The sequence below is a fragment of the Cetorhinus maximus genome, chromosome 16 (genome assembly GCF_964194155.1).
Source record: "Cetorhinus maximus chromosome 16, sCetMax3.hap1.1, whole genome shotgun sequence".
NCBI classification, from domain to species: Eukaryota; Metazoa; Chordata; class Chondrichthyes; order Lamniformes; family Cetorhinidae; genus Cetorhinus; species Cetorhinus maximus.
Genome location: NC_135894.1, coordinates 81,519,589 through 81,807,946, shown reverse-complemented (window position 1 = coordinate 81,807,946; position 288,358 = coordinate 81,519,589). Strand labels below are relative to the sequence as shown.

At 42.3% G+C, this 288,358-nt stretch overlaps 5 protein-coding genes across 13 annotated transcripts; 3 read left to right on the top strand and 2 right to left on the bottom strand.

Moving 5' to 3' along the window:
• Window positions 1-46,834: 46,834 nt before the first annotated feature.
• donson (DNA replication fork stabilization factor DONSON) lies at window positions 46,835-104,048 on the top strand. Of its 6 annotated transcripts, none has more exons than XR_013579207.1 (12): window positions 46,835-47,390; window positions 56,576-56,659; window positions 61,055-61,255; window positions 62,459-62,637; window positions 63,462-63,640; window positions 64,024-64,150; window positions 69,004-69,111; window positions 70,963-71,161; window positions 73,907-74,119; window positions 80,175-80,333; window positions 80,707-80,781; window positions 103,923-104,048. XR_013579207.1 is itself a non-coding variant. In XM_078560215.1 (11 exons), exons 1-10 carry the CDS (start codon window positions 47,028-47,030, stop codon window positions 80,310-80,312), a joined length of 1,791 nt encoding a protein of 596 aa, XP_078416341.1. In that variant the 5' UTR covers window positions 46,835-47,027; the 3' UTR covers window positions 80,313-80,333; window positions 80,707-81,986. The 6 variants fall into 6 exon arrangements, 2 of the variants coding, with proteins under 2 accessions (XP_078416341.1, XP_078416340.1); XR_013579206.1 differs by lacking the exon at window positions 103,923-104,048 and adding an exon at window positions 81,360-81,464; XM_078560215.1 differs by lacking the exon at window positions 103,923-104,048 and having other exon boundaries at window positions 80,707-81,986.
• sonb (SON DNA and RNA binding protein b) lies at window positions 81,337-136,451 on the bottom strand. Of its 3 annotated transcripts, XM_078560212.1 has the most exons (14): window positions 136,333-136,451; window positions 125,372-125,538; window positions 121,721-121,842; window positions 116,214-117,521; window positions 115,411-115,568; window positions 113,276-113,410; window positions 101,964-102,140; window positions 101,074-101,184; window positions 95,697-95,813; window positions 88,675-88,822; window positions 87,575-87,643; window positions 84,805-84,920; window positions 83,557-83,717; window positions 81,337-81,457 (listed from the first exon to the last, which is right to left on the bottom strand). In XM_078560212.1, exons 4-14 carry the CDS (start codon window positions 117,124-117,126, stop codon window positions 81,352-81,354), a joined length of 2,211 nt encoding a protein of 736 aa, XP_078416338.1. In that variant the 5' UTR covers window positions 117,127-117,521; window positions 121,721-121,842; window positions 125,372-125,538; window positions 136,333-136,451; the 3' UTR covers window positions 81,337-81,351. The 3 variants fall into 3 exon arrangements, with proteins under 3 accessions (XP_078416338.1, XP_078416337.1, XP_078416339.1); XM_078560211.1 differs by lacking the exon at window positions 121,721-121,842; XM_078560213.1 differs by lacking the exons at window positions 81,337-81,457; window positions 121,721-121,842 and having other exon boundaries at window positions 83,324-83,717.
• Window positions 136,452-141,766: 5,315 nt separating this feature from the next.
• Window positions 141,767-191,967, bottom strand: gart (phosphoribosylglycinamide formyltransferase). 2 transcript variants are annotated; one of them, XM_078560208.1, is made up of 22 exons: window positions 191,833-191,967; window positions 186,693-186,841; window positions 184,197-184,292; window positions 175,745-175,919; window positions 175,111-175,222; window positions 170,427-170,495; window positions 169,696-169,821; window positions 167,712-167,799; window positions 166,839-166,924; window positions 166,515-166,683; window positions 164,741-164,972; window positions 164,111-164,205; window positions 163,137-163,246; window positions 162,813-163,011; window positions 159,976-160,227; window positions 158,190-158,342; window positions 155,223-155,426; window positions 153,438-153,581; window positions 152,731-152,861; window positions 147,042-147,183; window positions 145,801-145,916; window positions 141,767-142,318 (listed from the first exon to the last, which is right to left on the bottom strand). In XM_078560208.1, exons 2-22 carry the CDS (start codon window positions 186,835-186,837, stop codon window positions 142,121-142,123), a joined length of 3,042 nt encoding a protein of 1,013 aa, XP_078416334.1. In that variant the 5' UTR covers window positions 186,838-186,841; window positions 191,833-191,967; the 3' UTR covers window positions 141,767-142,120. The 2 variants fall into 2 exon arrangements, with proteins under 2 accessions (XP_078416334.1, XP_078416336.1); XM_078560210.1 differs by having other exon boundaries at window positions 191,749-191,842.
• Window positions 191,968-199,971: 8,004 nt separating this feature from the next.
• On the top strand, window positions 199,972-202,308 carry dnajc28 (DnaJ (Hsp40) homolog, subfamily C, member 28). Its single transcript, XM_078560207.1, has one exon. The coding sequence runs from the start codon at window positions 200,358-200,360 to the stop codon at window positions 201,429-201,431; it is 1,074 nt and encodes a 357-aa protein (XP_078416333.1). The 5' UTR covers window positions 199,972-200,357; the 3' UTR covers window positions 201,432-202,308.
• A 32,077-nt stretch (window positions 202,309-234,385) lies between these two features.
• On the top strand, window positions 234,386-286,630 carry LOC144691763 (transmembrane protein 50B). Its single transcript, XM_078560206.1, has 6 exons — window positions 234,386-234,561; window positions 260,244-260,356; window positions 262,000-262,067; window positions 273,302-273,394; window positions 277,056-277,113; window positions 285,985-286,630. Exons 1-6 carry the CDS (start codon window positions 234,463-234,465, stop codon window positions 286,028-286,030), a joined length of 477 nt encoding a protein of 158 aa, XP_078416332.1. The 5' UTR covers window positions 234,386-234,462; the 3' UTR covers window positions 286,031-286,630.
• Window positions 286,631-288,358: the final 1,728 nt, after the last annotated feature.

The following is a 288,358-nucleotide window of genomic DNA, read 5'->3' as shown; positions in this document are numbered from 1 at the left end:
AGTGCGCCCAAGGTTTGATACAAGTTTACCGTAGCTTCTTTGCTTTTCAATTTTATCCCTCCAGAAATAAACAAATGTTGTACAGATCTGGCCTGTACAATGTTACACTATTTTTGAATATGAATATTATGGAAAAGAATGTATTTAAAATTGTAATAACAGAGGCTGATAAGAAGCAAGCCTTAAAATGTGTTGACATAAACATGGCTTTGCTGCTAATCTAAAGATAATGCAAACCTGAAATATTTTATAATTTGATTCTATACTTTACATTTTCAACAAACTACGATGTGTTCTACATAAAATAATTGAACTGAGTTGTTGAGAACAGCTATTCTCAAAGGTAAAAACTTTGGAAGGTTCTCAGGGGAAAAATTTTTGGTAAGCACAATCTGTTCCTTCAGAATTAAAACTTAGGAAAGCAAAATTTCTGTGTTCCAGAATGCATTTTAATCCAAATTTAAAGATTAAAATGCAGGCAACACAAACCTAAAATATAACAAAGTTCAGCTGGCTAGCAGTTCTCTGAGACGGGATTTCCTGTTTCTGAGGGGTGGAAGTCCCATCTCAATTCAATCAATAGCCAATGGGCTTTATAGCTGGAGGCACTGGAGGCTGGGACTATATGACCCTGTTAAATTCAGCCCCATGATTCTATGAAAGTCGGCAGTAACTCGAACATTTATAGCATGTTTCATCATTTTTAACATGTGAACTAGAACCAGGACAGGATCAATTGCTTTTACTGAACACCAACTGTCCAACCCATGCATCAGCAGGAAAAATATTTCTTATAATTATAACTTGTGCTTTGGACTTGTTAATTTTGTACTCATGTCTATAAGGGTAGTTTATACAGTCAAAGAGTCATTTACAGCACAGATGGAGGCCATTTGGCCCTTCAAGTCCATGCTGGCTCTCCGCAGAGCAATCCTGTTGATCCAACTCCCCCACTCAAAGCCTGTAGCCCTGCAGGTTTATTTCCTTCAAATCATTGATAGCTTCGGCTTCCATCACTTTGGGGCATCGAGTTCCAGGTCATTACCACTCTTTGTGTAAAAAGGTTCTTCTTCACATTCCACCATATCTCCTGGCTGAAACCTTACATCTGTGTCCTCTAGTCTTTGTACTATCAGCTAAGGGGAACAGTTTTTCCTTGTCCACCTTATCCCAGCCAGTCATAATCTTGTACACTTCTATTAAAACTCCCTTCAATCTCCTTTGCTCCAAGGAGAACAAGCCCAGCCTTTCCAACCTAACTTTGGGCTGGATTTACTGCTCCCCCGCCTCTGCGTTTGAAGGCGAGGGGAAAGTTAAATCCCAGCCGGTGGCCTTCCCACCCACCTCTGCGCCCACTGCAATTATACCAGCAGCGGGGGTGGCATCGGACAGCCCACCCACCAGTGGGCCAATTGAGGCCATTGTGAATCATTAATGCCCACTTAAGGGCCTCATCCCCACCATCACCGGCATTTAACTGGTGGCTGAAGAGGCTCAAAGCCAAGCAGCCAGCCCAACAGGTTTTTTCAGCGCTGGCTGATGGTGGGCAGGAGAGAGTCCCTTCTTAACTGGTCCCCTGGATCCTACGGAGCCCCCACCACCGCCACCACCAAGATGCCCTACCCCCATAACTTCTCACATCCTGGCCCACACCCCCCTCACCGACCCCTTTACCAAACCCCAAGCACTTACAAAGTTCTGACCCATCGCAACTTGCCTCTTCATTGCCCGAGTGCAATATCAGCAGTGGCTATCGCCCCCACTGGCAGCACTGATACATCAATAGCTGCCAGCCTCTGATTAGCCAGCAGTTCTTTGTGGCAAGATTTCCTGTCCCTGAGGGACAGAAATCTCACCTCAAGCCTATTAACAGCCAATTGGCCATCAAATGGCGATGGGCAGCCATCCTTCCCCTAGGCAGGGTCCCCTCCACCACAACTTTTTAACCCGTTTGGGGAACTGTGACACCCTGCATAATTCAGCCCCTCATAACTAAAACCACCCCCATTCCTGGAACAATTCTAGTAAATCTCTTCTGCACCCTCACACCTTTCCTAAAGTATGGTGACCAAAACTGGATGCAATACTCTAGATGGGGCCTAATCAGAGCTTTACAAGGGTCAACATAACTTCCCTACTTTTGTAATCAATGCCTCTATTTATGAAGCCCAAGATCCCAACTGCTTTGCTAACCACTCTCTCAATATGTCCTTCCACCTTCAATAATTGATGCACATGCATCCACCAGGTCCCTCTGTTCCTGCATACTCTTTAGAATTCTATATTGGGAGGGTGTGAAGGTGAGAAGGAACATTAAATCTAGCGGACAACAAGAGGTGGCAAGAGAGGCTATATTACAAGTCTTTATTGCCTTTCCCTAACTCTTCTGCCAAAATGCACCACCTCACAGTTTTCTGTATTAAATTCCATCTGCCACCTGTCTGCCCATCCTGCTAGCCATCAGTGTCCTGTTTCAGGTGATTCATATCATCCTCACTGCTTGCCACTCCTCCAAGTTTGGTATCGCTCGCAAATTTCAAGATCCAAGTCATTTATATAAAGCAAAAAAAGCAGCGGTTTAGCATTGACCCACTGTTTATCATCCTCCAGTCCGAAAAACAACCATCTACCACGACTCCCTGCTTTTTGTCCTTTAGCCAATATTTTAAATCCAACTGGGCACTGACCCTCATATTCCATGAGCCTCAATTTTGTTAACCCAGCCTTTTATATCAAATGTTTTCTTAAAATCAACATAGACAACATCCATCGCATTCCCTTCATCAACCTTCTTTCTTGCTCCACCAAAAAATTAATTAGATTAGTCAAGCATTATCTGCCTTTTACAGGTCCATGCTGACTCTGCTTAATTACCTCAAACTTAAGTGCCTGCCGATTTTTTCCCCAATTATAGATTCCAAAACCATATCCACCACTGATATTAAACTAATCAGTCTGTAGTTGCTCGGACTGTCCTTACACTCTTTCTTGAATAAGGAATAATTTCTTGAATAATTTGCCACTCTCCAATTCACACACACCTCTGCCTTCTGACCTAGAACTGGACCCCTTGATCCAAGAATCTGAAGCCCTTCCTCCTGCACGATGCTTCCAGCCACACATTGATCATCCCTACCTTCATATTTATATTCTGGCTAGCATGTGGCACTGGGAGTAATCCAGAGATTACTGCCCTTGAGGTCCCTAGCTTCTGAAAATCTGACCTTAGGACGTCAATACCTTCGCTTTCTATGTCATTGGTGCCAACGTGTTGTACAATTCCTGGCTCGCTCCCTTCCCCCTGTACAATATTCTGCACCCCCTCTGTGATATCCTTTACCTTGGTATCAGTGAGGTAACACACTATGTGGGACTCTTGATGATTGCAAGATGAGAATTATGTGGACAAATACAGATAGCAATGTTGAATGTTGTGTGGTATACTGCAGTCCTTTAACTCCTGGGGACATAAATCAACCAGAATAGATATTGTAGAATATAGTATTAGGTAAGTATTCTAGCTTACAGCTAGAAAAGAAAGGAAAAGAGGCTCAATAATTTCCATATTCACTAACTGTGATGCATTATGGACCTGTCATGATAAATTCACAAATGCAGCAATCCTCTCAAAGGCAGAGCTTCCAAGTGTGCTGGCACTAATCAAACAGAGGTGGCTTCAGTGGATCAGAAATATCCGCAGGATCAAAGATGGTTAGCTACCCAAGGACACTCTGTATGGTGAGGGAGACGGAACCAGATGACCAGACGAGTGCTCATGGCTCCACTTCAAGGATGCTTGCAAGTGTGACATGAAGGCCCTAAACATCGGCAATTGCACCTGGAAGTCACTAGCTGGTGAAAGAGGGAAATGGCGACACTGTGGGCTGGCATGCACTACCACAACAACCAGGGCTACTGCAGCTTGGCAACAGGCACGAATACCGAAAATAACCATGCACAACATCACTTGTTGGCTTCATTTGCGGCACTTTACAGAATCACAGAATCACACAGTGCAGAAGAGGCCCTTCGGCCCATCGAGTCTGCACTGACACGTGAGAAACACCTGACCTACCTACCTAATCCCATTTACCAGCACTTGGCCCATGGCCTTGAATGTTATGACGTGCCAAGTGCTCATCCAGGTACTTTTTAAAGGATGTGAGGCAACCCGCCTCCACGACCCTCCCAGGCAATGCATTCCAGACCGTCACCACCCTCTGGGTAAAAAGATTTTTCCTCACATCCTCCCTAAACCTCCTGCCCCTCACCTTGAACTTGTGTCCCCTCGTGACTGACCCTTCAACTAAGGGGAACACTGCTCCCTATCCACCCTGTCCATGCCCCTCATAATCTTGTACACCTCGATCAGGTCGCCCCTCAGTCTTCTCTGCTCCAACGAAAACAACCCATGTCTATCCAACCTCTCTTCATTACTTAAATGTTTCATCCCAGGCAACATCCTGGTGAATCTCCTCTGCACCCCCTCCAGTGCAAATCACATCCTTCCTATAATGTGGCGACCAGAACTGCATACAGTACTCCAGCTGTGGCCTCACCAAGGTTCTATACAACTTCAACATGACCTCCCTACTTTTGTAATCTATGCCTCGATTGATAAAGGCAAGTGTCCCATACGCCATTTTCACCACCCCACTTGTGGCAGAATTTGTTTCTCAAGGATTGGCCTTCACAGCCATCATCAAAGATGCACCAAGTGAAGACACCCCACCCCCTACATGTCCATCACCCTCATAGGTGAAAGGATGCCAACACAAGTATTCTGGAATTTACTCAATTTCATTTTGAGCAGCAGAGCAGAATTGTTGAAATTTATCATTTTCAAATCACGGAGTTAAGGAGAAGTATAAATGAAAATTTTAATGCCTTGTGCTGAACCAGAACAGGGGATGCAAAGGGGCAAAATAGAGGTAGGTGTGCAATATTTTAACACCCAGGTTTTGGGAGGCATTGGCCTTAGACAGGTGAGGGCCTTATTAAAATCAGGGACTGATGACAAAATTAAAACCCCACTACAACTTAACATTGAGCAACAGCAAAACATGCTGATAAAGGGAGGGTGAATAGCCCAAGATCATGATCTGTATCAATACTAATCACATAGAGTGAAAAGGGGATGAAGTCTTGCTGACAGCTTTTGGGAAGCTAGGAAAGAAATTAAATAAGAATGATCTCAAAGATAGTAATCTCCAGGTTACACTTGATGCCACATGCTAATAATGATAACAGAAATGAGAGGATCATACATATGAAAATGTGGCTGGAGAGATGGTGCTTTAGATTTCTGGGACATTGGGATCAATTCTGAGAGAGGTGGACAGGTGTACAAGCCAGACAGGTTGCACCTCAATAGGGCCGGGACCAATATCCAGAGGAGAGAGAAGTAAATATGGAAATAGAAGGCCAAAAAAGAATTAGTAAGCAAGCGTGGAAGGCAGAGGAAACAATGGCTAGAAAATAGACAACAAATGAGTTGTTCAATGATTAGTGGCATATGCTTCAATGCAAAGAGTCTAGTAAATAAGGCAGATGAGCTGAGGGCAAAGACAGACACTTGGAAGATGATAAGAAGGGTGGAAATGGCAGCTCAACATTTCCAATTACACGGTTTTCAGACAAGATAGAAAGGGATTAGAAAAGGAGGGTCACAATAAACAATTATAGTTGTTCAGAGGGATTATATTCCAGAAGAATCATCAAATGAGGCCATATAGGTTGAACTGAGGAATGAAAAAGGGACAATCACACTGTTGCAAGTGTACCATAGACCTCCCCAAATAGTCAGAGAGGGATAGAAGAGCAAACATGTAGACAAATTTCTGAGAAGTGCAAAACAATAAAATAATAATAGTAAGGATTTACAGCTACCCTAATATTAACTTGGACAGAAGCAGTGTAAAATACATTCAGAACTTCTTTAGCCAGTACATAGCAACAAGAAAAGGGACAGTTCTGGACTTAGTTCTAGGGCAGGCGGAAGGGGTATCAGTGGGACAGTATTTTGATGATCATGATCATAGTTCAGTTAGATTTAGCATAGTTATAGGAAAATTTAAAGATAGGCCAAGGGCTGGATTTTCATGTCCTGACGCAGGGCACAAATGTGCCGGGCAGACATTAAAAATGGCATGCTGGACACAAATCTTGGATTTCCACCTCCATTCCCGGCAGAAATTTTTCAGCAGGTCGCAACCTTGCACACAATGTCCCACATTGCCAAAACCATTGTGGAAGTGGTCATTTCAGACCTTCTGCAATTTTCATGCAGTCAGGCTGGTTTTGGTAATTTACTTGAGTCACACAAGCACAGAGGTGCTGTGAACCATGGTTTGGAGGCAGGAACTGTATGAAAGTACAGTGTATTGCCTACTTCACACATCATAATGAAATGCTGTGGCATAAATTATATATGTTTTTACAACACTGATTGATCATAAATCTTAGTTTTCAAAGGTAAGTGACCATTAAATAATGTGGCTGCCAGGTTATTACTTCTGTCAACTGGCGAGCTATAAAGGGAAAGAACAGCATTATGAAAATGGAAAAATTTGTCAGGTACATTGGATAAAGTGCTATTGTGCATTGTACAATAGTGAAATCCAGATCTGATGGTGCAAAATGTCCCCATTGCTTTGATTTCTTTTCCTGGAAGTTCAGCTCAGCCATCTGTTTGACTTTTTCAAAACTTTGATAGATGGCTAAGGTTTCAACAAATATTTGAAGTTCAACTCAGCCATCTGTTTGACAGATGTCTCAGCTTCTGGCTGTTTTCGATGGCTTTAATGGATTCTGCTCATGAGGGTTTGTTGACACAATGTTTCAGTAGAATCTCATTATGAATGCTTGGCTGACTCCCAACACACTAATGGATTCTGCTCAGCAGGGTTGATAAACACAGCTGTCATGGGGAGCTTTTTTCATTTTGACAGAGTTATGTGCTAAGAGGATGATGGTTTCCAAGTGGCTATTCAAGTAATGTTTGTTTACTTTGACAGATCCATATGCTTCTCAAAGACTTCTCAATGTTATTAAAAGGCTCATGAGTTCTAGTTATAGTGGATACTGGGTGAGTGGATCAGATGGGGCGGTCAGAATCACATGGGAGTTCAGGGCTATATAGGTAGTATGAGGGGTAAGAGGGTATGGGAGGTATGGGGATATGGGCTTGATAGGGGGTATGGGGTAGAATGCAGGTGAGGGGATATGGTGGGTTGGGAGGATAAGGGGGTGAGGGTTTGGGTCTCACACTCATCTCCAGAAGTGGGCTGACATCTCAGCAAATGAAGGTGGGCCTTTTAACCAGACTGCCTCCCCTTTCCCCTCTTGCATCATCCTTAACAACCTGGGATACATTTCATCTGGGCCTGACAATTTATTTGCTATGTTTATCCCATTTATACTTCTGCTGCTTAACTAGTGTCTACTGTTTGAATTGGTGGGGGTGGGGGGTGTGCGCTGGCAAAGTGGGATTGTCCCTGACTTTAACGCTCGGGGGTGGAACCCTGCCCCCAGCATAAAATCTAACCCATGAATTCAGGATGGTATGTGGCCTCCCTGTTGCCAGGATTTAGGATATCATGAGTGGCTGCAGAGCACTTTTCGGGGGAGGGGTGAATAGCTAGAGGTTGTGGTCCATATTGGTGCCAACGACAAAGGTAGAAAGAGGAATGAGGCTCTGCAAGCACATTTTAGGGAGTTGGAAAGGAAACTAACTAACAGGATCTCAGAGGCAGTAATCTCCAGATTACTCCCAGTGCCATATGCTAGTCAGTATGGAAATAGGAGGAAGGGCTTTCAATTCCTGGGACATTGCAACTGGTTTTGGGTGGGGTGGGGGGGCTGGCGGGAGGCTGTACAGACGAGCACCTCAACAGTACTAGTACTGGCTGCACCTTCTAATTTATCTATAATTCATTTTAATTTGGTGTTAATCCATTGCAGTGTTCTAGTTACTTCAATCTCACGGGAATTGCTTCGCACTAAATAGTGCATTCCTGCGAGTTTGTTAGAAAACACAAACCCAAAGGATTAGATAAAATGTTATTCTTAACTTGTAATTCCCCATGTAAACATTGACTAATCATTTATGTCCTCGTGTTCTCCAAAAGACTACCTAGTTTTTCCATACCTGTGGCTAGTGAAGCACTGAGACTGCCTGAAAGCAAATACCTCAGGCTGAAGAAAAGACATGTAAAGACAATCCTATACAAACCACAAGCGGACATTTGTGACTGGATAGCCACAAAGGTTATTAGATTGCATGCATTTGTTCCATTCCAGAGGCAATCATCCAAATATGTTGATGTATTTTGAATTCATTTGGGTTATGTACCTTTTCAACCACGTCTGCTGCTGAGAACCAACTGTAGTTCAGATTGAAAGAAAGGACAGGAAAGCTAGTTGCCTTTACTAAAGACCATTCAAATGGAAATATAATAATTGAAAGTGCTCTAAATTATTGAGTCAGGCCCTATTAGCATTTGAACATAAATAATAACAACTCCCTCACTTCAGACCTAATATCCAGCTCTGCTGAGTTAACTCATTTTAACAAGGGGAGTGTAAGTGTACGACAATTGACATCAGAATCCCTGTGTTAGGGCAGGAAAATCAGCCAGTGTTGATCCAGATCACTATAAAACAATTACTACTGGAAGTGTATGCATGCAAGGGCAGGATCAGGCTTCAGAGTGATTTTTTCAACAGTCAGATAATCTTGAAGGCTCATCTATAATTAATGGCCACTTTGGCCAGATGCTGGAGGGCAACTATTTGTACAGCACTCCCCATAAGGCAGTTAAAGGGACAAGCAGTTGAGTGATTCTGTGCTTTTGAATGAACCCTCACATTAAAAGAGCCCATCTCACTGAATCAGATGAATAAACCCAAATACCCAATTTGTACAATGACAAATTCAGCCTGCAGTTTAGCAGTTTCTGGAGGCCTCCTTACATTGTGGGTGAATCTAAGCTATGCAATGGTGATTGGGTCAGGAGAGGCAATCATGTTTACAATAACAGCCTTGACCTGACAAACAAATTTAAAATTCCTATTGACCCCCTTGTAAAAACCAAGGCCTAGATCCAAAGGGTGAGCCTCACTACCACTGCATAGGAGGCTAGTGTATCTCATTTAATCCAGCATAATGATCACCCAATAGAACCCAGGCCAGAAATGAAGAAGCTGATAGCCTGGGAGTCCCCTCCCCTCTAACACATGTGACCATGTCTGGGGCAGACAGGTGGAACAAGAGAGTGACAGATTGAAAGTAGGTCAAAGTCTCTTTAGTTTGGTATTCAAAGTAAAATGTAATATATGCATTTTTCATTTATAGATTGACGTTGAACAATTTAATATTTTGTACATACATAACATACATCATTTATATAATTACCAGTGTCTTTTCATGATAAAAGTCAAATTAAAATATATCACTATGTCACTTGTACATGGTATCAGTAAGAGAAGTAAGGAGACAGGATGGCTCATAAGGTTTATATATTGGTTTATCACCCCTAGATTCAAATTCAGCTACACTCTGATAGGATTTCAATAAGAGTCATACGTGAAATGAGTTTGAGCAATCTCAATTCAGTTTCTAGAGGGTTTGGATCTACAGCACAAAACTGATTTAACGGCACTCTCCAGCCATTGGTGTGGAACCTGTCATACTGATTTTTAAGTTTTCTGTTTCATTATGGGGTTCTTTTATAACATGGTGTTAAGATATATTGTTGAGTTAGAGTTGATTCTTTTTCAAGAAGACAATGCCTCCTTAATTTCACACTTGCCAACTTTTCAAAGTTTATTTTTACCCCTTCAACTTTCATTTCAACAGATGGCCATGATGGGGATACTAAGCATACGGGGAAGCACAAGTGCAGAAATTTATCCTAGCTCCACATGGTATGGTGTGCACTTCTGAGCTTGACCCTTAATTCACCACAAAAAAAGATCAGTAAGTCTGAAAAATTAACAGATATTTTATTTTGTTATAATGTTGATGTGGCTTTTAATATACCTTTAAGTTGAATTCATTAAATTGATTTAAATTTCTGAAGTACCTTTCCATCAGGACTAGTGTGTCAAGGTCTTACCCCACCCAACCTAGCCCCAAGTCAGAAGCCTGTCCCAAATCTCCAGGATGGAGTCATTTGTTTGGCCCGATGGGCACAGTGCATCTGCAAATTCTCATTGGCTGTGCCGTTGCAGAAAGGCCAGGTGGAATGTCCACAGTAGTGCCATGGTGCTCCATTAGAAGGGAGGTACTATGCTATACCCATGGCTTCCGATGGCAGAGAGGGCCCATGCCACTGCGTTAATAAAGAGGAGACCCTGTGAAGGCCCAAAAAATTGCACATCTTCAGATTTACTGCTCCTAAATTAATTATCTCAGCTGCCGAATTCTAGATCCAAAAAAATTGGATCTCTGATTCTACTGATGGAAGATAAGGATTTAGTACCTTAGCACTTGAAACTTGCTCATATCTGCCATTTTATTGGAATCTGATCTAAACAGGCATCAGTTTAAGCAAAAGTAAAATACTGCGAATGCTGAAAATCTGAAGTAAAAACAGAAAACTGGAAATGCATAGTAGGTCTGGCAGCATTTATGGACAGCGAAACAGCATTAACATTTCATGTCTATGACCTTTCATCTGTTTAAGCATCTAGACAAATCTACACATCACAGTATTCAGCTATCACTTAAATTGTTCAAGGAGTTTGCCTCCATCAACCTCTTTGGAAAGCCACTCTGACAAGCTTAACTGGTGCATTTAAGCCTCCTCTATAATGCTGATTTTGGAAGCTATCCAATACTATGTTGTAATGAGGAGGTCATTGTGTAGATTTCTTTTTCCCTCTGGTGGTGTGAGAGAGACATAAACAATATGTATTCTATCAGAACTTTTGGTGTACCATCAAAGGCCACAGGAGGAGAATTGTGCTGTATTTGCCCTGCAACTGAGAAAGACATAAGCAACGTTGTTCCTGTAACATATGGGATGACCTATGAATTCTTATCATGCACATTGAGTTCCCGCCATGATAATAACATCACTAATGACAGATCTTGCTTAGAGATTTTGTTAAGTCAAACTCAGTTTATGTTACACAATACTTGTCTGCACAGCTAGCCCGGAATTCCATTGCCTTTAGCCGTGCTCACACAGCAGTTGTTTTACTAAGCTTCTGGAGTACAGAAACACCTTTACCCTAGAGCCTCGCTAAAGTGGTTAACACATCTGAATTCAAGTTGTACAGAGGAAGTGAGTAAAGAGCAAAATCTACAGATGTACCCTAATATCAGAGTTAAATTATACCATTGTAAAAATGTTTAGATTCAGGAATGTTTTCCTGAGGTTTTATTTTACTTTGGTGAAAATGACTGTTTTTACTGGAAGTAAGGCAATTATATGCCCAGGTCAGCCTTAAGGGTTCAATTTCCTCCTGCGGTACGCTGCTTAATAGGGTTGTTTAAAATTGTGTGCTTATTTTGAAATTGTTATCCCATTTATTTTAAAATGGTTAACAACTCTGTTAAAATAGTGCACATAAGAATGTTCAGGTAAATTCAAATGCTCCAAATAAGCAAAAGAGTTCTCATGAGATTTCAACATAGCATTTTCCCTGTTTAGCATGTACTATGGTAGTCAAATTCCCTTATTACTAATCTCTCAGACACTTTCAATGACCAAGACAGAAAGTGGCAAGTTTCTCCCAGGAAGCAAATAAAAAGGATTGCTGAAGACCACCAGTTTCTTTCTCCTGCTATGAGGAGGTCCTTAACACTTAGTCTGAACAACTGAGAAGGGCAAAGGAGTTGAACCTGTGCCACACTGTACTATTCTACTGTACTGCAGCATTACCCTGACTTACTGGATCGAGCTTACGAACATACAAAAATATTAATGATCTAGATTTTGTTGTGCAGAGGACAATTTCAAAGTTTGCGGATGATACAAAGCTTTGGGAGTGTTGTAAATTGCGAGGAGAATGGTGTGGAGCTTCTGGAGGACATAGACAAGTTGATGGAGTTGGCAGATAGGTGGCAGATGAAGCTCAATGTGGAGAAGTGTGGGGTGATGTATTCTACAGGAAGAACATGGACAGACAATATAAAATAAAGGGTGAAATTTTGAAGGGGGTGCAGGAGCAAAAAGACCTGGGTGTATATGTGCATAGATCAATGAATGTGGCAGGACAGGTGGAGACAGCAGTTAATAAAGCATATAGTACCCTGGGCTTTATTAACAGCGGCATAGAGTACAAGAGCATGGAGGTTATGCTGAATTTATATAAGACACTCGTTAGACCTCAGCTGGAGTATTGTGTACAGTTCAGAGCGCCATATTATAGGAAGGATGTGAACACAAGAATAGTTCCAGCGATGAGAAATTTCAGCTATGAGGATAGATTGGAGAGGTTGGGACTATTCTCCTTGGACAGAAGGCGGCTAAGAGGAGATTTGATAGAGGTGTTCAAAATCATCAGGGGGCTGGACAGAGTAGATAGGGAAAAGCTGTTCCTGTTTGTACAATGATCAAGAATGAGAGGGCACAGATTTAAAATGATTTGCAAAAGAAGCAGATGTGACGTGAGAAAAAACCTTTTCACACAACGAGAGGTTCGAGTCTGGAATGCATTGCCTGGAAGTGTGATGGAGGCAGGTTCAATTGAGGCATTCAAGAGGGTATCAGATGATTATTTGAATAGAAACAATGTGCAGGGGGATGGTGAAAAGACAGGGCAATGGTGCTAGGTCATAATGCTCATTTGGAGAGCTGGTGCAGACATGATGGGCCAAATGGCCTCATTCTGTGCCATTAAAATTCTGTGATTCTGTGAAGGAGTAGCCATCCAAACCTGCTCCACCATCTAATAAGATCATGGCTGATCTGATAGTAACCTCAAATCTGCATCCTGCCTACCCTCGATAACCTATCACCCCCTTGCTTACGAAGAATCTATCCACCTCTGCCTTAAAAATGTTCAAAGACTCTGCTTCCACCACCTTTTCAGGAAGAATTCCAAAGACTCACGACCCTCAGTCAAAAAATTTTGCCTCATCTCCGTTTTAAACAGGCGAGACCCCTTATTTTTAAACAGTGACCCCTAGTACTAGATTCTCCCACAAGAGGGAACATTCTCTCCATATCCACCCTGTCAAGACCCCTCAGGATCTTATATGTTTCATTCAAGTTGCCTCTTACTCTTCTAAACTTCAGTGGATACTAAACTTCAGTGGATACTAGACAGCCTAGCCTGTCCAACCTTTCCTCATAAGACAACCCACCCTTTCTAGATCTCAGCCGCAACATGTGGTCAACTATGTCAATCACAAGGGCTTCCATTCACTGAATGTGCAGTTGGTGTGCGACCAGCACAATTGCATCCTACAGGTCTGCACACAGTTTTCAGAGCGTGTGCACCACTCCTACATTCTCAGTCGGTGACAGATCCCTGACGTCTTCCAGATCCATAGAGGCTGCAGGGATGGCTCCTCGGGAACAAGGGCTACCCGCAGAGGACGTGACTGATGACACCCATGCAGTGGCCTCAGACTGCAGCAGAGTGAAGGTACAATGAGGCTCATGCTGCAACTTGCAACTTGGTGAAGTAAACCATTGGGTTGCTGAAAATGAGGTTCTGGTGCCTCTGGGGTCTGGTGGAGCCCTCCAATATAGTCCACAGAGGGTTTCACACATCGTTGTTGCCTGCTGCGCTCTTTACAACCTGGTGCTGCAACAGGGAGCGTAGCTGACTGAGGAGGAATTGGTGGAGCTGGAGATTTCCTCCGATGAGGAGGACATCGACACGGGTGAGGGTAAGGAGGTTGTCGAAGGCGACGATGAGGCCCTCGCACTGGCCAGACAAGGCAGGCGCACTCAGGATGCCATCATAGATGCTAGATTTGTGGAGGATGATGGCGACATGCAGTGAGGTGACACCATAAGATCCTCACATTGCATTTATGAGCGTTCGACTCCAGTCTGGCTTATGGAAGCGCACATACCCTCTGTGATAATGTTCCTGTCATTGAAATGCAGTGGAGGCCCTAATAGTCGCGCGATTGCAGGAGGATGATGACAACATGCAGTGAAGACACTCCAAAGATCTTCACATAGCCTCTGAGAATGTCTGACTCCTGTTGGGAAAGGGCAGCTCGCTTGGGCTCTGTGATCAGGGTCATATCATGGAGACGCAGCCATGAAACTTTAAAAGCATCTGATCCTTTGTCCTACTTCAGCACCTGAGCCCTTCACGAGCACAGCGTCACAGGTCACAGGTGCTAAAGAGATCCGGGCCAGCCCCACCTTAAGGATGCTGAGAGCATACAGAGAGAATGACGGTACATTGTGACGCCTGCCCACAACATTCTGGCAGCAGTGACAAGCACCATCGAGGTGCAGGCATCAGTCATGTGTCCAGGGATTGTGAGGCTGGACCATTACTTTGGTCTGAAGGCTGCACAAAGCACAGGGAAGAGGCCCTGGACTGAGACACCTGCATTTAACTCGTGCCAAAAGGTTTCATATCTGAGTGACACGAACATTGCTCATCAGAACAAAGAGCCATAGGCAGGGAGACATTCTTGGAAGTTTATTGACAATAGTAAACATTATGTACAAGTGATTAACACCATGCCCAGGCTGTGGAACTACATCTTCTTAACCTTCCTAGCCCTGCCGCTATGTCTTGGTGCTCCCCGGACATCTACAGTGGAGGTGGAGGCAGCCTGCTGCCTGCAAGAGGCAGTCTGTGATGACCTTGGCATCCTCTGGAGGGCCGAAACTTTGAGGACCCGGCCTGCTTTCAGGCTCCTGCTGTGTGGCATTGGTACCTTCCTCGAGCTGTGGAGCTAAAGCTGCTGGGGTCACAGGAAGAGGGGATTTGGATGGACTGGATACTCCTGGAGTCATCTGGGTGGATGGCTCCAGGGTGTGCACCTCCTGATCCTCCTCCCTATGTGTGCCCAAGGGCCCCTGGCTGACTCCTTGAGGAGGAGGGATAGCTGGAGTGAGATTAAGCTGCCCCACACCCCTCTCACATACAAACTGTTGGAGGCCAATTATGGCGTTAGCGATGGAGCTCAGCCCGCGCAGAAGTGCAGGAGCAATGTCCTGGACCAAAGTCTTCACAGTGGCTGCCATCCTACCAGTGTTGACTTCGGTGCGTTCACATGATGCGCTATCAGCTCAGCCTGAAGGCAGATGGACTCCTCCATCGTGCCTTGCGATCTGAGGAGTGCAGCGAACATCCCTTCCTGATGTTCCTGAGCTTGCACTTGCAGCTCCAGCAACTGTGACATGACCGAGTTCAGAGGCTCGTCATCTGACTCGGAGTCAGCAAATTTCTGGCCTCCAGCAGTCCTCAGAGTGCCAGACACCTGGGAAGTCTCTACCACCACCTGCTATGGGTCAGAAAGTGTGATGTGCTCACCTGATTGATATTCCGAGGCTACGCTAAAACGAGGTCCCACCGAGGTGTGTGTGTCTCTGCACTGGTGGAGGGTGTGGGTGAACGCTGTGACGGGACTTCAAGGAGGGTGCCTTCAGATTCCTCTTCAGCGGTTTCTTCCTGGCTTGATTGTAGGCCCTGGGTTATGGATCTGTCAGCTATTTGGCAGATGTGCCTGCGAATGGTAGTGGCCTGTAAAACAGGACACAGCACTCACAGCATGGTTGTCTGGTGGGTGTTGCACTGCTGAATCCTCACTTGGTAGAGCACCACCGACCTCACTGTCAGCACAGAACCAGTCCAGATCCTCACCGGCCAGCTGGATGGCTCTGTTTTCAAAGTCGATGAGGACCTTGATCCCAGGCATTTTTCCACCAGTCTGTAACCTCTCCCTCTTGTTGTGCGCCAGCTTGTCCTGCATAAATACAGATGGAGAGAGTGTAAGCAGGACACCTGCCAGACCATATGATAAGTATGCCTGGCAGGTGTGGGTGGTGAGTGGTCCCACGGACAGGATGAGGACAATGAAGGTGTGTGCAAGAGAGGTGATGTCCCTTGAATTGGCTATGAGTGAGATCCCTGTGGATGTGTGATGGGATTGTGAGTGCATGAGTTGAGAGTGATGAGAAGAGTGAATTACCCTGATGGAACGAAGGAGATCACTCATCCTCTCACGGCACTGGGTGGCTGTCCTCTTTTACAGGGCGTTGGCACTGACCACCACTGCCTCTGCCTCCCAAGCCGGATTAGTGAGGTTGCTGCCCATCCTACGGCCAGAGAGGGGGTAGAGAACATCACGGCGAGCCTCCAGTGCGTCCAAAAGGGGTTTGAGGGACATGTCATTGAACCTGGGGGCTGCAGTCTTCTTGCCTTTCAGGGCCATGTCTTCTCTGCAGCTGTCATGGGCTGGAAGCACTGAGAGGTGTGTGCGCGGCTGCACTTTTAATATGGTGCCCGGCGTGATGAAGCAGTGAGATGGTGGCATGGTGGGCAAATGAGTGCCCGTCCGCCATGAAAGCGGCGTGTTTCACGGGAATGCATAATTAATGAGGTGGGTTTGGGATGATATGCCATGAAACGCCAACATTGTGGCTGGCATTTTACCCGCCCGTTTCTGCACTTAGTGCACATCTGAGACAATTCCGCCCCAGAAAGGATGGTAAGAATTTGGGACTCCGTTCCACAAATGGCAATAGCAGCTAGATTAATTATTGATTTTAAATCTGATATTGACAGATTTTTTTTATTAACCAAAGGTGTTAAGGGATATGGAGCAAAGGCAGTTATATGGACTTATGTCACAGAATCAGCCATGATCTCATTAATTGGGTCACAGAATCAGCCATGATCTCAATAAGGGGCTACCACTATCCCCATGTTCCTAGGAAGATTTCAGGTGGCAGGAGTTAGTTGACCTGAAGGAATGGTCCCCAACACGCAGATAAATGACTGGGAGGGGATTGGGAGGACCTTGAGGTCGGGGGAAGGAAACCCATAGATTGGGAGGCCCAAAGTTTCTTTATGGGGCCTGGATGAGCATTCCTGCTCCTCCTGATCCACAGGAAATTTAAAAAAAAATAAAGATAACTTAGCTGTCTGGGCCTCCTTTGGTCTTGGCTCTTTTAGCTGCCAGGTTGGCTTGTCAGGGAAGCCACAAGGGTTCCTCCACTCAGCCCTTGGGTTAAAATTGTCGTTAACGATGTTAGGAGAGCTCCATCTGCATATTTAAACATGGAGCCCATTGGAAAAAGCAAGGACACTCGCCAGAAGCCATAGGGCAGGGTAAAACTCCAACCTTTGTGAAGGATGTGGCATCATGAGAGTTAAGTCCCTGCAGCCATTTTAACAGCTTGTTGACCTTGTTTATGCTGGACTGGCATGGTTAAATTTGGCCTTAAGGTTCAAGTTGAGGCACTAGTTAATCTAATTATTCAGATATACATTTTAGACTGTGGACTACTGGCAACATGTCCCATTTGTATCAAGAAACAATTACATCTTGCGTTGGGAGACGCCGCCGGTTATAATGAAAAAACTTTTTGTCCTTGCTACAAGTTTCAGTCCACAGGGCATTCATGTTAACAAAGATCAAGGAACTTGTTTTAATTTGGCACTGAACTGGAATTGTCACAAGAGGAGTACTTCCGGTATTAATATTGCCAGCCGGTAAGCCACAATTGCATAAAATGGTTAGCATTTAGAAACCCATTACAGTTATCCTTATGGCAGAAATGTGTATTTCTAATTGGAAAATCAATACGAAATGTTGCTGTGTTAACCTACACTCAGGCTCATTAAAGAAGTACAGAAAGTAAAAAGAAAAACCACTGCGAATCTGTGATGACAACTGAAAATGCTGGAAATCTGTAGTACAAAGAGAAAGTACAGTTCACATTTTGTACAGGTCTTTCAGATCAGGTGAATATTCCACTCTTCTGAAGAGAGTCATGGGCTCTACTACAGTCTTTTTTCAGGCCGATTCTGATAAATCTAATAAGAAATTCAGGAAAAACTTCTTTACTCAGAGTGATTAAAATGTGGAACCTGCTACCAGATGGAGTGGTTGTGGCAAATAGATGTGCTTAACGGGATACTATATAAGTATATGAGGGAGCAAGGAATGGAAGAATACGTTGATAGGGTTAGATGAAATAGTGTGGAGCATAAACATCGGCACGGACCAAATAGGCAGAATGGCCTATTTCTATGCTGTAAGCTCTATAATTCTATGTAACAGGGCAACAATCTTGGATAACTTAATAAATACCTGTTGCTAAAGACAATGCTGTCCAAGTTTTCTGATCAGGTTCATCTGATTTATAAATGTAAATCTGGCAGTCCCAAATGGAAAATTGAGCTGAGTTCCATGACGTGCATCCAATTTTCTGCTATATTTCTGTTGTAACTGATACTTTACTGAAGTTTAATACTTATTCTTATTGCATCAAGCAGCACTATAAAAAATGCTCAAACTAGGAAAAATGATGACCTATTCCCCATGACAGCTGTCCTTCTTGGAAGCCCAATACTCAGTGTCAAATCCCTTCAACACCTATATATTTCCAAGTAAGATTTGCCACAAATTGCACTACACTACACAAAAACTTTTTAAAATGTATTTGGCCAATGATAAAGTGTAAATATTAGAATGCTTAATTAAGCACTGCTGACTGTCTTAAACCAAAAGTAGGGAAAATAAAGCTGTTGCTAGTCGGATCAGACTATGATATAATCGAATGCAACTTGTGCTAAACTTAAATAAAAACAGAAAATGCTGGAAAAACTTAGCAGATCTGTCGGCATCTGTGGAGAAAGAAATAGAGTTAACATTTTACGTCCATAGGAGTCTTCTTCAGCCAGCCCCGAAGAAGAGTCCTATGGACTCAAAATGTTAACTCTGTTTCTCTCTCCACAGATGCTGCTAGAACCTGCTGAGTTTTTCCAGCATTTTCTGCTTTTATTTCAGATTTCCAGCATCCGCAGTATTTTGCTTTTATATTATCGTGCTAAACTTAACCATTGCAAACCCTCATCAACTCTGAAAGAAAAAGTTGTGATAGCATAGACCCTTATAACAACTGGTTATCAAAATTCCTACATGGCTACTAATGATGTCACATTGTTCGAGCCTGGTTTTCGTGATACCTGAGATATTTATAGTCCTAACCTCAAATTTTACACTGAAATATTGCAGCCAACAAAAAGCTGCTTTTTCCCTCCAAAGTTTAATCCATCTACACCAAGGTGTCCCAGATGATGCTGTGCTGAAACAATTAAACTGATTTCAAACATATGACCTTTTATCTATTTAGCAAGAAGACAAAGCCATAGCTGCGGAGTATGACCTCACTCTATAAACTCATGAAGCAAAAATAGATAATGATGAGGTAGCTAACTGATGATTTTAAAGACATTTCTTCCATCAAAAGTCTTTTAAAAAATTTATTCACACCTCTTCAATACTCCTACTGCTGAAATGTGAAACTTACGTTTTGATACCAGAAAATAAAGCTCCCAAACAAAATAAAAGTCAACGACCAGTTTAAAATAGATTTACTGAGCCTGTGGGATTCTGAATGTTAGACAAGGATGCACTGGAATGGGAATTGGTAAGTGTGATGCCTGTTTTTCTAAATCAAATTTCTGGGCATGAAGCACTGCTGCACCTAACCTACGATGCCAGCATGGTCACCACCATACGGTCTTCGCTGCTTTACATGTCCCTAACGAACACATGAAAGCTGTGCTGGCAAAATTAAATATGCAGAGGATGGTCTTGTTCCTGTTTCAGGGCGCTTAATATTTTTCAGATTAGTAATAGCACATATTTTGCACGCTATTGCCTAATTTGGAGGGAGTTTAATGCCATCCCAGCAGCAAGTTTGGAGATGGGGACATTCAATGGGGCAGGAGGGTATCAAGTGGTGACTATGCCGCCTTCCCACATCTGCCCAATTAAGTCCAGGTAGGAAGGCTCATGGATGGCCTTCCCGCCCGGATGCTAATTGAGACCCTCAAGTGGGCAATTAATGCCCACTTAGGGGCCTTACCCCGACATCATTAGTATTTAACCAGCAGCAGGTGGGGGTGTCATCACACAGGAAGTCTGAAATCAAACCCTTGTCATGTTTGTTTGCGGGCTCCCAGGGATAGGTCTCGCATACCAAGACATTCAGTCCTAATGGAGTGACCTGGCACTGGGAAGGGAGGGATGCTGCAAGCCACCCCTCTGCTCTTGCCTCCAAATCCCCTTCCCCATTCCCGTGACCTCCAACCCACTCTTACTCAGCTTTGGCCTGGGGTCCCTCTTTGAACCTGGGCCTTTGGTGGGTGCATTACTGGCAGCTGCCACCAATCCCGGTGGCGCTGCATGCAATGGAGAGCTGCCAATGTCTGATTGGTCGGCAGTTCTCAGAGGGGAGGATTTCCACCTCCAGGATCTTTAATCCTGGGGAAGTCCCAGCAGTGACAGCTTGATACAGTGGGTCTTCCCCAATGGAAGCGATGCAGGGTTCTCTTCAGCCAATGGGCAAGACTCCTGTCACCTGGGTTAAATTCTGCTCTTTATGTGAAGTCGGTGAGGAGCAGGAGTGCTCTTCTTGGCTCCATAATGCCACTGTGGGCCACGTCCAGATTGCAATCACTCCATCTGGTTCTCCTCTAACCGGCGCTCACAACCACTACCACCTCCCCTGACCATGCCTCCCCCCAACCCACCACCCCCTGAAATTAACCGATGCGAGGCAGGCACCCAAATTAGTCCCACAGGATGTATCCTGTGCATGTTTCATGTCTGTGGTCGAGCACTGAATGATTCTACCCTGTTGGTGGATCTTCCAACTCAAAATAATTTTATGAACACAGTAAGAAATAAATCATGAGATAGCAAACTTTAAAGGCATGGATCAGCGTCAGAGTAAATGCAAAGAGTTACATGAACAAATTTGCAAACACTGAAAATAGTATTTTTCACCATATATTTCCTCAATAAGATTATTTGCAGGACCTTTTATCCATCTGTTTTTCAGCAGCAGACAAACTGGAGTGACTTAGAGCAGGGGTATCTAAACTGTGACCCACAGAACACTTGTGAGCCCTCGCAATTCCATTGTACTTTCGCTTATTTCTTATTCTTTAGTTTGAATGTGTGGGCTGGAGGCTTTGGAAAGAGCTGTTCTTGGCAATGTTAGTCTCACTGGCAGACAAATCAAAGAACAGAATCATGTGATAAATACAGATTAATAGAATGGGAACATACATTTAAATGTTACGGCCACAACATTTGTCTCCTTAGCGCTCAATTTTTCAGTGCTATGAGTGCTGTTTTGCCTCAAAAATAGGGATCCAAGGTATGTGCTTCTGGTATGAGCCACTCCATATGTCATTTTGTTGAGGGCATTAGCACATGCACAGTGTGCATCCATCAGAAGTATGTAGCGTAAGCAAATCATGACATTAATCAGTATATAACACAGATTTCACATCAGCGCTGCCACTTTGGAGCTCAATGCCCTCTCTTAATCTCGTACAGCTGAACATGCATTCAAAAGCAGGAAGGACCCACCTCCCAGCTGTATTTGTAAGGATCATCAACTACTTACAGTTAGTTGGTGATTGATTTTAACTGCAAATGATTGAGAATTCAATTAACTCAACCTGACAACATATGATCAATGGATTTTAATACAAATGCAAAATGTAGTAGACCTTTCACTTCTATTCTGTAAATTAGGTAGACCGGCATTTTGCAACATATTGGGCAGAATCGTCCCAGATTTGCACTAAGTGCAGTAGCGGACGGGATAAAGGACGTTTTACCCGCTGGTTGCAATGGCGGGTTTTCGCGCCATATTGCCCCATTCCCACTTTATTAATTGTGCATTCCCAGGAAACATGCCAGGTTGCTGGTGGGGTGTCCTCTGATTCGCCCGCCTCACCATCACCCAAGTCCTTCAGTAAACCGGGTGCCATATTTAAAGGCCGCCCCTGCACAGAGTTAGCACTCTTCAAGGGATAGGAAGCTGCTGGGAACTGATGGCTGCCAAAGGGAGGAAACATGTTGTCCACAAATTTAGCGACGCCTCCCTGAAGCACCTACTGGATGCAGTGGAGGCCGGCCACGGTGTCCCCAACCCTGCTCTGGATGAAGGCGGTGGTCATCGCCAATGCCCTGCAAAAGAGGACAGCCATCCAGTGCAGGAAGAGGATGAATGGTCTCATCCATTTTGCCAAGGTAAGTCACTCTTCTCATCACTCTCAACTCACACATTCACAAACATCACACATCCACAGGGATCTCACACCTCAAGGGACAACACCACTAACTCTCACACACATCTTCAAATCTCCATTCGGCTCATATCCTCTGGAACTCGCATTCTCAACCTATCCATGGCTCCGCTCACTACACAATGCCACGCATCCTGCTCACACTCTCTCCATCTGTTTTCATGCAGGAGAAACTGGCTCACAACAGCAGGGAGAGGTCCCAGACCGAGGGTGCAATGGCCCACACTAGGCCCCTCACTCACTTTAGGAGCGTGCCATCGCGCTGACTGGTGAGAACCAGGCATGTAGCGATGGTGAGGTCGGTGGCAAACACCCACGTGATGATTCTACACATCGTCCCTCCCTCAACGCAACTGTGAGAGTGCTCTCTCTCCTGCTTTTGACTCTGCTGCCATGCACCAAATATCTCTACTTTGGTTCACAGGGAGCTCTACCAAGCAACTGACACCCTAAGGCAGCTAGTCCCTCAGCTCCATCCAGGTCCGCATCTCCAGCCAAGAGGACACCCCCTCTATTGAAAAGCTGGAAATAAGCAGCCTGGAAGACCCGTCACAGCACTTACCCACACCCTCCATCAGTGCAGACTCACACCTTGGTGGGACCCAGATCCAGAGCAGGCTCAGGTTCACAATCTGGTGGTCACCGCACAGACATGTTTTCACAACAGAAGGAGGCAGATTCAGCCAAACTCCCCGGCACTCGGAGGATTGCTGGGGAAGAGGCATCAGTGAGGTCTGAGTCAGACGATGAGACTCTCGATTCGGCCATCCAACTCATCGTGGAGAGTCAGCAGAAGGTGGGGGATCATCATGAAGAGCTGTTGGAATCCCTCAACAGACTGGCTTGCGAGTAAGAGGAGTGCGTACGCCTGCTCTCTGATGAAGTGGCATCCACATGTGTACGCATGGAGGTCTCCATGGGAAGAATGGCAGATGCCAAGGGAACCCTGCTCCAGCAGAACACGGAGATGTGCGCAGATCCGCACTCCATCACGGTAGCCCATGGGCAAGTTCCTGCAATGACTACACATGGAGGAAACGGGGCACCTCGATGTCCCTCCAGGTGCTCCTTCCCTTCAAGGAGTCAGGCTGGGGCCCTAGGGCAAGGAGGAGGAGCAGCAGCTGGACACCCCTGGGTCATCCACTCAGGAATCTCAGAGGCTGTCCTCTCCCCCCACCGAGTCCTTTTTGCCTCTGACCCCCTCAACCTCGTCCTCTGTCACCGCAGAGAGCGCAGCTGGCCCACAGGAGGACAGCCAAAGCAAGCTGGGGGTCTCCAGAGAGCCTTGCCAAAGTCATCAGAGGCAAAAGGGCCAACCATTGCAAGGCTGTCTCCACCCTTGCTGTGGATGTCAGGGCAGCACCAATGCTGCCTGCTGGGGTCCTCTTTCAGTTGTCCATCTGAGCTGACCTGCATCTCCGCCTACCCACTCCCATGCAGCACCTGTGCCCCCCAACACAAGGCCCCTTTCACTTTCAATTTTACAAGATGGTTATTGTAAAGTATGTCTTCAGCTCCCCCCTCCTTTCCCCTCCCCCCGTCACCCAGGTCTTTTCCCCCATCACTGTTGACCCCCCTGGCATCATCTTCCACCTCCCCATCATCACCTACAAGCCAGAGCCCTTTTACTCCAAGGGTGTCCAGGTGTACGTGCACATCCCCCATCTTCCCAAGAATTCCACCCCCATCCCCAACCACCTCCATCCCACCCCCAGAGTCCATGTTTGCCTCTGACTCCCCACCAAACACCCTCGCTGCCCCTTCTACACTATCATTGCACCCTCATCCTCCTGGCTCACTCTGTCCTCTCTCAATCACACCATTGCCTCCTACCATGCGCACCCTCATTTTGCTCCCCAGGAGGCAGTCATCGACTTCACAGACCCCTCCCTTGCACGTTCACCTGGACATTCCCCTCCTCCACCCTTACTCCTTATTCCTTCCTCCCCCTAACTCCCTTCTCCCCTCCAAACTCTTTCCTCCCAGTGGACTCCTTCCCCCCTCTGAAATCCTTCCTCCCTGTGTGAGGATTGCAGCCTTCCCCATGATGGAGGGTGCCATTGAGCACAAAAGTTCATGGCCACAGTCAACTTCATAGCCACTGACAAAACCATCCTCGCTCTGCTGTCAGGCTGCAATTGTAGTTGCAACAGGTGGAAAATTTCCTACATTACAACAATGATGACACTTCAAAAGTACTTTGGTTGTAAAGCGCTTTGGTATATTTGGTAGTCATGAAAGGTGCCATATAAATGTAATTTTTTTTGCGGGAGAGTATTTCAGCTCTTGAGATGTACTGCAACTGAAATGGGATTCCACTCCCGTAACCCCTGGCAGGTGTGCAACCAAATCCAGTGCATCGTGCATATCAATATCCAGTACCCTCACAATGTCTTCATTCTGTGGCAGTCCATGATGCCTGCATTTCAGCCACTACACCTAACCAAAGGGCAGGTACTGGGCAACAAGGGCTATCCAACAACATGGTTCATGACTCCAGTGCACAATCCAAGAGCACATGAGCAACATTCATAGAACAAAAGCCATGCTGCTGCACAAAAAGTGATAGAGCGCATTTATGGGGTGCTTAAACAATGCTTGCACTTCCTTGACCACTTGGAGGAGTCCTGCAGTATTCAACAGAGCACATGTGATCTGCTGCACAACTTCACTATCATGAGAGCACAGCCCTCACAACTATACGGTGGCCAACTGAAGAGGAGGGGCAGTAGGAGAAGGAAGACGGAGGAAGGAAGTAACCAACACAGGCCCTTTCTGGTCAGGTTTTCCATAATCAATTCATCCAATTGTGATACCAGTAACCACAACCAAAATCAACATCCTGGGGGTTATCATTTAGCAGAAACTGAACTGGACCTTTTCATGGGATGCAAGTGTCACTGGCTGGGCCAGCATTTATTGCCCATCAATTGAGAACTAAGTGGCTTGCCAGGCCATTTCAGTGTCAACCACATTGCTGTGGTTCTGGAGTTACATGTAGGCCAGATTAGGTAGGGACAGGAGATTTCTTCCCTAAAGGGCATTCGTGAACCAGATGGGTTTTTACGACAATCGTCAATATTTCATGGTCATCATCTTTTAATTCCAGATTTTTTTTATTGAATTCAAATTTCACCATCTGCCACAGTGGAATTCGAACCCAGGTCCCCAAAGCATCACCCCGTGTCTCTGGAGTACTAGTCCAGTGACAATACCACTGCGCTACTGCCTCTGCTTATAAAGGGGCTGTATAAAGAGGCCATTTAATACTAAGACTACAAGGTCAGGTTAGAGGCTGGGAATTCTGTGGCGAGTAACACATCTCCCAACTCTCCAAAGCCTGTCCACCATCTGCAAGGCACAAGACAGGAGTGTGATGGAATACTCTCCACTTGCCTGGATGAGTGCAGCTCCAACAGCACTCAAGGTGTCCAACACCATTCAGGACAAAGCAGTCCGCTTGATTGACACTCCCTCCACCAACTTAAACATTTACTTCCTTCACCACTGGCACAGGGTGGCAGCAGTGTGTACCATATACAAGATGCACTTCAGGAACTCACCAATGCTCCTTCGACAGCACCTTCCATACCCATGACCACTACTACTTAGAAGGACAAGGGCAGCAGATGCATGGGAACACCACCACCTGCATATTCCCCTCCAAGCTACACACCACCCTGACTTGGAACTATATCACCATTCCTTCACTGACTCTGGACAAAGTCCTAGAACTCCCTTGCTAACAGCATTGTGGGTCTACCTGCAACACATGGACTGCAGTGATTCAAGAAGGCGGCTCATCACCATCTTCTCAAGGGCAATTAGGGAAGGGCAACAAATGCTGGCCTTACCAGTGACACCCATATTCCATGAAAGAATAAAAGTAAAAGTCCCCCTTCACCAACAGTCTCATACCTTATCATCCTACTGTCACTAAACATTACAGCATCTGCTTAGCCACAATACTAAAATAAAAGCCAACAAAAATAAATATTCCAAACTAAATTTATAAATCAAAGCATGCTATATTGCATATAAACAATTAATCATCTTTGTCCATTCCCTTAGTGCCTGTCGTAATGCTTGTATACAGTGCCACCCCAGAAGCTGCAGTACAGTTGGTAGAAGGCTGTTGACTTTCACTGGGGAGACTGCAGATAGCCTTACAGGATGACCTTGAGCTACTGAAGCCCAAGAAGGCTTGGCTTCAGACTGCACCACCTCAGCAAGGACAGCAGCAGTCTGAGCTGCAGTCTGACAGGCATCAGCAAATGCACTGGCAGAATGACAGTAGGATGAATTCTACTTCCTGAGAAAGAACCCCTTCCATTCCCCAAGGAGCTGTTTCAGTAATCCTAGTAATCTGCTGGAAGCCAGATTGCTGAACTGCTGTGACAACCTGCATGCCACTTTGAACATTGGTATTTACAGCCATTATGGCAGTAGTCTGAGCTTCCATGGCAGATGTTAGGTAATTTCTGCTTGTGTTACAATAGGTGCTGAGACATCGACAATCAGATGCTGCATCATGGTTGGATCGCTAAGTGTAATAAGGAATTTGACCACTTCTGTGCTGAGAATAATGGTGTCCACACAAAATTGTGTGCCCAGTCGGTGATGAACACCTTCATGCTCCTTGATCACAGGCTTTCTGGCAGGCATGAAAATGCACCTAACATTTCACTGTGTCTACCAATAAACCTTCATCTGTAAGATCTTCATCTGAGTCCTCTGCAGGAGGACTCCTGCAATCCTACACTATGACCAGCTGGCCCCAGTTCTATCATTGTCCCCTGCCTGCAGGCCGCTTGTTCCACATGTTGGACTTTGTGCAAACCCCACCTCTAAGCCATTCTTTAAGGTATGCACAATGTCAGAATCTCAGCTGGTAGCTGAGTATGAGAGCGAGTGACGGCATTCCTTCTTCATGGCTGTCTTTCTGCTATTCCACAATGGCTGGCTAAGGTGAAAGTCACAAGACTACAGTTGTGGTGGGGTAGTTGAGAAAAGAAAGAGCTGCATGCTTAAATCATCTGCATCTTGAAAATCAGACGAGATTTGATTTGAGGGAGAAGTGGGATATGAGAAGGAAGTTTAGGTATGAGGATACCATCATCTTCGATGGTTTCAGCCTCACTGCTGACCATTGCTGCAGCCTTGGCCACTCCAGTGAAGGTGGCCACTGTCTCTTTCATCAGGTTATGGACATACAGCCATGCATGTTCCCCATCGTTTAAGTCCTGCTATCTTACATTGTGATCCACCTTGTAATGTCAGAGGGAAATATGTCAGTGTTTATTGTGCAATGTATTTCAGTGATAATTGGCTGTATTTAGGGGGAGGCGATGGCATTGTGGTATTGTCGCTGAACTAGTAATCCAAAGACACAGGGTAATGCTTGGGGGACCCAGATTTGAATCCTGCCACAGCAGATGGTGGAATTTAAATTCAATAAAAATCTGGAATTAAAGGTCTAATGATGGCCATGAAACCATTGTTGATTGTTGTGAAAACCCATCTGGTTCACTAACACCATTTAGGGAGGGAAATCCTTACCAGGTCTCTTAAAATGCTCTCTGAACAAGGACAATTAGGGATGGGCAAGGAATTCTGAATGAATAAAAAAAAAAAGCTGTGAGGCTGAGATGAAACTATGGTGTGTTAGGTATGAGTCATGACTGATAAAGATTGTTGGTAGGTGGTGAGGGTGTAGTTGGCAGGTTATGAAATTTGAAAATACATTCTCCTGTGAGATCATTGAACCATTTGAGGCTTTGCATCTGGGTTCTCCGAGCTCGGCTCCTGGCTTTGACCACCATGGCTATCATTTCCCACTGCCTCTGCATTTATCTGGAGAGCCTCCTTTCTCACTGTGGATAGAGCACATCTTTTCTCCACGTCCTGCGCCAAGGCTTCCAGTGCATCAGAAAATCTTGGAGCCCGCTCTCAGTTATGTTGTGCCATTCCTATGTTTTTCCCAGTTAGTTACTTGTGGAACCAATTTCATCATCTGTTCCACATGCACCTCCTCTTTAAAAGGTGCAAACTGGCTTTAAGTAGCACATACTAACTTTAACTTGCGCTAGCCTCTCACAATTTTGAGCTCCGTTCTCAGGCATGTGGCCTCTCAACAGAACACTTGGTGCTGGTTACGCACTGCAATCATTTAAATTAGCCAGCAATGTGAAGTTTGCATGCTGTCTGCATTTGAAGCAACAGACGTGGGGTAATCTCGCACTGCGATACCGTTTTTGGGCCCTATTGCAGCCTATTTGTGGCCACAAAGACTCCAGGATATGCACCTTTACAGCACACAGTCCAAAAATCTTGGATACCTCTGACAAAGAGGAAGTAAACCCCTTTGTAGTATGTCAATTCTACAATGCTGGTGCCAATGGGATTATTTCATATGGATCATAAAAATATTTAGGCAGTGAGGAAGCTCATTAGGCCCAAAAGCCCTGACCCTTTTCCATAAATTAAGCACATATATCTATTGTCTCACCATACCCTTTGCCCATTTTTCTGTTCAGAAATACACTGATCCCATTTGTACTTTTCAGTGTCCTTCCTGTGAACTTTCATTCCACCGTTTTATTTCCCTTTGGGTAAAAAGTTGTTTCTGACTCTCTGACTTGCTCTTAACACCTAACTTCTAATTTCAATTTGTCCCCTGATAGTTATTGTAAGCTCTTTCCTTTCCATTTTCATTGAATATTTTGAATTCACGTAAGGTCTACAAAAAAGAAAATGCTGATTAGCCATGATGTATGCAGCTGAAAAAGTCTGCATCATTTCTTTTACTTACCCTGAGACTTAAGTTTCCTTTCGCAGAAGTTAACAATATTGTTGAACTGATATCCCACTTAATAGTGCATAAGTCCAAATATATGGAAAAATATTCCACAGTTTACAGAACTCGACTTTGAGCACTAACATAGCATCTGCACCACCCCCTCAACTGTTGCATAGAACTTTCTGTACTTCTTCAAAAAAATTGAGTGAGAATATTAATTTATGTATAATCTAAAAGATATTCATAGATTCTGCCATTTAAAGGTTAATGTTTACGAGTCCACTCTGATGTAACCTGCACCTCTTTCCCTATGCCAGAATCACAGTCCACTTACTACACCTAGTGGTAAAACACTATAGAAATTCAGCCAAAGGCTGTTCACATTGTGATTCTTCAGGTAGGTAAAATTTACCTGAAGAGTCTTTTTTTAAAAAAAGCCTAAAATAACAAGTACTGGGAACCACAAAACAAAAATTTGGCGTTCTAAACCAAATACTTGGCAAATTCTGGTAGAATGTATAATATGCAAATATGATAAATAATATATATGTATTGAATTTATGTTTCAGTAGAAACAAAGACAAAATTAAAATAGATCTAAGTGAATTATTGCATTTTTGACTATTTTAATGACGATTATAATAAGTGATCTTTAATTAAACTTTTAACTTAAAATGTATGGAATTAAGACAAATTTTTCAGCTTTGATTCTTGTAATAAAAGGTAGCTTCTAATAGCACATTCAGAATAATTTAGCATCTCAACTATATGCTGCCAGACCTGCTGAGCTTTTCCAGGTAATTCTGTTTTTGTTTTGGATTTCCAGCATCCGCAGTAGTTTTTTGTTTTTATATCAGAAATAATAATGGTTGCAACCATAAAACCTGTCTCTCAAACAAGTGGCATAATCTTGAAAAGATAGCACACTCTCGCTACACCACTCAAACAGGTTTAGAGCACAATGATGTTTTTCATTGAAATAATAATTTGAAACTGTAAAGTGCAGCATAATGATTAGCCTTTTATCCCCACAATAAAAATACAGCTGTTACTTTTCTTGGCTTAATTTTTTTTAAAGATTTTTTTACACGTGAATTCGATCCAACTTGGAAAGATTGGGAGCTACATGTGGCGGATGTGCAGGTTTCAGATCCTTGAAGTGGGTGAAGAGTTGATTCTCTCCTTAATTTTCATACTCATTTTCTCCCGCTCTTGGCTGGCTTTTATATTGTTATTACTTCTGTTTCTGAAGTTCCGTCTTGAACAAGCTATGTGACTGAATCTTCCTTACTCTAAGCTCAACAGTAATTAATGGGCTCCAGTCTGATTCTGTAACGTCTAACTTCAGTTATATTATCTCGCCATTTTTAGATTCTTCAGCATTTTACTTTTTATTATTTTGCATGTAATTCTAATTGCATTCACTGTAATCTATTTTGCAGTTAATGGGGCCCAAACTGTGTCAATATTTTAATATTAATTTATTTTAACCACAATAATTTGGGATACAAAGTTGGCAGTGAATAAAATCACATAGAAATTATATGTAATTGACTAAAAATATTCATATTATAGTTGATCTTACGAAAGCAAAAAGCTGTTATGCTCTATTTTATATTTGAATGTACAAACTTATTTCACAACTTCATATATTTATTTCATATGCTATCCTGACTCAGCTGTTAGCAGACTTGCTTCTGCATCAGAAGCTCAGGGATCTGAGCCCCACTCCAGGACGTGAGCAAATCATTTAGGGTGGCAATTCAGAGCAATATTGAGGGAGCACTGCATTGTCATGGTTGTTGGGTTGGATTTTCACCAAGTTGGGACGACTTGGGGAGCCCTTTAAAAATGGCGGGCGGGTCCCGATTCTGGGATTCCTAACCCCATTCCCAGGGCTTCTGATTTTCAAGAGTGCCTTAGAAGTGTGTGGCCTGATTCAGGTCACGAGCCTGCACTCTGCACTCCTGGTGTAGCTAGTTCCATGGTGGGGATAGGCATAGAATCATAGAAAAGTATAGAAAGAGGTCGATCAGCCCACCATGTCTGCAGTGGCTGAAAAACAAAAAAATTTTTTTAAAGCCGCCCAATTCTATTTTGACCTTCCAGCACCTGGGTCTATACCCTTGCAGGTTACTGCACTTCAGGCGTTGATCCAAGTACCTTTTAAAATAGTTGAGGGTTTCTGCCTCCACCACCAAACCAAGCAGCGAATTCCAGACACCCACCACCCTCTGGGCCAATAAGTTTTTCCTCATGTCCGCTCTAATCCTCCTACCTTAAATATGTGCCCCCTGGTAACTGACCTCACGGCTAGGGGAAAAAGGTCTTTCCTAATCTTGTACATCTCAATTAAGTCACCCCTCTGCCTCCTCTGTTCAAAGGAAAACAGCCCTACCCTATCCAGTCTTTCCTCATAGCTGCAATTTTCAAGCCCTGGCAACATTCTTGTAAATCTCCTCCGTACTCTCTCCAGTGCAATTATGTCCTTCCTGTAATGTGGGGTCCAGAACTGTACACAAAATTCCAGTTGCGGCCTAACCAGCATCCTATACAGTTCCGGCATTATATCCCTGCTTTTGTATTCAATACCTCGTCAAATAAAACGAAAAGAAAGGATTCCATATGCTTTCTTTACCACCTCATCCACCTGTTCTACCACCTTCAGGGCCATGTGGACATGCACTCCAAGGTCCCTCACTTCCTAAACCTCTCTCAATATTCCCTAGCTTTGTCTCCCTAAATGCATTACCTCACACTTCTCTGAATTGAATTCCATCTGCCACTTTTCCACCCATGTCTGCATGTCCTAGTCCTCTGCAATTTTCATGGAGTTGGGCTAATTTTTCAAAGAATCGTGGTTCACTGTACCTCAGAGGTATTCTTGGCCGAGAGCCCAGAAAGTCTTTAGCCTGCTAAAATACCTGAGCCCCACAGAATAGTTGTTTTTCAGACTGGCAGAAGATATATGGCGGGGTTCTGCAGCAGTCAGTACTAGGACCATTGCTTTTCTTGATATATATTAATGACCGAGACTTGGGTGTACAGAGCACAATTTCAAATTTGGCAGATGGCAAAAAATTTGGAAGTATTGTGAACTGTAAGGAAGTTAATGACAGACCTCAAGGGAACATAGAAAGGCTGGCTGAATGGGTGGACATGTGGCTGATGAAATTTCATGCAGAGAAGCGTGTAGTGATACATTTTGGAAAGGGCTGGGGAGTTGATCCAGCTAATTTGTTCTTGCAGAAAGCCGGCATGGACACAATGGACCGAATGGCCTCCTTCTATGCCATAACCATTTTATGGCTCTCTCATTGGACACATTACTCCAGCTGAGGAATTTTCTATAGGTTGAGCATAATTTCATAGCCACCTTCAAAGATTTGTGTAAAAACATCCCCAGGTCGATTACTTCGCATCTGTCTTTACAAAGGAAGAGGATGCTACGAAGGCAGAGGTGAGAGGAGTTAACTGGTGCACTCGAGGAATTTACAATTGAGAAGGAGGTGATAGGAAGGCTATCTTTACTTAAAAATGATAAAGTACCAGGACCAGATGAAATGCATCCAAGGACACTGAGGGAGATGAAAGTGGAAACCTCAGAAGCACTGGTGAATACCTCCAGTCTTCCTTAGACACAGGGGTGGTGCCAGAGGACTGGAGAATTGCGAATGTTACACCCTTGTTTGAAAAGGGGTGCAAGGATAATGCCGGCAACTACACACCAGTCAGTTTGACTTCAGTGGTAGGGAAACTTCTGGAAACAATAATGAGAGACAAAATCAATAGTCACTTAGACAGGTGCAGGATAATCAAGGAAAGCCAACATGGATTAATTAAGGGGAAATCATGTTTAACTAACTTGCTGGAGATTTTTGAGGTAGTAACAGAGAAGGTTGATAAGGGCAATGCTGTTGATGTGGTGTAAATGGATTTTCAAAAGGCATTTGATACAGTGCCACACTACAGGCTTGTGAGCAAAATTCTAGCTCATGGAATAATAGGAAAAGTAGGCACTTGGATAAGAAATTACTGAGTGACAGGAAACAGAGAGTAGTGATAAATGGTTGGAGGAAGGTCTGTAGCAGAGTTCCCCAGGGGTCAGTGTTGGGACCCTTGCTCTTCTTGATATATATGTTGATGACCTAGATTGTGGTGTACAGGGCATGATTTCAAAATTTGCGGATGATACAAAGATTGGAAGCATTGTCAACTGTGAACTTCAAAAGGACATAGACATATTGGTGGATTGGGCAGACAAATGGCAGATGAAGTTCAATGCAGAGAAGTGTGAGGTTTTGGCAGGAAGAATGTGGACTGTATAAAATAAAGGGAGAAACTCTAAAGGAGGTGCAGGAACAAAGGGACCTCAGTGTATATTTACATAAGTCATTGAAGATGGCAGGGCATGTTGAGAGGGCAGGTAATAAAGCATATGACATCCTAGGTTTTATTAATAGGGGCATTGCGTGCAAGAGTAAGGAGGTCATGTTAAACTTGCATAAGACACTAGTTAGGCCTTATCTGGAGTACTGCGTCCAGTTCTGAGCACCATACTTGAGGATGGATGTGAAGGCATTCGAGAGAGTACAGAGGGGATTCACAAGAATGATTCCAAGGTTAAAGAACTGTAGCTATGAGGATAGATTGGAGATGTCAGGTCTGTTTTCCTTGGAGAAAAGAAGGCTGAGAGGATTCTTGATAAAGGTATTCAAGATCCTGAGGAGTATGAAAAGGATAAATAGTGAGAAACTATTCCCTTTCAAGAGTGCATCAAGAACTAGAGGGCACAGATTCAAAATAACAGGGCAAAAGGAGTAGAAGTGATGTGAAGAAAAGCTTTGTAAACAAAGGGTGGTTGGAGTCTGAAACGAACTTACTGAAAGGGTGATGGAGGCAGGTTCAATCGAGGTATTCAAAAGGGAATTGAATTGCGATCTAAAAAGAATGTGCAAGGTTACGGGGATAAGGCAGGGAAGCGTGATTAGGTAGATTGCTCTTTCAGCGAGTCAGTGCAGACTCAATGGGCCGAATGGCCTCTTTCTGCACTGTAAAGATTCTGTAAATCACTCAATGTTAATCTGAATCATTCTGAATGAGAATCTGAATTAATTTGAATCCGAATCTGAACCATTTCATTCTGAAAAGGTCTCTCTCTTCTTCCACCCCCTTTAAAATTATACCATTTAGGTTTATTGTCTCTCCTTATTTTTCCTGCCAAAATGCATCATGTCACACTATTCTGCATTGAATTTTATCCCTAATGTGTCCACCAATTCCACCAGCCTGCCAATGACTTTTTGAAGTCTATTGCTTTCTTCTTCAGTGTTCACTACACTTCAAAGTTTTGTGTCATCTGCAAATTTCAAAATTTTGCCTTGTACCCTCAAGTTCAAATCATTAAAGTATATCAAAAATAGCGGTGGTCCTAGCACTGAATCTTGAGTAAGTCCACTGTATAACACCCTCCTGTCCAAAAAACAAGTGTAACCACAACTCTCCCGTCCTTTAGCTGATTTGGTATCCTTGTTGCTACTTCCCCTTTTATCCCATGGGTTTTAATTTTTGCTAACCAACCTAATACATGGTATTTTATCCAACACCCTTTGAAAATCAATGTACATATTTTAAAACATTTTCTTTACAGTCTCTTGGGCTTAGCATATGCCACAGCATGCATTCCTCACAGCTTTGTACACCCGATGGCTTACCTGGTGTCAAGTGTCTGATCAAAGTAATAGGAGGCCCATGTGGCCACACAACTGCTGGATCTTAGCACACTTCATACAATTACTCAGAATTTTACGCAAGCACAGAACTCTGGTCAGTTTACCCATGCATCCAAGTAATTTTTGGGGCTTTCTGAAGCAAGTCTTAGCCCAAGGTGCTGGAGGCAATAAAAATGTAGATTTTCATCTGGAAATACCAGTGAACGACACTGTCAAAATCATTGACCATCTGCACAACAAGCAAGTGGTTTGCCTGTATAAAATTGAATACTAAATTCAGATTGTGTGATCCCGCTCATTTGGTGAAGATTGCAATTAGGCGACGGATTGTATGTGATCACTGTTGTACACAAAAAAATGCTTAATTCACATTGTTTTTCAAGCTTTGAGTTTTGCTTTGTATTAAATAACTTTGCTAAATTGCCACCAGGAAGATAGATAAAAAATATACCTCCTTGTAGATTTTAATCTTAAAATTAGAGCTGAATCTTTTAGGAGTAAAACTAAGATGCACTCTATCACATAAAGGGTTGTGGAAATCTGGAACTCTCTCCACAAGTAGCTGTGGATGTTAGGTCATTTGAAATTTTCAAAACCAAGATCAATAGATTTTCTGTTTGTAAGGGTATCAAAGTATATGGAGCAAGAGTAATTAAATGGAGTTCAGGTATGGTTGGGCCATGATCTAATTAAACAGCAAAGCTGTACAAGCTTAAGGAGCTGAATTGCCTGCTCCTGTTTCTATATTCCTATGTTCTTACAGTGCACAGGTACCAAAAGAATTAGAATATTTGGAACAAAAATAAAAATACCTGGAAAAACTCAGCAGGTCTGACAGCATCTGCGGAGAGGAGCACAGTTAACGTTTCGAGTCCGTATGACTCTGTTCTGTTGAAGAGTCATACGGACTCGAAACATTAACTGTGTTCCTCTCCGCAGATGCTGTCAGACCTGCTGAGTTTTTCCAGGTATTTTTATTTTTGTTTTGGATTTCCAGCATCAGCAGTTTTTTGCTTTTATCTTAGAATATTTGGAAGTTTATGATGGACTAGAAATACACACTTGGGTACACTGAAATAAGTATCACTCCTTATAAAGCTTTGTACAAAACTATTATTGTACCCCCTACCCCAACCCCTACTATCCCACTGCAAAACCAGTTACCTCTTCATACCTCTATAAAAAAAGTGAGTTTGGAAAAAATAGGTCAAGGTTTTCTGCATCTGCACATACCAGCTCAACACCTTCCTCCATTCACTTTAGTTGGCAGAAAATTGAAGTTGCTGAACACAAACTCAAGTCAAAAAAGTAATAATAGGGTTACATCCATTAGTGCTACAACATTGCAAGTTTTAGCATTTCACTTTGCATCTGCATCAAGTATCCCTTTGTTCTAGATTTCCTTACTAGGTGCAAGTGTCATTCCCAATCAATACTGTCAATCCCTAGCATGCAATTCTGGACGGGGAAATATTTGCCCTTATATCTGAATATACTGGATTTGAGAATAGATCAGAGCATTTCCAATTCTCCAGATGATAACAATGTAGCAGTTATAGTAAAATATGAAGAGAGCAGAAAATTACAAAGCAATTTAGCAAGGGAGAGAGAGATAACACAATGCCCATTGGTTTTGAGGCCTTTCATGAAAGTAGCTGGATTAAGATTTATGTATCCCGGCACCACGTTGAACAGTCCTAACAGATAGCTTACTTATATCATGGATTTCAATTTGTTTTAGTTTTTTCAATACTTGTCTTAAAGGTCAACTCAATCAGTTCCTTTTGTGTAACTGCTGAATTGTCTATACCCTGTAATGCAACATAACTTCTGTGAAATAATTTTTCCCATTTACGAGGTTTTCTGTAATTTTTTTCTTTATTCTTGGGAAGCAGGTTACATTAGCAAGGCAGCATTTACTGCCCATCACTAATTTCCCTAGGGGTGTCATGAGTCAAAAATAGGATTGCATGTATAGGCTAGATTGGGTGGCGTGGTTGGCAGGATCCATTCCATGAAGGTCATTCAAGAATGAATTGGGTTTATGTATGTTAATCTCTGACCGGGTATATTTCCTGTCTTCTCATCTGACTTTACCCAGCAATGTAACCCCCATCATAAATTATGGGGCTTTATATACTCTGGAAAATTTCCATCTTTGCAAATTCTTTTTATCCACTGAACTGTCTTTAATCCAAAACATGCTTTAGATTTCTAGAGTTCATCTCCTATCTCCCTTCATGCCCTCACCGAATGCATCTTGCCCATGACACTAACCTCCTGCTACCTCAACACTATTCCCATTAAACTGCTGACCACATGATTCCTTTTCCTGGCCCCCGTGCTAGCTAATATTGTAAACGGTTCTCTGTCTTCAGGTACTATCCCCTCCCTTTCAAATATACCATCATCATCTCACTCCTGATGAAATCATCCTGGATCCCTCGGTGCTTGTAAATCATCTCCAACATCTCTTTATTCTCCAAAGTTCTTGAGCATGGTGTTGTTCCCTACCATATTCGGGATCACCTTTCTCACAACTCCATGTTAAAATCTCTAAAATCAAGATTCAGCCCCCACCAGGCCACTTAATTGGTCCTAATAAAAATTACAAATTATACTCACCATAATTGTGGCTGTGGTGTGCTATTCCTCTTTGGCAAGGTTGACCATATCAACCTCCTTCAATGCCTCTCCTTCTTCATCTAGCTTGGTCGGACTGCCTTCATGTCGATCCACACTTACCTATCTAGTTGTAGCCAGAGAATTTTGTGCAATGGTTTCTCTTCCTGTTCCCTCACTATTACTTCTGGAGCCTGCAAGGAGCTAATCTTGGCCACCTGCTCTCCTTCATCTGCACGATCCCCCTCAATGGCATCATCAAAGAACATGACATCAGGTCCCACATGTATGTTGATGACACCCACCTCCACCTCACCGCCACTTCTCTCAACCCCTCCTTAAAATCTACCTTTTGACATGGCTTTTAGTTACTGCCCTAATATCTCCTTTGTTTCAATGTCAATATTTGTCCGATTATACTCCTAATACAAACCTTGGGAGGCATTAGGAGTTTGTTATAAAGCCTGCTTTATATTGAAAATGACTATTTATTTATTGGGTTGAAACCACTGGTTGAATTTTAAAAAGACTGAACGCAGCATTTTTTTAAAAATGACTTAAATAGCAGCTTCTATGATGGCCAAACATTTGCGTAACTATACTGTACAATTTCCAGAGTCATGAGAATGGATTCAGCCTATCTAGAGGTAGCCAACTGGAGACAAACACCTTAGAGTGTGAATGAACCATCTCCTGAACCATTCACAAAACATCCAGACAGCACCTGTGTCTTCAACTGGGTGTGGAACAAGTCATTAGAAGAAATTGCTTTTGGACAATGGGCCCTGACTGAGAAGGAAGCTCCTCCAGCCGTAAACTAATGGGCCTGGAATCAACTTCCTTTGACCATGTTTGGGTAACTGGCCTGTTGGTGAGAGGGGATCATATGATGAGCCAACCAACCTGTTTTTATGTTTTAAGTAGCTGCTTTTCTCCAGGCCACAGAAGAAGAGGAGAAGAAGAAGGACCTTGTGGACGCTCTCTCTTTCTCTCCATCCATCCTGAAAGCTTGAGCTCTGCATGTTGTTTGACCAGATAAATGCCACAGGCAACATCTAAAAAAAAAGATCAACCCAGCAGCTGCTGACTCCAGGAGACCAAATAGAAATAGTACATCAATATTTCTAATTTTTCCTGACAAAATTCAGAAGCCCAGCGAGCCCAATCTGAAACCATCCATGATCCATATACAATTAACTTTTTTTAGACTCTTAAACTATTTAACCTATCCTCCTACTTTGTAACTTACTTGTGTGTGCTTGTGAACTTTTGAATGCGTGCGTGTGTGAGAGAGTTGGGAACGTTTTAATTATTTTTATTTAGATCATGTGTCAAGTACAATGTTCTCTTTTCTTTTAAAAAGCTTATTACAAAATCTGTGTCTTCTACAGTCACAGCACTTAAACAGTTAAACATTCACTAAATTGTCACATTTATTTTTTTAAAGCCACCTGTTGTAGTCAATCGAGGAATGGAAAAAGAGGGAAATCATTGTACAACTTCCCACCTGGTCGTAACAAGTTCAATTATCGCTTATCTGAATTTATAACTGAAAATGGGGACCGTGCTGGGGTTGGGGTTGGGGTGGGGGCGGGTGGAAAAGGAGCATAGAAATTTTTTGAATTTGCTTCTCAGGATTTTTACAATAAACACAACATTCTTAGTGACCATACGCTATTCTCAGTGTTTTTAATTTGCTCCCTAGGAGTTTTACAATAATCATGGCATTCTTAGTAACTAGAAGCTATTCTCAGTAGAATCATTTTTTGTTCTCAGAAGACAGCCAGATTTTAAAAAGTGAAACTTTCCAGGTCTATGGATGTGATATGTGTAGGAAATATTTCAGTTAATGGAATCCAGCAGGGCTGTATTTTATGATCTGCATTCAGTCCCAAGAAATCCCATGAAACAGGAGTGTCATTAATCTCAGATGCACTGTATTTGTTCACATTATTCTATTTTTACAAAATGTTCCTGATTGAAGTGAAACATGCTCAACCATTTATAGACAAAAAAAAACTTCATATCAGATTTCACTCTTGGAACAATTCCTGAAATCAACGCCGAGTGCCATAGTGTCCCAGTAAAGAATAAATTTTGTATTAAACTTCTGATAGATTTTGATGAAATCCAAAACCTCAAATTAATATTTATTGCTGTAGTGTAAAAACATTTAATTTACAGTGTTAATGCAAACTAAAGCCCTCAACCATTATTTCCAGACAAAGATAAACTACACCTGAAATAGCAATCTGTCAATGTCAGTTCTTATCACATTAAGGTAATACAAACCCTGCAGATTTCACAGGGTGCAAAAAAAAAGATTCTTTTTTTTTAAACTGAAGTTCACATTTCTTCCAGTCTTCCCTGCCCTCCTTGGGCAATGGACGTAAACTTCATAAGCCAATTATGTCTACAAGGTAATACATGAAAAGCACCTTGGAATCAACATTCTCTGTCCTTATGAGGGTGGAGGCTCCACTAAATGTCACTTCACAGCAATATAAATCTGGGAAATCCAAGAATGGAATCTGTAATCCATGGAGCATAGGATTTATGCTCAAATGTGTTGAGTGTCATTGCACTGCCCATACAGGAAGGTTATTAAAATGTAATATAGCTTCTTCAGTCTCTTACTGCTTTCTATAGCTATTTAATTTATACAGCAATTGAAGTGCCTTGGGATGTTTTATGATAGTGGTAAAGGCACTATATAAATGCAAGTTGCTACTGTTAATGCTTTTTTTTCATTTCATTTCAAGATGTCACAGTGCTGTGTACAGCACAGGGAACAAGTCAGCCCACTCTTTGTGCTAGCTCTTTGAAAGAACTACCCACTCAATCCTAATCACATTTCAGCATGTTTGATTGCCATATTTCACAATAGAAAGGATCCTGAGATTGAGTTATACTCAAGCTTTTTTCTTTTAATATGAAATGATTTGCAGTTATTCTTAAATAAGCCAGAGGTCATAAGCAGTTATGAAAAGAAACCAACCTCACCGTTTTGCATCAAGTCACAGCTCACAATTTATTTCCCATAAGATCCATAAATCTGACTGAAGGAAGGATATCAGATAGTGGTAGCAAGCAAGGTGGTAAGGATTGTGGATATTAAGGTATCATCGTAAACAGTCCCAGGGCTTGTTTAACACAGGCTGCTGGAACTAAGGCCTCTAGGAACTTTCAAACATTCACTGACTATATACAACTATGTCCTGGGATAGATAAGCACGGGGCTCCTTCCAGAACCATTTATCTCTGAGCTTTGGTCACATGTGATCTGACATGACTGACGATGTATATTAACTATTAGCATAATAGCTATTAACCCCTTATGCTACAGCTCCCCCCCATCCCCAAGTCTTTCATTTTACTCATTCAGTATTTACACATTCTACTTCCCCCACCCCCACCCCCACCAAAGTTCCTGAGTCACTGGGAAAGCTGTGGTGGTTTGATCAGTCTGCTGGATCATGTTCTTGTCCTTTGGAAGGGGCCTAGGAGCTCAGTCTTCCTGCAGAGAGGCGTGTGAACGATCTAGTAGATTAGTTAGTCTCGGTTGTCTGGGTAGTCAGCCCAGTCCTGTAAAGGCCGTCTGCTCATGGGTACCAGTGCAGGTCTGTTTCATCTGAGGACGCCGTGGTCAGTGTGTACAAGGTAGGAACATGGATGAAAGGACTGACTCAAAACCTGGCCGTTCTAGTCTCGGACCCAGACAGACTTCCCTGGTCGGAGTACGGGTGGATCCTGTGTTTTGTGGCGATGGCTGTATGTCACAGTCTGGTTCACATGATAGTGGTCCCCTTTGTTCCACACCTTTCCTGTCTCTGTCATGTTGAGGCATGATAGAAGAGTATGTGGGAGGCTCAGGAGCTTTGTGTGTAATCTCCTACTCATTAAGAGTTCCAATGGAGCCAGACCATTCTGCACTGGCGGAGACTGGTAACTCAGTAAGGCTAAGTTGATGTCATTATTTTTCTTCATGGATGTGGCAGTGCGGATCCCTCTTTTGGCCTCCTCATTGGCCTGTGGATACCTAGGCGAACTGGTGATGTGGACAAAGCTGTACATTTCAGTGAAGCATTTAAAGTAATTGTTGGCAAACTGCAGGCAAATTGACAAATTGTCAGAGACAACTAAATCTGGGATACCATGTGTGGCAAAAATTTCCTTGAGCATGGCAATAACTGCAACCAAGGTCGGCTCGTGTAGCCACTTGACATCACTCCACTAAGAGTAATAATCCATGACAATAAGGTAGGTGTAATCTTTGAAGGCAAAAAGATCCACCCCAAAGCACTCCCATGATCAGGATGGGAATGAGGTTGCCATCAATGGTTCCTTGCAGTTTTGCCTATTGGTGGCACTAGTACAATTGGAAATTATGTCTTCAATAGCTATGGAGGTGCCCAGCCACCAGACTGAATTGCGGGCCCAAGCCCTGCACTTGGTGAAACCCAGATGTCCTGGTATAACCACTGGAGAATGTTTAGCCTGAGTCCCTGGGAATGACAATTCGGTCATTATAGGCTCACAAGACAGCCGTTCAAATCACTGCTTCAGAATACAATTGCGAAGAACATACGCAAGTCATCCAGTAACACAGTACTCCCATATCTGTGCAACTCAGTATCAGCTTTCTGGGCAGCCTGAATTTCCTCTAATTCCTGCGTGGTCGCCGGGAGGAACTTGATAGACAAGGATACGTAGGACTCCATGTCCTTAACAAAAAGTGTATATCATTCTGTGCCGTCTTCCCCACAGGAATACAGGACAAAGCATCAACTGTGGTTTGCTGTTTACCTTGCACATATTCTGTAGTGGCATCAAACCTCATGAGCCGTAATCGAAACCTTTGAATTTGGGATAGCATCTTCACTAAACCTTTAGAATCAACGGCATATGATCTGTCTGGATAATAAACTCGAGACTCAGGATGCGTTCCAAAAACTTTTCGCAAGCCCAAGTGACAGCTAGGGCCTCTTTTTCAATGACAGCATACCGCTGTCCTGTATCTGTCAGTGCCCTGGATGCATAATATACCGGTCTGTGAGAGCCGTCACACTGAATTTGGAACAATACGGTCCCTCGGCCAATGGACGATACATCAACTGTGACTGTGGTGGGTGGGTCTGGGTCGGGGCAAGAGTTTCCATGGACATGAGCATATCTTTGATTGTGTTAAACTCCCTCTGTTGGAGATCATCCCAATACCAGGCCTGGTCCTGCTTCAGGGGTTGTCATAGTAGTTTGTTGATGTGTGCAAGGCAAATATTAGGTTGGCCTTCATTGCGAGAGGACTTCAGTGCAGGAGCAAGGATGTCTCACTGCAACTGTACAGGGCCTTGGTGAGACCACACCTGCAGTACTGTGTGCAATTTTGGTCTCCTTACCTAAGAAAGGATATACTTGCCATAGAGGGAGTGCAGCGAAGGTTCACCAGACTGATTCCTGGGATGGCAGGATTGTCGTATGAGGAGAGATTGGGCTGACTAGGCCTGTATTCATTTCAGTTTAGAAGAATGAGAGGAGATCTCATGAAAACATAAAATTCTGACAGGGCTGGACAGACTGGATGCAGGAATGATGTTTAGTCTGGCTGGAAGGGGTCACAGTCTCAGGATACAGTGTAGACCTTTTAGGACTGAGAGGAGGAGAAATGTCTTCACTCAGAGAGTGATAAACCTATGGAATTCTCTACCACAGAAGGCTGTGGAGGCCAAGTGATTGAATATACTTAAGAAGGAAATAGATAGATTTCTCGACTCTAAAGGTGTCAAGGGGTATGGAGAGAGCGCAGGAATACGGCGTTAAGATAGAGGATCATCCATGATCATATTGAATGGCAGAGCATGCTCGAAAGACCAAATGACCTATTCCTGCTCCTATTTTCTATGTTTCTATGCAAGATTGGTCAAGAACCTATCCAACTGATTGTTTCATGGGCATGGTCATTGAAACTCTGTAACATTAAGGGGCAATGGGAAATTCTTGGTGGCTGCGGCTTTCTGGGGTTCTGCCTTGACACCAAATGTGTGAACAATATGGCCTAAGAGGTGGATTTGGGTTTAGAGAACTCACATTTATGATTGAATGTAAGGCCCGGAGCCCTTAAGTGTTGTAACATTGTTCTCACCCCGGCTTCATGCTTCAAAGTGGTGGCTTCTCGCACCACGACGGGAGCGCTGGGTAATGGTGGCAACCTCTCCCTTCGCTTTCTGTGTCTGCTTTTGAAGTGAATGCGCTGGTACCGCTATTGCTCACAAACTGAACTGAGTCAGTGGTCTGACTCCACAAAGATTCCCTATCACCTCGGATTAAAACTCGGTTCTGCTTGGTAGCTCAGCCTGTCTCACTAATTGCACTGCCTTGGCCAATGTTAGATCCTCCTTGGACTATAGAAAATGAGATAAGGCTTCATCTCGCATTTCCATCACAATGTGGTCTCAGGTGAGTTCATCCTTTAGATTCCCATACTCGCAATTATCAGCCAAATGATACAGGTCCTTAATGAGAAAGTCAATACTTTCTCTGGATTCCTGAATGTGCCTGTTAAGCTGTGTCTGCTCTATAACAGAGGTCCTCTGTCATACAATCAAAGGCCTTATTAACCTCATCATAGGGTGTTAATTAGCTAACAGCAACCTATCTTATTAGAGTATTGTCTGCACTACTGCCACTGGGATAGAGTGTACTGACCTGTTCTTCACTGGGCTTCTGTGCTAACCCCGAAGCGGTCCTATACCTGTTGAAGCTGCAATGCCAGTTTTGCCAGTGATCTGCTTGGTCAGGCCCTTCCACATGGTCAAAAGATTTGGGTAAAGGTAGGACTTTCTTCATGATTGTCTGGGACTTTTACTCAACTGTCTTGGGACTCCGTTGATGCTTTTCCCTCTAATTCTCAGCTGCAGTCATTGCCTGGCTGCCTTATATTCAATGGCTTTCATTTCCCTACCAGCGTTTGTTTCATCAGGGATCTATGCTATTCAGTAGGTTTACCGCTGCCACCATGAAGTATCATCATAAACGATCCCAGGGTGCGTTTAACATAGACTCCTGGAAATAAGGCCTCTAGAAACTTTGAAACATTTATTAACTATTTACAACCATGTACAGGGATAGGCAAGCACGAGGCTTCTTCCAGAACCATCTCTCTCAGAGTTCTGGTTACGTGTGATCACTGATGATATATATTAGCTATTAGTGTAATAGCTGTTAACCCTTTATACCACAGGTCTGTTGAGTGGGAGGGGGCAGGGGCGAAAAGCCTGGTTTAGGTGAAATGCTCATTGATGAGCTAGTCTCTCACAGCTCTGGCAAAGGAGGCCTTTGCATCTCCCCCTGCACTTGTTGCTGTCCAGATCATGGTAAAGGTTCAACCTTCATGATGGCAGTTATGCAATATGCAATAGATGACCACAAATCTGAATACCAGCTTAGCGTTGTACTGCAAAGCTCCTCCTAAATGTTCCAGACAGCAGAAGTGTTACTTGAGCATGCCAATTGTTTGTTTGATGGTGTTTCTTATGTCAGTATGACTCTCATTGTAGGCTTACTCTCTTTTGTGTGTGGATTCTGACAGAAGTTATGAGCTTTGCCGAGAGAGGACAGCCTTTACCACCAAATAACAATCCCTTCAAAACCCTTTACAAAGCAGTTGTATGTTGAGGGAGTGGAATCACTTTCAATTGATAAAGATAAAACGATAGTGAGAGCATGCAAGACAACATGTCTTGGGGAAACCTGTCGTACAGGCAAAGCCTAATGTGCTTTAGCCCTGCTTCACTCTGCCCATAGGGAAGGAAACACAATTGTTTCTCCTAGAGATCCTTGGCGGCCTCCCTGAAACATCAATGTACTGCAAACAGAGATATCGCTGATATCATTTGTTGTAACTTGAAAGGAGCCAGTGGCATAAACGTTGATGGTGATGGTGACCTTGACAGACACAAGCACAGTCACTGTTGTCTATGTCCTGATGCATGACTGGAGTCGTGGCTGCAGTAGGAGACAATCTGCTGAGTGAAATGAGGAACCTGCTACATTGCTCCTCAACAACATTGAAATAGAAGTACTTCCTCAAGACTCTCTGTGAATATGGTCTGGTGTTTAATGCCCTCCTTCCCACCCCCCACTTATGGTAGCTTCTCCTGCTCTAATGTGTCTTCCTTGCTGCTCCCTCTTGACCTCCAGCCCCAATGGCAGTTCTATGAGACCAGCCATGTTTGCAGCTAGATTATCTGTAAGGTAAAGAGCAACAGTGCAAGAGCAGAAAATCCTCTCTCAATGCAATCTTCAGGAATGCTGCAAATCTTCCACCAAAGGTACAGCAGAGAATTAGGAGAAGCCACATTGAAATTCAATCCTTTGGTGTCTTAAACAATGCGACAAACCTAAGACAGCTTGGACAATATTTTGCTCTCATATATAATTCATAAAGGACATAAGTTCTTGGGAATGGAGTTCAAGTGAGTATTGTTAAAATGATTAAACTGTCTACACCCAATGGTGGGGTAATAGAAAAGGGATACATAGGCCAGTTTAGAGGACCAAAGGGTGTAGAAGGGAACATAAGGCTGCAGGTGGGGTGAGACAATGCAGGGAAGTTGAGGGTGAGGATTTTAAACTCAACGTGCTGGTTGGGCTACAGGGAGCCAGTTAGATCATCGAAGACACAAGTGATGGACAAATGGAACTTTCTCCTGGTTAAACCACAGCTAACCTTTGGACAAGTTGGGAGTTTATGGATATTGGTGGATGTAAGATAAAGACTTTCAACAGTAATAGAACTGAGTGAGATAGAGGTGGAGGTGAACAGTCTTGCTGATTGATAGGCAGTGGGGTATAAAGCTCAGCTCTGGGTTGAGCAATATGCCACAGTTTGCTTCATTCAGCCGAAGTGAGCAGGAGAGCGATGGGCATTTTAACTCATCTGATTTTAGGATTATTTTACTTTTACTTACCCATTTTGTTTATTAACTAATTAACTACGTGGATTTCCCTCATCACCAACCAAGTATTTCCATTTACTTCATCTGTTCAAGCTGGATTAAGTTTTGCACTTGAAGAAAGCTGATCCGCAGTAGCTTTTAGCTTTTTGTTTTTATCAGGGTAAAGCAGCTGTCCTGAATTCCCAAGACTGATGAAACCCGCTTGAAAGTTCCCAGGAAAATACGCATGCGCAGTGCCACGGCTCAGTGCCTGGAAGAAATCCTGACAGGGACCACAGTGCGCGTGCGCGGGGATCCCGCGCGCCCGCGCCCCCGCCCCGCCCCCGCGGGCGGAGCCTCAATTGCACAAGCGCACTCGCTCGGCGGGAAAATTTCAACTGACAGCTCGCGCGAAATTTTCAAAAACTTTGATCCGCTGCTGGAAATGATGAAATTTTGCTGATTGTTTTCTCTTTTTTTTATATAAAGAGGAAGCTAAAAACGGGAAAGTTTTAAATCAATGCTCCTGAAATCAATCTGCATAAGGGAAAGAAAAGAAATATACTTTTTTAATAAAAAAATAATCAGTCAAGCCCTGGGTTTCAGGTCCGATCCGAGCTCCGGTTCAGTCCGTGCCAGTGAAGCGCTCGATATTAACCGCGTTTTAAAATGTCGACCGGGCAGCTGGCCGGTTATTCCCCCAGTTTCAAGAAGCCATCGGAGACGCTGAGGCTGAGGAGGAAGCGGGCCCGCAGCTCGCCGCGCCTCGGCCTCGGCCTCTCCTCGGACCCACCGTCGCCGACTGAGAAAGAGGAGCCGGGCCGCCGCAACAAACGGCAGAGGGGCAGGAGGAACCCGTTCGTCAACATCGGCAACACCGAGCGGCTGTCGGGGGCAGAGGCCGGGGCGGACTGGCCCGAGGAGACCGGCAATCCCCTGCACCGCTCGCTCTCCGCCCAAGAGTGGAAGACCTCGGCCGCCGCCGCCACCACCGACCAAGCGAAACCGAGCAGCGGCGAATGGGACGGCCAGGTGCAGCTTCTAAATGTTCCTTTCATACATGTTAGAAAGCGTAAGATAACCGGGTAAAGGCGTTCGTAACCAGTGTAACATTGAACACGTTTCCTATAAAAACTGCGCCGGACCTGAAATAACTCAATATTCTCTCCTAGGAAGCAAAATAGTTAGGCGTGCTCAGCCGGAATTTTTTTCAAAATATATCATTTTTCTTAAGTTGTGTGAATGTGACGGGCGATTCCATGTATTTTAAAACATTTTTTTTAAGGTACTACACTGCCGGTATTTGACCGCTTGCCTTTAGGAGGAGTTGATTTGGGGCGATGTTGCACAGCCCACAAGAGGGGCAGCAGCTGACAAAAGTACCGATTCCTCCTATTCACAGAAACGCTGGCAGAATTTGGAGATAGAAGTCGAGCTAATGTTTCGGCTCGATGACTTTTCCTGTGCTTCTGTCACTCTCTGATTGCTGCTGTGCCAAAATCAGACTAGCTCATCATACTTGGGAGACTTCGATGCAAGAGTCGGTGCAGTTCACCAGGCGTGGGAAGGGGTCATTGGAAAAAGAAATGGGTTTCGTAGTTGCAACAGTAATGGTCGTCTCTTGCTGAAGATGTGTGCTGAGCATGAACTCCTAAATACCAACACAGTTTTCCACCTCCCTATTGTAACAAGATGTTGTATGCTTTGGCATCTAATCGACAATGTCATCACCAGAAAGAGGAACAAGAGGGATATGCATGTAACGGCAGTGCTGACTGTTGGACTGACCACTATCTTACCATTTCAAAGCTAAAAATCAAGATCTGTCTGCCTGGGTAAGAAGTGTCTCAAGGCTCAAACAGGCAGTCGTGAAGGAATCTCTTTCTCTGAGAAATTGGAGAGTCCCCTGCATATCGTGAAAATAGACACACTGTGTTAGGGTGCCTGGGTGACCTTCAGGGTACCCCACTCCTCCAGAGGCCCTTGGCCCTACCTCTTGTAAGCATCAAGATTGGCTCAATGAAAACAATGAGATAATCCAGAAACTACTGGAGGAGAAACTTCATCTCTACATGGTTTACTTTGATAACAAGTCATCACTATACCGATGGAAGCATCCGCAGGACTCTCCAGTGCAAGCTCAGAGAGATGCCAGACACTTGACTGAATCAGAAAGCAGATGAATGTCAGACCACAAAGACTGGAAGAGATTCTACAATGTTCTAAAATCTGTCTAGTGGCTCATCACCAATCCTCTGTGCCTACAGGTCAATACTGCTCAGAAAATGTCCAAGTACTAGCATGGAGGACAGAGCAGTTTAACCACATTCTCAAGCGACCTTTATCCACCAACAAAGAAACAAGCAACAAGCTGCCACAGATTCATCACAATGGTTTGACAGTTCCATGACTGCATGCTCATGTGAGTCCTGGATGAGTCTTCTGACCCATTTTCCTAGTCAGGAATGGAGCTAAACAGGGCTGCATGTTATCACCAACCCTCCACAGCATGTTTTTCTCTGCCATGCACTCCAATGCCTTCCACGATGGTGACCCTGGCACCGAAATCAAATATCGCATGGACAAGAAGCTGCTCAATCTGAGACACTTCCAGGCAAGGACCAAGGTCTCCAAGGACATACTGTGCAATTTCCTATTTGCTGATGACTGTGACCTATCTCGAGCTCAGGGTTTCAGTCCTTGACTAGAAACTGTCAATAGTGGATAAGTTCACTTATTTCAGCAGCACAATCTCAAACTGCCTATATTGATGACAGGACACACGCAAGAATTGCCAAAGCAAGTGTAGCCTTTGACAGACTTCGAACATCAGTAAGACTGCCTGTTAAACTGAAAGTCTATAGAGCAATATTTCTGCCCACGCTGCTCTATGCATGTGAAACTTGGACTGTGTACCAGTGTCAAGCTAAAAAGCTCAACACTTGAGGTGCATTCAGAATTTTCTGACGATCTGATGACAGGACAAAATACCAGATGCTGAGATGCTTACCTGAGCTGGCATGCAAAGAATTCACACCATATTCAGTCAGATAGAACTGAGTTGGGTTGGTCGTGTAGCTAGAACGCCTGACTCACCTAACAAAGTGAATCTTCTATGGAGAGCTTGAGTCTATAGTGCACTCAAAGTGATCAAAGGAAGTGCTACAGGGACAGTCTGAAGGTTTCACTTAGGAGTTTTGATGACAACCTTGAGTCCTGGAAGAAGCTTGTCCAGGATTGCTGCACCTGGTGCAACCAAATAAAAAATGTTGCAGCTTCCTTCAAAGTCAAGCGCATATCCTGAGCCACCAACTCATCTAAGACTGTCATTTACGTTATCCTGTCCTATTTGTAGCAGAACCTTCCGGTCACAGATCGGCCTTAGCAGTCACCTACGCACCCGCTGGAGCCCTACCAAGCACCCTAGATGATGAACGTGGTAATCTTTGCCTCAAAAGACGAACATGATGTGTCACCATTGTTTTATAACGTAGGGAAAGCTGAACCAATTTGTGCAGGCAGCAGTGTGATTCATAATGAGCAGATAATCTGTTTTTAGTGAAGCTGGTTGAAGGATAAATATCAGGCAGGACACTGGGTAGAACTTCCCTGCTGTTCGAATACTATTACAGTCACCTTGCAGACGGCTTAATGTCCAACTGAAGGATGCTGCCTCTGTGTAGGATGTACTGCTCTAGAATGTCAGCTAGATTACCTTATCAATGCATGTTATGTCAGCTGATATTTGACTATGCATGATTGCTCTTTTAGGTGTGTTAGGTAGTTAAACCGTTAAGGCCTGTGGAAGGTGCTATACAAATATGTATGCCCTGAAAAAATAAGGGTCATCCGCTCACTTCATGATGGCATGTTGACCATGTGATACAGAATGGTTCCTCATCAGATGCCTTTCTGATCACCAATGACACCAAGCAAGGCTGCGTAATGGCTCCAGTTCTGTTTGCCATCAACGTTTTCACCATGCTTTTTTATGTTGAGATCTTTGTGTACAAGTACACATTCAGTTCAGGACAGATGGCAACCTCTTCAATCTGTAAAGGCTCGCACAAAAATCACAGAACAGCTGCTAAGTGAAGTTTTGTCTGCTGCACACTCTGGAGGACATCCACTTGCTTGTTGACCACTTTGCCCATGTCTCAAGCCTTTGACCTTGCAAAATTTGTCTTTTCAGACTCATTGTACCTGCTGTAGGCCACAAACTTCAAGACACCATAATCACAATCAACAATATACCCCTCAGCTCATTTCAGAGGTTCTGCCATCTGGGAGCATCCCCTCCAACACCATGTTGGATGATGAAATCGACCATCGCCTGACAAAAGCATGCTCAGCATCTAGCAGGCTCACCCACAGTCTTTGGAGAGAGCGTGGAGTTGGTCTCAAAACAAAGATCAAAGCCTACCGGACGGGACAGTGGTTCGCAAGTCATTTCTCTGTGGCTGTAAGGCGTGGACAACCTAATGGTGTCGCATAAAGCAACTAGATATAATCCACCTTGACTGCTTAAGATCTATCTGCAACATCAAATGCCAGGACAAAATCCCTAACACAAGCTCTTGCAAGGTGTTGCATACGTGGTATCAAGAGCGTGCTCCTCAGAGCTCAGGTTCTGTAGTTCATGTGGAAGTTTCCCACATAACCAAAGATAATATTCCGCAGCCAGCTGAGCATGGGATTCACACCTTAGGACATTCCAAACTCAGATACAAAGACATTCTGAAAGCCAATCTCAAAGCCAATAAGTTGGACCTCACTACATGAGCAGCAAATAGGGCCAAAGAGGGAAAAAATGGTAGAAAGGCAAAATTAATGGATGCATGTAGTATTTGGAACCAAATAAATGAATTAACAGCAAAAATAGAGGTTATAGCTGTTACGGAGACATGATTACAAGGACATCAAAGCTGGGAACTAAATATTTCAGGGGTATGTGACTTTTCAAAAGGACAGGCAGGAAGGAAAGGGTGGTGGGGTAGCTTTGTTAGTACGAGATGGAATAAATGTGATAGCAAGAAATGATCTTGGATTGGAAGATGTAGAATCAATATGGGCGGTGGTAAGAAATAACAAGGAGAAGACGACATTGGTGGAAATAGTCTATAGGCCCCCTGACAGTAGCTATACTGTAGGATAGAGAATAAATCAGGAGATTATGAGGTCATGTAAAAAGGCAGTACATTAACCATGGGTGACTTCAATCTTCAAATAGAGTAGGAAAATCAAATTGGCAGAGGTAGCCATGAGCAAGGATTCATAGTGTATTTGGGACAGCTTTATAGAACAAGATGTTGTGGATCCAATCAGGGATCAGGCTATTTTGGACCTGCTAATGTGTAATGAGACAGGTTTAGTGAATAATCTGAGTAAAAGATCCGCTAGGAAACAGTGACCATAACATGGTAGAATTTAGCATTTAGCGCGAGAGTGAAAAACTTGGGCAGGAAACAACTGTGCTAAACTTAAATAAGAGTAAATACAAAAGAACGAGGGCAGAGTTGGTTGGAGTGGATTGGGAAAGGAGTTTAGCGGAAAAGATGGTGGATGAATAATGGCAGACGTTTAAGAAAATAGTTCATTACTCACAACAAAGGTATATCCCAGTGAGGAAGAAGGATTTTAAGAAGGGGATAAACCAATTATGGCCAAGCAAGGAAGTTAAGTATCAAATTGAAAGAAAAAACATGCAATATGGCAAAGAGTAGTGGTAAGCCAGCGGTTGTGAAAGTTTTAAAAACCAACAGAAGATGACCAAAAAAAGAGGGAGAAAATAAACCTTAAGTAAACTAGCAAGTAATATAAAAACAGACAGTAATAGGTTCGTTAAATATATAAAAAGGAAGAGAGAGGCCAAAGTGAACCCTTAGAGAATGAGGCTGGGGAAATAATAATGGGGAATCAGGAAATGGTAGAGGAGTTGAATAAATATTTTGCATCAGTCTTCATGGTAGAAGACACTAATATCATTACAAAAATACTGAATAATCAAGGGGCTGGGGGTAAGGAAATAAATACAATAACTATCATCAGAGAAAAAGTACTAGGGAAACTAATGGGCTAATGGCTGAAATGTCCCCTGGACCTAGTAGGTTAAGACCTGATCTAGGACCAGAGGGCTTGATGAGAGAGACTTCTCTATTGGACCTGGCCAGGATTGTTTTTTAGACCATAAGACGTAGGAGCAGAAAAAAGACATTCGACCTGATCTTATTAAATGGAGAGAGACTCCAAAAAGTGCAGCACAGAGGGCGTTCTTGTGCATGAAACACAAAAAGGTAGCATGCAGGTGCAGCAAGTAATTAAGAAGGCAAATGGAATTTTGGCCTGTATTGCTAGGGGTTGGAGTTTAAAAATAGGGAAGTCCTGTTACAACTGTATAGGGTGTTGGTGAAGCCGCAACTGTCGTACTGTGTACAGTTTGGGTCCCTGTATTTAAGAAAGGATATACTGGCATTGGAAGCAGTTTGAAAGAGATTCACTAGGCTGATTCTTGGGATTAAGGGGTTGACTCATCAACATTGGCTAAACAGGTTAGGCCTTTATTCATTAGAGTTTAGAAGAATGAGGAGTGACCTTATTGAAACGTACAAGATTCTGAGGGGGCTTGACAGGGTAGATGTTGAGAAGATGTTCAGTGGGGGAATCTTGAATAAGAGGGTGCTCTTTTAAAGCTGAGATAAAAAGGAATTTCTTCTCTGAGGGTAGTGAATGTCTGGAATTCTCTACCCCAGAGAATTGTGGAGGCTAGATCACAAAGTATTTAAAGAGGTAGATAGATTTTTGAAATATCAGGGAGTTTAAGGGTTATGAGGAGCTGGCACGAAAGAAGAGTTGAGGCCTGGGGCAGATCCACCAAGATCTTATTGAATGGTAGAGCAGGCTTGAGGGGCCAAATGGCCTACTCCTATTTCTTATGTTCTTAGGTTCATCCTAGGATATTAAAGGAAATAGCTACAGAGATAGTGGATGCACTGGCACTAATCTTCTAAGAATTCAAAGATTCTGGAAAAGTCCCAGAGGATTGGAAAACTGCCTTATTCAAAAAGGGAGGGAGACAAAAAACAGGTAACTACAGGCCAATTAGCTTAACATCTGTCATTGCATTGGGAAAACGTTAGAATTTATTATAAAGGATGTAATAGCAGAGCATTTAGGAATACATAATATAATCAAGTGGAGTCAGCATGGCTTCATGGAGGGGAAATCATGCCTGACAAATTTATTAGAATTCATTGACGAGGTAACAAGCAGGATAGATAAAAGGGAACCAGTAGATGTAATATATTTGGATTTCCAAAAGGCATTTGATAAGGTACCGCACATAGACTGTTTAATAAGATAAGAGCCCATGGCATTGGCATGGATAGCGGATTGGCTAACTAATAGAAGACCAAGAGTTGGGATAAGGGGGGGCATTTTCAGGATGGCAACCCGTAACTAGTGGAGTGCCACAGGGATCGGTGCTGGGACCACAATTATTTACAATATATATTAATGACTCGGATGAGGGAAGTGAATGTACTATTGCCAGGTTTGCGGATGACACAAAAATGTGTGGGAAGGCAAATGGTGAGGATGACACAAAGAGCCTACAGAGGGTTATAGACCGGTTAAGTGAGTGGGCAAAAGTTTGGCAGATGGAATATAATGTGGGAAAATGAGGTTATGCACTTTGGTAGAAGGAATAGAGGAGCTGAATATTATTTAAATGGAGAAAGACTGCAGAAAGCTGTAGCACAGAGGGATTTGGGGGTCCTTGTGCATGAATCACAAAAAGCTAGCATGCAAGTTCAGCAGGTTATAGGGAAGGCAAATGGAATGTTGGTCTTTATTTCAAAGGGAATGGAGTATAAAAACGGGGAAGTTTTGCTAAAACTATTCAAGGCAACAGACCATGCCTAGAATACAGTGAACAGCTTTGGAAAGATCTACTGGCATTGGAGGCAGTCCAGAGAATGATCCTCTATCTCAACACCGTACTCCTGCTCTCTCCCCATACCCCTTGATGCTTTGAGTCCAGATCTATCTATTTCCTTCTTAAATATATTCAGTGACTTAGCTTCCACAGCCTTCTGTGGTAGAGAATTCCATAGGTTCATCACCCTCAGTGAAGAAGTTTCTCCTCATCTCAGTCCTAAATGGTCTACCCTGTTTTCTAAGGCTTTGAGCCCTTGTTCTAGACAATCCCCCCAGCCAGAGTAAACATCATCCCTGCATCCAGACTGTCCAGCCCTGTCAGAATTTTATATGTTTCGATGAGATCCCCTCTCATTCTTCTAAACTCCAGTGAATACAGGCCTAGTCAGCCCAATCTTATGACAATCCTGCCATCCCAGGAGTCAATTTGGTGAACCTTCATGGCACTCCCTCTATGGGAAGGATATCCTTTCTTAGGTAAGGAGACCAAAACTGCACACAGTACTCCAGCTGTGGTCTCATCTAGGCCCTGTACAGCTGCAGTAAGACATTCTTGCTCCTGTACTCAAGTCCCCTCGCAATGAAGGCCAACTTACCATTTGCCTTCTTAACTGCTTGCTGCACCTGCATGCTTGCTTTCAGTGAGTGGTGTACAAGGTCACCCAGGTCCCTTTGTACATCAACATTTCCCAATCTATCACCATGTAACTAATACTCTGCTATTCTGTTTTTCCTACCGTATTCTGCATCTTCCATGTATTTGCTCACTCACTCAACCTGTATAAATCACCTTGAAGCCTTTTAACACCCTCTTCATCGCTCACATTCCCACCAAGTTTTGTGTCGTCAGCAAACTTGGAAATATTACATTTGGTTTCCTCATCAAAATCATTGATATACATATTGTAAATAGCTGGGGCATAAGCACTGATCCCTGTGGTACACCACCAGTCACCGCCTGCCACTCCGAAAAAGACTCAGTTATTCCTACTCTCTGTTTCCTGACTGCTAACCAATTCTCAATCCATCCCAATATATTACCTCCAATCCCATGTGCTTTAATTTTACACACTAACGTCCTATGTGGGACGTTATCAAAAGGTTATATGGCTGGTCTAGTTCAGTTTCTGGTTAATGGTAACCCCCCCCCCCCGCCCCCACCAGGATATTGATAGTGAGAGATTCAGCGATGGGTTTTTGTGCTACGAATGTTACTTGCCACTTGTCAGCCCAAGCCTGGATATTGTCCAGGCCTTGCAGCATTTGGACATGAACTGCTTCAGTATCTGAGGAGTCGCAAATGGTGCTGAACATTGTGCAATCGTCAGCGAACATCCCTTCTTCTGACCTTATGATGGAAGGAAGGTCATTGATGAAGCAGCTGAAGATGGTTGGCCCGAGGGCACTACCGTGAGGAAATCCTGCAGTGATGTCCTGGAACTGAGATGATTAACCTCCAACAACCACAACCATTTTCCTTCGTGCTAGGTATGATTCCAACCAGCAGAGAGTTTTCCACCATTCCAATTGACTCCAGTTTTGCTAGGGTTGCTTGATGCCACACTGTCAAATGCCGCCTTGATGTCAAGGACAACCACTCTCACCTCACCTCTGGAGCTCAGCTCTTTTGTCCATGTTTGAACCAAGGCTGTAATGAGGTCAGGAGCTGAGTGTCCCTGGCGGAACTCAAACGGCATCAGTGAGCAGATTATTGCTAAGCAAGTGCCACTTGATAGCACTGTTGATGACCCCTTCCATCACTTTACTGATGATCGAGAGTATACTGATGGGGCGATAATTGGCCAGGTTTGTCCTGCTTTTTGTGTACAGGACGTACCTGGGCAATTTTCCACATAGCCGAGTAGATGCCAGTGTTGTAGCTTAGCTTGGTTAGGGGTGCAACAAGTTCTGGAGGCCAAGTTTTCAGTACTATTGCCGGAATGTTGCCAGGGCCCATAGCCTTTGCAGTATCCAGTGCCTTCAGCCGTTTCTTGATAATATGTAGAGTGAATCGAACATACACACTGGAAAACTGGTAGTTAAGACTGAGTTCTGATTTTTGTCCTACAACTTGGCAATTGCACTAGGAGCCATTATCATAGGAAAAAATACTCAATTGCTATGGAAGATTTATCCCAATATCTTGGAACTAGACTTCTGAGCAATTTCATTATATTTTAACCAACTGCCGGTAGGCCAATTACATGTTATCTTGAATTTGAGTTAAGATTTTATTTGTGTGACAAAGTATTAATATTGTGAATTTTCTCTTGGATAAACAGGTGTCTTCTATAAAAGATGAAGATTCCATGTGGGAAGGCGAAGACTTAATTTCTCAAGTACAGTCAGCCCCTGTACTAATTCAGGTTAAGACTTTGTGTACCATTCCTATATGCTTTATTTAGTTTTTAAAATCTATTTACCGAAAGAGAAATCTTCACTTTTTTTGATTCCATTTTTAACATCTCCATAATGGAGCCACGCCACTGGAAAACTACATTGACTCAATGGCTTACTTAAGGTACTTTGGTGATGAATATGTGGCATGTTCGGGAAGGCAATGAAGGCTGAAAGTATGGAAATATTTAAGGAAAGATTGCTTGCTGTTCAAGGGGTATTAGTTTTTTGTAATTGGCCAAGTGGATTGCAGAGTTTTTTTCTGGTCCTGCACTTTTATTTATTTGAGCTTTGGTTTTATGAGTTTTCAGTGGGTAAGAATGCTGCTTTGAATTACTGAGGTCTCGGTTGAGAAATGCACCATGTGGCAGGCCCTAAAAAGTGAATATGTGGAAACTGAGCAAGGACAGGACACAGTCTTGTGATGTCCTCCGTAATTAAAACAGTCTAGGCTTGAGGGTAAAGAATTACTTATTACTGTCTACAGAGATCAGGAATAGCTGGTGAAGCATCCATCCCATACAACATTGCCTGGCTGCACAGCCAAGTTGGTGGTCTGTTCCTCGGCTTTTACCATTGCTACTTTATAACCAGTCAGAGAAATGTGAAAGAGTCACTTGAAATGCCTACTTTATCCCTCTATTGCCTGATCAGGTGGCATAGCCAAGATACCTCTCAATTTGTTCATGTAAAGCAAACTTTTCACTTGGCCCAAGTTTTTAAAGATGTACAATTAGAAATGACAGCAGTTTAAAATTAACATATTATAATCTTGCACACACTTATATAGAACCTATTGTGTTTTAGTGTTTCAAAGCACTTCCTTTAATGAATTAAGTTTTGAAGCATGGTGACAATTATATATGCATGTATGGTGAGTATCTTTTGGAAATCCTAATGCATACAGAACAGCCCTTTCCTCTTCCTGGAAATAAGGCCACCATTGCACTAGTATGGGCTCCAACCAACCATGGCAATTAAATCCTTGTGGCACCCTGAGCACCAGACAGATTAAATTGGCAATGAAATGTATCCCAACGCACAAACTCAGTTCTGCTCTTGATGTCCAGATGGGACCATGAACCTGTTCATGAAAATCATGCATGTAACCCCATTTCCTGTGCCTATTCTATTACTGCACAATACTAGCTGGCTACACTGCTACATATACCTTTTGCCCAATGCAAAGGCAAAATACAGCAATGCTAGAAATCTGAAATAACAGAAAATGGTGGAAACACTCAGTGGGTCTGGTAGCATCTGTGGAGATAGAAATAGAGTTGATGTTTTACGTCGATGACCTTTCATCAGAACTGGAAAAAGTTAGAGATGTAATGGATTTTAAGCAAGACAAATTAACAAATGATGAGTCCTGTGATATGGTGGCAGGCAAGAGAGGTTAAATGATAAAAGTGTTGATGTTGTAAAGCCAAAGGAAGTGGTAATGGGATAAGTAAAGAAATAAAGATGTATCTTGAGGAGGTGTGAATGGCAGAATCAGGAACAGCTGCCATTTGAAAGTGAAAAGAAAAATGAGAGACAAACCAAAACCAACAAGAAAGAGGAAACAAAATTGCGACAGAAGTTACAATCTAAAATTGCTAAACTTACTGTCAAATCCGGATGGCTGTAAAGTGTCTAACTGAAAGGTGTGTATTTATGTTGAGCTTTTTTGAGTACTCCTGGAGGCCGATGACAGTAAGGTCAGAGTAGGAGCAAGGGAAAGAATTAAAATGACAGATGAGCAGAAACTCGGGTCATGCTTGTGGACTAAATAGAGATGTTCCATAAACCAATCACTCAATTTGTATTTGAGCTCCCAAATGAAGAGGACAGCATATCGTGAGTAGCAACTACACTATACTAAATTGAAAGAAGTACAAGTAAATCACTGTTTCACCCGCAAGGAGTGTTTAGAACCTTGAAAGGTGAGGGCAGGTGCTGCGTCTCCTGCACTTGCATGGGAGGATGCCCTCGGAAGGGTGGGGGGCATTGAGAATGCTGTTGGGGGAGGGATGGGGAAGATGTTTGATGATGACATCGCGTAACTCGCCTCTTTCACTTGCTATTGTATCTTTTCCCAGTTTTGAAATGCTCTCATTGTTTCTTTCTCCACAGATGTTGCCACAACTGCTGAATACTTCCAGCATTTTCAGTTTTTATATCTTTTGATGATCATGGTGCATTAATACCAAACTTACCTACTTCTGCATAGTATTATAGGTGGCATTACACTTTTGCGGAGTCCCCATTATGTAAATATAAAGCTCCACTATATTGTGACTTGGTTTTTCTTCAAGTTTTCCTCACTCCGTGTTGTCTTTTAGTGGGTAATTATTGCAAGAATGGCAGCAGCCCTCCTCTACCATTGAGCCAAAACCTTGAACATCAAATGTAGAAGTCAACCCAGGCATGCACTTTTCAGCAATGTCTCTGGATAGCAATCAGGAGTCATTTTTAAAAAAATTTTTCATGAGAATTTGGCATCGCTGGCAAAGCCAGCATTTGTTGCCCAACCCTAATTGCCCTTGAACTGAGTGACTTGTTAGGCCATTTAAGAGTCAACCACGTTGCTATGGGTCTGGAGTCACACGTAGGCCAGACTAGGTAAGCATGGTAGATATCCTCCCCTGTAGGACATTACTGAACCAGGTGTGTTTTTTTTAACAAAATCAATAATAGTTGTCATGGTTACTGCTAGTGTTATATTCCAAATTTATTGAATTCAAATTCACCAGCTGCTATGGTGGGATTTGAATCTATGTCCTCAGAAATTAGCCTGGGCCTCTGGATTACTGCTCCAGTGACATTACACTATATCACCATCTCCCTTTACAGCACCGGAGGAGGCCATTTGGCCCATCAAGTTCATGCCAGCTCTCTGCAGAACAATCCAGTCAGTCCCACTCAATACCAGTAGCCCTTAAGGTTTATTTTCTTCAAGTGCCCACCCAATTTCCTCTTTGGAATCGTTGATTGTTTCTGCTTCCACCACCCTTATGGGCAGTGTGTTCCAGGTCATTACCACTCCCATTGTAAAAAAAAAAGTTCTTCCTCACATTCCCCCTGCAACTCCTGCCAAAAACCTTAATTCTGTGTCCTTATCAGTTAAAGGTAGTTTTTCCTCATCTATCTTATCCCAACCAGTCATAATCTTGTACACTTCTGTCAAATTTTCCCTCAATCTCCTTTGCTCCAAGGAGAGCAACTCCAGTTTTTCCAACGTAACTTTGTAACTATCCCATCAAGTCCATGCCAGCTCTCTGCAGAGCAATCCAGTCAGTCCCACTCGATACCAGTAGCCCTTAAGGTTTATTTTCTTCAAGTGCCCACCCAATTTCCATCCCTAGTACCATTCTGGTAAATCTCTTCTACACCCTCTCAAGAATGCTTCCTAAAGTATGGTGACCAGCATTGGACACAATACTCTAGTTGGGCCCTAACTAGAGCTCTATAAAGATATAGCACAACTTCTCTGCTTTTGTACTCAATGCCTCTATTTCTGAAGCCCAAGATCCCATATGTTCTGCAAACATCCTCTCAATATGTCCTGCGACCTCCAGTGATCGATGCACATGCACCACCAGGTCCTTCTGTTTCTGCACACTCTTTAGAACTGCCATTAAATCTATATTGCGCCTCTCTATCCCTTCTGCGTTATTTTGCATTTTTCTATATTAAATTGCACTTGCTTGCCCATTCTGCTAGCTTGTCTGTCATGTTGCAGGCTTTGTATCATCCTCACTGATTGCTATTTCCAAGTTTGGTGGTATCAACAAATTTTGAAACTCTACTCTGTATTCCAAGATCTCAGTGATTCATATACAGCAAAAAAATAGCACTAGTCCTAGCACTGACCCTTGGGAAACACCACTGTCTACCATCCTCCAGGAGTGACAATACAGGCATTTTTTTTTTCCCTTTCATCATTCACCAAGGCGAATTGTACCCTCTTGGCTGAGATCACTTAACTTGGCACAAACTTGGAAACTCATTTGAGATCTTCTGGTCTGTATGTTTCTGTATGATGCTTTCTTCATTAAGCCATCTCAGCAGCTCCCCTGGGATTTAATTGTTAACGAGGTCAATGTGATTTGTTGTTGGTAACCACTGCAAAATAACCTAGGGACAATAATTTTTTTGAATAAATTTCAGTACTATAATCCTATGGTTTTGCTGTTGACAGAACCAATTGCCGTAGCTCAGAAATAGATCTGACCACCTGGAATATATGTTGTGTACTAGAATAAATATTTTAATCTCCAGAGTATAAAAGGATATTGTAAAATGGAGTTTGTTTCCTATACCAACTTTTATTCTGGATTTGATTGTAACAGGTCACCTTTCCTATTTTGTTTTCCCAGAACTTACAAAATCCTGAAGCATTATCTGAATGCACATCTTTGCCCAAAGAGTTTCCTGCAGACTGGAGTGTCAAAACATGGGTACTTTTCAAATCCCCTTACCCTTTTACTTGGACAGGTCATCTCAAGGCATCAGAGGAAGCCAAAGGGTTAATACAGCACTGTCGTTCCTCAGTAGTTGATTTCCCTCTGCATATAGAGGTACTAAGTGAATTGTCTCTAACATAATTGTTGAAAAAGGTGCGATGTGAAGCTATGATCAAAGTAAATTTTGACTTATTAAATGCACTTCACTCTTAATTTCAAATAGCTATTAAAACTTGATCCAAATTCAGTTTCCAGCTGATGGTGTTGATTTTTATTTCTGCTGTACATTAGATGGGCAAAGCAACCAATTTATCAGCAGGAGGCCAAATTGATTTTTGTGATAAACGTCTCAATTAAATACAAGAGGCAAGGTGCCAGCACTAGTCACAACTCTTGTAGACAGCTTGTCATTTCGAAAGCTGGCAAATCCAGTTGGTCAGATGCTGAACTGGGCCTTCACCTTCAAAGGAAGAGCTGAAAAGAGCATGAAAGGGGGACCAATGGAGCAGCACATTATTGTGACAGAGAAATTTAAAAGAGCAACAAGTTGAGATGACAGGCAGCAATACTCTGCCACTGGCCCCAGTTCATCACAATCTCTTTCACTCCAGCCCAGCTCTCCTGCCCTTTGAGGTCCTCCTTAAATACACTTCACTAGGTCTTCTGTGGTCAGCCCAGTCTTCTTCCTCCAGCTGGTGGTGTCTGTTGTACAGCTACTCTGGCAGGTTGTACATCCAGGAGGCGAAATGCATGTACTGCCAACCTCGGTCGTGTCTCTGAGATGAAAGAAAGCTTTAAAGCCAACATGTTCCAAAAAAATAGTCATTACAAGACCTGTTTCTGGCTTCGCACTATTGTAGCTTCTTATCTCTTTCAATTAGAGCTACAATGATCATTTTCTGACCTGTCTGCCCATTGCTTGAGAGTGACCTGAGGAAGCAGCAGTGACAGCTTTGACTGACACCAAACCGAATTAATAGATCCTTCATTAATTATCCTTCACTAGTTTCAGGTGGGTGTGCTGTCTGCCTAAATCAAAGCCAAGCTGAAAATTCAAAGAGGCAGGTCTCCAGCAGTATATTGCTTTTTTGTGTTGCAATTTTCCTCTCCTTCCTTCCTCATTAAACCAGATAAATGGGGAAATAGGGAGACAGAAATTGGCCCCAGTGTGCTATAGTCATATAAACATGACCTCAAGTTACTCATTCTGCCCTCACATATTTCTAAAGTCAGGTTGTTTAGAATTAATCCAATACTGAATGAGCTATAATTCATTAGTGAGCACAGTTTGTCTCACTCATTTTTACTTTTATCTAGGACCCAAGATCATGCACAGATTTACGCTGTGCATTTCAGCAGAGTCTTGTATACTGGCTTCATCCCTCACTGCCATGGCTATCGCTTTTCCCTCGAATAGGAGCAGAACGGAAAATGGCAGGCAAGAACAGTCCGTGGTCACAAGATGAAGAACTCCAGCAAGTGCTAATGAGTGAATGGTACATGTTTTTCTCTTTTTTAGAAACCTAAATTGTACAAGGATTAAAACGAAAATGATGGAAAGTCTTTTGGAATGGTTCACGCACTCTACAAATTGAGCTGAGGCTTGTTAATGCATTTCACACTTGATAGTGAGGACTCTTGCATACCAAAAGTCTGGGCTTTGAGCTTGAGGTGAAAGGACTGTTACTCAGTCATCTTACACAAAAAGGAAGAATTGACCAAATGGCTTTCTCGGTTGTAAAATTCTGAGTGTGTCTCATCATTGGGGTCACCTGCAGTACTGCAGAGATGCAGTATTTTTGTATGATGTTTTTTAGGTGAGGTTTTACAATCACATCTTGTCAGCCTGTTTAAGGTGGGCATAAAAGATTCCACGGCTCAGAGAAGCCAGGGAAGTTCTCTTGTCCTGGTCAACATTCCACTTTCAACACCAAAGAAACAGATTATCAGGCCCTTTTGTTAATTTGCTGCATGTAAGATTTTTGTACAATCTAGCTGCTGTATTTCAATGCAAGGCAGCACTAAAATGTAATATATTCATTAGAAAATGCTTTGATGTTCCCAGAGGGTGTGTGAAGTTATCTAAATAAGTGCAAAGTCTATATTTCCTCACTGCTGACCCAACCACAACTACAACGTGCATGCTTGCAAGTTGAATGTCTAAGCTTGCACTTGGAAGGTAGTGTAGGAATCCAATTACTGGAAAAATCAAAATTTAGTATTGGTCAGTGTCTGCAGAAGGAACAAAGAGAAGATTATGAGGAGAGAAAAATGAATTTAATTAGTTGTAAATGACCACCTTTTTCTTCAATTTCCCCAGGTCACTCAGCTTTAGTTCATTATATAACTTACTACGAGCCAAGCTTTGCCCCTTTTTCTACTTCTGCACATATCAATTCACCGTGCTGTTCCGGGCACCTGGAGTAGCAGGGAGTGGTGTGCTGACAGCTGTTATTTCCCCTACAACAAGGGGCCTTAGAGAAGCTATGAAAAATGAAGGTAAGACGCTATATGTGTGTAAAACTGTTGTTTTGGGAGAACACATTTTAAAACTTTATATACCCATGGTTGATACTCGGGTTGATTCGTGATCTGTTGAGTTTTATTGTAACAAATCTTTTGTAAGGTACATTGTGCAAAAATATTCAAAAATGTTCATAGCTGAGGTTATTTTGGCACTGTATCATTGCTTTTCTTTTTCTGCCCCCTTCATTCAAATGGCTTTATGATCCAGTTGAAACTTGCTGATATTCCAGTCATGTTATGATACAGTGAGTGATCATTCAGTGAAAACAGCAACATTGGCACCCGTTCTGGATACCCTGTTGCTCATGGTTATAAGATGGTGCTTACTAGCTGATGACATTGTTACCTTTACATAGGGATCACATTTTCCTTACCCTTGCTGGAAGATGGTAAAAATGGAAAGAAAAAAGTAAACGAAACTGCAGATGTGGAAAGAGACACTCTAGGTTTTGAAACACAGGAAGCAAGCTCAGACATTCATAAGTAAGTCTTCCTTATGGCTAAGTTGATGTGGAAAAACACTATGGGTATATATCCTGTACATCTGTTTTAATTTGATTGCCACAGGTAGTTATTCAAACAAAAAAGTCTAATTTTAAGATCACAGTTCTAATTACCATCTATGAACTAGGCATACTAGCATAGACCCTGTAAAACGTTTGTGGTGTAATTAGTATCTTTTATTGCAACAGTACTTTTTTTTACAATATAGGATTTCTGGTTATTCTTTCACCAAACTCTTTAACTGAATCAAAACGTCTCACTCTGGAGAAAGCCACATTAAGCTGCCCATGTTTAAAAATAGGCCTAGGAATATAAATACAAATTTTGTCAAAAGTCTAGCCTTGTGACTTGTTTACCATAAAATATGAAAGTCCCATTGGGAATATTTTCACCTCCCATGCTTTCCTTCCACCCCTGGTCCTTCTAAAGCCATGTCCCATCTCTCCCACCCAATTGCTCCCTCCAGCCAGGATAGTTTGTATGTTCTTGTTTTGTGTTTTTTTTTTCCTCCATCAACCCTGCTGCCACCACCAATCATGGGTAGCCAAGCAGGACATCACTCATCTCAAATTGGGTTAAAGAAACTGCAGTTAGTAGTAACCACTTCCCTGAAACAACATTTGTACAAATTTTCATGCATCTCATCTTGCTAAAAAAATAAAGAATTCATTTCACCACTCACCTCCAAAAGCTAAATGCACCCTACCAGCCTCCACATGCGCATCTTCACATTCATCTGCCTTTTTCTTTTAATCAGATTTTCTGCATAAAGCCATTGTACCTGCACTTAATTTAAATGTTAAACATTCTTTGAAATGTATTTCATCAATAGTAAATAGAAATTTCCCAAGACTAAAAGCATATTAAGGGGCAGTGATGTATTTTCTGCTGAGTGCAATGATCTCAGGATACAATCCACTCCAGAAAGAGTGTGTGTGCGTGTGCGGACATCAGATGGAGTCAGGATTCAGCTGGACTGTGATGTCCTGATGGTCAAATAGCTTGTAGACAATTGTTGTTTGTGTGTATGTGTGAGGAACAGGCCATCAGTGAGCTGCTTGATAGGTTGGCACTGTGTCGCAAGGGAGAGAGTCTGTGCTTTGCTTCATCGTACTCTGGGGAGAGAGAGTCAGCTCCTTGCCTAACCATATCCGAAAGAGTTTACCTTCCACGGATTTTTTTCCTTGCAGTTAAAAAATTGTCATGCATCTCATCTTGCTAAAATAAAAGACTTGATTTTCAATACTCGCATCCCAGTTAAATGACACCACAAACTAAACCCGAGCACCATCCACCAAATAAATCCACCAACAGACGCACACCTTATTGTATTGAATGTAACAATTTTTGATCCAATAATCATATGCTCAGGAAAGAATGAGTGAAGCCAGCCTGTACCTTAAGACAGGTTTATTTCCAAAACTGCAGAGTAAATACAGACTCTTCCGTTACCTAGTGTGAACATCTTTTTATACCCTAGTAATGAATGCCTCCCAAGTTGGGGACAACTATTCTTAATTACTTATTTAAAGCATGACATTTATTGCAGCACAATTTCAACATTAACAGATTCTCTTCATGCAAAAAGTGCATTTTCTTTTCAGACAAAAAAAGTAGAAATTGAAGACAGGAAAAAGTCACATTTTCAACATTTACATCCTGAGTTGGCCCTCAAATACCCCCAACAATTTTTTCACTACAAGCCATCCTTTTGCTGAATTAATCTGATAAAACTGGTGGCTTGCATCAAACTACTCCATTTGTTGCAGACTTGCGATCTCAGTTAGTAATCCTTTTTTCACTCATACTCCCTGTGGAGTGTACATTATCCCAAAGGGATAGATTGTCAACATAACATTGTACTGGGACATTTCCCCTGGCATTTTTTTTAAATCTTAAAAAAGTTACGTCAATCACCTGACTAGTGCGAGACTCTCTGCAGCCAGGATGCTCTTTACTACTCATCTTACTTCCTTGACTTTCCAAGCCAAGGGACAACACTTCCCATTTTCACTCAAGAAATATTATGAAACCCGCTTGAAAACCCATCAAAGTTTGCCAAAGAGGTGTTACTGAACACATTCAGTTTTCTGTTCTTGGGTCCGCCCACAGTTGGAAACTTCATACACATTTCTCCATCTTTAACTTATCTTGTAATGTTTTGTTCACCCATAAGATGTCCTAGACCTTGGGATGTTTCATTGTAGTACTCAGTTCAAGAACATCAAAGCTTGCATCCAGCCCTGTTAGTATGCCCAACCAATCTAACTAGACTTCACAGCTGCTCCCTCTCGTCCCTGAAAGCATCTGCATCTTTGTGCGGACTTAGCCTGCCTGACTGTGGTGGGGTTAACTCTCTCCAAATAAGATTGCTGGTGTAAAGTAACCTCAGACCATACTATTTTGTGATAATGCTGGATGACCCCCATTTGGGACCCCTGAAAACTACCAAACTCCCTCCAACTATCCTATTCCTTATGTTTAGCTTTATTCCCCAACTTGTTAGCGATTATAAAAACCACTCGGTCATGGGAATTCCTGCTTCTGCTCTTTTGGTGTAATAGTTCAGCATTCACCACTCTGTTGTCTAGTCAGGCTGCAACCCCTACTTGCCTATTGAAGTCTTTCCAAGCTCCTACTGTTAGACCCCCTGTATACCCCATGAATGTGTCCTCGCCTGGGACTCATCACCCGACCCATTACTATAACTTGGGCTTTGCTTCCTTATTTTCCATTCTTGTACTCAACTCTCCCAGTCCATCCTCCTGGACATTCAGCCAATTCTTATATTTTCCAGTAGATTTTACAGCCCATCCCACCACTGTTGCATCCCTCCAGTTATCCAGTCCTTCTGGACGGTACAATACCCCAGAACCCATTTTGGGCACCCATCCTGTGATAAACAGGAAAGGGCTATTTTTTCCCAAGGACTTTCTACCAATATCTAACTCCTGATCTATCACGTCTAAACTCGCTGGGTCTGCCCCACAAAATTTATGAGAGTATGAGATGCACGTGGTGCTTAGTCATCTGCTGATACCGGACTCAAACTTCCATTGACCAATAATTCCTTCATGGCAGATTCCTTCATCATCCTATTCTCAGTGTTGGAGGTATCTGCTTAATGGGTTATTTCAAAGACACTATTCTTTTACTGCAGGCAATTCATTGCATAATGATATTTGGAATCATACCAATAACACCTATTAATTATTCCCCATGCATTTCTCAGGTTCAAGCACTTATGATCACCATCCCAGACTCACTTTGTCTCAATTCTTGGTTAAAAGTGCAACCAATTTCAGACCACCTATCAGTCTTTGCCAAAATGTTACAAACAGATTTCAGTACAGTCTCGAACTTCAGTAACCATGGAGTCTTCTATCCTTTTCTGTATAGCAGAGTTGTCTGTGTTTGATAGGAAAGCAGCTGGAAATGACGGCTTTCCTAAAAATCTTTAGGGCAGCAGCCGTTTGGTCTAAGAACAAGTCTTTTCTGTGAAATTGAACCTCCATCAAAACCAAAGGCCTATCAATATGAGAAATGTGCACAGTCCAGTAACTTGAAAGCCAAACAGACTCTGGGATTTTAAGGTTAAACTTTTTTCAGTCTCTTATACCACTTATCAAAGTCCATAATATACTCCTCTATGGACTGATCATCTGTTTTCTTAACTCTATCATACTTCATACACTTCCTACAAATCGTTTTTGTAAAACTTATCCAAAAACTGTATAGAAGGGTTAATCTTTCTTCAGTGTCCAAGTCATTCACATCCAATTCAAAATTACCTTACACCTAATCTTATGTTTTGCTGGAAATGACAACACCAAGGCCATACCTTGCTGCTTCCAGGGTAACAAGGTAACCCACATCCACATTTCAACTTCATTTTCCCATTGATGATATGGTTCCACCTCCAAAAAAAAAGGTAGATAATCAAAGCTTACAATTTTGCATCTGTTCTGTACCTGAGGTTGCCAAGAGTAGTATGTTTCTTTTTCTCTCAAAAGATAGAGACAAAACTTTTTATTCAACAACCAATCACCAGAGCTCAATGTCCATCCTCTGCTACCATGTTATATCCACTATTTGTTTGCTCAGGAAAGAATGAGTCTCAAGCCAGCCTTTACCTTAGGACAGATTTATTTCCAAGACTACAAAGTAAATACACAAACTCTTCCACTTTCTCTCTACCGCCAGCCCATTGTGAACACCTTTTTATACCGTAGTAATGAAGCCCAATTGGGGACAGCTGTTCTTAATTATCAGCTGAAAGCGTGTACTCTATTGCAGCACAATTTCAACATTCACGGCCGCCTGGAATAAAGGAGGAAGATCCTAAATCAACAGATGCACCCCTTAAACTGACCAGTCAAAACAATCTGGACAGACAAAAAGGGCATATTATTGTAGATTGTTCAGTAATAGATATTCTATTTTTTTTAAAAATATCAAAATGACTAGAACTGAGGCAACATTCAGAAAAAGTGGTGAGAAACAGTTAACATTTCAAGTTGTGACCTTTCATTAGAACTGCAAATAGGAAATCCAGACACCATTGCAACCATTTGTTGCAAATAGATGTGTTTCATTAATATGCTAATGTTTGCATATGTTGTAATATACCAAATTGAAAACTGAAAAAAAACAATAAATGTTGAAGGTTGTTAATTCTATCATATAAGAAAGCTTATTTATAATTTTGATAATTTTAAGCAGTTATGAGGCCTTGAATGACTGTTAATCAGTTTTTTAAATGTTTTTCCATGAATATGTCTCTGCAGTCATGAAGGATTAACTGGCACACATTTTTTTTCATTTTAATGTAGAGAACAAGCTGGTAGTAGTGATGATGATGATGATGGAGGGTTTTCCTGGCTCAAGGAGATGGGAGTACAGGACAAAATTAAGAAGCCTGATTCCGTGTCCATTAAACTGTATCCTTTTAAACCTAGATTTTGTGGTGGATGAAGAGGTGAAACGGACATTATGCTTTTAGTGAGGAGAAATTGGCACAGAATTGGAGTTTTCATTTTCACCATTTTCTTAAATGATTTTGCAAACAGAACACATATAGTCGTTTGGTAGTACAGAACCTGAGTATTGCTGAAAAAAAGACATACTATTGAAGCTTTTCCCTCTTTTGTCCATATTTGGGCCAAGGTAAATGCCATCTGGAGCCAGTAGGCCTGATGGAACCTAAACTAAGCATCAACATGCAGGTTATTGGTGAGTCATTTGATTACGTGCCACTAGATAACACTGTCAATTATTTCTCCTATCATCGTGATGATTGGAAGTACATAAGAGCATAGAAGCAGGTCGTTCGGCCCTTCGAGCCTCCTCCATTCAGTAAGATCATGGCTGATCTGATCGGGGCCTCAACTCCACTTTTCTACCTGTATAACCTTTATAACCCTTGACTCCCTTGTCAATCAAAAATCTATCTTCATTCATCTTTGAATATATTCAATGACCCAGACTTCAATGCTCACTGGGAAAGAGAATTCCAAAAACTAAGCACACGCTGAGAGAAGAAATTCCTCCACATCTCTGTCTTAAATGGGGAGACCCCTTATTTTGAAACTGTACCCCCTAATTCTAGCTTTCCCCACATCCTCTCAGCATTTACCCTGTCAGGCCCCATTAGAAATGTTTCAGTAAGATCACCTCTCATTCTTCTAAACTCCAAAGAACATAGGGGGAGAGAGAAGAGGGTAGGAAGTTGGAGAAGAAATGTGGAAATAACAAATTAACCAAAGTTGGGTGGTGGATGGGAAAGGTGGGTAGTGGGGGGGACTTGCATAATCTTCCCTGGTTAGCATTCCAAAGGGACTGTTCCATTAGCGATACCTGATCCACTCCTCAGTCACCCCCATACCTTTCCAACATCACTTTATTCCCTGCAAGCACAGGAGATGCAACACCTGCCCTTTTACACCCTCCATTCTCATTGTGTTAGGCCCCAAATACTCCTTCCAGGAGTATTTTAAATTTAGTTAACAGTATTCACTGTTCAGGATAGATGATCTCTACATTATGTTCAGTCTGCAACTGTGATCCCGAGCCTCTGGTTACCTGTCGTTTTAATTCTCCACCTTGCTCCCACTCTGACTTTTCTGTTTTCAGCCTCCTGCAGTGTTTCAGTAAAACTCAGCACAAGCTTGAGAAACAGTACCTCATCTTTCAAGTGGATACTTTACAGCCTTCCAGGCTCAACACTGAGTTCAACAATTATAGATTGTAACTTCTTCTATTTTGTTTCCTTTTCCTTTAATTTAGTTTTTTTTCTTTGCTAGCTTTTAGATGGCAGCTGTTCATGATTTCTAATATTCACATTTCTACAAGACATCTTTTAACTTGTCCCATATTCCCTTTGGTCTTGCACTATCAACTCTTTTGTCATTTAATCTCTCCTACCTTCCATCATATGAAAGACTTTCATTCTTATTCTTTTTCCCATCCTTCCCCTTTCACTTGCTTAAAATCTGTTACATCTGTAACTTTACACATTTATGATGAAAGGTTATCAACTTGAAATATTAATTGTTTCTTGCCACAGATGCTGCCAGACCTACAGAGTATTTCCAACATTCTCTCTTTTTATTGTCTTCATATTTCACTTGGGCAACAGCTTTCAAAAGCATTTATACTGTAGCTTGTGCAGGGAATTTTTTTTGGTGAAATTTAAGTTGTTACAAATTCCCACTGAAATTAATTGTAGAATTTTGCTTAAAGACCCCACTAGAGAGGAGTTATAATGGGTTTTCCTTCATGCTAAAATTCAGTCGTAAGGAGCACAATGTGGTCCGTATGGACCATAAGCCTGAATCAGCTGCACTGGTGAAGGGCCTTCACACATTCACTTTGTTGAACTTCCTGATAAACAATAAGAGTATTGTAGCTGGATCTGGACCCCAGGCAGGTCTTCCACCTACTCTCTTGGCACCTGTTGCATTCAGAGGAGCTACTATGCAGACATTAAAGGTAGGACTAAAGTGTATGGAAATTTTGTGTTTTCAATTAGGGGGGTGTAATAAAGTAAATCTTGTGGTTCCATTTGATTATGTCAGGGTTTTTTTTAAAGTTGTGTATTTTTTTACTTCATTTCTTTCGTGCAGCCTGATTTGCATAAAAAATTACATTTTCTTGAGCATCTTCAATACTGTCCCCGCATATCTATGTCCAAATAATTTATCAAAATGGGTCCTATGCCACCACCTGTAATCTTGCCAATTTGTGAGTAAAATTATCCATTTACTGTTGTTTTGTGCTTGTCCTAGGCAATTCCTCTACCCATGCAGCTAAATTCCCTTCAATAGTACATGTCTTAGATTTTTTTTAGAAAGGTACAAAAATTCTGAAGATTCATATATAATATTCCCTCCAGCATTCTGTAACTGTCACAATCCAATTAAATAGTCCAGCTGAAATTCTTAATTATTGTTATTTTGTAGATTAGACAATTTGTGTTTTTAATGCTTGGTGCTGTTACTACTTTGGCAGTCATTGTTAAGAAACTCAGATAAAATAGTTGGTGACAGGTTTGCTGAGTGTCAGGCTGGAGCAGTGCCTGAAATCTAGCTAAGAGGTGAGGTTCTGTCCGTTCTGGGATCCAACATAAATATCGTTTGGGTGGAATGGTTTTGAGTGCATGAGGTGAGTGTGAATATTTAAACAACGTTTTTCCAATAAAGCATCAGCACATCGCCTTAAAATTTATTGATTTTGTGTTTGGGTTGAAAATCCAACTCCGTTGCTCTTTCCATTGGTGTTCTCAGAATAAATCATGTTCCTATGATATTGACGTAAGATTTCTATCTCATTTGGTGATGTGGAGGTTAGTAGTGAGCAGAAGCAGGAGATCTGCCTGCTATAGCTGTTATAAAGTCAGTTCCAGAGGGTGGTTTGCACTGGACTTTAGGTGGCATAGCTGGATCCTAAAATAAGTGTCTATTTGGGGCAGATCGGTTGGCGCATACCTTTGACATACCTATGAAATCTATCACTCAGCTACTGGAAGAATATTTGGCCTTCATGAAATAGCTTATTTATTTTAGTACAGTCTGTTCAAACTTCTGAGATAAAATCATCTCTCTTAACTAGAAGTAATCTGGAAGCATTGGATGAAGTGAGGCACTGGGGCTAAATGGGGGTGATGTGATGTAGTGGTACTGTCATTGGACTAGTAATCCAGAGGCCTAGGCTAATGCATAGGTTCAAATCCCACCATGGCAGCTGGTGAAATTTAAATTCAGTTAATAAATCTGGAACTGAAAGCCAGTCTCAATAATAGTGACCATGAAACCATTGCCAATTGTTGTAAAAGCCCATCTGGTATATCCTTTAGGGAAGGAAATCTACCGTCCTTACTTGGTCTGCAGACCCACTGCAATGTGGTTGACTCTTAATTGCCTCCTGAAATAGCCTAGCAAGCCATTCAAATCTAGGGAAATTGGGGATGGGCAACAAATGCTGGCCTTGCCAATGATGCCCATATCCCAAGAAAGAATTAGTATTTAAAAATTGGATCGCCTCCAAAAAGGGCAGGGTGTTGCGATGCTCGATTAACTTGCAATGACATGCAGCACCTGCTAAATGATTTGTGTGTAGTCAATGGCATCCTGCACCGTGGAGAAACGTACCAAAGCTCATTCCACCTGCTTCTCTCTGGCAAGAGAGAATGAAATTAAATTAGCACTCTCCGAATAAAGAGCTTCAGTGAACCCCTACCCCTACCCCTTACAAAACAGTGGATGGCAAACTACAAGTGTATAGAAATAGTGTGTGCAAATAACTTCAGTCTGGAAGGAGTCAAATGCATAAAAGCTCATCACCATAGTCACCTTCTCAGTCATTGGCAATGCTGTACTTGCCTTGCTCTGAGGCTGCAGTTGTTGCTGCAGCAGAAAGTGTATTTCAGTGAGAATATCCTTATTGAAGCTAATGTCTCACACTCTGTTCCTCACTGAAGTTCAGGTAGAATTGCCCCCATAGTGAATATGCCCACCCTCAGTGAATATGACCTCCTGCTGAGAGCCAGCCACCTCCACTTTTCCACCTCTTCATCTTCCAGTAATCTCCTTCTGTTCATAAATCATGCTGTAGTCCAAGGGAAATGTCTACTAGTACACCCAAATCTGCCCACAGTTAGTTTGTGCAGAAGCCTTGAAGCTAGTAAAAAGTCCTGCCTCATCACTCCCTGATGATTTTTACAACTTGAAACACTTGTAAAATTGTAGAAAATCAGTAGCAACTAACCTAAAAGAAATTGATCCCTTTTGTGTACTGCTTGTTGGGGAAAAGTGGAGGGTTGGTGTAGGCTTCTTCAGCTGTGTGTGTTTGATGGGGTGTTGGCTGGAGTGCTGAGCTTCAAAATGCTACAGCTAATGTCAAATCAACTTTGTGCATTGTTTAATCACATGACCAGTCTGCTGTGCATACTTAAGGCAAAATCTCACTGCTTGAGCACAAGCACCTGCACTAATGTGGCATCTGGTGTGATTTTTGCCTTGAGTGTGCCATTTTGGAGCTCTAAGCGTACTCCCTTTGCCTCCCATAACCCTTGACTCTCTAGCCACAGTCAAAAAAACCGTGCTAATGAGCCTAATTTCTTGCTCTGTGTTTTTCTTTTGGTGAAATCTACTGTCCAGCCTGCATTAATCATTCCTTGTAGGGGAGAAGTGAATACTATAGTACTTTTGTATACTTAATTTTGCATTATTTATTCAGGCCCGAAGTATTAATGTTAGGACACAGAATCACTCTGGGATGATGGAATCCCACAGTCTTGAGATCACTGGTCCCATCATGCCTCACTCCCTGCACTCTCTGACACTAATGTTGAAGTCGGCACAGAAAGGAAGATTCACAGCCAGCCTTCTCACACATGAACCAACTTCTGTGTTTAATGTAGCTCTCAAAATGGAGCAACATGAAAACAAGGTAAGGGACAGAAGTTTTTCATCTTTAAAGAGGCTGTAGATTTTGAAAAATGAAGTATTTCCACTTTTCTGAATGGATAGGTTTCTGAAGCTCTTTAGGCAGACAGCATCTCAAAGGAAAAAATATATGGCTATTTTAAAGCTTAGGCTGCACTATCCACTACTAAACTGACCCATTAGTTGTGACACAGTACTCAAGCTTATGAGTCAGAATATTGTGGATTTAAGAACAAAACCTAAGCTAAAATTCCAATGCAATACTTAGAGTGCCATGCTAGTGCCTTAGTGAGACCACATCTGGAGTACTGTGTACAGTTTTGGTCTCCTTACTTAAGAAAGGATTGCATTAGGAGCAGTTCGGAGAAGGTTCGCTTGACTGATTCCTGGGATGAAGGAATTAGCTTATGAGGAAAGGTTGAACTGGCTGGGCCTATACCCATTAGAGTTTAGAAGAATGAGAGGTGATCTTATTGAAACAGAGAAGATCCTGAGGGGACTTGACAGAGTGGATGCTGAGAGGATGTTTCCCCTTGTGGGGGAGTCTAGAACTGGGGGACACAGTTTAAAAGTTAAGGGTATCCCATTTAAGACTGAGATGTAGAGATTTATTTTTCTCTGAGGGTTGTTAGTCTGTAGAATTCCCTTCCCCACAGAGCAGTGGCGGCTGTATCATTGAATATATTCAAGGCTGAGTTACAGATTTTTGCTAGACAAGGGAGTCCAGGGTTACGGGGAGCAGACAGGAAAGTGGAAGTGAGGTCAACCATGATCTTATCGAAGGATGGAGCAGGCTCGAGGGGCCAAATAGCCTATTCCTAATTCTTGTGTTGGAAGTATTGTCTTTCAGGTGAGACATTAAACCAACATTTGCGCTCTCAGCTGCACGTAAAAGATCTCGGGGCACTATTTTAAGGAAGTGCAGGAAAGTACTCCCCATTGTCCTGGTTAATATTCATTCCTCAAATGATATAAATGAATATATCTGGTCGATATCTCATTGCTGTTTGTGGGACCTTAAATTGGCTGCTGCATTTTGTACATTATAACAGTGATTATACTTCAGAAGTATTTCATTGGCTGTAAAGCACTTTGGAACTTCTTGATCAAGAAAGATGCTATATAAATGCAAGTTATGTCCTTTATTCTGATGCAGAGAAGAAACAGGAAGAAAAAACAATAATTGAACAAGTTGCGATAGATATACAAAAAATCAGGTTTGTGGGTGGAAAAAGAGTACATGTGAACATAGGAATTAAGAGTAGGACTAGGGCACACGGCCCCTCAAGCCTGCTCCGCCATTTGATAAGATTGTGGTTGATCCAGTTGTAGTCTCAACTCCACCTTCCTGTCTGCCTCCCATAACCTTTGACTCTCTTGTCTGTTAAAAATCTATCTAATTTAGCCTTGTACATATTCTATGAGCTAGGCTCCACTGATCTCTGGGGAAGAGAATTTCATAGATTAACAACCCTCTGAGAGGAAAAAAACAATCCCCTCATCTCAGTCTTAAATGGGATACCCCTTATTTTTAAACTCTGTCCCCTGGTTCTAGTCTCTTTCATAAGAGGAAACATCCCCTTGCTGGAGTGTTTTTTGAAGGGGTAACAGAAAAGATCAATGAGGGTAATGCTGTTGATGTGGTGTACATGGACTTTCAAAAGGCATTTGATACAGTATCACACAACAGACTGGTGAGAAAAGTTATTGCTCATGGAATAAAAGGGACAGTAGCAACGTGGATACAGAATTGGCTGAAAAATAGGAAGCAGAGAGTAATGGTTTATGGATATTTTTCAGGCTGGAGGAAGGTTTGTAGTGGAGTTCCCCAGGGGTCAGCATTGGGACCCTTGCTTTCCCTGATATATATTAATGATCTAGATCTTGATGCGCAAGGGACAATTTCAATGTTTGCAGATGTTACGAAGCTTGGGAATGTTGTGAACTGCAAGTGTGGAACTTCAAGAGGACATACACCAGTTGGTGGAGTGGACAGATGAAGTTCAATGTGGAGAAGTGTGGAGTGGTGCATTTTGGTAGAAAGAACATGGACAGACAATATAAAATAAGGGGTGAAATTTTGAAGGGTGCAGGAACAGAAAGACCTGGGTGTATATGTGCATAGATCATTGAAGGTGACAGGACAGGTGGAGAGAGCAGTTAATAAAGCATATCGTATCCTGGGCTTTATTAATAGGGGCATAGAGTACAAGAGCAGGGAGGCTATGCTGAATTTATATAAGACACTCAGTAGACCTCAGTTGGAGTATTCTGCACAGTTCTGGGCGCCACATTATAGGAAGATGTGAACACATTGGAGAGAATGCAGAAGGGGTTTACAGGAATGGTTCCAGGGATGAGAAGCTTCAGCTATGAGGATAAATTGGAGAGGTTGGGACTGTTCTCCTTGGAGGGAAGGCAGCTAGGAGGAAATTTAATAGAGGTGTTCAAAATCATGAGGGGCTGGACAGAGTAGATAGAGAGAAGCTGTTCCCGCTCGTAAAAGGATTAAGAACGAGAGGGCACAGATTTAAAGTGATTTGCAAAAGAAGCAAATTTGACATGAGAAAAAACTTTTTCACATGACGAGTGGTTTGGGTCTGAATGCCCTGCCTGGAAGTGTGGTGGAGGCAGGTTCAATTGAGGCATTCAAGAGGCATTAGATGATTATTTGAATAGAAACAATGTGCAGGGGTGTGTGGAAAAGGCAGGGCAATGACACTAGGTCATAATATTCATTTGGAGAGCCGGTTCAGACACGATGGGCTGAATGGCCTCCTGTGCTGTTAAGCTACTGTGATCTTTTCAGCATCCATCTTGTCAAGACTGCTCAGGACCTTATATGTTTCAATAAGATCACCTCGCATTCTTCTAAACTCTAATGGATATAGACACAACCTGTCCTCCTAGGACAACCCCTTCAGCCCAGGAATCAATCAAGTAAACCTCCTCTGTACTGTTTCTAATGCAGTTATACCCTTTCTTATTTAAGGAGATCAAAATTGTACACAATACTTCAGATGTGGTCTCACCAATGCGCTGTACAACTGTAGCAAAACTTCCCTACTTTTATTTTCCATTCCCCTTACAATAAACGACAACATCCCTTTTGCCTTCCTAATCACATGCTGTGCCTGCTTACTAACTCTTTGTGATTCATGTTCCAGGACCCCCAGATCCCTCTGTAGCACAGAGTTCTGCAATCTCTCACCATTTAAATAATATGCTGTTTTTGTATTCTTCCTGCCAAAGTGCACAAGTTCATGTTTTCCCACATTATACTGCATCTGCCAAATTTTTGCCCACTGACTTAACCTACCTATATCCCTTTGTAGGCTCCTTTATGTCCTCGTCAGTTTGCCCTCCTACCTATCTTTGTGTCATCAACAAATCTAGCAACCATACATTCGGTCCTTTCATCCAAGTCATTGATATAGATTGTAAATAGTTGAGGCCCCAGCGCTGATCCCTGTGGCACTCCACTAGTTACATCTTGCCAACCTGAAAATGACCCATTTATCCTTATTCTCTGTTTCCTGTTAACTGACCAGTGCTCTGTCCATGCTAATATTTTATTCCCTGCACCACGAGCTCTTATTTTGTGTAGTAACCTTTGAAGTGGCCCCTTGTTAAATGCCTTTTGGAAATCCAAGTATACCACATCTACAGGTCCCCCTTTATTAACTTTGCTTGTTAGTTCCTCAAAGAGCTCTAATAAATTAGTCATGCCTGATTCCCCTTTCACAAGACCATGTTGACTCTACCTAATTGCATTAAGATTTTCTAAGTACCCTGCTATAGCCGCCTCAATAATAGATTCTAGTATTTTCCCTATGACGGATGTTGGGCTAACTGACCTGTAGTTTCCTGCTTTCTGTTTCCTCCTTTTCTTGAATAGAGGAGTTATATCTGCTAGTTTCCAATCTGATGGGACCTTTCCAGAATCTAGGGAATTTTGGAAAATTAAAACCAGTGCACCTACTGTCAGCAGCACTTCTTTTAAGACCCTTGGATGTAGTCCACCAACACCTGGGGATTTGTCAGCTTTTAGTTCTAATAATACTCAGTACCCTTTCACTGGTGACTGTAATTGTTTTACGTTCCTCTCTCCCTTTCATCTCTTGGTTTACAATTATTCCTGGGATGTTATTTGTGTCTTCTATGGTGAAGACAGACATAAGATATCTATTCAATGCATCTGCCATTTCCTTATTTCCCATTATTAATTCCCCAAACACACTCTGGAGACCAACGCTCATTTTAGTTACTCTTTCCCTTTTTAAATATGATCACTGTCACCTAGGAACTTCTTTACTATGAGGCCATTAATTAATCCTGTCTCATTAGACCTGGTAATGTGCAGAACAGCCTACTATATGGTTGGCTATAGACCATGCTGCTCTAAGAAACTGTCCTGAAACCAGCAGAGCAAGTAGTAGCAGGTTGAATGACCTAGTGTCCAAAGCCACCATTTAATAATAAATGCTAAGGTAAAGTAGTCACAATATTGCAGTTAATCTGAAGGAGCTAGAAAATGGAGTGGGGGAAATATGAAAACATGATTCTTATGAGCCCTGGAATTAGCACAAGGATGCTTTTACTGATTTATCAAGGTGCCTGCAATTCTCTGGGAATGCATGCTATTACGATCAGGTGAGGAGAGATCGAATGGCTCCCCTCTTTTTCCACTCCTCATTTGACTGCAACAGGGTTTTTATGAAAAGGGTATACTTGTCAATTCAGTTCACCCACTCCGATCATACACTTAACCTGGTCTAAGTAAAAATAATAAAATATGCTCTGACTTAAACACACACACACACACAAATAGATTACAGAGTGGGGAAAAATAGATTAATCAAATTAGAGCCCAGAGAAATAGATGGGGTATACAGTCTGGCTTCAGGATGAATTCGGTGGTCCTGCTGTTTGCCTCATGGATGCAAATTAAATATGTAGCCAGCTGATTTGGGTGTCCTTCTGGAGACAGTAGTGTGGGGTTGATTTCCTTCAAGAAGTCTCTGTCTGCAGCAAGGGTGTCCCTGGATAGCCATGGTCAACAAACAGAGTTCAAAAACTTGCAGTACGTTGGAGAGGGAGGAAGGAGAGACCCCACTTGGATCTTTTCCCGTCAGCATCTCAGCAGCTTGTTCTCTTACTGCAGAGAAAGCAGGAGCTGAAACGCACATGACCATCACTCTGATTCAAACATGATCATTACTAGTGTATTCCTTGTAACTTAATCAATTCATGTCTGGGAATTCCCCCCTCAGCCAGAATCCCATTGTTCAAGTAATTGGGTCTAAGGCATTCCCATTGTAGCTTGATGGAACCCCCTTCTCAGCTAAGGTCCCATTGACCAAACAATTAGGTTTTATGGTTCGTCTCCACCAGTTGCATACCTCAGGTGATTGCCTTAATGCCTTGCTAATGAGAACAAGATATGTGATTCACTCATATTCCCTGGGTCATTGTCCTTAATGGGTCCTTGCAGACATGATGTCTCCATCTCAATGATTGGAATGTTCTTTTTTATTCATTTATGGAATGTGGTCTTCGCTGGCTAGGCCAGCACTTATTACCCATCCCTAATTGCCCTTCAGAGGTGGTGGTGAGCTGCCTTCTTGAACCGCTGCAGTCCACGTAGTGTAGGTACACCCACAGTGCTGTTGAGGGAGTTCCAGAATTTTGACCCTGTGATGTGCAGCGATATAAATTGGGTAGCCATCTTTGGCTGCGACTCAAGTCACCTTTAATTTCTGTTTTTAAAAAGTTCAATTTGGGTCTCCAATTGACATTAAAAATTATTATTTGACATAAAGCGTGTTTTTGTGACAATGCATATACTGAATGTTGTGTATCACATTATAATTGAGATAAAGGGTTTGTGTTCAGTTGATTGACAGGTAGCATACACTCAGCACCAGCTAAAGGTGCAAAAGACTATTCACTGTGCTTAATACGCAGGGGATCACACCAGACAGTATTTCCAATTCTTTACTATTCATGTGCTGTAATAGAACTGTTAAGGATGTTCTGACCTCTTTTCATTTTAACAGGACCTGTCTTCAGATGAGCTCTCTAATAGTGGTCTACACCCTGAAACTCTGAATCAACTGATGCAGCAGCCAACCTTTGGAAAATCCTCTATGAGGCATCTAGAAATGAATGACTACAAATATACCTGGAAATTATGAACTCTACCAGCAATTTTAGTGGTAGCTGTGATTTCCTTAAAAAAAATCGTTCTGTCACTAGATGCTTTTGTTTTAGGTGTTCAGCAGCATGCAGGTGTGAAGCTTGAGAAAACTACAGATGGATTTTATCTGTGAAAGTTGATGAAAGCAATGAAGGACCAACAAACATTAAGTGTATTAATTGACCACATCCATGCCGTTATTAATGTAGTATTGTACATTTGTATTAGCTGTATTATCTAAAATTAGGTTTTTAATGCATATAACAAGTGCATATCATATTTTTAATAATGTGGAAATTCAAAGCTGGGGTTGTCATGGGCTGCTATTTGTAAAGTCCTCTTTGATTTTCATTGCAAAGGCATCTAGTGAGATTTCCCATTATTGTTTATAGATCGGTCCTACTGTCAGAGCCCACTCCAGCAAACTAAGAGCTGTTTTTTCTCTGGAAATGGTGTGGCATTAATAGGTAGGATGATGTTCTTTAGCTTTATAAGAGACAGGTTATATGACAAAAATGGGATTTTATTTGTCTTTTGTTTTAAATAGAGTATACCTATATTATCAATGTCAGAGAACTTTGTTCAGAATCTCAATTTTCTTTGTTTTATCTCAGTTAGGTTATAGACAGCTAACATAAATGCAGATACCTTTTTTAAGTTCTCTTGTGGTAAATGTTCAGCTGTTGATTAATCGATCATGCATATGTGATCTCAATGTAATTTTGTTTCATATTAATGGCTAGCTTCACAAAAAGTAGCCTGTTATCTGTTTGCATGAGGTCATTCAGAGGGCTGTTTTATTCAACTTTTTGGTGAGTTAAAAATATAATTTCTAACTTAGGTGTGTTTTTAAAACAAAAAAGCCCAATCTAGTCAAATAACGGACACCACGAGAAAATAAAATTTCTAGAAGAATCACCCCATTATTTAATTGAATGTTCACCTGCTCAAATTCAATGACTTAAAAGACAATGTTTGGAGAATACTTATACGGCAATGAATCCAATGTGCCAGCCTTGTAGCCATTCTTCAGTTTTCTATTCAGCACTGGCCAGGAATAGAGAAAACTCCACAAGAAGCATTTGGATGTACCATGAGAGCCGATCTGCCTTTGACTGTTTCAAAAGAAGCTGCAAGAACCACCTATTTTCAAAAACAGTTTAAAGCTGATTATCATATTGTATGGCATTTTGCTTACACATTTGTTTTAGCCTATGACAGAAAATTTGATGTTTGCAGCTGCCTGAGGAGAATGTGGTCACCACACTTTCTAGTATGCACTTTACTGTCAAAGGATTAAATATTTGACATAACCTGTTAACCAAATCGTGACAAGATAAAGACGTTTCAGTTTGTAGAAAACTGCAGTCTGCTTTTGGAGTTGGTCATCAAGCAATTTACATAAAGAAAATGTCTGGAAGGTGATTGCGAATCTCAAATAAGGTAGAGATAAATATTGTAACTCTATTTAGTTTTAAATTTATTTGAACAGCCTACAGCCAACTGGACTTCTACATTCTGAGATGTGGCATTAACTCAATAAGACCCAACCAGGTTTTAACGGAGAGCCAAGTTTTTACAGAATTAAAGATTTTGCTAAATGCACTTTTTGGAGACACTGCCTTTATAATTGTACCTGATTGTTTATAAAGTATTAAATTTACTACTAAAATTTTGTCCTAATTTTTTTAAACTGTACCATTTCTAAGCATGTTCTCAAACTTGCTTTTGCCTGTAGTGCAAATGTGTGGGCTACTTATTTCCAATCTGGATGAACTGATGCTTTGAATTTCATTTTTGTTTTGGCAAATTTCAAACTCCTGTTGCTTGACAAGTGACCAATCTGCTGATCTAAAAGCTGGAGAGTTATGCTTGCTATCCCTCAGGTGTTTCCCAGAGCTACAGTGAGTCAACAGCAGTACTGAGAGTCCATATTTAAGTTAACTAGTTACATCTTCAAAATTAGATTTCTAACCGAATGCCATATGTTAGATTATGCATTATGAGTGAAGATTAATCTAGATGAAATTTCAGCTCTGCTCCTGCCAGTCCTGGGGGGGGGAGATGGTGGCACAGTGATAATGTCACTAGACTAGTAATCCAGAGGCCCAGGCTCTGGGGATACAGGTTCAAATCCCACTGTATTCAATTAATACATTGAAAGCTCAATTCTCATTAAAAACCTACCTGATTCATCAATGCCCTTTAGGGAAAGAACTATGCCATCCTTACCTGGTCTGGCTTACGTGTGACTCCAGACCCACAGCAATGTGGTTGAACTGTTAACTGCCAAGCTATTCAATTCAAGGGCAATTATGAATGGGCAACAAATGCTGGCCTGGCCAGTGATGCCCACATCCCATGAAAGTTAAAAGTCATTCACTAGTAATTTTATGAATCTAGGTCCAGCGAGACAAACATCCTGTCACTTGTTTGGTGTTGTAAATTTAGCTAGTTGCCAGTGAAGTACTTTACTTAGATTAAATATATTATCATAGTGAGCACAGATTGCTGCTTTCAGGATATCAGCTCTTCTAGTATTTCCTTTTAGAAACACATTCCATCTTGAACATGCAGATACCACTATTTGCATATCCTAGATTCTACCTTGGATCTTGTGCATATGACAGCCAATCAATTATGTCAATTCCTTCCTCTTGTGGGCTGGAACAAAACCACTCTAGAAACACAGTAAAATTGATTCACAGCGAAGGAACCATCATCCATTGTAACATGATGGAAAAGTCACAGAAGCTACAGAAAGGATAGTGGAAATCAGGAACTCTTGTCCCAAAAATTAAGGCTAGGTCAAATGAAAATTTCAAAATCAAAATTCGAAAGATTCTCATTTGGTAAGAATTATGGAACAAAGGGAGGCAAATGGAGTTAAGATACAGAGCTGAAAGGCCTTCTCGTTATCCTATGTTTAAGAAGGTGTAAATACAGACCAGACCACTCTTGGCAAGCAGAGTGAATTCTAAACACTACCATCCATATTATACAAAATAGTTGTATTACTGAAAGAACCACAGGTTCCTTTATTGAAGATGTGTATTTACAAATGCACAATGTGATGATCACACTCATTGATGAAGTTCTACATAATGTCTGGGGACAACATAATTTACAAAGTTGTTTAACAATTCATGAAAATAACTTAAATTGGTTGTGGAATTTGCTTTTAAAATATCTCTATTTACAGAGTCAAACAATTTAATGGCAGGTACTGAAAAGTAATTTACATAGCATCATCTGAGGCACTCTTAAAACTTGCAGCTGAAGTAGCACCATCCTTTGGAACAAGTCCCATGGCCTGCAGGGCAATAGTGGCAGCTGAGGCCTTAGCATGCTTCTTGTTAGGACTGGGGAGGCTGGGTTTGTACTCTGTACCATTGATCATCACCTATCACAGAAATGTGTATACTGTAAATGCGATTTTCAGTCTTATCAAAGCAGATATCAGTTGCAAATTTAACAGTTCATTTTATTTTTAATAGCTAAATTTGAATCAAAAATAGATTACAGCTGCAGACGTTTGACAGAATTTAATATGTGATATGCTTACAAAGATGCAGTTGTCTACACTTGGTCAAATAAAACTAGGCTGCTGTTGCCCCACTGAGCCCTGAATGTTGAAAAGTGTATTCTGAGAAAGGTCACTATCAATACATCATACCGCAGCCTAGAAAGAGGTGTATCTAAGTACAGCAGGTCAACGTCAAGTTTCTAGTCATAAGACTTAATGGCTACATACATTTTTCAGAAGGACAATTCTGAATCTCATTTCCCCTGCTCCTGATTTATTTTACAAATTTATAAAATGAGTTCAGCCATCCTGCCATAAATAATGCAAAGCTTTTGCTTGCAGTTGACTGCTCCCTCAGTTAACATCTAGTTTTATGTTGCTTCATTCTTGCTAAGCATGTAGTTATTAGGAAGAAAATCTCAATTTTATTTCTGTTCTCCCACACTCTCAAATTTAGGAAACTAACATCTCTGTTTACAAATTTTAACTCATTGCAATTTTTTTCAAGATTTGTAGGTAAGCATCTTCTACATAAGGTAAGCCAACATTATTGCAAATCACAGGAGCAATGCCTCCTTAGTGTTCCAGAACACTCAATTCCCATTACCACCACAGAATTTCACCTCTGCAGCTTTAGTATTGAAGTTATTGTGTTCAATTTATTCCGTTTTCCTGAACATATATCAAGTGTTGTACTTTATATTCTAGCTTAACTTCTAAGTGGCTGCACTCACCATGGCCACAAAGTGCAAGAGTTCTAGAGTTTAAATCAAAACAGCTTAAAAGCATACTGATTCCAAGATCTCCATATTAGTAACCTGGACGCATCCTAATTGTGTGTGAAGATAATTACATGTATAAAGCATCCATTTGCATCTATCAGTATTGTTTAGTTAAGAATTTTAGCAGTACTGAGAAAATAGCTTAAAACATAAATGAGAATTTTATCATCCTATTTGCTCACCTTAAAAAGGAAATGTTTGCGATGATCAGGACCACTGTCATGAACCATCAAAAAATCAGGTGGTGGCCATTTTCTCTTGTTACAAATTTCCATCAATGCAGAAACTGGATGCTTTCCTAAGGATTGTACAAACAGAAAAGATGCATTTAGTCATCCCAAAATGGACCAATCAAATGTAACAACTTCAAGTTAAAGAAGCAACTTATTTATATTCAAAAGGCCAGGTAAGAGGTGTTAAATTAAGCAAGGCCCAAAAAGGTAAGATTGTTGTTCCTTGAAATGCAGGCAGCATATCAATGCTACATGCATTGTTCATTTGCTGCACACAGCAGCAGTGGGTCCAAAATTGTACCTTTTGAGCATTTATTAAAGCAAGTCTGCACCTCTTAAAGGGGAGGTGGACTCTAGCTGGAGCAGATGTTGACAGTCATTCAAAGAGGGAAACTGAAGAATAGCACAACATGGGCGAGCAGGTTTCAAGGTTTTCGAACACTGAACTGGAGGTGTTTGTAAAGGAGGTGGAAAGTAAGATGCCATGTATCTGCAATAAGCCCTAACAGGCAATGGGAGCAGATAGCCATGAAGATGAATGCCTGGAGTAGTCCCAGGGACCTGGATACAGTGCTGCAATAAGTTCAGTTATCTCAATCAGAGAATACAACTTAAATATCCCACCAACTGCACCACTTACCTCAAATCACTACACACTTCATCAATCATCTACCAACAGTTTTTATCAGTCACAATTCATATAAAACATCCATATGCCCCATGGCATCCTCGCACACTAAGACTGCTGCAAGCCACATTTCACAGCTTCTACACACTACAGTATTCAACCATGCCAGCCATATCACCCAAACAAATTGCACAGCACTTGCTGACACATTTCCTTCTTCTGCAGTCCAAGATGGCGCACAAATGGAAGCAGCAGGAACTAACAATAGGGGTACAGTTACGCCTGTGGAGGGAACAGTATTGGCCATTATTGAAACAGCAACTGCTGAGGTCATGGCCAGCAGCAGAGCTGATTCCATTGAAGATGACAATATCCTCATACCTAATCCTCCTCCTCAAATCCCATTTCCTCCATATTGCATAATCTCTTTTGATTTACAAGCTGTAGATGGTGTAAGTGTGCACCTCTTATCACCCATTACCCTTGTGCCTTTCTTTCAGATAGCTATGAAAATAGCAATCTTAGTGAAGGATTAGCAAGACGACAGTGATGGACACATACTGGCACTCAATTTCACACACTCAACCAACAGTTCAAATACCAAGACAGCATGCAATTTAGAGGATAGCAGAAGGGTGGTATCTGCACCAGGCACAAATGTTCTGCAGCCAGGGCAGGAAGTATGGATACAAATTCGTCAGAGGGTGAGGGCAGACACATTGTGCTGCAGAGGATTCAGGTGAGGACTTCAATGGGGCAAGCTACAGAAGAAAGCTGGCAGTCTTCCCAATGCATTCCCAGTACATACCTGTCAGAAAGCCTGCGTTCAATGTCAAGGAGCATGGAGGACTCCTGCATTAACCTAGTGGAGAGTACTGCCCAGAGCTAGAGCCCATCTTTCCAGCATGGAAGTGATAGCCAACTCCATTAGTTCACTTTTGGACCCAACCATGATGCAATATCAGTCTCAGTAGCTTCCAACAGAACACGAAATAGGAGCAGAGTAGACTGTACGGTCCGTTGAGCCTGCTCCACCATTCAGTACAATCATGCCCTCAACTCCACTTGCACACACACTTCCCAAATCCCATGATTCCCTGAGAGACCAAAAATCCCTACTTCAGCCTTAAATGTACTCAACAATTGAGCATTCACAACCCTCTGGGGTAGAGAATTCAAAAGATTCACAACCCTTTGAGTGAAGAAGTTTCTCATTACAGTCCTAAATGAATTACCCCTTAACCCGAAACTGTGCCCCCATGTTCTAGATTCCCCAGCCAGGGGAAACAATATCTCAGTGTCTACTCTGTCAAGTTCTTCAGAATCTTAAGTCTCAATGAGGTCACCTCTTATTCTTTTAAACTCCAATTAGTATAGACCCAATTTACTCAGCCTCTCATCATAGGGCAACCCTCCAATCCCAGGAAACGATCTAGTGAACTTATGTTGTACTGCCTCCAATGCAAGTATATCCCTTCTTTAATATGGATATCGAAGCTCACATAGTACTCCAGGTGTGGTCTCACCAAAGCCCTCTACAGTTGTAGCAAGACTTCTTTATTCTTGTACTCCAATCCTCTTCCAATAAAGGCCAACATGCCATTTGCCTTCCTAATTGCTTGCTGTACCTGCATACTAACGTTGTGCTCCTTATACTAGTACACCTACATCCCACTGAATATCAACATTTACAAGTTTCACGCCTTTTAAAGAATATTCTGCTTTCCTATTTTTACGACTAAAGTGAATAACCTCACATTATATTCCATCTGCCATCTTGTTGTCTCACTCACTCAATCTATCTCTTTGCAGCCTCTTTGTGTCTTTCTCACAGCTTACATTCCCAACTTGCTTTGTATCATCAAACTTGTATCATCAACATTATTCTCTGCCTCTTCATCCAAGTCATTAATGTAGATTGTAAATAGCTGAGGTCCAAGTACTGATCTTTGCAGCATTCCACAAGTCACAGCTTGCCAACTTATCCCTACCCTTTGCTTTCTGTCCACTAACTAATCCTCTATCCATGTTAATACATTATTCGCAAAATATCAATATTTAATGGATAACACAGCATATATGAACTTATACCTGATAGATCCTTCATTATGGGGAAATTTGCAGATTTCCTCTGTGTTTTCTCACCTTCTGCTACAAGACCTAAAATGGCACAAATGTTAGACCTTAATTTGTGCAAGAAATGAGCTACATTTCTGATACAAACCTAACTTTCAAGGTACTACTAATTTTCAAAAGATAACCAAATATTGGAATATTAAGCAGACTTTAATATCTTTTTCAAGGATTGGATGATGGAAACCATTTTAACTCCAGAAAATCAATGTGGGATTGCTCAGACATTACACTATTATCAGCCAGAGTTGAGATGGCGATGCATCTGCACTGAAAGAATTAGGAAAGAAATCTGTAAGAGATGTCCTCAAAAACAGTGAAGTGTTATTTTTCGTTTGTTCCCTGGAAAAATAAGTGTTTTCTTTCTCTTGTCACACAAGAGGGCCAGCATGTGGCACTGCGTGCTTGCATCTGGGATCTCAGTAGGTAACTTAGGAAACCAGAGTAGAGAAGGAACAGGTGGAATGTGGAGGGCCACGATTACACCAATGAATCAGTGGATAGCGCTCGTGCACATGTAAAATTGGGCAGTGAAGCACAATTAGTTATTAGTGGAACTTGAAGTTGACTGCTGAACAAAGAACAAAAAAAATGTTTTTGAGTGACTGATGTAATCATATAGATAATTGTATTTTATTCAGAATTTTCAGGGTTTCTCAGTAATGAATGTTTTTGTTATATGCAAAATCCATAGTATAGTAATTCAAGCACTTCCTAAAAGCAGCTTGAGAAATATTTTGAGGAATTTGATTATTTTACTCAGGATGTCCAGTCGTAAACCCCTTTCAAAATGGAGTCCTGCCATATCGCTCATGATAGCAGGGAGTTAATGTTTACCGATTCCATTTTGAGACTATCACTGCCTCACTTTATACAATATGACCTAAATGGGCTAGTTAAATTATCGTGTGTCTGACTTTGACTTTAATAGTCTACACGAGAAACACTCACTTTTACATTAACAGTCTCTGTGAGACCACCACTTAAGTTCTGCTGCTGTTGTCAAGCAATTCTACTCACTACGTATTAATAAACTAAAGATAAAAGAGCATCATTACCTTTACGATCAGTCTTGAAGTCAACGACTATGGGTTCTACAGGTCCATTTTTGTTTTTTCCCAGCCCTTCTCCTTCCCTCCATCCCATTTTCTGCATCAAGTGTGCTCCCATTCCTCCAGTTAAAGGCGCAGCCTTCAGGAACTGATCCTGTTTATAAGTAGAAAGGTATAATAAAAACAAATATTACAAGATGTCAAAGTAACTTTTTTCTGTCAGATTGATTAACACAATCTGCAAATTCAGAAATGCATAAGTACTCAGAACATTTAAAAAAATAAATCAAACATTCCAAAACAAATAAAAATAATTACGCCACTGTTTAAAAAAATCTGTGAAGAGTTTTAGGGAAAAAGATGCATGCATGAAAAGCCTTTGTAAAGTCTGCTCTGCAAACATTTAAAATGCAGATTAAAAATATGTATTTGAAAACTCCTTAAAAAAATTACATACCTAGACCTCTGCTGCCGGTGTGTAGTGAAAAGTAGGGTTGAGACTGACCGTGGCAACAAGGCGGCTACAAGGATTTGACCCTGCACCAGGTTTCTGTACATAGAAGTGAAAGTTCACAGGTCAGTCTGTGAACTATCACCTCTCTTTGTCCTTTCCATCTCCCAACCATGCATTTCAACAGATCACCAGGCACTGCTGAATACCAATATTTCAACAAAATTTCAGAAATTTTTAAGTTAGTAACAATTAATAAATGAAGGGAAACACAATCCAGCAGTCAAACGTTATTATTTCTAAGATGTTAATGGTCAATATTACTATACTGACGTGAATTGGAGCCATTAAAATTTAGTAAAAGAGCAGGCCTAGTAGTGTGATAGACAATACAATCGTTGTCATATTGAATTGTTTTTTAAAAATTACTGTGTGGTGATTACTGTGGATGAGTGCAGCTCTCACAACACTCAAGAAGCTTGACACCATCCAGGACAAATTAGCTCACTTGATTGGCGTCACATCCACAAACATTCACTCCCTCCACCACCGACACACAGTAGCAACAGTGTGTACCATCTACATGATGCACTGCAGAACTTCACCAAGGCTCCTCAGACAGCACTGTCCAAACCCACGACCACTACCATCTAGAAGGTCAAGGGCAGCAGATACATGGGAACACCACCACCTGGAAGTTTCCTTCCAAGTCACTCACAATCCTGACTTAGAAATATATCGCCGTTCCTTCACTGTCGCTGGGTCAAAATCCTGAAACTCCTTCCCTAACAGCACTGTGGGTGTGCCTACACCACATGGACTGCAAAGGCCACCACCTTCTCGAAGGCAACTAGGGTTGGGCAATAAATGCTGGTTCAGCCAGTGAAGCCCACATCCCATGAATGAATAAAAAAATCTCCCAGCTTACTTGAATATCAAGGCAGCTACTCTTCAGACACTTGCGCTCAAGAAAAAATATGTTGATAGGGTTACCAGGAAAGTTATCTGTATTTAATATTTTGAAACATGTATATCTGCCCAGTATTAAATAAATAAAATGTTGTGCTAAATTGCAACCGTTCATGTAACAACTGACAGCAGCAAAAAAAACTGGAATCTGCCTTGATTTTTGGTTGGCCGCCTTTACACCGAATAAGAGGCCCCTGCGATTCTGAGACCACAGACCCACTTAAATCTGACCAACCAACTGTGGGTTTCAAACAGGCCTCAAAATCAGGCAGGAGCAGCCACCAGCAAAGTACATTGTAGTTTGATAGGACTGGGAGCCACGATTGCAGGGGGTGGGGTCTTCCAGGGCATCAACAAGCCAGATTATTTGTGTGTGCCCTGGAGGAGCACCCCTGGGCAGAATCCAACCAGTTCCGACCTAAAATAGTAATCGGGGATCTGTTTACATCATAGGATCTCAACTTCCTTCTCAAAAGTGGCCTATTGCCTGAAACAAGGGGCACTCGGGATGTCTGGTCGTAAGCCCTTTCAAAATGGAATCCTGCCATATCGCTTATGATAACAGGGAGTTAATGCTACCGATTCCATTTTGAGACTATCATTGCCTCAACTAATGCCAGATGAAGCCAGTCAAAAATTGACCCCAACATGTAGGAACCTCCCTACTGATGGCCATAGTTGCTTTTTGGAGCAATACTTAGAAGAATGGTGAGCAGAATGCAAGCATAACCTAATGTGGTACAGGATGAAGACAGGAGCGGATACAGAATGCATAGTTTTATGCTGGTGACAAATTAATAAACATAAGACAATATGAATAACAGAGCTAACAGTTTTCAGGTTTAATGGTCACAACTACAAATAAGAATACCTGAATTTAAATTAAAAAGCCCAAATAGGATCAGTACAGAAGCTCTTCTAGGTCTTAGGTTTGCAAACTTGAGTTCCCAACAGATCCACAAAAGAATCCAAGGGTCCCTGACATCATCAGATTTCTATCCATTTTCCAATAGTATCTGTCTACATTTTTTGATTTACTAGCATTTGATTTCTTTTGCAGAATACTAATAAAAATATTTTCTGCATCAATAGCCCTGCTTTCGCTGTCTTTTGGAAATTAGTAGTGTGCATCAATATTTGTCAGGATCAACCACACAGAAAAGTTTGAAAAACACTGAAGTAAAGTCAAAGTTCTAGTGAAAATTGAGAGGTGAGCAAATGCAATATGCATTCTATTTATTACAAGATTAGTCGAGTTAATACATTCACTTTTCATTCGACAAATCTGATGGTGATATTTTAACTATCGTGTGGATCACATTGGGGAAAGGCTTCAGTGGTGCATGCAAAGGTCATCAAGGCTTGTTTTAGACAATAATCAGTTTGCCCAATTTTGTAGCTATCAGACCAAATACAACAAATGGAATATAAGGCAATGAATCAAACCATGGTAAAGACTTTGACAGTGAGGCTTTTGAAACATTTTCAACACAGGAAATAGCAAAACCTCAAAATGCAATTAAAATGTTAAACTATGCTAGTACTAATTTAAGGTATTCCAATATTGTTCGAAGGCCATTATTTTTAAATTTAAAAGCATTTCTGTATCAGCTCCAAATGTGTGTGCTAAATGGTGAACCTGAAGAGCCAGATTTATAAAGGGCTTAGATTGAGAAAATTATAGTTAAAATGTGTAACTGAAAATAATTTAATAATCAAATTAATTCACATTTTAACTATGTTGATACAGCTATGACTTTAATTACTCTTTAAATTGCACTCAAGAATTTTAAGCCACTTTTCATTACAAGTAAACAGAAACATCTTTGAAACTTAAACTGTTTGTTTCTTTAACAAAATATTAAAATGCATGCAAAAACTGTCTAAACAGATAAATATATTTCTTCAAATCAACCAAGGGTCTGGAATACCAGCTGCCTCATCCCAAAAACCTGGATTGGTTTTTACTTACTTCCATTTCCTTCTTCCCCTGTTTTTCCAGGAACCTCACAAAAGAAAGAGGCAACCATGCAGAGAATGATACAAACCCCAGCCAAAGTCGCCCAGGGTTCCGTCCTGCTTTTGTACCTGCTTTGTAATGATAGAATTTTTTATCATCAACATCTGTTTCAGTATCTCCAATGTGTATTCAGTTCACAAATCCAATTCAGATACTTAACCAACTGTATACAATTTACACAGAAAAGAGACGTGTATTAATCAAATAATTTATGATAAATAATTCTCTTTCCATATTTTCTAAAGCAACGCTCTGGAATACATTTAATGTGTTATATAATTGCTATTACAAAAAATATATTTCATGCTTTTATTTCCTCAATATCACCCCGAGTATTGAAAAAATAAAGTTTTATGGTAAAAAGAAAAACTCAAATATTCAAACTACTGCCTTGGTGAAAATAATGCTCAAAAAATATTATGAAGAAGACACTCTTAATATACAGCATCCAGTTAAATACAAGAAATCTATGACTACAATTCATCATTTTTTTTTATTCATTCAAGGGATGAGGGCTTTGCTGGCTAGGCCAGCATTTATTGCCCATCCCTAATTGCCCTTCAGAAGGTGGTGGTGAGCTGCCTTCTTGAACTGCTGCAGTCCATGTGGTATAGGGAGAGAGTTCCAGGATTTTGACCCAGTGACAATGAAGAAACAGTGATATATTTCCAAGTCAGGGGTGAGTGGCTTGGAGGAAACTTCCAGGTGGTGGTGTTCCATTGTATCTGCTGCCTTTGTGCCTTTGTCCTTTTAGATGGTAGTGGTCGTGGGTTTAGAAGGTGCTGTCTAAGCCTTGGTGAGTTGCTGCAGTGCATCTTGTAGATGGTACATACTGCTGCTACTGTGCGTCGGTGATGGAGGGAATGAATGTTTGTGGATGTGGTGCCAATCAAGTGGGCTGCTTTATCCTGGGTGGTGTCAAGCTTCTCAAGTATTGTTGGAGCTGCATTCATCCAGGCAAGGGGACAGTATTCCATCACACTCCTGACTGTGCCTTGTAGATTGTGGACAGGCTTTGGGGAGTCAAGTGGTGAGTTACTCGCCGCAGAATTCCTAGCCTCTGACCTGCTCTTGTAGCCACAGTATTTATATGGCTACTCCAGTTCAGTTTCTAGTCAATGGTAACCCCCAGGTTGTTGATAGTGGGGAATTCAGTGATGATAATGCCATTGAATGTCAAGGGGCGATGGTTAGATTCTCTCCTGTTGGAGATGGTCATTGCCTGGCACTTGTGTGGCGCAAATGTTACTTGCTACTTGTCAGCCCAAGCCTGGATATTGTCCAGGTTTTGCTGCATTTGGACATGGACTGCTTCAGTATCTGAGGAGTCGTGAATGGTGCTGAACATTGTGCAATCATCACCGAACATCCCCACTTCTGACCTTATGATGGAAGAAAGGTCACTGATGAAGCAGCTGAAGATGGTTGGGCCTAGGACACTACCCTGAGGAACTATTTAATTTATCACTATTTAACTGATGCTAACATAAAATGGCAATTGTAAATTTAAAAAAAGCAAGATATTTTCAAGATAAGGGAAAATTGCCAGTTCATTTGTTCTTAAAAACATCATAGTTTACGGTGTTTTTTTTAAACTGAAAAAACATAAAAGAGGTTTACCATTTAACTTTTAAAAACATGAGGACAGCAGATTGCCTAGTTATCTTGGTTTTACAGTGTTGGCATGTCCAATCAGAAGTCATGATTCTATCTCAGTCTTGACTAACAGGAAAAGTTGGTTGTGGCCATTAAGCAAGTTCTGCCAGCTCTCAAATAGAGGAACCACAATATGGCAAAAAGCAGTACAGCTCTGATTCCAAGGCTGGAGGGAGAGGGTGAAGTTGCATTCAAAGGAGCATACTAGCCTTACCAGAGATCATCTGAATGTTCTCCAACCGTTAAAAACAGCACAGAAAACATCTGGGAAGAAACTTGCCATTTGATCCCCACCCTTATAAGCAGCTGAAAACGGAAGCATAGCAGTGAGGAAAAGGGAAACCCCTACAGGAGGTAATATACAGATTTCAAATTAAGAAGAAAATAATGTAAGAGGGATGAAAAATATTGCAGACAAGACACAGATCAGCAAGTGTCATTTCCCGGGAACACAAATCTACAAAAGTCATTCCATGAAAATTGGAATAATAGAGATTTTAAAAGTAGGAGGGACATTAAATATTTGAGAGACATTAAATATTTGAGAACATGTAATGAAAGCCCAGTGTATTAAATATCCATATAGAATAATAGAAGTTTGAAGGACAAAAACTGTTCGAGCAGTCATGACATACATAGAATAAAAGATATATGAAACAACTGTTTCATACCAATTTTGGTTCGGACTCCAGTTAGATTCTCTTTGTATAACTGCATCTCTTGTTTGTGAACTGGATACACCACTGAACATAAACTGAAACAGACATTAGTTTTTTTTTTCTCTAGTGGATTAATACCAACCATGTGTCAGTCAGAATGTTGTCATAATATACAAAAATGTGAAGCATTACTTTTCCTTTTAACTTTTTCCGTCTTGTTTACACTGAAATCAGCTTACAAAACCAATTGAAAATAATACATTGTTACTTTTTATGTAAGAACACTTGGTTGGGCAAGAGGGTTTTAAACGTCATTACAATTTTCTGAAAGGCCTAGGATAACATTTAAATATCACAAAAAGTTATTTCACAGATTTAACAGTAAATGACTACATCTAATAAAACGGCATATACCTACATGATTTTGATTAATGTGAGTTTCCTAAGTGTCAAATAATATAAAACACAAAATCCTTCGAAGTTTTATACTTTTCCTCCCTAAAGCTTCTTATCCAAACTTTTGGGGGGCCTTCAACTGGGTCATTTCAGCCAGGAGGTATTTACATCTGTTGTATATGTTGCCATTCAAATTTTCACCCATTTCTACTTATAACCTGTATGAGTCAGTGGCTCTTGTCTTGCATAATAACGTCCTTAAATACATGCAAAACCTCAAACGCAGTGCCACCAACCACTTCAAATGTTAGTGGAAAGATCTAAGGAATATTGTAGTTTCTAAAGTTTTGCCCCAAGTCTTAATTGACACCTGTTACAATCAGGTCAAAGAATTCTCAGATTGTGGGGAGAAGACTGCTGATTTCCAATTATAACTGTAATTGAAGGCAACTATCTCCTCTTATAGCTCAGCTACATTTTGTAACAAAGTCACTCTTTTTGCCAAATTAACTTTAAGCAACTGCAGTTAAAGTCAATAAAAATTAAAAAAGAATCTCCTCCTTAGTTTTGTCTGCTTATATTACTCTATGTAAGGTGCACAGAAAAGATGGCAACCTCTTAATGCTGAATGTCAGCTAATATATAATCAATAGGAAGATCTATTCTTTTTCAAGTGTTCAAGGTTTCTAATTATCAGACAATTACAAAACAGACCTCACCTTCACTGATTCATGACACACACTAAACTTCAGCATACTTTTTTTCATTCACTCTGTTAACTACTGGAGGTGTGACTCCAAATACAATCAGTACCCTTACATGATTATTTTAATTTCAATTCTGACAAAGTAATTTAGTCCACAAATGTACTCATTACCTTCCTGATCCAAGCTTGAGGACCACTGTTTGTTAATTCCTCATAGGTCAAGACTTGAGCTCCAGTGCTGCCTGTGAATTGACCAGGCAGAGAGTTTGACTGAGCCCACACATCAATCTGACAAAAAGAAAAAAAAAATGTAAACAATATTGAAAATAAGCAACTATTAAATGTTTGTTTCAAATCTGATTAAACCTAAATAACTTGAAGGATAAACATCCAGAACCAATGATGAATTGCAAATGTTATGAATTCTCAATGTTATGAATGACCAGGTTGCTGTTGCTTCAAGGAGGACTGTTGACCAGGACATTAGAAGTATTCCTGCTCTTTTATGAATAATGCTATGAACAGCATCTCTGACAATATAGTGCACCCTTAGTACTACACTTGGGTGTCCACCTATAAGTCAAAGTCCTGTACAGGGACTTGAACTTACAACATACGAACATATGAATTAGGAGTAGGCCAGTCAGCCCCCTGAGTCTGCTCCACCATTCAATAAGATCATGGCTGATCTGATTGTCATCTCAACTCCACATTCCCACCTACCCCCTATAACCTTTCATCTCCTTGCTTATCAAGAATCTATCTACCTCTGCCTTAAAAATATTTAAAGACTCTGCTTCCACCGCTTTTTGAGGAAGAGAGTTCCAAAGACTCTCAACCCTCAGAGAAAAAAATTTCTCCTTGTCTCTGTCTAAACGTGGATAGCACGTATAAAGAGGTGGTCACACTGCAGCTGAAGGGACTTGAGGAAGGAAGGGAATGGGTGACCACCAGGCAGTCCAAGAGAAACAGGCAGGTAGTTCAGGAGTCCCCTGGGGTCCTGCTCGCAAATCGGTATTCCGTTTTGGAGGCTGATGAGGGTGCTGGTTCCTCCAGGGAGTGCGGACAGAGCCAAGCTTCTGGCACAAGCAGCCTGTCTGTACAGGAGGGGAGGAAGAGCAATAGTAATAGGGGATTCTATAGTCAGGGGAACAGATAGGCGCTACTGTGGTGGTCAATGTGACACCAGGATGGTGTGTTGCCTCCCTGGTGCCAGGGTCTGGGATGTCACTGAATGGATGCAGGGCATCCTGAAGTGGGAAGGTGATAAGGCAGAGGTCATGGTACATGTTGGTACCAATGACATAGGTAGAAAGAGGGATGAGGTCTTGCATCAAGAATTCAGGGAGTTAGGCAGCAGACTAAAAAGCAAAACCTCTTGGGTTGTAATCTCTGGATTACTCCCAGTGCCAAATGCTAGTGAGCTCAGAAATAGGAGAATAGCGCAGATGAATACGTGGCTTAAGAGTTGGTGCAGGAGGGAGGGTTTTAGATTCCTGGATCACTGGGACCGTTTCTGGACCAGAGTGGGTCTAACATCCTAGCGGGTGGGTTTGCTAGTGCTGTTGGGAGGAGTTTAATTCAGCAGGGGGAGGGGACACAGAATGTTAGCAGAATAGGGACACATCATAATACAGTAAAACAATCAAGTCAGAGGGAGAACAGCTGCATTAAGTTTCAAGGGAGTAAGGCAAGGCTAGATGTCCTCTACTTTAATGCCAGGAGTATTACAGGTAAAACGGATGAGTTAAGGGTGAGGACTGACATGTGGAATTGTGATATAGTAGCCATCACTGAAATGTGGTTGAGGGAGGGGCAGGATTGGCAGCTCAACATTCCGGGATATAGAATCTTCAGGCGAGACAGGGCAGGTGGTTAAAGAGGAGGAGGCACTGCATTATTAGTTAAGGAGTCAGTTACTGCAGTAAGGAGAGATGATATCTTGGAGGGGGCATCAAATGAAGCTTTGTGGGTAGAGCTTAGGAATAAAAAAGGGGCAGCCACATTGTTAGGTGTTTATTATAGACCCCCAGATAGTCAGCGGGAAATTAAGGAGCAAATATGTGCACAATTTGCAGAGGTGTGTAAAAACAATAAGCAATAGGTATTTATATTAGGTGATTTCAACTTTCCCAACATTAATTGCGAAAGACATAGTGTTAAGGGCTTGGTTGGAGTGGATTTCTTGAAATGTGTACAGCAGAACTTTTTAGGTCAATATGTAGAGGGTCCAACAAGGGATGGCGCAGTGCTGGACCTAATTCTGGGGAATGAAGCCAGACAGGTGGCTGAGGTGGTGGTGGGGGAGCATTTTAGTGATAGCGACCACAACATGGTACAAGTTAAGTTTGTTATGGACAAAGAAATAGACAAATTACAAAAAAATGTTTTGGATTGGGGGAGAGTGGATTTTAGTAAAATAAGGCAGGATCTGGCCAAGGTAGACTGGGAACAGCTACTTGTGGGGAAATCTACAGAGGAGCAGTGGGTTCAAAAGTGGCGTTCAAAAAGGAAATGGGGAAGGTACAGGCTCAACATGTTCCCTCTAGGGTGATAGGAAGGAGTAACAAGCCCAGAGAACTATGGATGACCAGAGATATTCAGGATACGATGAGAAGGAAAAGAGAGGCTTTTAGCAGGTACAAGGGAAGCAAATCAGCGGAGGCATTAGTGGAGTACAGAAAGTGCAGGGTGGAGCTTAAGAAAGCAATTAGGAGAGCAAAGAGGGGATATGAGAAAGCTCTGGCTGGTAAAAGTAGGGAAAACCCCAAGATATTCTATAAGTATATCAATGGGAAGAGGATAACCAGGGAAAGATTCGGGCCCATAAGGGACCAATGGGGCAATCTATGGGTGGAGCCAGAGGACATCGCTACAGTGTTGAACTAATACTTCACAACTGTCTTCACCCAAGAGAATGAGGATGAAGGTATCAAACTCGGGGAGAGAAACTGCGAGGTTCTTAAGCAAATTGATACAGGGAGCGACAAGGTATTGGAGGTGTTGGCAGGCTTAAAAGTGGACAAATCTCCAGGTCCGGATGATTTGTGTCCCAGACTGCTGAGGGAGGCAAGGGAGGAGATCGCAGGGGCTCTGACCCAAATTTTTAATTCCTCTCTGGCCACGGGGTAGGTGCCAGAGGACTGGAGAACAGCTAATGTGGTTCCGCTATTTAAGAAGGGTTGTAGAGATAAGCCAGGGAACTACAGGCCAGTGAGTCTCACATCAGTTGTAGGGAAACTATTGTAGAAAATTCTGAAGGAGAGAATCCATCTCCACTTGGAGAGGCAAGGTTTGATCAGGGATAGTCAGCATGGCTTTGTCAGATGGAGGTCATGCCCAACAAATTTGATTGAATTTTTTGAGGAGGTGGCTAGGTGTGTAGATGAGGGTAGTGCAGTAGATGTAGTTTATATGGATTTCAGCAAAGCCTTTGACAAGGTCCCACATGGGAGACTTATAAAGAAGGCAAATGCACATGGGATACAGGGTAATTTGATAAGGTGGGTTCAAAATTGGCTTAGTTGTAGGAGACAGAGGGTGATGACAGAAGAATGCTTTAGTGACTGGAAGCCAGTGTCCAGTGGCATACCACAGGGATCTGTGCTGGGTCCCCTATTATTGGTCATTTATATAAACGACATAGATGACTATGTGGGGGGGGTAGGATTAGTAAGTTTGGGGATGACACAAAGATCGGCCGGGTGGATAACAGTGAGTTTGAGTGTCTTGGGCTACAGGAAGATATAGACGGGATGGTCAAATGGGCAGATAAGTGGCAGATGGAATTTAACCCTGAAAAGTGTGAGGTGATAAACTTTGGAAGGAGTAATTTGACAAGGAAGTATTCAATGAACAGCATGACACTAGGAAGTTCTGAGTAACAAAGGAACCTTGGCGTGTGTGTCCATAGATCTCTGAAGGCGGAGGGGCATGTCAGTGGGGTGGTGAAAAAGGCATATGGGACACTTGCCTTTATCAGTTGAGGCATAGATTACAAAAGCAGGGATATCATGTTGGAGTTGTATAGAACCTTGGTGAGGCCACAGCTGGAGTACTGTGTGCAGTTCTGGTCGCCACATTATAGGAAGGATGTGATTGCACTGGAGGGGGTGCAGAGGAGATTCATCAGGATGTTGCCTGGGATGAAACATTTAAGTTATAAAGAGAGGTTGGATAGACTTGAGTTGTTTTCGATGGAGCAGAGAAGACTGAGGGGCGACCTGTTCGAGGTGTATAAGATTATGAAGGGCATGGACCGGGTGGATAGGGAGCAGCAGTTCCCCTTAGTTGAAGGGTCAGTCACGAGGGGACATAAGTTCAAGGTGAGGGGCAGGAAGTTTAGGGAGGATGTGAGGAAAAACGTTTTTACTCGGAGGGTAGTGACGGTCTGGAATGCACTGCCTGGGAGGGTGGTGGAGGCGGATTGCCTCACATCCTTTAAAAAGTACCTGGATGAGCACTTGGCACGTCATAACATTCAAGGCTATGGGCCAAGTGCTGGTAAATGGGATTAGGTAGGTAGTTAGGTCAGGTGTTTCTCACGTGTCGGTGCAGACTCAATGGGCCGAAGAGCCTCTTCTGCACTGTGTCATTTTGTAAATGGGCGACCCTTTATTTTTAAACAGTGACCCCTAGTTCTAGATTCTCCCACAAAAAGAAACATCCTTTCTACATCCACCCTGTCAAGACCCCTCAGGATCATATATGTTTCAATCAAGTCGCCTCTTTCTCTTCTAAACTCCAGATACAACCTGTAGCCTGTCCAACCTTTCCTCATAAGACAACCCACCCATCCCAGGTATTAGTGTGGTAAATCTTCTCTAAAATGTTTCCAATGCATTTAGATCCATCCTTAAATAAGGAGACCACAGTACTCCAGATGTGATCTCACCAATGCCCTTTATAACTGAAGCATAACCTCCCTACTCTTGTATTCAATTCCCTTCTAAATAAACGATAACATTCTATTAAGTTTCCTAATTACTTACTGTACCTGCATACTAACCTTCTGCAATTCATGCACTAGGACACCTAGATCCCTCTGCATCTCAGAGCTCTGCAATCTCTCAGCATTTAGATAATATGCTTATTTTTTATTTTTCCTGCCAAGATGGACAATTTCACCTTTTCCCACATTATACTCCATTTGCCAGATCTTTGCCCACTTATTTAACCTATCTATATCTCTTTGTAGCCTCCTTATGTCCTCTTAACATCTTACTTTCCTATCTACCTTTGTGTCATCAGCAAATTTAGCAACCATACCTTAGGTCCCTTCATCCAAGTCATTTATATAAATTGTAAAAAGTCAAGGCCCCAGCACTGATCCCTGTGGCACACCACTTGTTACAGCTTGCCAACCAGAAAATGACCTATTTATGCCTACGATCTGTTTCCTGTTAGCTATCCAATCTTCTATCCATGCCAACATCCTTGGGCATTCTCAAGCTTCATTTCTGAAAGAAGTCATATTCCCAAATCTATTTTTCCTTCTAAACATCATTCAATAACTCAGGCCTAACCGAAGACCATTTCCCAGACATACCTGCTCCTGTGCCCGAAGAATCATTGACATAGCCTCTACATCATATGGATTTTCTACAAGACGTTTCTGAGCTGTTGCTCTCTCACTCATTGTTACAGAGATATCCACTGCCTAGAAGATAAAATACTAACATTACCACATTGAGTGACTGAATTGCTGTGCTTTCATCTTTCTTTCAACAATTTTCGTCCTCTTTTCCTGAATGTCGACCCTTTTTGGAGACAGGTCACAGTACGGTAATTCATCCAAGAAACCAGTATTGGTGCATGAGCCTTGACGATGAGTGTCAACATGCTATTTGAATGCAGGGTTCAATCCTGTCCCCTGATGCCATTACACCGCTACTCAAAAGGAGTGCTAGACACAGACGACAAGCAATAACCACGACCGATTATCTCATCCCTGAAGAAGCACGAAAGCCAATTGTAGCAGCTCTTGCACTACTCTGGCTGAGGGCAACTAACTCAGCACACTCTGCTTATTGGGCCTGGAACCTACCTTGCTGCATAGCTTGGCTACACATTGGATAAACTAGGTGAGCCACAGAAACAGCAATTTTACCCCATGTCTAAGATGAAAAGCACCCCTCCCCCATTTCCATTTTTTCCTTCGGACAGTGGTTAATAAAGCAAAACGCAAATCAATTAATTCTATCAGTGAATTGGTGGATGTTGTTGCAAGGTGTACCTGAAAAATTAGAATAATAGATTTCAAACCTCAATTTCTATCAATATACGTAGATCTTCAAAAAGATATAATTTCCACATAAAAATTATGCCAGTTCTGTTGCACATTGTCCCAAAGTCTCTTGAGATCCATTAAAAAATAAGCACCTCCCACATGCAGAATAGTTATACCCAGTGTTTAATTGTTAACGGCACAACTCTCACCTGAGTATCAACATCTGTAAAGACATCATCTGTAGTCTCTTCACTGTCTTTCTCCACAGGAACCCAATCACCATAAACATTCAGCACCTCTTTCTTCCTGTGTTGTGTGCCAGAGGAGACTGGGAACTCCTTAGTCAAAGCCACCTGGGTTTTTGGTGTTGGTTTTACTGTGGCATTCTGGTGATAAAGGAAGAGTCAATGTTTATTTAAAACATCATCTAAACTTTCCTCTTCTAAACAGAGATGCTCTGATGTTGATCATGTCATTCGCTCCATGTCAGCAGGGTTGTAGAGCTAAGATTAGCCCTATCTTCCAAAAGGTCATCTACGAGAGAATAAGATCATGGTGTCAAAGTTTGGACTTTGCTGTCCTTTAGGGAGGAGGAAATGCTGTAATGGATGGATGCTTATGAGAAAGTTCACTATAATATTTTTTTAAAAAGCAGATTTAGGTTTAACACAATCAAGTATTATGCAGTGTTGAAAAAAAGAAACATACTGTCAAAGCTTTTCATCTTGCACTCATCAGAACAGATGCAAGAATGCCAGATTTCTGAGGGAGTAACAATTTATACTTCATGAGAAAAGAGTGCTGTTTGGTTGGAAAGTCAATGTTGATTGGTTGAGACATTGCCATGGAGAATGCACTAGGGAACTATTGTGCCCTATGCTTTGGTTTAATTCAAAAAAGGAGCAGTGCCTGGTCATGCTCTTTTTGCCTGCAGACAACAGGTCCCTGAATATGGTCATATGTAGTTTCTAGCATGTGTAAAGGAGCCATATTGCAAGCCTAATCTTAAATTGGTTGTTAGTGTAATTCTTAACACACTCAGGATTATTAAGTAATTGCTGTCCAATTGTGGAATCACATCTAATGTTAGACATTATGTTCTGAGTTTTACAAACACAGGCTGATCATGGTCAGTACTCTGCCTATTGTGAACAGCTGAAAGGACGTGCTCATTTATTTATAAAAGTCCTTTTTTTGCATTAGAATAATTATCACAATGGTGAATATACCTTTTGAATAAAATTTATTAGCATATTTTCAATTTATATTTCTCAACATATTAATCAAAATGCAAAATGTTGAATGAATGCATGTCTCATGTTTTGCAGGATTAGAAAAAAATCCTCACCATATAATGGAAGCACAAAATATTAGTTCTATTCTATATTATGGAAGATATGTAGAGCTTACATATGAAAATTAGTATCCAATATGCATAGAGGAGGAATCTAAACTGTTAATCTTTCTGGGCAGATTAGTTGCAAATATTAGAGTTCTGCCAGCCTTGGATTAGGAATTATAAAACATCAATTTCAAAGAATGCACAAAAATGCACTACTCCAAGCTAAATGACATATTTATTTCATCACCGAAACACATAAAAATATTCTCCCTCCCACAAATGAGCCAGTGAGGCTAACAGCATTCACCAATATTTATGTTCAATCTCAGGTACGAACGGATGCTCAGTTAAACACAAAAGTCAGGAAGTTGATGTCCAAGATGTGCCACTCCTTTGTAAACAACGTGAAAATGGCATCTCTCTGTCTGAATCCCCATTTAAATGTACTGCATGACGTGAAGTTCCTGTACTTGCGTCAGAAAGTTAGGGCTCGTCCATTTCAGTCCAGGCACCCTTTTTGATGATGTGATGTCTTAATTACTGCCAAAAAAAATGCTTCTCTGACGGTGGAAATTAACTTTTCATGTGCGGAGTCTGATTGCATCAGCTTTTAATTGTTGCAGCTTTTTTAAAAAAAAATTCATGTACTTTTTCTCTCCCTCCTAATGCAGTCTTTCCTTTGTTTACTTTGCTTTCCATGTCTGATTTGACATTGAATTCATTACTTTGATTTATACTTCCTGGTTCAGACTCTGTGATGCTCATTAACAATTCTTTAAGTTGCTTGATTTAAGGAGACATACAGCTTCTTGACCTGTTCACACAGGTCCCAGATGTCCTGTAGAGGCTTCCGTGCCATATCCACCTCCCACTCATGAAAACTTGCCATGCAAAAGCTCCTGGAAATTAAACGGCCAAGGGCAAGACTAACAATAGCAGGCACCTAGAGTGAATTTTGACCCATTGTTTGAAAGAACATGAGCAAGTTGAAAAATCATTCATGTATGCAACTTTCATAAGAACATAATAAATAAAGAAATAGAAACAGGAGTAGGCCATACTCTTCTCAAGCCTGCTCTGCCATTCACTAAGTTCATGGCTGATCTTCTATCTTTCCATTCCTAAACAAACGCATTCTATTTATGCTGTGTTCTTTGTGTGGTTTTAATCTTCCAATTTATTGATTAAAGGGGAATGCAAAGGGCCAGTGTCATCACTAACACAACGCCTATTCAGTTTCCTCCTCTGATTCCTCTGCATTATATTCTTTATAAAGAATATCCATTTCAGGCAGAGACTTATGATGGGATGATATCAGACACACTAATTCCCTCTCCAGTACCCCCTAAAATTATGATTAACCAAAACCTGAGGTAAAATAATCAGAACCAAGGGAAGAAATGTGTTACAGCACTTAATCTTTTGCTTACAAGTGTAACTGAACAAAAGCATTGCTCCAAACTGTTATTTATATTTGCTAATAATTCTCAATCATTCTGGGTACTTCTAGGTAAGGCTATTTTTTGTAATCAAAATAGTTGAAGTGCGCTGTTACTATAGTCTGTACAGCTAGTTTATTCTCTGGGTTTGTAGAAATTAATGCCCATTTTATGTATCAAATTCAAGTTGAATTGTACTTACAACCAGATACATCGCGGCAATACACATCTTTAATCTTTTATCAGTATAAATAATAAATCCTTTACAAATATACAGACACAGATATTCAATTTTAAAGGAAGATAATTAGAGTTGTGTGAAAGACAACTTTTCTTATCTCATTATGGCCCTAACATACAATTTCACTAAGTTGCTATGGGGGTTTTGCAAAGTCGGTCCCACACCCTGTTTCTTCCCAACTCCCAAGATGTTAAGCAGAAGCTGTACGTCTTTCCCAAGGGAGATGGATGAGGTGGGGCGTGTAGAGTAATGGGATAATGTGATCAAGGAAACTATAGATGATGCATAATGTCCCAAGATGCTTCATGGGAGCATTACCAAACAATATTTGGCACTAAACTACCATAAGATATTAAGACAAAAGCTTGGTCAAAGAGGTAGATTTTAAGGACCATCTTAAAGTTAACAGAGGTAGAAAGGTGGAGCGGTTTAGGGAGGCAATCACAGTGCTTAAAGCCAAGGCAGCTGAAGGCTAATGGTGGAGCAATAAAAAATTGGGGTTGTGCAAAAGGCCAGGGTTGAAAGGGCATGGGGCAGGAGGGGTTAGAGATAAGGAGGGTGTCAGTGATGGAGCAATTTGAAAACAAGGATGAACATTTCTAAAATCACGGCATGCTGGTCACAGAACCAATGTAGGTCAGCAAGCACGGAGGTGATTGAATGGGATTTGGTATGAGTTGTTACAGGCAGCAGAATTTTGGATGAACTCAAGTTTACGGAGGGTACAAGGTGGGAGGGCGACCAGGACAGCACTGGACTAATCAAGTCTAGATAAGAGTTTCAGCAGCAGATGATCTGAGGCAGGGACAAAGACACAGGTGGAGATAAGTGGGGTTCTGGTGTTGGAGAGGATTATGACCAGCCAAAAAAGTAAGCATTCGCATTAATACCATGCTTTTTGAGGCCTTAGCACATCTCATAAATGCTTCACACTTCTGAGGTGTAGTGATTGTTTTATTAAGTAAATGCAGCAGCCAGTTTGTATGAAAGTGTTTCATAGTCCAAAGAACAATAAATAACTTGTATTTATAGAAGCGCCTTTAGTGTAATAAAATGTCCCTAGGCCCTTCACAGAGGCATTGCAAAACAAGATACTGAGCCACATAATAGATACTAGGGCAGATAACCAAAACCCTGTCAAAGAGTGTCTTCAGGAAGAAAGTGATATGGAGAGGCTGAGAGATTTGGGGAAGGTATTCAGGTGATCAGGGCCTAGACAGCTGAAGGCATGACCATCAATGGGGAATGATTAAAATCAGGGATGCACAAGGGGCCAGAATTAAAGGAGCACAAATATCGCAGAGGATTGTAAGACTGGTGGAGATTACAGAGATAGGGAGGAGTGAGGCCATGGAGCAATATGAAAACACTTGAGCAGAATTTTAAAATCAATGCATTGCTTAACCTGAACCAGTGTAGGTATGAGAGCAAGTGGTGAAGGGGTTGAGAGTTGGTGGTGAGGTAAAGCCAGGTGTCTTCAGCATATATGTGGAACCTGACATGTTTTCAACTGACATTGTCAAGGAGCAACATGTAAATAAAAAATAGGAGGGGCCCAAGGATAGATCCTTGGGGGACATCAGAGTTAACGGTATGGGATTGGGAAGAGAAGCCAGTGATGACGATTCTCTAATTAAGTCACTAGTTAAATATTTGATTGTATTCACTGAGTGATGAATGTTAGCCAGAAAATAGGAGAATTACCCTACTCCTCTTCATAGTGCCCTGAGATCTTCTCCAACTACCTGAACATATTGGGTCTCAATTTAATGTCCCATCCCAAAGAGACACCTCAAATGCTAGAGAACTCTCAGCAGCCTTCCAAATGCAATACTTTATGCTTATCTGCATTAAATTTTACTTGACTTTTTTCTACGAATATACATATTTTACCCAACTCATTCTGTAATTTCAGTGTTGACTCCTTTAATTCCACTTCCTCGCTAGTTTGGTATCATTTGCAAATATGCATTATTTCTGAATCAAAATGATTGATATAATTTAGGTACCTAACCCAGAAAGCCTCCAGGTTCGATTCTCAGTCTAAGTTGAGTTAGCTGACCTCTACCTGTAGACAGTTGTATATCTTGAAGTGCTAATAGTTATACTTTTCACTTAACATCTGACAGTGTTACAGATTGGCTAATGTGGCTATCAAATTTTATTGCAAAGCTATCAGTAGCATAACGAGCCCATTTACTAGAAATGTTCAGTGAAAAAAATTGTCAAATGTAATATATAACTACAAGTTTATTCTGGATCTATGCAAACAAGTATCTGCTAAATTATTACAACCAATGTTCTACGTGATGAATTAGGGATTTAAATACATCTGTAGCTGTATACTTGAAGTGGGCCTCATGTTCAATCCCTGGTTTGGTACTGAAATAATCTCAGACTGGACAGGAGTTAAAGAATTACATTTCATTTTAGCATTTTGAGGTAAAAAAGGAGAAATTTTTAAAACAGTTCCTAACCTGCTGAAAAATGCACTTGTATGGATGTTGGGCAAGGATGGGATCAAGCTTGCCACAGATGTTCTCCATGTTCAAAATGCCTGTCCAATACTCCGCTCCTGGGTCTAAACATTAAAAGTGTGAATTTCAACCAAAAACAAAGGACTTGTCTCAAAAATGTTTCTGTGCATTGGTACAAGTTACTTTTGTGATCGGATGACAGTATGTGATTATAGTAAATAGTATTAAAAGTTTTTAAATATTCAAATTGCACGTTGTTGACCACAATGTATTTCAGTTGATGTCCTTCAATGTTTTAGAACCAAAAACTACATCTTGTTTGATTATCAGGAGTCAGTTGCCAATATCACTAATCAACAGGCCAATATCTAAACTTCAAAACTCCAATTCCATTAAAGTCAATTATTACATTGCTGTGTTTCTTTTGTTGTTGGATTGTTGTCCCCTCCACCCTGAACAGAACAATACCTGATGTATGGTTCCATGGATGCTAAGCATCATCCAGTTCATAACCCATTTACTAAGTAAGATAACAGATGAACTTCTGCTAAAATTCAAGTTAGACAATCTTTAGTGATTTATGTAGCTTAAAACTGTAAAACTACCCCCAAGTAAATCTCTCTGCCTTTGACAAATGCACAGTGCAAGACAAAATGCAAGAACGTCTCAAGTGGGAAATTAATTTTAAAAATTAAGTGTACGAAAACTTTCTATTTAGAATAGGCTCTGGTTCCAAACCCCAAAATGAAAGGCAAAACTATGTAATTTATATCCAAATATTTCAATGACTTTCTTCCAGCATTTTGGTTGTGAAACATTGGAATAAAATATTAATAATGAAGACTGTGCCTAACTCAGCTTGAAATTGTGGCAAATAATCTTTAATGATTGACATTGAAGATCGATACAAAATGTGACTATGTCCTTCAGGTTACATAATAAAATTACCAGTTAGTAAGAACATTATCTCATGTGGCATTCAGCCACATAGAGCAAGATGTCCCAAGTTCCTATTGCTTTGGTTATTTAATCTCAGCCACAGTTGCAGCAGAAGTGTGATAATTGGTATAGGTGCCTTTCCCCCCATCACGGCTGATCATTGTCCAGTACACCTGGCACAAATCACACTATGTGAACAGCATCAGACTTGCGAGTGCCTCCTCCCCAAAGCAAACAGTCTGACATCTTCTCAACTCATACATGCAGAATATGTAGCCACACCCCAAAGAGAGTCAATGTTTTCAAGAGAGGAGGGGAGGGAGAAAATGCAATTTAAAAGACTTGAAATAATTAACAATACTGGGATACATGCTCTGTAGAAATTTCTAAGGTGCTGAAAACCATTTTCAAAGGAACTCAATCACTTTCATGACAGCACAGCCACTTTTCAAAAAGAACGAGGGAACCATAGCAGCAGTACACTTAAAAAAGGTTAAACAAAATTCAATTGAAAATTCTGTCTTCCCACTAAACCACACAGAGAAGTGGAATATAAAGAAAATGAGAAGAAAACATTGTTTAAAAACATCTCGTTCTCTGATAGCTGAGTGTAGATAAGCAATACATGGTCTGTACGGCTTAATATCACACTAAAGTCCCAAGTTATCTTGGAATAGAATCATTGAATGATATAGCACAAGAGACGGCCATTTGGCCCATTGTGTCTGTGCTAGTACTTTAGTAGAGGTAGTCAATTAATCCCATTCCATTGTACTGAATTCAGAAAACATTAGCATCAATTTTCCCGTGTTAGGGGAAGAGAACAATTTTTTAAAAGTGTTCCCATTCTTGATTGCCATGTCAGCTGGAAGTGTGCATTCATGGACATAACAAAACAGGAAATGAGCCTGTGGGAGCTTTTCTTATCCAAGTAGGGCACCAGCATTTAAATACATGAAGGTTCTTGCAAAGGCTAGCAGTAAGAATTGAACCCCGGTATGGGCCACCATCTTTTGGAGAGGAGTAAAGAGAGAAAGTAAAAAAAAAAATAAGTAACTGCAAACCAAAATGTTTTAGTTAATATTCAGTGAAGGTAAATAAATTATAAAAGCAGCAAAAATGCTGAAATGAAAAAAAGAGGGAATCTCATAAAAAATGTTAATGGTTTAGCCTGGACAAAAAAAAGGTAATAATACCCATTATTTGTTCCGCATGATTCAATGGGTAATATACTATACAACGTGGTATTTGGTCATATAGACAAGGTTTATTATTATCAGATTTGATTACTGTATATGTTCCAAGCCATAGCTGGAGCAAAATTGGCATTAGCATCCTTAGTTTAGTGAAGAGAAAAATCCAGTCAGGTTACTAAACAGTAATCCCTACCGGATGGTGAGCATGTGGATGTAGACTGTGGGCAGGATTTGTCTCAGCTGTGATGCTCTCTGATAGTATAAATTCTTTCAAGGTCCTGCCCCATTCTATCTCTGTAACCTCCTCCCACAACCATCCCTGAACCCACTCCACATTTGACTCTTGCCTCTTGTGCATCTTCCCTCCACCCACACCACCCCTGTAACCCTACCCCACCCCCCCAACTCCACTTCAGCCTCTCATTGGCAACCATGTCTTCAGTTACCTAAGCCCCACTCTCTTGATTTCTTTCCCTAAAAACCTCCGCTTCTTTGCTCTTTATCTTGCTCGCATCCTTCTCAAAATCCAAATCTTTGACCAAGCTTTTAGCCAATCCTCCTTAATATCTTTGTTGCTTTGGTGTCCATTTTCTGATTATGCCTCTGGGACATTATGTGCCTAGGGAAATTTTTTTTACAATAAAGTTACTATATAAATACAAATAGTTGTTGTAATTCACCAACAATCAATAGTTAGACTGACTAAAGTACAAGAGCTATTTGAGGACAGCTGGAAAATTCAAGGGGAAGCCAGCAAGTTATTTGGCATGTGTGAGATAGAGTGGTGTTTACCTTCCAAACTTTAGGACTGGTCTATTAGGTGAGAATGGTCTTTTCCAGCCTCATAACTTCTTAAGTGCCTATGATTGCTGTCTTATTGAACCATGCACCAGTCTGGAATAGCACCCTCAAAGAGGTGGGGGTAGGGGGAATAAGAAAATTAAAAGAACTATAATCACAAAATATTAGTGTAATAATTTTATTACAGAGATGACAGCTCAAATGACAAGTTCTGGAATGAAAGACACACACAAAATTAAAAACCAGCGGTGTCAAACAATAGCTAAAAATGTATTACACATTGATGAATATAGTAAAATGAAATCTTTTCGTCCAGCAGCAAGACAAAAAGCTCAAACACACCGGGAAACTCCAGACCAGATCACATACTGTCCCTGGCTGAAGCAGCACACAAGTCTTTTTCAGGATCATGAAATTGCCTCTTCTGACGTTAGCTGAATTGCAGTGCCAAAGTCTGAATCAATGTTAATGAGCAACACAGTTTGTAACAAAAGGGAGGAATCTGCACCTATCCTTCTTGGGATGCTTAGGGCAACTTCCAACTGCTGTGGCGTTTGGAATAAGCTACTTCTACTTATCCCAGTCTAAATGGGAATTGACGAATAGGCTCTGAAGAAGGGCTCAGTTTTGGACGTTTTTTTTTCCAACCTTGAGGAAAACATGCCTGACGTGGTCGATCCACTGCTTCATCAAAAGAGTGCTTTCAGAAAAAGAAAGAAGTAAATAACGAACATCTGGTGCTTCAGGTAGACTTCTCTGAAACTACACAACCCAGCACCAAATGAATTTCAATGTGCTCACTGGAACCAAGCTTGGACCACAATCTTCAATGCTGTAGACATAGCACCTGCAAAAGCTTTCTATTGTGGGTAGCTGGATAATGGTTTAAATACTGGATTCTGGGGGGATGGCAGAAAAACATATTAAGAAACAATTTTGAATCAAGGTTAAAAGTTTTTATTTCCCCCACCCCTTCAATATTCCTCCCATCTCGCCTAAAGATTCCAACTCACAGTGAGTTACGTTCCAAAGGTATTTTCAGTCCCAATACACCACATCTAAGTGGCCATTCTACTCATATAGCCAGCACAGAGAATGACAGCAGTTATTTCCAACAATACAGCCTGTCCTGAACAATATTCATACATGACCAACTTTCCAGGAGTCACTGGACAGTGATCAAGAATGAGAACTGAGACCAATTTTTTTTTTCCTTCTCTGTTCCAAACACTCTTGAGGTTTAACATATTGCACTTACTGCCATTCCAGCTGAGATCAGCTAGTTTAGCATAGACTGGAAATCAGCCTGGCTCTTCCTGGTCCACACGACTCATTAATAGATGCTTCAAATAACTACTTCTATAATCCTAAGAAAAATCTGTCAAGAAACACTTCAGTTACTTTGTAAAGTCTCCCATTAGTCAATAAATCACGTGGACAAATGTAAAACACTACAGGATATTAGTATAAATAGATACACTGCATATAATTCAGATCTATCTAAAATCCAAGCAGTCTTCATCGAGGAGTAAAAGCTTCAGCTCAGCAGGACTCCGACCTGTACTACGAACAAGCCAGTGGTTATTAAGGGCAGCTAGCAGTAAATTAATAGTAGAGGGGGAAACTAATGAAACTTCACAGTTGAGTGAGAATACGTTAGGGTGATTCAGAATGGGGTCCTAGCCCTAGCTGCTCACGAAAGAGAGCAGTGGGGTGTAGTGGGAGGGGGAAAAGAGGAAACAGTAAAAAGTCAACAAACAAAAATCAATGCAATGATACCAAAACATTTTAAGTTTCGGGTATTTTACTAATAAAATTAAAACATTTAATTACCATTCAGCATCTGAAATTTTAGGGGAAAACAAGTGGGTGGCTAAGCTGACACAGACAGCTAAGGGAGTTGCCGCAGAGCCAATTGCGATTGTACAGAGTGACAAGTTGTAGGCAAAACTAACTTTAAATTTTTTAATGGAAAAACTAGCACAAAGTATGACAAAAATGTGAAAACAGGAAATCAGGGGGTGTAGAAAGGAAGTGTGCCGACATAAATTTTATATATAATTGATTTTGAAGATTACCATATTTTACTAAAGCACATCTATGCAATGAAGTCTGCATTCCTCACAAAATACTCTTAAATATTAGACAATTAATATCAGTAAACTTTGAAGATTTCTTGCATAGGTTGGAATGTTCCATCTTTTGTGAAAAAAACCTAGCTCATGACCTGCCTGGGAAAACCCTACTAAAACATTTTCATAGTGTTCAGTTGTCACTTTCATTGTGGACATTTCAGTGTTAACTCTCCAAGAGGAGAATTTTCGAGCACAATGCAAACAACTTCCCGACAAGTGCTCTCTTAAAGCCAAGTTCCATGCTGGCAGTTCAAAGTTGGAAAATTTATTCTTCTGCTGTATTGCTGCCTACAAGTCTTAATATTGCATTTTTTTTATCCCACTCTCAGCAAATTTTCTCCACTTACTGAGGGTACTAAGTTACCCTGCAGGATGATTCTTCGGAAATTACCTATCTTAAGGTGCCATAACCAAGCGGCCACTCTTCACAATTGATTCCACTGAACATCAGCAGGCCACTTAACTTGTAGGACGCTAAGTTAAGCCAATCCTGTTCTCACCGGACATCCACATGTGCACATTCCAGTAGGATCAGAGGTGTCAGCTGTGGCTCAGTTCATAGCACCCTCGCCTTTGAATCAGAGGGTTGTGGGTTCATGTCCCACTCCCGGAAACCAAGAACTGTGATTGTACTTGAAAGAGTTGCAATCTGTGACTGTTGATAACTGGAAAGAGTTTCCAGTAGGACCAGCAGACTGTGATTAAGATTCTATATTTTCACTATACACCATGGGGATGCTGAAACACCAATGGTCAGTCCAGCTAATTGAGCAGTGACTGAAAATCAGACTTGGGACCTTCTGCTGTGCACAGCTTTGTGCTACAAATGACACTGTTCGTAACCGTTAGGCAACTGGGGCAACTATCCCTAATTATTACATCAAATAGCTGTTAATGTAGAAAGTAGCAAATAAGCAACATCTAAATGGATTGCAAAAATACATTACTTACATTTAAGTTGAAAGAAATGGGTTTCAGTTCATTAACTTTAATTGGTTGATTAATGAATGATTCATCCTCTTCAGAGACATGAGGCTTGTTACCCAATTCATTATCATCATTGCTCTCAACAATTTTCTTGCATTTCTAAGGAAGAAATATCCAGATGGTGCACAAAAAGATGAATATAAACAAAAGAGCAAATGCTATTAAAGATACTGCAACTAAATCCTTTCATCGCCATTGTGAGGAAACACTATGTAGAGTTGTGGGGTATAATTTTTATCCAAAAACAGCTCCTAGGATGGCACAGTTAGTAAATTTGCTGCTGTGGTTAGGAGTTAAGCCATGAAAGATCCCTGGTTTTCGTGGTAATGTGCTGTAATTGGGTTTCTATACCCCTTTATGTGAGGGGAAAATGAGGGGGGAAGGGAACAGGTGAGGTGAGGGGGGGAGGCAAATGGGAGAAGCAAGGGGGGATGGAAACGGGAGAGGGCGGGGTGGGGGCGGGGGGAGTGAAACGGGAGAGGCGACGGGGAGGGGAGGGGAGGGAAACAGTAGGGGCGAGGGCAAGAGGGAGGCAAATGGGAGAGGGGACGGGGAGGAGGAGGGAAAGGGAAAGGGGAAAGGGGAAACGGGAAAGGAAGGGGGAGGGAGAGGGGAGGCAAGGGGGAGGGAGAGGGGAGGCAAGGGGGAGGGAGAGGGGAGGCAAGGGGGAGGGAGAGGGGAGGCAAGGGGGAGGGAGAGGGGAGGCAAGGGGGAGGGAGGGGGGAGGGAGAGAGGAGGCAAGGGGGAGGGAGGGGGGAGGGAGAGGGGAGGCAAGGGGGAGGGAGAGGGGAGGCAAGGGGGAGGGAGAGGGGAGGCAAGGGGGAGGGAGAGGGGAGGCAAGGGGGAGGGAGAGGGGAGGCAAGGGGGAGGGAGAGGGGAGGCAAGGGGGAGGGAGAGGGGAGGCAAGGGGGAGGGAGAGGGGAGGCAAGGGGGAGGGAGAGGGGAGGCAAGGGGGAGGGAGAGGGGAGGCAAGGGGGAGGGAGAGGGGAGGCAAGGGGGAGGGAGAGGGGAGGCAAGGGGGAGGGAGAGGGGAGGCAAGGGGGAGGGAGAGGGGAGGCAAGGGGGAGGGAGAGGGGAGGCGAGGGGAAGGGGCGTGGAGAGGGAAGGGGACGGGAAGAGAGGGGGAAGGGGAAGGGGGAAGGCGAGGTGGGAGGAGGCGAAGCGGGGGAGTGCGCAGCGAGGGTGGCAGGGCAGCAAGGAGGAGGGAAACGGGAGAGGGGAGGGAGTGGGAAACAGGAGTGGGAAGCAGGAGAGGGAAATTGGAAGCGGGGTGGGGAAATAGGAGGGAGAAACATGAGGGGCGATGGGGAAATGGGGGTAGGGGGAGTGGGAAAACGAGAATGGGAGGAGTGGGAAATGGGTTTGGCTACTTTCCCTGCTTGGTGACCACACTGTTGATCACCTTGACTTTCAATTAGATTGAAGCTGATGTCGGGAAAGGGAAAATCCACACCACAGAGACTATTATATCTTTGTTGGCAGTTTTCTTTGAGGTCAACAGCAAGCGTCATCGCTTTGTGGCTGACTGCAAAGTCCAGGGCTATAAATGTAGTTTACTCAACAGTTGTTTATAAAATTGTGAAATTATTTCTCAGTTCCATCGGTTCTCCAGTTATGTCGTTTGCATTTCCTCAGGCATCCCAAAAGTCATTCTAATACAATTGTGTTCCAAGCTTGTTATCATTCTCAGTCATCTCTTTTGTTAAACCTCCTCTGCAATTTTAAACCCCACCCCACTACCCCTCCACTCCCCCCACCTTGCTCCAGATTGCAACTGCAGTATGGTTCCATGGGCATTGGTTATCTGCCAGTTCTCTGGTCATAATTCACACTTGAATCTAGACAATGAGTGTTGAGTTCCCAATCTCAACCAACTGTGCAGGTCCACAGGGTGGAAAGAAAAAACAAAAAAATCAGGCTTAAGAGTGATCCCCAGGCTACTGCCATGCACTTTCAAACAGCTAGCTCAGAGACACTTTGGCAAAGATATGGCAATAGGTCATGAACCTTCCGGTGCTTTAAGCCACAGGTCTCTAGAAATCAAGAAAACGCAGAGAAATCAAAAGGCAAAAAATTACAATGTAAAAATCAATATTTACCTCTGTGAGTTCTTCTATTGATGAACAACCTATTTTTTTGATGATCACATTTTTAACAAGGGGCACAACAGGTTTCAGGTTTGCTGGCAAAGGCATACCAGCTTTGGCACACATGGCTGCAGCATTGGCTTTTGCTATCTCTAGCAATTGTGCTTTATCTGTAAGAAATATAAATCCTCAGTATATTTTTGGTCAGTTCTGGAGCAAGATAACTTACATGTTTGCTCTCTTTCCCTCAAAAGCAGTATTTTTCAATGTGGCAGAATTATTCACACACAAATTACAATTCTTTTAAAAACAGCTGTCATTAATTAATGAAAGCTTCACAATAGCACAAACTGCAAGGAGTCCATTTTCCAAGATCAAGGAAAGGGTCGACTATCAGCCCACGGTCCCTTAAGAATGCTGGCTTCTGCGATTGAATCCAGCAGATGCTAATGGGATAAATGTCCCTCCGTTTTGATAGGTATATGGATCTTATCAGAACCAAATCTGGCCAATGTTAGCACAATTTAAATGGTTTCTTCCAAACTGGGGTCAATCAAACTGAAATGCCACAAAAATAGCCAATGTGGAAAGGGAAAATACTAACATGCTTGCAGCAGGGACAGTTGCTGAATTTAGGGTACACTGTTAGGTAGTACAGACAAGGTTTTTTTTAAACTATAAAGCACTATTGCTTTATCACTAAGTAAATTCTAGCTCTTGCATCCCCACCATGAAAAAGTCAATCCCAGCCATTTCTTGATAAGAAAGTGTAGTAGTGAAGAAAACCACACCTTAAAAAAAAAGTTGCATCTTACCCAAGTCTGTGAGGCGCTCAGGTGTTCCGCTGGCACTCTGTCTCCTTAAAGGAGATCTGGATCTCCTCCGCCAATCAGGTGACCTCCTTGTCCTCACAAGCCTACTATGGTATGCTCTAGAACTTGGTTGATGACATCTCCTGTCACTGGACCTTGATCTAGGTCTTGGTGAGTGTGATCGCTTGACTCTGGATTTTGATCTCATGGGAGATCCTGAACAAGTCCTACTCCTGTGTTTTGAACGTGAACGTGACCTAGAACAATGCCGTGATTTTGATTGCTGTTTGGTCCTTGTTATAGAGTGTGACCTTGATCTACTGTGTAACCTTGAAGGAGACCGAGATTTCGATTTTGACGGTTGTTCATTCTTTGCTATAGAGTGAGAACTAGACTGTTTCCTTTTAGACTTTGGGGATAATTCTGTGTGTTTCTTCTGTTCTCTTGAGGTTGATTTTGACCGAAGTTGAACTGGTGACAGTCGTTTCCTGGAATATGAACTCTGGGGTGTATGATGCCGACTGCTGGAGCCGGCATGTGATTTCTTTACAGGAGAATGTTGAGAGTGGGAATGCAGTTGGGACTTGTGATGCTTTGTGGACTTTGAATGAGATCTTGACCGACTTCTTTTTGTTCTCCTTGTCTCAGTTCTGTTATTTTTACTCTTTTCGTCAACAGTCTGAGTAGATTTTGACTGTACGTTGTCCGAACCACTACTATGAAACAATGTGGATTCTTGGTTCTGTTCACTAGCTAATGCTGCAGCCAATAATCCAGAAACATTTCCAACTGTCATACATTCCTTACTAACATTTATGTCAGCAACACTGTTCTCTTTGACATGTAGACTTTTGTCACAATTGTCCTGTAACAATGGCTTCTTTTCAACCACAAAGCTTTCTTTCCCAACTCCCATTGTTACAACAGTATTTGTATCAGCTCCTTCATCAAATGCATTTTTATTTGACCCAGTTCTGCTTGATTTTGTCAAAAGGGAGATATTTTTATTCTTCCTGCTGCTACATTCATTGTTTAAAGATGACTTAGACTGAGATTGTGATTGTAACTGTAAGCCGGACTGTGCTTTCCGACTCGAACGAGATCCTGAGCGAGACCTAGAACGGTCTTTCTTTTCGTCTTTCTTTCTCCTCTTCTTTTTCTTCTTCTTTTTGCTTTTGTGCTTGTGATGATGCTTGTGTTTATGTTTTTTGTTTTTTCGTCTTGATGGAGTTATACTATCTTCTTTATTATCCAAAGCTGGGGATTTAATTTGTTCTGCTGCTACACTTTCTGCAGTTAAATTCTCCTTATCTGAATAAGAAAAGAAAATGAAAAACTAGAGGCAGTGGCCAACATAAAGATTCAAACCACAAGTTCAATTTTGCTCTACACCAAAAATTGTTGCACATAAGTTTAAAAAGTCAGAATCAAAAATACATCACACAGTACAAAGGCAATGGAGATTATGATAAACCTTTATAAAGCACTGGCTTAGCCTTAACTGGAGTGCTGTGTACATTTCTGGCCATACTTCAATAAGGACATGAAGACTTCAGAGTGAGTGCAGGGAAAGATTTATGAGAATGGCTCCAGAGATGAGAAACTTTAGTTACATGGATAGATTAGAGAAGCTGGGATTGTTCTCTTTAGAGAAGAGAAGATTGAGAGGAGATTTGATAGAGATGTTCCAAATTTTGAGGGGTCTAGACAAGGTAGAGAGAGAAACTGTTCCCATTGATGGGAGGGTCAAGAACCAAAAGTCACTGATTTAAAGTGAATCAAAAGCGACATGAAGAAAAACTTATTTTACGCAATGAGTGATTAGCATCTGGAGTGCACTACCTGAAAGGGTTGTAGAGGCAGATTCAATTGTGGCTTTTAAATGCACATAAAGCAAGGGGAAAGGGCAGGTGAGTAGAATTAGCTAAATTGCTCTTGCAGAGAGCTAGTAGGGAATTGATGGGCTGAATGAATTCCTCCTGTGCTATAGCCATTCGATGGTTTTATTCTATTTGTACATTCAATTCTCAGTCAGAAGAATTCTACATATATTATACAATTGAGCAAATTCAAATAGACTTCTTTTTATTCATTCATGGGATGTAGGAGTTGCTGGCTAGGCCAGCATTTGTTGCCCATCTCTAACAGCCCTTTAGAAGGGGATGGTGTGCTGCCTTCTTGAACCACTGTAGTCCAAGTGGTTTAGGTACACCCACAGTGCTGTTAGGGAAGGAGTTCCAGGATTTTGACCCAGCAACAATGAAGGAACAGCGATATATTTCCAAGTCATGATAGTGAATGCTTTGGAGAGGAACTTCCAGGCGGTGGTGTTCCCATGCATCTGCTACCCTTGTCCTTCTAGATGGTAGTGGTGTTTGGAAGGTGCTATCTAAGGAGACTTGGTGAGTTCTTGCATTGCATCTTGTAGATGGTACACACTGCTGCTACTGTTCATCAGTGGTGGAGGGAGTGAATGTTTGTGGATGGGGTGCCAATCAAGTGGGCTGTTTTATCCTGGATGGTATCAAGCTTCTTGAATGCTGTGGGAGCTGCACTCATCCAGACAAGTGGAGTGTATTCCATCACAGTTCTGACCTGTACCGTGTAGATGGCGGATAGGCTTTGGGGAGTCAGGGGGTCAAGTTACTCACCACAGGATTCCTAGCCTCTGACCTACTCTTGTAGCCACAGTATTTATTTTTGGCTGGTCCAGTTTAGTTTCTGGTGAATGGTAACCCCCAGGATGTTGATAGTGGGGGAATTCAACGATGGTAATGCCATCTCTTGTTGGAGATGCTCATTGCCTGGCACTTGTAAGTGAGCGTTACTTGCCACTTGCCAGTCCAAGCCTGGATATTGTCCAGGTCTTGCTGCATTTGGGCATAGACTGCTTCAGTATCTGAGGAGTCGCGAATAGTGCTGAACAATGTACAATCATCAGCGAACAAAACTACTTCTGACCTTTTATGGAAGGAAGGTCATTGATGAGGCATCTGAAGTTTGGGTTCTAGGTTTGGACCTAGAACACTACCTGAGGAACTCCTGCAGTGATGTCCTGAAGCTGAGATGATTGACCTCCAACAACCACAACCATCTCACTTTGTGCTAGGTATGGCTCCAACCAGTGGAGAGTTTTCCCCCTGATTCCCATTGACTCCAGTTTTGCTAGGGCTCCTTGATGCCACACAGTCAAATGTTGCCTTGATGTCAAGGGCAGTCACTCTCACCTCACCTCAGGTGTTCAGCTCTTTTGTCCATGTTTGAACCAAGGCTGTAATGAGATCAGGAGCTGAGTGACCCTGGCAGAACCCAAACTGAGTGTCAGTGAGCAGGTTATTGCTAAGCAAGTGCCGCATGATAGCACTGTTGATGACACCTTCCATCACTTTACTAATTATCGAGAGTAAACTAATGGGGTGGTAATTGGCCAGGTTGTAATTGTCCTGCCTTTTCACACATTGTGAATCTTCCACATTGTCAGGTAGATGCCAGTGTTGTAGCTGCACTGGAACAGCTTGACTAGGGGCACGGCAAGGTCTGGAGCACAAGCCTTCAGTACTATTGCCAGAATATTGTCAGGGCCCCTAGCCTTTGCAGTATCCAGTGCCTTCAGCCGTTTATTGATATCACGTGGAGTTAATTGAATTGTCTGAACACTGGCATCTGTGATGCTGGGGACCTCCGGAGGAGGCCGAGATGGATCATCCCCACATGGCACTTCTGCTGAAGGTTATTGCAAATGTTTCAGCCTAATCTTTTACACTGATGTGCTGGGCTCCTCCATCATTGAGGATGAGGATATTTATGCAGCCTCCTCCTCCAATGAGTTGTTTAATTGTCCACCACCATTCACGATCGGAGGGGCAGGACTGCAGAGCTTAGATCTGATCTGTCGGTCGTGGAATTGCTTAGCTCTGTCTATCACTTGATGCTTATGCTGTTTGGCATGCAAGCAGTCCTGTGTTGTGGCTTCACCAGGTTGACACCTCATTTGTAGGTGTGCCTGGTGCTGCTCCTGGCATGCCCTCCTGCATTCTTCATTGAACCAGGGTTGATCTCCTGGCTTGGTGGTAATGGTAGAGTGGGGAAATGATGGGCCATGAGGTTACAGATTGTGGTTGAGTACAATTCTGCTGCTGCTGATGGCCCACAGTGCCTCGTGGTTGCCCAGTCTTGAGTTGCTAGATCTGTTCGAAATCTATCCGATTTAGCACGGTGGTGGTGCCACACAACACAATGGAGGGTATCCTCAATGTGAAGACGGGACTTCATCTCCACAAGGACTGCACAGTGGTCACTCCTAAGATAGTGTCATGGACAGGTGCATATGCAGCAGGCAGATTGGTCATGATGAGGTCAAGCATGTTTTTCCTTCTTGTTGGTTCCCTCACCACCTGCCGCAGACCCAGTCTAGCAGCTATGTCCTTTAGGACTCGGCCAGCTTGGTGCGCAGTGGAGCTACCGAGCCACTCTTGGTGATGGACATTGAAGTCCCCCACCCAGAGTACATTCTGCGCCCTTGCCATACTCAGTGCTTCCTCCAAGTGGTGCTCAACACAGAGGAGTACTGATTCATCATCTGATGGGGAGGTCAGTACGTGGTAATTAGCAGGAGGTTTCCTTGCCTATGTTTGACTTGCTGCAGAGACTTCATGGGGTCCCGAGTCGATTTTGGGCAACTCCCTCCTGACTCTGTACCACTGTGCCGCCACCTCTCATTGCTAGTCACAAGTAGGCCAGATCAGGTAAGGACGGCAGATTTCCTTCCCTTTTTACTTCAATCGATAATGGTTTCATGGTCATCATTAATTCCATATTTTTATTGAATTCAAAATGTTACCATCTGCTGTGGCCCCCAGAGCATTACCCTGGGTCTCTGGATTACTTGCCCAGTAGCAATACCGCTATGCCACCGCCTCCCGCTGCTGTACTGTCCTTGTATGAACAATTTGTACTTATATGGCGCCTTCAACGTAGGAAAACATCCCAAAGCTCTTAAAGACATGCATTTGTACAGAGTGCCTTTCAAAACCTGCCAGTGAAGTACTTTCTTGATTTTACTATAGTCGCTGTTGTAATTGTAGGAAATTAGTAGGCTTGATGACAAATAGCTATTAGTTCAAAAACCAAATTCCTCTGCAAGAGATAAAAGTTTTTTTTCATTCTAATATTATTTTAACTGTCTGATTTCCAGACTGGTTGAGGCATCAGATTTAACAGCAAACACATCACATCATACAATGCTCAACATTATGCTGAAACACAATTAAATTATGTGGTAGGGGGATAAGGCAGGGGACACAGTATGTAGCCCCCACTCTTGGAATTCTGGCAATGGTTTTAATCTGCCAAAATACATTTTAGTGTGACTTCTAGGATTTTGTCTAGCAGCTGTGAGTGGTACTTTGACTTCACCAGAGCAATTGTTGAAAATATTGGCTTGCACAGCTAAGTTGAGACAAACATGGCACACAGCTTGGCACTAACAATTCTCAAAACCAGGTATTCACCTCCAGTCAAGGCATTTTGCTATATTTTCAGCAGTGTTGGTCTCAGTCATGCATCCACCTCACAGTGTAAGCAGATCCATCTCCTGTCCATGGAGAGCAGTTACACGTGTTCTTGCAAGTTCCTGATGTCAATGCAAAATTTATATTTTGTGAATGCAAGATTGAAACTATGGAAATCAGCAAATCTCTTAAAAAAAAATTCCAGAATATTTCGAAGCCAAGCTGCATAACGATCTCTCCAAAAATCATGGTCAGCTACAAAGTTTGTAAAGTAGTAAAGCATCGTTCTTCCATTTAGGGTCGTAGAATCACTGTGGCATTGAAGGAAGCCATTCAGCCCATCGAGTCTATGTCGGCTCTGTGTAGCACAATCCAATGAGTCCCATCCCCCCTCTATCCCCTGCAAGTATATTTCTCTCAAGTGCCCATTCAATTTCCTTTTGAAATTATTCATCGTCTCCATTTCCACCATCCTCGTAGGTAGCAAGTTCCAAGTCAATACAATCTGCTGTATAAAAAATTCTTCCTCACAGCCCCCCTACATTTCTTGCCCAAACCTTAAACCTGTGTGCCCTAGTCTTTCTATGATCAGGTAAAGGGAACAGCTTTGCTCTGTCTGCCTTATATAAACCTTTCATTATCTTGTACACCTCTATCAAATCACCCAACAATCTCCTTTGCCCCCAGGAGAACAACCCCAGCTTTTTCAACCTAGCCTTGTAGCTAAGATCCATCACCCCTGGAACCATTTTGGTAAATCTCCTCTGCACCTCACAAGGGCACTCATCCTTCCTAAAGTGTGGTGACCATAACTGGACACAGTGCTCTGGTTGAGGCCTAACCAGAGCTTTATGGAAGTTCAGCATAATTTCCCCGATTTTGTTTTTGACAAATGAACAGTTTCAACTTTGCCTAAAATTCTGCCAGATAGCATTCAAGATCACAAACTGTCCTTTCCCTGCAGCTTCACATTCATTTCATCTAGGTAACTACCTGGTGAGAAAGAACCAAACAGACTTCCAAGTTTTATTATCAGTTTCGGAGAAGTTCTTCAGTTTGCATTCCTCATCAAATAAATCAATGGCGGGTTGCAGGTTTAACAAATCTTTCCATCACTTGCCCCGATCAATCCAGCACATATTCGAGATGTACACAGTTTCTGAATAAGAGCCATTGGTCTCTTCCTGCCGCTCAACAAACTGACAATGATTTAGATCAGATAAACTCGGTGATGTTTACAGCTATTTTCATCGCATCTTTTAATGAACCATCAGCTTTATTCTCAGAGTGTGGCACTTGTGGTGAATTATTCAGAGAAATGAGACCAGGTGTGGTTTTTCAAACTCAGATTTTTTTCAAAAAGCAAAATACAGGTTCTGATGAAGGGTCATTGCGCTAAAGTGCTCTTCGTTTCTACCTCCAGATTCTGCCAAACCTGCTGAGCAGTTCCAGAATTTTCTATTTTTATTTGGGATATTTTCCCACCAAGGTAACAAAGCCAGGGGTTCAACCAATCATGGCAGATGCAACATCAGTGGTAACAGAGGTTAGATTGGCTAGGTTCAATTCAAACCTTTCAATGGCAAATTCTGCAGCAGTCAAAACCATAGTCAGACCCACGTGTGAGGTCTTTTAGTTCTATAAGCACCAACAGCTCTTTACTGTAATTTAGTGCAATTTTTAGTAATATAGTTAAAATATGTATCATCAAAAATATACATTTTTAATAAGGGTGTCCAGTCGTCCATCTATGAGTAACTTGATTTTGAAATTACTTTAAACAACTATAATGAATAATTTACTAGTTTCATTGTGTACACAGATCAAGACTTTTTATGTTGTCCAAAACTATCTTTCAGAAAAGTATACTAAAAAATGTCATATTTGGTAATCAGGAATGCCACAACTGCCATAATAGTGGTTATGGTACTACTTAGCAACCAAGAGGACAAATCCCGCCTTGGCAAATTGCGAAACTGAATTCTGACCTAGCACCACCATGAAAGTGGGTGGACTATTATAAAAATCCAATTGATTCCTAACCTCCAGCTCTTCCCACATAAACCTTGACTCATAATATGTGATTGATTCTTAATGTCTTAAGTGGTCACTCAATTGTAAATGTAACGATAAGAGAAATGGCTAAGAAGCCTATCGGGAAGGATCTAGACATCATATCAGGGCAAGACACAGGCAGTCTCAGAAACATCTGTAGCTCGTTGTCCACCGTTTTTGAATGCTGTCTCTCAGGCTAACCAAGCAACAGCCTGATAAATTTGTACTCATACCTTTCAGGCAACAACTCAAAATTCTGATCTAGTGGTGTACCAATGGATAGATGTGGTCTCTTACACGGACCTTTTATGACTTCACATCAATTTAAGGCCAAGGAAGCTTCCTGATTCCTACTTACCACTTCCCCTTTCAGCTGATAAATCAGTATGCCTTCAAATCCACACTGAATACTGCTTGGAGGAAGTGCTAAGGGAACCAAAGGCATAATGGACCAGAGTTTACTGTAATTGGTAAACAAATAGCACCCGCCATTCATTAGACTTGACTGTTTAATTCTGATGTGCTGTGGCATAGCAAGTTGCTGCAAGGGCATCTGGAACCTGTGTGAACAGGGCAAACAACTGTGCGTCTCTCTAACTAGTCAGATTGAAGAATTGTTAACAAACAGCACAGAGTTTAAATCACAAAGTACAAGTTCGAATAGTAAATTAAATATCAAATTGGGTACAGAGAGTAAAATGAAGAGAGTGGGGGAAAGAAAGATTGATTTATGAGAAAGGGAGAAAAAAGAGAAACAGAAAAAAGTTATTTTTTGAATTGGCAACATTAATTAAAAGCTGACAGAATGAGACTCCATTCATGTAGAAGTTAATTTTCAGCATCAGAGTTTATATTTGGTATAAATTAAGGCTCATTGTGCCATACTTGTACTGAAATGGACATGCCCTAATTTCTGTGGCTAGATTATTCCATATCTACAACATAAATACAGGATCTTAATGTCATTCAAAATGCCACTTTCATGCAGCTTACAGAGGAGCAACACATCTCAAACAGCAACCTCTGCGGTAGAGGTGGCAAAGACCTAGTGAAGACAAAGTCTCATCTTCACTTTTAGGACGTTTTCCATTATGTAATACCACGGTGATTAAATGGGACAGATTAAGGGCAAATCAAATGGCAATGAGAGCCATCAGTAGAATGGTATACCAGCATAATCTGTAACCTCATGGCCCAGGACAACCTTCACACCTCTGTCTCCAGCAAACCAATTCAACCCTGGTTCAATCAAGATTATGGAAGAATGTGAGACAAACCAGTCAAGCATACATTAGAATGTGGCACCAACCTCAATTTTGATATGTTATAGCACATTCACTAGCTTAAATTCAAGCATTGTTTTTAACTTTAAAAATTGCATTTTGAAAACATTATAAAAATTATACTCTAAAAGCCCTTTTAAGGGCAGAGATGACACTAAACAGTTAAGACACATATTAAAAAGTTTACAAGTATGGACATCTCCTTCAAAAAAGATGAGTTCTCATCCGATGTGACAGCATGCTTCAATGGTGAGAAAAGTAGAAGAATAAAGTTAAGAAATGGAAATGGGGGAGAAAGAGGATCTGTACGCACCAAGATTATTATTTTGATGATCCTCTTGAAAACCAGATAACACATGATAGGTATCATTCGTAATCGGTTCCTCCTGTACATCCACAGTGGTATCAATCACATCTTCAGGTGCTTTTGCCTTCACTACAGGTTTAATTTCACCATTTGTCCCGTTGATCACCTTTCCACTGGAAGAATAAAGAAAACTGTATTCATACACAAGCCTTGGGTATGTTTGTCAGCAAACTATCAATTGTAGGGAGTAACAGTCAAACCAGATTCTGTCCTCACCTGACATCAATAAGAGTTTCAGAGAATGCTACAAAGGTCAGAATAACACACCATTATCAACCAATATTTGAAAAGACTTCCATTATTCAGAAATAACGCAGTAGTGTTTAAGCTGTCTAGATATACTATGGAAAATTCAAACTCTCTTTCAAGACAGTGACATACAAATGTTTTTCTTCATGGGGGAAAATTGCTCAAGGCAACTTGGTTACACCTTACTGTGTGCCTAAGAAACAGGTAGGTTTACATCTAATAGTCACAAATACAACACCGGATTTCTATTGTGTCATCATGGGAATGCTTCTAGAGGGAAATAAATTAGCAGCATGGCAAGACCAAGAACAACACTGGCAAGGTCCTTGAAGAAGAATCTTGGTCAAGAAATTGTGCCAGTCCCACAACCATTTTGAAAATGGCCAATCATATGGAAGTTCAGTACCATATGTACCAACCACACCACAAATTAACTTATACACCGACTATTAACGATGTTGAGAAAGTCGTCTTTAAAATTGAAAGCTTAGATTAGAACATTTCTAAAAATCTCAATTAACAAATCAAGAAACAACTCTCCAATTCAAGAACTCCTGGAAGTCAATTCTCATGCCACGTGCCTGCTGCAGTTCGAACGTTACTTTGTGATATACAAAAAAAAATCTATGTTTAAATCACACACCATCTGAAAGTGTGGAGGATGCAATTCTGTAGGAAATTTCAAAAGGTAAATGAAGACATACACGAGGAGGACGAGTTTGCAGAGTTTTGGGGAAAAGGCTAGGTATGGGACTAAATTGGACAATTCTTTCAAAGAGTTGGCACAGGTACAATGGGTCAAATGACCTCCCTCTGCCCTGTAAGATTCTACAATTCTCTGAAGTAACATATATACATTCCACAGTGGTATGAACCATCTTGAAACAACAACAGATCTTGGAGAACTCGGCCTCCAATCCCTTTCCTGTCCGTGAACCTGATATAACATTGCACAGTGGCAAACTAAGCCAACTGTAATTATTATTTTTGATGTGGGATAACCTTGGAGCAACAAAGGACGGAAAAAACTGAAGATTCTTTAACATCAGCTTGAAAGTTGTCCACGGCCTCTTTTAAAATGTTATGCTACTAAAATTGAGATGGTTATTCTCTGCACCTTTCTCTCCTCCTTTAGGACATTCCTTAAACTTCTTTAGTCAAGCTTTTGTTACCATCCTGATAGATCCTCCTTTTGTTCAGTGTCAATATTTGTCCAATTATGGCCCTGTGAGGAGTCTTGGGAGATTTTCCTATGTTAAAGCAACCAATTAAATGCTAGCTGTTTGTAGTGGTGGAATGGATATACAAAAGCAAGAATTCACTTTCGTGGAGAGTTAGAGAAGATCATTGGATCAAACAGGTAACAATCGATTCCACCACTAAAAGTAAGTGCTTACCAAGTTCACAGACATCAGTGAACCAAAGTTGCTGCTTCACTGTAACAAGAACAGATTGCTTTCTTAAAATCTCCTCAGAGATAATCCAAGTTTGCAAGGACAATATTTATAATCATATTGCACCATTTTTCTTGTCAACATTTCAAATGGGCATATAGCAAGAAAATTTTACTCATCCATACATTTTACTGAAATCTCAGTGAAACAAATGCACTGTCCCAACACTTCACACATTTACCATTACACATCTCTGAACTCATGGTGACAACACTGGCCCGGTGACTGAAACACAGTCTTCAGATCTGCTGTCCTAATCCACTGAGTTGCTACAATCAAGATCCGTAGAAAACTATGAGGCCTTCACGTTAACTCCTTCAGCTGCAGCCCGCAACGCAAAATTATCCACCTCAGGTAACCAAATCACATTAAGGGTTTGGATTAATTTCCGTAGCATCAGAGAAGTTTCACTACTTTTGACACTGTTTTTTTCAAATCATTTGTTAGCATTTTACTCTGTTCTCAACATAATGTTGTACAGCGAACACAAATTTTATATTTTGCTAATTTAAAGTCACAGGCATTTTTCAGTATATTGGCACCAGCACAGTACAAAAAAAAACATATTTAAGCGAACACTTTTTAATGCTGTGCACTATTAATTCATCAGTTCAAACAGTTCTCAATGAGACTACATGACAGGCCTGCAATTATCCATGTTTCACTTAAGTGCAGTTTAGTTTCAATTGAATGGGCCTGGATTTTGCAGTTGGAATAATGGTGCTTACTGTTATTATGAGGTAAATCGGAATGCAATCTCCGGCACCTGCAGGCGCGCAGTTCATTTGGGAAGCTGTCGTCTGATTTGCCCTGCTCCTCCGTAATCTCTGCTATACTGGTGCCTCAATGATAGATTCAGCATTAAAAGTTACGAATTTGCGGTAATTACCCAATAGTTTCCAACTAAACATGCCAAAAAAAGTTAGAGCTAGTGCATTCAGGTGTAATTGAATTTTTAACAGCATGACAAGTCTTGATTACTGCCAAACGACCTCTCTGGCCCTGAACATTTTGAACTCAATGTAAAATTTAAAGTTCAAATCATGAGGGGTGTGGACAGAGTAGATAGGAAGAAACTGTCCCCTTTGGCAAAAGGAATCAGAACCAGGGAATACCAATTTAAGATGACTGGCAAAAAGAGAAATGGTAACATGAAGAATTTTTTTTTTTTATAAGCAGAGTGGTTAGGATTAGGAACGTTCTGCATGCAAGAATGGAGGAGGCAAAAACAAACAAAAGAGAATTGGATAATTACCTGAAGAGAAAAAACCTGCAGAGCCATGGGGAAAAGGCAGGATGGTGGGACTAGGTGAGTTGCTCTCGCAGATAGCCGGCACAGACATGAAAGTCTGAATGGCCTCCTTCTGTGCTGTAACCATTCTATGACAAGTATGGAGTCTCATTTCTTCAGAATTTAATTAATGTAGATTTTAAAAAGCATAAAATAAATCATTTTTATTTGTTATCTTTTTACTCTCCCTCTGAATCCAATCTTTCTTTCCCTCTCTTTAATTTGCTTTCTGTACATGACCTTAGATTTAATTAAATATTCCAATTTATACTTCTAAGTTTAGACTGTGTGTGCGCGTGTCTCAATCAGGATTCTTCAATCTGATTGGTTGAATAGGTATACGATTGCCTGCGCCCCAAACCCCCTGTAGATGGCACCGTTAATACACAAAATTAATATAGAGTTCTAGTAACAGCTGATGAAGGCATACATCCAAAGTATTAACTTATTTTTTCTCTTTACAGATGCTGACTGACCTGAGTATTTTGAACATTTTTTTATTTCAGATTTCTAGTATTTCCAGGCTTTAACCCCTTTTCATGAGGAAATGCTTTTTTAAAAGGACTCTACCTCCATAAATATGTAATAATCTCTAAACACTATAAATTGCTGCCAAAATTAAACACAAAAAGTAATGTACAGCAAGTACGAATTGTCTACCCAAGAGGGTTGTGGATGCTCCATCATTGAATACATTTAAGGCTGGGATTGATGGGTTTCTGGACTATCAGGGGATATGGGGAGTGGGCAGGAAAGTGGAGTTGAAGCCCAAATTCAGCCATGATGGTATTGAATGGTACAGCAGGCTCGATGGGCCCTATAGTCTATTCCTGCTCCTTTGTCGTGTTCTTGTGCCATTCCTTTGTCACTGAATCTGGGCCAAGATCTTTATTCGTACTGCTGAGTGTTTTTCAGAGTTCAAAACAAATGTATATTCCCATCGTTATGCTTTAATACCGTGGAGGATCCTATAACTGACTCATGGCCAATACAAAACACAAGTTCATAACATTGGACACACAATAGAGTTCAGGTTATTCTACTCCAAAAATTCCACTAAGCAACAGCAGAATAATACCTTAAAAGCAACTGAAGCATTCATCCATTATTAGGTCTAACTCATGAGGGAGGCACGTATTGACTGCAGCGCCAACATGTTAATGGCGAATCCAACTTCCCAATCTCAGCCACACTGCTGTGGAAGGAAAATTGGAGGGAAAATCATCAGTGGAGTGAGTGCTCTTGGTGCCCCACCTGGTAACTAACTCAAGTGAAGCAGAGGCCAGGGAGCTGCAGGTGGGCAGCTCAGTTAGACTAGAACAGGAAAGGAAAAAGCAATAGGGGAAGGGATATTAACACACCCAAAAATTATGCAATAAAATATCCTTGTGCAGCATCAAGCTAATTGAATTTAAAAGACTAAAACGGTAGAGGGTGGATGTACCGGACATCATAAAATTAACACAAAGCTCATGCAGCTGAAGGGATGCATCCAAAGTAACTTAAGTATTAACTTATTTTTTCTCTTTACAGATGCTAACTGACCTGAATATTTTGAACATTTTGTTTGTAATTTCAGATTTCTAGTATTTGCAGGCCTTAACTCTTTTTTATCGAGGAAACACTTTGTAAAAGAACTCTACTTCCAAAAATGTGTTTGGCAAGCCTTTTCTCATTCACTTAACACACACCAGACAAAAGCATCGCGTCACAAGCGAAACTTAATTGCGAAAAAAATCACACTGGTTCTTCACCATTCCTAACTCAAAAAAAGGTTTGTTTAACATTTTCTCATACCTGCATGAGATGCATCCCAGGTACAGTTAGATGGTAAAGGTGGTGTTTTTATGAACGTAAAGCAATAAAACTCTACAGAAAAATGTTTATCATTGGAGCAAGTTTAACTGAGTCAACTAGGATCAGAGAGACTCCAAGGATGTACTCAAGGATTCAGTATGAAAATCATACATGGGAGTTAGCACCAGAATTCTTTTCATCTTGAGCATTGCCGAAAAAAAGAGACATGCTGTTGAAGCTTTTCATCTTGGACTCAAGATAGATGCAAGAATACCAAATTTCAAAGGGAGCAACAATCTATGCTGGATGAGAAAAGGATACCGATTGGTTGGCAAGTCAACTCTGACTGAACGAGGTGTTGCCATGGAGAATACACCAGGGAACTATTGTCCCCCACATGTGTCTTTTTGGAATTCAATAAAAGCAATGCTGGAACATGTTATATTAAATAATATAATATATAAAATTATTTAAATAGAGAGAGCTTGCAGAACTTTAAGTACAGAGAGATCTGGGTGTCCTGGCACATGAATCAGGAAAAGTTAGTATACAGGCACACCAAGTTATTAGGAAGGCAAATGGAATGTTGCCATTTATTGCAAGGGGAATAGAATATAAAAGTAGGGCTGTTTTGCTCCAGCTGTACAGGGTGTTGTTGAGACCACATCTAGAGTACTGTACACAGTTTTGGTCTCCTTATTTAAGAAAGGATATTAAGAAAGCATTAGAAGTAGTTCAGAGAAGGTTCGCTGGATTAATACCTGGGATGGGGGAGCTATCTTAGGAGGAAACGTTGGACAGGCTGGGTCTGTATCCATTGAAGTTTAGAAGATTGAGAGGTGACCTTATTAAAACACACAAAATCCTGAGGGAACTTGACAGGGTGGATGCTGAAAGGATGTTTCCCCTTGTGGGAGAGACTAGAACTAGGGGACACAGTTTAAAAACAAGGGTCTACCATTTAAGACAGAGATGAGAAGAATTTTTTTCCCTCAGGGAGTCGTGAATCTGTGGAACCCTCTTCTCCAGAGAGTGGTGAAGGCATAGTCAATGAATATTTTTAAGGCAGAGATAGATAGATTCTTGGCTAACAAGGAGTCAAAGGTTAACAGAAGTAGGCTGAATGTGGAGTTGAGGCCACAATCAGGTCAGCCATGGTCTTATTGAACTGTGCAACAGGTTCGAGGGGCTGAATGGCCTACTCCTGCTCCTAATTCGTATGTTCCTATGTTCCTTTTTCTTGAAGAGAATGGGTCTACATGAATGAATATATGTAGCTTCTAGCAAGCAGAAGAGAGACACATCATGAGCCCGACTGATAATTTTAAATTAGCTGTTATTGTAGTTCTTAGCACACTGGGGGTTGTTCAGCAAGTGCTGTCCAATCGCAGAATCAAATCTAACATGACACTATGTTCTAAGCTTTGCCAACACGGATTGGTTGAGTGTGGTCAGTACTCTGCCTCTTGCGAATAGCTGAAGGGACCTGCTGTTTGATATGATCTGCCAGGCATTGGGATGGCCTACTTACCTGGCATTACACCCACATTGAAATTCATATACCGCATTACTTACTGTTTAAGCTTGATGCTGAATTAGGACACATCGAAGCTACCCTGCAGGATAATGGCTATCCTAATCAGATCATTGCTCACTGTATATCACGCATACACAAAGGAGCCTAAGGCCACCACTTTTGGTCCTGAAAAGTGCCTAGTCTAACTCAAATTACTCTGGAAGAGGGTAAGGTATCTCGAAACTTTGAGCAACAGGTGAAACTAGCCACTTCACACAGCTACTATGCAGTAGCAACACGAGTGGTATTCTCCATCTGGATGGGGGCTGGGGATGGGAACTGGGGGAGGGGAGGGGATGGGAACTGGGGGAGGGGAGGGGAGGGGAGGGGAAGGGGGGTGGGATTGGGGGGTGGGACTGGGGGAGGGGCGGGGGTGGGAACTGGGGCGTGGGGATTGGTGGCGTCAGGGGTGGGGCGGGGATTGGTGGCATAAAGTGGGGTGGAGTGAGGGGGTGGGCGGAGTGAGGGGGTGGACAGGGCAAGGGGGTGAACAGGGCAAGGGGGTGGACAGGGCAAGGGGGTAGCGGGTGGGGGTGGAGGTGGGGAGGGTAAAGCGGGGGTTGGGGGTGTGTGGGTGTAAGGAACATATCTTATTATTTCTGCTGGGCTGTTGTAAAGAACACATCTTGTTATTTTCTGTTGGACTGTGGATTGGGATTGCAATGACTACAGTTTGTGAGACATGTCCACTGGAACAGGATGAGATATATATACAATGTTGCAATCCTGGAACAGAGTGTGTCATGAAAGACAGGTTGGTGCCGGATAGGAATCCTGGACCAAGAGAGCGGCCTGCCAACAGCATTTTAACTGGCTCCTGACCAGGGTTTTGTGTGGTAGCAGGGCAGCAAAAAACTCCTGGCCTGCAAAGAGAAACCATCTAAAATCTCTTCCTCATATTTCTATAACCTGCTCTCTCTCTGAGGAAACCCCTATAAAATGGAAAAGGGGAAAATCACTGTTAGAAACATTGAAAAGCTCTCAAACAGTGAACTAAATACTGAAAGTGCTGGAAGACCACCTTGTGTCATCAACCAGAACTGAAAGAAACTCGGAAGACATTGATCAAAATCAACCCATCGAATCCTGCACTCCGGTTTGGTGCTATTGAACTGTTTTATCCCTTAAAATCCATGTTTTGTGTGTCGTGTGTGTGTGTAGGGATTTAAGAAGGAATTAGAGTTTAAGTTATGGTATTAGCAGTTAGCAGTTTATATTTCATTCTTTTGCCACTGGTTAACGAGTTTGTTCAATAAACAGTTATTTACTTAATAAGTTTACAAACCTGGTGCTCATATTCTGTTAACCTAAATTAAATAGTTCAGTAGAATTGGGACAATCTGGTGGTTTGATCAAACGTTTCACATTTGTCGCGGCTTCATATTGCAGCGCACTATCCCCAGTGAGTCATAACGGGGGGAGTGGGATGGTGGGGGGGCGTTGGTGGGGCAGTGGGGTGTGACCATAAGACCATAAAACATAGGAGCAGAAGTAGGCCATTCAGTGAGATCATGGCTGATCTGATAGTCCTCAATTCCACTTTGCTGCCTTTTCCCCATAACCTTTGATTCCCTTACTGATTAAAAATCTGTCTATCTCAGCCTTCAATATACTTAATGACCCAGCCTCTACAGCTCTCTGTGGTAAAGAATTCCACAGGTTATCAACGCTCTGAGAGAAGAAATTCCTCCTCATCTCTGTCTTAAATGGACGAACCCCTCACTCTGAGATTATGGCATCTGGTCCTAGAGTCTCCCACAAGGGGAAACAACCTCTCAGCATCTATTACCTGTTAGCTTTTTCAGATTCATGTACGAGGATCCCTCTGTGCTGCAGCTTTCTTTATTTAAGTAATATTTAGCTCTATTCTTTCTGCCAAAGTGCATAACCACACATTTTCCCATATTATATTCCATCTAACAAGTTTGTGCCTACTCACTTAACCTGTCTATATCCCTCTGTAGACTTTGTGTCATCCTCACCATTTGCCTTCCCACACATTTTTGTGACATCCACAAAATTGGCGACAGTATATTCACGTCCCTCATCCAAGTCATTAATATATATTGTAAATAATTGTAGCCCCAGCACTGATCCCTGTGGCACTCCACTAGTTACAGGTTGCCATCCTGAAAATGCCCCCCTTATCCCAACTCTCTGTCTTCTATTCATTAGCCAATCCTCTATACATGCTAATATACTACCACCAACGCCATGGGCTCTTATCTTATTAAGTAGCCTTATGTGTGGGACCTTATCAAATGCCTTTTGGAAATCCAAATATATTACATCTACTGGTTCCCCTTTATCTATCCTGTTTGTTACCCCCTCAATGAATTCTAATAAATTTGTCAGGCATGATTTCCCTTCGTGAAGCGATGCTGACTCCACTTGATTATATTATGTATTTCTAAATGTTCTGCTATTACATCCTTTATAATAAACTCTTAACGTTTTCCGAATGACGGATGTTAAGCTAAGTGGCCTGTAGTTCGGTCTCCTCTACATTGGAGAGACCAAACGTAAACTGGGCGACCGCTTTGCAGAACACCTGCGGTCTGTCCGCAAGAAAGACCCAAACCTCCCTGTCGCTTGCCATTTTAACACTCCACCCTGCTCTCTTGCCCACATGTCTGTCCTTGGCTTGCTGCATTGTTCCAGTGAAGCCCAACGCAAACTGGAGGAACAGCACCTCATCTTCCGACTAGGTACTTTACAGCCTTCCGGACTGAATATTGAATTCAACAACTTTAGATCTTGAACTCCCTCCCCCATCCCCACCCCCTTTCCGTTTCTTCCCTCTCCCTTTTGTTTTTTCCAATAATTTATATAGATTTTTCTTTTCCCATCTATTTCCATTATTTTTAAATCTATACCTGTAATGCCCTGTCAGTCTTTCCATCCCGCCCCCACTAGAGCTGTACCTTGAGTGTCCTGCCATCCATTCTTAATTAGCACATTCTCTTAGATAATATCACCACCTTCAACACCTCTTTGTTCCTTTACCTGTGACATATTTTGATTGTCTGCTCCTATCACTGCTTGCTTGTCCCTACAACCAACCCCCACCCCCAACTTCTCTCCCCGCACCTTAAACCAGCTTATATTTCACCCCACTCCTAACTTTACTCAGTTCTGCTGAAGGGTCATGAGGACTCGAAACGTCAACTCTTTTCTTCTCCGCCCATGCTGCCAGACCTGCTGAGTTTTTCCAGGTAATTCTGTTTTTGTTTTGGATTTCCAGCATCCGCAGTAGTTTTTTGTTTTTGGCCTGTAGTTACCTGTTTTTTGTCACCCTGGGGATGGGGGAGAGGGTGCGGGTCGGCTGGGGATCAGGGGGGTCGGGGAATGTGCGAGGTGGGGGTCGGAATGTGTGAGGTGGGGGTCGGGGGGGGGTGAATGTGTGAGGTGGGGGTCGTGGGGGGGGAATGTGTGAGGTGGGGGTCGGGGGGAGGAATGTGCGAGGTGGGGGTCGGGGGGGGGGAATGTGCGAGGTGGGGGTCGGGGGGGGGGAATGTGCGAGGTGGGGGCCGGGGGGGGGGGAATGTGCGAGGTGGGGGTCGAGGGGGGGGAATGAGAGGTGGGGGTCGGGGGGGGGAATGTGTGAGGGGGGGTCGGGGGGGGGAATGTGTGACGGGGGGATCGGGGGGGGAATGTGTGAGGGGGGGGTCGGGGGGGGAATGTGCGAGGGGCGGTCGGGGGGAATGTGCGAGGGGGGGTCGGGGGGGGAATGTGCGAGGGGGGGGTCGGGGGGGGGAATGTGCGAGGGGGGGGTCGGGGGGGGAATGTGTGCGGGGGGGGTCGGGGGGGGAATGTGTGAGGGGGGTCGGGGGGGAGGAATGTGCGAGGGGGAGGTCAGGGGGAGGAATGTGCGAGGGGGAGGTCGGGGGGGCGAGGTGGGGGTCAGGGGGGGCGAGGTGGGGGTCGGGGGGGGCGAGGTGGGGGTCGGGGGGGGCGAGGTGGGGGTCGGGGGGGCGAGGTGGGGGTCGGGGGGGGGCGAGGTGGGGATCGGGGGGGGGCGAGGTGGGGGTCGGGGGGGAGGCGAGGTGGGGGTCGGGGGGGGGAATGTGCGAGGGGGGGGGTCGGGGGGGGGAATGTGTGAGGGGGGGCCGGGGGGGGGGGGAATGTGCGAGGGGGGGGCCGGGGGGGGAATGTGCGAGGGGGGGGTCGGGGGGGGAATGTGCGAGGGGGGGAGGTCGGGGGGGGGAATGTGCGAGGGGGAGGTCGGGGGGGGAATGTGCGAGGGGGGGGTCGGGGGGGGAATGTGCGAGGGGGGGGGTCGGGGGGGGAATGTGCGAGGGGGAGGTCGGGGGGGATGTGAGTTGCTCTCCGGCTTTCACTGTCGCTGTTGTTCTGGCCGCGGGTCGGAGCCGCGATGAAACCCGGGCTCCGCGCGGCTGGAGTCGGTCTCCCATTTTAAGCCAGAGGCCCCACAACCGCCGGAATCAGGCCTGAAAACGGGCTCAATTTTACTGAGAACCTCAAGCAGCCATTGCCAACCCCGTCAAAGATTGTATTTTATCCATTGCTGCCCCATTACCTCTGCTGCTTCTCATCCTCTATCTCCTTTATCTTCTTTACGACAAAGAGCGGAAGATCTCCTCGATGTTGGTCGCCATGGTTCTTCCGCAGCCTGAGGCCTCCTCCACTAAACCTGCTCTCCCCTGCCCCGCCGCCAGGGGGAGCACCACCTGCTCCCCTCCCCCGCCGCCAGGGGGAGCACCACCTGCTCTCCCCTCCCCCGCCGCCAGGGTGAGCACCATCTGCTCTCCCCTCCCCCCGCCGCCAGGGGGCGCACCACCTGCTCCCCTCCCCCGCCGCCAGGGGGAGCACCACCTGCTCTCCCCTCCCCCGCCGCCAGGGTGAGCACCATCTGCTCTCCCCTCCCCCCGCCGCCAGGGGGCGCACCACCTGCTATCCCCCTCCCCAACGCCAGGCGGAGCACCACCGGCTTTCTCCTCCACCGCCGCCAGAGGGAGCATCATCTGCTACCCCTCCACCACCGCCAGGGGGCGCACCACCTGCTACTCCCTTCCCCCACCGACAGGGGGAACACCATCTGCTACTCCCCTCCCCCACCGCCAGGGGGCGCACCATCTGCTACTCCCCTCCCCCACTGCCAGGGGGCGCACCACCTGCTACTCCCCTCCCCCACCGCCAGGCGGAGCACCACCGGCTCTCCCCTCCCCCGCCGCCAGAGGGAGCATCACCTGCTAATCCCTCCACCACCGCCAGGGGGCGCACCACTTGCTACTCCCCACCCCCACCGCCAGGGGGAGCACCACCTGCTCTCCCTTCCCCACCGCCAGGGGGAGCACCACCTACTCTCCCTTCCCCACCGCCAGGGAGAGCAGCAGCCCAGCAGAAGGCAGACAGTTTTGTAACAGAGGGAGAGATGTGTAACGATATGGAAATGGAGACACACAACTAATCTTGTTGCAAATGTTGTAGAAGCTGGGCTGAGGAACAGCTAATGCCCTTAGCAATTTAAGGGAACATTTTTGAGGGGGAGACCAGAATATTTCACAACAGCTAATGTTACTGAAATTTTAAGAATTTTCTTTTACAAATCATAAATATTAGTTCATTGAATTTTACCGTGACATGTACTTCCAGAGTGAAGTGAAGACAACCACCTGAAAAAATTTAAGAAACAATGAGATACCCTGACGAGAGTGACACACACAGTAACTTAAAGGAACTTTTCAGCTTGCATGAGCACTTAGAGGGAACATTGCCTAGATTTAAGGTAAGGGGCTGGAGCTTTATAGGGGATTTGAGGAAAAATATTTTCACCCAGAGGGCGGTTGGAATCTGGAACATGCTGCCCGAGGGGGTGGTAGAGGCAGGAACCCTCACAACATTTAAGAAGCATTTAGATGAGCACTTGAAACACCATAGCTATGGCCCAAGTGCTGGAAAATGGGATTAGAATAGATAGGTGCTTGATGGCTGGCATAGACCCGATGGGCCAAAGGGCCTGTTTCTGTGCTGTATAACTCTATGAGCTGTCCTCAACCATGTGTTGCAGACTGCTACATTCCAAGGTCCAGGACTGCGAGCTGAGGATTGAGGAACTCACTAAAACTTGAGGCAGCTGCACAAAGGCTCAATGGGGGAAAAGGCCACAGTCTAAGGCCCTCCCACCATGTGGCTGGAACCCATGTAAAACCCCTAAGTCTGTATGTACCCAAGAATGTATGACACGAAATGTAAATGTATGTTGTAAATATAACCTGTAAATATAAGTGCAGTGAGGCACCTCAGAGTGCCCCATACTGTAATGAAAGAACTTGAACTGTATTGCATTTTATCTAATGTCAAAGTTGAACTGTTATGTAATGTACTTTTACAAATTTTATGAATAAAGTATATTTTCTGAAAACAAAACTTTTAGAAATTATCTACAACCCTTGCAGTCTCCACCGGTCACAATCAGAATTGAGCAATTACCAGTGGACACCTCCATACTGACCACATCTGAACACACACAAGCTGATTTTTGCCAGGTCCAGGACTAGATTCACCAGGTTCTCTGATCTGCTCACCCTGACCCACTAAAGTCTGTGTCCAATACACCCAAACATCAAATAGCAGCCTTGTCTGTTCAGTCGATAACTACCTGTGGTGTATTGCCAGCATCTTCAGTTTAACTATTCAGATTTTTATAAACAGGGAAAAACTGATGGATGATTTATGTGATTACCTCAGCAAGGCAGTGAAATGGTATTAAAAGATGAACAGGGAGTGGAAATAGATAAAATAATGAAGTCATACCAGAAAGACAGAACCAGAAAAAGGAAGAACATTTACAAAATATAAAGGAACAGACTGAAAATACAGAATTTTTAAAAAAATCTATAGATTTACCAAAGTCAACACCTCGGATGTCCTGTTTGCCAAAACTGTATTGTAATAGTTCACCACCTTCCACCACTGCAGATGTACTGTAAACTCCTTTCACAGAATCTCACAGTGCAAAAGAGGCCCTTCGGCCCATCGAGTCTGCACCGACCCAACCCAACTTCTAAGAAAATTGAAGGAATGCCTGAAGTTGTTGAAATCAATGTTTAGACCAGAGGGTCACAGAGTGCACGGGACACCAATACAGCTGTTCCTGACCCTCAGTTTCAACAGTATAGAAGGGAGGCCTTGCTGAGTGCAACGTGACAGTGACAGATCCAACCTAAGTCACTAATTTCACATGACTCCCTAATTGATCCGTATCGGTGCCACAGTTGTCCTCAGTACCCCTATCTGGGATGGAGAGAAAAATAAAAGTTAGTGTTCCTGATCAATACCCAATACTTTCGGAAAGTGCACCTTTGTGGTTATGAACCAAGGACAGAATTGGGCTCAGTTGTGATTTTCCCCAATAGACATCCATTTAGGGTAGGTGGTGTAGTGGTAATATTAGTAAATCAGTAATTAAAAGGCCCAGTCTGATGTGCAGGGAAAATAGGTTCAAATCCCACCATGGCAGCTGGTGGAGCTTAAATTCAATAAATAAATCTGGAATATAGTACTAGTCCCTGTAATGGTGACTGTGAAATTAGCATTGATTGTTATTTTTTTTAAATCCCATGAATGAATAAAAAAGAACAGTTGTAGTTGATCTACAGGTGGAGTATGAAGGGGAGGGTTCTGTGGAAAGGTAGCACCCATAAAAATATATAAAACTATACCCCAACAAGTAATTAGTGCCAATTGAAGTGTAGTCAATGTTATAATGTATGCTTTAGGGATGCCCTCAGGGTTGCTAACCCTCCTAGATTGGCCAGTCTACTGGAATCGGCATCTATCTCCCAGTGACCATTGAAAACAATCGGGAGATTTAGGATATGCAAAATACTAATGGATATAGAGTTCATGAGTGGATGGGGTTGGCAGTCAGCTGGAATGTTTGTCTGGGGGAACTGATGGTCGCTGGATGTTCATAGACCACCATTTCTACTTTGGGTAAAGATGGTGGCCCCCCTCCTCTCTCTGGGATTGGGGCCTGAGAATTGTTTTGGGTCTCCTCTCCAGCCACAGTGCTTCTGAGATAGAGGAAGAGCAGGTGGGGAGCGTCGCACCAGCGGGTTAGTTCTCACCAATGAGAGGCTGCCTGTTCCCGGGTAGAGTGAGGCAGAACTGGGGCTCAGCCTGAAATATGCTAAGTGCATGCGCCTGGAGTGGGGTAGGCCCGAGTCTGCTGCTTTCAATCTGGCTGAGAGCCCAATGGCAGGAGTCTGGGGGAGGGGCAAATGGTCTTGTGATATCTTGGCAACCCTCAGTGTACTCAAAAGCATCCCTGAAGAGATCAAACATCCCCACCAACTCACAGGAGTCCCTAGCTTATGACTGACCAAAATAGAGAAAGTTCATTCAGGAAGGCAGCGAATTCATCAAGAGACCTCAACAGGAACACAGACATGAAGGTGTTAGAGAGAGCAGACAAACCTCCAATAAATTCATCCACCTGACCCTTCGACCACCACCTGCCCCACATGTGGACAGAGTCTGTAGATCGCACATTGGACATACCAGTCATCTCAGAACCCATGGAAACTGAGTGGAAGCAAGTCATTCTCAATCCCAAGGGGCTGCCTAAGAGGTTATGAAACACTGCAGCCAATCTGTGCACAGCAAACTCACGGAAACAGCGATGAGGTAAAAAAAAAAATTACTTGTTCATTAAGTGATGTTGATTGAGGGATGAGTATTGGCCAGGACACTGAGGAGAACTCCCCTGCTCTTCTTCAAGATAGTACCATGGGATCTTTCATAGCCACCCAAGAGAGCAGACAAGCCCTTGGTTTAGCATCAGTTCCAAAAGAACATTTGTATGCAGTTACTATAGAAGATTGGCTTATTAATCTATTGCACTGTGTGCTTTAAAGTTGCATTGTGCATCAGGTAAACAAAACCCAGGGAAAGGGTAAAAATAGTTTACTTAGCAATATAGATCCAGGCAGCGTTGCCACAATGCTGGTAGTTAGCAAATAATGTCATTCAAAACAGTTCCTTCTACTCTGACATAAAAGATACTGTTGTTTTACCTTACCAACACAAATAGCAACTAAAATACATCATAAAGGACATAAGAAGCAAAAGAAGTGATTCTCTAGCTAGCAGACACTGAGAGGGTAGGGGGAATTTCCCAGATCTTTGGAGGCTGGGGGTCCAGGAAAGTAGCAGAAAACCTCATGGGGGCGGATCCCTGACATGGTCCCACCTCCGGGTGAGTCTACTGGGGTGGGTTTCACTGCAAGTGGCAACCCACTCCATGGAAGCGAGCAGGCAACCAAACAGAAAAGACGTCAATTAGTGGCTATTTTGAGAAAGCGAGGCAAGTTTGCTGGTGTTGCCTGAGCACTCCTGGACAAAAGGAAACAAGTAACAATTAAATACTGATGCTCGACTTGCAATCTGTGTTTTTACACATTGGGTCATCATGAAGCTCTTGCCTTTATTCTAGCAATGAAAAGGTAAACTGTTCATTTTCAGTGTAATACAAAATACAAGACAATAAGTTCAGCCTTAGAGTGAGGTATTCAGCTTTCTGGACAGCATGGCATCTTTGTTTAGCTGTCTTATGCGCAGTAACATCTTATTTGATTCAGATTGGCTTCCTGTGTTCAAAGCAGTGCAGCCTACTGAAACAGCCTTTATTATGCCGACTGCCAACATGTCTTCCAGCAGAGCCCAAGGTAGGCTGTGCTGATCAGTAACCTGCCTTTGCTTTATCTGACTGTATCCCACATTGCATCCAAAGTTGTTAGACTGTTCTGGTAGTTGGACAGGATGTCACCTGCATCTCGATACACTATGCTTAATTTTCTGCATCATGATTTTTAAAGGAAGGGTAGATGTTGTAATCAAAATCTGATGACTCCACACACTGCTTTTTTCTTCAAGCGAGGAATGTAAACGCTAATGTTTTCCTGAATTAATAAATGTCTTGCAGAATTATGCAAAATCAAAATAGAACCCTGCTTTGTAACAGTTTTATTACCACAAAAAGTTAAAACGAGTATACAAATTGTGTTTTATTTTTCTTTTCTGCAATTTCCTGGTATTTTCTGTAAAAAGGTCTTTTTGTTTAAAAAAAAAGTTAATGATAATCTATTTCAAGTAACACGAAATCGAAATGAGCACACTTTAGCACGGGAGAGTTGCCAGGTTTCGCTTCTCCAGTTAATGAGATGTGGACAAGGGTGTGGAATGGACCACGGGAGAGACAACAAGCAGATCAAAAAGGGATTTCAATTTGGTACGGTTTCTAACACTCCTCTCCCTCTAAACCGTTTTTGTAAGTAGTCACAAAGAGCCCATGTTGCACGACTTCAATTATAATTCTGCTCTTTCCAGCAAATTTTGCCATCTTCTCCTAAATGTACTGCTCCACTAGCCACCAGATGGAGAGCGGCAGGATAAGCCACATGCTCAGCTTCTTTCACTCTCTCCGAGAGGGTCTCTTCAGAATCCCCCACAAGTACTGGAACAACTTTCTGTACGATAATTGCTCCGGCATCAACATCTTCCTGAAACAGCCAATAAAAGAGCAGAATACAATTAGAAGAAAAAGTTGAACAACATCACCTAGCCCTGCATAAACCAGGTATCAGAGCAGAGACTTCATTTGTGAGTGACTTATGATCGCACTCCCGTGCCATTTTTACAATTACACCATTGGGAGAACTCGGAACTCATTTTAGTCAATGTTAGATTTTCGCCTTTCAATTTCCCTTGCGTGTGTTACCGACCAGTTCTCCTATGTCTTGCACCTCCCCAGATTTACAGCTGGATCGCAGATGTGTACACACATCATAGATGCAATAAAGGGTAAACAAGATAAGCATGAGAAAGAATGGAACAGAAGGGTATGAAAGGGTTTCGAAAATATCTAGACGTAGGGAAAATGGTTTGACTTCTGGGGGAGTCCAAAATTAGAGATCATAAAGGTAAAATAATTACTAAGAAATGAAATAGGGAATTCAGGATAAAGGGCGTTACTCAGAATGGAAAAAATGTGGAAGTCCCGACCACAAGGAGTAGTAGGCATGGACGTATTTAAGGGGAAGCTGGATAAAACAGGAGGGTGAAAAGATTGGAAAGGTATGATGAAGCAGAGTTCAGGGAGGCTCCTATCGAGCAAAAAGCAGTTGAGCCGAATGACTTGTTACTGTGCTGTCGGCTCGATGTAACATTTCTCTTAATCATGCTTATTCTCTCCTGCAATGAAATGAGTTTTGCCGTTCCACTTAGTCAGATTCAGATGAGTGTTTGGAAGTGTGGACATGTGTCACAAGAGCGGAAGCAAGACTTGCATTAATACAGCGCTTTTCCCGGCCACTGGATGTCGCAAAGCGCTTTACAGCCAATGGCGTGCTTTTTGAAGTGTAGTCACAGTTAAAATGTAGGGAATGTGGCAGCCTATTTGCACTCAGCAAACTCCCACAAACAGCAAAATGATAATGACCAGATAATCTGTTTTGTGATGTTGATTGAGGGATAAATATTGGCCAGGACATTGGGAACTACTCCCCTGCTCTTCTTCAAAGTAGTGCCATGGGACCTTTTACATCCACTCGAGCAAGCAGATGAGGCCTCAGTTTAACATCCAAAAAAACAGCACCGCCGACAGTGCAGCCCTCGGCAATGCACTGGAGTGTCAACCTTGATTTTTGTGCTCAAGGCCTGCAGTGGGAATTGAACCCAAAACCTTATGATTCAGAGGTGATAGTGCTATCAATTGAGCCAGAACGAGAGGAGGTTGACTCTACATTTACCCTCTCAACTACAAATACCTGCACAGCTCAAGGGAGTAAGATCTGAAATACCAACCCAGAACAAAAAGGATAATTGTCATGATCCCCAGTGGAAGATTAAGAGAACCAATTATAAATCCTACACTAAATTCCACCCTATCCTGACAGGTCATTGTTGAAGGAATCGTAGCATAGAAGCATTCTACTGCATACATAGTGGTCCGGAGGTATGGTAGCATAGTGGTTATGTTACTAGACTAGTAATCCAGAAGCCTTTCCAAATGATCTGGAAACATTAGTTCAAATCCCATCATGGCAGTTGGGGAACTTAAACACAAATAAATAAATCTGAACTTAAAAAGCCAGTATCAGTCGTAGTGACTCTGAAATTAACATAGTCACAAAAACCATTCTGGTTCACAAATGTCCATACCTGATCTGGCCTTCATGTGATTCCAAACCCACAAACATGTGGTTGATTCTTAATTGCCCTCTGAAATGGCCTAGCAAGCCACTTAGCTGTATTCAAGGTTGAGGCAAAGGGTAGTCAAGGATGGGCAATAAATGCTGGCTCTGTTAGCAAGATCTACATCCTGCAAACAAATGATAATAAACATTCTCTGCTCCAACTGGCAAACTATGCTGAGTCTTGCTCTGCACCCAAGTCCAGTTCCGCATGCAAGGAGGGTTAACAAAGAAAATAGGAGTAGGTCATTCAGCTCTTAGAGCCTGCTCCGCCATTCAATATGATCATGGCTGATCCTCTAACTCAACGCCATACTCCCACGCTCTCCCCAAACCCACCATACCCCTTGACACCCTTCGAGTCTAGAAATCTATCTATTTCCTTCTTAAATATATTCAGTGACATGGCCTCCACTGCCTTCTGTGGTAGAGTGTTCCACAGGTTCACCATTCTCTGAGTGAAGATGTTTCTCCTCATCTCAGTCCTAAATGGTCTACCCCGTATCCTGAGATTGTGACCCCTTGTTCTAGAACCCCCAGCCAGAGGAAACATCACCCCTGCATCTTGTCTGTCCAGCCCTATCAGAATTTTATACATTTCAATAAGATTCACTTACACTGATTCATATTTCAGTTTTATTGCTGAGAAGGTAGAACCCAAAGAGTTGGCACAACCCAACATCCTTCATAAGAAAAGGTGGGCTGCCACTGATATTAGGAAAAATTAGATAAAAGTAGTCTCCAACTTGTGGGAGAGTCCAAAATACAAGGTCATAAAAGGTAAGATAATCACTAACAAATCCAAGAGGGAATTCAGGAGAACTGTCTTTACTCAGAGTGGAAAGAATGTGGAGCTCACTGCCACAAAAAGTAGAGAGGCAAACAGCATAGGGCAAGCTGCATAAACGCAAGGGTGAAAGGATTGGAAAGATATGGTGATACAGTTAGATAAAAGTAGAGCGCAGGGAGGCTTGGGTGAATAAAACACAGATCACATATGGAAATGGAAAAGTACAATTACGAGGCAGTACTACCTCCAAAAGCAATTGAATTGTAGTTTATGACTATGTTTCTGGTTACAGTATCAGCCAAGGCTCAGCTGATAGAACCATCACCTCTAAGTCAGAGGTTGAGAGTTCAAGTCCCACTCCAGGACTTTAGCACTAAAATCTAGGCTGGCACTACAGTACTAAGGGAGTGCTGTATTGTCAGAGATGCTATCTTGCTGATGAGAGTTAAACCAGTACCCAGTCTGCACTGCCAGGTGGATGTAAAAAGGTCAGGTGGCACTATTTAGAGTAGGGGAGTTCTCCCCAGCATCCGGGCCAATGCTGATCCCTCAATCAATATCACAAAAACAGGTCATCTGGTCATTGCTGTGTGGGAATTTGCTGTGTGCAAATTGGCTGCCACATTTCCTACATTACAACTGCGATTACACTTTAAAAGTACTCCATCGGCTATAAAGCACCCTGGGATGTCCTGTGGTCATGAAAGGTGCTGGATAAATGCAAGTCTTTCTTTCTTGCCGTACTTTTACCGATTGCTGGGGAAGCTAGGCGAGTGCAAATCACTTGGAATAAAAATCCAATACATCATCATGTCCTTCCCTAGAGCACTGGCATCAAATCCCATTGATCCCGTGTCCTGAATGTCAACGTGACCAATCTTTCAGACCAACGCTCAAACCTCAGCCGAAGAAAGCACTGTGGTAGTGAGGAGAAAACTGGAGAGAGAGAGAGAGAAATGGAATATGTGGGAAATTAAGAACTAAAAGGGGGAATACTTACAGCTACAAAATGCACAGAGCACCCAGTGACTCGTACTCCAGCCTGCAGCACCTGTTTGTGGGCATTAACTCCTTTGAAAGAAGGCAGCAGCGATGGATGAACATTCAATAGTTTACCTAGAAGGCAGTTTATAATTAGAGAATGCTGAATTCAATTAGTTTTTTAAAAAAAAAACACTCAGTAACTTACTGCTCTTATAGCTGGACTGAATGTAATGAATAATACGGCGTCTCCTCCCAACCCAAGATGGCCATTGATACCCGTCTGCACATGTGCACTTGACCATGCATGCGCAGAAAACCAATGACGTCATCTGTCTCCTACACGGATCCTGAAGGCATTCACCCAGTCGCTGAGCCTCACTCCGGGCGGACAGTCCAGGCGCGGCCTCCTCACAGTTTCCGGGGATCCGCCCTCAGGGCTCGGAGACTGGGTGAACGTCTTCAGGATCCGGATAAAAGGTCCAATCTGAAGACAACCCGGAGTTTCACACGCGGGACACGGAGGTTGTAACCCGGAATTGTGGCCGTCACCAGGTGGATCAGAAGCCTCTCCCCACTCCCTCACCATCCTGATTCCCAGCTCCATTCTGCCCTGCTGACTCAGAGAAGGTGAGGCTTTTTCAATCGCCATCTTTAATAACCGTTTGATAAGCATCGCTGCTTCTGGCCGCTGCCTATTCTGTCACTCGCAATGATGTCACAATGGTGTAAAACTGCGCATGCACGATGTTGGCAGCAAACAGCCAATGAACAATCCAGTTAAAGTTAAAAAAAAAAATTCAATACAGCGAAAACATACACCCAAAGCCAACATGCACTTGTTATTCTTAAACATTATTTAATAAAGTCTTTAATAAGGGGTAATTGTATATAATTATGCAGCCCTCTCACCACACAATTCCTATTCCTCTAGACAGAATTGTTTCGAGCTATTTGAACAGTCCCTATGACAGCTTCAGTGACTCTACTAATTTTAAGTGCAACTGCTAACAGATAGTGACTTAGTGGCAGACAACAATTAACTACAGCACACTCACTCAGTAATGGTCTCAAGATTAAGGCCATGTCAGTTCAACAATAGTCAATGCTAAAATATCAAATTTGACGATGTACAAACGTTTATATTTCTTTGTGCTCAGTACTCAGGTTCAAGATGTGCCAAAAGCAGATCTTTATTTCTGGCGTAGGGCTAACAGATTGTTCAGATCACCTGGGTGGGAAAAAAAAAACAATATTTACCGTTCCATTTCTTGACGAAGGGACCAGAGAGGATTCTCATGAATCCCGCTAGGCAGACCAGCTCAACAGAGAATTCCTGAAGTACCTGATCAACAGTGCTGTCAAACTCAGAGCGGCTTCCATATAGCTTATGGTCAATTACCTATAGGTTTTCAAATGCAAAAGAACCCAGTCAGGCACAGTACACAAAATGTAAAAAATACTGCTAATGTCAGAAAATCACAGAATCACAGGACAAGTTACAATGCAGAAGGAAGCCATTCAGCCCATTGTGTCTGCACCAGCTCTCCAAATGAACAATTCACCAGTGCCGTTCTCCTGCCTTCTCCCTGTAACCCTGTAGATTGATTATTTGAAATTCCCTCGAATGCCTCGCTTGACCCTGCCTCCATCACACTCAGGCAGTGCATTCCAGACCCCAACCACTCGCAATGTGAGAAGGTTTTTCCTCGTGTCGCTTTTGCCAATTACTTTAAATCTTTGCCCTCTCGTTCTCTATCCTTTCGCGAGTGGGATCAGTTTCGCCCTGTCTACTCCCTCCAGGCAACCTCATGATTTTGAATACCTCTATCAAATCTCCTCTCAGCCTTCTTTTCCCCAAGGGAAAGAGTCCTAACTTCCCCAAACTGCTGTAAAAAAAAAGCTTTAAAAAAATGACTTTTGCATCATGTTTTTCTTCTGTAGTGAAATGTGACTACAGAACTGTGCTCCAGCCAGCTATAAACCGTGTTGCTCTGTGCAGTAGCATGTTTATGAAATAGTGGTCCTAGACAGTCCAGGTTTACTGGTTAACAACCAGGTATTCCATTAAACATATCAGTGTCAGTGCATGGATTCCTGTTTCAAGGTTGATCAAAGCTCAAATTGTTAGCTATCACTGCATTTCAATAATTAACGTGGTTTCCTGCGATCTACATTCACCAGTGAGAACCCAAGGGACCTCCACTCATACCCGCACAAAACAGACCAACATCCAACCCACATAGTCTTCATAAATGAAGGTCCATGAATCTGACCCTGTTCAGCGTGTGTAATATTTATCATGTGTCTAAAATAATGCACATTCACAGAAATGTACACATCAACAATACTGCGTATATCATATTTACCCATGTATGTATCCAACATTTCTTTCCTTCTGCTCACTATACACTGAAACACTAGCTCATCCTTAACTGAGAGTATTGCGTCCAGTTCTGGGCACCACACTTCAGCGAAGATGTGAAGGCATTGAAGAGAGTACAGAAAAGATTCACAAGAATGATACCAGGGATGAGGAACTTCAGTAACGTAGGTAGATTGGAGAAGTTGGGAACTCGGTTTTCCTTGGAAAAGAGAATGTTGAGAGGAGATTTGACAGAGAAAATCAAAATCATGAGCAGTCTGGACAGAGTAGATAGGGAGAAACTGTACCCATTGATGGAAGAATCAAAAACCAGAGGGCACAGGTTTGAAGTAATTGGCAAAAGAAGTAATGGTGGCATGAGGCAAAACTTTTTAATGCAGCAAGTGGTTACGATCTGGAATGCACTGCCTGAGAGTTTGGTGCAGACAGGTTCAACTGAGGGATTCAAGAGGGAATTGGATCATTATCTGAAAAGGAAAAATGTGCAGGGCTATGGGGAAAAGGCAGGGGGAGCGGCACTAGGTGAATTGCTCTTGCAGAGAGCCAGCAGGGGCATGACAGGCCGAATGGCCTCCTTCTATCCTATAACCTTCTGTGATGCTACTTCCAAGTCACTCGCCAACACTGATAATTTCAAGCATTTGCTGCGATTTTCGCAGTAAATAAATCTTTAGGTTTTGTGTCGTATTCTACAATTGACTTCGGGTAAATGTAGCCCTCCAATTTTCTTCCTTCTTGGGTGGAGCAGGGGCAGGAAAGAGAAGGGAAGAAAAACAAAATCCCAAGGCCCCTTTTCCTGCACCTCTAATGAAATGTGGAATCAACATGTGGCAAATGACCAGAAACACCATGGGCAGAATTTTCTGGCTGACATGCGGGTGGCAGAACCCGCACCTCAGCGTTTAAAATGTCGTGCGAGCGTGCCGACGTCAGCACGCGGCATCGTGATATTTCGGTCGGCGGGCACGCTCAGCAGCAGGACGCTCGCCCGCCATTAATTGAAGGCCTCGTTAAGGCCCTTAACTTGCCAATTGTCCAGGATTTTGAGGGGCCCGTGTGAACTTCGGGTTGGCGCACGGGCCCAACGGGCAGGTGGGTAGGAGATTTTTTAATAAAACTCATGCAATGTCGGGATATGTGGACTCAGAGGGGTTGTTCATGTTTTACACAAAGTTATTATTGATGAAAGTGTTTAAAAATTGCCTGTGTGATTTATAGCAGTTCACATCGATTTCCAAGAGCTTTTTGTGTACTTAGAAACCAGTCTGCAGACAGTAATCTTTCTCGGGCCTGCAGCTTTCCGGAGGCCTCCATTTAGCCTGGGGATATGGGTTCTGACATCTCCTCTGGAGGCAGCTTCTCTGAGGAATAAGGGAGGGATAGAATAAGGAGGAGGCCAGGAGTGGACAATCAGCCACCAGGGGAGCCACCTTTGGGAGGCCAGGCGCAGGCACAAAGGGCGCAGGGCCAAGAGATTGTCCAAGGTGGAAGGGGCCGCAGAAGATGCCATTATTCTGCTGCCAGGGTATACAGGCGGCGAAGCAGCTACCTCAATATGACTGAGGTGCAGTGCCGAATGAGGCTCCGACTGTCAAGGGGGACAGTGACAGGGGAACTATATCTGTCAGATGATTGACCCTGAGATCTCCTCTAACTGTGTGGGTGGACACCCCATGCCAGTGGCTCTGAAGCTCACAGTTTCCCTCCACTTCTATGCCTCTGGCTCCTTCCAGGGCTCAGTGGGTGATCTTTGCGGTGTCTCCCAATCAGCTGTCCACACTTGTGTCAAGCAGGTCACAGATGCTCTGTTCAGAAGGGTATCCACCTTCATCCACTTCCGCTGCGACCAGGCAAGTCAGGCACAGCGAGCCAGAGGCTTCGCGGCCATTGCTGGCTTCCCCCGTGTCCAGGGTGCAATAGACTGCACACATGTGGCCATCAAGGCGCCAGCAGGTGAGCCCGGTGCCTTTGTCAACAGGAAGTGCTTCCACTCCATGAACGTGCAGATAGTGTGTGATCACAGGATGCTGATTCTACAAGTCTGTGCAAGGTACCCAGGCAGCTCCCATGACACCTACATCCTCAGACACTCCCAGGTGCCGGGGCTCTTCAGTGCTCCGGTTCGGCTGGATGGATGGCTGCTGGGTGACAAGGTCTATCCCCTCAGAAGGTGGCTCATGACGCCACTACGCCGGCCAAGAACAGAAGCTGAGCAGCGCTACAATAGGAGCCAGGGCTCCACAAGGGCTGTGGTGGAGAGAACCATCCGTCTTCTCAAGATGCACCTCCAATGTCTGGACCGCTCAGGACGCACACTCCAGTACCCCCCAGATCACATCTCTGTGATAGTGGTAGCATGCTGCGCTCTGCACAATCTTGCGCTGGAAAGGGGGGATGCAGTTGACGATGATGACCTTGATGCAGTGGATGAGGCAGCACATGATGAATCCAGCAGTGGCTCATAGGATGAGGAAGCACAGGGCGATGATGAGGGGTCGACCCGCTATTACACCAAGGAGGCAGGGACACTTGGGCCAATTTAATCCAATGAACCTTCAGCTAGCTCCACACACATGGATCAGCAGGAACAGCCTTGCCTGGCGCTTCCACACGTGGCACTTAGGTGCCACATCTTCCACCTCATCAGCTGCAACTAAGGGCTTAGTACAGAAACATCAATGTCCACTCAAACACTCATGATACGTCTGTGAAAAAGAAAAATTCAGCACAAAGGAAACACCCTCAGCCATGGTAAGAAAAGTGGACTTTATTATGTCCAAAATATAACAGAGACTTCTCCATTGCAAACATAAGTATTTTGTTCCCTATTCTAAGGCCAACACAAAATCACCAGTGACATTCCCGTTGAGTGCCTAACGTGCCTTATGCTTTTGTTTGGGGGTGCTATGTCTAGGTGCCGCCCCATCGGTCGGAGTGGCTTGTGAGACAGCCTGCTGACTCTGCTGTCCTGTTGGCCTCGATGACCTTGGTGGGCGTCCTCTGGCCCGTGGAGCCTGTGCTGGCCCTGCCTGGGAGGGAGTGGCCAGTTCCAGAACTGGCACCTCCCCAGTTGTCGCAGCCTCAACTGAAGCAACATTGACTGGCAGAGGGGCGGAGGAGCTGCTGCCCTCATCCGGAGCACCCTGAGAGGAGCTCGCAGTGATGACAGGCAGCTGCTGCACCGACCTGAGGTCACATTGGACCTCCCTGCTCACCGCAGATGCATGGGCACCGAGCGCCGACACCTTGGACACATTCGGCGTCCATCACTTTGAATAACACATGGGTCTTAGCACCCATGGCAAGGAGGCGCAACTAGGTGCGGTGCCGATGCCAGCAGATGGCTCTTGGCCACGACACCTTGAGGCAGCCCTTGCACCATCTCATCACCATCAATAAGACATGTGTTGGAGTTCTGAGTATGTGTCTAGCTGCCTCCCCTGCAGGTTGCCCCCAGACTACTCAAATGCGACAAACACCAACATATGCTGCAGGGAGAACCCATCTTCACCTCAACCACTAAGGCTGATGTAAGCATGGTAAGTATCCATTTGCCCACCCAGCGTGCACCAAATGCCCAATGCAGTAACGACAGCAAGACATGGTGGGGGTGCTCAAAGGCTAAGGCTGCCTTCTGGGTCAAATGGCCAAGGCCGACATGGTACTCACCCTTCCAGAACGCAGCAAATCATTGAATCTCTTGCGGGCACTGGGTGCCAGTGCGCCGTACATCATCATGGGTGCTGACAGCATCAACAACCTCCTCCCACGCCTGGCTGGTGACATGGGGGGGCCCTCCTCCTCCCATCATCCGGATACAACACATCCTGAAGGCTGGAAACCTCTTGGAGGAGGACAGCAAGGCATGCATCGGAGAATCGAGGGGCACAGTGGCCCCCCGCTAGCCTCTCCTGCAGACTGGCCCTCCCTCCTCTTGCTCATGCTCCTGTGGAACCACAGCTGCCTCTCTCTCCCCGAGTGGCCATGGGGCACTGCCTCAAGCAGGCTGCTTGGCCACTCTTCATACAGACTGCTGGCTCCCCATTGGAACCGGCAGTCTGAGGCCGCCCACCCCTGCAACTATTTTCCAGATCTCCACGGGAGTCACTAACCCGCTGGGTGGGCCTTAATTGGCCCGCCCGCAGAAAATAGCGGCGCGGCCCGGTGCGGCGGCAGTAATCGGCTGCCCGCCCTCCGCCAAGTCTGTCGGGCCCACTCGCCCGTCAAGGGCAAAATTCTGGCCCATGTTAATTTTACATTGGTCTCTCCAGCTTCAACTGAGAATAAACCAGGACCAATTTAAAACCTCCAAACAAGACTTGTTCTTCAAATGCTAACATACATACAAGCATAATCTGGGTTTAGTGGATTTCTAGCATTTCCAGTTTACGATTTAAATGCTGTATTAAACATCAAAGGTAACACATTAACGACTGGGAACATGTTAAACAAGAAGTGTCACAAGCCTGCACTTTTTCTTGCACCCTGGGTTTTACTCACATGCAACATTTACTGGTTATGCTTTATATCTGGTCAGCCCACCAGAAGTTATAGTGCTCTCACCCTTGTCGGGATTCCAGCTCGAGTTGCTTTCTTCAGCCCCTCCACGCCAGTTTTGTTGGATATGACAATTGCTATTTCTACACAACTGGCAGGATCCTTTGTGTGTTCTATTATGGCCTGAAGGTTTGTTCCTTAAAAGAAATAAAAGAGAAAAAAGTAAACAAGTAGCAAATGTCTTCAGGGGAACATAGCATCCCGTTTGTCGAAAATGCTTGGCGACCAGTGAATAAGATCTGGGCTATTCATGATCGGAAGAAATAGCAGACGTGAAACCAGACTCCAAAACTCGTACGTGCAGACTGTTAGAGGTTCAACCCAATACCATGCAAATTTATCACTGTCAAATTCAAGACCACCGAATGGTCAAAAAAGATGCTTTGCTGCACATTTTGGACTGTGGTCCCATAGTCTGAAGACCCACGATTTCTCCTCCCATCTGCTCCATGAGGACTCTCAAAGGACTTTAAAAGGAGAGATCTTGCTGTTAGCAATGAAAACAAAACGGCGTCACATTGAGGAAACATATTCAAACATCTACCTCAGTAAACAGCCATATATATATCAAATTGAGTAAGTATGGTTCAGGCTGGAACTAGAGAAAAACTAAGCCATCCAAAAGCCCGTCTGTTCAGCTTATTCAGGGCTCAAACGGATTAAATGTTCTTTCACGGACACAATTATTTCTGCTCAAAATAGGGGAAGCTAACCTGTTCCGGAGATGAGAATGCCCACTCTCACTTTCCGAGTCTGCCCACAATCCTGTGATAAGCCATCACCAGCAGCACATTGATCTGACTGCTGGTTTAAGCGTAGTGTCTTCATGAGATTTTTAATTGCTACCTTTTCAGTGCCTAAAAGTGGAGGGGAAAAAAAAAAAGTGTCAAATACTTTAAAACAGCTTCTTTAAAAAAATGCTTAATTAGCTCAGTTTGATTGTGAACCCTACAGGATGCCATCTCGTAACAAAATGGGTGGACACCAACTAAAAACATTTCCCAGCACCCTCCACGTTATGGTTAAAGGTCAAGACAGCAGCCAATTCCCAGTCACATTTTTCCATTGTAATAGAAAAAAAGTTAGCCAGAATTTCTTTTCCATTCACTAATGTTCATGAAAGGGACAGGTTTGCTCTTCTCCTTTTTCCCTCCATCACTCCACCAGTTAGAAAAATGGACCAACAACAGCGCTAGCACGTGAAAGAGCACTGCATGAGAAATCTTCTAAACTAATTTGAACCAGCAATTCAATACAGTAAAAAAGGATAAGGCACCAACAGCAAATGCAGAGCTATGTTTTCTCCTCCTTCTCCATTTCTTTCCCAGCTCTCCAGGAGGCACCTATATCTTGCTGGGGTATGATTGTGTGTGCACTGGTTTGGTGGACAATGATGGACTTCCAGTGAACCTACATGGTAACTATCAGCAGGTGTGGAAGACAACACAGCCACATGCAGTCCTGTCTCACCTGATATTCACACTTGCACTTGCCAGGAGAAATCACTAGACAGACTTCAGGGGTGGAATCACTGGCTGATTAATCCCCCTCCTATCCCAGAGGCACTGAGACCTTAATTTAAATCAATCCATTTGCTACCATCCAGCTGAGGTTACAAGAAGTGATCGAGAGTGGGAACTTTGTCTCTTTATCCTAACCATCTAATTCAACTCTTATGATCACCATTCCCCATCCCACTCCCCCTAATGCCCACTTCTGCTTATATGAGATTATTTAATTTAGAACAGGCAAGAGATTAACTGAGAGACTTTCTCGGTTTGTGTGTCTCAGATCCACACCATGTGGTGTATTTAGCCGCTGCACCATCTGACCAGCTGATATCTTCTAAATGCTAAATTCCGTCTACTGTGGTGTATTGTGAATTCAGTAAAAAAAAAAGATCTTCAACAACTGGCAAATAACACTCAGCAGGTCAGGCACTTTACAGCCTTCTGGATTCAACATAAGAGTTCAGTAATTTCCAATCACAGCTATTTCCCCCACTTTTCCAACCAACAGGTGACAATTCTGTTGTTCACAGAATCACAGTTGCTATTTACACCTCCTCCACACCCTCCTTTTGTTTGTTTTTACTTGCCCCATCGCCATCTGCTCTGCACCATTATCCCCTGTCATTTAATCTCTCCTGTCTTTGACTCTTTATCACCCTTTATTTCTTTCCTCCCCCTCTTTCATTGCCTCAACACTTGCTTGAAGCCTGATACATCTCCACTTTTTTTAAGGTTCTGAAACATTAACTCTTGTTTCTTTCTCCACAGATGCTGCATAACCTGCCAAACACTTCTAGCATTTGCTGCTGTTCTTTCCTATTTCCAGTATCCAATGTATTTTGCTTCGGTGGGCAAATAATTACTGTTACACCCTGCAGTAAGTTTTACAATGTAACTTGATAAATGGAAATCAGAAACTCTGATAAACAATACTCTTGGCAGTCTTCTCCTTTCCCATGCATACACAGCTAATGGATGATAAGTGACCTGCTTGATGCGGCACAACTTCTCCAATGGTCCATGCTTCATAATCCCTCTTTACACTTTGCAGCACGTTTTCAGCTTTCTCTTTATCCACCACGAGCACAGCTCCAAGTCCACAGTTAAAGGTGCGAACCATCTCCTCTTCAGAAAGGGCACCATGTGTTTGTAACCACGAAAAGATTTCAGGAATCTTCCAACATGATGCATCTTTTAAATGGCAATAGGAGTAGATTTGTAAGTATCGAAGAATAATTTGTAGTTCTGCAGAGTTCACACAATTTGTTACTGATCCCCTTTATCAATGCCTTATTATTTACATTGTTATGGCTTAAGGGCAATTACATTATAAAGGTTTAATGGCAATTACATTGTTAAACAAGTGATGGGTATTTGAACACCTGTAAATGGGGATAGCTGGGACACTGGGGTGTTGGAGTAGTGTTGACTGTGAACTAAGTCAATGAACTCTTTCTAGAAAAGAAAGCAGCCGTGTCTTAGTTTTAACTTCACCAACCAGCAAGGATCCAATTAACACTCTTCCCCCACTAGATGAATGTACTCTATCAGCAACTGATGTATTTAGAAGAAAAAAGATTTGTGGTCATTTCAAACAAAAGATTTGTTTTTATTCATTCATGGAATGTGGGCATCCCTAGCTAGGCCAGCATTTATTGCCCATCCCTAGTTACCCTTCAGAAGGTGGTGGTGAGCTGCCTTCTTGAACCGCTGCAGTCCATGTGGTGTAGGTACACCCACAGTGCTGTTAAGGAGGGAGTTCCAAGATTTTGACCTAGCGACAGTGAGGGAATGGAGATATATTTCCAAGTCAGGATGGCGAGTGACTAGGAGGGGAACTTCCAGGTGGTGGTGTTCCCATGTGTCTGCTGCCCTTGTCCTTCTAGATGGTAGCGGTCCTGGGTTTGGAAGATGCTGTCAGAGGAGCCTTGGTGAGTTCCTGCAGTGCACCTTGTAGACGATACACACTGCTGCCACTGTGCATAAGTGGTGGAGGGAGGGAATGTTTGTTAATGACCCTTACATCACTTTAGTGATTATCGAGGGTAGACTGATGGGGTGGTAATTAGCCAGGTTGGAGTTGTCCTGCTTTTTGTGTACAGAACATATCTGGGCAATTTTGCACATTTCTGGTTAGATGCCAGTGTTGTAGCTGTACTGGAACAGCTTGGCTATGGGTGTGGCAAGTTCTGGAGCACAAGTCTTCAGCACTATTGCCAGAATATTATCAGGGCCATAGCCTTTGTAGTATTCAATGCCTTCACCCATTTCTTGATATCATGTGGAGTGAATCGAATCGGGTAAAGACTGGCATCTGTGTTGCTGGGGAGTTCCGGAGGAGGCCGAGATGGATCATCCACTCGGCACTTCTGGCTGAAGGTTTTGGAAAGATTTCTCAATATTTAAGAGTATTGATTGTAAAGCATCACAGATTGTGGGTTTTTCCACTGGACTGGGTTAGAATACAATCTCTGAAACTGAAGCTCAAATCCAACTGCAAGAGACTGGCTCAGGCCATCCAATCCAACTCCTGGTGGGCATGAAACTACAGTACAAGACTGGCAGTCATAAAAAGTAAGAGGAGCTGGCGTGGGATACAAAAAAAATGTCATATTAGTCCAATACTATTCTGACATTTATGTAGTTCAGAAGAAATGATATCCTACTTTTTAATTAATTCTTTCGTGGGATGCAAGTGCAGCTGGCAATGCCCGAATTTTTCTCATCCCTAATTACTCTCGAGAAGGTGGTGGTAAGCTGCCTTCTTGAAGCCCTGGTTCAGGTGCACCCACAGTCCACCTGGTTTAAGTACACCTGCAGTGCTGTTACTTGTTAGATGTTCAATGAGGTAGGCACGTTAGAATATGTCAAGATTGGAATCTGAATCTGTTCCACCCCAATGGGAATTCAACATGCTATTAGAGAAAATGACCCTAATTTACTATTAGCAAAGATTGTTAATTTTTTTTCTTAATCTCCTCCCTTTCACTGTTAATTTTGGCATCAACAGCACAGGGAACATACATAGGAAATTACAAATTAGGAGCAGGAATAGGCCATTTGGCCCTTTGAGCCTAAACCAGCATTCAATAAGAACATGGCTGATCTGATTGTGGCTTCAACTCCACATTCTTCCTAACCCCGATAATCGTTGACCCCCCCTTGTTAGTCAAGAATCTATCGACCTCTGCCTTAAAAAAATTAATTTACCCTGGCTCCACCAGTCTCCCGGGAAGAGTTCCAAAGATTCAAGACCCTCTTCTCACCCCTGTCTTAAATATTTAAATAATATACTTCTTTTCTATTCTTCCTGCCAAAGTGGACAAGTTCACATTTTCCCACATTATACTTCATCTGCCAAATTTTTGCCCACTCACTTAACCTATCTATATCCCTTCACAGGCTCCTTTTGTCCTCTTCACAACTTACTTTCCTACCTACCTTTATGTCATCAAATTTAACAACCATACATTCAGTCCCTTCATCCAAATCATTGATAAAATTGTAAATAGCTGAGGCCCCAGCGCTGATCCCTGTGACACTCCATTCGTCACATCTTGCAAACCCGAAAAAGACCCATTTATGCCTACTCTCCTTTTCCTATTAGTCAACCAATCCTCTATCCATGCTAATATGTTACCCCCTGCACCATGAGCTCTTATTTTCTGTAGTAACCTTTGGTGTGGCACCTTGGCAAATGCGTTCTTGAAATCTAAGTACAGCACATTTACAGGTTTCCCCTTTATCCACATTGTTTGTTACATCCTCAATGAACTCCAATAAATTAGGTATTTTAATTGGAAAGAAAGGTTATTCAAAGGACATGTAAAAACATAAGGTAGAGAATTGGGATTGAAAAGAATGCTGCCATGGCTAACGAAAAAGGCACACAAATCGGTGGGGTGAATAGACTCTACTCTGTAGCATTCTATAGTATATGAAACAAGCTCTCACCTAATGTAACAGCAAACTTTTCAGGAAGAACTCTGGGAATGTTTTCTAGCAGTCCACCTCCAGTGATGTGAGCAAAAGCCTTCACATGTCCCAGATGCAGAATTGGCAACAAGGCCTTAGCATAAATTCTGGTGGGTGCAAGCAGCACCTCTCCTACAAAGAAGTTAAAAGAAGATCCTTACATTCCATTGTCAAATGCCACAAAGGGGGCTCAGTCACCTGTACTTTTAAGGTTGTCACTTTTGTTTCCTGGCGTGAAGACGTAAGAACTGGCTATAAAACTCAAATTTAAAGTAGCTGAATTTTGGGAGCCATCGATTGCTAACCAATTAAAAGAAAGAAAAGGCATGCTTGTTAACGCAGGGTTAACTTTACATTCTAAAGGAGATATCCCAAAGACTTCTGATATTAGAGAACAACAAAATAATCTGCAGCAAGTACATTTCAAGTCAAGGGAAATAGTTAAAAAGTACTTAATGGGCAGAATTTTACGGAGATCCAGCGGGCGCGTGCCCGACCCAACCTTGCCTGAAATCGTGCGAGAAAACATCAGGCGCGTGTCCCAACGTCATCCCGCTGTCACACCATATTGCAATCGGCGGGCAATTGTAGGAGTTGGAAGCTTGCCTGCCGCAATTAAGCCCATTAAGGAGGCAATTAATAGAGATTTTACGCAGCCCGTGAGCTTTTACAGTTGATGCATGCCTGGTGGCCTTCACGCTTTTGCTTCATACTCGATCCAGGGCAGGATAAAATATCCGGGATGAAATAAAATAAAAGGTGTTTAAGGGTTGAGATGTTATGAGTTCTGCTGTCGGTTGCTTGAATTTGCATTACAGAGAGGGTTTGTGGCATTCTTTCATGCAAATTTTATTAGAACAATACTGCAGCTCCCTGAGGCAGCTCCACAGCAGTTGTCAGCCTTCAGGGAGCTCATTGGAAACGCCTGCCCGCACCCTCACTTCTCTCAACGCCTGCCCTCTTCCCAGCACACCCCCGCCCCGGCAGTGCTGAGCCTTTTTTTCCCTCAGCGCGCATTTCTCGCTGGCTGCCAGTTAATTGTCCAACCAACGTAAATTCGCATTTCTGATGTGATAGTGGCCAGAAGCACATATCGCGTCTGCTCCTGGGCCCGCTGATCACGCACATAAGTTTTATTTTTAAAAATTGATATTTCAAGTCCAATAGATAAGAGCACAAGAAATAGGAGCTGGAGCAGGCACATGGCCCCTCAAGTCTACTCTGCCATTCGACAAGATCATGGCTGATCTCTGACCTCAATTCCACTATCCTGCCTGATCCCCATATCCTTTGATTCCCCAGAGTTCAAAAATCTAACTAAGCCTTGAATATACTCAACCACTGAGCATCCAGGGCCCTCTATAAATTAAAAATAAAACATCTGCTAAGAAGCTTGATGCACAAATGGAAGTCGCAATGTGGAAATATAAACACTATAGGATACTGACCATTGAATATGTTCCTTAATTTCTGGATATGGGTCATAACCCAATTAGTGACTTGATCGAGGGTTACTGCCATGCGCCAGCCTCAATTTTCTGCTTATTTCTAAACAGCAATATTGGTTTACCTTTCAAAAAGGGGCACATCCAGTGTGGGAGAACTGCAGGGCCCTGCTAAAGGCCATAACATAGGCTCACAAGGAAAAACATTGGCCTCCTGCCTATATAAAGAGTTTCTTGGATATAAAACGATTAAGTCAGGCTCTAGGTGTAGATAGCTTGTTATGAGGGCCTCATAATCCACATTTCAGCTTGAACCTTACCGAGTGTTTGTGAACCATAGCTGGACGGTGCTGGCGAGGAACACTGTAAAGAGGACTTCCCCAAAATTGTTCGAACAAGGCTAAAGCCATTACTATGGAGACCAGATGATGCAATGCCAATGACGGTGTCACCTGCAGAGATGTGCTCCAGCTGTGGCAGCATCTGTTCACGTTCCACTGCCCCCACTGCAAAACCAGCCAGATCATACTGTCCCGGGGAATACATGCCTGGCATTTCAGCAGTCTCTCCTCCTAAAAAAAGAACAGGTAGAAGAGGGAATAAAACAATCTGTGCTAAAATAGTCATAATAGTGTCAAGAGAATGCAGCAGCACCACACTGGAAGAAAATAACTGTCTGCCAAATAGGTTGGACACGGTGGATGGGGAGAGCATGTTTCCACTTGTAGGGGAATCTAAAACTAGGAGCCATTAATACAAGATGGTTCCCAATAAATCTAATAGGGAAATAAGGAGAAATTTCATTTACTCAGAAACCGGTTCAGTTGTGGAACTTACTATAACAGGAAATGGTTGAGACATATAGCTTAGCTGTTTTCAACAGGAAACGCAACAGGTTTTCTGACAGAAAAATACAGTATGCTGAAAGGTGGAGATGAGCTAGACAGAATGGAAGGAGACTGGTTTGGAGTATAAACACCAGCAGAGTTAGTTAGTTGAGCCTAATGCCCTGTTTCCATGCTGAATATTCTACATAATATGTTCTAGGAAGCTTCACAGGTACATTGTCAAACACTGAGCCACATAAGGTAATACTAGGTCAAGTGACAAAAAGCCTGATTTAAAGAGGTAGGAGTCTGATTAAGGTACGCCCTGAGGAGAGCAAGAGGTAGACAGATGGAGAAGTTTAGGGATGGAATTCAATTTTTAACAGTAATTTCACAGCACAAAAAAAAAATTCAACTTTTTTCCCTTCCTCTCCTGAAAATACTGGCTCATGCTGATCCATGCGTACCTCACCAATGTGAGCCTATACTGCAAATTTTAGAAGGATATTTAACCATTGAGGCATCATAACTAGGTCTATTTCTGCCCATGCCCATTTACTTTCCAGCAGAGGTCACTGGATAACAATGAAAGAAGAGAATCCCCAGCTGGTTCTTCCCCTCTCTAGGTCAGCGTTACTCAAGTCGAGTGTCATATTCCCACTTCCAAACCACTCAATATCAACTAACTTAGCAAAAGATCAAGGACTCAAACCCAGGGCATCCTGGTCTCTATGGCTCATTATCACATTTGACAGCGCATTCGGTAAACGAACCACTGAAAATTTTATGAAGTAGATTTAATTCTACCAGTCTAGAATTTTCCTCTCCCCTTTTAATGGGCAGAGAATCGTCAAACAATTGGCTCTGAGGTCCATAATACTCTTAAGCTGACACTTGGATGGTGCAGAACAGTGACTTAAGAAACTCTTATTTTCAACGCTGTTCAGAAGTGTAACAGGGCTGACACCGTAAATTGATGTATGTAGTATTGTGGGTATCACCACCAATGTCCAATTTAAAGATCCCGAAGTTATTTATGTTTTAAAGTCATAAATTGTTATTCTAATCTACTCCATGTCAGCTCTACAAGTTTATCCAGTGAGAAGATGAGGCACTCAAGCCAAATTCGACATTGAATTCTGCCCAATGTCTTCCCCCACCCCCACTAGCATGTTTGGCGGCGGAGGTTGGTCCATGTGATTGGGCAGGAGGAGACAGGGAGGAGATCCCACTGCCCTCCCACCTCCCTGTCAAGTCCAGAGCGGGAAGGCTCAGGTGTGGCCTTCTCACCCAGAGACCAATTGGGGCCCTTAGCCACCAGAGGGGGGCTGCCAATACTTGGACAGCTGCCGGCCTCTGATTGGCCAACAGCTCTCAGGGGTAGAATTTCAGCTCTACAGGGGGTTTCATTGAACAGGAGGCCCAGTGCTGCTCAAGTAAGTGCCTGATTGGCACACAACAGTGTCAGGTCTCCCAGAAAAAAAGCAATGCAGGATTCCCACCATTTCCCCAACACCCACATTAAATCCTGGCCATTCTGTGCCAAGTTTGTCAATTTCAGCCAGGATAATGATAATTGCTCAGACAGCTTAACAAGGTTCAATAAGATTTTCACTGGGAAGAGCTGGTAACTGTGGAATTATACCCCACACAAAAAAAATGACTTTGAGAAGAGGGGAAGACGTTAGCATGAAAAGTGTAGCACATAACGAAAAATGTTCTCCACTAATGCTTAGCAAATAAGGAAGGAAGCACCTACTCTAATCTAATCTCCCTACCCTTTCTCAGAATCCTGTAGCCAACTTGCACACAGCAAGGTCCCACAAACAGCGATGAGCTACTTGGCCAGTTCAGCTGTTTTAGCGAGTTAATTTGAGAGATAAACATTGGCCAATAATTCCTCCATTGTTCTTCAAATTGTGTCATGAGATTTTTTATGTCCATGTGAAAGGGCAGGCAGAACCTGGTTTAACATCATTGGAAAGTGCAAGAGTCCCTCAGTACTGCACTGAGGTGCCAGTCTGGATCATGTGTTCAAGACTCTGAAGTGTTACTTGAACCCACAATCTTCTTATGCCCAAGGTAACTTTGCTACTGCTGAACAAAGGTGGCCACTTTATCATTTCATAATTCTGTTACATCCACTGACCCCTAAATATACCCCTGCAATCAGTTCACTTACTTGCCCCAGTTCATTAACCAAATCAGATCTAATACTTGGGCTTCCTTCATTGGAACTGTATCGCATTGACTTAGAAAATAGTTCTGAGTGTATGCTTATTTTTACCAGCATCATTGGAAATAGTATTAGTGCCACAGTAACGCCTTACCTAACAGCGCACATCCAGCCATCTTGCAAGCCTCTGCAATACCAGCAATCACAGTCTGTGCCACATCCACATCCAGTTTACCACAGGAAAAGTAGTCGAGAAAGAAAAGTGGCTCTGCCCCTTGTGCCAGGATATCGTTTACGCACATTGCTACCAGGTCTTGACCCAACGTGTCATGTTTATTGCACATCTGGGCAATCTGTCCACAGTCAAAACAGGGTTGGAATAGAATGGAATAAAAAAGAAAATGAAGATTAATAACACTATAGTACATGCATGTTATAATTTTATTCCAATTATAGTTAAAGTACATGCAAATGACACCTTAAGTTTGGTTCCAACTCCATCAGTTCCAGAGACTAGGATTGGATCAGTGTATCCAGCTAACTTTAGGTCAAAGGTACCTGCAAATCCTCCAAGTTCAGCATTACAGCCTGGGAATTAGAAAGAAACTATTTCTTAGAATCAGGGAGATTACATCACAGAAGAAGACCATTCAGCCCACTGAGCCTGTGCAATGCTAGTTCCACATTCAATTTTGTTTTGTCAGAGTAATTAATTGTGCTTATCTAATTCCATTGTAAATGCTCAGAGTAACTCGGCTTCAATAGTCACTTGCATTAATACATTCTACATTCCAGTCATTCTTTGCACTGTGAAAATTTCTTCTAACCTCCCCCTTTATGATTTTAGTACTCAGTCTGAGTTTCTGTTCCTGTGTTACCCAATTCACTGATCTCTGGAAATAATCTTTGACTGTTTACTCTCTAAAACGGTTTCATAACTTGAAACCCTGCTGTTAGATTCCTCCTATAAAGTTCACTGAACCTTCACCCCCATAACCTCCACTGAATACACCCCTTGATCTTCCAAATCTTTCAATATAACTATATTCACTCATCTCCCAATATTATCCTAGTGAATTTACCTCACACTACCCTCCCATGGCTCCAATATCCTTTCCACAGTGGATTGTCCAAAACTACTCACAGTATTCCAACTGCAGCCCAATCAAAGACTTGTACAAATTCATCACCACCTCCTTACAGAATGTAATATTGTACTGGAATCCTATAAAAGTCCCTTTCCTTGAAGTGCAGGCAATTAAATCCATATAAAAATATTCATTTCCCCAATAATGTTATTTTCTCCTCAGAATCTATTCCCCAACTAACTCTCAAATGGGCCACTGTGAAATGCCTCCCAACTTGTAATGATATGTTAGGCTTATCAAATACAATTCCTATTGCAGGATTTTACAATGATGCTCGACTCAATTAGAATGGATACCTGCCTACCTGGTCTGGAGGTAGCTGCCGCCAGTGGTTTGATTGAATGGACCAAAGCATTACCAGCTGCAATATCAACTCCACTGTCCTTGTAAGTCAGTCCTCTACAGGGAGGGAGTGGCGAGGAGAAAGACACAAGTTCAGCAGACAGAAAAGTAAAGGGTATAAATCATTTCAAACTACAATTCAAGTTCATCTCTAAAGCTCTTTAAAATCTTGTGTCAAGCATTTTTCAAATTTATTATGGAAACAAATTGCATTCACTAACACGTTGGGCTCTGGATGAGATGAGCTGTTTGGTGGGCTGACCAGCATTTCATATATAACAGCTGCAGCAGCCAACGGCACATTTAAAAATAAAATCACAAGTTTGAACTTACAACTTCAATGATGCGAAATGAGCCAATGTTTGCTGAGAGAGAACAAACTTTTGGATTTGGTGTTCGGCTAGAGAGCATGTGGTGTAGGTACACCCACAGTGCTGTTAGGAAGGGAGTATGTGGGAGCTGAGCACAACAACAGATAGCTTAGACTTTTAAAAATACATTTGCTCATGTAGCAGAGCACAGTGCCTCCTAACCCCATGTTGAGCTATAACTCACGTGCTAAGAAAAGATTTATTTGCATTTAAAGACAAACCTGGACTGTTTGATGAATGTAATGGCTCGATGTGCAATGTCCTTTCTGTAAACAGCATCTTGGAACTGAACAGTTTCTACCCCTTTATTGGCTTCTTTCACTGCCCTGATCAGGTCTTTGCTGACAGCAGTTACTGTAAGTACTCGACCACCATTCGTCACAACCTTCCCATCCTTCAGTGCAGTTCCTGCATGGAACACTTGTAGGCCCATGTCCTTCGCAAGTGACAAACCTGCAAAATAAAGTCCTTTTAGCTCAAAGAAGTAAAATACTGCTCATCAACAGCTGTTCTTCTCCACAAGCTGTAAATATTCCACCCTACATACTCTCCTGGCATCCTCATGCTGAAATGAAGGCTCAAAATTAGAATTTCTCACTTCCATCCCAGTCTTGCCTCCGCCTACAGCCTGTAGACTTTTACTTCTCCTCATCACAACAATATTTTTTCTTTCCTTCCACTTCTCTTGAAAGCAATAGCTGTTTACTGGGGTGCTCCTATATCTGACCCAAATGGCTATTCTTTATGTCTCACTCGAGAGACCAAGGGTTGCATTTTACACGCTCTCACCGTGGGCGGGGCAGGGGGAGGCACATAAAATAGGGCAGGTGCCCACCCCACTACCTTCCCGTCCACCCCATATTTTAAGGGGGGGGGGGTGCGTTGGGAATGGGCAGGCCTGCCATTTTTAATTAAACAATTAGAAGTCAACTGAGCTTGTTAACAAGCCAACTGACCCTGATATTACACTGCCCCCACCATAAAACAGGGGGCATGTGCAGTCAGGCAGGGGTGGGCAGGTCACCTTTTAAAAAACATTTTCAAAAGGCGGGAAGTGGGGGGGTGGGGGGGGGGGGTTGTTCACGATCTTTGGTAGGGTGGGGGGGGAAACCCTTTGCGCATCGGGTGGGTGGGGGAAGCCCCCCCCTAAGACAGAGCCCCCTTCTTCCTATCCACCTGCCCTATGAAACACATCACCCCCCCAGTCCCCCTCCCTAACTGCCCAAACCGTCCCTGCCCAAGACCCTGGACTTTCCTAGCTCTGCAATCCATGGGCCTTCTCCTTGATCCTTCTTGCAGTCCTGGCAGTGTCCACTAATGTGCTCTTGGCGCTGCCGAGACTGCTGGAGCTGCTGGCCAATCCAATTGGCTGGTTGCTCCCGAGGGCGGGACTTCCTCCCCAGTGAGGGACAAAAGTTCCACGCTGCCCCAGTTCAGCCCGTCTGCAGTGCATTATGGCGGGTCAGCTCCATGCTGACTTTGCTTCCAGAGAGGCGATCTGTCTTACCCATCGTAATATTCTGTCCCAAATGTCAGTAAGCTATCTGATCAAGGGATAACACAAACCTGCCTAATGTTGATATACCTCACTTGCAGCAGATTACTGGGTAGTGCTCAGGGATAGGACCCCTAGACAATTTTGGTCTTATTAATTGAGGAGCATGGAGGTCAATAGCAGGAGCCAAGATCAGCACAAGACCAGAAACTTTCCAGATCTGTATGGCTTACATCCGCTGCTGGCTGAAATGTTTATTCAGTGATTAGCTGAACCATCACCAAGGCTGTGGCATGAATAATGCTAACTTGGACAAAGTCCATTGGGCACCCGTGGAACTATAGCCCCGATAATAGTCAAAAACCCGAGTCATTTCCATCCCATATTATTAAGAGACATATCCATGTAATTTTAGCTGTTACAAAGAACTGCAACTTCATTAAAGTAGCAAGCAACGTTTCACCAGCCCTAACACGGCTTTTCTGCACAGTAGATTCTACCTGTGATCACGTGGCCCTTTGGGTAGCTGCCTGGGTATCCACCACTGGCCATAACCACTGTCACAGCTGCACTGCTTTCCAGCCAAGATGGCATGGCTCTAGAAAGTTTGCCATCCACAGTTGCTTGTACAACTTCATATAAATCACTGTTTAATAAGGGAAGAATGACCTGAAAAACAGCCAAGGATCAATGTGAGGTTTCTCAGCTTAAAAAGAGAAATAATCAATATGTATAATGAAGTCAAATTACATAACATGGGTCCTTGCTTTAATACACATCGAAGCACACACCTCAGACAGGCTAGAAGACTACAGTCATACTACCTGACATTCTGGATCACCAAAGCGACAATTAAACTCCAACACTTTAGGTCCATCTTGGGTTAGCATCAGCCCAGCATATAGTACTCCTGTGAAGAAAGGGAGAAAAATGTGGTTTGCTTCATACAGATCCCTCTCATTCCAACAGTATAGGTATTTCAATGCCTAATCACCTCACGACTTCAGTTTTGAAATCTTCATGACACAAGTGTAAGTAGTGATTAAAGAACTGAGCTGTGCTGTAATGTTTGTACGTTATGAAGAACAAATAGAAATATCTTGCTATTGAAGTAAAGCCACCTAAACATAGCAAAAGGTTATAGATATATAGGATGCAGAAGAAGGTGGTCGTAGGTCCAGTTCCATAATCACTATTTTGCCACACTTGTTTTCACTTATCCTGAAATCCATCCATGCTAAGAGCATCCAGAACTGAAGTAATTAAAATAAATGTTAGCAACATACACTTTTATCTTGAAGGTGCTAGGTTATAGTGCATGAGTTAATGTCAGCGTCAGTCTTGATTGTGGGTGCTGCTTGACAATGGAGTGTATTACTGCTGAGTCCATCCCTGCCCCCGAACACACTCCATCAGCTTCCCAGTGGGAGGCACCAGGCTGTAATGGGGAGCAGGCACTTTTACTGATTTTCTCCTACCTAACTCAGAGTGCTGCACCCAACCGCAGTACCTGAGGCACTGTCCGAGTTGGGATCAGCTAACTCAACGCAGAAGTAAAATGAGCTCAGATCCCTCTGGCTCAAAGAGAGGTGCCTTTACTCACTGTTCCGGTAGGAGCACTTAGTTCACTCAGAGTTTGAGGTTCCAACCCACTCCAGTTTTAACAACGCTGGCCTACAAAATAAAGCAACACTCACCAACATAAGGGGTTCCTTCTTGTCTCATGCCATCAATTGTTTTCTGAAGAATGTTTTCCTTGATCCTTTGAAGAAGATTTTTGGAAACCTAAAAAGCCATAACCAAAAGAAAAGAAGATCTAACCCAGGCTGAAAATAGTTGGCAACTGGTAATCATCTGATTAATGAATCAGGTGCAAACCCTTAAAGTCCCACAGCCAGTACCAGAAAAATAATTTCCTAGATGTCAGTCTATTTGAATTATTTTAATGAATACATTTAATGCTGCAGTGACATTGACACTTGCAGGAGTAGAACAATTCACATTCATGTATCGTGTATCCAAACTGGCTGGGATGCCAGAAATTGGTTAACTAAGCTTTCAACTGCCTCCTGTGTCAGAGAGAGATTGCAATTGCTCACTTTCACAACCCAATTAAGATTGGTGGCAAATAAGAGCTTGTTTGAAGAAGAAAGATTTGCATTTATACAGCACTTTTCATGACCAGCGGACATCTTAACGCCTGTTACAGCCAATGAAATAATTTTGAATTGTAGTCACTATTGTAATGTAGGAAATGCGGCAGTTAAATTGCCCACAGCAAGCTTCCACAAACAGCAAAGTAATAATGACCAGACCATTTGCATTTTGTGATACTGATTGTGGGACAACTGTTGGCCAGAATACCAGGGATAAATCCCCTGTTCTTCTTCAAAGTAGTGCCATGAGATCTACCTGAGACATCTACCTGGGGCCTTGGTTTAATAACTCATTCGAAAGATGGCACCTCCAACAGTGCAGCACTCCCTCAGTACGGTACTGGAGAGTCAGCCTAGATTTTTATGCTCAAGTCTCTGGAGTTGGATTTGAAACCCAGACCCATTCAACTCAGAAGCGAGGGTGCGACCAACTGAGTTTGGGGGAGTTCTTTCGATTAACATCCCTGCTGGGCAGTACCTTTTCTTTAATTGAAAACATTAAGCGAAAGAAATTAAGCCAAGGAAATCACTTGATTGAAAGGAAATGTTCAAGCGAAGATAAGAGAAGCTATGTGGATCATGCCAATTCCAAGGTGGGATTATAATGGACTAAATTATAGGTGAAAATGATGACAAAAAGTTCCTGATCTTGAGGTCCCAGGAAAGATTAAATTAGTTGGAGTGGAAGTCGTCAGAAGTTTTGATTTCACACTTTCTAGTCTCGTCCACAATCAATGCTACAAAGTCAGGTATCAATGAAGTCCACGGGCTGATTTCAATTCCCAATGGGAGTTGTATGGTTGGGACTGTGGCAGATGGCAAAATTGTCTGGTCTTCCACTGCATGAGGCCTGGGAGATTTCCTCATCTGCATAGGGCCTGTTTGTCTCCTGCACAAACTCAAAAAGAACAAGTAGCTGGAAGGTGGTGGGCAGCATGATTTTGGCTGGCAGGAATTTGGCTGCCAGAGACCTGCAAAAATGGTCCCCAGCACTCAGCTAACTGATTTTGGGTTGCTTACATAGGGCATGGCAGCGGGGGAGTTACTGGATGACACAACAGTAAAGGGAGGGAAGCATGAAGTAGGGGAGGCTTAAAGTCTCCTTTTACGCCCCCAGAGGAACATCTAGCTGGCCAAGCAGGGAAGCCCAATACCTTGATCATGCAAGCCTCCAGTTAAAAATTGCAGCACAGTCCTGATGACATCATCTCTACATTTTCAAAGGAGGTTCCTGCTGCCTTCCAGGAGTTTCTCTCAACTGCTCTAAAAGAATCAGGTAAAATTGCAAACTGTGAGATGGCAACAGGGTCGGTGCAGGTAAGTTGTGGCTGTCTTAACAAGTTTAAATTCGACCCTCGAGCCATATTCCTAAATTCCACTGAATTGATAGTTAAAGCCTACACCAAGTGACTATCATAATATTTCAGTATTGCACAACACAGTACATTACAATTCCATGGAGGCAATCAGACTGTCAAAGTCTTTGTTATTTTGCAGAAGAGTTAATTTTCAAATGCTATTTTACCTGAGGAGCAGGACAATAAGCTCCCATTCCACCTGTATTTGGTCCCTGGTCCCCATCCAGTAAGCGTTTGTGATCTTGAGCTGGTGGCATACAGGCAACAGTAACGCCGTCACTGAAACAAAGACACTGCACAACATTATTAGAATTGCACTTCCTGGAATGGACAAAGACTCAAGGTATTCAGAAAAAAATTGATTCCTGATATCTTAGCCAATTGCAATCACATACTAGGACAGTACTGGAAACAGTAAATGGGAGTGCAAAGAGATACTTGTGAGCTGAATCGAGTAAAAATCAATGCTACTTAATCTAAAATTTCACAGCACCGCTAGGCAACCTGCTCTTGGCAACTGCTTTCAATGCAGAGCAACTGGAGGGGAAATTAATGGCCTCTGCTCTGGACCTCTCACTAATGTCACCACTCAAAACAGCAACTCACTGTAAAGCACCTGGTATAGCCTCATTTCCCATTATACTGTGGTGCAGTAGATTGGAGCTCTACCTAAAGTGTTGGGCTGGTATGCAGGTTTAAACTTGGTTAATGTTGCATGAATGACCCTTTCCTGGGATCAGATCTTTCAGTCCAGGTATAACTTTTATCCAAGTTACTCTTGGTTTATCTGACGTTGAGTCTACTCTGCACATACAATTGGATGAAATTGGCAACGAAAAACATATGAAAAAAAACTTCAAATGGTCATGGGCTGGCAAAAGGCACAAGCCTTACTTACAGAAACTTCCTCTCCTTCAAGCAGCTCTTCCACAATTACAGTTTCACCAGCAGAACCAAAGGTCTTTTCCTTTTCAAAAAGAAAATGCAAGCACATTTAGCTGTGTACCGTATATTAGTCGGCAACGATCTAAGAGGATTCGTTGTTAAAACTACATTTGAACTATTACACTGATAATGAATTGAGAAATTTAGGTTCAGATATTTGGAACTGTACCCAAAAAAGAGACATCATTTTCAAAAGAGAGGAGCAAAAATGGTACAAAAAGCACCCCCACAGCCTCCAACAAAACATTTAATTTTGTTGAAAATACAGGGTAGGGTTTTTGGGTGACAACTGGCAGTTTGTGGACAAATCGTGCTCGTTTTCCAAATTAATTTTATGGTTCAAGCTTCTCCTGGAACTCAGTTGCACAATCACAAATAAACGTAAAACTGTCCATGAACCAGGCAACATTTTACAACTTAGTTCTTTTGCATTAAAAGATATTCCTCGATATATTTAAGAGTAATAACGTGGTGCAGAAAATGGGTTTAATCAGTGTCTACACCGTGAGTAAACTGATTTTAAATAACTGAAAATGACTTCCCAAAAAAAAACATTTATTAGGTTCATTGATGTATAGCATCCAGTTTCTAAATTAAGCATTTTTTTTTTTAAAGTTGCCTACTGGTGCGCCTACAAAGTGTAATTTTCAGAGCCTCCTCGAAGGCCCCCAAATTAGCACATTTAGTGGAAAGTCACCATGGTTATGAATTCGATTAGGAACGTGGCCAGTTTTGTAAATGGGCCAAGCTTCCAGCGCGATGCTTTCTAAACCAGTGCAAAACACTACAGAAACTCAATTTACACTTCACGCAACTTGTGCTTGAAATTCCTCAATTGTGCGCACTGCTTTGGCTGATTTTCGATAAATAGCAGAAACTTTATCCCACAGATTTTATTTTATAAATTCTATTAATTCCTCTGTTGCATAATAGAATTGTACAGGGAAGCAAAATTCAGTAACGCCTTGGATAAGCTCGCCATATTTTTACCACCAAAATGTTCACTTGAATTAATAAAATGTTTCAGTAACAGAATTACTTTGGATATTTTAGAAAAATTCTTAACTCTGAAACAGTTTCAACACTTACTTTTAAGTGGTACGCTATATGTTTGAACATATAATAAATTGTTCTATCATTTGCAATAGCATACAGCTTCCCCCTCCACAACATCTCTGTTCCCTTTATATTGGGTATACATCATTGAATCAGGCCGACCGGCTCAATCAGTCCATGCCAATATGTTTATGTTTCACTGGACTTTCTTCCTTTTCTCATCTACCTCTATCTGCATAACCCTTGATTCCCTTCTCCCTCATGTGTTAGTTCAGCTTTCCCTTAAATCCATCTCCCCCTGGTAGCGAGTTCCACATTCTCATCACTATCTGGGAAATGAAGTTTCATCTGAATTCCCTATTTAATTTCTTGGTGACTATCTCACATAGATGGCCTTCAGTGTTTTTTTCATTCATTCATGGGGTATGAGCACCACTGGCAAGGCCAGCATTTGTTACCCATCTCTAACTGCCTTTGACAGCAGTTAAGAGACAACCATATTGCTGTGGGTCTGGAATCAAATGTAGGCCAGACCAGGTAAGGATGGCAGATTTCCTTCCCTAAAAGGATATTAGTGAATCAGATGGGTTTTTACAACAATCACAATTACTAAGACTAGCTTTCAATTCCAGAGTTTCTTTTTAATTGAATTGAAATTTCACCTGCTGCCATGGTGTGAGTTGAACACATGTCTCCAGGGCATTAGTCTGGGCGTCCAGTGACATTACCACTACACCACCCACTCCCCCTCTTGTTATGCTCTTCCCCACAAAAGGAAACATTCTCTCTGTGTCCCCCCTATCAAAACCTTTCATAATTTTCAAGACTATCTGGTCACCCCTTGGCTATTCTTTTCAAGAGAAAAGAATCCCAGCCGATTCATTCACTCCAGATAGGCATGCACCACATTTCTGGTATCAACCTTGTAAACCTTCTTTGCACCTTCTCCAGTGTCTCTATTTCTTTTCTACAATATGGCAACTTGAATTGTATGCAGTTCTCCAGGTGAGCTCTAACCAAGATTCAATACAACATTAGTCCAACTTCTTTGCTTTTTCAGTTCTATCCCTACAGAAATGAATCCTGATGCTTGGTTTACTTTTTGTTTTATGGCCTTATTAATCTGTGTCACCACTGTTAGTGATTTGTGTATTTGTGCTCCCAGATCCCTTTGCCCATCTAATCCCATTTTGATTCTTAGGCCGGAATTTTCAGCGTCTCACAACAGCAAGATCTTCCGGTCCCGCCAATATGAACGGAGATTTCAAAGACTCGCTGGCCTTGCTGTGGGGAAACCCGCCACGGGGGCTGGAAAATTCCATCCTTGGTTTCTTAGTTACATGCAACCTCGTTAGTTTTCTTGCCTAGATATAAAGGCTCATATTTATCTATGTTGAAATTCATTTGCTAATTATATGCCCATTCTGCAAGATTGTTAATATCTTCTTGCAATTTGTTACAGTCCTCCTCAGTATTATCTCCCCCCAATTTGGTGTCATTCACAAATTTAGAAATTGTATTTTTGATTCCAAAGTCTAAATCGTTAATAAAAGTTTTGAACAACAGTGGTCCCAGTATTGGTTCTTGTGGAACACTACTTCCCACCTTTTGGCACTCTGAATAACTACTTTTACCCCTATTCTCTGCCTTCTGTCTTGAAGCCAGCTAGTCATCCATTCTGCTACTCATCCCTGACTCCAGATTCTCTGACCTTACTCGTTAGTCTATTATATGGTACCTTCTCGGAGGCCTTTTGAAACCTAGATAAACTGCACCTACTACATTACCCCTGTCTATTCTCTCTCAGCTACCAAAAAAAAACAAGATAGATCAAGCAAGACTTTCCCCTTTTGAAATCTGTGTTGACTATTCATTATTACATTTACTTTCCTTTTCTGGATGTTCTTCTATTCGCTCCTTTAGTAGGGATTCCATTATTTTTCCTCCCATCAATGTTGAGATGATTAGTCTGCAGTTCCCTGAACATGTTCTATCTCCCTTCTTAAACACAGGCATAGCTTGGCTATCCCAACAGTCCTCTGGCACTACACCTTTCTCTAACGAATATTAAAATTGTGTTGTGATGCCTCTGGTATCCCTTCCTTATATTCTTTAAAATGCAAACTAATCCTTCTGGGCCAGGGGCTTTATCCTCTTGGATTTGTTCATTTCATAGTGCACTCTTTTTAATTCAAATACAGTTATCTTATTTCTAATCTTATCACTTGATGTCATGTTCACCTTTCCTGTTTCCCTTGTAAATATGGAAGCAAGGTTATTATTTAATATTTCTATTGTTGCCTATGAATTATTCTCCCCATTAAGTGACCCTATTCCCTTCACAGCTTTCCTCTTTTTATGTGTCTGCAAAATATTTTAGCGTTTTGTTTTACGTTCCTTGATAATTTAGCTGCATAGATCCTCTTCGCTCCCCTTTTTAAAAAACTTCTCTTCTAGTTTCTTCATATTCTGCCTTGTCATGCTCTACCTTGCTGTCAATATACTCAGTGTATGTCCCCTTTCTTATCCTCAATGTTTTCCTTATGTCTTTATTCATCCATGGTAACCCATTAGTGTTTAGCCTGTTCTTATTTTTTAGTGGAATATATTTTTCCTGCGTTTTTTTAAAATACTGCTTTCAATGTTTGCCATTACTGTTCTACATCATTGTTCACCACTATTGTTTTCCATTTTACTTTTCCCAAGTTCTATTCTCAACCCCAAAAAATTGGCTTTTCTCCAATCTACTACCCTGGTCTACATCAAACATATAACCGTCTCAATTATCTTAAAAAGTGTACAATATTTCGGTCACTATTGCCAAATATTCCCCTACATGTACTTTTTAATGTACCTTAGTTCATTCCCCATTACTGGATACATTAGTGAAACTTCCCTTGTTGTGCTTTTTATATACTGGGTTAGAAAAGGAGTCCTGTACACAATGCAGGAACTCCATTCCCTATACCCTTTTCCTACCTCTTCTGGCCAATTAATATAGTTGAAGTCACCCAAGATTATTATTCAATGTTTTTTTACTCATTTCTTTAATTTGTTTGCATATTTCATCCACTATTAGGTGATCTCTAGGCTACACTATTAGTGTGATTGATCTTTAATTATCTTAATCTCCATCTATATGGATTTTATTTTGTCTTGCTGATAGCTGCGCCATTTTTTTCTACTGTCGTTATGTTTTCCCTATTAAGTTCAGAGCCACTCCACTCCCCTTTACTTTTTCCCTCTCTATCTTTCTGAAATCCATGATACCCCGTAATTATAATTTCCAGTCCTGCTTTTCTGTAGCCGCTTTGCTGCCTGCCCTGGTGAAACGATGCAAGTCTCTGTACAGCGAACAAATTTCTCCCCCTAGCAGTCTTGTTTCCCAATTTACTGAAAGCAATAGAATCTGAAGCAAATGCTTAGTATTGAAGTTACGTGGAACAAAAATATGACTGTTATCACAGAAGCCCTCAAGGAGAAGACCATTGATGGAACTTAGCCAGGAGCGTTCCTCTCATTCACTGAAAACCACATATTTTTGAAAGGATAAAAACTGACAAAATTCTACGGTAACATACCTGCATTATATCTCGGACTGCTTTGCAAGCCTCTCCTATGTCAGCTGCTACAATAACACCTTTCCCAGCTGCCAAGCCACTTGCTTTTACTACCAGTGCGGGGAAAGCAGCGCTAAAAACAAAAGCAACAATAAAACCATTGCAAGATATGGGGTTTTCTTGTTTTGAAGTTTCCCTTCTCTGCACCATGCAAGGTATTCCCTGCTGAAGAGGTTTTCAAGCAAGGAACATACAGTCTATACACATACCAGGAAGCAATCTAGAACAAAGTGAGAGGGCTAATGGTGTACATCTTATGTTCTGCTGCATTTTTTAATCAAATCTATTTTATTAACAGTAATGGAGCCTCAAACAATTTTCTCAATATTATGATCAAACACAATTTGGATTTCCTGATCGGCAAAAATGTGAGGGCAAGTAAATCTGAATTCCACAGGATGATTAAGTTTTAGTTGTAAGTCAAGACCATTATTTGAAATATTAAGCTTTCTGTCTTGACATTAACTCTGATGCACTGAACGCTAAACTGCAGAGGCTCAGTCACATGACATTTTAACATTAATAGGAAGGCCTTTGGCATTCCAGAAAAGTCTCAATTTAATGCACACACTATGTAAATGAGTGCCCTTCTTACTGCTGGATATAGCTACATGCTTCCTCAGGGTCTGTAAAAGCTTTCCATCGAGCAGTGGGGATACCATGTCGATCCAAGAAGTCTTTTGCAAAATGCTTGCTAGCTTCCAATTGCGTTGCGTTTGCTGATGGGCCAAAACATCTCACTCCAGCAGCTGTCAGGTCATCGACAATTCCTGAAGAACATCAAGAATCAAAAGACAAAGAGATGGTGAACACTGGGTTTTGTAAGGTATTTAAAGAGTTAGTTTTAAAATTTTATTCTATTTCCTCCTCCCTCTTTCTATTCTCCTCTTCCAAACATAAGTGACTTGCGCTGGAGCACAGTGAAGGGCGAGAATCAAGAAAATGGTTATAGCACAGGAGGCAGCTATTCGGCCCCTCGTGCCTGCACTCTCTCCGAAGAAGCAGTTTACTTAAGTGCCATTCCCTGGCCTTCTCCCCGTAGACAGAATGGTTAAAATTAGAATGGTTAGAACTAGGCAGAAGAAAAAAAATCAGAGTCAATCTCAACCAACATTCACACAAGTGCTTTTCTTTTTAAAAGCAGGTCATCATTGGATAGGTATTGATTAGCAATCCTGGAGTATTTTCCCCATCCCTGTCTTTATAGAAATTGAGGTCATTCACAGAGCGAAAGGTCAGGAATAGAACACGTTGCTTTGAAAGAACATCTGCTATTTTGTGATTAAGGGCAAAACTTTCGCGGAGTCTTTGCAAGTCCACGAACCTTCAAAATCGGAGGATAGGACCCAGATGTGCAAGTCCCGCCCCATTTCCAACAGATCCAATTTTTGCCATTAGGGGAGAGGAGGGAGTGAGCGATTCACATGAGGGAAACCCCAACTCAGCAGGGTCATTTGAACTCAGTGCTGAATTCAAACAGACCCTATTTTAAATGCTGCAAGGGCCTTAATCTGCAGGGTGGAGCCATAAATCTATGGAGTAGACGTTAAATGCTGTTGAAGGGTGGGTAAGCTCTGTTTAACTATCATGATCTGAAAGATTTTTTGAAATCCCCTGCTCTTTAGACTTAAAAAAAAAACTGGCTGCAGGGTCAGAGAGAGTTTAAAAAAATACTCTTGTATTGCTTTGACTGACAAAACAGGTTGTCCAGCATCTGTTCTCGCAGCTTCAATGGATATTTGTTGATATTGACGTTTCTCCAAGGGCTCTTTATGAATGCTTGGTGGGAGGCAGAGAAAAAAGAGTGGGAGAGCAATAGTGATAGGGGATTCTATCATAAGGGAAACAGACAGTTGTTTCTGTGGCCGCAGACGTGACACCAGGATGGTATGTTGCCTCCCTGGTGCCAGGGTCAAAGATGTCAATGAGCTGCTGAAGGACATTCTGAAGGGGGAGGGTGAACAGCCAGAGGTTGTGGTCCATATCGATACTAACGACATAGGTAAAAAGAGGGATGAGGTCCTTCAAGCAGACTATAGGGAGCTAGGAAATAAATTAAAAAGCAGAACCTCAAAGATAGTAATCTCAGGATTACTCCCAGTGCCATGTGCTAGCGAGATCAGGAATAGGAGAATAGACCAGATGAATGCGTGGCTGGAGAGATGGTGTAGGAGGGAGGGATTTAGATTCCTGAGGCATTGGGACCAATTCTGGGGAAGATGGGACCTGGACAAGCTGGACGGATTGCACCCCAGCAGGACCAGGACCAACATCCTTGCAGGGGTGTTCACTAGTACTGTGGGGGAGGGTTTAAACTAGAGTGGTAGGGGATGGGAACCTGAACAGGGAGTCACAAGAGAGGGAAACAAAGATTGAAATGAAAGATAGAAAAGTAAAAAGCAAAAGTGGAAGGCAGAGGAAACAAGGGCTAGGAGGAATCAAGGGCTAGCAGCAAATAAGGCCATAGTACAAAACAAGAAATGTTAAAAAGACAAGTCTAAAGGCACTGTATGTGAAAGCATGGCACATTCACAATAAGGTAGATGAATTAACAGCGCCAATAGATACAAACAGGTATGATATGATTGTGATTATGGAGACATGGTTGCTGGGAACTGAATATCCAAAGGTATTCGATATTTAGGAAGGACAGACAAAAAGGAAAAGAAGGTGGCATTGTTAGTAAAGGATGACATCACTGCAATGGTGAGAATGGACATTGGTTCAGAAAATCAAGGTGTAGAATCAATCTGGGTGGAGCTAAGAAGCAACAAGGGGCAGAAAATATTAGTGGGAGTTGTCTATAGGCTTCCAGACAATAGTGGTAAGGTAGAGGTTGGCAGTAAACAGGAAATTAGTGATGCACGTCACAAGGGTGCTACAATAATCATGGGTGACTTTAATCTACATATAGACTGTGAAAACCAAATTAGCAATAATACTGTGACGGATGAATTCCTGGGAGTGTGCACAAGATGGATTTTTATACCAGTACATCGAAGAACCAACTAGGGAACAGGCTATCCTAGATTTGGTATTGTGCAATGAGAAAGGGATCTTTTAGAGAACAGTGACCATAACATAATAGAATTTTTCATTAGGATGGAAAGTGAAGTAGTCCAATCTGAAACTAGAGTCCTAAATCTAAACAAAGGAAACTACGAAGGTATGAGGAGTGAGTTGGCTGTGAGAGATTGGGGAACTTCATTAAAAGGAATGATGATGGATAGGCAATGGCTAATATTTAAGGAATGAATGCATGCATTGCAACAGTCATACATTCCTTTCTGGCGCAAAAACACAATAGGAAAAGCGGCCCAACCATGGCTAACAAAATAAATTAAAGAAAGTATTAGATCCAAAGAGGAATCATATAAAGTGGCTAGAAAAAGTAGCAAGCCCGAAGACTGGGAGCAGTTTAGAAGTCAGCAAAGGAGGACGAAGAGATTGATCAAGAGGGGAAATATAGAGTATGAGAGTAAACTTGCAAGGAACGTAAAAACGGACTATAAAAGCTTCTATAAGGATGTAAAAAGAAAAATATTGGTGAGACAAATGTAGGTCCTTTACAGTGTACAATGGGGGAAATTATAATGGAGAACAAGGAAATGGCAGAGCAATTAACCAACTACTTTAGTTCTGTCTTCATGGAAGAAGACACGAATAACTTCCCAGAAATACCAGGGAACCAAGGATTAATGAGAAGGAGGAATTGAAGGAAATTAGTATTTGTAAAAAAATAATGCTGAATTAATGGGAAATTAATGGGACTGAAAGCTGATAAATCCCCAGAGCCTAATAACCTACATCCCAAGGTACTAAAGGAGGTGGCCATGGAAATAGTGGGTGCATTGGTTGTCATCTTCCAAAATTCTATAGATTCTGGAATAGTCCCAGCAGATTGGAAGTCCCAGCAGATTGGAGGGTGGCAAGTGTAACCCCACTATTTAAAAAAAGGAGGGAGGGAGAAAACAGCCAATTGCAGCGAATTAGCCTAACATCAGTTGTAGGGAAAATGCTACAGTCTATTATAAAGGATGTGATAAGAGGAAACTTGGAGCATATCAACGGGATTAGACAAAATCAACATGGATTTATGAAAGGGAAATCATGTTTGACAAACCTACTGGAGTTTTTTTGAGGACATAACTAGCAGAATAGGGAAGGGAGAACCAATGGATGTAGTGTATTTGGATTTTCAGAAAGCTTTTGATTAAATTAAATTAAAACACATGGGATTGGGGGTAATATTTTGGCATGGACTGAGAATTGGTTAGCAGATAGGAAACAGAGAGTAGGAATAAATGGGTCTTTTTCAGAGTGGCAGGCAGTGACTAGTGGGGTACTGAAGGGATCAGTGCTTGGGTCCCAGCTATTCATAATGTATATCAATGATTTGGATGAGGGAATCAAATGTAATATTTCAAAGATTGCTGATGACACAAAACTTGGTGGGAATGTGAGTGGTGAGGAGGGTGTAAACAGGCTTCAAGGCGATTTAGACAAGTTGAGTGACTGACAAATACATGGCAGATTCAGTTCAAGGTGGATAAGTGTAAAGTCATCCACTTCAGTAGGAAAAACAGAATGGCAGAGTATTATTTAAACGGTGATTGGGAAATGTTGGTATACAAAGGGACCTGGGTGTCCTTGTCCACCAGTCACTGAAATCAAGCATGCAGGTGCAGCAAGCAGTTAGGAAGGCAAATGGTATGCTGGTCTTCATTGTAAGAGGAGTTGAGTACAGGAACAAGAATGTCTAACCGCAGTTGCACAGGGCCTTGGTGAGACCACACCTAGGGTATTTTGTGCAGTTTTGGTCTCCTTACCCAAGAAAGGTTATACAAGCCATAGAGAGGGAGCAGCAAAGGTTCACCAGACTGATTCCTGGGATGGCAGGATTGTTGTATGAGGAGAGACTGGGTCAACTAGGCTTGTATTCACGGGAGTTTAGAAGAATGAGAGGGTATCTCATTGAAACGTGTAAAATTCTGACAGGGCTGGACAGACTGGATGCTGGGATGATGTTTCCCCTGGCTGGTGTGTCTAGAACAAGGGGTCATGGACTCAGCATTTGGGGTAGGCCATTTAGGAACGAGATTAAGAGAAATTTCTTCACTATGGGTAGTGGAACCTGTGGAATTCACTACCACAGAAGGCTTTGGAGGCCAAGTCACTGAATATATTTAAGGAGGAAATAGATGGATTTCTAGACACTAAGGGATTCAAGGGGTATGGGGAGAGAGTGGGAGTTTGGCATTGAGATGGAGGATCAGCCATGATTATATTGAATGGCGGAGCAGGCTCAAAGGGCCAAATGACCTACTCCTGCTCCTATTTTCTATGCTTCTATGTTTCATGAATGGGAGTTTTTTTTATCAAGTCTGTCTAGTGAAAGCTGTATTACATTTCCTCTCCACATGGCTCTTGAGGGCTGCCCATGGTGGATACTGGGTGAGTTGGCAGCGCGTATAAGGAGATATGGGGTGGATGGGCGAGTCAAAGGTAAATTGACAGGCAAGGGAGGAGGTAAATCTCTAAGGTAGGTGGATAGGATTTGGAGCCCGTGGGGGATTGGAGGTCAGGTCGGGTCGGGGGCGGGGGGGAGATAAGGCCTACGGGGTGGGGGGAGGGGTGGGTGTCCAGTCAAGTTGGGTGGGGATGGGAGGGGGGGTGGGGCAGGGTCAGGCCTGCAGGGGTTGGAGGGGTCGGTCAGAGGGAATCCCATGGGGAGTGGGGGAGGGGTGGAGAATACCATGCTTGGGATTGGAGGGGGGTAGTCGGGGTGGGTGGGTGAAGATCCCTGGGTGGGGTCAGGGGTGTGGGGGGAGTCACATAGGTCACATTGGTCTGTGACTTTACAATAGTTACCCAGAAGTTACAAGAAGTTTTAATTCTTCTAACTTTTTCTGAGTAACTATTTGTGTAACACAGCCAGAATCATCCGAAGTTTGAGATTTCAATTACATTTTCGGATGGTTCCCAGAGCAGGACAATTGCCCAGGGAAGTTTGCACTTCTGGGCAATTGCCATGCAAACCCTTACCTTTGAAGTTCCGAAAGGGGTTATCCAGCACATCTTCTGGGGTAGCCCCCAAATCCGATGCTGGGGAGCTCGGAAGTTTTGGGCCCAATATGTTTAAAATTTCCTAAGGGGGCAATTTTAACCACACAAAACAAGTTGTTTGGGGTTTGGGGAAATTTTAAAAATCTCAAACCTGACCCCAAAATGCCTCCAACCAGCCCACCTCTGGTTTTAACGGAGGCAGGACAGTGGGTGGACAACAAGATTACCCCCAGGATACGGGTTGTGCAGGCAAACAAACTCAGTGGTTAAGGGGAGGCAAAGATTGCTGCATGGAATAGCCAAGTACCTTTCCAGCACAGCCTGTGGGCCAGGAGGAGCAGGATTGCTTCCCAGCATACCAAACCTTCTACTCTGCTCACCTATGATCGGACCTCCTGGGAAAAAGACTACATCCCCAGAGGTGACTAATCTGTCCTCACCCCACAACAGTATCAGATTCCCTTACCATCAATAAACACCACACCAACTCCCTCCAACTGAGAGTTCGGGGACCTTTCCCACCATTAACCCAGCTGCCGGCTACCTTCCCACTCCGGACCTGTGACCTCTTCCAGAACCTTCCCTGCCTGACACGGAGCAAAGCCTGTTAATCTGCCTAACTTCCAGCTGGAGAACCTGCTTAAAAAAAAAATGCACACTGTGGAATTTAAATTCCAGCCCCCCATCCACTGCACACTAAACTCAGTCAAAATCAGGGCCAACGACTCTTCATGCACACCGCTTTAGCAAAACTCTGGTCACAAGTTCAAGCATGGTGTTTTATCTGGACTTCTACAAGCTGCATTTAGGGACCACTAGATACAACACTGGGAACTGGTAAGATTACACAGAATAAACTGAACTGCACCAGACATAAAGAAATTACATAAATCCCATCAAATGCATTTTACTTCCTGGAAACCACAATTCCTTCAACATATATATTCCAGGAGGTGGCACATTGTAATGAAAGATTAAAAGAAAAAATCCTTAAATCATAAAGTATCTAGGAAATAGATGTACTTGGTCATTTAGCCCAATCAGTCTTTCATAAGTCAAGGTCCAGTTTTTTGATGTTGCAATGAGTATCCTTGCAAGGTTAAACTCACTTAAGTTGCTGGTTCACCTAACTAGTACTAGCCTTAGGTTCATTCACTTTGACAGCTATGAGGATGATAGGAGTACATAAACTTAAACAAAGGTAAAGTAGCACTGTGAATAAACGACAAAAAAAAAAATTAAGATTTCAAACTTTTTACTTTGGAGGAAACCTGCATAACTGAACTGGAAAGAGTCCTTGATAATTGGCGTGCAAAAAATATTGGTATTTCTGTAAATACCTTGAATGAAATTAACACCAATTTCTCAGTATACTGGGCTGTATTTGTGTATCAGAGTTCTACTGCACCTACTGTACAAATTTATCATCTCCAATTATAAGCAGGACTGAACTGTCAAATACTAGCAGTTCTCTGAAGAAACCTATTTAATTAATTGAGGATTATCTTAACACCGATACAGAGTTGAACACTACTCCAAGCCTGAGCAGTAACTTGCACATCATAATGACCTATTGCCCTGTTCAAATTGTACAGCTGGCCAAACGGCTTCTTCTGAAGGTAACAGTACTAATGTCAAACAAGGAGGTCAAAGGTTACAGGGCGTGGGGAGCTGGAGACAGGAAAGTGGAATTGAGACCACAACCAGAGCAGCTATGATCTTACTGAATTGTGGAGCAGGCTCAAAGGCTCGAATGGCCTATTCCTACTCTTAAGTCCTATGTTCAACCATGCACCCTCAAGATAACTGCACACTATGTAGCAGGCATGCTGTCATGTTGCTGGGCAGAAGGATGGGTTTCAACCCCAACAAATTTCTGGAAGGTGTACAGCCTAAGCAAACGGCTTCTCCAAAAGGAAATGAGAGAAGTAAAAATGGGACAAATCAACTAGCATCTCTCCTGCATCCCTACCCACCATTTCAATGCAGTGGAGTTTAAGGCCATAATTTAATGCCTGCCCCCGAGGCGAGTTTGCTGGTGAGAGAGATTGCATTTAATAGTGGTGGGAAGGTGGGGGGGGTGGGTAGTGTGTGGGGAATCTGCCACCTTCCTACTTCTGCCCTGATTAAGCCCGGAAAAACAAACCCTGTCGGGGTTGCTTGCAGGCTTCCGGGGGAGATCCTGCGTTGTCAGACACTCCGTGCCTGATCAGGGGAGCCGTCATTGGAAGTGGGAGGGTGCCGAGAGCCACCCCCCCTGCCCTTGCTGCTGAACCCGCTACCTTACCCACGACCTGCATCCTGCAATCACTCACTTGGGTCCTGGGTCCTCTCAGCGATCCCGGGCCTTGTGCAGGTGCATTTTTGGCAGCAGCCACTGCTCCCCTGAGCAATGCACAGCTGCTGGCCTCTGATGGGCTGGCAACTCTCAAGAGTTGGCACTTCCTCCCCTACAGTCCCTGATCACAGGGAAGGCCCACCGCTGCCCAGTTAAGTGCCTAACTGGCAGGCCTTCCCGAAAGTAGGCGATGCGAGTCTCTCACCAGCTCTCCAGTCAGTGGGCAAGGCCCCCATCGCCTACATTAAATTCCACCATAAAAGTAGGGAACAGGGAAGAGAAAACTAAAATTCTACAGTTACCTGGAAAAAAATGATTGAGTCAAAGTTCTTAACAAAATTTATAGATGAATGTATAAAAAAAATAAAGACTAATCTAAACCATCATATGGATTACCATTACTCTACCATATTTACAAAGATCCAGTAGTTTTGTTAATAGATCCAGGCCCTAAATTTATGCTGAGACACTGGTGAGCAACACAACACAGTTTTGCTAAACAGCCTAAAAGGGGAGTGAGGAATTTATTTTATAAGGCCTAATACGATTCCACCAAAATACTGGAGAAACGTACTTCAAAAGAACGCATCAAGTAACTGAAAGCTACTATCCTATGGTGTAATTTCAGCAGCCTTGTGCTTACCTGCAGCGAGTGGAGCCTCTGGCCCAACCACCACCAGGCCAATGTTGTGATCTTTGCAGTACTGGGCAAGAATAGCATGATTGCTGACAGAGACAGCTGCAAGGGGAAAAAGAGAAACCATAGTTTTCACAATTATTTTGGCAATCTTGGTCCTTTGGCTTTACAGTTCACCGAAAATAAAATCACACTTCTTCCCATCAGCTTCATGCAGCAGGTATAAGCCCCAATCTTTGGTGTTAAATGAAACCTGTAATAAAAGATGATGGCACTTTAGTGCCCAACTCATCCAAGGACAGCAATCGGAGAAGTGCAGCAGTTCATGTGTCCTCTGCCTGATTTATACCCGTGCTGCCCGATTCTCTAAAACTCATTGGGCAGAATTTTACGGCCCTGTCACAGATTGGGGGGGGAGGAGGGGCAGGGCCGCAAAATGCAGCAAGCCATTCAAAACTTCATTGACTTCGCCAGGACTGGAAATCCCGCCAGTGGAACGGGCCACAAAATTCCGCCCACTGTCTAGATCCAGGCATTTCTGATTTAGCGGGATTCATCAAAAGCAACTTTTAGGTTTTAACCTGGAGCAATTCAAAGCGTGCGGCAACATTGGTTCAATTAGTCATATACAACCACACATTCATTCAGCATCATCTGCAATCTTACTAAGGTTTTATGAAAAGTGTTTATTTTTCCCCTAAAACTATAACTGCTGTGCTTATATTAAGTGGGTCATTTACTGACCTGTATAAGTTTAAATGGTCAACATCAAAAGGGCTATCTAAAAATCAGAGATAACCCAAAGTCTGTATGCAGCAATGTATTGATCAACTTCAGGAAGCCAAGTGAACAATGTCAGTGTTTTGCAATGGCCACCTGGATCCAGAGATTAGGCTGCAATCTCTAACTTTAGTTAACAGGTTAGATATATATTAAAAAACAGTGAAAGCTGGAAATCTGAAATAAAAGTCAGAAAATTCTCCGATTTCATCCCACATGTTTCAAGCAAAAACTCACATGACTCAGCATATTTAAACTCTAAATGTGTTAAATATTCAGGGCTAAGATTCTAAAATTCCTTTATCTGGAAAGTATTCATTGTAGACACACCAATACACATGGTGATTGGCCGCTGGATTGGACATCATTATATCTTGACCAACCGTTGGTTCCCGTAACCCCACCTTCCATCTTTTCCCATGCAAAGCAATGAATGACGCAGCACGTTTGGAAGAAAAGATATCAAGCAGATTCAGTATCTAGGCTTCAAAACACAATGGCCAAACTTGTGGTTGGCTGTGAAGGGACAACACTTGCCGCTAACCTTGAAAAATACCGCCCACAAGGATTTAAGCAGGTTTCAGAGCATCAATTTCCTTTATTCCAATGTGACTTCTAATCAGATGTAATCAACAGGGGTTGTCCATGAATGGTGAAGTCATCAGGCAGGCTGAGCAGCCAATCAGATTGAAAAATTCACCGATAGCAAACCAAGCAAAAAGTGCAGAGCTTGAGTCACTTTTTAATCATTTTACAGAAAGTAAAATCAAGATAGTGATGTACACATGGGATTCAAGCAGAAGCTGAAATCTCAAACAAACGTTTAAAAAATTATTTTAAAAGATCATGGAAGCTTTATCATAGAATAGAGGGAACAATGCTCCGCGTTTGTAAAATTAGCTTTTCAGAGGCAGAGAGGTTGTTCAGCAGAAATTATGACTTGGTATGCTATTAAAAATATATAGGGGTCAGTTAACTCATTTTGCTAACAGAATAAGCCAACTGCACGGGTTCAGTTCTCATTCCAGCACAGGTAGACTTGGAATCTACAATCTCACCCTGTCCCTGACAGTGGGAGGCAATGGCAAACCACCGCTGACAAAAACTGCCAAGAAAACAGCTCAGGATGAAGCATCAGCATATGGTGAGCTAAGGGCCTACTTTTCGACAGAGCACACATGAACGAATGACAATTAAAAACTCAATTACATCTCATTCAACGTGACGTAACATTTTCAATGATTTTCACAGTTGAGGGTAATGTATAAAAAGTTGAAGCTCATGTCAAATCACTGGGCTGATCCTATGTTGATTGGATCTGCAAAGATTGCATCAGTGCACCCTATGGAGGAGCAGGATATTACTCACAGTAACTTCTGGATTTCTGTGCACAACCACAATTGCTGTCAATTTTTACAAAGTAATGATGGTGGATGCTGATAGTTCCACCTTGATTGCAACCCCAAATTCCGTGCCAACATACTTAGCACCATTATTGCTGAAAATGCTAAAAAAAATAAAATCATTATTGATCTGTGTTCCTTAAAATATTTCCCTTTGCTGGTCACGATTGACCAAAATTTTGCATCATCCACCTTTGGTCTCAGTTATAATGCAGACTATCTGGAATTATTAAACACAAGTGCAGCATGAAACAAATAAAATGTGTAGTAATTTTAAATACTTGATCTGAAACAGGGTCAAGTAACAACGACCCCTCACCTGAATTGGAGATTTTTCCACTCTCAGCTGTTCCGGCATTCCCGGGGGCAACCAAAACCTGCAGTACAAGAGGAGACTGGGCCAGCTTCCATGCCAGAGCATGCTCGCGTCCTCCGCTGCCAATGATAAGTACTCGTTCTGCCATGGTCCTAAACATAATCATGTCCATTACATTAGGTTATTACCTTGAGTTCACAATAGCCCACAACAATTCCAGCCGCCTACTGCACTGGTTGTTTGCACATCTTGTAAAAAAAGGCATCTTTCTTAGTTATATTCAAGATGCTTGCTCTTTGAAAATGGCACATCACTTATCAGTCCCTCATACACAATGGCAGAGTTACCAAGATAAATATCAGGCTTCATGCCACATAGCCATTTAATTTTATTGTACCAACATTAACAAATAGCACCAATATCTGACACAGCCGAATGGATTAACACATGAACACTAGCTCTAACCCACATTTGAAAAATAGATTTGATAAAGTATGCACAAGACTCAACATGACAGCACATAAAATCAAGAGAGACATTCATTCTAAATGTAAACTGCAAAGAAAGGACCATCAGACAAGTTAATTAAAAACAGACCTCAATAACATTAGCTCTCAAATATGGCCTTTTAAAGCAGCCCAAGATAAAACAAGGTGCTATCAATAAAGTTTAAAAAAATGGAATGATGCACTTAAGACTTTTTACAAACTTTCACAGTTTCTACCAAGCAAACCCCCAAAAAAATCCTCAAATTTACAAATGTAGATTGGAAAAATATCTTAGACCATGGAATACAGTAGTATTCTGTGAATTAACTTAAAAAAAAGGATGAACACAGAAGGAAACAGACATTGAGTTTATTTCAGAAGTCACGCAGAAAAACCTCATGATCTACTCATGACTTCCATCACTTATGGATTAATAAGCCCCTATCAACAGAATTAGCTCTGCCTGACATTCTATATATAGCACGAGTTAATAAACTTAAATAAAGGCAAAATACTGCGGATGCTGGAAATCTGAAACAAAAACAAAAAGTGCTGGAAAAACTCAGCAGGTTTGATAGCATCTGTGGAGAGAAAGACAGAGTTAACATTTCAAGTCCGTATGATTCTTCTTCATCTGAGTTAGACTAAGACCAGTCTCTGGAGTTATGTAGTTATTTCTCAGTAATGGACTAGTTGCAGTTTAACTGCACTCTTAGCATTACTGTTATTACATCTCATAAATGGTTACAGATCAACAGAATTAGAGGCCTGGTTAACAGCTGCCTACCTATTTATTTAACACGTGAGTTTGAGATCCCCACTACCATAATCTCATTAGCTTCCCTTAAGCTGTTTCCACCAGACCCTTAAGCAGAGAATGCAATTTCATCTTCAAACTGCGACCAGGTTTCAAAACGGAACAATTGAATCAGAAATTTGGCCAACACTACAGTCCCAACGTTCCCTGCTTAACGGTTCCCTTAAATCAATCAAGCCCCATGGTGCGAACTTTATCTGTGCGGAAGGTAAGTTTTAGTTGCCTTTGCTGTTTGTAGAACTACAGTTCTTCCAACCTTCCAAAACCTATTTGAAAAAAAATAATAACGTGGTTAGAATTGGAATGCACTAGCTGCAAGTTTGGTGGCGGGAGATTCAACCAGGGCTTTCAAAAGGGAATTGGATAAGCACCTGAAGAGAAAAATGTTACAGGGCTATGGGAAAAGAGCAGGGGAGTGGGACTAGCTGAGTTGCTCTTGCAGAGAGCTGACATGCCTGCTGAATGGCCTCCTTCTGTGATGTAACCATTCTATGTTTCTGTGAACATTATTAGAGGATGAGATTGCAAACAACACCACCTTACATTTTTATAGTGTCTTTAACACAGTAATAACTTCCCAAGGTGCTTTACAGGAGTTTTAGCAGACAAAATCTAGCACCAAGCCACATAAGGAGCTATTGAAAGGCTTGGTCAAAGGGGTAGGTTTTAAAGTGTCAAAGGAGAGGTTTAAAGAAAGAATTCCAGCGCTAACGGTCTAGACAGTTGAAGGCATAGCCACCAACATAGGGTGGAAACTGATACAAGGAAAAGAGATCAAAATTCAAAGAACACAAAATTCTTGCAAGGCTGTATTGTATGGCTGGAGGAGTTTAATTAGATATGTAGGGGTAAGGCCATGGATGGAGTACAGTGCTCATGGATCATATGGAGTTTATAGCCACTGGATTTTGAGAGTATGTTTTAAAATGTGTTCGCAAATAAATTTTCTTAATAGTTCCTGATAAGAACAGGAGAAAAAAGGTCTTATGGTGCAGTGGGTAGCGTCCCCACCGCTCAGCCAGAAGCTCTGAGTTTCAGTCTCACTCCAGGACTTGATGGCCATGGAAGTTGTGTTCATAATGTAGCCAAACAGGTTGATTGTCAACCTGCAAATCCTTCCAGCACACCTATGGCAGGGTAAGAGCGTGAGAGACTCCTGGTCAGCCATGGTTGATGTGAAGTGGCGCCCTTCAAGCTATAGCCAATGGCTTTAGGCCATATGAATCCGAAATGTTAACCCTGTTTCTCTCTCCACAGATGCTGCCAGACCTGCTGAGTTTTTCCAGCATTTTGTATTTTTCTTTCAGATTTCCAGCCTCTGCAGTTTTTTGCTTTCGGCTTTAGGTTAGCAATGTGTTCCAGCAAAAACAAGCTATGAAAACAGACGTAAGCATATACTTTGTCTGCTTCATGCGTCTCTGGATGCAGATATTCTAAGAAGAATGAAAACAAGTAACATTCAAAGTTCGTTGGCTAACAAATGTTTATGTTAGGTGCAGTTTTGCAGTATCCATGTACATAAACCATCTATGTGTTTAGGTTAACATCAAGTACAAATGATTGGCACAAACTTATGTTTTAGGAGGGGCACCCAGATCGACTCCTAGGAAACTGATTTTTGGAAGTTGTGAAAAGAAAGTTCTATTTGTACAAGGAGGCAAGGTGGATTATGTAGCCTTCAGAAAAGTTTTTTTTAAATTTGTTCATGGGATGTGAGCATCGCTGGCTAGGCCAGCATTTATTGCCCATCCCTAATTGCCCTTGTTCAGAGGGCAGTTAAGAGTCAACCACATTACTGTGGGTCTGGAGTCACACATAGGCCAGACCAGGTAAACACAGCAGATTTCCTTCCCTAAAGGACATTAGTGAACCAGATCGGTTTTTACGACAATCGGCAATGGTTTTGTGGTCATCATTAGACTTTTAGTTCCAGATTTTTATTAAATTCAAATTTCACCATTTGACATGGTGGTCCCCAGAGCATTGCGCTGACTCTCTGAAATACTAGTCCAGTGACAATACCACAATACCACCTCCTCCCCTCCAATACCTGGCAAGAGAGAATGAGGGATAAACTAGAGGTTGAGCAGGGTACATTTGGAAGAGGTTTAGCTGGCGGGCAAGGGGAAATAAGTTAGCAAATTCTCTTTTAAAACAATTGTCCGGCCCATCTCCCACGCATCCGCCCTCACGCCTTCTCCTCCCTCCCAGAAACATGATAGGGTCCCCCTTGTCCTCAATTATCACCCCACCAGCCTCCGCATTCAAAGGATCATCCTCCGCCATTTCCGCCAACTCCAGCATGATGCCACCACCAAACACATCTTCCCTTCACCCCCCCTGGTGGCAGTTCGTAGGGATCGTTCCCTCCGGGACACCCTAGTCCACTCCTCCATCACCCCCTACTCCTCAACCCCCACCTATGGCACCTCCCCATGCCCACACAGAAGATGCAACACCTGCCCCTTCACTTCCTCTCTCCTCACCGTCCAAGGGTCCAAACACTCCTTTCAAGTGAAGCAGCATTTCACTTGCATTTCCCCTAACTTAGTCTACTGCATTCGTTGCTCCAAATGCGGTCTCCTCTACATTGGAGAGACCAAACACAAACTGGGCGACCGCTTTGCAGAACACCTATGGTCTGTCCGCAAGAAAGACCCAAACCTCCCTGTCGCTTGCCATTTTAACATGCCACCCTGCTCTCTTGCCCACATGTCTGTCCTTGGCTTGCTGCATTGTTCCAGTGAAGCCCAACGCAAACTGGAGGAACAGTACCTCATCTTCCGACTAGGTACTTTACAGCCTTCCGGCCTGAATATTGAATTCAACAACTTTAGATCTTAAACTCTCTCCCCCATCCCCACCCCCTTCTCGTTTCTTCCCCCTCCCTTTTGTTTTTCCCAATAATTTATATAGATTTTTCTTTTCCCACCTATTTCCATTATTTTTAAATCTATAACTGTAATCCCCTGTCGTCAGTCTTTCCACCCCACCCCCACTAGAGCTGTACCTTGAGTATCCTGCCATCCATTCTTAATTAGCACATTTTCCTAGATAATATCACCACCTTTAACACCCCTTTGTTCCTTTTGTTTGTGACATCTATTGATTATCTGCTCCTATCACTGCCTGCTTGTCCCTACAACCACCCCCACCCACCCCCCCCCCCAACCCCGCCAACTTCTCTACCCCCACCACCCCACCACCCCCTAACCTTAAACCAGCTTATATTTCACCCCTCTCCTAACTTTACTCAGTTCTGCCAAGGGTCATGAGGACTCGAAACATCAACTCTTCATTAACACAGTGTATCTTGAAGATCTTTTAAAACAAACAGAAGTCAAGTCAAACGACATAATCAAGAAACCCTGACCTTTACAACAAAAAAAGTCTTAAATTATCCCTTTAATCTTGGTAACCCTGTTAGTATCCCAGTGAATCCTGCGACTTGTCCATTGCTTTATAATTTTCCCTATCACAGTACTGCACTGAATCCCGATGATTACCAAGTATAACTCATAAATGAGTAATTTTAACATTGCTGCAAGAGTAAAGGCACCATAACTATAGTGTTAAGCCACGCAAAACAGCAAGCATCCAGACTCTGCTAAGTCAGCTGGCTCCCACCATCCATGCAGTCTTTTTAATACGGGCTACATCGCTTCTCCCTATCGTAAACTCGCGGGTCGAATCAGGGCATTAGGAAAGAAATACGCTAAAATCAAAAGTGATGGCTGGATGTTTGCAAGCTCACCTACTGATCTTTGAAACTTAGAAAGAAACACGTGCTACAACAGGAATTAACGCCAGTAAAAATGCACAGGTTGTACATACTCACACAAATGGCGGTGCAATGCTTTGCCTGAAAGGGTGGTGGAAATACTGAGCTGCAAACTGTAACACAGCAAATCATCAGAGCTGGAAATTGAAAAGTGGGAGGTTTCGCTCCACGCGTCACCAAGGCATTTTTTTTGGTTGCTGTTTTAATATTTTGACCTGAATTAACTGAAGCATGCAGGCTAAAAGTAACGTTTGCAGAGCCAGTTCTGTTACTGTTAATTTGATTTTTACAAGTTTTTCTTTAAAACTTAATTATGCAGAAGGAATTGTGGGGCTTGTAGTTTGCTCCCAGTTTGACCAGCGTGCCAGAGACCCAGCTACAATCATTTAACTAGCATGTTACACGTACAATGTTGCTTTGTAATCCGGTGATGTGCTTAGTTTAGAATGATAGCGTTTTAGTTTGTGCCGGGGGGTGAAATGTTTAATTGCAGATTTTTATTTTGGCGGATAAATAGCTAAGATGTGTACTTAAAAAAGGAGAAATGTGCAGATCTAAGGGGTAAAAACAAAAAACCATTCCGGTGCTGGAAATCCAAAACAAAAACAGAATTACCTGGAAAAACTCAGCAGGTCTGGCAGCATCTGTGGAGAAGAAAAGAGTTGACGTTTTCGAGTCCTCACGACCCTTCCGCAGAACTGAGTAAAGTTAGGAGTGGGGTGAAATATAAGCTGGTTTAAGGGGGGGGGGGGGGGGGGGGAGGTGGTTGTAGGGACAAGCAAGCAGTGATAGGAGCAGATAATCAAAAAATGTCACAGACAAAAGGAACAAAGACGTGTTAAAGGTGGTGATATTATCTAAGAGAATGTGCTAATTAAGAATGGATGGCAGGACATTCAAGGTACAGCTCTAGTGGGGGTGGGGTGGAAAGACTGACAGGGCATTACAGTTATAGATTTAAAAATAATGGAAATAGGTGGGAAAAGAAAAATCTATATAAATTATTGGAAAAAACAAAAGGGAGGGGGAAGAAACGGAAAAGGGGTGGGGATGGGGGAGGGAGTTTAAGATCTAAAGTTGTTGAATTCAATATTCAGCCCGGAAGGCTGCAAAGTGCCTAGTCGGAAGATGAGGTGCTGTTCCTCTAGTTTGCGTTGGGCTTCACTGGAACAATGCAGCAAGCCAAGGACAGACATGTGGGCAAGAGAGCAGGGTGAAGTGCCCTTGTGCAGAGGGCAGTTAAGAATCAACCCCATTACTGTGGGTCTGGAGTCACATGTAGGCCAGACCAGGTAAACACAGCAGATTTCCTTCCCTAAAGGACATTAGTGAACCAGATCGGTTTTTACGACAATCGGCAATGGTTTTGTGGTCATCATTAGACTTTTAATTCCAGATTTTTATTAAATTCAAATTTCACCATTTGACATGGTGGTCCCCAGAGCATTGCGCTGACTCTCTGAAATACTAGTCCAGTGACAATACCACCATACCACCTCCTCCCCTGCCATAGAAGCATTCGTTGCTCCCAATGCGGTCTCCTCTACATTGGAGAGACCAAATGCAAACTGGGCGACCACTTTGCAGAACACCTGCGGTCTGTCCACAAGAAAGACCCAAACCTCCCTGTCGCTTGCCATTTTAACACGCCACCCTGCTCTCTTGCCCACATGTCTGTCCTTGGCTTGCTGCATTGTTCCAGTGAAGCCCAACGCAAACTGGAGGAACAGCACCTCATCTTCCGACTAGGCACTTTACAGCCTTTCGGGCTGAATATTGAATTCAACAACTTTAGATCTTAAACTCCCTCCCCCATCCCCACCTCTTTTCCGTTTCTTCCCCCTCCCTTTTGTTTTTTCCAATAATCTATATAGATTTTTCTTTTCCCACCTATTTCCATTATTTTTAAATCTGTAATGCCCTGTCAGTCTTTCCACTCCACCCCCACTAGAGCTGTACCTTGAGTGTCCTGCCATCCATTCTTAATTAGCACATTCTCTTAGATAATATCACCACCTTTAACATGTCTTTGTTCTTTGTCTGTGACATCTTTTGATTATCTGCTCCTATCACTGCTTGCTTGTCCCTACAACCACCCCCCCCCCGCCCCCAACTTCTCTTCCCCCCCCCCCCCCCCCCACCTTAAACCAGCTTATATTTTACCCCACTCCTAACTTTACTCAGTTCTGCGGAAGGGTCATGAGGACTCGAAACATCAACTCTTTTCTTCTCCGCCGATGCTGCCAGGCCTGCTGAGTTTTTCCAGGTAATTCAGATCTAAGGGGGGTTGGGAAGAGCAGGCACAATGGGCCTTCAGTGCTGTATGATTCTTCTATGGTTAGCATCTTAGTCCAGTACCAAATGTTTCAGACAATGTTTTATTTCCTTTTCCTTTTCAGGATCTTGGAAATTACTGCCAGCCCCAATTGTCCAATCAGACCTCAGCATCTGAATAGGAGCATCGTTATTAGTTTTGAACTAATAACTGGAAAAGTTCTTTGATATAATGAGCTCGGTTCCTGTTAATGATTATTTTACCATAATTTTAGTTGATTATTAATGTGGTGGTACCTTTTTGTATTTATTCTTCCTGTGCCTTCTCAACTTCCCTACACTTGTCCCACAAACCAGGCTTGATTTCTTCCTAGACAAGCCTACAGCTTCCCTCTGTGCCTCTGTTGGTCTCCGATGTGCCCAACAAGGTACTCATCACTGTCTCCTTATGAACAGCAACACCAACTGCCCTATCCCACTTTCTCACTGATCTTTCCTCCCAGTACATCTACTAGGAGATAATTTTACCAATCTCCTTCCCAAATGACTCACCCTCTGACTGCTGACCCTGTGCACTCTGCCAGTGCCTCGGCTCTCACAGCCCCTCTATGTGTCTCCCTCCAGAATGTCCGTTCACTTGTGAACAAGGCCCTTGCCAACTATGAACTTATTTTGATGTTTGCATCAATGCCATGGCCTTAATAGAAACCTGGCTGGGGGGGTGACAACAATTTCCCTTTAACTGAAACCTCCCTATTGGGTTAAATCTTCCATCACTTGCACCACCCAGATATGATGGTCTGGCACTTATCACTAAATCTCACCTTGTTCCACCCCTCTCACCTCTCATTTAAAATCATCGTTCTCTACCACCCACTCATGTATCATGCCAAGTTTCTCACTGAGAAACTTTCCTCTCTCATCCTCTGTACCAAGCGACTTCTCATCTTTAGTAATTTCAAACTTCATCTCAATTCATCAAGTTCTCTCTCTTCCCCTACTCCCCTGAGTTCACTGCCCTCCTATGCTCCCTTAATCTCTCCCTCTATATAAACTCACGAACCCATATTTGAGGCCAACCCATTCTAGCCATCGCACATGGCTTCACCGCTGCCATCATATCAAACACAGATAAGGCCATCTCTGATCACTTCATTATATCACTCTCCATCCCTTCCCCAACCTGGGAAGGAACACGCTCCCAATTCGCTTACAACTGCATTTTCAAAATCCCAACTCTCTAGCCTTTGACCCTCTATTCATCCTGACATTTCTGCAGCCGTTGATCTGCTCAACCCTCACCTCCATCATTGATGCCCTAATCCCCATTACTCTCTCTGACCCTGGTCGTTCCCCCAGTACGGTCTTCATTGCCACCCTCTTAAGTCCAAGGGATGCAAATGGAAATGGCAGACAACTGGTTTAGCCATTCACTGCCAGAGTTGGCTTGTAAAGCACCATCAGACCCTGTTCTCATCTGCTATTGCTTGTTACAGATCACTCAGGGTGTCCAAGTTGCTATGGCAACATGCATTTTTTACATGCATGTTGTAGTCTGAAGCTATGGAAAGCAATGGTAGAAGTTCCAACTTTTTTTCCATCACATGGCTGACCAGGAATGTCTCCAGCTCTTACCACCTTCCATTGGCATGTGTCGAAAGGATTTGCAGGTTGATGATCAGCCTGTTTGGCTGTGTTAAGCCTAAGCCAAAGTGAACATAGGCCCCTTGGAGAATGAGGCAGGGGAAATAATAATGGGGAACCAGGAAATGGCAGAGGGGTTGAATAAATACTTTGCTTCAGTCTTCACGGTAGAAGATATTAATAGCGTTCCAAAAATACTAAATAATCAAGGGGCAATGAGGAGGGAGGAAATAAATACAATAACAATCCCTAGAGAAAAAGTACTAGGGAAACTAATTGGGCTAAAGGCTGGACCTGATGGGTTGCATCCTAGGATATTAAATGAAGTAGCTGCAAAGTTAGTGGAGGCACTGGTAGTAATCTTCCAAGAATCCTTAGATTCTGGAAAAGTCCCAGAGGATTTGAGAACGGCCAATGTAACACCCTTATTCAAAAAGGGAGGGAGACAGAAAACAGATAACTATAGGACAGTTAGCTTAACATCCACAGAGATAAAAATAAAAAACTACTGCGGATGCTGGAAATCCAAAACAAAAACAGAATTACCTGGAAAAACTCAGCAGGTCTGGCAGCATCGGCAGAGAAGAAAAGAGTTGACGTTTTCGAGTCCTCCTGAGCCTTCCGCAGAACTGAGTAAAGTTAGGAGTGGGGTGAAATATAAGTTGGTTTAAGGTGGTGCGGGGTGGTGGGGGGAGGTGTTTGTAGGGACAAGCAAACAGTGATAGGAGCAGATAATCAAAAGATGTCACAGACAAAGGAACAAAGACGTGTTAAAGTTGGTGATATTATCTAAGAAAATGTGCTAATTAAGAATGGATGGCAGGACACTCAAGGTACAGCTCTAGTGGGGGTGGGGTGGAAAGACTGACAGGGCATTACAGATTTAAAAATAATGGAAATAGGTGGGAAAAGAAAAATCTATATAAATTATTGGAAAAAACAAAAGGGAGGGGGTTGAAACGGGAAGGGGGTGGGGTTGGGGGAGGGAGTTTAAGATCTAAAGTTGTTGAATTCAATATTCAGCCCGAAAGGCTGTAAAGTGCCTAGTCGGAAGATGAGGTGCTGTTCCTCCAGTTTGCGTTGGGCTTCATTGGAACAATGCAGCAAGCCAAGGACAGACATGTGGGCAAGAGAGCAGGGTGGTGTGTTAAAATGGCAAGCGACAGGGAGGTTTGGGTCTTTCCACCACCAAATGCCACCACCAAACACATCTTCCCTTCACCCCCCCTGGCGGCATTCCGTAGGGATCGTTCCCTCCGGGACACCCTGTCCACTCCTCCATCAACCCCTACTCCTCAACCCCCACCTATGGCACCTCCCCATGCCCACGCAGAAGATGCAACACCTGCCCCTGCACTTCCTCTCTCCTCACCATCCAAGGGCCCAAACACTCCTTTCAAGTGAAGCAGCATTTCACTTGCATTTCCCCTAACTTAGTCTACTGCATTCGTTGCTCCCAATGCGGTCTCCTCTACATTGGAGAGACCAAACGCAAACTGGGCGACCGCTTTGCAGAACACCTGCGGTCTGTCCGCAAGAAAGACCCAAACCTCCCTGTCGCTTGCCATTTTAACACGCCACCCTGCTCTCTTGCCCACATGTCTGTCCTTGGCTTGCTGCATTGTTCCAGTGAAGCCCAACGCAAACTGGAGGAACAGCACCTCATCTTCCAACTAGGCACTTTACAGCATTCCGGGCTGAATATTGAATTCAACAACTTTAGATCTTAAACTCCCTCCCCCAAACCCACCCCCTTCCCGTTTCTTCCCCCTCCCTTTTGTTTTTTCCAATAATTTATATAGATTTTTCTTTTCCCACCTATTTCCATTATTTTTAAATCTATAACTGTAATACCCTGTCGTCAGTCTTTCCACCCCACCCCCACTAGAGCTGTACCTTGAGTGTCCTGCCATCCATTCTTAATTAGCACATTTTCTTAGATAATATCACCACCTTTAACACCCCTTTGTTCCTTTTGTCTGTGACATCTTTTGATTATCTGCTCCTATCACTGCTTGCTCGTCCCTACAACCACACCCCCCCTCCCCCCCCCACAACCTTAAACCAACTTATATTTCACCCCTCTCCTAACTTCACTCAGTTCTGCTGAAGGGTCATGAGGACTCGAAACGTCAACTCTTTTCTTCTTGCCGATGCTGCCAGACCTGCTGAGTTTTTCCAGGTAATTCTGTTTTAGCTTAACATCCACCATTGGTAAAATGTTAGAATCTATTATAAAGGATGTAACAGCGGTGCATTTAGAAATACGTATTTAATCAAGCAGAGTCAGCATGGCTTCATGAAGGGGAAATCATGCCTAACAAATTTATTAGAATTCTTTGAGGAAGTAACAAGCAGGATAGCTAAAGGGGAACCAGTAGATGTAATACATTTGGATTTCTAAAAGGCATTCGATAAGGTACCGCACATAAGGCTATTAATAAGATAAGAGCCCGCGGTGTTGTGGGTAGAATATTAGCATGGATAGAGGATTAGCTAACTGATAGAAGACAGAGAGTTGGGATAAGGGGGGCATTTTTGAGATGGCAACCTGTAACTAGTGGAGTGCCACAGGGATCAGTGTTGGGGCCTCAGTTAATTACAGTATATATTAATGACTTAGATGAGGGAAGTGAATGTACTATCACCAAGTTTGCAGGTGACACAAACATAAGTGGGAAGGCAAGTAGTGAGGATGACACAAGGAGTCTACAGAGGGATGTAGACAGGTTGTGAGTGGGCAAAAACTTGGCAGATGGAATATAATGTGGGAAAATGTGAGGTAATGCACTTTGGCAGGAAGAATAGAGGAGCTGAATATTATTTAAATGAGGAAGGCTGCAGAAGGCTGCAGCACAGAGGGATTGGGAGTCTTTGTGCATGAATCCCAAAAAGGTAACATACAAGTTCAATAGGTAATAGGGAAGGCAAATGGAATGTTGGCCTTTAATTCAAAGGGAATGGAGTATAAAAATAGGGAAGTCTTGCTAAAACTATACAAGGCACTAGTTAGACCACATCTAGAATACTGTGAACGGTTTTGATCTTCTTATCTAAGATAAGATATATTGGCATTGGAGGCAGTCCAGAGAAGGTTCACTAGTTGATCCCGGGTATGGAGGGATTTTCTTATGAGGAGAGGTTGAGTAGGTTGGGCCTGTACTCATTGGAATTTAGAAGAATGAGAGGCTGCCTTATTGAAACATATAAGATTCTCAGGGGGTTTGACAGGGTAGATGCTGAGAGGTTGTTTCTCCTTATGGGAAGTCTAGGACCAGAGGGCATAATCTCAGCGTGATGGGGTGCCCATTTAAAACAGAGATGAGGAAGAATTTCTTTTCTCAGAGGGTAGTGAATCTGTAGAATTCTTTACCACAGAGGGCTGTAGAGACTGGGTTGTTAATTATATTCAAGACTGAGATTGACAGATTTTTAATCAGTAAGGGAATCAAGGGGTATGGGGACGAGGCAGGAAAGTGGAGTTGAGGATTATCAGATCAGCCATGACCTAATTGAAAGAGCAGAGTCGATGGGATGAATGGCCTACTTCTGCTCCTACATCTTATGGTCTCCCCCTGCCTCCATTTCACATCTACATGCTGTCCTTGCAGCATCATCAGAAAACACAACATTAGTTTTCACATGTACACTGATGATATCCTGCTCTACCTCACCACTTTTTAACCTTCCCCCTTTCTCTGTTGGTCCGTCATCCGATGCTGGATGAACAGAAATTTCCCCCAACTAGATATTGGGAAGACTGAAGCCAGTGTCTTAGGTCCCATAACAAACTCATTCCCTAGCCACTGGTTCCATTTCTCTCTGTGGCAACTTTGAGTCAGACTGTTCACAACCTTGGAGTCATAGCTGACCCGAGATGAGCTTCCAACCATGTATCCACGCCATCACCAGGGCCTCTTATTTCAATCTTGGTAATATTGCCCAGCTCCAGCCCTGACTGGATCATCCGCCTGAAACGTGAACTCTGCTCCTCTCTCGCAGATGCTGCCTAACCTACTGAGTATTTTAGCATTTTCTGTTTTTACTCCAGATTTCCAACGTCCTGGCGTTTTGCTTTTGTATACTTTGTACCGATTCTTCTCGTCCTGCGCAAAACCAGAAACTTGCAGTCAAATGGGATTTTCCTTTTTCAACGTTTTCTTTTAAACTCACATTGCACCGTTTTGGAACAGCTTTCAGTTCTAGAGTTCGCAGTTTTACTTGACTGCAGCGCTTCGCTGTTTCACCCAGTTGAGAGCGCTCTGTCCTGGAGTCCTCCTTTTGAGTGTTTTGAAGGACAAAACTACATCTCCCAGGATCCAGTGTACATAACAGACATGGCTCCTAACTGAGCGGAAGGTTTCAAGGTGATATCTGGGTTCGCTTTTGCAGTCGCTGGGTTTCCGGACACATTATCTCAATAACTGCTGAATATTTTTTTGGAAGAGGGCAAAAGTTTTTGTTTAATCTGACAAACAAATTGCATTCATTGCTGGTCTAACATGTAACCCCACTCAATTCTGTTTTGTGAATCCTTGAAAGGAATTTAGTATTTCTCTTAACACCAATGGTTTTGTGATTTATTAAATGCAAGGTCGCGTACAAGTTAAGTGGTCCCCTGCTTGGCTATCATTCCTATATAAAGACGTCAGTGCGGCGGGAATATGCTAACAGCAAAGAGGAGTTACGTTGTCACCTGCACTCGAAGTGCTAGGATGTTCTCGGGTTACAAAGCAATGAGCAAAAGCCTCCGAGACTGCTACCGCTTGCTTAATGTACAGGAGAGCTGCAACCCCGAAAAAGTGAAGGAAGCCTATCTCAAGTTGGTTAAGTTGCATCATCCAGATAGTGGTTCTGGAGCTGATCCTGGAAAATTCATGCAGGTGAAAGAAGCTTACAAGGCTGTTGTCAAACACTTAGCTGAGAAAAAAGCAGAGTCTGAAAGAGAGGATGATGAGGAAGAACAATTCAAGCACATAGCACCTCAACATAGACAGTACCTTAGCTTTGAAGGCATTGGCGCTGGAACGCCAAGTCAACGCGAGAAGCAGTACAGAAAATTCAGAATGAACCGTGCAACCGACCAAGTGCTAGACTACAGAAAACAGAAACTGCAACACCAGGAACTGGAAAATACTATGATGGTGAAAGATGTCCAGCAGAGCAAGAAAATAAAGATAACCCAAGCAGTGGAACGATTGGTGGAAGATCTCATCCAAGAATCGATGGCCAAAGGTGAATTTGATAACCTAAGTGGCAAAGGGAAGCCACTGCAAAAGTTCTCACAGTATCCATACATTGATCCCATGACTCATAATCTGAACAGGATACTTATAGAAAATGGATATCAACCAGAATGGATTGTCCAGCAGAAAGAAATAAAACAAACTATAGAGAAGCTTAGAAATGATATGGTGGCCTATAGGAGAAAACTTGGCGAGTCTCTGACTCTCCACAACCAGAAACAGTGGAATCTGAAGTGTGAACAATTCAGACATGATATTAAGCAACTCAATAAAATGGTAGATCGTTTTAATTTAGTTGTCCCTCTGCTGAACAGGCAGATGCTGCACTTCAACCCAGATAAGGAGCTTGCTATCATATTGAAGAAATATGATGTGTTCTTGGAAGCAAGCAAGGCCACTTCAGAGGTTATGGAAAAATCAGCTGAAGGAGATGGCACATCTGTGCATGCAAAAAACAGCCTGTTTGCTTGGATCAAATTTTTCCTGAAATAAGGATAGAGTAAGAAGTGAAAGATTGGTAATCTTTTGTGATCAGAGGTTAATTTACCTCTTTAATTATAACTGCATTGTGCACAGAGAAGCACATTAGTTGCAACAGGAAGAGGTTGCTTAGCCTCCCAAGCTTGTTCCCTCATTCCTGTCATTAAATCTGTCATTAGATCACGTGTAGTTCAACTGCATGTACTTTCATTAGTTCTATATCACTTGATACCTTTACCTAATAAAAGATCTATCAATCTCAGTCTTGAAAGCCCTAATTGTCCCAACCTCCACAGCCTTTTAGGGAAGGGGGAGGGGGGGGCGGGAATCAGATTTTTACGAGCCTTTGTGTGTGAAAAAGTGCTTCTGGAATTCCCTCCGAAATGGCCAACCTCAAATTTTATGCACACTTGTTCTTGATTCCCCAACCAGAGTTTATCTGTAGCTACCTTATTGGACAAGCAGGTTATCATCTGTTTATGACAGTTAGTGATTTTCACAGCACTGTTTAACTTGTCTGTAAAATTTCTGTTTCCTGCAATGTTCTGTAATCAAGGAAAAACAACTGCTGTAGGTTGTTATTAGTTATTGTTGCACTTTTTTGGCTGGCGGGTGAAAGTGAAGTGTTCAAGGTGCCACTAAGTGGGAATTGATTTCAGTCTGGACTGACTTTTTTAAAGTAGTGGTTTTAAAAAACCTTAATTGTGACTGTGAATTCACAAAATGTAATATCATTGTTAACAATCCACTATCTTTGCATAATTAGTACGTTACATAAATTCTCAGTCTCAGATTTTTTCTGGAAATATATTTATTCAGTCTCTTTATATAATCCCTTGTTGTCAGGTTATTCAAATTGTCACCTAATAAAGTTGAATACATCTCTGATTATCTGAGGCTTACTACATTTTAAAAAAATATATATTAATTTTGCCTTCCCGGCAGGATTGTGCTTTTGCTGTCCTCCAGCTAATTGCAAGGAAAGGATAGAAATTTTAATAGAGACTAGTAAAAGACTTGTGGTGCAATTAGTATCTTCATTGCAACAGTACTTCTTTAAATCCCCATCCTTCCAATGCCATCCGTCTCTTGCCATACCAATCACATTCCTTTCATCCCACTCATATCATCCCCATTCCATGTCGCATCCCACCCTCTCTTTCTATGCCATCCCCACCCCAAATTCCAACTCTCCCATGCCATCCTATCCCCCATTCTACTTCCTGTGCATTCCTGCTCCATGTCATTCCCAATACCCACCCTGTCATGCCATCACTATCACCCACCCCTCCAAGCCATCCCCATCTTCCCCCTCTCATGCTGTTACTCCCTCCCTACCCCCCCTGGTAGAGTGATTTATATTTGGTAAGGCAACCTCATATTTGTGCTATCTCTAAGACCACCTGTAGCATTTGTAACATTACTGCACTTCGCCCCTGTCTCAGCTCATCTGCTGAAACACTCATTTATGCATTTGTTACCTCTAGACTTGACTATTCTAATACACTCCTGGCTGGTCTACCCTCTGTAAACTTGAGGTCACCCAAAACTCTGCTGCCTGTGACTTAATCTGCAGCAAGTCCAGTTCCCCATCATCAATACACAAGCAAAATACTGCAGATGCTGGAAATCTGAAATAAGAACAAAAAGGCTGGAAAAACTCATCAGGACTGGCAGCATCTGCAGAAAGAGAAACAGATTTAATGTTTCAGGTCAATGACCTTTCATCAGAACCTATCAAACCTGTGCTCGCTGAGCTGTGTTGGCTCCTGAACAAGCAATGTCTTGATTTTACAATTCTCATCCTTGTTTTCAAATGGCCTTGCCCCTCCTGTCTCTGTAATCTACTGCAGCCCTATAATCCTTCCAGATATCTGCACTCCCCCAATTCTGGCCTCTTGTGCATTCCCAATCATAATTGCTCCACCATTGATGGCTGTGCCTTCAGTTGTCTAGGCCCCAAGTTTTGGAATTCCTTCCCTAAACCTTTCCACTTCTCTATTCCACTTTAAAAACACTCCTTAAAAACTACCTCTTTGACTAAGCTTTTGGTCATCTGACCTAATGTCGCCTTATGTGGTTCAGTATCATATTTTGTTTTATAATACTCCTGTGAAGTGTCTTGGGACATTTTATTCCGTTAAAGGCAGTATATAAATGTAAGTTGTTATATTGTTACAATACGAGAATATTAAAATCTTATTAGCTTAGATCGGCAATTTATTGGAGTGATGGAACCAAGCTACCTGCCCATTATCTTTTTATTGGTTTGGTATTGCTTTAAACTGATTACATTGATAATTAAGATAAGGATTGCTCTGGGCTAATTTATTTAGATTTTCATACTGTACCCGTGGGAAAGCTAATCTATGTTTCAAATCCAAAGCACCGTTAAGGATAGAAATTCAAAATTTATGACATCCTACATTAACCTAGGGTGATTAGTTTCAATGCCCATAGCTAATGAGAAAATATATTGTGTTTACTTATCTATGTTGCCATATTCACTATGCATCAAGTTGTCCTACGTTAACAAATCCAGATATTATGAATTAAATATTCTACCAATAGTGCATTGGTTGAAGCATGAAACTATACATCTTTCAAGAGAAGAGTGAAAGAAAGAAAGACTTGCATTTATATAACACCTTTCACAACCACCAGCTGTCTCAAAGTACTTTACTGCCAATACACTTTTTAAAGTGTAGTCACTGTTGTAATATAGGAAACATGACAACCAATCTGCACACAGCAAGTTCCCACAAACAGCAAGATCAGATAATGACCAGATAATCTGTTTTTGTGATGTTGATTGAGAGATAAATATTGGCCAGGACACTGGGGATAGTTCACCTGGTCTTCTTCAAAACAGTGCCATGGGATCTTTCACAACCACCTGAGAAGGCAGATGGGGGCAATGGTTTCTCATCCAAAAGATGGCATCTCTAACAGTGTAGTGCTCCCTCAGTACTACACTGGAGTGTCTGTGTTAATTTTTGTACTCAAGTCCTACAGTGGGGTTTGAACCAAGAACCTTGTGACTCAGAAGTAAGAATGCTATCATCTGAGCTGACACATTTTCCTCACTATAAACCACACAGGCAATTTTTACATCATTTGCAACTTCTTAATTATGCCCCCTGTATTTAAGTTAAAATCATTGATAAATACCACAAACAGCAAAGACCATTACTGAGTCCAGCAGAACCCTGCTGGAAACAGCCTTCCAGTTACAAAAGCACCTGTTGATCATAATCCTTAATTTCCTGTATCTGAGCCAATTTTGGATTAAATTTGCTACTTTCCCTTGGATCCCTTAAGCTTCTAATTTACTGATCAGTCTATCATGTAGAACTTTGTCAAAAGCTTTCTTAAATCCTCCCTCGTTACCTCCCTAAAAAATTCAATCAAGTTACTCGAACGACCTTCCCTAATAAAATACATACTTGATTAATCTGTGATTTTTTAAAGGAAAATTTATCCTGTTCCTTGGAATTTTTTAATAATAATTTCGCCCACCATCAAGGTTAGGCTAACTAATTACTCGGGTTGTCACTTCCCTTTTTAATCAGTTGTGGATTGTTCAGACAGAGATGGCACAGCATGGTGTGTCAAGTGATCTTCTATGCTGTAACTGTTAAAGGTTGTATTAGTTGAAAATAACTATCTTATAATTTACTACAGTTCAATAAATAAATGGCAGCACAAAATGTATTTCTAACATTATCTGGAAACTTTTGTGGCGATGGTGGCACCTCCACCTCCTCCTCAGGGAGGAGCCCACCTCCGCATGGCTGGGAAGCACTGATCTGATTTAATGGTTGTCAGCCTATTAATTGGCTGGTGTTGAGACTTCTACCACATCTGGGAGGAAATCCCACCTGCAAGAACTGCTGACAAATCAGATAGCCAGAAGCTCTCCAGTCCCAGCTGTGCCACCGGGAGCGGCAGCTACTGTTGGAACTGCAGCCAGTTCCCCATGAAAATTGACGCTAGAACCGGACACTGAGGTAAGTGGGGTGTTTCACCAAGGCCAGAAGGGAAGAATCCAAGCAAGGGGGATCAGGGGCTGCAATCAGGAGGGCAGGGCAGAAATAAGTGATGGCAATGGGGTCAGCCTCTGTTGAGCACAGAGTTCCCGAACAGGAAGGATCAGCCCCCCCCAACCCAGCCCACAGCCAGGTCACCATTCTTCAGCAGCCTCACCACATGGCATGGGCACTCCCGTCACTGGTAAAACGCCAACGGCGGTGGGAGGAGACCCTTAAGTGGGCAATTAAGAGCCTCATTTGGCCCAAAGGAGGGAAGGCCATCCAACACCAACCACACACCATACCACCCCCCACCCCCTCTGGCCCTCTGCCATGCCACCAGCTATTACAAACCCTGCCAATCAGCCCGGTCCCAGGGGTGGCATAAAATCCCGGCCACTATGTTTTGAATTCTTCACATTTATCCTCTCTTCCCTGCAAGTGGCATCTAGGTTATTTAGCACTTTTTTCCATGATTCATCAGGCAATTTTTCTTCTGACTGTTACTGAATTATTAATTACAATACTGCTAGATATCTCTCTGACTAAACCCACCTTTGCTGCCTCACTGCTTCTCTCGCAAAGATTTTGTTCTGTTTTAAAATACATCTTCAACATGGTCTCTCTTTATCTGTCTAACTGCATTACTCTAATTCTTATTCTGAACATCTTCCTTGGCATGAAGTTGTCCTTCTCATGACCTCCCTCCCTAACTAGCCAAGTCTACCGAACCAGATTAAAGCTATTACCCACATCAAGGTTATCCAAAGGAATGTTTATGTCACAACCCTGTTTTAGGATTTACCCTGACTTTTACTTCTAAAAGTATTCATACATATTTTTTTTCATGTTACTGATGTGTGATCAGTGAGATGGCAACCAGAGAACACGCATTTATTATAATCACAAAGAATTGAAGAAGTTAGGAAAAATTCCTTTCAGGTTGGTTAGAATGTGGAATTCCCTGCTGCAAGCAGTTGTTGAAGCAGAGTCCATAAATTTAAATGGGAGGCTAGACAGTTGTTTGAAAGAGAGGAGTGTAAAAGGATATGGGGAGTGAATAGGAGACTAAAACTAGATGGACAACCTAGCTTGGGGGGAACAAAACACTAGCATAATGTGATGTCTAACTGGTTGGTTTCTGTGCTGTAATATTGTATCAAATCTGGGCTTCTGTTTCATGCCAACGATCAAATGCCTATTGACTTTAAGGGCTTTTAGCTTCCATTGTGTCATGAGTGTCGTGTGCCAGCCCCCATGTCGTGAAATTCAGCCCCACTTCCCTGGTTTGCAATGTTCAATTGTATTACACTTATACTTACTGAACTTCCTTATTTCTTCTCATGCTTCCAATGTTTTATCCTCGATTATTAAATCGAGGACCTACATCAATAAAATTCCTTGGAAACTCCTACTTATTTTTCAGATCGGCAGATAATACTAAAATCTAATGACATTTTTTAGAGCAATAAGTCAAACTTTTATTGCTATTTCCAACTGAGTCCAGCTCATGATAAAATACTGGATAAGGTAGTCATCAACAGCCTATTTATCATGGGTTCCACTGTTCATCAAGACGTCAATTTTCAGAGTCCCTGTGTTCAAATCCCTTCGTGGCTTTGTCCATCCCAATCTATGTAACCTCCTAAAATCTTCCAACTCTGACCTCTTGTCTTTTGCCCTATAATTAGTGGATGTGCTTTCCACCATCTAGACCCAAGGCATTAGAATTTTATCCCTAAATCTCTCTACCTCTCTTCCTTTAAGATGCTCCTTAAAATCTACTTCTTTAACCAAAGTTTTTGGTCACCTGTCCTATTTTTTTGGCTTCTTTTATTTCTAATTATGCTCCTGTGAAGCACTTTTGGCATTTTAATATGTTAGAGGTGGTATATGATTGCATATGGAATCCTTTCATTTATTAACAGAGGCATAGAGTATAAGAGCAGGGAGGTTATGCTGGGACTATATAAAACATTAGACCACAACTTGAGTACTGTGTGCAGTTCTAGACACCTCATTATAGAAAGGATGTAACTGCACTAGAGGGGGTACAGAGGAGATTTATGGAAAATTTCAGCTATGAGAAAAGATTGGATAGGCTGGGGTTGTTCTCCTTGGAATAGAGGAGACTGAGTGGAGATTTGATTGAGATTGAGGGGCCTGGATAGAGTGAATGGGAAGAAGCTATTTACTTTGTCAGAGAGGTCAGTGAGGAGGGGGCATAGATTTAATTTGATTGGTAGAAGGATTAGAGGGGAGATGATGAAATGTTTTTTCACCCAGAGGGTTGTAGGGGTCTGGAACTCATTGCCTGAAAGGGTAGTAGAGGCAGAAACCCTCAACTCATTTAAAAGCTGGCTAGATACACAACTGAAGTGCTGTAACCTGCAGGGCTATGGACCAAATGCTGGAAAGTGGGATTAGGCTGGGTGGCTCACTTTTCCACCGTGCAGAAACGTTGGGCCACGTGGACTCTTTCTGTGCTGTAAACTTTCTATGATTCTATTGTCGTCGAAGTGAGTGTGGAAAACATGAGGTTTATTTCCAATGATTGGTTGAATCCTGTTTCCCCCATTCTGCCAAAAATTGATTTGTCTTTTAATACCTGATAAACTGCATTTACTGGCATTTTGAAACCTACAAAAAGTGTAACTCAAAAGCTCCAACTTCCTATTTGAAAACCAAACTTGGGTATACAGCAAAAACACCGAACACCAAAAGAAAGTCCATTTGTACGTTTCTCAAAAAGATATGAAACTGACGTGCTCCCATTAAAAAGATCTGCATTTTAGCAATTTATTGAAAATACGTAATTTCTCTCAGGATAAAAACCAGTCCCACCTATAATAATGCCCTTCAGAAACCAACAGCTCATTTGAACATGTTCTGCCTCCAGAACAAGATTATAACCAACGAAAGGAGAAAGTGAAACCTAAATGGTTCTGACAGCCTCCAATTATGTCATTCAGATGCTCAGATTACCAACCTCAGATAGTGGTAGGAAAATACTTGATTTTTATTCTTGCCAACAAGCTGACAGTTGTTTCCAGAACAACCAACGTCAACCTGCTATTTATATTTTTGGTAGAAAAGTGTAACTTGTCTCCTTGAGGAGAAAAAAGATATTCAATCTAATGGATTTGCCGGCTAGTTGCCCTCTTTTGCCTCATAATTCTGTCCTCATATTGTGGTAAATTGGCAGCTACTCAAGTGAGCGATCTGCAAGCTGCAGAAGAATTATCCTAAAGAGAAACTCTGCCTTGTACTGTGTAATGCCTTATTAATAACTTGACCCAGTGAAGGGTCTCACATTGTGTTTGGTAGGCGGGGCAGGGGGGGGGGGGGGAGTGGGGGGGGTGGGGGGGGTTGGTGACAGCCAATGGCAACTCTCGTTTCACTCGTCACCCTTTCGTCAAAGTGGGCGGAAACCTCGTAACTGCGAAGGGAGGTACGATTGGCGGTTGCGGGCGGATGTCGCTCTTTCTATTGGCTGACAGGGGTGTCCATCAGGGCTGGGAGGGCGGGGTCGCACTGCGGAGGCTGGGATCGTGATCGGGCGGGCGGACGGGGACAGGGACCGGTTAGGGCCGCGTCGGGCTGGGCAGTTTGAAGGAGCCGAATTGAAGAGGTCGCGCCCCAGGTTCGTGCACTTTTGATTTTTAATTTATTTTTTTTTTAAAAAGAAAAGCGATGGAGATTAAACAATAGTGATGTACTCCTCATTGAGCGTGACCCTAACCCCTGCCATAACGCCCCTGTGGCCGGGAGGTAGGCGACGGTCGGGGAAGATGCAGCAAGGTCTGAAATAACCTCATACCTGCATCTGGGTCCAGCCCATCCCTTCAGTGTTAAGATTACTGGCTACAGATACGTCTTTAGTCCGTATATTTAAAGTCTGGGCATGTCCTTTACCTGTCACCTTTTAACCAAGTTGTAAATAGTGACTGCTTTGGACAGCACCCCTTTTTTTAACCATTTATTCCTCGCATTCCTAATCCTAAACTGCTGGCAATACATGCAGACATACTTATGTTCCTTATAGGGGCAGCGGTGTGTTCGTGAAGGGTGGGGGGGGGTGCGGAAATACAACCAATCAGCAAGCTTGTTTGATAAGTTTGCATCAGGAAATTAAAACAGAGAGCAGGAAGTGGTTTTTGTTATTTTACCCCTTGTGTTAGACAAGGACAAGGGAGCTCAATTCCACAAGTGAGTGCCTTTGATGTCAAGGCAGCATTTGACTGTGGCGTCAAGGAACCCCAGCAAAATTGATGTCAATGGGAATCGGGGGCGGTGAATTGACTGCTGGTTGTGGCCACTCCTTGCATAAAGGAAGATGGTTGTGGTTGATAGAGGCCAATTATCTAAGGCCCTTGAGTCATTCGAGAAGAGTAAGACTCCCAGAAGCAACAGCTTACCGGCTGAGTTGTACTCGGCTCTGCGGGACTGGATTGGCCCAGACCTGCTAGAAGTGTACGAGAGTTTGCTCCTGGCCGGCAGCATGTCAGAATCCATGAGGAAAGGCATCATCACTCTCATCTATAAGCACAAGGGGGAAAGGGAGGAAATTAGAAATTGGCGACCTATTTCACTGTTGAATGTGTACTATAAGATTCTGTCCAAGGTTATCACCAATCGGGTCAAGTCTGCTCTGGAGTTAGTGATCCACCCTGCCCAGACCTGCACTGTGCCCGGCAGGAAAATCTCTGATAGCCTTGCACTACTCAAGGATACGATTGCCTATGTGCAGGACAGGGGTGTGGATACCTGCCTCATCAGCCTGGATCAGGAGAAGGCCTTTGACAGAATATCATACACCTACATGGTGGATGTGCTCTTCAAAATGAGTTTTGGGGAGGGAATCTGCAACTGGATCCAACATCAGTAGCACAGTTTCAATCAATGGATGGGAATCAGAAAGCTTTCCAATTAAATCTGGAGTGAGACAGGGCTTCCCTCTCTCCCCTGTCCTGTTTGTGTGTTGCATAGAACCCTTTGCTGAGTCCATCAGGAAGGTTCCGGGCATAAGAGGAGTGACGATCCCAGGCAGTGAAGGCACTCAGGTCAAAGCCTCCCTGTACATGGACGATGTCACTGTCTTCTGCTCGGATCTGATGTCGTTGCACAGACTGATCAACATCTGTGACCAGTTCGAACCGGCTTCGGGAGCCAAGGTAAATCGTGGCAAGAGCAAGGCTATGTTCTCTGGGAACTGGGCTGACCGATCTTTTGTCCCCTTCACTGTCAGGTCAGACGGCCTGAAGATGCTGGGGATATGGTTTGGAGGGACCGAGGCATGCATTAGAAACTGGAAGGAGCGAGTGGCTAAGAAAACTGGGCATGCGGGAGCGATGCTCCCTCTCCATTGCAGGTTATCAGGGGTGAGGCACTCTCGATGTTGCTGTACATGGCGCAGGTCTGGCCCATTCCTCACTCCTGCGTGATGGCGATCACCCGAGCCATCTTTCGCTTTATCTGGAGGTTGAAAATGGATCGTGTTTGCAGGGACGCGATGTACAAGCCTCTAGATAAAAGGGGAAAAACTGTGCCCAACATCGCCCTCATCCTGAAGGCCACCTCTGTGTGCAGCTGCATCAAGCTGTGTGTAGTCCCTTGGTATGCAAAAACCAAGTGTCACTACGTGTTGAGGTTCTACCTCTCCCCGGTGTTGCGAAGGATGAGTCTGGCCACGCTGCTGCAGAATGCTCCAAGTAGTTGTCCCACCTGTCCCTTGTGGAAAGATTTATGCAGAGAAACACCTTTGACCACAAGTCCTACGGGCCCTGAGGGAAAAGGAGATGGTGGATCCTGTTGGAGATTCCCGGTTCCCCGAGCAGACTATCAAAGTCATTTGGCAGAATGCCTCATCGCCAGGACTTTTCAACAAGTACCAAGATGTAGCTTGGCTGGTGGTGAGAAAGGCCCTCCCTGTCAGATCCTTCCTATACGCCAGGCATCTCACCCCCTCCGCATGTTGCCCTCAAGGTGGCTGTGGTGGGGAAGAGACTGTTGTTCACTTCCTTGTGGAATGTGCCTTTGCAAAGAAGGTCTGGAGAGGGATGCAGTAGTTTTTGTTGAGAGTAGTGCTGTGACGGAGGAGTTTGTGCTCTACGGGCTGTTCCCAGGGACAAACATCAACTGCAGCTGGAGGATCATCAACTCGGTGAAAGATGCTGTTTGATCTGCCTGAAACTTGTTGGTCTTCCAGTGCAAAGAGTTGTCCCCAACTGAGTGTTGCAGACTGGCCTATTCCAAGGTCCAGGACTATGTGCTGAGGGACGCAGTAAAGCTTGGGGCAGCTGGCGCAATGGGGAAAGGTCGCTGTCTAAGACCTTTCTGCCATAGTGCACCAAGGGGCTGGGAATTGTATAGACCCCTTGGGCTGTACGACTCAAAGGTTGTATGTAGTGAATACTAAATGTATTATAATTGCATTGAAGCACCTCAGAGTGCAACATGATGTATGTCGATAACTCCAATCCCATTGCACTGTTTGACTGTCTGTAATGACCGTATTACTGTAATATTCATTGATTGTATTGAAACACCTCGTGATCCATGTGTAAAAGTTGAATATGATTGCACTTTTTGCGATGGTCATTTAGGAATGTCTTGTAGTGTTCTTTCAGATATTTTATGAGTAAAGTATATTTTTCCAAAACAAAATTATTTCAGCCCTAGGACATTGCTGCGGGACTTCCTCAGGGTAGTGTCCTAGGCCCAACCATCATCAACTGCTTCATCAATGACTTTCCCTTCATTATAAGGTCAGAGTGGGAAAGTTTGCTGATGATTGCACAGTGTTCAGTATAGTTGGCAAGCCCTCTGACACTGAACTATCCATGTCTGCATGCAGCAAGACCAGGGCAACATTCATCCTTGGGCATTAAATGGCAAATAACAATTGTGAGACACAGTTGCCAGACAATAACCCTTTCCAACAAGAGAGAATCTAGCCATCTCCACTTGATGTTCAAAAGGAAGTTTTGCATTTATATTGTGTTTTTGACAACCCTGGATATCTCAAAGCACTTTACAGGCAATGAAGCACTTGTTAAAGTGCGGTCACTGTTGTAATGTAAAGTGGCAGCCAAATTGTGCACAACAAGCTCTCAAACAAAGCAAAATGATAATGCAGAATTTTTTTTTGGTTAGTAGGGGGTGGGTGTTGATCGAGATATAAATATTGGCCAGGACATCGGAGATAACCCCCCTGTTCTTCAAAAGAGTGCATGGATCTTTTACATCCACCTGAGCAAGCAGATGAGGCCTTGGTTTAATGTTTCACCTTAAAGTTGGTACTTCTGACATTGCAGTACTCCCTCAGTACGGCTGTGCAGTGTCAGTCTTGATTTTTGTGCTCAAGCCCTGGAATGCAACTTGAACTTGAAACCTTGTGACGAAGGGGCCAATTACCATCGTTGAATCCCCCTGCATCAACATTCTGAGGGTTACCATTGACCATACATACGAATGTACAAATTAGGAGCAGGAGTAGGCCACTCGGCCCCTTGACCCTGCTTCGCCATTCAATAAGATCATGGCTGATCTGATTGTAACCTCCACTCCACATTCCTGCCTACACTTTCACCCCCTTGTTAATTAGGAATCCATCTAGCTCAGCCTTAAAAGTATTCAAGAGGTGTCAGCTGTGGCTCAGTTCATAGCACCCTCGCCTTTGAATCAGAGGGTTGTGGGTTCATGTCCCACTCCTGGAAACCAAGAACTGTGATTGTACTCAAAAGAGTTGCAATCTGTGACTGTTGATAACTCGAAAGAATTTTTAAAAGTATTCAAACACTCTGCTGCCACTGCCTTTTGAGGAAGAGAGTTCCAAAAACTCTTAACTCTCTGAGAAAAAACTTCTCCTAACCCTCTGAGAAAAAACTTCTCGTCTCTGTCTTAAATAAGCAACCCCTTATTTTTAAACCATAAACCCCGCCCCCCTAGTTCTAAATTCTCCCACAAGAGGAAACATTCTCTCCACATCCACTCTGTCAAGACTCCTCAGGATTTTAAAGGTCTCAATCAAGTCTAAACTCCAGTGGATACAAGCCTAACCTGTCCAACCTTTCCTCATAAGACAACTCGCCCATTCCTGATATTAGTCTAGTAAACCTTCTCTGAACTGCTTTTAACGCATTTACATCTTTCCTGAAATAAGTAGACCAATACTGTATATGGTACACCAGATGTGGTCTCACCAGTGCCCTGTATAACTGAAGCATAACCTCCCTACTTTAGTAATCAATTCCCCTCATAATAAATGATAACATTCTATTAGCTTTCCTAATTACTTGCTATACCTGCACACTGGCCTTTTGTGATTCATGCGCTAGGGCACCTAGATCCCTCTGAATTTCAGTGCTCTGCAATCTCTCACATTTAGATAATATGCTTTTTTTAATTCTTCCTTCCAAAATGGACAATTTCACATTTGCCCACATTATACTCCATTTGCTAGATCTTTGCCCACTCACTTAACCTATCTATGTCACTTTGTAGCCTCCTTATGCCCTCTTCACAACTTACTTTCCTACCTATCTTTGTGTCATCAGCAAACTTAGCAACCATACCTTTGGTCCCTTAATCCAAGTCATTTATATCAATTGTAAAAATTTGAGACCCCCAACTCTGATTCCTGGCGCACACCACTCATCACATCCTGTCAACCAGAAAATGACCCATTTATGCCTACTTTGTTTCCTGTTGGCTAGCCAATCTTCTGTCCATACCAATGTGTTACCCCCTACACCATGAGCTTTTAGTTTCCGCAATAACCTTTGATGTGGCACCTTATCAAATGCCTTCTGGAACTCTAAGTACAGTACATTCACCGGTTCCCCATTATACACAGCACATGTGACTCCTTCAAAGCATTCCAACAAATTAGTTAAACACGATTTCCCTTTTACAAAACCATGTTGATTCTGCTTGATTACCTTGAATTTTTCAAAGTGCTGTGCCACGATGTCTTTAATATTGGCTTCTAACATTTTCCTGATGACAGATGTTAAGCTAACTGGCCTGTAGTTTCCTGCTTTCTGTCTGCCACACCGCCAACCTCCCCAACTCCCCCACTTTTGAATAAAGGAGCTGCATTCGCTATTTTCCAATCTAATGGAACCTCCCCTGAATCTAGAGAACTATGGAAAATTAAAACCAACTATTACACTAGCCATTTCTTTCAAGACCCTAGGATGGAATCCATCAGGACCCAGGGATTTGTAAGCCTCCGAATCCAACTATTTGCTCAGTACCACTTCTGTGGTGATTGTAATTTTCCTGAGTTCTTCCCTCCTTCCATTTTTCTATTTACAGCTATTTCCATGATGTTACTTGTGTCCACTATAGTGAAGGCTGATGTAAAATACCTGTTGAATTCATATGCCGTGTCCTTGTCATTATTAGTTCCCCAGACTCACTTTAACTTAACTGGACCAGACATGTAAATACTGTGGCTACAAGAGCAAGTCAGAGGCTGGGAATTATCTGACAAGTCACCTCCTGACTCTGCAAAGCTTGTCCATTATGTACAAGACACAAGTCAGGAAGGTGTTGAAATACTGTCCATTTGCCTAGATGACTGCAACTCCAAACAACACTCAATAAGCTTGACACCAACCAGGACAAAGTACCCTGCTTGATCAGTACCCCATCCACCACCTTAAGCATTCATTTGCCCCAATCACTGGGACCTCCGGAGGTCCCCAGCATCATAGAGTCTTCAGCCAATTCAATTCACTCCATATGATATCAAGAAACAGCTGGAGGCACTGGATACTGCAAAAGCTATGAGCCCTAACAATGTTCCGGCAATAGTACTGAAGACTTGTGCTCCAGAATTTGCCGCGTCCTTAGCCAAGCTGTTCCAGTACAGCTACAGCACCAGCATCTACCTGGCTATGTGGAAAATTGCCCAGGTATGTCCTGTACACAAAAAGCAGGACAAATCCAACCCGGCCAATTACCGCCCCATCAGTCTACTCTCAATCATCAGTAAAGCAATGGAAGGGGTCATCAACAGTGCTATCAAGTGGCACTTGCTTAGCAGTAACCTGCTCACTGACACCCAGTTTGGGTTCCACCAGGGGCACTCAGCTCCTGACTTCATTACAACCTTGGTTCAAACATGGACAAAAGAGCTGAACTCCTGAGGTGATGTGAGAGTGACTACCATTGACATCAAGGCGGCATTTGACAGAGTGTGGCATCAAGGAGCCCTAGCAAAACTGGATTCAATGGGAATTGGGGAGAACTCTCCGCTGGTTGGAGTCATACCTATCACAAAGGAAGATGGTTGTGGTTGTTGGAGGTCAGTCATCTCAGCTCCAGGACATCACTGTAGGAGTTCCTCAGGGTACTGTCTTGGGCCCAACCATCTGCAGCTGTTTCACCAATGACCTTCCTTCCATCATAAGGTCAGAAGTGGGGATGTTTGCTGATGATTACACAATGTTCAGCACCATTCACGACTCCTCAGATACTGAAACAGTCCATGTTGAAATGCAGAAAGACCTGGACAATACCCAGGCTTGGGCTAACACACAAGTGTCAGGCAATGACTACCTCGAACAAGAAAGAATCCAGCCATAGCCCCTTGATGTTCACTGGCATTGCCATCACTGAATCCCCCACCATTAACATCCTGGGGGGTTACCATTGACCAGAAACTGAACTGGACTAGCCATATAAATACTGTAGTTACAACAGCAGGTCAGGGGCTAGGAATCATGCGACAAGTAACTCACCTCCTGACTCCCCAAAACCTGTCCACCATCTACAAGGCACAGGTCAGAATGTGATGGAATACTCCCCACTTGACTGGATGAGTGCAGCTCCCACAACATTCACGAAGCTCGACACCGTCCAGGACAAAGCAGCCCACTTGATTGGCACCGCATCCACAAACATTCATTCCCTCCACCGCCAATGCACAGTAGCAGCAGTGTGTACCAACTACAAGATGCACTGCAGAAATTCACCAAGGCTTCTTCGACAGCACCTTCCAAACCCACAACCATTATTATCTTGAAGGAGAAGGGCAGTAGATAGATGGCAACACCACCACCTGGAAGCTCCCCTCCAAGTCACTCACCGTCCTGACTTGGAAATATATCACCATTCATTCACTGTCGCTGGGTCAAAATCCTGGAGCTCCCTTCCTAACAGCATTGTGGGTGTACCTACACCACATGGACTGCAGCGGTTCAAGAAGGCAGTTCACCACCACCTTCTCGAGCACAGCTAAGGATGGGCAATAAATGCTGGCTCAGTCAGCGAAGCCCACATCCTATGAATGAATTTAAAAAAATATGTGGCTGCAGTATATACCAGATGCACTGCAGCAACTCGCCAAGCCTCCCTCAACACACTTTCCAAACTAGCAACCTCCACCACCTGGGAGGGTAGCAGACACGTGGGAGCACCACCACCTGTAAGTTCCTCTCCAAGCCACTTATCTTCCTGATTGGAACTATATCGCTGCTCCTTCACTATCACTGGATCAAACTCTTGGAACTCCCTTCCCCAACATCACTTTGGATATACCTGCATCACATGGATTACAGCGGTTTAGGAAGGTGGTTCATCACCAACTTCTCAAGGACAATTAAGGATGCACAAGAAACACTGGTCTTGCCAGCAATGCTCAGATCTGATGGACAAATTTAAAAAGAAAATTGACTTAAATGCTTTTTTTCCTGCAGATTTTTCGGCAACATTTGGGTTGCTGTGCAGCTTTTTGGTGGGGGGTGGTGTTGGATAGGTAATACCTTCAACTTCCCTACCAATCAGGATTACCCTTTTATAACAAAATGTTGCGAAATATGCAGGGGCGGCAAGTGTCAGTTTCATTCACTTGCTGATACTTTTCCTCCTAAGCAGACAAAATAATCTGAGATTTAAGTACAGAATCAAGGGGGAGCTGATATGTCAGAGTTAATGTACTTTAATTGAAAAGTTATACCAAAACTTTTTTTGTCACTTAAAAGATCCCGTGACATTATTTAAAGAAAACTGGGGCATTCCTCCAGTGTTCTGCCCTTGAACTAACACCACCAAAACAAATTAACCAGTTAGGTATCTTGTCGATTGTGAGACCTTGCTGTTTGCAGATTTACCTCTGCATTTGTCACCATTGTAACAGTATCTACACTTCAGCAAAGTAATGAGGAGTGCTTTGGGATTTGAAAGACTGTATACAAATGCTAGTTCTTTCATGAACTATCCGGTTCTACCTTTTTCGTCCCCATCAGTAGTTATGATTCTATGATCCATAGATTTCCCAATGGGCATATGGACTCCTGTGAAAGCACAACTGAAATGAATTTCACCAACAATGGAATACTTGGCACAAACCCTGTGCTGACTGTTTTTGTGAAATAATACACTTTTGGTACACCCTTAAAGTTCATCAGTGAAGAGAAAGCATTGCGGACCTAAGATCAGTTCATCTGCACGGCATCTGCTGTGATGAAACACATTTTTAATTTTGCACTTCATTTTTCCATTGAAAGCAGCCTCTCCTGACTTCTTAAATGCAACCTGTTAAGATTTTGTTGTTCAGGGGTTGTTTGGAAAAGGAGAACGTTCATGATAGAGTAAATTGTGTATGTGTTGCGGAAGGACCAGGCTTGATGGCCCTTCATAATGTGCATTATTTTCTTGCGTCACTGTCTTGTCCTGGTATGTAGTCCCATTGGAAGTAACCCTGCTTCTGAGTCACTATCCATGTTGACTGCCTCTCTATTGCTGTAACTGACAATATCTGTCATCAAATCTGCACCACTACAACTGCTTACGAGAAGATTAGAGGGAATGCAGGTCTCTTTAACAGTGTTTCCAGTGAACAAGTGTTTTTTCATCATTAAATGAAAACTGGCTGTTAACAATTTTCCACAATTATGCCTAGACAAACAAGTGGAACTTTACATGTAGAATAAACATTAGGAGGGGAGGAGATAGAAGCAAACAAATATCAATTCATTAAATAGATTGACGTGTACGAGCATCTGAGCTAGGGATAAATAGTGTGAATGATGTACTCTCACTTCCTTTATGAAAACCCAAAAAGTTCCTGTCAACTAAGTGTTTTCTCTAGAAATGGAGAAAACACTTAGTTGACATGAACGTTTTGTTCATGTTTTTCAGATAAAATTTTCAATTTTTTTTTGTGAAGGTATGTCTTCACACGTAATATGTCTAACATAGCAAATTATCTAACCAGGTGGATGTCTCTTTTTGCTGTTTAAATGAAAAATGTATCCAATGCATTTCATAGCATCATAGAATAGCACAGAAAGAGGGCATTCAGCCTGTTGAGCCTGTGCTGGCAATTTTCGCGTCACAAACCAGTTAGTCCTATTACCCTAGATCTCTGTAATTTTTGTTCCCCTTCAAGTATTTATCCAATCCCCTTTTGGTCTGCTGTTGGATCTCTACCCACCAACCCATCAGGTAGTGCATTCCAAATCCTAATTACTCATTCTGTTTTTTTTAAAAGTAGTTTCTCTCTAGTTCCTTTGCCAATCACCTTCAATCTGTGCCATCTGGTTATCAACCCAACAGCTACTGGAAACAGTTTCTTTTTATTTGCTCTAAAGCCTTCATGATTTTAAACACCTCTTTTAAATCTCAACTTAGCCTTCTCTGCACTATTGTGAACAGCACCAGCTTTCCTGGTCTATCCAGATAACTGAATCCCTCATCCCTGAAACCATTCTAGTAAATCCCTCTGTACCGTTTCCAAAGCCTTCACATCCTTCCTAAAGTGTAGTGCCCAGAATTGGACACACTACTTCAGCTGGGGCTAAGCTATCAGTTTAGCATCACTTCCTGGCTTTTGTACTCTCATGTCGCTATGCATGTTGATCAATGCCATGTGATTTTAAGGCTTCAGTTTCCTAATTATAGATCACATAGTAAAAGTATTTGCCAATGTATGTTATTTGTAAAGATTTTAAGCAGTCTTTTGAGAGGAAATGTTTTAATTTGCATCTTCTGGAAGTGGTACTCTTTTGTATCTGAAAAGAGGTTCACCAAATACTTTCTGGTAGGATCAACGGGGCTACTGCAGGCTAGGGATCAAACCTGGACCTTTCCCGTGGGAACACCCTTGTGGCCCATTGTAGTGCAGCTTTGACAGATATGTTGGGAATGAATAGTATGTTCACCTTTGGTTGTGAACAGGGAGAAATGAGAAGGAGGATTTTTTAAAATTACAATCTTGCTTTATTAAAATGTGATGTTTTATCTTCTTTCCATTTTTACCTTAAAAATTACTGGAATATTTTTCACAAGAGCAAAAGCAATCCTATTTCACATGATAGAAAAACGCCACCACCTACCTTCCTCTCTAGATCATAGTATCATAGAATTGTTCAGCACAGGAGGAGGAGATTTGGCACATGGAATTTACACTGGCTCTTTCAAAGGGCAATCCAATTAGTTCCACTCTCCTGTTCTTTGCTAACATCCCTGCAAATTTTTCTCCTTCAAGAATTTATCCTATTCTATTTTGAAGGCTACTACTGAATCTTTATTCACCACCCTATCAGTGCATTCCAAACCCTCACCACTTGTGATTTCCTCTTATTGGTTCTGGTTCTTTTGCAATCACCTTAAATTTGTGCCCTCTAATTATCGCCCCTTCAGTCAATAGAAAGGATTTCTCTATTGACTCTGTATAAACCCTTCATTTTTAAATGCCTCTATCAAATCTCGTCTAAATGTTTTCTGCCCCGTGGAGGACAGCCTCAGCTTCTCTGGTCTATCCAAGTACCTATGACCCCTTATTCCTGGAACCATTCTAATAAATCTCTTCTGTACCCTCTCTGAAACCAAAACTGCGGAGCCCAGCATTGGACACAATATTCCAGCCGGACTGAACTAGTGTTTAACATAGGTCGCTCAGGAAGGCAAATGGTATGTTGGCCTTCATTGCGAAAGGATTTGAGTTCAAAAGCAGGGATGCCTTACTGCAGTTATACAGGACCTCAGTGAGACCATACCTGGAGTATTGTGTGCAGTTTTGGTCTCCCTGCCTAAGAAAGGATATACTTGCCATAGAGGGAGTGCAGCAAAGGTTCACTAAGCTGATACTGAGATGGCAGGATTGTTGCATGAGGAGAGATTGGTTTGACTGGGCCTATATTCACTATAGTTTAGAAGAATGAGAGGGAATCTGATTGAAACGTTTAAACTTCTAACAGGGCTAGACAGACTAGATGCAGGGGGGGATTTTTCCCCTGGCTGGGAACTCTAAAGCCAGGGGCCACAGTCTCAAGATAGGGAGCAGGCCATTTAGGACTGAGATGAGGAAAAATTTCTTCACTCAGAGGGTGGTCAACCTGTGGAATTCTCTACCACAGAAGGCTGTGCAGGCCAGGTGAATGAGTGTATTCAAGAAAGAAATTGATAATTTTTTGAATATTAGGGGCATTAAGGGTTATGGAGAGAAAGCGGGAATATGGCGTTGAGATAGAGGATCAGCCATGATCATATTGAATGGTAGAGCAGGCTCGAAGGGCCGAACGGCCTACTCCTCCTAGTTTCTATCTTTCTATGTTTCTACTCAATCACTTCTCTTTAGAAATGCATTCAGTTGTTTCTTGACTTCAGGAATATTGTTCACTTGCATGGCCTTCCCAGGTAACTCATTTCATGATTTTGGTATCCTGTGGGTAAAAGATTTCCAGCTGACTTCCCTTCTTACTCCTAACCTAATGTCCTGATTTTTCACTTGTGCCCACTGATATTTGAATCATGAAGAGCTCATGCAAAAATTAGCATGTGCTCAAGTCATAGGTCTGTGTTTGGCTCAGTTAGCATCACCCATGCTTCTGCATCTCTGTTAGGGTTCAAGACTCACAGTGGGATTTGAGTACGTAACCTAGGTTGACATTTGTGCATACTGAGGACACGTTACATTACTGAGGGCATGTTACATTATCAGAGACTTCATAGTTTGATTGGGAGATGAAACAGATCTAGCTGAGTGTTAAGGTTGAATGTTGAAATGGCTTAATGGAAAAATAATGGGGTTAGTCTTCGGGAAGGAAGAGAGGAGTCTTTTTATCTGAATCTTATGATCTTGTGCCAAGTAAAAGATATTGCAACATGTAACATGAGTATCCAGGTAGAGCTTAGATATTGAAACATTTAGAAACTGTGATGATAGCAGTTTTAATTCTGGTTCAAAAAATCTGAAAATTAAGTTGTGTAGTTTTGGAACAATTGGAATTAACGTTTAAACTGACTTTCCTTAACTAAACATTAAGAGGAAGTACACTTTTCTGGGAGAAGACAGACAGGCTTTTTTTATCCGTGGAGAACCAGGGTGCAGAGACTTAATTCTAAATACTAATGAAGTTATTAGCCCTTTGAAGAACAGTGGATACTTCTGTGTAGCTTCAAGCTCCAGTCCATCATAAATTAGCCATAGCAGTCAGTGGTATTTCAAAAAAGACATCCAAAGCAAGTGTTTTCAGACTGTACACATTTCTAAAAAGGGTTAATCGCTTCATTTCAGGAACTGAATATCTTTTGGAACTTGCACATTTGTAAACTGCCAAAAAAGATTTTTTTTTTTACTGGTTTACAATAGCTGAACCAATGCTTTGTTCTTGGAGGAGCTCAGTAACGTTGATAGATATGTGAGAGCAGAAGGTGATGCAAATTCAAAGGTTAGCAAATGCCAAAAACATGAGAGGACTTTCTTTCACACCAAAGAAAGAGCAGCCAGCGTCATGATACCCACTTCCGTGTTTCACTCTGCCTACACTAGGGTCATGAAGGGCTCCAGGAATGTCATTCTTATGGGGTGCACCCATGAGGGGCTCAGTCAAAAGAAACCAAAGAATGAGGGTTATGTATTGTCTTTTTGTTTTGAAAGAATTTATGCATTATGTAAGCCAAGTATTGTATAGCTAGTTTCTTGCTGCGTATTCCTGCCTCTGTTTGATTTCTTCAATGTAAATTTAAGCTACTAGTTTTTGTCTGAATGTACAGTCTGAAATGGGGTATCCCACCAACTCTTGAGTGTATGAGAGAGTGTAGTGGGGAATCCTTCACAGTCCTGAGACATACTCTCAAAACAGATGACACTCTAGGTTTTTATTCATGGGTGAAACAGGGACTTGTAGCTTCTTTTTGCATTGTTGAGTCAGGAGGTATGTGACCTTGCCTGTTAAAGGTGCTATATAAATGCAAGCTGTTGTTTTGTGTGTAATCTTTATGGTTGTGATTTGCATGGAAGAAGTTACGGCAGGAAAAAATTAACTTCTATATATTTACAAAATATAGGTGCCAAGCGAGCATTTCCTGTCCAGGGAGTTACTTGCAATTGATTGAATGAGGCCACTAGGCGTGTCAGATGCTATTTTTACATCCTCTTTAAAGTGAGGCTGAAATCGATCTATAACATGGCATGTTTATTGTTTTAAGTTAGTAATCCAATCCTCTTGTAGTCTGCAGACCGTGGAAGCTTACTAAAGTTCAATGAAACTGACGCGCTCCCTCAAGTGAATTCCGAAAAAGTATTAGTTGTACCAAAACAGCGTTCTTCCCATCGGGATGCTGAATAATCTTTCTGATGTTCCAGTAAATGCTGTGCTTTGGAAACTAGAAGTAGCTGCTTTCCAGTTTCTCTGCATGGGCAGCTGTTACAGCTGCTGCTTTTCCTGGGTGATTTCCACTCACCCGTATCTTTATGCCGTGTTAAACTGCTTTTATACTCGGTGTCACCATCTGCATGAGCCTTGCGCGGCTTGTGGCAACCCCAGTTTAAATTTATGGGATTTCCGAAGGCCGACTGCCTTATTTTCAATCTTATAGAAGATGTTTTCCTGGGCGCCAGCCTCAGCATATCCAACAAGCTTACTGTCAGAAGAGGGCATCATCAGGACTCAGTACAGCAGATGCACAGATACCGGTGATACGAGCGTGGTATTTAGCCAAATATAACAGCAGCTTTAGCGAGTCCTTCAATCCCCCCAGCATGCACTCTAAGAGTTTTCAACTCGGATAATACTTGTTTGCCTGCCAGGCTACTCCTTTTGAGAGTGCTGCTTGAAGTGCCAAAAAAAAAACCCTACAGTTTTAGTTCTCTATCTACATCGGTAACTATTAGAAAATCAATGTTGCCTTGCCCACAACGTGACATCGAGCTGGCGAGTTACAGTATCTTCAGGGAGTGGTTGCTGACAACAGAAAGGAAAATTCAAAGTTGTGATTTACCAAACTATTGATGTTGTTAATAGGAAATTTGCATTCAATGTTTAACATTTTCAAAAAAGTGTTTTTCATGAATGGTATATTTGTGTTTAATTTGGGGGAGGGGATGAGTTAAAGCATTCTTTTCCATCTTACTGATTTATTAATGTCTCCTCACCTCAAGTACTATGTACCCCAAGTAAGAATGCAGGATACTTGCCCTCTGCTCTGCCAGTGTTCTGAAACCTGTCACCAGGAGGTGGGTGAAAGAATACTAATGATGACTTTTCTGTTCACTCCTCCCCAGTCCCAACTGCACTACAATGCATCATACCCTGGTTGTTTGCTACGTTAATGAGAAGTATCAAATGATGATGAGCTCCTTTGCACTCGGTTAACAAGCCTAATTAATGTATAACTCCAGGTTGTAAAAGTGGCTTGACATAATCGCCCTACTGGGTCAAGAAACTCTCCAGAAGTGGGATGAAATTGCCAACTCAATTAGGTGCTCATATGAGTTGCTTCTTAAATTAGAAACCAACCACCAAGATGGTAATTCCCTCCACAATCCCTGCTGACACACAGATAATCTTCCCCTATCCCCCCCCCGCCACCCCCGAACAAGCAAATAATAACTGAGTTCTTGTAAACACTGCCACCAGTGATTGTATTTCAATAATGCCTTAAGAATAACGAGAAGACTCATGGTTTTCATAGGTGGGTGACAGACTTTACTTGGGGGAAGGTGGGTCTGGAGTGAGAGGAGGCGACGGATGGTCCAGTTGGGGGGAGAGAGAGAGAGAGTGGTTTTAAGGAGGTTTTGAAGGATGGTGAGAGATGTCTTAAGATGAAGGATTTAGAGTGACCTAGAGATTGGGGCCACCAGTAGGAGAATGGAAGAAACACACGGTGGAGCAGAGTTAGAGTGGAGAGCAAGGAATGGAATTTCATTTGCATCCTAATTGTTTCCCCTTTGCCTACTTGCATGGTTGATTTGTAACCTAACTCAACCTAAACATCAAAAATATAAAGACAACACTTATTCTCAAATGCAGTTGCAGTGTTGTAATCAAAAACCAGAAAAAAGCATTCACAAAGTTTGACTTGTACATTGGACATTACAGTAATAATTTAATACCTTAATAAAATAGCAAACATTTTGATTTTTATTTATAACACAGGCAAGTATGTTCTCTAACCCTAACAAAGAATGTAATGTGTTTTGGAAAGTGTCAACATTTGACAGTTTTAAGATCTATAGTTCATGGGTCCAAACTGCAGGAACAAATTTTTGAGCACATCTTTGTGCTCCATGTTTTTTTGTTGCTACTTGTTGCGATGTGATGACTAATAAGTTGAAGCATCTTCCAGAACTGGTTTGCTAGGCTGTGTCACTAACAGTCAAGGGGTGTTCAACTATCTGTGCTGCAAGATGAAGTAGACTGGAATGGTTACTATGTAAACCCAAATGTTTTTTTCACACACTTTTGCTTCCCCTTACTACTTCTGGTGAATTATTCATTAGCTTTTAAAGAAAATGTAATAAACGTTTTTGGTATTTAGTTAGTTGTTTCCTGTACTGTTGTGTTTCGTGTGGTTTCTGTTGAAGTTTCAAAACAAAAACAGAATTACCTGGAAAAACTCAGCAGGTCTGGCAGCATCGGCGGAGAAGAAAAGAGTTGACGTTTCGAGTCCTCATGACCCTTCAGCAGAACTGAGTAAAGTTAGGAGAGGGGTGAAATATAAGCTGGTTTAAGGTGGGGGTGGGGGGGTGGGAGAGAAGTTGGGGGGGGCGGGGGGTGGGGGGGTGGTTGTAGGGACAAGCAAGCAGTGATAGGAGCAGATAATCAAAAGATGTCACAGACAAAGAAACAAAGACGTGTAAAAGGTGGTGATATTATCTAAGAGAATGTGCTAATTAAGAATGGATGGCAGGACACTCAAGGTACAGCTCTAGTGGGGGTGGGGTGGAAAGACTGACAGGGCATTACAGCTATAGATTTGGAAATTATATGCATGCTAAACAGCAGAACAACATGCTACAGACAGAGCTAAGCGATTCCACAACCAAAGGATTGGATCAATGTTCTGCAGTCCAACCACCTCAAGTTGTGAATGGTGGTGGACAATGAAACAATTAAAAGAAGGAGGAGGATCCGTTCTCAATGATGGCAGAACCCAGTACGTCAGCCCAAAAGACAAGACTGAAGCATTTACAACCATCTTCAGTTGGAAATACTGAGTGGATGATCTATCTCAGCTTTCTGAGGTAACCAACATCGCAGGTGCCAAACTTAAGCCAATGTCACATGATTAAAGAGGGAAGACCGAACTGGATACATCAAAGGTGATGGGGCCCAACAGCATCTACAGTTGTAGTGCTGAAAACTTGTGCTCCAAAATTAGCCACACCTTAACCAAGCTGTTCCTGCACAGCTACAACACTGGCAACTAACCGACAAAGCAGAAAATTCTCCAGGCATGTCATGTCCACAAAAGAAACAGGACAAATCCAATTTAGCCAATTACCACCCCATCAGTTTTCTGTCAATCATCAGTGAAGTGACGGAAGGTATCATCGACAGTGCTATCAAGCAGCAGTTACACAGCTATGTTATTTGACAACCACCAGGACCACTTGGCTTCAAACCTCATTACAGCCTTGGACCAAACATAGACAAGATCTGAATTCTGGAGGTGAGGCAAGATTGACAAAGCAACATTAGACTGAGTATGGCATCAAGAAGCCAGAGTAAAACTGAAATCAATTGAGAATAAAGGAGTGGAGGGAAATCTTCACTGGCTAGAATCAAGCCTAGCACAAAGGAATATGGTAGTGGTCGTTGTAGGCCAATCATCCCAGTCCATCACTGTAGGAGTGTCCTAGGGCAGTGTCATAGGCCCAACTGCTTCATTTATGACACTCCCTCCAACATGTGGTGGGGATGTTCCCTGATGATTCTAGTTCTATTCACAACTCCTCAGATACTGAAGCAATCAGTGCACACATGCAGCAAGACCTATATCATATCAGCCCAGGCTTGATTAGGTTGCAAGTAACATTTGCACCACATATTTGACCATCTCCAACAAGAGAGATTTTAATAGGATTACCTTTGCTGAATTCCCCCACCATCAACATCCTGGAGTCTCTCCAACAACGCATGGGAACACCACCACCTGCAAGTTTCCCTGCAAGCCACTCACCATCCTGTCTTGGAACTATATTACCGTTCCTTCACTGTCACTGGATCAAAGAAACTAGAACTCCTTTCCTAACAACACTGTGGGTGTGCCTAACACGACACGGACTGCAGCAGTTCATGAAGGCAGATTACCACCGCCGTAGCGGAAATTAAGGATGGGCAATAAATACTGGCCTTGGCAATGTCACACACATCCCAACAATTAAATAATAAATAATAACAACAAAAGAAATGTGTCATTAGCTGCATCCTCCAGGACGATGTGCAGATAATCCAGGCAACTGCTTTTCTTTGATAGTAATCACTTTTGGAGAGAATAGGTACTTCAAGCCAGAAGTGCAGTTTGGAGACTGCTTGACTACAGTGGAATATGGTAAATAAAATAATGTGTTATAGTGGCAAAACACAATGAAGTTATAATGTTGCTGAAAGTAGAATTGGTCCCATTGGGATTTCTGTGCACAGTTCTCATAGGAAGGATATTACTAACCTTTTCAGAGTCCAGAGGTTTTTTTTCCCCCCTGTTCTTCACTGTTTCTTGGAATTGAAGGAAATTCCAGCATTTAAACAAACTGCACAACAGGCAGCATAAACTGAGGCACACAGAAGAGCTTAATGTTTTTAACACCCTCCCAAAAAGAAAATTACCATTCTATGAGCGAACAACTTGCCGAAAGGCTCCAGGCACTTGGAAAATGCCTATTCAAATACGAAGTGTTTTTATTCTGATAATATGGACAAGTTTATATAAATATCTCTTACAGGAAAATAATTTGAGGATGCATTAATTGCAGTAGCTGTGAAAGTGCCAACAAATGAAAATTCCACTGGCGAGGGGATGGGGGGGAAGAAATTCTGTGAAAGGAGTGACGGATACAAGAATTAAGGAAAGTTGAGTCAACTGAAATGTTTTATTGAAACAAAAACATTCTTTTTCACTTTTGGACCTGTTCAAAGATGACCAGGAATGGAGTACCATGAAGAGCTTCGAATTGATTAGGTTTACTTCACAGAAAAAATTTGGATTCATCAGCTTGAACATTATGAATCTATTTCCTTGCTAGGAACTTGAATATGGAGCAAACTTAGCCTCCAGTGGACACGAATGCGCTTGTCATAATTTTTTCACTAACCAGTAGTCACACCCACACAGCTAGTGATATGCGCTCCGGGCTTGTCATTAAGCTATAGGATTACTCAGCAGTGGGGAGAATGTTACACTCCCAATCCTGACTCAAAACTCTGGAGGAAAAGGGTAGCATTCTGGTCCTGGAAAACTAATTTTAAAATTGTGGAATGTCAAATTTCTCCATTATAATAAAAAAAATCATTAATTCTTAAAATAATCAAAATGATAATCTTCTAAAGGTTATGATACTTCAGATTCTACCAATGTGATGCCTGCCTGATAACATTGCTGTTGCTGGAAGCTGAAGATCATCTTAATCTGACGCTGGAATGAAATGTACATCGGTAAAGATGAAATCCACACCACAGAGATTGCTAGATCTCTATGGGCAGATTTCTTTGACATCAACATCTTGCCAAAATCCAAGCCACTGTATCCAAGTGGTGCTCTTTTCTCAACCCCCTCACAGGTGAACAAGTTCCAGTGTTCTGCTGCTTACCTGCTTCCCGCCTGCCTTAGTCCTGATGCTCTGCTTCGAGCACTAAATATACATCTGCTTTTAAAAAAAATGAGAATTCCAATTTTAAGTGGCAGTGAGCAGAACACGTGATGACTGTACCAGCAGATATTTTACTGTACTAGCTGGTAACCTCCTCCATTATCAGGTGGACAAGTAGAGCCAGGGTGTCTTCCTGTTTTTGTGAAAAATAAAAAGTTTCTCCGACAACTCCAGCATGATGCCACCACCAAACACATCTTCCCTTCACCCCCCCTGGCGGCATTCCGTAGGGATCGTTCCCTCCGGGACACCCTGTCCACTCCTCCATCAACCCCTAATCCTCAACCCCCACCTATGGCACCTCCCCATGCCCACGCAGAAGATGCAACACCTGCCCCTGCACTTCCTCTCTCCTCACCATCCAAGGACCCAAACACTCCTTTCAAGTGAAGCAGCATTTCACTTGCATTTCCCCTAACTTAGTCTACTGCATTCGTTGCTCCCAATGCGGTCTCCTCTACATTGGAGAGACCAAACGCAAACTGGGCGACCGCTTTGCAGAACACCTGCGGTCTGTCTGCAAGAAAGACCCAAACCTCCCTGTCGCTTGCCATTTTAACACTACGCCCTGCTCTCTTGCCCACATGTCTGTCCTTGGCTTGCTGCATTGTTCCAGTGAAGCCCAACGCAAACTGGAGGAACAGCACCTCATCTTCCGACTAGGCACTTTACAGCATTCCGGGCTGAATATTGAATTCAACAACTTTAGATCTTAAACTCCCTCCCCCCATCCCCACCCCATTTCTTCCCCCTCCCTTTTTTTTTCAATAATGTATATAGATTCTTCTTTTCCCACCTATTTCCATTATTTTTAAATCTACAACTAATACCTTGCCAGTCTTTCCACCCCACCCCCACTAGAGCTGTACCTTGAGTGTCCTGCCATCCATTCTTAATTAGCACTTTTCTTAGATAATATCACCACCTTCAACACCTCTTTGATCCTTTTGTCTGTGACATCTTTTGATTATCTGCACCTATCACTGCTTGCTTGTCCCTACAACCACCTCCCCCCTCCAACTTCTCTCTCTCTCTCTCTCTTTCTCTCTCTCCCCCCCCCCCCCACCTTAAGCCAGCTTATATTTCACCCCTCTCCTAACTTTACTCAGTTCTGCTGAAGGGTCATGAGGACTCGAAACGTCAACTCTTTTCTTCTCCACCCATGCTGCCAGACCTGCTGAGTTTTTCCAGGTAATTCTGTTTTTGTTTTGGATTTCCAGCATCCGCAGTAGTTTTTTGTTTTTATCTCTGTTGAAGTTTCGTGTGGTTTCTGTTGAAATTTGTTTACATGCTATCAAACTTATTTGTTCCACAGTTTAAAATAGTGACGATCTCCAACATGTGGGTCTTAATACATGTTTTAAATGATTTTATTTTTTACAAAAATAGGAAGACACCCTGGCTCTACTTGTCCACCTGATAATGGAGGAGGTTGCCAGCTAGTACAGTTAAAATATCTGCTGGTACAGTCATCACGTGTTCTGCTCACTGCCACTTAAAATTGGAATTCTCATTTTTTTAAAAAGCAGATGTATATTTATTGCTCAAAACAGAGCATCAGGACTAAGGCGCAGGCGGGAAGCAGGGAAGCAGCAGAACACTGGAACTTGTTCACCTGTGAGGGAGTTGAGAAAAGAGCACCACTTGGATACAGTGGCTTGGATTTTGGCAAGATGTTGATGTCAAAGAAATCTGCCCATAGAGATCTAGCAATCTCTGTGGTGTGGATTTCATCTTTACCGATGTACATTTCATTCCAGCGTTAGATTAAGATGATCTTCAGCTTCCAGCAACAGCAATGTTATCAGGCGGGCATCAAGTTGCATAATTCTCATGAACAGCAATCCATAAGTATGATGCAGTGATTATCCTTCATTTTTACTCATTTTATACATGAAAAAAAGATTGGAACATACACATAGGACTAAGGTAGAATCTGAAGTATCATAACCTTTAGAAGATTATCATTTTGATTATTTTAAGAATTAATGATTTTTTTTTATTATAATGGAGAAATTTGACATTCCACAATTTTAAAATTAGTTTTCCAGGACCAGAATGCTACCCTTTTCCTCCAGAGTTTTGAGTCAGGATTGGGTGTGTAACATTCTCTCCACTGCTGAGTAATCCTATAGCTTAATGCCAAGCCCGGAGCGCATATCACTAGCTGTGTGGGTGTGACTGCTGGTTAGTGAAAAAATTATGACAAGCGCATTCGTGTCCACTGAAAGCTAAGTTTGCTCCATATTCAAGTTCCTAACAAGGAAATAGATTCATAATGTTCAAGCTGATGAATCCAAATTTTTTCGGTGAAGTAAACCTAGTCAATTCGAAGCTCTTCATGGTACTCCATTCCTGGTCATCTTTGAACAGGTCCAAAAGTGAAAAAGAATGTTTTTGTTTCAATAAAACATTTCAGTTGACTCAACTTTCCTTAATTCTTGTATCCGTCACTCCTTTCACAGAATTTCTTCCCCCCCACCCCCTCGCCAGTGGAATTTTCATTTGTTGGCACTTTTACAGCTACTGCAATTAATGCATCCTCAAATTATTTTCCTGTAAGAGATATTTATATAAACTTGTCCATATTATCAGAATAAAAACACTTCGTATTTGAATAGGCATTTTCCAAGTGCCTGGAGCCTTTCGGCAAGTTGTTCGCTCATAGAATGGTAATTTTCTTTTTGGGAGGGTGTTAAAAACATTAAGCTCTTCTGTGTGCCTCAGTTTATGCTGCCTGTTGTGCAGTTTGTTTAAATGCTGGAATTTCCTTCAATTCCAAGAAACAGTGAAGAACAGGGGCAAAAAAACCTCTGGACTCTGAAAAGGTTAGTAATATCCTTCCTATGAGAACTGTGCACAGAAATCCCAATGGGACCAATTCTACTTTCAGCAACATTATAACTTCATTGTGTTTTGCCACTATAACACATTATTTTATTTACCATATTCCACTGTAGTCAAGCAGTCTCCAAACTGCACTTCTGGCTTGAAGTACCTATTCTCTCCAAAAGTGATTACTATCAAAGAAAAGCAGTTGCCTGGATTGTCTGCACATCGTCCTGGAGGATGCAGCTAATGACACGTTTTGTATTTTTTTTGTTGTTATTAATTATTATTTAATTGTTGGGATGTGTGTGGCATTGTCAAGGCCATGATTGCTCATCCCTAATTTCCGCTACGGCGGTGGTAATCTGCCTTCATGAACTGCTGCAGTCCGTGTTGTGTTAGGCACACCCACAGTGTTGTTAGGAGAGGAGTTCTAGTTTCTTTGATCCAGTGACAGTGAAGGAACGGTAATATAGTTCCAAGACAGGATGGTGAGTGGCTTGCAGGGAAACTTGCAGGTGGTGGTGTTCCCATGCGTTGTTGGAGAGACTCCAGGATGTTGATGGTGGGGGAATTCAGCAAAGGTAATCCCATTAAAATCTCTCTTATTGGAGTTGGTCAAATATGTGGTGCAAATGTTACTTGCAACCTAATCAAGCCTGGGCTGATATGATATAGGTCTTGCTGCATGTGTGCACTGATTGCTTCAGTATCTGAGGAGTTGTGAATAGAACTAGAATCATCAGGGAACATCCCCACCACATGTTGGAGGGAGTGTCATAAATGAAGCAGTTGGGCCTATGACACTGCCCTAGGACACTCCTACAGTGATGGACTGGGATGATTGGCCTACAACGACCACTACCATATTCCTTTGTGCTAGGCTTGATTCTAGCCAGTGGAGATTTCCCTCCACTCCTTTATTCTCAACTGATTTCAATTTTACTCTGGCTTCTTGATGCCATACTCAGTCTAATGTTGCTTTGTCAATCTTGCCTCACCTCCAGAATTCAGATCTTGTCTATGTTTGGTCCAAGGCTGTAATGAGGTTTGAAGCCAAGTGGTCCTGGTGGATGTCAAATAACATAGCTGTGTAACTGCTGCTTGATAGCACTGTCGATGATACCTTCCGTCACTTCACTGATGATTGACAGAAAACTGATGGGGTGGTAATTGGCTAAATTGGATTTGTCCTGTTTCTTTTGTGGACATGACATGCCTGGAGAATTTTCTGCTTTGTCGGTTAGTTGCCAGTGTTGTAGCTGTGCAGGAACAGCTTGGTTAAGGTGTGGCTAATTTTGGAGCACAAGTTTTCAGCACTACAACTGTAGATGCTGTTGGGCCCCATCACCTTTGATGTATCCAGTTCGGTCTTCCCTCTTTAATCATGTGACATTGGCTTAAGTTTGGCACCTGCGATGTTGGTTACCTCAGAAAGCTGAGATAGATCATCCACTCAGTATTTCCAACTGAAGATGGTTGTAAATGCTTCAGTCTTGTCTTTTGGGCTGACGTACTGGGTTCTGCCAATTGAGAACGGATCCTCCTCCATTTAATTGTTTAATTGTCCACCACCATTCACAACTTGAGGTGGCGGGACTGCAGAACATTGATCCGATCCGTTGGTTGTGGAATCGCTTAGCTCTGTCTGTAGCATGTTGTTCTGCTGTTTAGTATGCATATAATACTGTGCTTCATGTAGGCACCTCATTTTTAGATATGTCTGGTTCTGCTGGCATAATCACCTACATTCCTCATTAAATTTGAGTTGCTGGTTGCTTTGATGGCAATGGTCGTGAGGGATATGCCAAGCCTTGAGGTTACAGATTGTGGTGCAGTGCAATTCTGCTGATGGCCCACACTGCCTCATGGATGCTCGGTTTTAAGCTGCTAGATCTGTTCTACATCTGTCGTAGTTCACATGGTGGTAATGCCACACAACTTAATGAAGGGTGTTCTCGGTGCGAAGACAGGATTTTGTCTCCACGTGGGCTGTCCGGTGGTCACTCCTACCGATACTGTCATTGACAGATGCATCTGTGACAGGTAGATTAGTGAGGACAAGGTCAATTAGGTTTTTTCCCTCTTGGTGTACTCAACAACAGCTATAGGCTCAGTCTGGCAAATGTGTCCTTCAGGGCTTGGCCAGCCCGGTCAGCAGTGGTGCTTCTGAGCCACTTGTGGCAGTGGATATTGAATTCCCCCATCCAGGAATGCATTCTGTGCCCTTGCTACCCTTGGTGATTCTTCCAAATGATGTTCAACATTGAGGAATACTGATTGATCAGATGAGATAGGATACAGGGTGCAGGTCGTAATCAGGATGTTTCCTTGCCCACATTTGACGTGATGTCATTAAACTTCATGGGGTCCTGAGTCAATGTTGAGGACTCCCAGGGCCATTCCCTCCTGACTATACACCGTGGTATCAACTCTGGTGTATCTGTAATTCCTGTGGGTCAGAACATAACCCAGGGACAGTGATGGAGTAGTCCGGGGCATTGGCTCAAAGATAAGATGCGACTATAACTACATTAGCTTGACTAGTCTATGGGAACTCTGCTTGGCATAAGTCTCTAGATGTTAGTGAGGGTTGAGTAGATGTACCTTTATTGGGCTAGTGCCGGGTAGCCCACCTAGTTTGGCCCCATACATTAATGCTAAATACAGTACTTTGTAAAGGGAATTAAAATATTGTATGCATTTATTCACAAGTTATTTTGAAGGTTTCTCTCAATAAAAATTTTCTGATTAAGAACAAACATACTTCTGTTTAGTTTTTCCACCTCCAGAAAGTTGTGTTTTTATCCCTGGGATGGAAGCCAAATCAGAAGGCCTAGTAATTTGAACAATTGAGACCAGTTGAATCCTAGAGATTGGGATAATCCAGCATTTGGTCCAGCTATATGGTGGATTTGGCCCATGTTATTCAGTTCAACAATGAAGTGTGGCAGGAATTGATTTAGAAAATTAATCGACATGTATCTTTCTTTCAGTGAAACGCAAACTGAATTTGAAGGTCAAAGCCTACATTGAGGTCCAGTAAATAGAGCACGATCCCAACAGCAGCTCCAAGATGGCAGGATTCCTGGACAATTTCCGCTGGCCAGAATTTGAATGTATTGACTGGGGAGAAAGCAGAAATACTGTTGCTTCGATAGTTGCCGGGGTGCTGGTAAGTTCTGTAAATAAATTAGTAAATGGATGATTTTTTTCAATGCCTCACTTTGTAGATGTATCGAAAATGGCAATTTACTCTTTGTAAATTGTATGCTAGTGAGTCATGACACGGGAAAAGAGCAAATGAATGATTCTCTTAATACTACAACTAGATAACAGCCTATTCAACACAACTAGTCCATGTTATTGTTTACATTCCACATGAACAAATACTCCTAAGCATTTTTATCTGTCCTGTTACTGGATGTATTCTTTGTACGCCATTCACCCTCATGGTGAGGTGCTATTTGAGAGCCAACAAAGTTAATTTTGTTGTGAAAGGAACTTTATAATGAGGTTCCCATCAACAGACCATTACTAAAGAACAGTGTGCATTTATATAGCATCTTTAATATAGTAAAACATCCCAAATCACCTCTTGGGAGCGATATCAAACAAAATTTGACACGGAGACAGATCAGGTGATATTAGGATTAATGACAAAGTTTGGTCAAAGGGGTAGGCATTAAGGAGCATTTTAAAGGAGCAGAACAAGGTAGAGAGGGGGAGAAGTTGGAGAAAATTCCAGAGCTAGGTGCCTATGCAGCTGAAGGCACGGCCACCAATGGTGGAACAATGTAAACTGTGGCTGCACCCAAGAGACCAGAATTGGAGGAGCATAGAGATTTCTTGGGGCTATTGGGCTGGAGGAGGTTCCAGTAATGGGGAGGGATGAGGCCATTTTCCCATTTGCCTGTCTGAAGAAGAAAACAATATGATGTGGGCGCAAGAGGAAAACATTTGCCTTTGGAGGCCATGGAGTGATTTAAAAATAAGAGTGAGAAATTCAAAATCGAGACGTTGTCGGACTGGAACCACTGTAGGCAGGTGAGCACAGGACTTGCTGCAAGTTAGGATACAGAGAGTTTTGGATGAGTTCAAGTTTACAGAGGATGCAATTGAGAGTGTGGCCAGGAGCACATTGGAATAGTTAAGTCTAGAAGTAACAAAGGCATGAATAAGGGTTCCAGCAACTGACAAGCTGAGGCAGGGACCGAATGTTTTGGAGGTGGAAGTAGGTGGCCTTGTGATAGAGGATATAAGATCAGAAGTTCAACTCTGGTCAGATAGGCCACTAAGGTGGTCTGGTTCAGCCTCCAGCAGTGGCCAGGGAGAGGGATCAAGACGAAAGTCAATAAAATTTTGGGCAGCAAGGAAATAGAAAGATTTTGGGATAGGGTGGGAAAGTGGAGATAATGTAGATGATCAGCCATAATCTTAATGACGAGCGGAGCAGGCTCAAGGGGGCATATGACCCACTGCTCCTATTTTTTATGATATTTTATGGAGTCATATGGTGGGTAGAAAATGGAGTTTGTGGCAGGGGCTGAAGATAATATCTTTGATCTTCCCAATGTTTAATGGGAAGAAATTTCTGCTCACCCAATACTGCATGTCAGGTGAGCACCATGACATCAGAGGTGGTGAAAGAGTTGAGAGAAGTAGTGAAGTAGAGCTGTGTGTTCTCAACTTACATGTGGAACCAGACATTGTGCTCTTGGATGGTGTTGCTGAGAGGTAGTGTGTAGATGAGAAATACATGGGGCTAAGGATAGATCCTTGGAAGACTCCAGAGGTAACTGTGCGGAGATGGGAAGAAAAGCCATTTCAAGTGAAGCTTAGGCTGAATAGATAGGAATGGAATTAGGCACGGGCAACCTCGCACAGCTGAACAATAAAGGAGAGATGTTGGGGAGAATGGTGTGGTCACCTATGTTGAATGCTGCAGACAGATAGAAAAGGATGCGGATAAATAATTTACAATTGTCACAGTCTCATAGGATGTCATTTGTGGCTTTGATAAGGGTTTTTAGTGATGGAGCAGGATGGAAACCTGATGAGAGGGGCTCAAATATGAATGCATTGTAAAAGCTGACTTTATTCCTTTAAACTATCTTAGTTTTAAATTGGATGAAAAAGTTAATAGATTAATCTGCAAGTAAGATGTTGCACGAGAATTGCACTGCAGCAGGCTTTCTAGATTAACTGCATTTTTTTTGAGAACTGGGAATGAGGATTATCAATTGACAGGAAAAAGTACTACTTTAACATACAACATAGCCTTCACTTTCTCCCTTTTGGCTCGTGCTATAGGGATTATCACACCACTATTTCATTCCATGCCCCCCACCCCCTATACAAACTGAAAATAAATACGTCAGTTTCAAAGAAGTCTCATTTTATAGGGCTCCACTGTGCAGTCTCCCTTTAATAATTGGGTTGTTGCAACCAGCAGCTCAATATAGAACAGGGATGTCTACTAGTGTGAAAGCAAAATACTGCGGATGCTGGAAATCTGAAATGAAAAGAAAAAATGCTGGAAAATCTCAGCAGGTCTGGCAGCATCTGTGGAGAGAGAAACAGAGTTAACGTTTCGAGTCCACTTGACTCGTCTTCAGAGCTAAAGAGAAGTAGAAATGTGAAGGATTTTATACTGTTTAAGAGGGGGTGGAGCAAAATAGAAGGTCAGGGATAGTTGGGAGCTAAGGAGAGAATGACAAGGATGTCATGGACGCAAGACGCAGGGAGTGTTAACGGTAGCGGTAAAGACTAAAGATGCTGATAGTGGCATGAAGTTAAGAGCAGAATGTGTTAATAGCAGAACAAGGGTCAGCACTCTGTGAAAGCACAACATATCAACTAGTGACAGATGGCTCTGTGGTTGGGGGTATGAGGGGAGGGGTTGGGGGAAAAGGATATAAAAAATTAATAAACAAATAAATAAATAAAATATTAAAATTTAAATTTTAAAAAATTGGATTAAAAAAGGGGTAAAGATAGAGTAGAGAGTTCATTGCCTGAAGTTGTTGAACTCAGTATTAAGTCCGGAAGGCTGTAAAGTGCTTAATCGGTAGATGAGGTGCTGTTCCTCCAGTTTATGTTGGGCTTCACTGGAACTTTGCAGCAGGCCAAGGACGGACATGTGGGATTGGGAGGAAGTAGACACAGGTCTTTTCTTCCATTCCCCCCCTCCACCCATCAACAGAATTACAATGCTTTGCTAGTTGCCATAAAGTTTTTATTCTTTTTGTTGGGATGTGGGGGTCACTGCTAAGGCCAGCAATTGTGGCCCATCTCTAATTGCCCTTTAACTGTGTGGCTTGCTAGTCAACTACATATTGTCTTCATGTGACTCCAGATCTGCAGATTTCCTTCCCTAAAGGATATTAGTGAACCAGATGGGTTTTAACGAAAATCAATGATAGGTTCATGATCACCATTACTGAGACTAGCTTTCAATTCCAGATTTTTATTTATTAATGGAATTTAATTTCCACCAGCTGCCATGGCGGGATTTGAACCTGAGCATTAGCCTGGGCCCCTGGATTACTATTCCAGCGATGTTACAACTACACCACCTACATAAGTACAAATACAAAAATATTACAATTTTAGACACCATAATTGATGTAAGCCTAGCATTTCGATCTTGATCTTGTGCTTAGTAGTTCTCCTTCCAGTGGCTAAGAAAAATGTTTTTATCATGTTAGCTGAAGAATTAATTGCATTTTATAAGAAAGTTAGCATTCCCTCCATTATATCTCTTGCAGATAATCACTTAGTGTGAAAATTAAACATGTTTATTTAAATTTGGAAATGTAAGGAAAGCACCTGGGAGTGAAAAAGGAGATAGTATTACAATCTTGGTGCAATGGACTGTTCAGATAAATTGCGAAGGGAAGAGCCTAAATGGCTGTGTGGAAAGAATGTAACCAGAGGGATAAGCATATATGAACAAGATTTAAGCTATTATGAATTCTCAGAGGCTCGGAATTCTGGGGCGAGCAGCTCACCTCCTATCTCCACAAAGCCTGTCCACCATCTACAAGACACAAGTCAGGAGTGTGATGGAATACTCCCCACTTGCCTGGATGAATGCAGCCCCAACACTCGTGAAGCTCAACACCATCCAGGGCAAAAGCAAAAAACTGCAGATGCTGGAAATCCAAAACAAAAACAAAAATACCTGGAAAAACTCAGCAGGTCTGACAGCATCTGCGGAGAGGAACACAGTTAACGTTTCGAGTCTGTATGACTCTTCAACAGAACTAAGGAAAAATAGAAAAGAGGTGCAACACAGCCCACTTGATTAGCACACCATCCACCACCTTAAACGTTTGCTCACTCAACCACTAATGCACAGTGTCAGCAGTGCTTACCATATATGATATGCACTGCAGCAACTCTCCAAGACTCCTTCAAAAACACTTTCCAAATCCACAACACCTCCCACCTAGAAAGACAAGAGCAGCAGATGCATGGGAACACCACCACCTGCAAGTTTCCCTCCAAGCCATACACCATCCTGTCTTGGAAGTATATTGTCATTCCTTCACCATCACTGGGTCAAGATCCTGGAACTCCATTCCCAACAGCACTGTGGCTGTATCTACACCAGCTGGACAGCAGCAGTTCAAGAAAGCACCTCACCACCACCTTAGTCAGTTAGGGATGAGCAACGAATGCTGGCCTTGCCATTCACATCCCATGAAAGAGTATTTTAAAAATTATATAATAAAGTTGAAGCTGTTCATTTTTTGTATGTTCATATGTTTGTTGAAATATGTAATTGAAAAATCAATTGCAGTTTTTAGAAGAAAAAAAGGCCCATGTTGAATATTAGCATATGGGTTGTGGTACCAAAATATATATGTGCACATGAAGATGAATGCTATTTGTAAGACAAACTTGTCGAGACAGTAAGCCCTTAAAATGCAGTAATGGCTTTGAAAGTTTAATTTGATTGAAATTTTCAAGATATTAAGGGAAGTTGATGGAGTAGATAGAAACTATTTTTGCTGGTTGGGGGGAGTCTCGGACTTGGGAGGGATATGGGGGGTGTGGGATGAGGGGGGTGCAATATCTAAAAATTAGAGCCAGACTTTTCAGGAGTGAAAACACTTCACAAAGAGTGGTAAAGGTCTGGAACACACTTCAGCAAGTGACAGTTAATGCTAGATTACTTGTTAATTTTAACATCGAGATAGAAAGATTTTTGTTAGCCAGAGGTATTAAGGGACATGGGAAAAAGGGCCCGTGTGGAGTTAGGTGACAAATCAACCATGATCTCCTTAAATGGCGGAACAGGTTTGAGGGGATAAATGGCACCAGTTGTAGCACCTGTTTATTACCTCTGGATGGCAGTATGCTAAAACTACATTCAATAGCATAGAATAAATGAGAGAAAACTGCCTGACTTTACAGGGAGAGAATATAAATAGTTTGAAAGGAGGTAGAAGTTTAGAAAACCCAAGTTGAATGAGTTAGACAATAAAAGTAATAACATTTAAGGAAAAAGATTAAAGAAAATGCTTGGAGATGGAAAGAAAAATCTGTGTATGCTAGAAATCTGAAAAATAACTGAAAATACCAGAAACCAGCAGATTTAAAGCAGAAACAGTCACCAGTCTTGCATTTACTGACGTTGGTGGGTCTGCTGCATATTTCCAGCACTCATTCAGTTTTTAGTTTGAAAATAAATGCCTTTGGCCAGATAACCATGAGAACATTGGTGCTGCATGTGATTCTGTCATCACAAAATCATAGAAGTGTTACAGCCAATCGCTCACCCTAGCAGATTAGCATGGAATTTTAAGTCACTGTACAATTTAAATTCATGTCTTTCTACTTTCTGGAATTTATAATTTGAATGCAAAGTATTCCACACTAAATCTGATGATTTTTATTTTGTTAGGCTAAGCAGAGAATTTATGGTCATGGCCAGATTAATTTTTTTTTTTAATCCTTATGATCATCGGGTGGCATTTGGTGGAAAAGAAGATCAGTTCAGAAAATATTTAATTTATGTGCAAGTGGTTTGATGTAGACGAGTGAAATGGAACATAAAATTCCTTTTACTTAGAAATGAAATGAAGCGAAAAGAATGATCAGTTAAACTAGCCATGGAACACTTGAACTAGATTAAGAATTTAATTGAACAACTACAAATGACCAGTAGAGGGAGCCAGAAGATTGCCACATTGCTGTTTGGGAAGTCTAGGACTAGGGAGTATAATCTAAGATTGACTTTTCAAGAGTGAAATTAGTAAATACTTTTTCACAAAGGGTTGCAGAGATTTGGAACCCACTTTGGCAAATGAGAGTTAATGCTAGGTCACTTGTTAATTTTAACATTGGCGAACAAAAATCTTTCATCTCAAAGATATTAAGGGCTATGGGGCAAAGGTTCCACGTGGAGTTAGGTGACAAATCATCATGGTCTCCTTACATGGCAGAACAGGTTTGTGGGGGATAAATGGCACCTGTTTAGTTTTTCCTTTTTCCTTTTTTAATGTTTTCTTTGGTTTTAATTATAAAAGAAAAATGCAGTTTTGACCAAATAGTGTTCTGGTTTGGGTGTTTCCTGTATTCTGGTGGAGTCAGTTTACCGGTTTTGAGAGTTGTAGAGACCATTTTATTTTCTGCCTCATTTTAATCCTGTTTTCATCATATCCTATCAAGGCTTTAAGGCAGCATCTTGCATCTTTGTGACAAAACTAGGGGGTTATTATAAATGGGGAGGGTGGTAGCGGATGTGATCTCTCCACAGGAGAGGCTGGTTGGCTGATCAATTAATCACATCATCATCAACCAATACAGTGACTGAAAAGAACAATTACAATATTGACGTACAACAACCCCGCAGTTCTGGTCAATTTCAACTTTTATCTTGTAAAGGCTAGGCAATAGAGAGTATGACTGAAGATTGTATTTCAGGCTACCTCACTGTGAAATCATCTCAAGAATCTTACCGTACCTGTTTAAACCACTGCAGTGGCAGATAGCCCTTGTCTCTAAGTCACACCAACTTCTGACCAGCTCTTGCCCCCACAGTATTTAAATGGCTGATCCAGTTCAGGCTCTGATCAATGGTAACCCCCAGTGAAGGTAATGCCATTGAATGTCAAGGGGAGATGGTTAGATTCTCTCTTGTTGGAGATGGCCATTGCCTAGCACTTGTATGACATGAATGTTATATGCCACTAATAAATCCTGCTCATCCTAGGGGTGCAGATTTGGATGTACATCTTACTGTATGTACATAACGCATTATCAGGTCATGCTCTCTATTGCTAAAGCTGCTTATTGTTCAAAAAATCATTCAGGAATGAAAAAATAAACCGTGGGTTCTCTTCACCACCACAATTTTCTTCTTAAGCAACCCTCCCCTGCTCCTCCAACCTCGCCCCCATCAACAACTGCAGGGACTCATTAACATTTTTCTTATTCTGTCACAGAGATGGTGACTGTCCACTCGGCTGTCTCTGCTGCTTCCCTCCATTCCTAGCCACCTGACCAGGCTTGCTCTAATGTTCCCTGCTGACCTAGCCCTGAGTTTGAGTCTTTCGCTGGATTCTATCCCACGTCTCACTTTGCTCTCTTAAGATCATCTTGTCCACAAGATTGACATTCTGCTCTCTTGATCCTATTCTAACCAAGCTGTTGAGGTCTTAACTTCCCCTCCTGTGCCAATGTTAGCTGATTATTATTAACGATTCCTTCTTGAGCACTGGTTCTCCCCCTCCATCACCCCCTTCAAATATGCCATGAATATTCGTCCCACCCTTCGCCCATCTGCCTACTTTGGTGAGTGTAAAAGATCCCATGGCACTATTTTGAAGAAGAGCTCTCTTTATTCCAAGAATGTGTTGGCACAGTAAGGCATTCAGTTATATTTTTTCCACAATATTCATGGCTGAGAATTACTAACTATTAGCTATGCACATCAAATTTTATTCCAAGTTTGGTCGAGGAGGCATGTTGAAGTAGCAAATGGTCTTTTATTTTAATTACCGTTTCCCCCTCTTCCACATGGAACTGTCTGTAGCTATTTTGATGGCACAGTTGAACTTGGGAGCTCATTTTGTATGTGGCACATAATTCTGTCTCATTTCTTTGGCCCTTGTAATTCAGAAATAAGTGGGGGAATTGAAATATAAAATAGCATATGATGAAGGAAGAGAAACGACTGAAAGTCCTTTTAAGCCACTGTGTGTGGGTCAAAAAATCCAGATTCAGTGCTAATAAATTTGCCCATTATATTATAATTACCAAGGTTCTGTGTCTTAGGAAATGGTTTGGTAGTGTTGCAGTGGAGTGAATTGAATTAGCTGAAGACTGGCACCTGTGATGCTGGACCGAGTTGGATCATCTGTTTGGCACTTCTGGCGTAATATGGTTGCAAATGCTTCAACATTGTCTTTTGTACTGATGTATTGGGCTCTCCCGTCATTGAGGATGGGGATATTTGTGGAACCACTGGCTCCAGTGAGTTGTTTAATTGTCCTCCACCATTCACAACTGGATGTAGCTGCTTAGATCTGATCTGTTGGTTCTGGGTTAGCATGTCTCTGTCCCTTGCATGCTGCTTCTGCTGTTTGGCATGTCAGTAGTCCCGTGTTGTAGCTTCATCAGGTTGACACTTCATTTTTAGGCATGCCTGGTGACACTCCTGGCATGCCTCCCTGCACTCTTCATTGAACCAGGTTGATCCCCTAGCTTAATGGTAGTGAGGAAATATGCCAAGCCATGAGGTTACAGATTGTGGTTGAATACAGTGCTGCTGATGATGGCCATAGCGCCTTATGGCTGCCCAGTTTTGAGTTGCTAGATATATAGAAACATAAAAAATAGGAGCAGGAGTAGGCCATTCGGCCCTTCGAGCCTGCTCCACCATTCGTTATGATCATTGCTGATCATCCAACTCAATAGCCTGCTCCTACTTTCTCTCCATATCCTTTGACCCCTTTCCCCCCCCAAGGACTATATCTAACTCCTTCTTGAAAACATACAATGTTTTGGCCTCAACTACTTTCTGTGGTAGCGAATTCCACAGGCTCCCCACTCTCTGGGTGACAAAATTTCTCCTCATCTCAGTCCTAAATGGTCTACCCCGTATCCTCAGACTGTGACCCCTGGTTCTGGATTCCCCCACCATCAGGAACATCCTTCCTGCATCTACCCAGTCTAGTCCTGTTAGAATTTTGTAGGTTTCTATGAGATCCCCCCCTCATTCTTCTGAACTCTACCCCATTTAGAACGGTGGTAATGCCACAAAGCATGATGGAGGGTATCCTCATTGTGAAGATTGACTTTGTCTCTACAAGGACTGTGTGGTGGTCGCTCCTACCAATACTGGCATTTGTGTAATGTTGATAGAACTATTACTGCCTGCTGCAATCAATTCTAACATTGCAATGCAATTGTAGTTGTGCTGATGTTAAATAACCGTCTTCAGCTGCTTCATCAATGACCTTCCTTCCATCATAAGGTCAGAAGTGGGCATGTTCGCTGATGACTGCTCAATGTTCAGCACCATTCGCAACTCCTCAGATACTGAAGTAGTCCATGTCCAAATGCAGCAAGACCTGGACAATATCCAGGCTTGGGTTGACCCACCATCCCGACTTGGAAATATATCACCGTTCCTTCACTGTCGCTGGGTCAAAATCCTGGAACGCACTCCCTAATAGCACTGTGGGTGTACCTACACCACAGGGCCTGCAGCGGTTCAAGAAGGCAGCTCACCACCACCTTCTCAAGGGCAACTAGGGATGGGCAATAAATACTGGCCCAGCCAGCGAAGCCCACATCCTGTGAATGAGCTTTTAAAAAAAAATTAACACTAACTTGAGTGTTGTGCAATCCATTTCCCTTAATTATTTGGGTAAGTCCATTGCCACAAGTTAATACTTAGTCACAGTTTTATTCTGAAAGAGAGACCTAATTGCTACTGTTGAATCTGTCCTGAGTTAGCTAATTCTTGTAATTCCATTATTTAACTGTGAATGGTGATGAAAGAAATGTTTTTCGTAAGTAAGTTATATTGCTGTAAGTCTCCTATGAAATTCCATTACACTCCCACAGTATCATTTGTGTAAAAGGAAAAGAGGAAGTAGAATGACAGTAAGTGCAGTGTTCTCACTGTAAAGGAGGAAACTCGGCCAATTTTGACCTAATTTTGATTCATGCGATTGTTACATTGAAAAGTGCGTGCAGATGGGGAAGTTATTTATCCCATCTTAGCTCATTTCCAAAAAGATTGTTCAGTCCCCTTGTACTCCACTTTTTAAAATGATTTCAGTAATCTGCATTTTATCTATTGCAATATGGTATACAATATGGGTCAATATCCTGGAACTCCCTAACAGCACTGTGGGTGTACCTACACCACATAGACTGCAGCAGTTCGAGAAGGCAGCTCACCACCACCACCTCAAGGGGAACTAAGGATGGACAATAAATGCTGGCCCAGCCAGCGAAGCCCAAATCCCGTGATTGAATTAAAAAAAAACCAGATCAGTGGAAGTTCCTGTCCTAATATCTCTTGCAGCTTGGTGTGATTTATTTTTGATCACACTCCTGTCGAGTGCCTTGGGAAATTTAACTATGTTAAAGGCACAGCATAAATGCAAGTTGTTGCTGAATTAGAATGCACAATAGCTTTTAAAAATTAAGTGGATGAATATTTTAAAAAGAACAAATTCAGTAAGAGATTGATGAAGAGCAGAGGAATGGAACTGTGGCTAACACCTTCAGAGAGCCTCCACAGATTCAGTGAACTAAACTGCCTGTCCTGCTGCTATAAAATCCTGAGATGTTGGAACGTTTTATTCCGAGGCTTTTGAATTTTATTCCGATTAACTTAGTGTATCCAACAATGTTCCCTCTAAGCTGCAAAGCAATTTGAAAGCCCTGCACAGGGTATGCTCAAGTTGGCCCCTCTAAATTACCATGTGTGCATGGCTGCGCAAAAATGGTTAAAGGGGCCCTGCACTTAAATAAATCACATGCATGCTGAAAAGATTAGAGAGAATATTGATGTTCACCTAATGCTTCCCAGCAGCTGAAATGGCCATACAGCTTCATCTGCAATGCTGCTCACTAAATAAAAACTTCAAAACTCCTTGAAGCATTTCATCCACTGCTAAGATTTTTGTTTTATGTCACTGCTGTCACATCGTAATACTTTGATTGTGCTTCAGACCAGTAACTGTGCACTGTCTCTTGGTCTGGTAGCTACATCCTACACTTCTCAGTTTACATCCTAGTGCTCTGCACACCCCTGTCCCCACAATAACCCTTGTACTCCTAGTTTCCATGCCCCCAGTTTTGCAAATCCCTCCTGGAGTTAATTTCTCCTTTCTTTCCCCCTCACCAGACCACCAAATTAGTTATGCCTTGACCCAGTGCTCCCACTTCTTAGCTCCTGTGATTATTCTCAGGTCCATGCTTTTTTTTTCTTTCTGCCCCTCTCACCCTCTCCCAACAGTGCAGCTCTTGCTTTCTCTAGTCTCCCTTGACATGGCCCTCAGCCCCATTATTGCCCATGTATCTGGCCTTACCCCACCTCACATCTCCTACAAAGAATGTCAGTGATTTACTTGGACATTAGAGATACTGAGGAAGAGGTAATACCTGGACTGAGAAAAGAATCTAAAAACAAATTGAGAAAGTAACAATGACATAAATACTAAAATGAGTGAATTGATTACAAGTGCAAAGAGCAACATTGATAGAAAAGGGGTAAAAGACATAAGGAAATGACACAGAAGAGAATTAGAGAGTAGCAAAGGAGCATCGAGTTGGTTACAAGAGTTCTCTTTTCTGTCGTTCTGAGACTGCTTATACATATAGGGCTACGCAGTTTCCATGAAGTGTTTGTCAACCACTGAAATTCTTCAAAATTGACAATTTTTAAAAGTTATATTTGTTTGTTTGTTTTGTGTACCTTGACACTCTCTTCTCCCATGGAGAATGCTGTGGAGTATTGGAAGGATTTACAGGCTGATTAACAACCTGCTTTGTGCCTGACATTAAACCGAGGTCCCATCTGCCCGCGAGAAGGATGTAAAAAAAGACCCATGGCACTTGAAGCACAGCAGAGAAGTTATTTATGGTGTCCTGGTCAATATTTGTCCCTCAATCAACATGACAAGCAAATTATCTGGTCATGTATCACATTGCTGTTTGTGGGGTTTGCTGTGCACATATTGGCTGCCATGTTTCCTGCATTACAACAGTGACTACGCTTCTAAAAGTAGCTCTGAAGAAGGGTCATACAGACTCGAAATAATAACTCTGTTTTTCTCTCCACAGATGCCGCAAGACCTGCTGAGATTTTCCAGCATTTTCTGTTTTTGTTTCAAAAGTACTTCATTGGCTGTAAAGCTTCTTCCATGGTCAATGGGACTTGAACCCTTGACCTTCTGGCTCAGAGGCTGGAGTGCTACCAACTAAGTCACTCGGGCTCCCTTTACATTGTATAGATAGCACTAATTAGGGCAAATCCTGTATCTCATCTAATCAGTGCATGTTTGTTTCTTGTGCTTTGAAGAAATAATTGTCAGCTTGCCCATTAAGCAGTCATTTGCATTTTGAGTGTGGAATGTTGGGTTGGGGGAAATTACACTTAACAGGGTGATTCTCTTTTCACCTCTGGCGAGCAAAAGCACAAAGCAGTTCCTTAAAACTCTAGCAATACCAGCGTATTTCACCGCCATCTTCAGCCCTGTAGTGGAAATGGTAAAGAATGACTTCTCACCCTTGCAAATGTTTTGGTCCCACTCCATAGCCTTCAGTGTATTTGCTTCGTTGCGTTTGTAAAGAAAGATGATATTACTGAACAATGGGACCATACTTAAAACCACAAACTTCTGACTCAGTAGATGAGAGTGCTACCATTTGGTGAAGGTGTTAGCCTTGTCTTAGTGGTAATACTCTCATCTCTGAGACAGGAAATCGTGGGTTCTATATCGAGGCTAAACTTCGGTGCTACACAGAAGGAGTACCATTATTAGAGATGTCGTCTTTCAGGTAAACTGTTTACCGTGGCCTCATCTACCGCCTCACCAAGACACTTGAGGAGTTAATCTCAATCTTTCAGACAATCTGCTACATTTGGTCCTGGCCCGAATTGCCAGTCTTGCTGCCAATCTCAATTTCTTATCACCGTCACTCCTCAATCGTTGCCCCAACAAAATTCCTGCTTTTTACACCCAGCTTTTGCTGCCCATCACCTGACCACTGAACCTTTAATTTCTCAACTACATCATTACATCAGTTGTAAATGTCTCTCTCTCTTTCCCCACCACCACAAATTTAAAGTAAAAGTTTTATTAACAAGAATAAAAAAAACATAAGCACACAAGATTATAATTACACAGTTTTTGTTAGTCTTACAACATATTTCTCCTAAAAAAAAAACTCTATTCTTGGCCAGACCCACAAGTAAACACCTTCCAGGTAACACTCCATTATTGATGTTCAATGATAAAAATCCAGTAATATTACCCAAGGCAAACTGCTGTAGCTTTAACAAAGGCATACCACATGACCTTTAACTCTCTTCCACTCTGCTATGGAAATCCAGACTTCAGAACAAAACTTCTTTTTGCAGCCCAAGGCTTTCCTGGCTTGACTGGATGGCTGATTCAAACTGCATCTCCTCCCAGCCCAGAGCAAACAGCTCCCAACTCAGCTCCAGCTAAAGCTCACAGCTCCAGCTGCTACCTCCCACAGCTTCCAACGGTAACTGTAAAATACCGTTCTTCCCCCCCACCCACCCTTTCATCTCAGGTTCCATTGTTCCCACACCTCTTTTTGAAACTCAAGTCCTTCCAAATATAAAATATTTCATATCTCTATTTCGTCTTTACTGTCGGGTCAATAAAATCTAATATCCCCCCTTCTGTTTACCTGTGGAACTCCTGCATGATGCAAACATGTCCCTTGTTACCTCTGACTTCCCTTTGATATTCAGCCAAACTCTCAACTCATCTAAAAACGCAAAAGTTAGATCTTACCCATTCACTTGTACCTCAAACCTAACACCTCTATCCTTTTGATGTTTTAAACTCCCCAGACAACCTGTCTTCTATTAATCTCTTCCCAACTTAATTAAATCTCACATGCACACGTGCTTACACACAGCTTTATTCACAGAATAACACCATATTCCCCAAAAATATTTTTAAAATGACATCCATTTCTCACAAAGCCATTTGACATTGTCATGGGTGGGTTGGAACTTTTCTCACACAAAAAACACTTGCATTTATATAGCGTTTTTCGTGACCACCAGGTATCTCAAAGCGCTTTACACTCAATGAAGTGCCATTTGAAGTGTAGGCGCTGTTGTAATGTAGGAAACGCAGCAGCCAATATGCGCACAGTAAACTCCCACAAACAGCAATGTGATAAATGGCCAGATAATCTGTTTTTTCTGTCTTGCTGAATTGAGGGATAAATATTGATCGGGCTACCAGGGATAACTCCCCTGATGTCCCTTGACTGCTGTGAGTTCTTTTACATGCTCCCAGCGAGCAGATGGGGCCTCGATTTAACACCTCATCTGAAAGACGGCACTACCAACAGGCTCAGAGCAGATTGTTGACCAGTCTGTAAGTCCTTCCAACACTCCAGAGAATTCTCGAAGGGAGGAAAGTGAGTCAAGATAGACAAAACAAACAAATACAACTTTAAAAAACTGCATCAAGTTTGAGGAATTTCAGTGATTGACACAAACACTCCCATTCGGCTGACATCAAAAATTTTGTGCCCTTTCCTAACTGAGCTCAGGTTAAACTACTGGATGTGTAATATTCATGTCGTATTGAGTGCATAACTGAGTTGAACTTCGAACCTGATACCCATCTCACCAAAACGGCTTATTTCACTTCCACAGTAATCTCCCATGTCCACCCTCGCCTCATTCCCACACTGGCTGAAACTTGTCTTAGTAACCTGCTAGATTCAAATTTCCTAATACCCAGCTTCAGAAAGCCAGCTGTCACAAAATGCTATATTCATAAGAAATATGAGCAGGAGTAGGCCATTTGGCCCATTGAACCTTCTCCACCATTCATTAAGATCATGGCAGTTCTGATTGTGGCCACTGTCCTACCTGTCCCCCATAACCCTTTACCTCCTTGTCGATCAAAGATCTGTCTGAATATAGTCAATGCTGATTTAATGACCTAGCCTCCAGTGCACTTCCAAAAAATTCCAAAGACTACCAACCATCTGAAAGAAGAAATTCCTCCTTATTTCTGTCTTCAATGGGAGACCTCTCATTTTTAAATTGTGCCTCCTAGATTCCCCCTCATGTGCAGCCTCACTAATGCCCTGTACAGTTGCAGCAAGTCCTTCCTACTTTTACATTCTATTCCCCTTGCAAGAAAGGCAAACAGTACATTTGCCTTCCTAATTACTCGCTGTACCTGTATCCCAACTTTTGGCCATTCATGTGCAAGGATATCCAGATCCCTCTTGTAATGACATGGCAGGTGATATGTGCCAGGCAGACCAAATTCACAAGGAAAGCTTGGCCACACTACCACAACGGTTTTGCAATTTGTATTTATTATGAGAAGATTTGTGTACTGAATTCGGAAGTAATGAGTCCACTCACACCTTTGTAGAGATTTTAAAAAGTAAATAAAAAAATTTATTAACAAAAGAAAATATACATAAGATTACAGTTACTTAATACTAAATCAAACCCCTAATTAACCTGATTCCCAACTACACACCCCCTTTAAGGCAACAGTCCCAAAATAGATTTTAGATTTAAATAGGCAAGTCAGCAAGTTTACCACAGCACCCATTTGACAGTAGAATTCCAAAGGCTTTCCTCCACCTTTGGTTACTGGAGACAGTGGACCTCTGTGTCCAGAGGCATCCCCAAGGCTGTTTTACATGGTCCTTTTAGATCTTACATGGCCCCACAACATAACCTTCCATCTGTCTTTAGATATGTTTCTCTCTCTTTAATCTGTAAATTCCATCGCTGTATATGTCCTTGGAAATTTACTTTTTCCATAATGTAAAAATCTTTCAAATTGCCAATACGGTCAGTACCTTTGGGAAAAAATAAACGTACTGCTTGGCCTTGCTTATCTTGTTAGTTGTAAACAACCTATCATCCCTTTTAAACCCAAACAACCCCTTCACTTATCTAAAAATGCAAATTTCCTTCACACCCTACATGCTAAGCCCTCATCCATGTTTACTCATTAACACTTCAAATGCCTTTTACTCCTAACCTCTGATAATTTCAAGCTTGCAGGCTACGTGACTCTAATTCAATTAAATTACACAGGCAGAAATATCTACACATGCACACACAAACCAACTTTACAATGAACCACAATAATATAATGAAAAAATATTAGTTTCACGACACTCTGTACCTCCACGTTCTGCAGCCTCTCTCCATTTAAATAACATTCTGCTTTTCTTCTGCCAAAGAGGACAACCTCCTATTTTCCCATATTATACTCCATTTACCAATTTATTTCCCCACTCACTTAACCTATCTATATACCTTTGCAGAATCTTTGCAACCTCCTCACAGCTTGTTTTCCTATCTCTCCTTGTACCATCAACAAATTTGGCTACAATACAGTTGACCCCTTCATCCAAGTCATTAATATAGATTATAAAATAGTTAAGGCCCAGTACTGATCCCTGTGGCACTCCATTTGTTATAGTTTGCCAAAGTGAAAATGACACATTTATCCTGACTTTCATCCTGTTAGTTAGACAGTCCTCTGCCCATGCGAATACATCACTTCTAACCCCATGAATTCTTAGCTTGTGTAGCAAGCTTTTATGTGGCACCTTATTGAATGCCTTTTGGAAATCCAAATACATTACATCAACTGGTTCTCTTTTATCCATCCTGCTTATTATATTCTCAAAGAACTCTAATAAAATATTCAAATGTGATTTCCCTTTCACAAAACCATGTTGACTCTGCCTGATAGTGTTATAGTTTTTTATATGTCCTGCTATTACTACATTTAATAATGGATTCGAGCATTTTCCCAATGACAGATGTTGGACTAACTAACCTATAATTTTGTATAGGCTTTCTGTCTCTTCCACTCCCACCCCACCTCCCCTCACTTTCTTGAATAGTGGTGTCACATTTGCGATTTTCCAATCTGCTCGGATGTTTCTCAAATCTCGGGGATTTTGTAAGATTACAACTAATACATCCATTACTTCTGCAGCTACTTCCTTTAAGACACTAAGATGCAGGCCATCAAGTCCAAGGGGCTTTTTAAGCCTTTAGTCTCATTAGATTTCCTAGTACTTTTTCTCTAGTGATCGTTGTATTAAATTTCCCCCTCCCTTTTGTCCCCTGCTTTTCTACTATTCTTGGTATGTTTTTTGTGTCTTCTACTTTGCCCATTATTAATTCCCCAGCCTCATCCTTTAAAGGGCCACCGCTTACTCCCGCTACTCTTTTCCTTTTCATATGCTTGTAGCAGCTTTTACTGTCTGTTTTTACATTTCTTGCTAATTTTTTTTCTCATACTCCAATTTCTCCCTTTTTTTTTATCTTTAGGCATCCTTTGGTTTCTAAACTTTTCCCAATCTTCTGACCTATCTCTAATCTTTGGAGCATTGTACATCTTTTCTTTCAATTTGATAGTTAGCGACAGGTGGTACATCCTTCTTGTAGAGTCTTTCTATTTCAATGGAATATATCTTCGAGAGTTATGGGGTAAAATCATCCCCCCAGTTGGGGAGTTTATGTGGGGGTGGGCGCGGAGCCGATCGGCGCCCCTGATGGGGTCCTTGCCGCCATTTTACGTGGGTGGGCCAATTAAGGCCTACCCAGTGTGATGTGTGCCTGGAAGCGCTGAGTGCTCCCTGTGGCGGGGGGGGGAGGTGTTCCCTGAGTCAGGGCCTGCACTCTTTTGTGTGCATGTGCGCGAAAGAGCACAGAAATCTCCCTGAGGCACAGAGCTGCCTCAGGGAGATTAGTTTAAGTTCCAAAAATTTTAATAAAGAAATAACATTTTTTAAGACATGTCCTCATGTGGCAATGTCACATGAGCTGAGACATGTCAATGAACTTTAAAGAAAAAATTGATTTAACTTATAAACCCTTTATGAAATCTCATCCCGCCCGTGGATAAGGTTCCATGAAAATACGAAGGCCACCTGGGCTCTTTGCCTGCCCGCCAACCTTAAGGTTGGACGGGCAGCTCAGGTAATTGCTTACTTGGCCTCAATAGGCCTTTGACAGTTCGGTGGGCGCACAACCGACTCCAGCGCGTGCCTGCCTAACTGAAGATCGGAATGACGCATGGTGACGTCGGGACGCTTGCCTGACGTCACCCTGTGACATTTTACGCTTCGGCAAGCAGGCCCCGCCCCGCTCACCGAGCCGAAGATTCAGGCCATGAAATGTCCCCTTTAAACATCTGCCACTGTTTCTCTGTTGTCTTACCTTTTAACCTATGTTCCCATTCCACTTCAGTCAACCCTATTTTTATACCCTTGTAATTGTCTTTATTTCAGTTTAAGACACTCGTTCTACACCCAAATTTCTCATCTTCAAACTGATTATGATACTCAATCATGTTACGATCACTCTTAGCTAGAGGATGATCCATTACGATGAGGAAATTAATTATTCCTCTCTCACTATATACTACCAGGTATAAAATAGCCTGTTCTCTGGTTGTTTCAAGGATGTATTGTTCTTAGGAACGGTCTCGAATACATTCTATAAACTCATCCCCAAGCTACTTTTGACAAATTGATTCGTCCAATCTGTATGAAGATTAAAATTCCCCATGATTATTGCAGTACCTTTCTTACAAGCTCATTATTTCTTGATTTTGTACTCAGTCCTACAGTGTAGCTACTGTAAGGGTCCTATAAACCATCCCCACTAGTGATTTCTTTCCTTTGCTATTTCTTATCTCCACCCTAACTGATTCTACATTTTGGTCCTCCAAATCAAGATCACTTCTCACTATTGTACTGATCTCATCTTTTATTAACATATCTACCCCAACTCCTTTTCCACTTCGTCCTGAGCTTCCAAAATGTCAGATACGCTTGAGTATTCAGGTCCCAGCTGTCGTCACTTTGCAACCATGTCTCTGTCATGGCTTTCATATCATACTAATTTATTTCTATTTGTGCTATCAATTCATCCATCTTGTTACAAATGCTCTGAGTATTCAGATAAAGAGCCTTTAATTCTGTCCTTTACCATTTTTGCTTACTCTGACCTCACTTGCTGGTGCACTCTTCTATGCTCTGTCCCTTCCTGTCGCACACTGGTTACCTGCATCACAACCCTGCACTATTGTCTTGTCCTTTAACTTTCCAAATCTCCCTTCACATGAATGCTCCCCCACTATTCAGTTTAAAGCCCTTTCTACTGCCCTAGTTATACAATTCACCAGCAGGGTTCAGGAGAAGATCATCCCAGTGGTACAGCTCCAGCTTTCCTCAGTCTGGTGCCAGTGCTCCATGAATCAAAACCCATTTTCCTCCCACACCAATCTTTGAGCCACACCTTCAACTCCTGGTCTTATTTACTCTATGCCAAATGGTTCATGGCTCGGAGATTGTTACCTTTGAGGTTCTGCTTTTTAATTCAGTCCATAGCTGCTCATATTCCCTCAGTAGAACCTCTTTCTTAGCCTCACCTATGTCGGTGGTACCCATGTGGATCAGGACAACTGGGTCCTTCCTCTCCCACTGCAAGTTCCTCTCCAGCCTTGAGGAGATGGCCTTAACACTGGAACCTGGCAGGCAACACAGCTTTTGAGACTCATGCTGTCTGCTGCAGAGAACAGTGTCTATACCCTTAACTGTACTGTCCCCTACTACAACTACTTTCATTTTTGCTCCACTTTCCTCCCCTAATTGAATCATCCCCTGTACCACGGTTCTGTGGTCAGTTTGCTTATCCTCCCTGTATTCCCTGCTCTCGTCTAGAGAAACTGCAAGAACATTAAACCTGTTGGACAATTGCAGGGGCTGAGACCCCTCCATTGCTATCTTCTGGATCCACAAATCTGCCTCTTACAGTCATACACTGCTGTCCTGACCATGGACCAGATCTGAAGTACTTAGCCTAAGGGGTGTGACTGCCTTCTGGAACAAAGTGTGCAGGGAACTTTTCCCCTCCCTGATGCATTGCAGTTTCCAAAGTTTGGACTCCAGCTCATCAACCCTGAGCCAAAGTTCCTCAAGTTGCAGACATTTACTGCAGATATGGTTGCAGTGGATCACATAGGTATCTGCCAGATCCTACATGCTACAGCTGCAACACATCACCTGCCTTGCCATCTTTATTTTGTTTTTATTTAACTAATTAGGTTTCAAAATTAGAAATATTACTCAACAATTATCTGTAGCTATATTATGGAGTTTAACCAGTGCCACTAAAAATTTAATATAACACTCGTGTCTCCCCAGTACTGGTTTAAACTACTGTTCCCAGTTTAGAGGGAAAAAGAAAATTCACCAATCACCTATTGAACATCTAATTAATACCTCCGGGCTTGAGCTCTCGGTTCTTGCTGTCTCTGGCTCCTTCTCTTGGACCACTCCTTTTCTTGGACCACTCCTTTTTTGTGAAGGCCAGAAAAGCACTTCTTCCCTCACTGTACCAAATTCCCTCACTCACCAAATTCCTCGATTTAACACACTGTCTCACTGCACTCACCTCCGGTTGCCACTTAGTCATGGTGTTCTGCTTGGCTATTGCCCATGTCTTCAACAGCTTCCATTGCTCCTCTCCTCCTCCTAACTCCCATTCAACGTTTATTTCCAAAGCAAATCCCTCCAGAGTTGCACCCCACTCTATCTGCTCAACCTTGCATCCTAGCGCTTGATCCTCCCACCATAGTTTCTGTGGCACCGACTTTCCAATCTCCATTGATATGTATCTTGCTAAACTCCATCCATATTTACTTGCTAAGCTGGAGCCAGCTAATTAAGGAGCTGAGCTCACTGTGGTTTGAGTTAAGATGAAAGATTAGAAAAGTTGAAAAGGCTAGACTGTAGCCTGGAAAGGTAGTGTACGAGCGGTTTGACCATAAGATGGTGGAATTTAGCATTCAGTTTAAGAGTGAGAAACTTGGATCGGAAACAACTGTGCTAAACTTAAGTAAGGGCAATTACAAATGAATGAGGGTAGAGTTGCTTGGAGTGAACTAAGAAAGGGGTTTAGCAGAAAAAACAATTGATGAACAGTGGCAGACATTTAAGAAAATAGTTCATGACTCACAATAAAGATATATTCCCTGTGAGGAAGAAGGACTCTAGGAAGGGGATAAACCAATTGTGGTTAACAAAAGAAGTTAAGGATAGTATCAAATTGAAAGAAAAAGCAGACAACGTGGCAAAGATTAGTGGAAGCCAGAGGATTGGGAAAGTTTTAAAAACCAACAAAAGATGCCTCATGAGAGTGACTGCCCTTGACATCAAAGCAGCATTTGACCGAGTGCGGCATCAAGGAATCCTAGCAAAACTGGAGCCAATGGGAATCGGGGGGAAAACTCTCCGTTGGTTGGAGTCATACCTAGCAAAGGAAGATGGTTGTGGTTGTTGGAGGTCAGTCATCTCAGCTCCAGGACATCACTGCAGGAGTTCCTCAGGGTATTGTCATTGGCCCAACTACCTTCAGCTGCTTCATCAATGACCTTCCTTCCATCATAAGGGCAGAAGTGGGGATGTTCGCTGATGATTGCACAATGTTCAGCACCATTCGTGATAACTCAGATACTGAAGCAGTCCATATCCAAATGTAGCAAGACCTGGACAATATCCAGGCTTGGGCTGACAAATGGCAAGTAACATTCGCACCACACGTGTCAGGCAATGACCATCTCCAACAAGAGAGAATCCAACCATCGCCCCTTGATATTCAATGGCATTACCATCACTGAATCCCCAACTATCAACATCCTGGGTGTTACCATTGACCAGAAACTGAACTGCGCTAGCCATATAAATACTGTGGCTACAAGAGCAGGTCAGAGGCTAGGAATCGTGTGACAAGTAACCTACTCCTGACTCCCCAAAGCCTGTCTACCAATTACAAGGCACAAATAAGGAGTGTGATGGAATACTCCCCACTTGTCTGGATGAGTGCAGCTCCCACAACACTCAAGAAGCTTGACACCATCCAGGACATAGCTGGCCGCTTGATTGGCACCGCATCCACAAAAATTCACTCCCTCCACCACTGACGCACAGTGGCAGCAGTGTGTACCATCTACAAGATGCACTGCAGAAATTCGCCAAGGCTCCTTAGACAGCACCTTCCAAACCCACGACCACTACCACCTAGAAAGACAAAGGAAGCAGATAGATGGGAACACCACCACCTGGAAGTTCCCCTCCAAGTTACTCACCATCCTGACTCGGAAATATATCGCTGTTCCTTCACTGTCGCTGGGTCAAAATCCTGGAACTCCCTTCCTAACAGCACTGTGGGAGTACCCACACCAATGGACTGCAGCGGTTCAAGAAGGCAGCTCACCACCACCACCTCAAGGGCATCTAGGGATGGGCAATAAATGCTGGCCCAGCCAGCGAAGCCGGCAAACCACGAATGAATTAAAAAAAAATAGAGGGAGAAAATAAGCTTTGAGGGCAAACTAGCAAGTAATATAAAAACGGATACTAAGAGCTCCTTTAAATATATAAAAAGGAAGAGAGAGGCCAAAGTGAACAGAGGCTCCTTAGAGAATGAGGCTGGGGAAATAATAATGTGGAACCAGGAAATGGCAGAGGAGTTGAATAAATACTTTGCATCAGTCTTCACAGTAGAAAACACTAATAGCCTTCCAAAAATACTAAATAATCAAGGGGCAAAGTGGGGAGAGGAAATAAATACAATAACTGTCACTAGAGAAAAAGTACTAGGGAAACTAATGAGGCTAAAGGCCAATAAGTCTCCTGGACCTGATGGGTTGCATCCTAGGATGTTAAAGTAAGTAGCTACAGAGGTAGTGGATGCACTGGTAGTAATCTTCCAAGAATCCTTAGATTCTGGAAAAGTCCCAGAGGATTGGAAAACTGTCAATGTAACACCCTTATTCAAAAAGGGAGGGAGACAAAAAACAGTTAACTATAGACCAGTTAGCCTAACATCCGCCATTGGGAAAATGTTAGAGTCTATTATAAAGGATGTAATATGCATTTAGAAATGTATAATATAATTAAGCAGAGTCAGTATGGCTTCATGAAGGGGAAATCATGACTGACAAATTGATTAGAATTCTTTGAGGAGGTAACAAGCAGGATAGATAAAGGGGAACCAGTAGATGTAATATATTTGGCTTTCCAAAAGGCACATAAGGCTACTCAATAAGTTAAGAGCCCATGGTGTTGAGGGTAGTATATTAGCATGGATAGAGGATTGGCTAAGTGATAGAAGACAAAGAGTTGGGATAAGGGGGGCATTTTCGGGATAGCAACCTGTAACTAATGGAGTGCTGCAGGGATCAGTGCTGGGGTCACAATTATTTACTTATATATATTAATGACTTGGATGAGGGAAATGATTGTACTGTCGCCAAGTTTGCGGATGAAACAAAAAGTGGGAAGGCAAGTGGTGAGGATGACACAAGGAGTCTACGGAGGGATATAGACAGGTTAAGTGAGTGGACAAGAACTTGGCAGATGGAATATAATGTGGGAAATGTGAGGTAATGCACTTTGGCCAGAAGAATAGGGGAGTTGAATATTATTGAAGTGGAGAAAGACCATAGAGCTACAGCACAGAGGAATTTGGGGGTCCTCGTGCATGAATCACAAAAAGCTAACTACAAGTTCAGCAGGTAATAGGGAAGGCAAATGGAATGTTGGCCTTTATTTCAAAGGGAATGGAGTATAAAAATAGGGAAGTCTTGCTAAAACTATACAAGGCCACATTTATAATACTATGAACAGTTTTGGTCCCCTTACCTAAGGAAAGATATACTGGCATTGGAGGCAATCCATAGAAGGTTCACTAAGTTGATCCCGATTCTGGAAGGATTTTCTTATGAGGAGAGGTTGAGAAGGTTGGGCCTGTACTCATTGGAGTTTAGATAAATGAAAGGCGACCTCATTGAAACATATAAGATTCTTAGGGGGCTTGAAAGAGTAGATGCTGAGAGGTTGTTTCCCCTTGTGGGAGAGTCTAGGACCAGAGGGCATAATCTCAGAGTAAGGGGTTGCCCATTTAAGACCAAGATGAGGAGGAATTTCTTCTCTCAGAAGGTAGAGAATTTGTGGAATTCTTTACCGCAGAGGGCTGTAGAGGCTGGGTCGTTAAGTATATTCAAGGCTGAGATAGATTTTTGATCAGTAAGGGTTATGGGGAAAAGGCAGGAAAGTGGAGTTGAGGATTATCAGATCAGCCATAACCTCATTGAATGGTGGAGCAGACTCAATGGGACAAATGGCCTACCCCTCCTATTCTTATGGTCTTATGGAAACTTTATAGATTCTAAATAGAATAGAAGTGGGGGTGGGAGGAGAAATTCCATGGGAATTTCCAAGACACAGAATCAGTGAGCACTCGAGTACTGCTGTATTTTAGGATTTGAATCAATAGGTGATGAGTTTTGGTTAAGTGCCTGTTCATTTATGATTACAATATTGTAGGGAGGAAGGAGGGTGGTGGCAGGGTTTTGGGGGGGTGGTATGCATAAGCTTTGAAGTGAGTATTGCTAACCTGCCAGTGAGCAGGTCTCAGTTCTTCATAAAAGTAATTTGTTATTTGGGATTGCCTCTTCTGATTTAAAATCCATTGTTGAGAGGCGGTAGTCTAACACATCCTTGGTTGCTAATGCATCTGTTCTTCTTGTTTGGGAACATACTTTTTGTTTGGGAACATACTTTTTGTTTGGGAACATACTTATCTTAGAGTGCACGCAGACATGTAGACAATGTTGCATCACAAATTATCAGAAGAGAATTTACACCATTTTATGAATATGTTGTTTACAGGATTTGAAATATTCTACTGTTTGTAAGTCTCTTGTCATGTAATCTTTAGGAAAGGAAGATCTAGAGTGGGAGAGGAGAAAGATGAATTTGAAGCAGAGAGTTGTATTTTCCTTAGCTGCCCTTGGTTGCAAGCAATGCAGGGCAGAAATCTTTAGAGAACTGTTGTGATTCAGGAAAATATGGTGACTAAATCTTAGGTACATATTATATGTGCAAATATGCGTTTAGAAATTACTGACTGGCAATGTGAGCTTAGATAGACTTATTTTAAAATTCTTTGTGAACTAGTGCAATAAAGCAATTTTCTCACTGTCCTGGACAGGACCAGGATGAAACTCGTTTTAATAAATTTTAAAAGATGAAAGAAAAGTACAGAACAATTGGAAAGTGTGACAAGTTACTTGGTCTCCGATCACCTTTGTTTAGTTGATCTATGGGGACAACATTTAACTAGCTCATAGAGAGAACAGATTATTAAACTCTGTGAATAGGGGAACCATTAGGAGGTTGGCGATAAATGTTACCATAGATGAATATAATGAGCATAAGTTTGTTCTTTCCAGGAATGGAACACGGGATAAAAATGAAGATAACAGCCCTACCTATTTCCCTTTCATTCCTCCCTGCCCCAGGAAAGGGATCAAATTGGCAATTCTCCTGGTCCATTATGGCTATATTCTACACCAATTAATGAGTTTACAGTTGAGTTATTAGAGAAGCTAGTTATTTGACCTTTCAAAATGCCCACTCCATTTAACAAAATTGTAATTTTTAGAATGAGATAATTATTACTTCTATTTTACTAAGAAAAATTAGTGGTATAATTTGAGTGCAAAGACCTCATAATGCTATATTATTTTCCTTTTACAGTTCTTTACCGGTTGGTGGATAATTATAGATGCTGCAGTGGTTTACTCAAAAAGTGGAGAAATGAATTCTGCCTTTCACACATGTGGAGTCATGTCAACCATAGCTTTTTTCATGTAAGTTCTGACAATTGAATACAGTACCTTGTTGCTTGGCTGTCTTTATTAGTTTTATTAAATGCATTATATGGCTGTGTTTTATGGGTTAAAAACCCAAGTATGAACAGAGAACCTTGCAGGTATCAGCTATGGCTGAAGGGTAGCACTATCACCTCTGAGGCAGAAGAGCGTAGATTCAAGTCCCACTCCAAGGCAGTACTGAGGGATGAGCTGTTAAACCGAGGCCCGCATGCCCTCTCTACTGCATATAAAAGATTTCACGGCACTATTTCAAAGAAGGGGAGTTATCCTGATGTCCTGACCAATATTTATTCCTCAATCGATATCAGTTCAAAAAGGTTATCAAGCCATTATTGCATGGCAATTTGTGCGACCTTGCTGTGTACATATTTGCAGCCTTGTTTCCGACATGATAAAAAAATACTTCATTGGCTGTAAAGTGCTTAGGGGTGTACTAAACACCTTGAGTGGGCTACGTCAAGCTGTGTGCAGATCCTTGATATGCAAACACCAAGTGACACTATGTGCTGATGTTCTTTCCCTGATGTTGTGATGGATGGGTCTGGCCATATTGCCATAGAACGCTTCATTCAGTTGGACTGTGCCATTCTACCTGTTCCTCATGGGAAAGTTTGTGCAGAAAAACTCTGTTGACTGCAAGTCCACATGTAACGTCCTCGAAGCTCTGGGAAAAGGAGGTGGTAAATCCTAAAATTTGTAAAAGAGGATTACATAACAGTTCAAATTTCTTGAGCACACTGTCAAAGTAATTTGGCAGAATGTCACATCCCCAGAATTCTCAAACAAGCAGCAAAACGTGGTTTGGCTGGTGATGAAAAGGGTCCTCCCTAGATCCTCCTGCATGCCCAGAGTCTCTCAATCTCCACATGCTGCACACAATCATGTATGATGTGTGATATTCTGTCAACGGCCTACTCCTGGTCCAAGCTGATAAGACAGGTATCCATCCATCTGTTCCGCAAATAGCCTTGTGTTCCCAAGGGTTCGGTTTTCTATCAGAGATCTGATGGATACAGTGCAGGTCCGATCAAGGTAGATCACTAACTCCAGTGTAGACTTGACCCCATTGGCAATGACTTTATACATATTTTTTTTAGTCCACATTAGACTTGTATTTTTTTTAATATATTTTATTCCTAAAATTTGTAAAAGAGCATTACATAACAGTTCAAATTTGCTCCCTGACAACGCACCCCTCTGCCCCCTCCGCACCCTCCACCGACAATGCTGTCTCAAGGGTACCAGTCCTTCAGCCTTTATCACGTTTCAATTAAGGTACCTACTTTGCGTTCCCATGGGAACGTTGCTGCCTTTGCTTGCTGTTCTGGTCAATTATTTCCGCTGTTCTTTTAATTTAACTAAACCATATTACCCATTTACCTCACTTAAATTGACCTGCTTTTCCTACTGCTGCATTTTCCTAAATTTATCCACAGGTGCAAGCTGTAATGATAAAGTACTCCTCAATTCTATCTTAAATTCTGACCCCTTCTCCTGAGACTATGTCCCCTAGTTCTAGACTCTTCAGCCAGGGGAAACATCCTTTCTTCATCTACCCTGTCAAGCCCTCTTGTCCTGTGAAGTATTTAATGTAACTTATTTTTAATTCTAAAATCTAGGATAAATGCTGTGTCTAATGGACAGGTCCGAGGGGATGGATACAGTGATGGGTGCCTGGGAAGAATAGGTAAGAATACTGCAAGCTATTTACTTATTTCAGTAATTACCATATTTTGAGAAGTATTGAAGAATAGTTATCTAACGACATTGAAGGCAGAACTGAAGAGAAAACCTCTGGTATGTTGCAAGTGGGATGCTGATTCTAAATGCAAAGAACTTAACCAACTTTTTTGAAAAGAAACTTCATAAGCTGTGAAGGGTAACAATATAAGTGAAGAGGACATTTTCGTTTTATTCATTCATGGAATGCAAACCTCGCTGGCAAGGCCAGCATTTGTTGCCTATCCCTAATTGCTTTTTGAGAAGGTAGTGGTGAGCCACTTTCTTGAACTGCTGCAGTCCTTGTTGTGGAGGTACACCCACAATACTGATAGGGAGGGAGTTCCAGGATTTTGACCCAATGACAGTGAAGGAATGGCAATGTAGTTCCAAGTCAGGATGGTGTGTGACAAGGAGGGGAATGTCTAGGTGGTGGTGTCACCTGCTGCCCTTGTCCTTTTAGCTGGTAAAGTTACAGGTTTGAAAGGTGCCTGAACTGGCATGAAAGTAAAAAAAAACATTGGGTTGCGCTTGCTTTGCATTATTCTGTCGTGTTAATGCATCAGTCTTGGCCCTATCGTCAACTAGAGATATTAACTAGTGAGATTAAATGTTTTCTCAGATGATCAGTGGGAATGCTATCAGCTTCCCATCAATCTGTCATCTCTTTAGTATTGACTTGGGCACTGGCTAATGATCAGCTGGAAATGATGTGTTACTTTGGGGCTGGGGGACAGATAGGGAAACCTTAAAAGAGAAAATAAGTTTAAAAAAGGCATAGCATTTGAGTATAGTTTTTCCCAGATGCTGAGTTATTTGGGATGAGAAATCAGAAAAGAGGTACATCAGTGTGATTTGTCAAAAGAAAACAGTCACTTCTGCTTCTAGATTTTGGATTCTAGGTTGAATGAAGCATTCAGCAGAGTGCAGACCACCAACTGGAGTGAAAAATGATGAATGTATAGAAAAACATTCATTACGCCAGAACGTCTAGTGTGATGCATTGTAGGTTTTGTACCGGGCTAATGAGCACTGTTTTATGTCTCTTGCTCACATCTATATGTGACACTCTTGAGTGGCTAAAATCTTTCCTGTATTGAGTTGCTAATCATGTTGAAAGCAAGTTATTTTTGTCGGTCATTGAGTGAACAAGTTAACTTCACTTCTAACCCTCAGAGCTAGGCACCTCCTTCTGTTTCTTGTGCCAGAGTAAAATGGGAGGTAGTGCAGAGGAATGAACTAGTTTCCTCCATTCCCCCACCCCAGTCTGCCCTGTGGTTCCCTCGCTTCTACTTTGTGCCTCTCTGCAGCAGTGAAACTAAAGTTGATAACTCAGTGGAGTTGTGGAGATTGAGTCTATGTACTACTGCCAAGCACTTTCATTCCAGCAGCCTATGCTACCGTGCTGATTATTTACTTCATTGTTCTTTCTAAAGAACTGACTTCAGTGCGAGGCTAGCTCAAGCTGGACACTAATGTGTGAACTATGCGGCACTAGAATTTTGGGGATTGACCAAATTTTAGAAAATGAAATGGGAATGTTTCTGAATGCTGAGATTTGCTTCCCCGCCCATGACCATCCCAAGCATTTCTTTCTTCTTTTGAAGGTGAGGTTATTGAGGGGTATGGAACCAAGGTGGGTAGATGGAGTAAAGATACGTATCAGCCATCAGCAGAATAGGCTTGAGGGGCTGAATGGCCTACTCCTGTTCCTAAGATAATTGCTTGTACTAGATTTACAATGCCAGAAGCCCTTGAGTACCTTGCTCCAAATAAGCCTTCATCTGTGAACCTAGGTTGTGGAGAGCTTTATAAACCTGCTTGATCCTATTCTCACCCAACATCCATAGATATGTTTATCAGTAGGATTCATTGGCTATCAATTAGGAATGGGAAATCTCATTTTTATAAATTTTTTCCTGCTGGATCCAAAGATTCAGGCCAGTTGTAGCACTCCAGTTACTGTCATGGCAAAAATCAACAAACTCCACATAGGTCAAGAATTTAATTTCAGCACTTCCTGGACTACTTGCCTCAATGTTGCACTGAGTGGTGCTTTTATTTATTGGAGAGAAGGCGGTTAGAAAAAGATGCCTCAAGAGCATTGTGGAAATATTAATCTCTTCTTAATATTGAGCCCTTGGGATCAAAAATACCTACTGATCACTAGTAATAAAAGGTGAATAAGTATAGAAATACCATGTGCCATGACTCTTCCAGTTTGAAGAATTGTGGAACATGGTGTCTCCATACTTTATTACCAAGGTGGATATTTTTGAAAGCCAAAACTCTGGGGTATGCAACTCAAGTAAGTGAAATATTTTTCATATGCTACTGGCTCAGATCCATTATTCTATTCAAAATATAGTAAGTTTGTTTTATTTTAACTTCTCAGGAAACCACAAAGTTTGGAGTTGGACTTAAGATAATGTCTCCCAACAGACTTGTTATGGGGTCAGAATTTGATGCATGCTCTTTAAGACCCACAAAGTTATTTTTGTGAATTGCTTAATAGAATTGCAAACATTTTTTTACTTGTAAATTGCCATTGAATAGTATTAATGGCGTGCAGTGCCAATACTATTTTAAGCTCACACAAAACATTAAAAATTTCCCCCTCTAAAAATAGAATTGGCAGCAGAGCAAGAATTCTTCCATGTGCAGATATTGTTGGGTGGCAACTTGTAGTAGTGTTGAGCTACAATAGAATTGCAAGCAAATGTTGATGCTGATGGAAAGAGCGCTTGTAGGCATCTGGTCAGTTGGCATCTTAAGATATGTTCAAAATTTCTAATTAAATGCAGAATACTGGCCATGATGACTCTGCATTTCCCTTCCCATTCAAAATACAACACTAAGGGTTAAAAAGAAATAAACATGTCAGCATCTGGAAGGAGAAGAAGTACGTTTTTAGGTTTCAACTCTTTCATTTGATGAAAGATTTAAATCTGAAATGTTAGCCATTCTTCTCTCTTTAGATGCTGACAGCTCTGTATATTTTTTAACATTTTACTAGAGTCATCTTTCAGTTGAGGAAATAGTTGCTTCTGTATCCACTGAACTGATATAAAAACAGAAAATGCCTGAAATACTCAGCAGGTCAGGCAGCATCTGGGAGAGTGAAACAGAGTTAATGGCCAGGATTTTACGGCCCCTCCCACCCTGCAGGATATTACGGTCCCACTGAACTGTTGGGGGGAGACCTGCCGCGGCGAGGCTGTAAAATCCTGGCCAATGTTTCACGTCAATAACCTTTAATCTCCACAAATGCTGCCAGACCTGCTTAATCTTTCTAGCATTTTCTGTTTTATTTCAGATTTATGGCATCCACAGTTCATCCTAATGTGATGTTCTGGTTACCTTTTTATAGTAACTGATGCAAATACACACAGGAAGTTTATATTTAAAGGTGCAATTAAAGTCCATCTCGTTGACATTCACATTATGCAATAGAAATAGAAGAAATTTCAATCTCCGGGCCACTTGGAATTTTGCTTGACATCAAATTATACACGGAGACCACATGGGAATGGGGAAGTGTAAGCTTAGAGGCAGGTCAGCTGTTAGATAGGCATCCACAAACACATCGAAAGAATGGTGTCTACATTGCAATGTATGCAGAAGTACAGCAGTAACAGTAGAAAAGAGGAGATGATAGATATTGAAATAAAAACAAAAAGCTACTGCGGATGCTGGAAATCCAAAACAAAAACAGAATTACCTGGAAAAACTCAGTAGGTCTGGCAGCATCGGTGGAGAAGAAAAGAGTTGACGCTTCAAGTCCAACATGACCCTTCAACAGAACTGAAGTATAGTTAGGAGAGGGGTGAAATATAAGCTGGTTTAAGGTGGGGGGCGGGGGGAGAGAGAAGTTGAGGGTGGGGTGGTTGTGGGGACAAGCAAGCAGTGATAGGAAAAGGTAATCAAAAGATGTCACAGACAAAAGGATCAAAGAGGTGTTGAAGGTGGTGATATTATCTAAGAAAAGTGCTAATTAAGAATGGATGGCAGGATACTCAAGGTACAGCTCTAGTGGGGGTGGGGTGGAAAGACTAACAGGGTATTGGTTGTAGATTTAAAAATAATGGAAATAGGTGGGAAAAGAAGAATCTATATAAATTATTGAAAAAAAAACAAACAAAAGGGAGGGGGAAGAAACGGGAAATACCACTCAGACCATGGCGTACTGTGGACCCTAATCTATTCACACAAAATCAAGAAGAATGGTATCTCGTAGTTGCAGATTACTACTCAAAGTTCCCTTTTATCCGAAAGGTGAAAGATTTGAGAGGGAGAACAATTATCACAGCAGTACAAGTTCTGTTCGCTGAGCAAGGGATTCCCAAAAAAATATGTGACAATGGAACCCAGTTCACCTCCACAGAATTTAAAGAATTTGTTGAACATTATGGGTTCAACACCACATCATCACCACGTTCCCCAAAGGGACATAGGTTTATAGTAAGACACGTCAAGAAGGTCAAGAGAACCCTCACTAAATGCCAAGAAACTAAGGAAGATCCAAACCTTGCTTTAATATCACTCTAAACTACACCTCTCAAGGCCAATCTGAAATCGCCTGCAGAGCTGTTGAATGTAAGAAAACACCAAACAAAATATTTACTTCCTTCTGGTCACTTGGAGGAAATAAGACATCAACTCACTGTTGCACAGGCTTCAGGCTTGCTAAACCCCTGCCTGAGTTATTGAAGGACAAACAATACATTTACAGATCCATTCATGAAAACCTGGAACCCAGCAAAAATTGTCGGTGAAGCTGAGACTCCAAGGTCATACATCATTGAAATCAAAACCGACAGGCAAAAGAGAAGAACAGAGTCCATATTCGACAAGCACCTAAGTTGGAAAAGTGGAAAAGATCATCAGCAACATCACCAGCTTCATCAACAAACAGTGAAACATCAGTGTCACCAGACATAACATCAAGCATGACTCCTATAGTAACACCAGGAGCAACATGCAGAATGTCACCTGTGCTGCATGCCAATTCGCCACTGAGTGATGCCAACCTACAAGATGGAGGCACAACACCCTACCACGTAAGCGATACCATGAATAATATTTTGAGAAGAAATTAAGCTGTAACAGACTCTAAAGGTGTTCGGTTTAATTGTTGATCTTTCAATTAAATATAATAAAGTTAATGATTGGAACAATTATTTTGATATATAGAAGCATTTTTTAAAGAAAGAGGGATGTTATGTTGTTATTCATAAAGAGCTAGGAACTGATTGTTATGCAAATATACATCCAGAGTGCACATTTAATGCTGTACTGCAGCCAGGTGCCCAGCATCAATGTATTAACCCACCAGTCATATTTGAAGAGCTGTAAGAAATACAGTTCATTCACTGAAGCTCCAGCATTTTTGAGTGTGATTATTCTAAATTTATTGGAAACAGATGTTGCATATGCATGACAACTGTTAAGGAAAATGGCTGTAATCTAGGGCCTAACCCTTGGAGTTCAGTGGTAGTTGCTATAGATTTATAGTAGATTTATTTGCATAATGTTTAGTAAATTATGACATTATAGTGCAGTGTATTGGAGCTTCAGTAAACTGCTGGAGTGGCAAGGCAACCATGCCATCTGAGAAGTTGAAGGCCAAATGCTTCCTTACAATAAGGGCGAGAAGATTAAAGGTTTATGATCTCTGGGTCCCTCTTATTTGCTGGCTTTGGGTACTATTGGAAGTCTTGAGAGCAGATCTCAAATCTCTTTTCTCGACCATTGAGTTGTGTGTTATGGGCATTGAGCAAACAGTGGAAAATAAATAAACCATTTTAAAACTTTATTGATTCTGTTGGTTCTGTGCAACCCCTTGTCTTTTATTTCAAACCACATGAATTTGGATTTTGTTTCTATCCTCCTATTAATTATGCCACTTTTTTTCTATTGTCATTGTTATCTCTATTTGGTACAGCTACCCCACAGCCCTTTCTTACTTTTTTATCCTGTCTGAATTATATTGCAACCTGCAATATTTAGTGCTAGTTTTGTTCTTTATGAAGCCATGTTAGTTATTCCTACTGCAAATGCTTCTTCATTATTGATTATTGCCTCGGGTTCCCCCATCTTATTTTGGATGCTGTGTATGTTGCTGTACAGGCAATTTAATTCATCTTTAATACTTGTTCCCTTTACTTTGTTTTCTGCAGTCCTTTCATACTTTTGTTTATAACTGTATTTGTTACCTGACTATTTTGTTACCCTTGCTTCTTAATCTGGTCTAACCTTTGTTCAAGAGAAACTACGAGAGTAAATATAAAGAATATTGGGAGGCTAAAATGAACACAGTAAATATGGTAGCGGTATAAATATAGTACAAATTCAAGCTTTAGTTGAAATGATTGCTATGGATTTGAAAATCAGCAATGTTTTATGGATTGAGCTTTGAGAGTTATAGCAGAATATGACAAGTTTTGCTTGAGTTGGAATCTGAATTTGTAACTAGCCCAGACAAAACAATGTATGAATAAAAAGGGTGGGGGAAGCTACAATGTTGGATATCTGGTACAGTACAAAAGCACAATGCTGGAAATATGTGCTAGATTATACCGTTATTTATTTTCTTCATTTTCTGTTTAACTGTCTATTTGAGAGAATAATGCGCATTCGCACATAGTGCACGGATTAAATGTTCAGTGTTTTGTGCTCTGCTGGATGCATGTAGCAGTTATCTGATCCATAGAGTGGCAAGGTAATCATCTGATCCTTGTGCTTTTTGCTAGACCTGTTTCAAAATGCTTGAATGAGAAAAGTTACTGTTAATTGAGACGAGAGTACTGTGAAGCATGTGGTTAACCAGGGAGAAAAGGATGTGGTTTACAGGAATAGTTTTCTGTTCATATGCATCAAAAGTCAACTAATTCATTGCTGACAAAATAGCTTTCCTGAGAATAGATGCATCATCTCTGCATGTAGGTGTGCCATTTGTTTTAACCTAGTTATGAAATCTGGCTACTCTGAAGAATTGTGAAACAAATTATTAAATAAAGCTTGAGTGGCATAAAGTCTGTTGTTTATTTACGTAGTCAGCAGTCCTTTAGTTAGGTGAATTAAGGACAGGTTTGAGAGGTGTTTGTTATAGAACAGGAGTCTTAGCTTTATATAAGTAACTTCAACTTTGCCTCATTTGCCCACTGCTTTGTTTGTTCATATGTATGTATATAATAGTTATTGCTCCAAACCCAAGGCCTCTTTACTGTCTATTGTGTTGCCTATCTGCATCTCTCCTTTTAGAATCCCATCCAGTCTTTCCTTTTACTACTCCCCACCCCTCACCATCACTTTTGCAGCACGCCTTTCTCTCCTCCTCCTAAGCTTTCATCCTACTGGATACTGCTGTCTACCTATTTCCTCGCCTGCTTAGGGTCCCAGAATTGGCCACAACTTTACCCTTTTCCTGATGGCCTCTCATCATTTAAATACCTTTCTCGTTGCAATGTTTTCCAAAATCAACAACTGCTCCTTCTCATTTAACGTTGTTTCATTTTCTCCTCGAAATTTCTGTTTGTGGTCCCTCTTACCCTACTGATGGTAAACATAGGCCGCAGCCTCCTGTAGCACAAGTCACTGCTTTTCTCCATGTAGGTTGAACTCTCAGCCTACTTGTAGAGCCCAGCAACAACTTATTTAAATTCTTGGTCTTGTACATATTATATCTACTGTCTGTTTTCCTCCTGGAATCTGTATGTGTGTCTCTCTCTCCCCCTCTGGCAGCTCTCGCACTCTCTCTGTCAGTCATGGTTCAGTTGGTAACACAGCACCTTATTTTCTTATTCTTTCTTGGGATGTGAGTGTTGCTGGCAAGGCTGGTATTTGTTCCTCATCCCTAATTTCTCTCGGGAAGGTGGTGATGATTCGCCGCCTTGAACTGCTGCAGTCCATCTGGTGCGGGTACACGTACACATACAGTACTGGTAGGAAGGGAGCTGAGACTTTGACCCAACAACAGTGAAGGAATGACGATATTGCTCCAAGTCAGGATGCTGTGTGGCTTGGAGGGGAACTTGCAGTTGGTGGTGTTCCCATGTGCCTGCTGCCTTCGTTCCTCCTAGATGGTAAAGATTGCGGATTTGGAAGGTGTTGTCGAAGGAGCCTTGGTGAGTTGACACAGTGTATCTCATACATGGTGCACACTACTGCCACTGTGCATCGGTGGTAAAGGGAGTGGAAGTGAATGTTTAACATGGTGGATAGGGAGCTGCTTTGTTCTGAATTGTGTCGAGCTTCTTGAGTGTTGGCGGAACCACACTCATCCAGGCAAGTGGAGAGTTGTCCATCACACTCCTGACTTGTGCCTTGTAGATGGTGAACAGGCTTTGGGAGTTAAGAGGTGAGTTACTCACTGCAGAATTTACAGCCTCTGACCTCATGTAGCCACAGTGTTTATGTGGCTCGTCCAATTAAGTTTCTGCTCAGTGGTAACCCCCAAGATATTGATGGTGGGAGATTCAGCAATGGTAATGCTGTTGAATATCAAGAAGAGATGATTAGATTTCCCTCTTGTTGGAAAAATTCATCATCTGGTACTTGGTGTGGTTGTGAATGTTACTTGCTACTTATCAGCTCAAACCTGAATGTTGTCCTGGTCTCGCTGTATATACGGACTGCTTCAGTACCTGAGGAGTCACGAATGGTATTGAACTTTGTGCACTTCTGACCTTATGACTGAGGAAAGATCATTGATGAAGCAGCTGAAGATGGCTGGGCCTAGGATACTACCCTGAGGAACTCCTACAGTGATGACCTGGGACTGAAATGACGGCCTCCAACAACCGCAACCACCTGCCAATATGCTAGTTATGACTCCAACCAGTGGAGAGTTTTCCCCCTATTCATATTGCTAAGGCTCCTTGATGTCATACTCGGTCAAATGTTGCCTTGAAGTGAAAGTCATTCATTTTCACCTCACCTCTGGAGTGCAGCTCTTTTATTCATGTTTGGACCAAGGCTGTAATAAAGTCAGGTTCTGAGTAGCCCTGACAGAACCCAAACTGAGCATTGGTGAGCAAGTTATTGCTGTGTCAATGCTGCTTGATAGTACTGTCAATGACAACTTCCATCCCTTTGTTGATTGAGAGTTGACTAATGAAACAGTAATTGGCCAGATTGGGTTTGTCCTGTTTTTTGTGGGCAGGACATCCGTGGGCACTTTTCCACCTGGTCGGGTAGATGCCAGTGTTGTAACTGCAATGGAACAGCTCAGCTAAGAATGCAGCGTGTTCTGGAGCACAATGATTCTGGATTCAAGTTCCACTCCAGGACCTGAGCAAAAAAGATCCATGCTGACACTCCAATGCATTACTGAGAGCACGCTGCACTGTAGGAGGTGCCATCTTTCAGATGAGACATTAAACTGAGGCCCCTCTGCCCTCTCAAGTGGCAGTAAAAGATCCCATGACACCATTTCAAAGATGAGCAGGGGAGGTATCTCAGGTGTCCTGGCCAACATTTATCCCTCAATCAACATCACAAAAACAGATTATCTGTTCATTATCTCATTGTGGGAGTTTTGGGTTGCACAAATTGGCTGCTATGTTTCCCTACATTACAACAGTGATGACAATTCAAAAGTGCTTCATTAGCTGTAAAGTGCTGTTGAGACGTTAGGTGGTGTGAAAAGCACTAAATAATACAAGTCTTTTCTTCTTTGTGTGTACCCCTCTGAGTGTGTGTGCCTCTCTCATAATCAAGGGAAGAAGTGGTTTTTAGTCTGACTGAACACCTCTGTAGTGCTCTCCCCTCTACCCACCCTCAACATGGAAATAAAGCAATAAAAACAAAAAACTGCGGATGCTGGAAATCCAAAACAAAAACAGAAATACCTGGAAAAACTCAGCAGGTCTGGCAGCATTGGCGGAGAAGAACAAAGTTGATGTTTCGAGTCCTCATGACCCTTCAACAGAACTAAGTAAAAATAGGAGAGGGGTGAAATATAAGCTGGTTTAAGGTGGGGAGGGGGATGGGGGGAGGTTGTAGGGACAAGCAAGCAGTGATAGGAGCAGATAATCAAAAGATATCACAGACAAAAGAACAAAGAGGTGTTGAAGGTGGTGATATTATCTAAAAGAATGTGCTAATTAAGAATGGATAGCAGGACTCGCCAGGTACAGATAGCTCTAGAGGGGGTGGGGTGAAATAAGACTAAAAAGGCATAAAAGGTATAGATTTAAAAATAATGGAAATAGGTGGGAAAAGAAAAATCTATATAAATTATTGGAAAAAACAAAAGGGAGGGGGAAGAAATGGAAAAGGGGGTGGGGATGGAGGAGGGCGTTCAAGATCTAAAGTTGTTGAACTCAATATTCAGTCTGGAAGGCTGTAAAGTGCCTAGTCGGAAGATGAGGTGCTGTTCCTCCAGTTTGCGTTGAGCTTCACTGGAACAATGCAGCAAGCCAAGGACAGACATGTGGGCAAGGGAGCAGGGTGGAGTGTTAAAATGGCAAGCGACAGGGAGGTCTGGGTCATTCTTGCGGACAGACCGAAGGTGTTCTACAAAGCGGTCGCCCAGTCTGCGTTTGGTCTCTCCAATGTAGAGGAAACCGCATTGGGAGCAATGAATGCAGTAGACTAAGTTGGGGGAAATGCAGGTGAAATGCTGCTTCACTTGAAAGGACCCTTTTAGTCTTATTTCACCCCATCCCCTCTAGAGCTATTTGTACCTGGCGTGTCCTGCTATCCATTCTTAATTAGCACATTCTTTTAGATAATATCACCACCTTCAACACCTCTTTGTTCTTTTGTCTGTGACATCTTTTGATTATCTGCTCCTATCACTGCTTGCTTGTCCCTACAACCTCGCCCCCCCGCCCCCAACCCCCCAACCTTAAACCAGCTTATATTTCACCCCTCTCCTATTTTTACTTAGTTCTGTTGAAGGGTCATGAGGACTCGAAACATCAACTTTGTTCTTCTCCGCCGATGCTGCCAGACCTGCTGAGTTTTTCCAGGTATTTCTGTTTTTGTTTTGGAAATAAAGCAGCCCTGTTACCACTCATCTATCCAGTGCTGCTTCAGACATTAGGGAAGTCATCAGAGCCAATTGAAAAAGTTGTTCGTATTATTTACTAAACTGAGCAAATACGGGTTTGGAAAAGTTTCTGTTTCCCTACATTTGTTACAGAACCTCAGTGCACAAGCAAATGTACATGTTAACATGTTTGCTTTCTTTTACAGGTGCACGAATCTGGCTTTTTATTGGCTTCATGCTAATGTTTGGATCTCTCATAGCTTCCATGTGGATTTTATTTGGGGCATATGTTGTACCTAGTAAGTCGTATCTTTTAAATGCTCCTATAATTGATCTCTGACTTTCTAATAAAAATTACCAGTATTATAACACCCAAGCAAATGTCTTTCTAAAATTAGCTGGAGGTCCTGTACGCTCAATTATTTTAGTTTGAGGATTTATTTTATCAGATGGTTGAAAAGCATTGATAAGTACAATGTCACTGCAGTGCTTTGTATGAATCCCATTCTTCAGGATGGTAGAATAATGGGCTTCTTTTATTCCCTCTTATTCCAACCTCCTCTGGCCCTTCAACAAAGCCATGGTTTACCCTACAGAATGAGTCCACTTGGCCGTCATTCCTGTGCCTGCTCCCTTTGTTCAAGCAAATCAAAATTTACTGCCCTGCATTCCCCACATTGCATTGTATCTTCCTCTACTTCAATTGTTTATCTGCTCTTCCCTTTAGAAGACTTGATTCTCTCTGCCTCAAATATTCCCTGTGACAAATCATATTGTGGCCCTAACACATCCCTGCGTGAAGAAATTTCTCCTAATCATTCTCCTCAGTTTAGAAAAAGCATACCTCTTATGGGAAGATATGGACAAATGGAAGGGGGCATCATCCAAAGCTGCCTGGCTCCCTGCTACTTTCTCAAGTGTAGCATTTGAAAGCAGGAGCTGCCTCAGAAACGTGTGTGCCATGAGAAGCGAGGAAAAAGGATTACTCGGTGGGAAGGGGAAAAGTGAAGTGAGGAAGGAACATATTGGAAATATAATTGTTTCAGTAAGTGGACTGAAGCTATTATAAATCATTTGTAGTTGATTATTTCCACAATTATTCTAATGTGACATTGGTCAAACTCTTAAGACTGGAATGTGCACTAGCAAAAGCTCATTGAGCATCAATGCTCTCTCTCCATTTTTTTCTGAACATGAATTGCTAACCATTTTGCCATCTGTAGTCAATACAACAATTCTATTTATATGTTGTGTTTAATATAGAAAAATTACCAAGCCATTTTACAAATATCTAAAGTAAATAAATGGATGCCGTGAAATGGAAGGAATTAATAGAAAAAGTGACCAAAAACTTTGTAAAAGTCCTGTGGTTCAAAGAGAGCCTTTAAAGAAGAAGGATATCAAGAGATTTTCAAAGAGAATTCCAGAGCATGAAACCTCGTCAATTAAAGGCATAGCCACTAACTGAGTTGGAGGGGCAGAGGGTAAGGAAGAGTTGCAGAAGAGGCTAGAGTCAGCGCTTTAGAGAATTAGAGCTCAGGGGGAAGAATTGTTGTAGCACAGAAGGAGGTTATAGTAGATAAGATGAGATTTGGTTTTAATTGATAAGTAGTTTTATTTCACTATAAGGTAAATGTGCAGAGCAATAGTTAAGAACTGATTCTCTTAATTCAATCAGTTATAACTTAGTTTTATGCTATTGTGTCACATTGCACTGCAACAGTGAGTTGCTTTCTTAATTTGAACAGAATAACTGCTCTGAATTCTGCTCTGCACTCCATGGTAGAACCTCTTCTTGGGATTTCTTGTCTTTCATAACCTTTTGTTGCTTGACTGCCTGTGCTGTGCACTCTTTATCCTCTTTCCAAAATCAATGCTGCTTCTCTTCTTAACCCTTGGTTCATGGAGGCAGATCAAAAGATTTTCCAACATAATGGATGAGAGATGTTTCCCATTACCTTGGAATAGTTACCAAATCAGCTGTGATTTGCTTTGTAGGGTAAAACAACTTATTTTAAGCATATTGACCACCCTTTGTCTTGGTGTGCCCTCTTTTTCTAAAAAAAAAACTGAGTATATATTGCTTTTCATGGAAATATGGCCAAAAATTCTGAAATATAATTGTTATCAAGAAGCAACATTTGGATGAAAAAGAGGAGGGAGCCAAGGATGGATTTTTGGAGGATTCCTGAAGTGTCAAAGAAAAACCATTGGTTGAGATGTTTTGACTTTGATCAGGTAAATTAAGATTGGACCCAAGTAAAAGTAGTTTCACCGATGTCAACCTCAGAAAAGCAATGGAGGTGGATGATATGGTCAACTGTGTCATACGCTGCAGAGAGGTCGAGGATGGATAATGCACCGTGGCCACAGTCACAGAATGTCACTCATGATTTTGTTTAGGACCTTTTAAGTACTGCAGGAACCTGCTTTTTGAAGGGCTTTAAACAAAGAATTGTGGGAAAGACAGGTGTGCATTTGGAAGGAGACATCATAGTAAAAGATTTTTCAGTGGAGAGGAGGGAGGTGATGATGGTAGTTCTGAAAAGACAGAGGACAATACCTGAGAAGTCACCTGGAGCCACTTATCAGTTAGAGAACCAGAAAAGCAAATTGAGCAATCGGCAGTTCAGAGGGAATCAAGGGAACACTAGGTAGGTATTTGGCAAAACAAGCTTGAAGAGGATCTAGTATAAAATAGAAGAACTAAGGAAACAGTTCAGTGCTATGATAGGGGGGCCCAAAGGTTTGATTTGTGGGTGAGGGAAACAGAACAGAGGTTGGTGAACAAGTGACCTAACTTGTTGACTAATTAATCCATGAGATCCTCGCACTTGCTGTTAGAGGAGAGAGGACTTAAGTAGGTGAATAATAAAAGCAGGCTAGGTTGCTGTCCAAGATTATTCTAGAGCAAAGGGCAGTTTTGACTGTGGAGAGTGAATCTTGACGTGGTCGAGCCAAATCCAGTGAAGGATGCTGTTTATGCCCAGATAAGCTCAAGTCTATGTTCCCTGGACTTGGAGAGCAAAGATAGAAAGAAAATAGGAGCAGATTTGTTCTAATTTATGTAATCTAAAAGTGCTCAGTTCTACGCTCAGTTATTTTTAGGAGTAAAGTGTTAGTTCAGCATTGAAATGTTTAACAGCTAATGAACATTTGAGAGGGACATGGTTTGATTATAGCCCATGCTAATCATTTGAAAGGACCCTTTAACTCATGAAGAATGAAAAGTTGTGTGAGTCAATTTGAAAAGTCTTTTCATGAGATGAGTCAACAGCACAATCACATAAAATTGGTCTTACTCTAAGAAACACAGGAAGGGTTGGTGTTAATAGAAGTTCAGCCTGGAAGAAGGTTGTAACTGCCTGTGTTGTATCTGGAATGCAAAATAATGTGCTCCATTGATTTTGTTGAGCTCAAAAGATTCTTAATTTTATGCTGGCTTCCCCACTGACATCAAAAAAGTCAACCTTTTTAACCCATTTTCTTCCATTTACTGATAGACTAAGGTATGAAGTAAAATGTACCACATGGAGTAAAATTTTCACTATAGGACGACCTATTTATTGATATAAAGAAATAAATTATTATTACTATATGATCAGTTGATATGCGTATATCGACAGGCCTTATAAATGCTTTTAGCCAGTCAAGTGAAGTTAAAATTCAGCAGTACTGATGAAAGGTCATCAACCTGAAACGTCAACTCTGTTTCTCTCTCTCCATAGATGCTGCCAGACCTGCTGAGAATTTCCAGCATTTTCTGTTTTTATTTTCACTCTACTTGCATTTGCGCTTAATTTTTGTTTTGCTGTAATTATGATCTACAGCTTCAAACTATTTCTAGAACTCAGTAAAATCAAATGAACAGATTGAAATATGTGACAAAATCCGGGTTATCTAACTGGTCGATTTAAACTGATTCCTTGATTAATTAACATTCCTATTCTTTTCTTGCAGAGGTTAATGTGTATCCAGGCCTGGCTGTGTTCTTTCAGAACGCATTAATATTTTTTAGGTAAGTTGGTAATTTAATTTAGGAAATGGACAATCACTGCATGGCTTCTCAGACAGAAGCCTAATGGTTTTGTGAGTATAAAACGCTAACTCTCCTTCAAATATTTTTTTTACCAGGTTGAACACATTACCAGATTTGTCTCTTCTTTTGAGACCCAACTGCAGTGTTCCTGATCCCCTGCCAACTCGACTCCTAACCATTTAAATTATCCTGCCACTCCTTGAGCTGATCATTCTCAACTACCCAATCTCATCAAATATTATTGACGCCCCCGCCTTGTTCAAATCGCCTGCCTGTAACCCAGACTCCTTAAGGTGTAACCTTCCACCTCTAGCTTCAACATCTGCTTTCTGTTGAGATTCTGAAAAGTTATCACCACTTAACTCCATGATCTCTGCTCCCTGTTCAAATCTCATTATTCTGGCTTCCATCTTAGACCATTCTAGTTGAAGTCACAAGATGATAATCCTGAGAGACTGTGACCATGATGCTTTCTCTGCAGCTTTGAACATGTTTGACCACCACCTCTCCTCAATGGCACTGCTATCTTGTAATTTCAGTCTTGTCTTCCACAAAGTGGCCAATCCATCCCCTTTTGCAGTGGCTTCTCATTCTATGACTGCAATGTTAGCTCTCTCTTGGCTCAAGTTTCTATCCTTGTGACATCTATTCTACATATATATATTCTCCTCAGCAATGTTATTGGAGCAATAAAGGGCTATGGGATGAGGACAGCACATGGAATTGGAACTATTGTTTGTGTGCAGGGTAAACTAACATGTACCAGTTGGACAGAACTGCCAATGGGGTTGCCTTTCATAAATATGGCAGTCATACCCAGTTTCCTCTTCTCTCCAAAAACTGTCTTAATTCCATGATTGTGTCTGCATGTTGTCTGCTAAAGTCATATAGGAGCTGGAGCTCACAGCTCAACATTGGCAAAATCTAAAGTCTTCACATTTGACCCTCCACCAGAAACTCCTCGCACTAATCATATCACCCTTCCTGGGTGTTAGCTCAAGCTCAATGCTCAACTTGGATATCATACTTGACAGTGAGCTGTGCTTCAAATCTCCCCACCCTGATCCCCTGTCATTTTGCAATTTCTATTTCATTTTTGTTCCCTGCCCTCTCCAAGCTTAACTCATTCACATTCTGCTCTTCTGAAACCAACCCCACAGAAATCCTGACCATTAAACTACACATCCTGGCCTCTATGCTTGCTGATGTTGTAAGTGGTTCTGCTTTTTCTTTTCCCTTTCAAAATCACCATCATTATCTATCCTACCCCAGACCCCCAAAAAAGCCTATAGTCAACCCTCTATTCTCACCTGACCATTGTCCCAAGACTAGCCTTCCTTTGTTCTCTAAGGTACTTTAACATGTCTTCTCTTCCCAAATCCATACCACTCTTTCTCAAAACCCCCCTTTTCAAACTTTTCTATTCAGTTTCTACCCTGTTCACAGCAATCGGACCACTCTAACTAATGCTGTGAATCTGAGAGTAGTGTATTTTTATCCCCACCCGCCCTTTTCCCAATTGATCAGAAATCTGCTAATGTAGTTCTGCATTGCCCCTGTGCAAAATATTATAATTTAATTTGGTAATTACAATAGTTACCAAACTTTTTACTCTTCAAAATGGTGTTTCAAAATGAGAATTTTAGAAATTAAGCTGTATATGATGAGTGTTCTGTGAGCTGTGGTTTGTAATTGAAACTGTATTTGAAAAAATGTAGCTTTGCATTATTAGCACTGACTAGAGATTTTATGAAAATTCATGCAATTTGCTACAGTTGTATGTTATTTTCAACCAAGCGTGATTAGCTTGTCAGCTTGGTTTCGGTTCCTTTGATTAATCTCAGTTTGCAGAGACCAGTGGTATTGTAAGGATGTTGTAAGCAACAAACTCTTCTCCTCTGGGGACTTTAGCTTTAATAATAATATTGTATTTTAAAGTATACTATGCAAATCTTCATATATGAAGGCACATGGGTTGATAACCAGAGAACACAGATACAAGGTGATTGACAAAAGAACCAGAGGCAACATGGAGAAAGTTTTTTAATGCAGTTGTGATCTGGAACATATTGCCTGAAAGGGTGCTGGAAACAGATTAAATCATAACTTTCAAAAGGGTATCGGCTAAATAGTTGAAGCAAAAACATTTACAGGGCTATAGGAAAAGAGAATAGAGTGGGACTAATTGTATAGCTCTACCAAAGAGCTGGCACAAACACGATGGGTCAAATGGCCTCTTTCTGTGCTGTATCATTCTAACCCTACGAGCCACCATTGCTATAACATAGTTCTACTATTTAATATTTTGCATAGGGGCAATGCAGAACTACATTAGCAGATTTCTGATCAATTGAGAAAAGGACGGGTGGGGATAAAAATCCACTACGACCACTCTCAGATTCACAGAGTTAGTTAGAGTGGTCCGATTGCAGTGAACAGGGTAGAAACTTCGTAGCTTTCCCAATGACTTAATGGATAAAATTAACTTTCACACTCTGGCTTAAGATGGGGGAAATGATCAGCCACTAATCTTGCATGCTGCAGCAACCAAGCTTATCCTGTCGGAGAGAAGGTATGTGCAGACTACATTGGGCTTGACAGTACAAGGGGTTCCTTGGTTAACTGCAGACACTGTCCAATCTCCTGTGTAGAATAGCCATTTCAATTAGTCACTGTATGGCCACTGGCACTCTGACACCGTGGAACTGAACTGAAGAATGATTTGATACTTTCAGCGGAGGACAGGAGAAAATTGGCACTGGAAGAGAAAGACACCCTGCTGTATTCCTTAATAAATACTGTAGCATTACATTAAGGAGAAGCCACAACTTTGAAAAAATCATAAGATAGTCTCCTAGTGCCAGCAGAGGACAATGCCACAGAGGCAGGCTTGCACATATAGTTTCATTACTGTTGCCAGAGCTTTGTATCCTACCGCAACATAAATGGGGTAAAGTTTCCAGAGCACAAATGGAAATAATTGCATGATATACAAGCCACACTACAAACCTCCAGATAGTCTAGTGTGAAAATGTTAAAGTGCCCCCAATGTCTCTCCCAACCTTTCCTGACTAACTGGTTATGATGACTGCTGTTTAGTTACATATACGTAGATTTTCATGGACTGTAGCTCAAAAATTCTATGATATTAACATGCAATTAATTTCACCTTTACTGATCCCATGGTTGGATGTTTATATTCCAACGTTAAGATTTGCCTGGTCAGGTATTTCCTCAGAGCGACACCATTGGAAACACTATTTACACAAATGGCATTTTTACAACACTTACAGTGAAGTTATGGCACTGAATTGGGAGAAGATTGAGGATATTCCTAGTGTGTGATTGTATTTGGGCCTCCACAAGTAGCTGATAGAGGTCCTAGTTTAGCTTTACTTAATGGTTTGTAGCCCCCACGTTTTCAAAAAAAAAAGTGGCTTCTATTCACACCAAATAGATGTGAGACTGTAGCTATTATGTACTCGGGACACCATTCCCTCATAGTAATTCTACCTTGTTTATTTCTAACAGTCAGACTCAGCACACCAGATCAAATGCTTTCTAGTGAATAGCATGAAAAACATTTAGACAACTAGAAATTTAATTGCAGTTTGTCACTAGTTTTTAGTGTTTCTAGACTTAAGATTAGCAATGGAAAGTTTCAAGATTGAGAGTTTTTTATCATTGTAATTTAGACTTCTATAGGCAAATAAATAGCAAAAGGATGGTAAAAGGAACAGTGGGGCCAATAAGGGGCCAACAAGGGGATTTACGCAGAGGCAGAGGACGTGGCTAAGGTATTAAATGAGTACTTTGCTTCTGATTTCACCAAGGAAGACGATACTACTCAAGTCATAGTGAAAGAAGCACCTGATAGGCTAAAAATTGATAAAGAAGAGCTATTAGAAAGGCTAGCTGAACATAATATGTCACCAGGACCGGATGAGATGCATCCAAGATGTTGTGGAAAGTAAGGGTGAAAATGCTTAGCCACTAGCCACAGTCTTCCAATCCTCCTCAGATACAAGGGTGGTGCCAGGGGACTGGAGAATTGCAAAAACAAAGGCTGCAAGGATAAGCCCAGCAACTATAGGCCAGTCAGTTTAACCTTGGCAGTAGGGAAGCTTTTTTATAACGCCCAAAACGATATGTGACAAAATTAACAGTTGCTTGGACAAATGTGGATTAATTAAGGAAGGCTAGCATGAATTTCTTAAAGGCAAATCATTTTTAACCCATTTGATTTAAGTTTTCTGATGAGATTATGGAGGTGATGTGGTGCACATTGACTTCCAAAAGGTGTTTGGTAAAGTGCCAAATAACAGGCTTGTCAACCAAGTCAAAACCACGGAATAAAAATATCACGGCAGCATGGATGCTAAGTTGACTGAGTGATAGGAAATAGAGTAGTGGTGAATGGTCATTTTTCGGACTAGAGGAAGGTATACAGTGGGATTCCCCAGGTGTCGATGTTGAGATCACTACTTTTCTTGGTCTATACTAATGATCTAGACTTGGGCGTACAGGGCACAATTTCAAAATTTGCAGAGTTGACATAAACTTGGAATATTGTTATCTGTAAGAAGGATAATGATGGACTTCAAGTGGACATAAACTGGTGGAATGGGTAGACAAGTGGCAGATGAAATTTAATGCAGAGAAGTGTGAGGTGATTTATTTTTGTAGGAATAACAAGGAGGGACAATATAAAATAAAGGGTACAATTCTAAAGGGGGTGCAGGAACAGAGGGACGTGAAGGTATAAGTGCACAGATCATTGAAAGTGGCAGGACAGGTTGTGAAAACAGTAAATAAAGCACATGGGATCCTGAGCTTTATAAATAGGAGAACAGAGTATAAAAGCAAAGAAGTTGTGATGAACCTGTATAAAAAACTGGCTTGGCCTCACCTGGAGTACTGTGTCTAGTTCTGCGCACTACACTTTAGGAAGGATGTGAAGGCATTGGAGAGGGTGCAAAAAAGATTCACGGAAATAGCTCCAGGGGTGAGGAACTTCAGTAACATGGATTGATTGGAGAAGCTGGTACTGTTTTCCTTGGAGAAAAGAAGATTAAGAGGAGATTTGATAGGGGTGTTCAAGATCATGAGTAGTCTGGACAGAGCAGATATGGAGAAACTGTTCCCGTTGGTGGAAGGGTCAAGAATCAGAAGATGTCTATTTAAGATAGCTGACAAAAAAAGCAATGATGATATGAGGAAAAACTTTATTACGTAGTAAGTGGTTAGGATCTGGAATGCACTGCCAAGAGTTTAGTGGGGGCACATTTAATCAAGGTTTTCAAAAGGGCATTAGCTAATTATCGGAGGAGAAAATGTTTGTATGGCTATGGGGAAAAGGCAGGGGAATGGGACTAGATGAGTTGCCCTAAATACAATGGGCCAAATTGAGAACTGAAATAAATACACAGTTGAAATAGCAAGAATCATTGTGTCTACTGAGAATGCAGCACCTCTCACTTTTAGATTCTGTGCCTGCTGTAGCCAAATCCCTGAAAGTCACAATTTATAAATCAAGAAAATGTTGCTTATTTGTTCCAAACTCGTTGCTCTTCAATCTTTCTTCTCACCACCACCCCACCATTTTTATTAAATTTCTCTCCATTTTTCCCAAAAGCAAACTTACAAGTATATAGAGCTTTTTTTCATCCCTTCAGAGTACTCAAGCATTTCACAGTACATTAATTACCTTTGAAGTTTTGTCATATAGGATTAGTTATGTTGTAGTTGGTTGAGGGATAATTATTCATCAGGTCACCTTGAGAGTTTTCCAGCTCTTTCCCCAAATAATACTGTGGGATCATTTATTGTTTACTTGAGCAGACAGACGGAGACTCGGTTTCATGGGCAAGGAAACCTCCTGCTGATGACCACGTACTGCCCTCCCTCAGCTGATGAATCAGTGCTCCTCCATGTTGAACACCACTTGGAGGAAGCACTGAGGGTGGCAAGGGCGCAGAATGTATTCTGGGTGGGGGACTTCAATGTCCATCACCAAGAGTGGGTTGGTAACATCACAACTGACCGAGCTGGCCGAGTCCTAAATGACGTAGGTGCTAGACTGGGTCTGTGGCAGGTCGTGAGGGGATCAAAAAGAGGGAAAAAATATTTGACCTCATCCTCACCAATCTGCCTGCCACAGATGCATCTGTCCATGACAGTATCGGTAGGAGTGACCATCGCACAGTCATTGTGGAGACGAAGTCCCGCCTTCATATTGAGGATATCCTCCATCATGTTGTGTGGCACTACCACTTTGCTAAATGGGATAGATTTTGAACAGATCTAGCAACTCAAGACTGGGCATCCATGAGGCGCTGTGGGCCATCAGCAGCAGCAGAATTGTACCCGAACACAATCTGTAACCTCATGGCTTGGCATATCCCCCCACTCTACCATTACCATCAGACCAGGGGATCAACCCTGGTTCAATGAAGAGTGCAGGAGGGCATGCCAGGAGCAGCACCAGGCATACCTAAAAATAAGGTGTCAACCTGGTGAAGCTATAACACAGGACTATTTGCATGCCAAACAGCATAAGCAGCAAGTGATTGACAGAGCTAAGCGGTCCCACAACCAACGGATCAGATCTAAGCTCTGCAGTCCTGCCACATCCAGTCATGAATGGTGGTGGACAGTTAAACAACTCACTGGAGGAGGAGGCTCCACAAATATCCCCATCCTCAATGATGGAGGAGCCCAGCACAGTAGTGCAAAAGATAAGGTATTCTCAACAATCTTCAGCCATAAGTGCAGAGTGGTTGATCCATCTTGGCCTCCTCTGGAGATCCTCGGCATCACAGATGCCAGTCTTCAGCCAATTCAATTCACTCCACATGATATCAATAAACGGCTAAATGCACTGGATACTGCAAAGGCTATGGGCCCTGACAATATTCCGGCAATAGTACTGAAGACTTGTGCTCAAGAATTTGTCATGTCCCTAGCCAAGCTGTTCCAGGACAGCTACAACACTCGCATCTACCCCGGCTATGTGAAAAATTGCCCAGATATGCCCTGTACGCAAAAAGCAGGACAAATGCAACCCGGCCAATTACTGCCCCATCAGTCTACTCTTCATCAGTAAAGTAATGGAAGGGGTCATCAACAGTGCTATCAAGCAGTACTTGCTTAGCAATAACCTGCTCACTGATGCCCGGTTTGTGTTCTGCCAGGGCCACTCAGTTCCTGACCTCATTACAGCCTTGGTTCAAACATGGACAAAAGAGCTGAACACCTGAGGTGAGGTGAGAGTGACTGCCCTTGACATCAAGGCAGCATTTGACAGAGTGTGGCATCAAGGAGCCCTAGCAAAACTGGAGTCAATGGGAATCGGGGGGAAAACTCTCCACTGGTTGGAGTCATATCTAGCACAAAGTACGATGGTTGTGGTTGTTGGGAGTTCAGTCATTTCAGATCCAGGACATCACTGCAGGAGTTCCTCAGGGTAGTGTCCTCGGCCCAGCCATCTTCAGCTGCTTCATCAATGACCTTCCTTCCAACATAAGGTCTGAAGCGGGCATGTTCGCTGATGATTGCACAATGTTCAGCACCATTCATGACTCATACTGAAGTATCTGATGATACTGATACTGATGATAACATGTCCAAATGCAGCAAGACCTGGACAATATCCAGGCTTGGGCTGACAAGTGGGAAGTAACATTCGTGCCATACAAGTGGCAGGCAATGACCATCTCCAACAAGAAAGAATCCAACATTGCCCCTTGTTGGTCAGTGGCATTACCGGCACTGCATCCCCCACTATCAACATCCTGGGGGATAGCATTGACCAGAAACTGAACTGGACTAGCCATATAAATACTGTGGCTGCAAGAGCAGGTCAGAGGCTAGGAATTGTGCGACAAGTAACTCACCTCCTGGCTTCTCGAAGCCTGTCCACCATCTACAAGGCACAAGTCAGGAGTGTGATGGAAAACTCCCCGCTTTTCTGGATGAGTGCATCTCCCACAACACTGAAGAAGCTAGACACCATCCAGGGCAAAGTCCGCTTGATTGGCACCACATCCACATTCACTCCTTTCACCACCGACACACAGTAGCAGCAGTGTGTACCATCTATAAGATGCACTGCAGGAATTCACCAAGGCTCCTTAGACAGCACCTTCCAAACCGACGACCACTACCACCTAGAAGGACAAGGGCAACAGACACATGGGGAACACCACCACCTGGAAGCTCCCCTCCAAGTCGCTCAGTACCTTGACTTGGAAATATATCACCGTTCCTTCACTGTCACTGGGTCAAAATCCTGGAACTCCCTTCATAATAGCACCGTGGGTGTACCTATACCACATGGACTGCAGCGGTTCAAGAAGGCAGCTCACCACCGCCTTCTCAAGAGCAACTAGGGATGGGCAATAAGTGCTGGCCCAGCCAGTGAAGCCCACATCCTGTGAATTAATAAAAAAAAGCTAATTTGAAAGACAGAGACCTTGATTGTGCAGCACTTCTTTGGTGTCAGTCTAGATTACGCACTTGACTCTGACCTCTGTCATCTCATGGAGGTAGTGACTATTGTTAGGTTCTGCGATTTCTGAGGAAAAACTTCAGGAGCTTGCCCAAGTGGTCATTCTTAATGTTTGATCCTAGACATTGAGTGTTGCTATTCATTAGGTTGTAGATGGATATGTTCCTCTAAACCAGTTGCTGCCCCAGACCCTTCTGGCTTATCACTACATCGGACCTGCCCTTTTAATTATTTGATACGCAACACTATTAATGTTTTGACGCCTTCATTAAATGTGATAAAACATTTTGCACTCAAAATGTAGGAATCTATTAAACATCTTGCCTTGTCTTATTTTGCAGCAGCCTGATCTATAAGTTTGGAAGAACAGAAGAACTTTGGGCATAAACTCTGCCCATCTCAGCATTGACTCAGGATATTCTGCACATGAACGATAGCTACAAATGCACACTGCTTTGTATTGTTGGCCAAATATTAATTCAAGTTGATTTTAGATTAAATGTATTAAAGATAATTTCAAAAAACTCATCTTTTTATTTTATGAACATTTAATATTTTGTATTCTGATACTGCTTTGTGAATAATAGTTATATTGAGTCATATAAACAGAAGATGACGCGCTGTTTGGGCTGATAACTGTCATATGACCTCTACTCTATTAAATTCATTGGAAAAATATGGATAATATATAAAATGTATGTTGCTACAATTATTCTACAATTATTGCTGCTTTGTGTTTTTTTAAAAAGTCATTCTCTGCACTCCCGAAGCATTGTAAATTTGTAACTTTAGGTTGTGCAAAATATTTGTAGGGGTTAGTTATCTGTTTAACCCTTTTTAATTTTTAAAGCACTTAAAAAAACATCGCTGTTGAATCAGAATGTTTGCTCCAACTCTGTTTTTAGTTGTCTGAGAAGGGACTGCCACTATTAAATAGGTTTTTTTTTCCTTTAAACAATATTTATGAAATAAACCTTCTCAATGACATATTTTCTTGTGTTCGTCTGCACAAAATTCACAAAAACTAATTCTGTTCTGTTGAAAGGCAGGAGGAAATGACCATATAGCTGAATTAAAATAATAGATTTTCTTTGTCATTTTAACAATGGCTTTCATTTTATTAAAGCTTTTTTTCTAATGGTTAATTTTACACGCACACTTCCTTGTAGAGTGTGTCTGTGCTAAACAAATGAACGAATGATGAACCACCAAGAGAAATGTGGAACTATAAAAGGGAACCGACATAAAAAACAAGACTAAGCTTCTCAGCCCCACAAAACTATTCCATCACTCGGTTACATCATGGCTGATCTGTAATTCCAGTCCATTTACCTGCCTTTGCTTCATATCCCTTTTTGTTCTCACCTAATAAAAATCAAACCATATAATTCTTGAAACTTTCAATTGACCCCAACATCCATGGCCTTGAAGGAGAGAATCCTAGATTTTCACTACTTTGTGTGAAATGGTGCCTCCTAGTTTCACTCCTGAATAGCTTAGCCCTAACTTTTATTATACCCACAGCTCTGGATTTCCCTGCGAGAGGAAATGGCTCCTCTGTAACTACTATATAAAATTATTTTTATCATTTTAAGCATTTCATTGAAATCACCTTTTAACCTTCTAAACTTAACATCTAGTCTTCATAACCTAATTTTTAAGACTTGAAATAACACTGAATCCGCAATGTACTCATTCCAAGAATAATATATCCTTTGGTGCAGTACTCCAGATGGAGTCTGACTAAGTCTTTGTACAGTTTCACAATCACTTCTTCACTTTTGAATTCCAATCCACTTGAGATAAAAACCAATATGCACTAGCTTCCAGTCATTTGGATTCTCAGAAGTGAATGGCCTCATACTTTCCTCTGTTCTTCATCTGCCACAATTTTTCCCACGCACACGTAAACTGTCTATCTTCATATGTAACATCTTGTTCGCACCTACACAACATATTCCTAACTTTGTCATCTATAACCTTGGATATCCAACTCGCTACTCCTTTATCTACATAAGTCATTGATTAACATGGTGAAAAGCAAAGGCTTCAAAACGGACTCCTGGGGGAGCGCTACATGACACACTCTGCCTTTCAGAAAATGAACACTTCTTCCTTATTTTCCCTGAGAGAATTTTTTTTTGGATACTCTCTTTTTCACCTCGTTACCTTCTTCGTATCCTTTTTTTGCAGTTATTCTGAATATCCACTTTTCCTTGCATATGGGTGAACTTTATCGTTTAGCTTGATGCTGCTCTTTGCTGTGTTTGTTGACTGGCTCAAGCTATTATTGGAGTTTTGCCTTTTAGGACTGTGGACTCGTTTTGTATTGTACCAAGAACATATTTCAATACTTCCCACTGTTTGTAGGTTAACCCAATTTATTGTGCTCACTTTATTTCTAATCCCTTTGAAGTTTGCCATGCTTAAATTCAAAACCTTGGTTTGTGACTCATTTCTCTCTCCAACCTAATATGAAACTCAGTAAGTCATATAATGGTCACTATTTACAAGATGTTACCTTTCAGTCAGATTGTTAACTAATTATGAAGTGAAGTTTTTAAATGGCTTTAAACACAGAGGAAACGCATTCAAGCAGGGAGAACTACCACCGAAGCCCCACAGACACCTCAAGCAGAGCGGTTCTGTTCTGCAGGCAAGGAACATGTTAGCCGCAAGAAGTAAATGCCAAACATTGTGCCAATATCTCAGAAT

Excerpts from the sequence above, each read along its gene's own strand:
- donson (XM_078560215.1), top strand. The coding sequence starts at position 47,028 with ATGTCGACCGGGCAGCTGGCCGGTTATTCCCCCAGTTTCAAGAAGCCA. Across the intron at positions 56,660-61,054 it reads CAGCCCCTGTACTAATTCAG|AACTTACAAAATCCTGAAGC; the intron begins GTTAAGACTTTG and ends TTGTTTTCCCAG. Across the intron at positions 74,120-80,174 it reads TGGAGCAACATGAAAACAAG|GACCTGTCTTCAGATGAGCT; the intron begins GTAAGGGACAGA and ends TCATTTTAACAG.
- sonb (XM_078560212.1), bottom strand. The coding sequence starts at position 117,126 with ATGGGAGTTGGGAAAGAAAGCTTTGTGGTTGAAAAGAAGCCATTGTTA. Across the intron at positions 115,569-116,213 it reads TGAGCGCCTCACAGACTTGG|ATAAAGCACAATTGCTAGAG; the intron begins GTAAGATGCAAC and ends TATTTCTTACAG. Across the intron at positions 83,718-84,804 it reads GCAAACATTTCCTTTTTAAG|GTGATGATCAATGGTACAGA; the intron begins GTGAGCAAATAG and ends TTTCTGTGATAG.
- gart (XM_078560208.1), bottom strand. The coding sequence starts at position 186,837 with ATGGCAGAACGAGTACTTATCATTGGCAGCGGAGGACGCGAGCATGCT. Across the intron at positions 175,223-175,744 it reads GCATGTAGCTATATCCAGCA|CGCTGCTTTCCCCGCACTGG; the intron begins GTAAGAAGGGCA and ends TTTTGTTTTTAG. Across the intron at positions 160,228-162,812 it reads GGCTGGATGTGCGCTGTTAG|GAGGAGAGACTGCTGAAATG; the intron begins GTAAGGCGTTAC and ends TTCTTTTTTTAG.
- dnajc28 (XM_078560207.1), top strand. The coding sequence starts at position 200,358 with ATGCTAACAGCAAAGAGGAGTTACGTTGTCACCTGCACTCGAAGTGCT.
- LOC144691763 (XM_078560206.1), top strand. The coding sequence starts at position 234,463 with ATGGCAGGATTCCTGGACAATTTCCGCTGGCCAGAATTTGAATGTATT. Across the intron at positions 260,357-261,999 it reads TCAACCATAGCTTTTTTCAT|GATAAATGCTGTGTCTAATG; the intron begins GTAAGTTCTGAC and ends TCTAAAATCTAG. Across the intron at positions 262,068-273,301 it reads TGGGTGCCTGGGAAGAATAG|GTGCACGAATCTGGCTTTTT; the intron begins GTAAGAATACTG and ends TTTCTTTTACAG.